The 288358-nt window shown below is 45.5% G+C and overlaps 3 protein-coding genes across 4 annotated transcripts in view; 1 reads left to right on the forward strand and 2 right to left on the reverse strand.

The window, feature by feature from the left end:
• The first annotated feature begins 38092 nt into the window (after window positions 1-38092).
• NCMAP (non-compact myelin associated protein) lies at window positions 38093-180493 on the forward strand. 2 transcript variants are annotated; one of them, XM_075336087.1, is made up of 4 exons: window positions 38093-38410; window positions 144424-144513; window positions 168476-168560; window positions 174206-180493. In XM_075336087.1, the coding sequence occupies exons 2-4, from the start codon at window positions 144429-144431 to the stop codon at window positions 174345-174347; spliced, it is 312 nt and encodes a 103-aa protein (XP_075192202.1). In that variant the 5' UTR covers window positions 38093-38410; window positions 144424-144428; the 3' UTR covers window positions 174348-180493. The 2 variants fall into 2 exon arrangements, with proteins under 2 accessions (XP_075192202.1, XP_075192203.1); XM_075336088.1 differs by lacking the exon at window positions 38093-38410 and adding an exon at window positions 136539-136595.
• Window positions 180494-239476: 58983 nt separating this feature from the next.
• On the reverse strand, window positions 239477-271220 carry RCAN3 (RCAN family member 3). The gene is made up of 5 exons (XM_075336089.1): window positions 271135-271220; window positions 260544-260790; window positions 259177-259350; window positions 253167-253338; window positions 239477-246475 (listed from the first exon to the last, which is right to left on the reverse strand). The coding sequence occupies exons 2-5, from the start codon at window positions 260742-260744 to the stop codon at window positions 246315-246317; spliced, it is 708 nt and encodes a 235-aa protein (XP_075192204.1). The 5' UTR covers window positions 260745-260790; window positions 271135-271220; the 3' UTR covers window positions 239477-246314.
• An 11954-nt stretch (window positions 271221-283174) lies between these two features.
• The window catches only part of LOC142289799 (NIPA-like protein 3), a 74703-nt gene continuing 69519 nt past the window's right edge, over window positions 283175-288358 (reverse strand). The window contains exons 7-8 of the mRNA XM_075333730.1: window positions 284807-284963; window positions 283175-283193 (exon numbers count right to left, since the gene is read on the reverse strand). Of these exons, the coding sequence (XP_075189845.1) occupies window positions 283175-283193; window positions 284807-284963 (176 nt within the window). The remainder of the gene's footprint in view (window positions 283194-284806; window positions 284964-288358) is intronic.

A 288358-nucleotide genomic window follows, 5' to 3' on the forward strand; every position in this document is an offset into this window, starting at 1 on the left:
GTTGGCTCCTGTCTCCCCCTGCTGGCTGCGCCTCCCCCTCCCAGGTCATAAGCTAGTGGGACTGGGGCCCCTGTGTGAGGGCATCCTCTAAATGCCACTCTGTAGGCACCCCTTTATTACCCTACCCTAGCCCAGTCCCCAGTGGGAACAGGGGCAACCTGGTGTGTATTTGAGTGTGAGAGTAGTGAAACAGGGACTGACCTCCTCAGGATCCGGGTTTAGCATTACACCCAAATTTGGGTGCAATGCTCTCTGGTGACTGAAGCCTCAGGGGTGCCACATAAACATCATATTGTTCCAAAAGAGATTATAGACAAATACCGCACATCCATCATTTTCACAACTACACATGTCATAAGTCCAATAAAGTAGGCCACTACAAAAGATCTTAAATATTAAAACCATATATTATAATAATTATAAAAACCTTTTATTCCAACAGTTAAGGACAAACAATAATCACAGACAAGGGAAGTTAACATTCCCATTTAATGCTCTAAGGTAAATTGTGTCCATCTGCTCTCCAACTGAGCTAAACATAGACATATTTCTCCACCACATTAATGTAAACTTTATTAATCTGATCTATGCCTCCAAACATAAGTAGTGAACTATTACATTAATGAAATTGTTTAAAATGCTTTGGTATCGTTTTTAATATGGATATGTCTGTGTAGTTTACTGCCAAAGCAATCCCATTGACATGCTTGCACATGTGTACCTTCAATTGTCTGAGGATAAGTCTGACATATCTTTGAAATATGGCATGTGGCATAATAAATTACTGCTTTAGAAGTACACGATATGCATTATTTGATTTTATATATCTTAATACCACTAGAGTCATTGAAAGTGTCACAACGCAGCATGTTAGGACCACATGGAATTTCTGGATGGACGTGCTCCACTCCTCCTCCTTTCTCCCTGCCGTGGAATTTCTCCAGCAGCCAAATTCAATGTTTGTAAGGCTATAAAATAACTGCATATATTTGCGCTCTCTTTTATCTTCAAAAAAACATTTTTTGATGATTCTTTGCACATATTTTTGCCTAAGAGGAACAGAGGCCCTGAGGACACTGAAGGATTTATTCATTGAACAAAATACCATTGATAGCGGCGGTAAGATACCCCCCTCTATGACACCTTGAGCCAAAAAGTGTCCCTCATTATCCTCTTGTGCCAATATTGATCTATTTGTTCAGATTGCCTGAAAGGATTTTTGTAAGATCCTTCAATATATTGGACATGACAACCTCATCAGAGAGGAACAGACATGTTTACGTGAATTACAAAGGTTGCCTGATGTAGTGCCTAAGCCAGCGGATAAGGGTGTTAATAATGTAATTTGGTCTAAAGCCGTGTATGAAGCTGAGTCTTTCCGCCAACTGAACAATAAGGAGTGTTATAAAAAACTTATCTTAAACCCGTTGTCCAAATTCCATTCTGAATTATGTAATATTATTGAGAGCGCTACTATGGATGGAGTGATTAGTAAGGAGCTGGCTTCAGCACTACTTATCATGGAACCTGTGATACCTACGTTGTACCTTTTCCCAAAAGTGCATAAAGATATGTGTGTGCCTCCGGGTAGACCTATAATTTCGGGTAGAGGCAATTACCTTGAAAACGTCAACAGATTGATTCTAAACTTCATCCTCTGGTGGGGAGTCTACTATATTTTGTTAAAAATATAGGGGAAATATTAAGGAAGGTGGACAATATGCATGTTGGGAAAAATATTATTTCTTTGACAGGGGCTATTGAGTCCCTTTTCACCAATATTAAGAATCCTACTCCACACTGATGAGGGGCAATACCCCGAAACAGTTGTCTGTGGATGGATACCTGGCCTTGGTATTTCCCTTGTCATATCTTTAAACTTGTCAAAAAGTTGGATATTGACTAAAAGGGCCACTTAATATGGTGGTTATGGTGGTCTCCTAAAAAGAGCCACTCCTTGGCTAGGTCCTTCCCGGAGGAATATCTGGCTGGTTTCTGTGTTGAGACTCCTAACAGAGGCTCCACGGACCTTTTTGATTTGCATATTTCCCAGGGGGCAATGTACCTAGGATTTCACTGTCTTGGGTGCCCTCGCTGGCTGCCGGCAGTGATTGTTTTATCTTTTCACCAATATTAAACACACACCGATGGACAGTCAGCAGCCAAATTGTTTTTGCAGATGTCGAGTATGCCACAGGAGTTAAAAAAATCTTCATTTTATAAGTATTGGAGTTTATAGTAACTCATCAATTTTTTTTTTCACTTTTAAGGGGTCCTTCTTCCTACAGCTCCAGGGAACAGCTATGGGGCCCTCTTTTTCGCTCTCATATGCCAAATTGTTCCTGGGGCTGTGGGAAAGGGACTTCTTCCTGTCTAATCAACATACATCGATGAACCATATCCATGACATCTTTATTATGTACTGTAGTATGGTTAAATTTCATCTTTACAGAAATTCATGCAGATGGACCAATTATCGTAATATCCAAATTTCTTATCAATATATTAGGGATATAATTGAATTTCTGGATTTTACGATAAAAAGAGATGTTTCTAGCACTATACAGACTGACATATTTTATAAATCAACTTCCACCAAAACACTGCTGCGTGACTCTTTGTCACATCTGAGGTCCATGATTACATCCATTTGTATAGCACAGTTCCTTCTCTTACAACAATTTGCTCAATAGACTCTGATTTCATAAAACAGGTGAGTGACCTCAAAGAGAGGTTTTATGAACGGGGTTAAAGTAGGAGAATGGTTTTGTGCACATCTTCTGGTGCTGTCCAGCTTTGGAGCGGTTCTCGGCTGGAGTGGGTGAGGTGATCAGACATGTGACGGTTACAACCCAGACTCTGGGACCGGAGTTGTTCTTGTTACAGCTCTCGGAGGCCCCGGTTTCCTTGCACAAAAGATTGTCATTGCGTTTCTTGGTGATGGCGGCTAGGTCATGCATCCCCTTGTAATGGAAGTCTGGCGCTCCCCCCACCTTGTCCCTTTGGGCCTCGAAGGTCAATGAGTTGCTACTAATGGAGGACTTGACCTCTTAGCTTCATGACAAGTCTGAGCACTTCTATAGGACCTGGCTCCCCTGGCTGGAATTTAAGTTTTCAGATGATTAGGACCACTTGCTGGCTGACTAATGCTGTCGCTTTGGTTTGAATGGGGCTTACCCCCCGGAGGGATCGGTTTTCCCCCCTCTTCACTGGCCTTCCACCCTCGCCCCTTCCTCTTCATTCCACCTCTCCCTTCCTGTAATGCCTGCCTGGATCCACAGACTCAGATGGGCTGTAAAGGGGAGGCTAGAGGGAATCCACTCACCAAGTAGGACCCCCAGAACCCTGAAATCCTTTAACCCCTATACAGGGATTTGGAATTACACAGGACCCTGGAGATCACTACCTGTGGAAGGCTGCAATCCGATGAGAGTAGTAGTCAGGCAGGGTCAAACCAGGAATTGCGGAACAGGGAGTGAATCGGCAGGCAGTGACGTAGTCAGCAAACGTAGCAGAGGTCAGATCCGGGTCGGGCAGCAAGGTACAAAAACAGTAGGCAGAAGGGTAGTCAAAAACACACAGAAGTCAACACAGGAATCACCAACAGAATAGGACGTAACAGGAGCCAGGAAAATCAGAATTATATCTGGCAGTAATCATGTGACAGGAGGGGAAATAAGAAGGGTGTGGTGTCTTCCCATTGGCTGTAGCTGAACGCTGGCAACTTCAGCTGGAAGACACATGCCACCCACAGTCAGCGAGCGGTACTGCAGATCCCAAGCTAACCCAGCCCAGTGGATGATCGGAGCCTGCGCCCACTGGTGCCGCTGGCATAGACTTCTCTCCCATCACCAGCACTATCCACGGCAGGAACACGTCGTCGCCTGGCGATCAGAGCAGAAGTCGCTGGAGCAGACTCCGGCGGTGACGTAATACTTCCCCGATTTCCCTCTAACCCCTTTCCCCCTTTTTTTTCTCTTTTTTTCTCTCTTCCCTTCCTTCTTTCTCTATTATTCTCTTCAGGATTCTCTCCCCCCTAAGGGCAGCGGGGCCCGGTTCTTAACTAGTGCTGCACAGTCCATCCAAATCCCCTTTTGTATATATTTAAATGTTCAGATCCACATCCTGGTTTGGGTATATACTTCGTGTAAAAAACACGTATAGGAGACTCATTCAATTATAAAAATATTTAAATCTTATTATGAACAACCATAGAATATTTAAATTCATTTTCCATAAGTTACATACATGAGGTAAGGTGGATTCCTACACACCCACCCCTCAAAGAACCACCATGACTTGGCCCATCATTACCCCATAGGGCTAAGTAACAAAGTACAATTGCTATCAACAAAGTATAGTTGAAATGCACCATAGGATCAGATGATCACAATATAAGGAGAAGCATTCCAAACTTACCCATAGTGCATAGGCAGAGGGCCTACCAATGGTGGCTCAGAGGTGAGTGAGAGAGTAACCTTCAACCTGGACGCATGTGTCGCAAAAGCTTCATCAGCGGGGAGCAGGCGAATGGATGTGCTCACAGCACGCTCCCCATTTTATATCCGCATATGGCCAGGATTGCTTGCAACGTATTCCACGTGTCTGTGACGCTGACATAGCAGCGCATGCGCGCAGGACGGGAGGCCCGGACGTTGCGTCGCCGCATGGCGGCCCTCACACCCGACACGCACGTCAGAGGGAATTCCCTCAGTGACATCACTCGACATGCGCATCGGGACTACTGAGGCCGCCGAGCGACGACACCCGAAAGTCACCTCCTGCGCGCACGCGCGGCGGCAACAAACACCCACGGGAAGTGTTGTCACGGGGACCAGTGTAAACACAATGCACACGTGAGATATCTGACTCATCTAGACATATATGGGGGGGAGAAAAAAACGCAACAAGCACAGGCCACCTCTACGTTCACCACAGAACACACACCTTATGACATACATTAAACCATTAATAGGTGGTCATAACATCAGATTATATAGATCCCCCCTTTTTTTCTCTTTTTTTCTCTCTTCCCTTCCTTCTTTCTCTATTATTCTCTTCAGGGTTCCCTCCCCCCTAAGGCTGCACGGTCCATCCAAATCGCCTTTTGTATATATTTAAATGTTCAGATCCACATCCTGGTTTGGGTAAGCTGATTGGAGTATTTCTTGTAACTGTAGTCGGCTCGCCCTTATACCCACTGTTATGTGTATCAGGCTTTCGTATGTCAGCCTTTGGTTTGTTGTGATCTGTTTATGAATAAAGAATTAAAAAAAAAAAGTAGGAGAATGGTCAGGAGAGCCTACCATCAAGCGAAATATTCATCACACGATATACTATTATATTCATCGAAAGATGATAAATCCAATAATCAAATTAGATTAATCACTCGCAATTCTCGTTTATGAGAAACTGCTTGGAAAAAAAGTGGGCTATTCTTAGGGCAGTCCACATTCTGTCTAAGATTATCTCTGGACATCCTAACATTTCTATACGTAGATCTAGGAATTTGCATGATCAGTTGGTCAGGAGTCACTCTTCCAACTTTTCTGCTAGTGCTTTTGCTGTTTCACCTGTGGCTAATGGCTGTTTTTGGTGAGGTTTTTTTTTTACTTCTTTTGAATTTATGTCCTTTTCTGTGAATAATTTTGAATGTAGTGTAGGGACTTATTAGCATGGGGACTAATGACGCCGAGTATGTATTTTGGCCAAAATATGAACCAATACCTCACTTTATTAAATATCGTTTTATATCATTTTTTATTGCCCAAATTTCTGCAGGATGCCCTTTGGGGTATCTGTCCTGTGTGTTGAGACATTTATTTAGTGCTGGGCAGCCCGCCTGATCTAACAGTATGGGCGTCAGCAATAGGCTTTAAGCCAGACACTGTGCATCGCACATACCTGTGTGACTGGCGCCCTATGCAAACCCCATCTGTGTGCAGGTATAATATCAGCAACCACCCCGTCCAAGATATAGGAGGTTGAGAGTGGCTGTCTCATCGGTACTCTGCACCTGTATTGCCCCCAAACTTATCATAGGGAGCTGGCTGCATCCTGATAATGCGCTTGACATGTTGGCAAAAGGCTGCTTTTGGTGAGTTTATTTTTACTACTTTTGAATTTATGTCCTTTTCTGTGGATAATTGTGTATATTGAATGTGGTAGATTACATCATTGTATAACAGTGTCCCTATATAACATATAACATAAATATATTAAATATATATATATAGTATATACCGTGTTTCCCAGAAAATAAGACTGTCTTTTTTTTTTGCCCCAAAAAATGTGCTAGGGCTTATTTTTGGGGTAGGGCCTATTCTCAGGGAAACACGGTTGGGGGAATGTTGAAAGGTTCATGGGGTATGAATAATTTATCAATGCCCTGTACATTAAGATCATGCAGCAAAAAAACACTCAGATTTGATGCATGGACAAATGCACTATGCACTTCATATAGATTAGAGTAATAGAGTAAACTGCGCACATTTACACATAAACACATACATTGCACCCCTGCTTACAGCCCAGACATGTGCTGCACAAATGGCATACATGCATTAGATATGCTTTACACAAAATGGACACACCACAAACATATACAGTTGTGCTCAAAAGTTTACCCAGATTTTTTGCTTTCTTGACCTTTTTTTTAGAGAATATGAATGATAACACAAAAACATTTTTCCACTTATGGTTAGTGGATGGGTGAAGCAATTTATTGTCAAACTACTGTTTTGTCTCTTTTTAAATCATAATGACAACCAAAAACATCCAAATGACCCTGATCAAAAGTTAATATGCCCTGGTGATTTTGGCCTGATAACATGCACAGAGGTTGACACAAATGGGTTTGAATGGCTAATAATGGTAAAATTTTCATAGGGAAATCAAAAGAACTGTCAATAGATGTATGGGAAAAGATAGTTTAACTGTATAAAACAGGAAAGGGATACAATAAGATATCCAAGGAATTGATAATGCCAGTCAGCAGTGTTCAAATTGTGATTGACAAATGGAAAATCAGGTGCTCTGTAAAAACCAAACCACGATCAGGTAGACCAACAAAATTTTGGCTACAACTACCAGGAAAATTGTTTGAGATGCAAAGAAAAGCCCACAAATAGCATCAGTTGAAATACAGGACTCACTGAAAACTAGTGGTGTGGCTTTTTCAAAATGCACAATAAGGAGGCACTTGAATAAAAATGGGCTGCATGGTCGAGTCTCCAGAGGAAAGCCATTATTGTGTAAAGGCCACAAAGTATTTTGCCTACAATACGCCAAACAGCACAGGGAAAAGCCTCCAAACTACTGGAACAAGGTAATTTTGAGTGATGAGACTAAAATCGAACTTTTTGGCCACAACCATAAATGTTACATTTGGAGAGGTGTCAACAAGACCTATGATGAAAGGAACACCATTCCTACCGTAAAGCACGGACGGAGGTGGATCGCTGATGATGTGGGGATGTGTGAGCTACAAAGGCACAGGAAACTTGGTCAAAGTTGAAAGAAAGATGAATGCAGCATGTTATCAACAAATATTGGAGGCATATTTGCACTCATCAGGCTGGAAGCTGCGCATGGGACGTACTTAGATGTTCCAACATGACAACGATCCAAAACTCAAGACCAAGTTTATCTGACATTGGCTACAGCAGAACAAAGTGAAGGTTCTGGAGTGTCCATCTCAGTCTCTTGACCTCAATATCATTGACCCACACTGGGGAGAACTCAAGTGCGCAGTTCATGCAAGAAAGCCCAGGAATTTCCAGTTCATGCAAGAAAGCCCAGGAATTTACGGGAACTGGAGGCTTTTTGCCAAGAAGAATGTGCTTCTTTACCATCTGTGAAAATAAAGAGCCTCTTCAACAACTACCACTAAAGACTTCAAGCTGTTATTGATGTTAGGTCAGGGCGTCACATTGCCCCCTCTATCAGGTCGTTAAAGGGTATTGTGCAATCTGCCCTTCTGTGCAATAGCCACCTCCTCCTTGGTTGTGGGTGCCCAACCAATGGTGATGCCAACAGCAGCTAATTAAAATCCTAGGAACACTCTGCACCACACCCACCAGACACACCAGTCAACGGCCTGAGTGGAATAGGGTTGCCCACTTGGGGGGTTGGTTAAGGGGGGGTCAGGAGTGTCAGGAGCGGTTCAGTTGAGTGAGAGACAGGAAGTGAGAGGAGGTCAGGAGCTGGGCTCCTTGGAAGTACTAGGTAGCAGACGGTGTTCTGGACCTAGTAGGAGCTGGACCCCCGGTCGCAGGGGATTGTGACAAGGGGCACGGTACTGTCGAGGAGGACAGCCTGCGGCCTTGTATCATCACCGGGCCGGGACCAAGGCACGACAGGGTACGTGGACCCTAGGTCAGGGAGTAGAGTAGCTTCAGGCAACCTGACAATTGACCAGACGAGAACGGAGCCTTCAAGATCCGCACTCCACCTGCTCCAAAATCGGGGTAATAGTGCAATGAGGGGGATAGAACTTTCCACTAAAACGGTCCAGGAAATCCCAAGCATGAACCATGAAAGCAAGCTCCCTCAGGTAGCCAGACTGGGGAGCGGGACCCAACTAGTTTCAGGCTATTGGGGCCAACTAAGAAGAGAACAGTGTGCAAAGGGAAAGGTCACAGATCATCAGGCAACACCAGCGGGAACAGGACCCAAACTTGCTACCCCGAGCGGCAGCAGTGTTAAGAACTTTGTTTTACCAAGTTGTCGGTGTCAGATTTCTTTGGACTGAGTACACAAATGACCCTTACATCCCCAACGGCACATCCCCGTCCCCATCACCGAGTCCCGGGGCATCCCCCCTACCCGTGGAGGGGTTAAACACCTAGCTGCCCACTCCATCGCCACCGGGTACTCCCAGCTTCAGCGGTGGTACTTCACCCTTACCACACACCACGGGTGGCGTCACAAACTTTAACCAAACAGACCCATGTAAATACTCCCCCTTTTATTTGAGTGGCCGCACGACCCCTACCCTGGGTCCGGAGACCCCTCGAGCCACCGCGGATCCGAATCCAAGCAGCCCGGCGTCTGACGCGGCGGTGGCACACCTCAAAATACTTGGCATTACGAACAGGATACGAGCAGGACCCACTTACCTGGGTGATGTGCGCCTTGAAGACCGAAACCGCGAGTCAAAAGCCCCGTTTCCTGCCAAATCCGCCATCTTCCGCCATCTTTTGGTGCCAAAACGCCATCTTCTCTGCGAAAGCGCGCAAAGCAGAATCCCCGCTCTTCGTCCTGAGAGCGAGGCCGGAACCAGAAGTTCCCAGAGGGCCACAGCACGAGAGAGAGTGCTGAATGAAAACTGAGGGGGCGTGACGGCATGTAACAGCAGCGGAAGAGAAGCAGGGATTCCAGGACTCTGCCGTAATGTTCCTGGACAACGCAGAGTCAAGATGGCGGAGCGGAGCTGGTCACCGGAACATGCTGTTCCCGGGACCGCGACCTAGATTGAGGAAGAGACAGAGCAGCTGTGCATGAGAATGTGGAAGCAATTCCTGTTTATACTGAACCACTGGAGGGAAGACATGAGGAGCTTGGCGATGGCGGTGCGAGCCCGTGAGATGGAGATCCCACATGAAGAGAGGGTAAGCGGTTGCCCAGTACCTGATGATTGCCCTATGCGGCTGATTAATCTGGACCGCCCCCGCTCGCGGTGTGCACTCCACCGCCACCAACCCCATCCTCGGCGGAAGCCGAGCTGCCTGCTCCAAGCCCGGCAGCGGAACCTTCAGCCCCTAAGTACACAGCTGCAGAACCCCCTGTTCTGTCACCCGATCAGGTCACATCAGCCATCACCCCAACACTGGCCAGACCAGACCGGGCCGCATCACCAGGCCCGTCCTAAGAGGCGGAGCACCCGGACTCTGCAACCCCGGCTGCGGAGCAGTCGGTACATCTACCGGATATAGCAGAGGTGGAACCTGAAGAGCTACCGGTTTCACCGCCGCGCGGCATCCCAACGGCTGTTGGGGCTGCAACCGTTCACTTAAAGCCAGAGCCAGCTAGGGAGCCGAGGCCGGATGCTGACGCCCCCTACTGGGAACGACACCAACAGAGATTGCAACAGGAGATAGTAACCCGAGACCGGCGATGACAGGAGCTTGCCACCCGTACATAGCAGGAGAAAGAGCAGGTGAGGAGCGCTGCTTCCCGAGTCCATAGGCCACGGTGCTGTGGTCTAGTGGATCATTTTGACCCTGTTCAGGGATGGGGGTTCATCCGGGAGGCAGGCCTCACAGCCGGGGTGTTTGTGTCCCGACGAGATGTTGTACAGCACCTCCACAAGGGGCACCCCGAGCGAAATCTGGAACCCGAGGACATGGTCACCTATACCCGGCATTGTAGTGAACGGGGCTGTTATGCCCTTGAGGTGACCAAGCACAAAATGCTGGAAGAAGAGTTTGTGTCAGCGTCGGTAGTACGTAGTCACAAGGAAGCGTGGCTACGGGACCCGGTAGTCCAGTAATGTATAATGTTAAGACAGAACTGTTAGGTATCTATGTTTCGTTTCTTATTTTCCAAAGTTTGTTATTTTTCACATGGAGAATGTTAGAAAATAAGTGTCTAATCAATAGGTTTGAGTGAAAGCGAGAAAATTACCTGATTTGCGAGAAGATTCCTAAGTGTGTACACAGAGTACATGGACTTCGTTATAATTATAGTAGTAAACATAGACTATGGTCATAGGACTGGTTGTGACCAACACAGATGTGTGTTCTTGTAAATAATTGCACCTCCTGTGTAGAGTTGAGCGCGGTTTGTGGTTCGTGGTTCTCCAGTTCGCGGTTCGAGTGATTTTGGGGGCTGTTCTAGATCGAACTAGAACTCGAGCTTTTTGCTAAAAGCTCGATAGTTCTAGTTACGTTCGAGAACGGTTCTAGCAGCAAAATGCCAAGCTAATTACTCGCTGACTTTCCGCTGTAATAGTGTAAGTCACTCTTTGACTCACACTATTATGAAATTTCAGCGTATAGTGTGCGGGAACAGCGCGTTCAGATCACTGCTGCCGGGATAATGGCGATCGCCATTTTTTTTTTCTGTTCTTCCTTCCCTTGCTAAGCGCACGTGTAGTGGGGCGGGCCAGCATGTCAGCCAATCCCAGACACACACACAGCTAAGTGGACTTTTAGCCAGAGAAGCAACGGCATGTGTGATAGGATGTCCATGTCACATGTCCCTGCATTATAAAACGGACATTTTGTTCCAGCACGGCATTATCTGCCTTTTGCGTCTGAGTGTTAGCCACCTGTCACGCAGCTCCTGTCGCCGATACTGCTGTGTACGCTCTACACACAGCGCTATACAGAATAGGGATAGAAGTTTCTTTCAGCCCTTGTAAGGGCTAATTACAGCAGGCTCAGAGCCATAGGTGACAGTCAGGTCCGTGGAAACCGTTGTTTAACAGCTACAGATAAGAGCGTCTGTGTAGCTAAGGTCAGGGAGTTCCTTGCTGCATTTCACCATTAGGAGGGATAAAAAGTGAGGCTTCTTTTCCTCTACACTGACCCACAACCCGGCTACTGTACCCTCCTGCCCTTTGCACACTGAAGCTCATTGTTACAAAGCCATTGTAATACCACACACTGAGGAAACTTAGTGGCATCCTAAAAGTGGCTGTTGGACTTCATTAGTGTCCCACTAGTGCAAAGATATTTGCAGCACCTCTGCATTGCACACTCAAGCTCATTGTTACAAAGCCATTATAATACCAAACACTGAGGAAACTTAGTGGCATCCTAAAAGTGGCTGTTGGACTTCATTACTGTCCCACTAGTGCAAAGATATTTGCAGCACCTCTGCATTGCACACTCAAGCTCATTGTTACAAAGCCATTATACTAGCAAACACTGAGGAAACTTAGTGGCATCCTAAAATTGGCTGTTGGACTTCATTAGTGTCCCACTGGTGCAAAGATATTTGCAGCACCTCTGCATTGCACACTCAAGCTCATTGTTACAAAGCCATTATAATACCAAACACTGAGGAAACTTAGTGGCATCCTAAACGTGGCTGTTGGACTTCATTAGTGTCCCACTAGTGCAAAGATATTTGCAGCACCTCTGCATTGCACACTCAAGCTCATTGTTACAAAGCCATTATAATACCAAACACTGAAGAAACTTAGTGGCACCCTAAAAGTGGCTGTTGGACTTCATTAGTGTCCCACTAGTGCAAAGAAATTTGCAGCACCTCTGCATTGCACACTTAAGCTCATTGTTACAAAGCCATTATAATACCAAACACTGAGGAAACTTAGTGGCATCCTAAAAGTGGCTGTTGGACTTCATTAGTGACCCACTAGTGCAAAGATATTTGCAGCACCTCTGCATTGCACACTCAAGCTCACTTTTACTAAGCTATTATACTAGCAAACTGTGCTGCCATTTTAAGGGCCATAGTTTCATTGTCCGGGATAGTTATTGTTGTTTATTCTGCTGTCAATAAAGGTAGACCACCGCTGCAATCTACACCACCTCTCAATTTTTACTACCACATTTTAAGTGGACAATCTTGTCGCTAGCAAAATGAGTGGCAAAATGACAGATGCTGGTGTAAAGGGGAACAGGCATGTTGGAAAAGGAAAAAAAGTTTGTGTCCGTCGGGAAGGTGGCAAAGCTCCATTAACATCTGCTGAAGATTGGCCATCTTCCAGCAAAAGTAAGATGTCTTATACTTTCCGTGGACAATCGGATGTGCTCCCTTTTTTACGAAAACGAACAACTGGAACACAGGTAGATGTTGCCCAAAAAAAGAAAATGCTTGAATGGATCTCAAGTGGTCCAACAAGTGCCCTCTTCTCCACCTCAACTACCGCATCCAAAAAACACCAGTTTCCTGAGTTGTCATCCCAATCACACTTGCTTTCTCCCAGCTCTCAAGTCTGTATCAGCCCTGCACAGTATGGTGGAACAGAGATGGCTGAGTCTGCAGAGCTGTTCAGTCACACTATAGCCTGGGAATCAGAGGTCTGCTCCCAAGCTACAGTGAGTACAGACCAGGAAATGGTCTGCAGTGATGCTCAGAACCTTTGTGACTCAGATTCAGGCCGTGATGACAAAGTTTCTGAGCATAATGTTGACCCTTATTCACAAACTGAACACCTGTTGTAATAGACAATGAGGAACATACTGATGATGATGAGACGCAGATACCAGATTTGGATGACAACTTAAATATTCGTTCAGGGCAGGAAGAGGCTCGGTCTGAGGGGGAGGGAAGTGCAAACACAACGCTTGATGAGGAACTTCTAGATCCCACCTACTGTTAAGGAGGATGCTACTGACGATGAAGTTACCTTGCGCCTTCCTGGACAGAGGAGGAGTACTGGTAGCATGTCTACAACTGCATCCTCAGCCACCACTCTGCCTCTGAGCACTAGTCGGGGTGGCTCAGCAGGTCGCATGCCCTCTAAGCCTTGCCTAGCCTGGACCTTTTTTGGCATAGCAAAAGATCGCCCAAATCATGTGATATGTAAAATTTGTCGTGATTCTGTTAGTAGAGGGCAAAACCTCAGCAGTTTGACAACTTCTTCCATGAATCGTCACATGCATAATTATCATATGTCACAGTGGGAAGCTTACCGTGCTGCAATGCGGCCTAGCGGAGCGGACCATCCACCACCTGCCCCTTCCAGTGCATCCATGCGCTCTTCATCTTTTAGGACTGTGGGGACAGCTGTCACACCTGGTTTTCCACGCACAACTTCCACCACTGTAACCGCATTGCTTGGTAGGTCATCAGTTGGTTTGGAAGGGAAAACAAGTGCGTGTGTACAGCTTTCTCAGACATCGATAGCACCAACGTTGGATGAAGGCAACATCATGTCTACGCCTGCACTTTCTTCACAAACCTGCATTTTTCCAGGGACACCCTACTCACCACCGTCTACACACAGCAGCCAGATCTCTGTCCCTCAGATGTGGACAAATAAAAGGCCATTTCCTGCGACCCATGACAAAGCTAAGAGGTTGACTTTATCCCTCTGTAAGCTCTTGGCTACCGAAATGCTGCCTTTCCGCCTGGTGGACACACAGGATTTTAGAGACCTTATGTCTGTCGCTGTGCCCCAGTACTAGATGCCCAGTCGCCACTACTCTAAGAAAGGTGTGCCTGCGCTACACCAGCATATCGCACACAACATCACTGCTTCCTTGAGAAACTCTGTGTGTCAACGGGTGCATTTCACCACCGATACTTGGACCAGTAAGCATGGACAGGGATGTTACATGTCGCTGACTGGGCACTGGGTAACTATGGTGATAGATGGTGAAGGGTCTGCTGCACAAGTCTTGCTGTCCCCACGACTTGTGTGTCAATCCTCTGTCTGTCCAAGTTCCTCCACTGCTTCTGCCTCCTCAACCTCGTCTGGGTCCTCCACCTCTGCCCCAAGCCTGCCTGGTCAAGCCACCATCGTTGTAACTGCGCAGAAGGAATCACGCACCCCTCATTACTATGCTGGCAGCAGAGCGCAACGGCATCAGGCGGTCTTTGTCTTGAAATGTCTTGGAACTAAGAGTCACACAGCGGCTGAGTTGTGGGCAGCTCTGGAGACTGAGTTTGGTAAATGGTTGTCTCCACTCAACCTGAAGCCTGGTAAGGCCATGTGCGACAATGCTGCAAACCTGGGTACGGCCCTTCGCCTGGGCAAGGTGACACATGTGCCTTGTATGGCTCACGTGTTGAACCTTGTTGTCCAGCAATTTTTAACACACTATCCCGCCCTCGATGGCCTTCTGAACAGGGCACGAAAACTGTCTGCTCACTTCCACCGTTCAACCGCCGCAGCTGAGCGACTTGCATCGCTCCAGAAGTCTTTCGGCCTGTCGGTTCATCACCTGAAATGCGATGTGCCGACACACTGGAATTCGACTCTCCACATGTTACAACGACTGTGGCAGCACCACCGAGCCCTGGTGCAATACGTCATGATGTATAGCCTGGGCCAACGAGATGCAGAGGTGGGGCAGATCACCCTGATGGAGTGGTCTCAGATCAAGGACCTATGCATCCTTCTGCACAGTTTCGACATGGCGACGAATATGTTTAGCGCTGACAATGCCATTATCAACATGACAATTCCAGTCATTTACATGCTGGAGCACACGCTAAACACTATTCGGACTCAGGGGGTGGGACAACAGGAAGGGGAGGAACTACAGGAGGATTCATATGCGCAAGAGACAACAACATCACCAAGGTCCAGACGTTCATCATCACCAAGGTGGCAGGCATGGGACCATGGGGGACAGGGATCAACAAGGGAGCATGGTAGCAAGCGAAATGTTGAGGAAGGTGCAGGAGAACATGAAGAAATGGAGGACAAACTGTCCATGGACATGGAAGACTCAGCGGATGAGGGAGACCTTGGTCAAATTTCAGTTGAAAGAGGTTGGGGGGAGATGTCAGAGGAAGAAATAACGGTTAGCACCTCTATGCCACAAACACAGGGTGGACTTGGTCCGCATGGCTGCGTCAGACACATGAGCGCCTTCTTGCTGCACTACCTCCAACATGACCCTCGTATTGTCAAAATTAGAAGTGATGATGAGTACTGGCTTGCCACACTATTAGATCCCCGGTACAAGTCCAAATTTTGTGACATAATTCCAGCCATAGAAAGGGACGCACGTATGCAGGAGTATCAGCAAAAGCTTTTACTCGACCTTAACTCTGCTTTTCCACCAAACACCCGTGGTGCACGGAGTTAATCTCCCAGTTGTAACTCGACAAACATGGGACGGTCTCGTCATCTTCAACAGTCTACCCGTCCCAGCAGCACCGTATCTGGTGCTGGTAACAGCAATTTTATTGAATCTTTTCATAATTTTTTTAGACCATCCTTTGCAAGGCCACCAGAGACAACAAGTCTGACACATAGTCAACGGCTGGAGAGGATGATACAGGAGTATCTCCAAATGAACATCGATGCCATGACTTTGCAACTGGAGCCTTGCTCATTTTGGGCTTCAAATCTTGAAAAATGGCCAGAGCTCTCAACTTACGCCTTGGAGATATTGTCATGTCCAGCTGCCAGCGTTGTCTCTGAGCATGTCTTCAGTGCTGCTGGGTGTGTGCTGACAGATAAGCGCATGCGTCTGTCCAGTGACAATGTGGACAGACTAACGTTCATCAAAATGAACAAGTCATGGATCCACAAGGAATTTACTACCCCTGTGTCATCCTGGGGAGAGTAAATGCTTGTGTATTTTGAATGTGCTTGATGCAAATCTACCTGTGAAGTGTACAACTGGGGCACAAGTGCTGCCACTGAAGGGGTGGGTGTCTGTGTGGCCCAATTTTTGGAAAAAAGGGAGACTCCGCTTGGAGTAACCCTTGCTTGCTGTGTTTCTAAAAATGATCCAAGATGAACAGATCTGGGATCAGTAAAAACTTTGCTACCTACCCCGGTGTCATCCTGGGGACAGTTAAGGATGGCGTATTTTTCAATGTGCTTGATGCAAATCTACCTGTGAAGTGTACAACTGGGGCAAAAGTGCTGCAACTGAAGGGGTGGGTGTCTGTGTGGCCCAATTTTTGGAAAAAAGGGAGACTCTGCTTGGAGTAACTCTTGCTTGCTGTGTTTTTAAAAAGGAGCCAAGATGAACAAGTCATGTATCAGCAAAGACTTTGCTACCTACTCCGGTGCCATCCTGGGGACGGTTAAGGATGGCGTATTTTTGAATGTGCTTGATGCAAATCTACCTGTGAAGTGTACGACTGGGGCACAAGTGCTGCCACTGAAGGGGTGTCTGTGTGGCCCAATTTTTGGAAAAAAGAGAGACTCCACTTTGAGTCACCTTGAGGTGTTTTACATCATTTTAGAAGGGCATGCCATGCCTATATCTGTGTCTCCTCCTCTTTTTTCATTGTCCAGCTCTTTTGTTTTCGCATGAGTATATGTCTTTGTCACTTTCCCATGTGTTTGTGTTGTGTTGTGAGCTGTTTGTGACCTTTTGGACACCTTTGAGGGTGTTTTCTAGGTGTTTTTATGTGTTTGTGATTGCCTCCCATTGTTTCCTATGCGGTTCGAGTGGTTCGCCGAACCGGTTCGGCGAACTGACCGTGAACCAGTCCTCGGTTCGGCGAACCGAACGCGAGCCGAACCACTACTGGTTCGCTCATCTCTACTCCTGTGCCCACCAGAGTTGTCTATTACAACACCCGGGACCTTAACCTGGTCACGGATCCACCATAGGTATGCAGAGGGTCAGGTTGTTTGGGTGGCGGGTTAACGGGATACGGGACATTGGGACTGGACTGTTGCAGGAAGAAGCTGCAATGGAGCAGGTTGAGCCTCCGCTACTAACTAAACCAGTAGCGTTCCACCGTTGTAACGATGAACTCTGAAAAAGTTGTGTAACATTTAAGTACCAAGCCTCCATTTTTTGGGATGAACCTGTGTAAATAAAAATGTTATTTTCCTATTTTCCCAGTTAAAAAAAAAAAAAGATAAACCTCTGATGTCCTGTAGCTTGCGGACGAGCTACGTTTAACCAAGGGGGAATGTGACGCCCTGGCCTATCAGGTCGTTACAGGGTATTGTGCAATCTGCCCTTCTATGCAATATCCACCTCCTCCTTGGTTGTGGGTCCCCAACCAATGGTGTTGCCAAAAACAGCTAATTAAAATCCTAGGAACACACTGCACCACACTCAGCAGACACACCAGTCGACGGCCTGAGTTGAATAGGGTCGCCCACTTGGGGGGTTGGTTAAGGGGGGGTCAGGAGTGTCAGGAGCGGTTCAGTTGAGTGAGAGACAGGAAGTGAGAGGAGGTCAGGAGTTGGGCTCCTTGGAAGTACTAAGTAGCAGACGGTGGTCTGGGCCTAGTAGGAGCTGGACCCCCGGTCGCAGGCGATCGTGACAAGGGGCACAGTATTCTCGAGGAGGACAGCCGGCAGCCTTGTATCATCACTGGGCCGTGATCAGGGCATGACGGGGTACGTGGACCCTAGGTCAGGGAGTAGCTTCAGGCAACCTAACAATTGACCCGATGAGAATGGAGCCTTCGAGATCAACTCTCCACCCGCTCCAAAATCGGGGTAATAGTGCAAGAGGGGGATAAGACTTTCCACTAAAGCGGTCCAGGAAATCCCAAGCGTGAACCCTGAGCACAAGCTCCCTCAGTTAGCCAGATTGGGGAGCGGGACCCGACTAGTTTCAGGCTATTGGGGCCAACTAAGAAGAGAACAGTGTGCCAAGGGAAAGGTCACAGATCATCAGGCAACACCAGCAGGAACGGGACCCGATCATGCTACCCCGAGCGGCAGCAGTGTTAAGAACTTTGGTTTACCAAGTTGTCGGTGTCAGATTTCTTTGGACTGAGTGAGTACACAAGTGACCCTTACATCCCCAACGGCACGTTCCCCGTCCCCATCACCGAATCCCGGGGCATCCCCCCTACCCGTAAAGGGATTAAACACCTAGCTGCCCACTCCATCGCCACCAGGTACTCCCAGCTTCAGCGGTGGTACTTCACCCTTACCACACACCACGGGTGGCGTCACGAACTTTAACCAAACAGACACATGTAAATACTCCCCCTTTTATTTGAGTGGCCGCACGACCCCTACCCCGGGTCCGGAGACCCCTCGAGCCACCGCGGATCCGGATCCGAGCAGCCCGGCTGCTGACGCAGGGGCGGCACAGCAATACATGGTATTAAGAACTAGTGTATGTAAACATTTGATCAGGGTTATTTGGATGTTTTTGGTTGTCATTATGATTTAAAAAGAGAAAACACACTAGTTTGACAATAAATGGCTTCACTCAGCCACTATCCATGAGTGGAAAAAAAGGTTTTGTGTTATCAATCATATTCTCTGAAAAAAGACAAAGAAAGCAAAAAAATTTGTCGGGCTATGTAAACGTTTGAGCACAACTGTATTAATTGCCATTGGTGAACACCAACAACAGAGGACCCATATGCTGAAGCAGTACATATTGGCTTCTGGATTTCCAGCCTCCAGTTTAGTAACATCAACCTACTGATGTCAGAACAGTTTTCCTACCTGAACCCCATTTGTAAATCCACAGTGTGTCCCTTATAGCAATCCACTTGTGATATTTGTTACCCGACTGAAGCACGGCTATGACGAAAATACTATAATGACACAGTATCCCTGGCTGATGGCTTGTAGGAGGAGGCAAGAGCATCAGCGCAGACCCAGTAAAAGCACAGTGCTGATGTAGGTGATTATAATCCTGTACTTCAACCATGGTAAAAGTCTATATATATATATATATATATATATATATATAAAAATATATATTATGTTAGCTGTACTACACGGGTGTTGCCCGGGATAGCAACTGTCTCTCTGTGTCTCTCTCCCAGTCTGTATCTTTGTGTCGCTGTCTGTCTCTCTGTCTGTGCCTTTTTTGTCTGTCTGTGTCTATGTCTCTGTCTGTTTCTATCTCTCTGTCTGTATTTGTATTAATCTATCTATCGAGATCTCTGTGTCTATCTGTCTCTCTCTTTCCACGTCTGTCTCTTTCCCCATCTATCTTTGTCTCTTTCTCCATCAGTCTCTTTCCAGGTCTGTCTCTTTCCAGGTCTGTCTATTTCCAGGTCTGTGTCTTTCCAGGTCTGTCTCTTTGCCCGTCTGTCTCTTTCCAGGTCTGTCTCTTTGCCCAATTGTCTCTTTGCCCAACTGTCTCTTTGCCCGGCTGTCTCTTTGCCCGGCTGTCTCTTTGCCCGGCTGTCTCTTTGCCCGGCTGTCTCTTTGCCTGGCTGTCTCTTTCCAGGTCTGTCTCTTTCCAGGTCTGTCTCTTTGCCGGTCTGTCTCTTTGCCAGTCTGTCTCTTTGCCCGTCTGTCTCTTTCCAGGTCTGTCTCTTTGCCCATCTGTCTCTTTGCCCATCTGTCTCTTTGCCCATCTGTCTCTTTGCCCGGCTGTCTCTTTGCCAGTCTGTCTCTTTGCCCGTCTGTCTCTTTGCTCGTCTGTCTCTTTCCAGGTCTGTCTCTTTGCCCATCTGTCTCTTTGCCCATCTGTCTCTTTGCCCGTCTGTCTCTTTCCAGGTCTGTCTTTTTCCACGTCTGTCTCTGTCTGTCTTTCTGTCTCTCTCTGTCTTACCACTGACATCTTATTACCTCACACATAAGCTTCTTATACTAACAGTTTATTTTGTTCCTATAGCAACCACTGACAGTTGCTATTAATAGCCTGCAGCTCCCACCTATTCAGTTTAATGGAGGCAGGATTTGTGAGAGTAACTGTAAAGCGCGGGGTTAATTTTTCCCATCAAATCATAGTCTATGACGTTCCCGGTGTCACATGGGGCGTCTGTGCAAAATTTCATGATTGTAAATGTGACGGTGCAAATTCCTTTAGCGGACATACACACACACACACACACACACACACACACACACACACACACACATACATACATACATACATATACTGAGCTTTATATAATATATATATATATATATATATATACATACACATATATATATATCTACATATATATATTTATATATATATATATATATATATATATATGCCTTTCCCCGAGCTCATCCAGTGAGGCCTGCAATGGTGTACCGATAGTTGGAGCAAATGACTGTGTGCATGACTTAAGCCAGCTTTACACGCTGCAATGTATCTTACGATGTGTCGGCGGGATCAAGTCGTAAGTGACGCACATCCGGCATCGTAAGGTACATTGCAGTGTGTGACAGGTATGTGCGATTGCGATAGAACGAAAATCCGTTCATCGCATCCATGTCGTTCATTCCTCATGAATTGAACGTGAGGTCGTTCAATGTTCCCGAGGCAGCACACATCGCAATGTGTGACACCCCGGGAACATTGAACAGATCTTACCTGCCTCTCGTGGCTCCAGCCGGCTATGCGGAAGGAAAGAGGTGGGCGGGATGTTTACGTCCCGCTCATCTCCGCCTCTCCGCTTCTATTGGCCGGCTGCCGCGTGACGTCGATGTGACGCCGAATGTCCCTCCCACTCCAGGAAGTGGACGTTCGCCGCCCACATCGAGGTCGTATGGAGGGTAAGTACGTGTGACGGGGGTTAATCGTTTGTGCGGCACGTTCAACAAATTGAACGTGCCACACATACGATGGGGGTGTTGCAATTTCGCATACGATATCGTATGCAAAATTGCAACGTGTAAAGCTGGCTTTAGAAGCTACACAGTTGGTCTCATGAACTACAAATGGAGACTGTAAAGTCCAAAAGTTCCAGAGTCACCGCATAGTGTGGCTGGAGGGTCATCATAGAAGTGAAGTTTGTGAGCCAACGGAATGAACAGTGTATAACTTGTACAGAAAAATAAACACTCCCTAATGTAAAAAGATTTTATTAGATAATGAGAACAAAAGAGATATTAAAATAGGGAAGCTAATTAAAAGAGTAAGTCAGATATGGATGTACTTACATCTCCTGACAATGGAGAGCAAATAACAAAATCATTAAATCTCAATATCAGTAACCGAACTTCTATTTTTCTAAAAATAAATAAAGAAGTAGATACAAGCTGATATGTATACAGCATAAAAAAGAAGTGGAGACTAAAAAGTGAATTTACTACATCGTACTTCAACCAACAATAACAAGTTACCTCAGCAAAAAAGTATATGTGGCTGATAAAAACAAGAAATGTCGATCCAACACCTTGACATGCGTTTCACCTTAGCTTTTTCAAGGAATCAGAATGAAAGAAAAGTGTGTTATAGATTATATGGAACTTCGGCCTTTAGGGGATTAAGCTCTTAGGCGGGCTTTGCACGCTGCGACATCGGTAACAATGTGTTACCGACGCTGCAGCGATGGTCCCCGCCCCCGTCGCAGGTGCGATATCTTGTGATTGCTGCCGTAGCGAACATTATCACTACGGCAGCTTGTCATGCACTCACCTGCCCTGTGACGTCGCTCTGGCCGGCGAACTGCCTCCTTCCTAAGGGGGCGGGTCGTGCGGCGTCACAACGACGTCACACGGCAGGCGGCCAATAGAAGCGGAGGGGCGGAGATGAGAGGGATGTAAACATCCCTTCCCACCTACTTCCTTCCTCATTGCAGCCGGAACGCAGGTAAGGTGATGTTCCTCGCTCCTGTGGTTTCACACACAGCGATGTGTGCTGCCGCAGGAACGAGGAACAACATCATAACATCAGTCCTTCCGAAATTATGGAAATCACCGACGCTACACCGATGATACGATTTCGATGCTTTTGCGCTCGTTAATCGTATCAAAAACGATTTACACACTCCGATGTCGACAGCGACGCCGGATGTGCGTCACTTTCAATTTGACCCCACTGACATCGCTGTGATGTCGTAGTGTGCAAAGTACCCCTTAGAACCTCCAAACACAGGGTAAAACAGTCCTGGCTCAAATCGCAAAACTTCATCCACTACAAATTCATGTTAAGAACCTACAACTCTGCCCTTCACTGTGCCAAACAAACCTAGGTCACAACCCTTACCTCATCACTTTCCAACAATCCAAAAAAGCTCTTTGACACCTTTCACTCCTTCCTCAATCCCAAAGTACAGACCCCTATCACAGGCTTTCATGCTGATGACCTGGTCTTGTACTTCACAGAAAAAATAGAAAACACCCACCGAGAGATCAGCTCCCAGCCACCAAGCATCGTGATTCCCATCCCTCCCCACATCCCATCCAGCTCACTTTCCACATTTGACCCAGTCACAGAGGAAGAAGTCTCCAGGCTCCTCTCTTCTTCTTGTTCTATTACTTGCACTAGTGATCTCGTCCCTTCACACCTACTCCAGTGCCTCTCTCCGGTCATCATTACTCACCTAACTAACATCTTCAATCTCTCTGTCTCTTTTGGTATCTTCCCTTCCTTTCACAAATACTCTATCATTACTTCATTATTAAAAAAAACCCTCTCTTGACCCATCCTGCACAAACAACTACAGACCAGTTTCCAATCTTCCCTTCATTTCTAAACTCTTGGACCGCATGTGTGCTGCCCCCGTGCCAGCAGCCGCCGCTGCTCGGATCCGGACCTTCTAGGGGGGTAGCTCAAGGGTCTCCGGACCCGGGGGTCTCGCGGACACGCCGAATAAAAGGGAGGACGTAGATGTATGGGCTAGGTTGTATTAAGTTCATGATGCCACCCACGGTGTGTGGTGAGGTGGGACACCACCACTGCTGTTGTGGGGCACCCGCGGGAGATGTAGTGGCAGCTGAATGTTAACCCCCCATGGGTAGGGATGTGGGACCCAGTGTCTTTGTGCAGGGTATAGCGATGGCAAGGGCCGGTGCGCCCGGACGTGCGGGGGAATGTTTGGTTACTCACAGTAAATGAATCACACGAGTCTTTTGGTAAACCAAGGTGCTGGTGGCCGGCCGCTGCGACCGGTTGCATTCGGGTCCCCCACCCAGGCTGGTGGTCACTGTCCTTTTCCTCTGCACCTGTTTTGTGTATGGTGGACTGCCTGGTCTGGAACTCAGGAGTTCGCTCCCGGCTGGATTTGGCCTAAGGAGCCGTGTCCGCAGACGCTGGCCCGTGGGATCTATGGGCCCTGGTGGTGGCCTCCTATCCCTATCGGTGGGCTGTTGTCTTCTCTTAGGGACTTTGGGTGGGACAAGACCTATAATCCTGGCCTCAATCAGTTAATTAGCTAGGCCACTGGTTTCGGTCCTGGCTTCAGGGTCCGAGTACCCCCTCTGTGCTACGGTTTCCAGATCAGTTCCCCGTGTCGGTACCGGCGGGCTACAACCCTGTCCCGGTCCACCTCGGTTCTGCCGAGCCGTCTTCCCATCTCCTGCTGACGGAGACCACCGTCTGCCTCCTAGCCAAGGCACCAGGGCTCCAACCCTGGTACCGTTCAACTTTAACTTCCTCTGCTGGAGCTACACCTAGCTCCAGCCCACTCTCCTCTCAACTCGAACTACAAACTTATCTGCTTGTTTCCCCACCCCGGATGTCTAGACCCCAGGTGGGCGTGTCCAACCGTCTGGTCCCGCTCACTGGTGTGTCTATCTTTCCCTAAGGGGGGTGACTAGGGTTTCAGGTCGGCTGTGTGTTTCCTAAGTGAGGGAAGGTGTTATGCGGGGGCCTATTTGTGACTACCTGGTTTTCCCAGGGCGTCACACATGGTCTATTCCCGCCTCATCCACTACGTCTTCACTCACTCTCTTCTAGATCATTTAAAATCTGGCTTCTGCCCCCTACACTCAACAGAAACTGCCCTTGTCAAAGTAACCATTGACCTTCTGACAGCAAAACGTAATGGGGACTACTCTCTGCTTATTCTTCTGGACCTCTCTGCAGCCTTTGACACTGTTGACCATCATCTCCTTCTCTCTATGCTCCATTCAATCGGCCTAATGGACACTGTGCTCACCTGGTTCTCTTCCTCTATTGCTGGCCACTCATTCAGCGTATAATTTGCTGGCTCCACATCTTCTCCTTTTCGTATCACTTTTGGGGTCCCTCAAGGTCCAGTCTTTGGCTCTCTTCTGTTCTCCCTCTACACTGCCCCAATTGGACAGATCATCAGCAAGTTTGGCTTCCAGTACTATCTTATGCTGATTATGGTTATTAACTATTATTATTATTATTATTATTAATAATTATTATAGCGCCATTTAATCCATGGCGCTTTACATGTGAAAGAGGTATACAAAATAGGGACAGGTACAATAATCATAAACAATATAAGGCACAGACAGGTACAAGATGATAGAGGTCCCTGCCTGCGAGGGCTCATAGTCTACGAGGGATGGGTGAGGATACAGTAGGTGAGGGTAGAGCTGGCCGTGTGGTGCTGTATTAGACTGAGGGTTACGGCAGGTTGTAGGCTTGCCAGAAGAGGTGGGTCTTTAGGTTCCTTTTGAAGCTTGTCAAGGTAGGTGAGACTCTGATGTGTTGTGGCAGAGCATTCCAGAGTATGGGGAAGGCACGTGTGAAATCTTGGATGCGATGGTGGGAAGAGGAGATGAGAGGGGAGTAGAGAAGGAGATCTTGTGAGGATCAAAGGTTACGTGCAGGTATGTCCTGGAGACTAGGTCACAGATGTAGGGAGGAGATAGCTTGTGAATGGCTTTGTAGGTCATGGTTACGGTTTTGAACTGGAGTCGTTGGGCAATGGGAACCCAGTGAAGGGATAGGCAGAGAGGAGACGTCAGGGAGTAGTGGGGGGACAAGTGGATCAGTCGAGCAGCATAGTTTAGAATAGATTGTAGGGGTGCAAGACTGTTAGAAGGGAGGCCACAGAGCAGGAGGTTACAATAATCCAGGCGGGAGATGATAAGGGCATGCACTAGGGTTTTTTCAGCTGATGACACACAACTATACACCTCATCCCCTGACCTTACCCCCCACTGTACTACAGAACACCAGTGACTGTCTGTCTGCAGTTTCCAACATCATGAAAATAGGACTAATTATTTTGCGAATTTCTGTGCTCCCTGTTGTGGATATTTGTTTGCACTTAACACTTTGTGTATACGTCTGATTATTTATTCAGATTATTGTATGTCATTTTTCTACTAAACTTAATAACAATATATATTTTTTTTAAACCTCTCTAAACCTGACATCTCCCTCTCTGTGTGTGGCACCACGACAACTCCTAGGCAGCAGGCTTGCTGTCTGGGTGTTATACTTGACACTGATCTCTTCTTCACCTCCTATCTACAATCTCTTGCCCGCTCCTGTCGCTTGCACCTCAAGAACATCTCTAGAATCCACTCCTTTTTCACCATGGAAACGACAAAAACTCTCACCGTGGTCCTGATCCACTCCCACCTTAAGGGGGTTTTACACACTATGATATCGCTAGCGATATGACTTGCGAAAGTATCCACCCCCGTCGTTTGTGCGTCACGGGCAAATCGCTGCCCGTGGCGCACAATATCGCTAACACCTGTCACACATACTTACCTTCCTAGCGATGTCAATGTGGGTTGCGAACAACCTCTTTGTTAAGGGGGAGGTTCGTGCGCCGTCACAGCGACGTCACACAGCGGCCGACCAATAGAAGCAGAGAGGCGGAGACCAGCCGCATTAACGACACGCCCACCTCGTTGCCGGAGGACACAGGTAAGCTGTTGTTCGTCATTCCCGGGGTGTCACACTTAGCGATGTGTGCTGCCTCAGGAACAACGAACAACCTACGTCCACAACGACCAATGAGATTTTGAAAATGAACGACGTGTCAACGATCAATGATTAGGTGAGTATTTTTGATCGTTAACACTCGCTCTGAGCTGTTACACGCAACGACGTCGCTAACGACGTCGGATGTGCGTCCCGAATACCGTGACCCCGACGACATATCGTTAGATATGTCGTTGCGTGTAAATCACCCTTAAACTACTATAATTATCCATTAATTGGTCTCCCCCTAACTAGACTCTCTCCTTTACAGTTAATCCTGAATGCTGCAGCCAGGGTCACCTATCTGGCTAACCGTTACTCAGATCCTTTCTCTCTGTGCCAGTCACTGCACTAGCTGCCCATATATCACAGGATCCAATTCAAATTGCTTGTTCTAACCCACAAAGCTCTTCACAGTGCTGCTGCCCCCTACATCTCCACCCTCATCTCTGTCTATCACCCTACCTGCTCTCTACACTCCGCACATGACTTTTGACTAACATCCACACTAATCCGAACCACCTACTCCTGGATCCAAGACTTCTTCCGAGCTGCATCAATCCTTTGGAGTGCTCTACCCCAAGAAACTAGGATGAATCACAACTTATTCAGCTTCAGTCGCTCCCTAAAAACACATTTTTTTAGGGTGGCCTATCACACTCCCTAGCCAAACTAAATTCTCATAGTCCCTCCACAACTTCTCAGAACATAACTCCTCGTCAAACTCTACCGCAGCCAAAAGCATCTCAAAGTTTTGGCTGACTGGTTCAGGCAGCCTCTATCTATCCCGTATTTCTTTGAGATGGCTGAACTGTCATTGTAAATAAGCACTTTTACCTTGTCCCCTTACCCCACCGCATTGTAGATTGTAAGCTCCCACGAGCAGAGTTGTCTTTTTTGCTCTAATTATTCTATTTCCTACAACTGTTACTTGTTTGTATATGAACCTCCTGAATTGTAAAGCACAGCGGAAGATGTTGGTGCAATTATTAATATTATTATTAATAATAATAATAATAATAATAATAAAAAGGCAGTACCCCATGCTAAGAAGGACTGAGTCTGAGACCAAGTTGACCACTAAGTGGTCTGGGACTGTTTTCCTGTTACATTGAACAAGGGGCCATATGCTTATTTGCAGTGTATGAAAAGTAGTGGCCTAGCAGTCACAAGGAACTGCAGAAGTACTGTGCAGATTGGCTCAGAGTTGCTGGTGTAATGTAGCACCCAGGGGGCAGGGGGTATCAGGCATGGGGATCTCGTGCCTGAGTTACTTGTCGCCGGGCCGGTGTGGTGGTCTGGGATGTCGCGGTCGCCTGCCCAGATTCGTGCCCCGAGGTGTACACCAATAAGGAGGGAAGATGATAGCGGTAGTAGTAGGATGAATGTCATGATGCCACCTGTGTTATGCGGCCAGGACCCTATGTCGTTTTTTTAATTTATTTATTTATTTACACACTTGGCTGTCAAATGGAGTGGACGGGGCGATGCAGTGCATCCAGGTCACACCAGTGGTATTCTGCCACACTGACGAATCTAGCACAAATGCAGTACAGTTCAATACAGTTCACTGGTATTGCGGCAAGCTCCGGTCACAAGCTGTCCCATGCTCCAGTCACATGAAATGTGACCGAAGCTTGCCGCGATGCCTGTGAACTGTATTGAACTGTACCGCATTTGTGCCAGATTCGTCAGTGCGGCAGAATACCGCTGATGAGAGAGCAGCACCGACTGCTTTCTCGTCCGATGCTTTCCTCCATGCTGCCCGGTGCTTCACTCCCCTGCCGCCTCCCCGCCCGATCCTAAATTAGGACCGGGCGGGGAGCGCAGCACCAGGGAGTGGGGAGCAAAGGACCCGGACAGGGAGTGTGCATCAGCTGATTGCTTAAGAAAGCCGACGGCTTTTTACCGCCCGGCTTTTAAACAATCATGCATCTATTTCAGCCTTTTACTCAGCCCCGAGACCACTTTGTAGGGTCCAACAGACAATTACTCGCATTTGCCATTGACTTACATTGGACTCGCTACTCGTAACGAGTACCTGAGTATTAAGACCTACTCGTTACGAGTATAGCGAGTCCGAGTATTTCACCACTCGCTCATCCCTAATTCTCACTTAATTCATAACAACAGCAATAAAGGCAAATGGTTCAAACATTTTAATGACATGCAATTACAATAATGATTTCTGAGCTCCTTAACATGCATTTAAGTAAAACAAAAAGTAAAAATAAAAAAAATGTCATAACCTTTTAATTTAACCTCCAAAATAAATGTGTGTCTGAGTTTGGAGTTTGGGTAATGTTTGTATGTTAATAAAGTTTGTTGAAATGCTGCGGTGCAGCCAATCAAAAAGCTTTATTGCATGTGGAAGTTGCCTGTGTGATGCTGTGAACAATAAAGATAAAAATGAAATGACATGGGGTCCCCCATATTTTTGATAACCAGCACAGGAAAAGTGGACAGCTGGGGGTTGCAACCCTCAACTGTCAGCTTTACCTTAGCTGGTTATCACATATTAGATGGTGCCCCGATTCTAGCGCATCGGGTATTTTAGAATATGTATGTAGTTTGTTTATGAAGATTTAAGACTATTGCAATGAATATACAGGGTAAAATATATACATTTTTATTAAATGTTATTGTTCATAGAACTTAATACAAATGAACGAAATTATTAAACAGATCATCAAAATATATAAACTATTACATGAATATCTAACTGTATTTAAATAAATCATCGTACGGAAGAAGTACATCGACACTATAATATATTAATTAACAATATCAACCTAAAATATTTTTGTACACCACATTTCTTGTGAATACAGTAATCTATAAGCAACTTTCCAAGAGTGAACTATGCAGGGCAGCGTCAACACCCACCACCGCCCACACACATCGTGCCATCACACCCCAATCATTATTTTCCCCTCCATTTCCTCTCTAACACAGGTTCTGTGACAGTCTGTGTCATGTTGCGAAGGCCGAAGTCGGGTATCTAAGGGGCCTGCCCGCAGCATTCCCTCAGCAACACCCACATCCAATCCGGAGGCAGCTGAGCAGAGAGGTGGGCGGGATATGCCAAGGAGGAAATAGGAAGCAGTTGCATCTCCCCGCCTGCAGGGCCAGCGAAGGGAGGGAGAAAGTACTACAGAGTATGAAAAGAGAAGAAAGTGCAAGGTGAGTATAAATGTTTTTTTTTTTTACTGTGTGCTGTGTGCTGGAGGCTGCTGCTGGAGTGTATATAGAGGTGTCTGCGGTGCATATAAAGGCTGCTGGAGTGTATATAGAGGCTTTGGCTTGTGGGGTGTATATAAAGGCTGCAGGGGTGTATATGCTGGTGTGTGTATATAAAGGCTGATGGGGTGTATATATGAAGCCCTGGACTAGCCAGGTAGTCACAGGTAGACCCCCTGCACAAACACCAGCCCCTAATAAGATGACAGCAGCCAACCTACAAACCCTTGTCATCTCTCTCAGTGTTCAATGGTCACACCAGGGGGCGGAGCCAGGCAGTTGGCCATGCCCACCGAGGAGTCCAGAGGGCCTGAAACAAACAGTTAGTGAGTAGAGTACAGTGAAGTGGAGTTCAAGTTCAAGTGCAGCAGGCCTGGAGCATCAGGAGGGGTACTCAGACCCAGAATGAGGTCCAGAAGCCACTGGACCACGTCGAATTCACTGATTGAGGTCTGGACCTTAGGTCCTTTCCCATCCCAAGACCCGAAAGATGGCAACAGCCCACCGAGGGAGATAGAAAGCCACCGCCCAGGCAGAGAGATCCCACGAGCCAGCGCCTGCGGGCAAACAGGTTCCCCGACACACATCAAGCCGGGGAGCGGACTACCATTGCTGAAGCATAGGCAGTCAAGTTCTACCACAGATGTGCAGGAGAAAGCCGGGAACCACCAACCTGAGAAAGGGGCAAAGCGCAGCCGGCTGCAGGCACCGACCACCATCCTTTTTGGTTTACCAGAGACTCCGGTGTATCTATCATAGTGAGTACAACAGTGCCCTCGGGCCGCGCACCGCACCACACCATCTTGCCCGCACCTCACAACCACTGGGCACCGGGACCATCACCCCCAGCCCACGGAGTGGTCAACACCAGTTTGCCTAACATCGTCCCTGGGAGCCTAGTTAATGGCAGCGGTGGTGTCCACATTCACCATTCACCACAACCCGTGGGTGGCGTCACGAACTTACACCTTTAAACTCCACGGCCTCAGCTGTGAACCTTCCCCACCGAAATCCCTACACGAAGCGCCAACTCCCTTTCAGAGCGATGTGACCCCCGGGTCCGGGAGGAGCTTGAGCCACCCACCGACAAGCACGGACCCGAGCGGCTCGGCAGCTAGCCGAGCCCCGGGGCGGTACACATCGACTCTTCTGGCGTCACGAACAGGATTGAACCCATCCACTTACCGGTGGAAGTGCGCCTTGAAGCAGAAGTCAGCAGTGACCCATTGAAAAATTTCAGAATCCGCCATCTTGTCACTATCCCTTGGCATGAAGTTTCCCGCCAGACCCGTCTTCCCCGCGAAAAGAGCGCGAGAGCTGAAGCCCCGCCCCCTGGGAACAGAGCGGTGCAGAAGTTTGTGCGGCTGAAAAGTGAAGCTGAGCAGAAAGAAAGCGGAGTGCCCCGAAAAGACCAAGGGGGAGCGGGCAAGAATGGCGGCATGTAACTAGCGCTGCGGAGTGCAGGGATGCCAGGACTCTGCAGAAACCCATTCCTGGACACGAACGCGGCAGGATGTGTCAGAAGATCCAGGCCCAAGCCCACTTCATATTGGCGAAGTGGGCATCGGAGATGAAGGGCATGGCTGCAGCCGTCTGGGCGCGCGAAGTGGAGATGATCTCGGAGGAGCAGGTAAGCCGTGACCCACGCCCATATGTTCCCCAGAACCGGCCGTCCCGGCTGAGGGGCCCGGCCTGCTCCCGTCCGCCACGCCATTTCCCTCGTCGCCCGTGCCCGCAGCCAATGCCCCAACCGACCCGCTGCCCCAGTCCAAGGCAGCAAAGCCAGTACCATCTACGGGGGAGGACCCAGCTACTGGGCCCTCAGGCCTTACCGTCACCATCGCTCCGGTACCGACGACATCCCATCCGGCTCCGAGCCTGGCCGCACCAGTGATGACGAGGGCTCCGGCAGTCCGCCCGGCCGCAGCGGTGATGACGACGGCTTCGGCAGTCCGCCCGGCCGCAATGAAGGCAGCGCCCGATCGAAAGTCTACCCCAGCCACGGTGCTGGCCGCTCCCAAGTACCCCATCCCGGCTGTGGAGCAGCCGGCGTACACCTGCAGAGAGGCGGAGCAGGCCACTGATCAGTGGGGCCCATGGCAGTATGAGAGGCCGGTCGTAGCCGGCACCGTGGACACCCAGGTGGGCCTGGCTCCTGAGCATGAGAGCGGATGTGCATGCCCGCGTTTAGAAGAAAATTAAGGTAGCGGATTCCGGCTACCATGTTGAAGTCCCCGTTGGGACTATGCTGCCCGTCCCCGTTGGGACCTTACTGTTTTACCTCGTTCCAACATAGACAAGGCCGTGAACTTGCAGGCCACCTAATAACTTTTGGGTTTGTAAATAATTCCCTGACCACCCTTCAGATCCCACAGCCTCCGGCGAGGCAGACTGGAGGAAGGCCTGTGGCAGAGGAGGCCGAGGTCCCGTCACCAATGCAACCGGTGACAACCCTCCGGGTCAGGGGTCCCCTGTACGTGGGGCCTCTGAGAGACTGTCGAGTAAGGAACTTTTTACAAGGCCCACAAGGGCAATACCCGGGCCTTGACCCGTTCCTGGACTGGGGAAAAGTGGTGCTGCCTGTTTCCTAGAGGCAGCATCAAGGCTAGGTTTGTTTGGGTGGGTGACTGAAGGCCCTGGTCCCATTCCCGTAAAATATAAATGTTTTATTATGCAACGTTTAAAAATGTGCCTCCCGCAAGGGATGATTTCCATATATGCCTGAATTGTACAACGTTTAGTATACTTGTATTTGTGTTTTCCCCGTTTTATCTATCAGCAAACAAAAATAAACCGGTGGTGGTCGGGCAGCCCACGGATGGTCTGCATTAAACCAAGGGGGAATGTAATGCCCTGGACTAGCCAGGTAGTCACAGGTAGAACCCCTGCACAAACACCAGCCCCTAATAAGGTGACAGCAGCCAACCTACAAACCCTTGTCACCTCTCTGTGTTCAATGGTCACACCAGGGGGCGGAGCCAGGTGGTTGGCCACACCCACCGAGGAGTCCAGAGGGCCTGAGACAGGAAACAAACAGTTAGTGAGTAGAGTACAGTGAAGTGGAGTAGAGTTCAAGTGCAGCAGGCCTGTGGCGTCAGGTCTGCAGCGACAACACTGGCCGGTGCCGGGGTCATAGCCCTAGTACCGTGGCAAGGAGGCAGACGGTGGTTGCCACCTGCAGGAGCCGGGAAGATGGCTGGTGGAACCGTAAGGGACCGGCACAGGGTAGTGGCCCGCCGGTACCAAACCAGGGAGCCAACTGGAAACCGAAGCACCAGGAGGGGTACTCAGACCCAAAACGAGATCCAGAAGCCACTGGACCACGTTGAATTCACTGATTGAGGTCTGGACCTTAGGTCCTTTCCCATCCCAAGACCCGAAAAATGACAACAGCCCACCGAGGGGGATAGAAAGCCACCGCCCAGGCAGAGAGATCCCACGGGTCAGTGCCTGCGGGCAAACTGATTCCCCGACACACATCAAGCCGGGGAGCGGACTACCATTGCTGAAGCATAGGCAGTCAAGTTCTACCACAGAGGTGCAGGAGAAAGGCGGGAACCACCAACCTGAGAAAGGGGCAAAGCGCAGCTTGCTGCGGGCACCGACCACCATCCTTTTTGGTTTACCAGAGACTCCAGTGTATCTGTCATAGTGAGTACAACAGTGCCCTCGGGCCGCGCACCGCACCACACCATCTTGCCCGCACCTCACAACCACTGGGCCCCGGGACCATCACCCCCAGACCACGGAGGGGTCAACACCAGACTGCCTAACATCGTCCCCGGGAGCCTAGTTAACGGCAGCGGTGGTGTCCACATTCACCACAACCCGTGGGTGGCGTCACGAACTTACACCTTTAAACTCCACGACCTCGGCCGTGAACCTTACCACCGAAATCCCTACACGTAGCGACAACTCCCTTTCAGAGCGATGTGTCCCCCAGGTCCAGGAGATGCTCAAGCCACCCACCGACAAGCTCGGACCCGAGCGGCTCGGCAGCCGGCCGAGCCCCGGGGCGGTACATATATAGAGGCTGTTGGGGTGTATATTGAAGCTTCTTTGTGTGGCGGCGTCTGTGTGCGGCGGTGTCTGTGTGCGGCGGCGTCTGTGTGCGGCGATGTCTGTGTGTGACGAATCAGCGAAACGTGGTTCAAATTCCGCGCCAATACATGGCCGGACTGTGCCTATCGCTGATTAGTCGCGGGCGGCTTGGGTGACCAATCAGAGACGCGGGATTTCTATTACAGACAGACAGAATTAGACAATTATATATATAGATAGAGGGGATCCCACGCCGTGTTTTTTTTTATTATTTAAATAAATTATTTTTAAAATCTGCATGGGGTCTTCCCTATTTTTAATCACCAGCCAAGGTAAAGCAGATAGCTGGGGGCTTGCATTATCAGGATGGCAAAGCACATAGTTATTTGGCCCTTCCCAGCCAAAAAATGGCAGCACACCTCATAAGTTGCAAGTTCTGTGATGTGCCAATTTTGGCGCTTTACTCAGCTTTTTCCAATTGTAGAGCTAATGTTAGCTGTGAATTGAGCCTTGGGTTAGTAATGGCTAGCCATCTATCAGACATTCGCATTACTAACGTGTTAAGCATAGAGTTAAAAAAACACAGACACAGGAAAAAAGAGTTTATTTGAATAAAGACTTCCCCACACTTCTTCATTCACCAATTTATTACTTCAAAATAAACCCTGGAATTTCCTACATAGCCCATAGTGTAATGTCTCACAACGTCCATCGATTCCAATGGAGCTGCATTCTGAGAACTTTCTAAGAACAATGCTCCACACTGCTGGTCAGCGGCAGGCCTGGAATTTCTCACGTGTGGTGACGTCAGTAACTCAGTGATATCACCACTCATGATAAATTCTGTACCTGCCACTGACAGGCAATGACCTATGCAGGCTTGATCTGAGAAGGTTCTCAGGACATTACACTTTGGATTACATCTGAACGTCCAGGGTTTATTCTGAAGTAAAAAAATTGGTGGATGAGGGAGTGTGGGGGAGATTTCATTCACCAATTGTATTACATCAGAACATGGAGGATTGTTTTATTAAAAAATTGGTGAATGAGAGCATGTGGGAAATGTTTATTCAAATAAATTTTTCTTTCATGTGTCTGTTTTTTTAACTCTACACCTGACAGGTTAGTAATGAGGGTGTTTGATCGATACCTATCCATTGCTAAACCCCTGGGCTTGATGTCAGCTGTGAATTCAGAGCTGACATCAACCCCAAAAGTATTACCCCAATTGCCACTGCACCAGGACAATCAGGAAGAGCCAGTCTAAGAGCCAAAATTGGCCCATCTAATGGATGCCACTTCTGAGGCGGCTGCAGGCTGCTATTTTCAGGCTGCAAGGGGCCAAAACACCATGGACCTTCCCACCCTGTGTCATGTGTATAAGGACAGGCTCAGGATTAGAGTTCTCTATCATCTGAGAGCATGCACATTTAAAAATTGCTTTGTTTTCCTTTGGGCATTTTAGGGTTAATCCCTTACCTGGTACAGCAGCAGACTTGCTCAGCAGTTGCAACAGGTGGTGGGCCTTTTGGTGGTAGCCCAATCTCTGCCAGAACCTAAGGTGGCCCTCCCTGACAAGTTTTCCGTGGGGGCGGGATAGGTTCCGGGTATTTGAAGCAGCCTGTTGCCTGTATTTTAGGTTTCATCGCCATTCTTCGGGGACTGAGGCCCAGCGTGTGTGAGTCGTCATTTCTTTGTTGCGGGGCCATCCTCAATACTGGGTCTTCTCTCTACTGGCTGATTCAGAGGCTATGTGGTATATAGACGATTTCTTTGTGGCTTTAGCCCTGGTCTGCGCTGAGCCTGATGGCATCTCCCTGGTGGAATTCCAGCTCTACAAGATCAAACAGGCGCCTAGCAGAGGAGTACTGCTTGAAGTTCCGGAGGTGGGCCACAGACACCCTATGGAACGACCCAGATCTCTGGAGTCAGTTTGTCTAGGGTTTGTCTGTTCGACTGAGGGACTCCTTGCTGCAGTACTCCGCACCCACGTTGCTGGAGGCCATCATGTCCCTTGCCATCAGGTTGGATATATGTCTCAGGGAGAGATCCACCAAGACCAGGGTTCCCTTAGCCATGCCGAAGGTGGAGTTCCCATAGGTAGAGGAGGATGAGCCCATGCAGGTGGGGGTGCTCTCCTCTCGTGTCAGTTGGTTTTAGAGAGGTGGTTGGAAGGGGGCAACTGCGGTGTCTGGGTGCATGTATGGACATCCAGAGTTGTACGTATGTGAGCATGCTGATAATAAAACGTGCAGATCCAGACCTATGGGAAAATGACTTTGCATGACTAATCACATCAAGTGGAGGGGTGCATTTGAGGCTCTCAGTGTGGATTATCTCGATCCTTATCTGTTGCGGATTATAGTGATGCTATGGCTGTGCGTCTGGATTCAACCCTAGTACTCACCCGCACTGTCGTATCCAGGTCGGCACTCAAATGGTGTAAGCTCAATTGATCCTAGGTGGTGGTTCACATTGTCCGTTTAAAGGTGGTTATTGGTGTATGGGCTTGAGAGTCCTGAGGTGTCTCCTTAAGGGGAAGGTACTGTCACATGTATAAGGACAGGCTCCGGATCAGTGTTCTCTATTACCATCTGAGACCATGCACATTTCAAAATTGTTTTTTTTTTTCCTTTGGGCATTTTGGGGTTAATCCCTTCCCTGGTGCAGCAACAGACTTGCTCAGCTGTCTTTAGTTGAGCAGTTCTGGGCTGTATTTAATCCCTCTGCTTCCTGGAGAGGTTGCTAGTTATTCAACTCAGTTTGGAGCTATCGCAGGAGCAGAGAGTACGTACTTGAAACTGTCTGCTGCCGTTTATACACACATTTTTGTTCTACCTCCCTTCCCTTATTATTCCTCACCCATATTTCCTTGATTGTTCCTGGTGTAGTATTTAGTGTGTATAAGGTTTTTTGTTACCCCCATCTGTTGTTCTGTGTTGGTGGGTGGTTGGGCTCCATCCAGGTCAATCCCCTGGGTGTTGAGGACACAGTTGTTAGGGCCTGGACAGGAGACAAGGTCACATTGGAGGCCCAACCCTGACTACTACTAAGTCTATCATCGAGATAAGAGACAGCTCAGGATCCCTAGTCGTAGGGTCAGCCTAGGAGCCCTGTATCATCCTATCCCACCGTGCTTCCCTTTTACACCCTGATAATACCAGCCCCCAGGAGTATTCTTTACATTGGCTGAGTATCAAAAATAGGGCACAGCCATGCAGTGTTTTTAAAAGTATTTATTTAAATAATTTTAAAAAGCAGTGTGGGATCCTCTGTATATTTGACAACTGAGGGTTGCAGCCCACAGTTGTCTCCTTTATCCCTGCTTGTTAGCAAAAATTGATGGGAGCTCAAGTCTTTTTTTTTTTACATTTATTCCCTATCTAAATTTGTTTGCAGGGTAATTGCCCCTGTTTTGCTTCCTTTTGCAACCTCCTAACCCTTTCTGTGACAGTTTTACAGCCGTTTTATAGCAAACAAGTTCAGGTGTCTACTGGCTAATATGGGATTCAGGGTCCGGGTCAAGTTCGTGTCCCAAACCAAACTTTTTACTAATGTCATGCTGAACCGGCAAACCCAAGCTTCCATGTGTCTGCTCAAAACTACCTGCAACGTCCAAGCTTTTCGTTACATTTCTTGTGTTTGTAACCATCAAATGTTAGTTCCACTGTTGGAATCAGGGTCTCTCCACCTACGTCATGCTGATCTCAGATGGGGTAGAAAAAAACCTGGTGGCAGATTCTCTTTAATGGAAAAACAAAAAGAAGAGGTGATTAGCTCACAATGAGTGCAGTTGATATTCAGATACAGGTCATATTCATACGGTCTCAATGGAGGGTGCATAAATACACGTGGCTGGCTTCCTTACAGGAACAAAGAAAGTAAGTATCCAGCACCAATATGGATAAAACGTCAAGTTTATTTCATCTTTAAAATGTCTTAAAATACAGAACACTGACGCGTTTTGGACGTCAGTCCTTAGTCGCAGGACATCTAAGAACTGATGTCCAAAAAGCGTCAGGTGCTCTGCATTTTGTGACATTTTAAAGATGAAATAAACTTGGCGTTTTATCCATATTGGTGCTGGATAGTTAACTTCTAGATTCTCTTTAATGTTCAGGGGACCCTCATGTGCCCATATAGTATTTTTACTCCTATCGTTCACGGTTTACATGCAAGCAACGAATGCACTAGTCACATAAAAGCTTTTCAGATAATATTGTAATGTGTATCATGTGCCTGAATGCACAAAACTCTACAGTATGTATGGGGTTTTTTTCACATTCGTGAGACGTTTCTCCTTCCAGAAGTGTGTATTCAGCCTCAATCTTCTGCACATCTTGCCCACTCTCTTTACCATCTGCGTCTGCGATTCTTATAAATGTGCTTCTATTTTTAAGTCAGAAACAGGAGAGTTTCTTGTTCGACCTCCAGTCTGGAATTCTGCTGAATTAAAAAAGCCACAAAGATCACAGTCTTCTGGAAACAAAGGAGCAATGTATGGACTCACCTATTTGTGCTTGAAACTATCAACTGTTTTCTACTGAGCGGAGGACGCAAACAGCATAAATGTATGTAAAATTCATCCCAGTTTAGTAGTGATACTGTAAGAAGCATGGGGTGGGTCTGTGGATCATGGCAATTACCCAGAGGGAGGTGGGAGTAGAATCAGTCGTCTGTCTGCAGCTACTGATTTACAGAATACACAGTGGACAGGAGTGAAGGAGGAGGAGAGAGATTAATAAAGAACGAAAAAAAAACCTCACAGTACACCTGAACAAGGAGTGGTTGAGCCAGAAAAACAGGATCACCTTATAGTTTCAATATGGCGTTGAACTAACTCTGGTCGATAGGAAGTACATCTGATTTTATGCTGAAATTCAGTCACCAAATACAGGGGATCATCATGGTGAAAAGGAAGAAGAGGTGTTGAGTGTAAGAAAAGTAGAGATTTTACCTGTTCCACGGAGTGAGAAAATCTATCCACGTTCTAGCTGTAACCACAGGTAAGTGATCTGCTTTTCTGCTTCTTGTGACACTTCACAGCCATTTTTACACTTGTATGGATTTAACCATAATCTGTGTTTAATTCTAAGAATAAGTTCTTATTTCTTAATAATATACTTATTTCTCTTATACTCCACTTGTAGACTGTACAACAAAACTTCCTTGTTACAGAGTCACACAGTTCAGAATAGTTATGTATGTATATAAAATCTCTGATATAAGGCTTTATAGTGTCTACTGAATGGGTGAAGTTATCAACCGGAATATACCCATGAGGTTTCCATAAGACCCTATCATCACAGGACAGTATGATACCAGTTCTCCAAACTGACCCTTGATCCATTCTTTCAAAGTAATAGGATACGATTAACTCAAATCTTATTACTTCTCAAGAAAATGTGTTTCTTTTTTTCTACCTATAAAGTAGTCAACCTTCATATAAACCTGAAATCTCTGATATAAGGCTTTTATTGGTGAAATTATCACCCGGAATATGCCCACGAGGTTTCCACAAAACCTCATCATCACAGGCACAGTATACCAGTTCTCATAACTGACCAGTGATCCATTCTTTACATCTGTGGTGTTGAAATAATAGGATACGATTAAACCAAATCTTATTACTTCTCAAAAAAATGGTTTTATTCCACCTATAAAGTAGTCATTGATTGTTGGTTATAATTGTACCACCTATGTAGCCTTCGGAAGAGTCAGATGACCAATAATCTATTATAAGACTGGGTGGATTGATCAAATATTTGTTTTGGTAATCAATTCAATTAATAGAATGTATTATTTCTAATGCTCAGTTAATTTTTTTTATTATTATTATTTAAAAAAATATCCCTATTTTGAAGGAATATTAGATTGTAAATCATATTTACAAAAAAAGATAATCTTAATTTATAGCATATTTGGCCCAGAATCGTTATCATTTCCCCCAAAATTCTGGCTAAAATATCCATTAAAATGTCTGTCCTGCTATTTTGTAAGCTACTGTTCTGAAAAGTTCTTAGAAATACTTTTAGAAGAAATGTTTACTAAATCTCTAACTATAGGTTAGTAATTATACCCTAGAAATGATGATGTTCCATGCCACATTGCCTGAATGGAGTTATTAAAAATCCCACCAATTACTACAGTAGACCGAGCAGTGCATAGCCAGAGCGTGTGAACATAGCCTTAAGCTACAATAAGTAATATGTCGAATACTAAAGTAATATATTAAGCAGAATGTTTAATTAAAATGAAGATTAATCATTTGTAAAACCACAATGCTTTTCCAACCCAGAGTTACATTGTGTTTATGGTTATTATAAACCTTGTTTCGTAATTGAATAAAATGTAATGAAACCTACAAACACTTCCTACAAGGAGAGTAAAGGAGTGGGTCCGGCAGTAAAGCAATTAAACGTAAACCATTTACCCTATCAATATAAGAGCAAAAACACAAAAAGACCACCGGACCACAATTATGTGAAAAAAAGCAGAATTTATTAAAGAACTAATAAATTGGTGTGGCAGCAAAGAAATAGTGGTGGCGAGAGCAATACCACCAAGGAACAGAGCAGATAAACCACCAGGTCTCCAGTACCCATATATTAGATGATATCAATGTATGAAACGTAAAGATATAAAAAATATACATACAAAATACCTGTGGAGTCCTATTAGTCAAAAACACTGAGCATTTCATGTCTGCAATCTATATAAAAGCCAGTACCACCCATCATGCACAACTACATTCACATGTACCTATTGTAAAATGTATCAGTAATGTGATTTTACAGAACTTAAGACAGGATAGGCCAACCTTAAGGCTATGTGTCCACAGTAGAATGTTGCTGCGGATTTTTCTGCATGAAAATCCGCGACTTTCGCGGCAAATCCGCACCTTATTTTTCCCGCGGATTTGCCGCGGATTTACCGCGAATTTGCCGCGGATTTGGATGCGGATTTTTTTTTTTTTCCCCATTCTATACCCAAAATCCGCACCAAAATCCGCAACAATAATTGACATGCTGCAGATTTTTCCGGATCAAAATCCGCGGCAAATCCGCCGCGGAAAAATCCGCAGCATGGACACAGCATTTCCAAAATGCCATTGAAATGGCTTGGAAGTGCCGCTGCTGCAGATTTTCGGAAAATCCGCGGTAAATCCGCGGCAAATCCGCGGCAAAATCCGCAGCGTGGGCACATAGCCTAAAGGGAACCAAGCATCAGGATTTTCCCATATAAAGTAAAGGCAGTACCATACTGGCTCTAGGATGGCAAATCAAATCATACCTTCAGTTTAGAGATTGGATGTTTGGTTGCCGGAAAAAAAGTTATCAAAGGTACAGAAATAAGTGCACTGGTTGAGTGGCATGCGCATTGGGGAGGGAGTTTGGGAGTTGGTCTTCAGTAATGCTTCCTCCCCTGAATTCTTGCCCCCCCCCTTTATTTAAATTTCTCTCCTATGGATGGCGCATGCTCAGTATTATTTGAATGTTTCTCCAACTCTTCAATAAAATGGCGCCGGAATCAGGGCATGCCAGCATTTAATCTGCATCGCAATCTCCAGCTCGATTTTATTGAAGAAACTGTAAATACAAATATGAGGGGTGGTGGCGCATGCACAGATTGAATTTTTTTTATCAGCGCATGCACCTCTGCAACTCATAGTTATCTCCACAGATGGCGCTGGATATCGTGGAGCACAACTGTTGTGACTCTGGCGCCATTTTGTTGAAGAGTTGGAGAAAAAGTTGAAAATAATATTGCGCATGTGCCAGCCATTGTCTTATTCGCGGCAGCAGAGGGGAGAAATTTAAATAGAGGGGAGGCAGGTAGCCAGGGGAGGAAGCATTACTGAAGACCCAATCCACAAAGTCCCGCCCCGATACACACGACACTCAACCAATGCTCTCATTTCTGGACCTTTGATAACTGTTTTTCTGCAATCAAACATCCAATCTCTAAACTGATTCACTATCTTAGCACCAATATGGCACTGCCTTTAAGGTCCAGTCACACTAAGCAACTTACCAGCGATCCCAACAACGATAGCTACACAAGTTGCTGGTGAGCTCACCAGCAACCAGTGACCAGCCACACGTGCAGAGAGCAGGGAGCAGCGCACACTGAGCGCTGGCTGCCTGCTCTCCTAGTACAGCACACATCGGGTTAATTACCCGATGTGTGCTGCAGCTACATGTGCACAGAGCAGGGAGCAGCGCACAATGCTTAGCGCTGGCTCCCTGCTCTCCTGGCTACAGCACACATCGGGTTAATTAACCCGATGTGTCCTGCAGCTACATGTGCACAGAGCAGGAGCCGGCACTGACAGTGAGAGCGGCTGAGGCTGGTATCAAAGGTAAATATCGGGTAACCAAGGACAGGGCTTCTTGGTTACCCGATGTTTACATTGGTTACCAGCCTCCGCAGAAGCTGGCTCCTGCTGCCTGCACATTTAGTTGTTGCTGTCTCGCTGTCACACACAGCGATCTGTGCTTCACAGCAGGACAGCAACAACTAAAAAATGGCCCAGGACATTCAGCAACAACCAACGACCTCACAGCAGGGGCCAGGTTGTTGCTGGATGTCACACACAGCAACATCGCTAGCAACGTCACAAAAGTTGTTCGCTAGCAGCGATGTTGCTAGCGATGTTGCTTAGTGTGACGGGGCCTTTACTTTATATGGGAAAATCCTGCTGGTTGGTTGCCTTTAATGAGTTTGTATGTTTCCTTTACTTTTAAACTCTTATCTAACACCTCATTGATAAAGCTAACCTAAAGTAAATATTGGAAAATCCTTTCCCTCTGTCATAAAACTTGCAACTGTAGTCATTATAATAAAAGTTGAAGAGCAAAAGCCATGTTCATAAAGATGGTGCTGGTGCCGATGGTTATTTTGCTTTAAGGTGACCACACACCTTAGCCTAAGATTGCATTGATTGATGGTGTCAACCATCAACCTGCTTCTATCTATGTGCCCACGGAAGTTTGTACCTGCGGATATATCCGCAGGTATGTCTGCAGGTTTCCCGCAGCTGTTCGACGGAATCTGCAGCTATTTTTAGCTGCGGTAGTACAGCGAAATAGCTGCGGTAAACCTGCGGACATTCCTGCGGATGACCGTGTACCGGTATAGTGGAGGGCCGGGATTTAGACATATAATTCCGCAGAAAGAATTGACATGCAATTACGGGAGATCCGCAGCATTTTCTGCAGCCACACATGTCCGCAGCATGACACAGAACTCCCCATGTCCCATAGGATAACATGGGGAGTTTCTGTACATGCTGAAACCTGTGGACTTATCTAAAAAGTCCAGAAAATCTGCAGATTTTCCGCAGATAAATCCGCAGGTTTAATCTCCCGTGGGCACATAGCTTTACACATTTCAGTCTATACTGCTCAATACAGTCATTCAGACTGGCCATACATGTTCTGGGAACAAAAGATTTTTTTTGCCTGATTTTTGGCTGAAAGTTTTAAACAAGACCAAGTTTGTATCAAATAATGACGATGTGTTATCGGTGAGTTACATTCATTGCTAGCTGTGAAAATGCAAATGACACCCAATAAATGTTTGTAATGAATGCTTGGCTGAATCATATTGAAATATATTTTTTAATGGTGAGAGGGATGAGAATTGCAGAATATCTCCTCTGAGAACAAAATGATATAAATTCAAAGTGCCCAATCCTTCTCTTAATCTGGCCATACACGTTAGATGGCTGTCGGATGAATAATCTTCTTACTATATAATTTGTTTCATCTCAAAAACCTGAGTCATTTAGAGAGACATAGAGCATTACCTACTGATGTCCAGTAACCGGTATTTCTGGATTCAGACGTGAACACCTACGTTTCTGGAAGAATGTACAGGAAGGCATTCATATTGTATCTATTCCTGAAATAATATAAGAAAAACCCAACATATAACCCTGAGATTTTCACATCCTACAGAGTTTTTCACATGCATCAATATGGAGCGAGCCAACAGTCACTGATCAAATCCATCCCAGATCACTGGGCCAAAAATTGAGAGACAGAAGCAATATCTGATCTTTTCTTTATAGTTACCCTAAAGGCTAATTTTAATGGACAGTCCTACGTTTTAGAGACTTTTTACGTGGAAATACATGTCTCTGTTTTCTTAGTATCAGTCAAGAGTCAAAATATATTAATTTCACATTTGACTTATACCCGCGAGTGACTATATAAATAAACTAGACTACTTAGAAATTATAAAATGGTTGCAAGTAACCCTTGTTGAATTAAATGACGTGAGGGGTGGTTCCCTGAGTCATCATTGTGCAAGAGAAAAGAGTTTGACACCTCACACAAAGATTGGCCAATAAGTTACAAAGTATCAGTATGATTTGAAGTTATGGGATGTGAGAGTAGTGAGACATGTTAATAATCATTGGGATAGTGCAAGGGCATGGACGTCTAGCAGCTTTGACAACTTTCCAAACCATGTTTTTATAAAATGTTATCATAATGCTGGTGTGATATGAGACTAAGAAAGCTTTCATTAAGGTTGATTGATTAATATTGATTTTTAATGCCATCTAGATTATTGTTCATATGCAGAGGTGTCTTTTGCAGTCCTTCAAGATTGAGTACCAATGGTTGAAGCATTTTGTCCTTCATCAAAGTGTTTTCACCAGATTTGTGGCGTAAGCTTAACATTTATTGCACAACTCAGAATTGTGACTGTGACGACATGGACTCTCATGGGTTAAAGTTTCTTAAAATCCAGCCAGACAGCATGATAGATTGTCTATAGACGGGGGAGAAGTCCCTCATTGTTTTTACAAGACTCTTGTTGACTCAATGTAATTGTGTTGGCCATTGAAAGCCACAGGTATTGTTCTCCAGACTTTTCCAGTAACCATTGTATTGTAGTTGTGTATTGCTAATGTGATTACCTTAGTAGCCATTGTCTAGTCGGTGACTCCCAGATTACATGTACATCTTCAGTCTTTCTACCCATATCATTTAAATGAACATTGTCTATGCAGCTTGAGATTCATCCAATGGGAGAGGCGATCTTGTCCAACCAATCGATGAGGACGCAGTGTATCTAAGTGGAAGGCTGTGGCTATAAAAGGGACTTCTTTAAGCCACCAGGGGTTGTTGATGGTTGATGGACTCAGTCTAAGCTCTTTGGAGCTGACTGGAGGATCAGGACATCTTATGGCTTCAATCTAGGGACTCCGGATCCGGTTGGAGACCATATCCACAGCCTAGGGATTTCGACTCCGGCTGCCAGGATTGTAACATCAAACCAGGACTACCTAAGGAGGACACGCAGGTTGGGACAGTTCAGTCACCTGTTACAGACTTTGCAGACCTCAGACAGCTTGGAACCTGTGAGGCATGGACATTCTAAATCCCTGGTGAGCCAGCGGAAGGGTGAGACTCTGTTGCCTGTTACATTTTGTGTGTTTTGCTGGTTATGTGTTATGTGCCGTTAATTGTTTGGGGATCCAATAAAGTCTAATTATTGTGGTTCCCGCACCCTGTGTTGTCTGAGTAGTGTTACGCCCACGGTTAGGGAGGCCGGCGTTCAGTTGGGATGAGCCCTGAGCCACGCTGTCTTTCTAAAGGCGGCGGGTTTTAGTGGACGAGAGCGCCCACTGAGCCCCGTGTCTCCACAATTGGTGGCAGCAGTGGGATACTACTCAGCCTGGTTTACCCAGGGGAGCTGCAGCGGACTGGTGTTCGTGGACACCGTCCAGGGCTCAACAACCAGGGAGGCACATAAGCATACCCAGCAGGCCATAGGGGAGGCATTCAGGTTTCGGACGCTGCCATGTCCAACCCCACCAGCTCAGCCATGGGACAAGGACAAGAGAGGAGTTACGACCGCTGCAGTAAATGGATGCTGCAGGATCTGTGCCGGAGGCGAGAGATTGTCTGTCGGAGCGCTGAGACTCGGTCGGACTTGATCCGGAAATTAGTCCGTTGGGATGCCCAGAATGATGCAGAGGACGATGAGGATCCCGCCGATGTTGACCCAGAGGATTTAGACTATGTGCCACATCATGGATCTAGTGACAATCGGGAATCAACTTTGTCCAAGATGGCCCAAGCCACAGCGTTGTTGGATGCATTGGGGCCTAGATCCTCAAGAGAAGAGAGGGCTTATGTTCTGGAATATGTTTATGGGATTCCAGCTGCAGTACTGCTAACACCAGCCGGTCGAGAAGGATGGTCCCCCTACCCAGCAGAAGCTGCGCCAAAACAAAGGACTACAGACAGGGCCTGTGACTCTCCCAATCTATGGCGCTGTTATACATGTGGGCGCAATGGACATATAGATAAGGATTGTCTCCAAAACCGAGGCCGCATGCTTGGAGTCCGTCTGCCACTCCAACCAGTCAACATGTGCCGAGATGAACCAACGAGACCTGGGGAATGCTGCTCCCAAGAACCACCAATAGCTGAGGAAGTGGTTTATCCAGTCCACACCCTACGGCAGGCCGGACACCGTACACCAGCCAACCTCCATCCCCACATCCAGACGGTCAAGGTCGGTGATTTACAGGCTCAGGGACTTCGAGAGATTGGATCTTCCATCACTCTGGTAAGCCCAGTTGTTGTTTCTCCGGAAGACCCTTTACCGGATTCCCAATTGTCCATCTCCCTGGCTGAGGGCCAGCGCTCAAACGTCCCTCTGGCATGTGTGCAGGTGGACCTAAGGACCGACCAGGGAGAGGTCGAGGTGGAGATTGTGAACAGCCTCCCCATACCTGTCATTGTGGAGACTGACCAGAGCAAGGCTGATGTGGAGCTTATGGACACTGTCCCCACACCAGTTATTTCGGAAAAGGACCAGGGAGAGGTTGATGTGAGACTTGTGAACAGCCTCCCCACACCTGTCATTGTGGAGACTAATCAGAGCAAGGCTGATGTGGAGCTTATGGACACCGTCCCCACACCAGTTACTTTGGGGTCTGACCAGGAAGAGGTCCATATGGAGTTTATGGACAGCCTCCCCACACCTGTTGTTTCGGGGACTAGCCAGGAGGAAGTTGAAGTGGGGTTCATAGATGGCCCCACCAAGCCTGTTGTTTCGGATACCACTCAAAGGGAAGTGAAAGTGGGGCTTGTGAATTACCTGCTCACACCAGTCATTTTGGAGAATGACCTAGTACAAGGACTATCCAGTCAGTTTGAAGAAGCCATCACCCACCTCCAAGCCAAGCAGGACCCTGATGTGGATCTTTCTAACATCTTTTCCAGTGATGGTTTGCATTCCCGGTCTCCATCATCCACTTCTGAGCCAAGAACCGTGAGTAAGCCTAACCAAACTGTGGCTATTGACTGGGGGAGGAATGATAGTGGGAGATTTGTGCAGGCCCAACTCATGGACCCCACCTTAGTGCTTGTCCACAATATGGCTGGATTACTTGGGGGAGGTAATCAGGGGGAGGTGTATAGATGCGAGCCTCTGTTGCTGACCTCACCATTAAAAAGGACAATGCCGTCAAGAGGAGAAGGATGATCGGAAGCCTATCATGTCTGGCTAATATTAAGAAGGGGGAGGAATGTGACGACATGGACTCTCATGGGTTAAAGTTTCTTAAAATCCAGCCAGACAGCATGATAGATTGTCTATAGACGGGGGAGAAGTCCCTCATTGTTTTTACAAGACTCTTGTTGACTCAATGTAATTGTGTTGGCCATTGAAAGCCACAGGTATTGTTCTCCAGACTTTTCCAGTAACCATTGTATTGTAGTTGTGTATTGCTAATGTGATTACCTTAGTAGCCATTGTCTAGTCGGTGACTCCCAGATTACATGTACATCTTCAGTCTTTCTACCCATATCATTTAAATGAACATTGTCTATGCAGCTTAAGATTCATCCAATGGGAGAGGCGATCTTGTCCAACCAATCGATGAGGACGCAGTGTATCTAAGTGGAAGGCTGTGGCTATAAAAGGGACTTCTTTAAGCCACCAGGGGTTGTTGATGGTTGATGGATTCAGTCTAAGCTCTTTGGAGCTGACTGGAGGATCGGGACATCTTATGGCTTCAATCTAGGGACTCCGGATCCGGTTGGAGACCATATCCACAGCCTAGGGATTTCGACTCCGGCTGCCAGGATTGTAACATCAAACCAGGACTACCTAAGGAGGACACGCAGGTTGGGACAGTTCAGTCACCTGTTACAGACTTTGCAGACCTCAGACAGCTTGGAACCTGTGAGGCATGGACATTCTAAATCCCTGGTGAGCCAGCGGAAGGGTGAGACTCTGTTGCCTGTTACATTTTGTGTGTTTTGCTGGTTATGTGTTATGTGCCGTTAATTGTTTGGGGATCCAATAAAGTCTAATTATTGTGGTTCCCTCACCCTGTGTTGTCTGAGTAGTGTTACGCCCACGGTTAGGGAGGCCGGCGTTCAGTTGGGATGAGCCCTGAGCCACGCTGTCTTTCTAAAGGCGGCGGGTTTTAGTGGACGAGAGCGCCCACTGAGCCCCGTGTCTCCACAGTGACTTTTGATGTTTTCATGCCAGTCCCAGCCATATCCACAAAAGAGGCATGTGGGCTGGATGGGGCAAAGTGAAGCCAACCTGAAAAATTCCTCAAAAATGATGACACTTTAGTGCTGTAGCTTACCTTAGTATTATACTCTAGTCTCTGACTAGAAAAACATTTCTGACTTACACAAGCAACGAGATGCACTTAATTTATTAAGTGATGTGTGCCACATCCATAGGCGGATTATAATGAGGGCAATCTAGGCTACTGCCTGGGCCGAAGGCTCTGGGCGGGCCAGATTGCCCTCAGTATAATGTTTTGTGTACTGCCATCCGCAGCACTAACTCACCTCGCTCCCGTTGCCCTGACGCACATCTCCAGGCAGTGAGATTTTCCTGGAGCTCTGCTGCCACCAATACAAAATGGCAGTGCAGCTCCAGGAGATCTCCCATTGCCTCTCCTGTGAGAGGCAAACACTTCATCAGCCAGTTCCAGCATTCCTGCAAAGGTATCAAAGAAGAAATGGAGCCCTAGGGACTGGAGCAGAGTGCCGAAGAAAGGAGCGAGGTGAGAATGTGTTTATATATACAGTATATATATTTACTGTATATATGGGATGTGTGCCTATATATATATATACATATATATATATAGGGCTATGTGAGTATATAGGGAGCTAAGTGGAGGCTCAAACTGTATATAGGAAGCTACATAGGGCTTTATACTGTATATAAGGGGCTTTGTGAGCGCACACACTGTATATACGGGCTACGTGAGGTCTGACACTGTATAGGGTTTATGTTTGGGTTCATGCTGTGTATATGTTTCTCTTATCTTGTATCTGCAGATGTGCACCTTTGTGTTAATCGCGTGACTAATCACATGATCTATCAAAGGGGATCAAGTGACATGTCTCAAGATACATTGGAGGCTAAGTGGGGCCCCATTACTCCTAAACTGTTTGGGGTTCTGGCTACTCTTAATACGATCCTAGCCTCATCTTATGACGCATCTTATTCCTGCACGCCCACCATTAAGACTGGAGTACCAAATGCCAGTCTAAATAGATCAAGACGGACCTTTGTTTGATAGGGTCTCATGCATTTTGGCATAATCAAATCATAAAAATTCTATGAATATTATTACTCATAAAAATGACATAATATAGAATCTCAACATTTTGCAATGTTGGTGAGCCATTTGCGCTTGTAAGACTGTCCCAAGACAATTTGTGCAATGATCGTTTGAGGCACATAAGTAATATTTCCAACAAGATTCCATACCAGAGATGTAATTTTGTCCTGTATTTATCAGTGTCCTTTTCCTACATGATAACAATTATATATTAAGGAAAAATTAAATTGATCTTTTGACTAGTGCTCTAAATGGATAGGAATCCCAGAGCTAACCTAAAGTCACCATTTACCACTGCTGTAGGGTCATGTTATTTGGCAACTGCATTACTGTATTATGTGAGTACTTAAAGGGTTATTCCCATCTTCAAGATCCTATACTAATAGGATGTTGGTGTAATAATATTAGCAAATACTTCCAATTAGAAATGTAGTATAGGTCTTCTGATTCACTATGTTGCTTACCTCATGTTCAGGGCATTGCAGGATCTTGGGTATCCATGTTTATGACCACTTATATAGGGACCGTTAGTTAGTTAGATGTTTGTGGTGGTAACCAAGCTGCAATGCCCTGTACATGAGGTAAGAGACATAGCTGCTGTATATCAGAAGAACTATACTAAATTTCCAATTGGAGATATTTGCTAATAATATTATTATTATTATTATTATATTTACTACATATAGTCCCTGACAAAAGTTTTGTCACTTATCCATGTGATGTAAATAAAAGCTTACAACCTGACTTTAAATTCATCCATTGGTTTCATAAATTACTCTTTTGAAAGCTGAAACCCTCCCAAATTTGGTTTAGGTTATGAAAATAAAGTTGCTGCAAAGACGAAATATTGATTATTTGAACACAGAAAAGTCAGATTTTGGCAAGACAAATTTTTTGTCGCCCACAGAAAGTAATGTGAAATTCAAACAAATAATTAACTTCTAATGCAAAGATATGTTGCATAACATTGGGGAATGAAGTTGTGGTGCTATTAGAGCCATATTTAATATTTTGTGTGACTTCCATGAGCTTGAAGGACTGCATCCATGCGGTTCAGCAATGATTCATACAATTTATTGATGAAGTCATTAGGAATAGCAAAGAATGCAGTCTTACATGCCTCCCAGAGTTCATCTAGATTCTTTGGTTTTGTCTTCCAAGCTTCCTCTTTCATCCTTCCCCAGACATGCTCAATGATGTTAATGTCTGGTGACTGGGCTGGCCAGCCCTTGACCACATTGATCTTCTTTGCCAGGAGGAACTTTTTTGTAGAGATGAATGTATGAGATGGCGCACCATCCTACTGCAGAATTTGACCCCTTTTATGATAGGGAATGTAAGAGGTAGCTAATACATCTTGATATTTTAGGCTATTGATATTGCCTTCCACCTTGCAAATGTTTCGCACACCCCCATACTGAATGTAACCGCAGACCATGATCTTTCCACCACCAAGCTTAACTGTTTTCTGGATCCATACGGGCTCTAGTAGGTCTCCTGCAGTATTTGTGGTGGCTGTGGTGTAATTCATCTGAAGATTCATCAGAGAAATCCACTTTCTGCCACTTTTCCAGCATCCATCTGTTTAGCAGGCTGTGGGACTTGGTAAATGCCACATGGTTTTTTAATTGCCTTATGTTTAGTGCTGGCTTCTGGGCACTGATTTGACCATGGAGGCCATTTCGAGACAGAATCCTACAAACTTCTAGTTGACACAGGAATTTGAGGTGACCAGGCCTGTTGGAGCTCTGCTGTAGTGGAACAGGGGGTGGCTTTGGATTTTCTAACCAACAAACGTTCCTCCTGAGCAGTTGTCTTGCGGGGTCTGATGGACCTGGGCTTGTCAAAAACATCTCCAGTATCTTCAAATTTTTTTTAATTCTTTGTACTTGACGCTGAGACACATTAAAGGTGCCAGCCACCTCTGCAGTGGATCTGGTCTTCAGCCTCTTGATAATCAAGGCTTTGGTCGCAGGGTGGATTTTTGGCATGTTGTCAGAGGTCAAGTTGCAGTTCAACTGAAGGTTTGGGGTGCTGGTTTCTTTTTCTACACACCCACTAATTAATCGATCATTTAGTGAGCACAGGTGAGGATGTAAACTAGGATTGGGTGCATTATATGACAAGGCGACAACATTTTTGTCTTGACAAAATCTGACCTTTCTGAGTTCATTATATGATCAATATTTCAGCTTTGCAACAACTTTATTTTCATAACCTAAACCAAATTTTGGAGGGTTTTAGCTTTTAAAAGAGTAATTTATGAAACCAATGGATGACTTTAAAGTCAGGTTATAAGCTTTTATTTACATAACATCGATAAGCGACAGAACTTTTGTCAGGGACTGTATTGGGATGGGATCTTGGAGATGGGAATACCCCTTTAGGGGTGTGTTATCTAGATACTAAGCCTTAAAGAATCAAAATTGGTCTATCTGTTATAGAATGATCTGCTCAACTAATATGTTTAGCCACAACCCCCCTTTATGATGTCCATATGCCCTATTCGGCTCTGTTATCCTCATAAGACAATTCCTTGGAAACTAGTCTCATAATTTGCTGAATCCACGAAGCAATTCTTTAGAAGTGGCTAACAGTTCAATATGTAGGGTAAATAGCCATGTTACATTATCTACAGTGTTTCTCAATAGCAGTACTTGGGATCAAAGTACATTTTGTTTTAAGTCCAAGAGAAATCTTGGTTATAATATATACAGCTATATTAACATCTGCATTTATAAAACTCATATACATGCTATCATTTTCTGACTTATTTACTTTAAAGCTCAGAACTTCTTAGTTTGTAAACTCAGCATGAGGGTTGTTACTTTAAACGCTCTTAAGAATGCCATTTAAAGACTAGAAAACTGTCAGCTGGCAATGATTTTGATTGTACCCTTAAGATTTCGTCTTAAACCATAAAGCCTCTCAATTCTTCTGCATATCTTTACTGGGCAACATGTTTTTCATTACGTGGGACCAATTGAGGGGGAAGTCATATGTGGGAAATAAGCTTGTATAGCAAAGAATATGAAAGTGAACTGTTTGATACTCAAACTACTTGAAAACCACTTCCCCATATAAAATCCTTTGAGAGACTTGGAGCTATCTCCAAGGGAATATTGACTGACCCCAAAGACATTAAATTGGCAGTATTCTAGAGTTTTCCTAGAAACCCATTTTGCTCAAATAAAAAATATTCATAAAAGATGATCTATCCTGGTGGGATCATCTATGGTGGACATTGAGGCCTCCGTTTGGTATAATTGAGGATATAATTCTTAGAACTGAAGCAGAGGACATATAAAAGGGAATGTTCTAAATGTCTAAATTTGTGCGTGTCTTAATTGTGGGATTTCATTCTCACCTTTAATACATGGTGTTCTCTACATGGCTCATTTCAATGAGAAAAGCTAATCTCTAAATTTACATGTTTCCACCCATTAGCCAAAAATGCAAATTAACTTTCTTTTTTCAGAAGGTAGAGTCATAGCCGAAAGTGTTGGCACCCTTGAAATTTTCCAGAAAATGAAGTATTTCTCAAAGAAAATTATTGCAATTACACATGATTTGTTATACACCCATTTATTTCCTTTGTGTGTTCCTTTGGTCTTAAATTCACAGAAAAGTCCAAAAATGAACTGGACAAAATTGTTGGCATCCTCAACCTTTTCGGAATAAAAAAAAAACTGCAATCAATCGCTTCCTATAACCATCAACAAGCTTCTTACACCTCTCACCTGGAATTTTGGACTCTTCTTTTGCAAACTGCTCCAGGTCTCTCATATTGAAAGTGCCTTCTCCCAACAGCAATTTTAAGATTGGTTTTCATGGGTGTTCAATGAGATTTAGATCCAGACTCATTGTTGGCTACTTCAGAACTCTCCAGCACTTTGCTTCCATCCATTTCTGGAGGCTTCTTGAAATATGTTTGGGATCATTGTCCTGTTGGAAGATCCATGACCTAGACACAAACTAAGCTAATGACACTGGGCACTACATCGCGAATCAAATGCCTTTGGTAATCTTTAGATTTCATGATGCCGGTCATACAGTAAATACACCCAGCACAACAACTTTAAAACATCTTTGAACCTCCATCATATTTGACTGTAGGTACTGTGTTCTTTTCTATGTAGGCCCCATTCTGTTTTTGGCAAAGATCAGAATTATGTACTGTACGCTCTATCTTGGTCTCATATGTGTACAAAATGCTTTCCTAGAAGGAGATTGGCTTACTCACATGTATTTTGGCAAACTGTTGTTGCTTTTTCTGTCTTTGTTCAGCAGTTGGGTCCTCCTGGGTTTCCTGCCATAGAGTTTCAATTCATTCAAATGTTGATAGATAGTTTCCGCTAACAATGATGCACCCTGAGCCTGCAGGACAGCTTGAATTTCTTTGGAACTGCTTATCCACCATCTGGACTATCCTGGGTTGCAACCAGCCATCAATTAATCTCTGCCATCCCCATCCACTGAGATTAGCTACAGTGTCATGGATTGTAAACTTCTTGTTTTGTTACTCACTGTGGACAAAGGAACATCAAGATCTCTGGAGATGTACTTGTACCCTTAAGATTGTTGATATTTTTCAACAATTTTGGTTCTCAAGTTCTCAGACAGTTCTCTTCTCTTTCTGATCTGCATGCTTAGTGCAGCACATACAATGCAAAGACTGAGTTATCTTCTCCCTTTTTTTATCTGGTTTCTGGTGTGATTTTCATATTGCCCACATATGTTACTTGCCACAGGTGAGTTTGAAGAAGTATCCCATGCTTACACAAAAGTTGTTTACCCACAATTTTGGAATGGTGCCAACAATTTTGTCCAGCCCATTTTGGGGGTTTTGTGTGATATTATGCCTAATTTGCCTTTATTCTTAGATTTTTAGTGTGTTTTTCCAATACACACAGAGGAAATAAACATGCAAATGGCAAAATGTGTAATTTCAATTATTTTCTCAAAGAAATACTTCATTTTTAAAACAATTTCAGGGTGCAAGCACTTTCAGTCATTAGTGTATGTGATTAAGGTAAACTCTGTACCTTCTATTCCACTGTACTAAAAGGCAGAGTTAAAGGGCTATGTTTGACTGTGGGGATGGACAGAAATTCCAGTCAAAGCAGTTCTAAAGTCACCCTCATACATCAAAATTTCCCAAAGCTGTCAATTCATTGGGACTAGCCAAGCATCTGATATGAACAAAGGCCTTCGGGCTCCTAAATTCCCCCATAAACATTAGACTAATGTCAGTCAAACTAGCCGATATGGACAGGTTCGGACAAAACTCTAATGTGCATAGATGTGCAGGCCAACTGATAGTCGGAGGAGATGTTGATTGGTATGGTTAATTTCGGACTGCCAATCTTATTTTTCGCCCAGATATAATCCACAGGCAGACATTTCCATTGGTTCGCTTTCTCATAGAAAACACAGGAGCACTTGACCAAACGAGAAGAATCTGGAATAATCTGCTGAGGTGGTTGTTGGCCAAACAATCAGCTGAAGCATCTAGTACTGTATGTTGCAGATTGTTTAACCTATGTTTTCCTTACAGCCACTGAAATGTTATCGAAAAAACATAATTTACAGTCGCGTTCTATAGGCTGGAAACAAGGTGACAAGTTAATATACAAAGAAATATCTCAACATATCTGCCAGGAACTATTACCAGTATGCACTGCAAATTCAAACTGGTGATTATGAATCATTAACCTGTTTGGATTTTGTGCCGAGTCCAAACAACAAATAGGAAGTATATAGCTGTAGCGCAGGTCATGTTCCACAGAGGTTTGATAAGGTACACCTGTTTAAAGGGAACCTGTCAGGTCCTCCCTGCCCTCAGAACCACCCGCCACTATGTGTACCTATCTAAATTCCCTGCCTAACTGTCCCTTTATATTACATTGCACACATAAAAAGATCTTTAGAAAGAGTATTTCTAAAGTACACTTATCATGTGCAAATGAGCCCTTTTGACTAGTCGATGGGGCGTTAGTTCTGCAGACTAATCAGCCCACCTAGCATGTTATCACACCCCTTTTAAAGCATTATTTGGCTAACAGCCAACTCATGTGTCCATACACATGTGCTTAAGTCTCCAACAGCTCATTATAGAGCACGTCGTTCACGCCTCTTTAGGAAACTCTTATATGTCTGGCTCTGGTGGAATACAATCCATGAGTTAAGGGTGCTTTACAGGCTGCGATATCGCTATCGATATATCGTCGGGGTCACGTCGTTAGTGACGCACATCAGGCGCCGTTAGCGACATCGCAGCATGTGACACCAAGGCGCAAAGATCAACGTCGCAAAAGCGTCGCTCCTTTTCATAATGTCGTTGGTGGTGCATGCCACTGGTTGTTCGTCGTTCCTGCGGCATCACACATCCCTATGTGTGACACCGCAGGAACGACGAACATCTCCTTACCTGCGTCCACCGGCAATGAGGAAGGAAGCAGGTGGGCGGCATGTTCCGGCCGCTCATCTCCGCCCCTCCTCTGCTATTGGGCGGTCTCTTAGTGATGCCGCAGTGACGTCGCTATGACGCCGAACGCACCTCCCCCTTGAACGAGGGATTGTTCAGCGGTCACAGTGATGTCGCTGAAAAGGTAGGTGCGTGTGACGCTGCCGTAGCGATAATGTTCGCTACGGCAGCAATCACCAAATGTCGCACGAACGACGGGGGTGGGTGCTATCGCGCACGACATTGCTAGCGATGTCGCAGCATGTAGAGAACCCTTAATAGTGCACACTCGCCAAGTGCCTAGGAATCAAAAATAGATCAGTACCCAACATGTCTGTTTTATACACACATTTTGCAGTATATTTCTCACATCTGATATTTGAATGATGCTCATGGTGGTAGACATGCTACTGACAAAGCTTTGACAGTCACCGAACCTTCTTAATTATGACAATGAGACTGAAAAACCCACGAGAGGCAGCAGTCTCTTCACTGTGTATTGTATCAGGCATATGGGGATAATTTATCATTTCTTCTACGCTAACTGTCCAATCTGAAAAAGTCTCAAGAAATGTATGCCAAAAAACAATGAAGCTAAACTCTATGCTAGCTCGCAGCTGATATTTTTTTATTTTGCGGTGTATGGACAGCCCAAGATATGTGCCAAATATATTAAGAGGGATGTACTTCTTAATAAGATTATCATACCTTACTTCAGGGAACTATAGGTTTAATAATGATGTATGAAATGCAATTTTTGATAAATTCCTTCTAGTATTTGTTTTTCGGCAAGAATCATGTAAAGAGCTACCCTGATAGAAGCCTGATTTGCTTCATTTAAAAAAAATGAGATTTATCAGAGTTTGATTATATTACATTGTAACAGAGGTTCCTCCCATTTTGAAGTCACCATATGCTGCAGCATTTAAGCAGTCAAAAGTGACAACAGTCAGACTTCTTCCAAGGCCTCTAAATGGCAGTACGAATAGCGCCCCAAATTAGCTTTACAAGGAAGTGTTCTCATGTATCAGAAGCACTTAAAATGTGATAAAAAAACATTCTGATCTGCAGTATTATTGCATGTAGTTTTGTCCGCATGATAAACTACTGCCAGGGTCTCATGTTGCAACCAAGCATCTCATAGTAGTCTTCAAAGCTGTGATATTAAGGGAAATTTGTCACAAGATTTATGCTGACCTATCTAACCCTATTTCCCACACTGTATTATTGTTTGCAGCCATTTTCGTAAAGCTTCTGCAGTGCTGGTGAAGAGGGGATTCTAGGGGTGTGGGATGGGTCCCGACGTTGTCGCAGGTGAAGGGCTCCCTCTGCTTCCGTTCAGCCACTCCTTCTCTTTGGCCCACTCCTCGGTCACCTCCACAGAACATGGAGGAAGGCATGGTTGATCGTGGGGTTCCTGGTGGGGTGTGTGGACTTTGTGTGTGCAAGCCATACCTCTGTTCAGGCCCTTGTTTAAACCAGGAGTCTCCCACTGCAGACTAATGGACACAGATGCATTTTTCTCATTCAACAGTCTTTTACTAAAAGTTAGGCACAGTATTTCTTTCACTTCACATAATTACTGTGGGGAGAACACTTGAACAATATAGATGCAAAAACATTTGACCTCAAAGCATGCTTCTACTGCAGACTGCTCCATAGTTCCTTGCACTACCGCTGTTGTTAAACGGTCTCCCCCTTCACTATCTGACACTATGGTTCCACTCAGTAAAGATATAGAGTCCTGCATTGACATGGTTGCCTTCAACCCCTTGGGGTCCCGTTCCTACTAATGGTTTTAATTGGATAAAGATTGTTCACTGGGTTTGTCTGTGCCGACCTGTTCACCCAAGTCTATGTCAGTCCTCTGCTATAGGACTAGTAGTGCTGGACTCAGTCGTGACCATGGTTATCTAGATGAGGTCTGGTGCTAACTACAGTGGGAGAGGGGTACTCTGCTGTCTCATCCTGTGCTTGAGTCTCTAATACTGGTTTTGGGGCTTTGCCACAGCCACCCTCGTCTCTAGGCATCCGGTGTTAAACGGGATTGCACACAACTCCTCTCAACTTGACTCTAACTCAACAACTACGTATATTTTTCAATTAATATATTGGATCTAACTCCTCATTATTCTTAACTATCTACTATATCACCCCATTGCTAGGCAACCTCCAATACCCTGCTAAGGCGCAGTAACTATAAATGGCTACTAGATGACTATATACATAGAATAAGCAATAACACCTTATTCACATCAACATTATTTACATCATGGTCTTGTGGCGATGATTGACGTGTTCAGGGCGGGGCACTTGGCCCAGCACCCCATTACACTGGCATCATTCATGAGCTAAGGGTAATGCTGCTCACACGCCTCGTTGACAGTTTTCACTCTATACTGTGCATAGGAAGAAAGCCATTTATTAGCACAACTGCTAAGTGGGAACTACTGCTATCGTGGATTACGAGGATTTACAAGTGTGGGCACATAATATGAAGGAAGCCTTGTAAGAATGCCACCTGCCTTCAGACGTGGAAGTGACATAAGAAAACAATAGGAAAAAAACAACTTATTTACTTGCATTTCTTACTTTAGTCTTGAAAAAAGTCCTCTGGAGTAAGATGCACAAAATTCATTAAGAGGCACCCAATACTGAATTTGGCTTTAGTACTGCTCATATGCCAGAATCATAAATTGACTTCATTTTCTACATGGAATAGTTAGTTATCTACTATGATTAACACCATTGTGTTGCATACATTTGAGTCTGGTTGGCCATTCCATTAAACCCTGACCACTTTTCAGATAAGTGACAGTACTGGCATCAAACAACAAAAAAAGAACAAAATTTGTAACTTTCGTATGTCTAACAACTGGCCTAAGTTGGTGTCAATTTTCCCTTTGGTCAGAGAAAGCTGAAATGTAAACCACACCTGGACCTATTCCATAGTACATAAAGATTAGTTATGTAGATGGTAATGAAAGCTCAATCTTTTACAATCATTTAACATTTGCTTAGCCATTATTTATAAAGTAAGAACTCAAGAAATCAATATACTTCTTACTAGAGGCAGACATGTCATTCATGCAACCCGTGCGGCCGCATAGGGGCCTAAGATCTAAAAAGCCCTTTAGTTGCCCAAAGTAAGTAGAGCGCATGGGCTACAAAGGGCCCATATATTGTTATCTTCTGTCTGTGTCCACCAGTGCTTCTTAAGAGGGCTTTACACGCAATGGCATCGCTAACGAGATGTCGTTGGGGTCACGGAATTCGTGCCGCACATCCGGCCTCGTTAGCGACGTCGTTGCGTGTGAAATGCACGAACGACCGTTAACGATCAAAATTACTCACCTAATCGTTGATCGTTGACACGTCATTCTAATCCCAAATGTCATTGCTGTTGCAGGACACAGGTTGTTCGTCGTTCCTGCGGCAACACACATCGCTATGTCTGACACCGCAGGAACGAGGAACATCACCATACCTGCAGCCGCCCGCAATGAGGAAGGAAGAAGGTGGGCGGGATGTTCGGCCCACTCATCTCCACCCCTCCGCTTCTATTGGGTGGCCGCTTAGTGAAGCCACTGTGACATCTCTCCCTTAGAAAGGAGGCGGTTCGTCGGCCACAGCGACGTCGCTAGGCAGGTAAGTATGTGTGACGGGTCCTAGCGATGTTGTACGCCACGGGCAGCGATTTGCCCATGACGCACAACCGACAGGGGTGGGTGCTTTCACCAGCGATATCGCTAGCGATGTTGCTGTGTGTAAAGTGGCCTTTACAATCATCTTGTATTGCCAAAAGGGTTCTATGCGAAAATTTTCAGCAAATGTCACTAGGACAAAAAGAAAATGTTCCCTTTGATGTAACAAAACTTCTTAGTTTCTTATCTCACCTTGTTGGGAACTTTTCTTGGGAGAAAGAATGTTTGAGATAGTATCAAATCATTAGCCATACATCAGCTACTTTTTACTAAAAATGAATTCATATATTAATATAAACTAATATTTCTATGATAATAGAAATGAACTCTATAGCCTGTATTGGCCTGTTCAAACTGGACGTCAAAGTCATATTGTAGGCAGTACCAACCACTGCTCACTTGGGACAATGTGGTGATGTGGTACCAACAATGATGACATTTATGCCAGCAGAAATGATTTGAACACATGACAAATGAACATTTTGCTTGTTTGTCGAGTGATTGGAGACATGTTTGCTGAGGGTGATAATCGTGAACAGCCTTATTAGTCACAGAGAGGCCAGTCCACAACAAAAAAGCCTATAATAAGCACATGATAGACCATAGTGAAGTGTAAGAAGCTGGATTGGATTCATGTAACACATTTTGTTTTGCATGACTTAACTGGGAAAGATGGCAAAATAAGGAGTCAAGGTGATAGACAGTGTGGTGCTCTTGGCAATGACCATGCGTGAATGCTTCATTGCTGGTTTATATGTGGAAAGTTCTTGAATATGTATCCTATATCTAAACAGTGTTACAGACCAAGTACATCCCTAATGTCCCTGACCCCTATCAGAAGGATAATACACCCCGCCAAACAGGAAAACAATATTCAGAAACATATATTTGTTGACTTGGCCTTCAAATTCCACAGATCCATGGGGTTATATAGACCCTTCTATATCTATATAGGGTTTATAGACCCTTTCTGACAACTTACAGGACTTAAAGAAATCTGTCTTGGTGTTAACTAACACACAACACCATCAGAGATCTTTGGGACTCCATGTTTTGGCAGCAACCGGGACCTACTATACAAGGTAGGTGATTTTAATGGAACTACTGATTGATTTATAGCATTAAAACACCAGTTAGACTTCTAAAAAACTATAAACCACAGCTTGTCATCAGAAGAGAAACCACTTAATAGATTAAATAATTATTTAATTTAATTAATATGACTTTGAAGCATTCTACATTTTAAGAATTGTTAGAAATATCATAAATGTGCCACCGGTTTTCCTTTACATGGAGGTTAAGCTCATTGCACTTGTCCTGTATCTAAATATCCTGTCTAAAGCAATGTATATGCACAGTGTCTGGCTTACAGCCTATTGATGACACCCATACTATTAGACTAGGCGTGCTGCCTAGCACTATATAAATGCTTCACACAGGAACGGAGACCCTAATTTACAAGGCCTACATTAATTTGTCTGGTTGCATCCTGTATAAAGATATGATAAGTGCATAATATATATAAAAGTTAGTAGTTGATATTTTGGCCAGAATTCGGATGCTCGCAACCCAACGTCAAGGGTTCTCATGCTTGTGAGTCCCTACACTAAACTTAACAGCTAAGCCACAAAAAGAGGAATTGAATTTCAAATTTCATGTTATAAATCAGTTACTATTGACATCTTTTTATATATATATACCGTAATTTTCAGACCATAATACGCACTTTTTTTCCCCCAAATGTTGGGGGAAAGTGGGGGGGGTGTCTTATGGTCTGACTATAGGGCTGCGGCCGGGAATGAGGGTGCTGTGTTGGAGCGGGTCATCGGCGACACGAGCAGGCTGCGCGGGATGCATTGAATCAGTATACATACACACCGTTCCCCTGCAGCTTCAATCTGTGTCGAGAGCGGTGAGCAGAGCGATGACGTCATCGCTGTGCGCGCCGCTAGTCACGCAGTTCAGCTGACCGGCAGATGGGAGGACATCGTGATGCTGCAGGGAAGTGACCGGTGATGGCTCCACACTCCAGCGGCGCTGCTGCCGCCACAAACAGGGGGAGAAGCAATGCTGCATGGAGCGAGGAAAGGTGAGTATAAACATTTTTTTTGTGTGTGTGATACAGAATACATGCCATATACCAGGATGGGGTTATTTATCAGGATGGGGGTATATAGCAGGATGGGTGTATATAGCAGGATGGGTGTATATAGCAGGATGGGGCCATATAGCAGGATGGATGGGGTATATAGCAGGATGGATGGATGGGGTTATATAGCAGGATGGATGGCGGTATATAGCAGGATGAGAATATATAGCAGGATGGGAATATATACCAGGATGGCAGTATATATCAGGATGGGGGCATATGGCATGATGGCTGTATATAGCAGGATGGCAGTATATCGCAGGATAAGGGCATATACCAGGATCAAGGACAAGGAAGGAGGATTATTACCAGGATGGGGTACCTTAGCAGAGAATTTGGGGACATTACCCCCATAACAGTGTCAGCAGAAGATCCTCGCCCCATAACAGTGCGTCATGACCACATTTTTTGCGTAAAATGTTATTTTCCTCCTCTAAAACCAGGGTGCGTCTTATGGTCCGGTGCGTCTTATAGTCCGAAAAATACGGTATATATATATATATATATATATATATATATATACACATACATGTATATATATATATATATATATATATACAGTTAGGTCCAGAAATATTTGGACAGTGACACAAGTTTTGTTATTTTAGCTGTTTACAAAAACATGTTCAGAAATACAATTATATATATATAATATGGGCTGAAAGTGCACACTCCCAGCTGCAATATGAGAGTTTTCACATCCAAATTGAAGAAAGGGTTTAGGAATCATAGCTCTGTAATGCATAGCCTCCTCTTTTTCAAGGGACCAAAAGTAATTGGACAAGGGACTCTAAGGGCTGCAATTAACTCTGAAGGCGTCTCCCTCGTTAACCTGTAATCAATGAAGTAGTTAAAAGGTCTGGGGTTGATTACAGGTCTGTGGTTTTGCATTTGGAAGCTGTTGCTGTGACCAGACAACATGCGGTCTAAGGAACTCTCAATTGAGGTGAAGCAGAACATCCTGAGGCTGAAAAAAAAGAAAAAATCCATCAGAGAGATAGCAGACATGCTTGGAGTAGCAAAATCAACAGTCGGGTACATTCTGAGAAAAAAGGAATTGACTGGTGAGCTTGGGAACTCAAAAAGGCCTGGGCGTCCACGGATGACAACAGTGGTGGATGATCGCCGCATACTTTCTTTGGTGAAGAAGAACCCGTTCACAACATCAACTGAAGTCCAGAACACTCTCAGTGAAGTAGGTGTATCTGTCTCTAAGTCAACAGTAAAGAGAAGACTCCATGAAAGTAAATACAAAGGGTTCACATCTAGATGCAAACCATTCATCAATTCCAAAAATAGACAGGCCAGAGTTAAATTTGCTGAAAAACACCTCATGAAGCCAGCTCAGTTCTGGAAAAGTATTCTATGGACAGATGAGACCAAGATCAACCTGTACCAGAATGATGGGAAGAAAAAAGTTTGGAGAAGAAAGGGAATGGCACATGATCCAAGGCACACCACATCCTCTGTAAAACATGGTGGAGGCAACGTGATGGCATGGGCATGCATGGCTTTCAATAGCACTGGGTCACTTATGTTTATTGATGACATAACAGCAGACAAGAGTAGCCGGATGAATTCTGAAGTGTACCGGGATATACTTTCAGCCCAGATTCAGCCAAATGCCGCAAAGTTGATCGGACGGCGCTTCATAGTACAGATGGACAATGACCCCAAGCATACAGCCAAAGCTACCCAGGAGTTCATGAGTGCAAAAAAGTGGAACATTCTGCAATGGCCAAGTCAATCACCAGATCTTAACCCAATTGAGCATGCATTTCACTTGCTCAAATCCAGACTTCAGACGGAAAGACCCACAAACAAGCAAGACCTGAAGGCTGCGGCTGTAAAGGCCTGGCAAAGCATTAAGAAGGAGGAAACCCAGCGTTTGGTGATGTCCATGGGTTCCAGACTTAAGGCAGTGATTGCCTCCAAAGGATTCGCAACAAAATATTGAAAATAAAAAATTTTTTTTTGGGTTTGGTTTATTTGTCCAATTACTTTTGACCTCCTAAAATGTGGAGTGTTTGTAAAGAAATGTGTACAATTCCTACAATTTCTATCAGATATTTTTATTCAAACCTTCAAATTAAACGTTACAATCTGCACTTGAATTCTGTGGTAGAGGTTTCATTTCAAATCCAATGTGGTGGCATGCAGAGCCAAACTCGCGAAAATTGTGTCACTGTCCAAATATTTCTGGACCTAACTGTATATATATATATATATATACACATGTTATTAAAAGGCTTATGGGACAATGCATAAAAGAAATGCTATATCTAGAGCGCTATGCAATTGGAAAACATGGCAAAATGCTGATGTCAACATTTTTTGCTGTAAATACATCAGAAAAAATTTACAGAGGTTGATTTTTGTTAAAAAAATTGTGTGTTAAAGGGAATCTGTCACCATGTATTTGTCACTCAATCTGAGTGCAGCATAATGTAGAGACAGAGACCCTGATTCTGGTGATGTGTTGCTTCTTAGGTCAGTTGCTGCAGTTTTGATAAAATCAATGTTTTATCAGCAGAAGATTATCAGTAAACATGCTGCCATGTAGTCCTTCACATTTAGGAGCTTCATAAATATTGGCCGATTGGCAGCTTTCTGTCTATGCACAGTGTGCACAGCAAGCTACTAATCAGTGTGGGCGGAGTTATACAGAGCTCAGCATTCAGAGAACTGGTAGTGCTGCAGTAGATAAATCAGTGATTTTATCAAAACTACACTAAGCATCCCAGTACGTGATGCACCACTGGAATCAGGAGCTCTGCCCCTATATTATGCTGCTCTCAGATTAGGTGGCAAAAAACTGGTCACAGATTCCGTTTAAAGCTTTTTACTGTATTTGGCATAAGCTGAGATCACACTTGATTTTCTTGTTTGTTATTCATGTTCTTTGGTAAAAGCTAAAATATTTAAGGCATGCTCGTGATTGGGAATCCATAACATGCACTAAAATTCACTTTTTTGTTTCTGCTGTGTGCGCATACATTTTGCAAATACCTTTACACTTACATACCAGATTGTCAGTGCAGAATGCATCTAATGAGAAAAAGAGATACTCACTAATAAATGACCTATGTCTGAATATTTCTTTCTTTTTGTGCTATTTCATGGGTCATAATTATATAGAAGGGTCAGATCGCCCATAAGGGGTCTTTTGGAATTTCTCCACGCTGCTACAGTCAACATGATCATATAAAGGGTCAGTAGAGTGTGCCTTATCTGCATTGCTGTAGATAGTTAATTGCTCTATCTTATGGGGAGAGGCTGTTGTGTCCTTGGAATAGTTCAATGTGAAGAGCGACAGGAAGTTCATGATCACTCACCACCTTATCTCACAAATCTGCACTTCTGAGAAACGCCAGTAACGTTCACATGGAACTAGTGATAATTATTTATTATTTTACTCGCTTACATAGCGCCATTCAGGGGCGGACATATCACTGGTGCAGCCTATGCAGCCGCACAGGGGCCCAAGACGGAAGGGGTCCATTTCCACCTTCAAAGCAGGTAGACTTGTGCACTATGAGAAGCTATTGCACTGCAAAGGGGCCCCGTATACTATTCTTGCACAGGGACCCTTTTCTGCCTGTGTGCGCCAGTGGCGCCATTAATGGGAATCTGTAAGGAGGTTTTTGCTTCCAGAACTGATAGCAGCATGATGTAGGCAAAGAGTCCCTGAATCCAACAATGTGTCACATAATTTACTGGGTGCAGACATTCTGACACAATTACAGTTTTTAGATTTAGCCATGCAACATAGCTGAGAGCTGTCCCAGCCACACCACGCTCTCAACATACATAGTCTATAGACAGTGAGTTGCTAATACCAGGAGGTGACATGTCAGACTACCACGCAATGATAATCTCCTGGCTCTAAAACAATCATTTCAAGTAAACAGCAAACAGCCTGATAAGAGGTGCTTTGCTGAAATTGGTGTTATAGCCCCTACACCATAGCAAAAACCTGACAGATTACCTTTGACTTCCACAGCGTTTTACAGAGAGACATCTATATAGCCTGTTTTTGAATGATCCTATACAGAACATCATTTGTACTGGACACTAAATAGAGCTTTGTGTTGAACTCACCCTTCATTCAGCATTGTAATAACATGTGTGAGTAATGCACCTTATCCCCCTGTGCACACCCTTGATATCTGTGCCATGAGCTGTCCTTAAGTATTACCAAGTAATCTGCTGTCTATGAGAAGGTACACATGAGACAGTGGACTACACAATGATGATAGGAAACTTTTCCAGGTCAGTGCCCTTAATTGCTTTCAATGTGTGTATACATCCCACTGAGAACAATTTCCATGATATAACTGGGCTCTATTCATTTGGGGAACAATATAATTCTCAGTTGGCAAACTGAGCTACATACCGGAGTATACTGGTGCTAATCGCAAGACTAGTGATGCCCAAAATAGAGATTAAAAAAACATCAACAGTAAATTTGCAGATGAAAGTGAGCTGGACACTTCTGGTACCGTTAAAGGGGTTATCCAGCTTATTTTGAGTTTTTTTCATTATTACCCTATTGGGCTACATTGGGGCAGGTAAGTAGATAGTAACCACTTACCTGCCCTGCTGTCAGCCCCTCTCCCCCGGCTCAGAGCGGTCATGTGACCGCTCCTGCCGCGATTTTGCTGCTTCCGGTCATTTCATGTCAACATGGGCAGGGCCATGTTGACATGCAAATCTGGAAACAGCATGTCGCCTCCCTGCTGGGCGGGTACAGTGCGATGAGCCCCGTCCCCCTTCCCTGCACCCTCCCACACATTCCCCTGCACCCCGTACTCTGCCCACAACCTCCCCCCTGCATTTCTGTGGGACCCGTGACCTGGGGGCGGGACCTGGCGGCGGTTGCCGTGGTGTCAGCGCCAGCACCGAGCCCCCTGCTCAGGATCGCAGGATGTGTGTGTGTGTGTATGCGGTGCACAGCCTGGTGTGTGTGTGTGTGTATGCGGTGCACAGCCTGGTGTGTGTGTGTGTGTGTATGCGGTGCACAGCCTGGTGTGTGTGTATGCGGTGCACAGCCTGGTGTGTGTGTATGCGGTGCACAGCCTGGTGTGTGTGTATGCGGTGCACAGCCTGATGTGTGTGTATGCACAGCCTGATGTGCATGTATGCGGTGCACAGCCTGATGTGTGTGTGTGTGTGTGTGTATGCGGTGTACGGCCTGGTGTGTGTGTGTGTGTGTGTGTGTATGCGGTGCACAGCCTGGTGTGTGTGTGTATGCGGTGCACAGCCTGATGTGTGTGTATGCGGTGCACAGCCTGGTGTGTGTGTATGCGGTGCAAAGCCTGATGTGTGTGTGTGTGTGTGTGTATGCGGTGCACAGCCTGGTGTGTGTGTGTGTGTGTATATGCGGTGCACAGCCTGATGTGTGTATGCGGTGTACGGCCTGGTGTGTGTGTGTGTGTGTGTGTGTGTATGCGGTGCACAGCCTGGTGTGTGTGTATGCGGTGCACAGCCTGATGTGTGTGTATGCGGTGCACAGCCTGATGTGTGTGTATGCGGTGCACAGCCTGATGTGTGTGTATGCGGTGCACAGCCTGGTGTGTGTGTGTGTGTGTGTATGCGGTGCACAGCCTGATGTGTGTGTATGCGGTGCACAGCCTGATGTGTGTGTATGCGGTGCACAGCCTGATGTGTGTGTATGCGGTGCACAGCCTGATGTGTGTATATGCGGTGCACAGCCTGATGTGTGTGTGTGTGTGTGTGTATGCGGTGCACAGCCTGATGTGTGTGTGTGTGTGTGTATGCGGTGCACAGCCTGGTGTGTGTGTGTGTGTGTATGTGGTGCACAGCCTGGTGCGTGTGTATGCGGTGCACAGCCTGGTGTGTGTGTATGCGGTGCACAGCCTGATGTGTGTGTATGCGGTGCACAGCCTGGTGTGTGTGTATGCGGTGCACAGCCTGATGTGTGTGTATGCACAGCCTGATGTGCATGTATGCGATGCACAGCCTGATGTGTGTATGCGGTGTACAGCCTGGTGTGTGTGTGTGTGTGTATGCGGTGCACAGCCTGGTGTGTGTGTATGCGGTGCACAGCCTGATGTGTGTGTATGCGGTGCACAGCCTGGTGTGTGTGTATGCGGTGCAAAGCCTGATGTGTGTGTATGCACAGCCTGATGTGCATGTATGCGGTGCACAGCCTGATGTGTGTGTGTGTGTGTGTGTATGCGGTGCACAGCCTGGTGTGTGTGTGTGTGTGTGTGTGTGTATGCGGTGCACAGCCTGGTGTGTGTGTATGCGGTGCACAGCCTGATGTGTGTATGCGGTGCACAGCCTGATGTGTGTGTATGCGGTGTACAGCCTGATGTGTGTGTATGCGGTGCACAGCCTGATGTGTATGCGGTGCACAGCCTGATGTGTGTGTATGCGGTGCAGAGCCCGATGTGGGGCTGTTATTTGCAATGCTGTAGTGATGAGAGGTCAGTGCTGGGGCAGAATATACTGACAGGGAATGTGTGTGCAGGGGGCGGACAGGGGGTGGGGCTGGACACTGGGGTGGGGCTGGACACTGAGGCCGGGCGGTGCCAGCTCTGACTGAGGTTTAGCACAGGAAGTGGTCAGTTTGCTTGAGCTCAATGTAAACAAGGAGCTGCAGAGAATAAAGGGATAATTCAAGAGGAACAAAAGTTAGAAAACAAAATATAACAATGTAGGGGTGTTTTATATGACAATACAGCACAGATTAGCTTAAACTCAAAAATGTTTGTTATGTCGGACAACCCCTTTAAATTAAAGTTGTACTCTGTGAGAGAATACAATCTATTTTGTTCTTATGGATGACATCTTGTCTTAGAACTGAATGATGTCATAGGGCTCAGCTAACATTGATGGGCGGGCAAGTTTCACCTTTCTATACACACCCCTGCGGCTCTTATTGGTGCATAGTTCAGACAAGTTATTTCTTTGTTTAGGGTACTATATAACCTGGTCACATAATGTAATAAAAAGAAACTTTCAGTACATCACAAAGCATGTGTGTTACAATGATTTCCCAAGCTCTCACTGCATGGACCCACCAAGTGCTGGGCAGCGAGGTGACAATTAGTTGCCGTATGCATCCTGGTATCTAAAAAAAGAAAGACTCCGAAAAAGTCATCAAATGGACTGGCTTCTGACTACTCCTTTCTGGAGAAGAAATTAGAGGGAATGTCTTTTAAGATTATTTCATCTTTCTTGGCTTTGAAGTTTCTTAAAATCAGTGATAAAGGCCAAAATGTTAGTTAGTCATAACAGTGTAAAAAGAACAGCAATTCATTGCTTTTCATACAGTTACACCTGAAGGGTTGGCTGAAGATATAAAACAAATGGTTAATAAAAACAATAAAAATAAAAATATTGTGTTAATTTCTGCAATTTCCCCCAATTTAGTTCAGATGCTCCAGTGGCCAGCTCTTCTCAGTGTTAATGTGCCATACTTGCTTTATTTTAGGACATTTGGTGCTTTTTCCTTTGCCCTTTAAAATGTATTCAGAACACCATTTTGGACATATTTGAATGTATATGTCAACGTGGCTGATATAATCGATCTCCATCAGTCCCGGAGACTTGGAACCACCTGATGAAGGCGTACCGCCGAAACGCGTAGTTTTTTTTTATCATCTACCATCTGTCAGTGTTATCAGCCGGTGTCATTATACTTTTTTGGATATATTCTTTTTAACAAAGCTGAAATAAAGAAATGCCTTTTATTCAAATCCTTGGAGTCTGAGCTGGATCCTTCCCCTGCTTGCGTCTTGTAGACTTGGAATGGAGGGTGCATGCTTGACCTCTTCTCCAGTCAAACTCATCCTTACCGCGGTTGTGTAGTGACTGAGACGGAACCAGAGACTTGGGATCCCTTCTTAAGTAAGTGGGGTCTCCAATGATCATACATTTTTCGCCTACCCTGTATATAGGTGCTAAATACCCATCTTGGGAAAACCACTCAAATTCAGTTTGGAAAGGATCTAATAAAAAATCCTAGCCTACAAAGGGTCTTAAATAAATGGACATAACCGCGCTTCTCTACAGAATATTTTTTTTTACATTTACACATTTTTTCCGTAAGTGATGTTTTTTATAATGTTACAGACCCAGGTTACATGTTTAGCATACGTGTTGCTTTTACCTATATCAATATGTGCTTTTCCCATTGACATTAAGCAGATGATGTAAATCTGGATAACATACAATCTTACATGATTTTAGGTAAAAATCTCAGAGGGGATTGAAAATAGAAAACAAATTGAGCGTCTTTCTAAAAAGTGGTCTGTATTTGCCGTCCAAACATTACAGGCAGGCGATTCTCTACCAAGTCAGAGAGCGTATTCATTATGTGAACAGCACTCCACAGCTGTATTCAATTGCTGTGAGGCTTTCACAGCCCACTGGTAAAAAAATCCAAGAAATTTGATATAAACATAATACAAAAATGTTTTCCTGCCCTGTGAACAAACTTGTGTCTTCTAGATTCAGTAGCAAATTCTTTACATCCTCAGTTAGGAAGTTTAACAGTGTCTTATTCACCAGCCCTCAGCTTCTCTTTATCTAGTATATACCCTGATCTGAGATAAGAACTCTGGGATGCTGGGATGTTAAAATTCTTACATACTAACCATTCATTTTTACATTTATCTATACTGGTGAAGTCTACTTTTGTTTCTGGACATGTGACAATATGACTTTCATAAATGAAAGGTTTTCATACAGTGGGCACCGAACAGGAACATAGTGGGACCGAATCCGGCGATGGCATTTGGAAGCACATAGGCTCATGCTGTCCTCATCTCGATGCCCCAGATGGGGATATGTATTACATATATTACCCTGCCCGGAGGAAATCTAGATTTATTACAAAACCAGTATTTCTAATAATAAAAAGAATACCGCTATATAAGAATGAATAATGATACCGCAATAATAATTTTGCACTACATCAGAGAAATACCACTAAACCATAACCAAATATTACCAGCACACAAACTATTGATAATACCACCAGACTGATAGTTAAAGGGGTTGTCCAGGCTTGAGGTTAAAGTCTATGTGACTTCAGAATTTTCACAATGTGCACTGTCAGGATTCTCCACTGCTAACATTGGGAACGGGCTGTCATGTGACCACAAGTATGTGATTTCCACACCTCCGAACACATTTGGTCTAAACTTACTCAGACTTGCTAAATTTACTTGTATTGAGAGAGGCAGCGCCTGTCTAGTAAGTAGGTGACCGCATGTATTCAAAACTCCCACTGCTGGCGCCGACACCGGAGAATCCTCACAGTGCATAATCCATGCAGTATCTGCAGTCACATATGTGGTGCCCCTGAGGCTTCAGTCGCCACAGGGTACTTGGTGCAGTATTCATCTCAGGTAAGGAGGAGACATTGCCGGTAAACCACCACAATTCACCAAAACTCACATTCAGTTGCCCTTCCACCGGCACTGGGTTAGGGTAGGGTCACTTGGACGGTAACCACAAGGTATGGGAACTCCCACCCACTAGTTCAGCAACCCGGAGGGTGGAGCTACACAATGGGGAGTAGGTGACACACACACCCACACACACACACACACGGACAGTTAGTGAGTGACGGGAAGCAATTGAGACGTGGGGAGATCACGGTCGCTGGGGAGAGAGCTGTGCCATAGCTCCCTCAGGCACTGCACGTCCCACCAGCAGAATCCGCCAGGCTTAGAATTTCAAGTCTTCTGGCCCATACAAAGTGCCTGAGGCACAGCAGCATATAGAGCCAGGAGTCGTGACAAAAGAGCGGCACCAATAACGGACTCGCGCTGCCTGTCATACGGGATAGGAATGGAGCCAATCCAAGGACTCGGGTCCAAGCATAGCTTCAAGCTGCAGGGACTCACACAACACAACACAAGTAGGAATGACACAGAAAGAAACACAAGTTCTGGCCTCTCAACTATCCGAGATTGGCTGGGGCCCATTACAGCGGAGTCCGGCAGTCCAATGGTGGTGACATCTCAGTGAGTAAAGAACTTTGATTGCAACCCCTGTGTCGCTCCCTTTCTTCGCCGCCTCCAACCCTGCGCTCCGCTGAACGATTACTACTACTCCCAACCTCCCTGTGGGCCTGAGCTCTACCTGTGGAGAGCTGTACCAACCTAGCTGCACTACCATCTGCCCTCAGAGCAGAGGAAACCTCTTGCAGCGGCGGCTTCTATTTTAGCGGCACACCAGAGGTGGCGTCACAAATAACTACTATCCCCATCTTCATCCCCCATTTCTTGACACTGCCAGGATCACAGAACCAGGCCTAGCTGCTGTGACATCCAATCTCCCTACACTGGTCTGGTGACAAGTAACCCCCCAGACTCTGTGGATGCGTCACATACAGTGACTGCTGACTTTACCTTCAAGCATGGACAACCCCTTTAACCAAATCCACTGTACTAGGAGTGATATTACCACTAAACAGTGACCATATATTGATAATCACAGTTCTCTGCATATGTATATACTGTGTAGGCTCTCACCAGTGATGTTCTCGCTAACTGTTGTTCTTTATTTTCCCTTTTCCTTTACATTCGGCCTAGACCACCATGACCTGTTCTTCTGTCCAGAATTTCACCTGTGTAAAATGTACAATAGAGACATTGTTACTGTCCGGCTTTTCAAGGACCCTCCTCACATTCTACAACCTCTACAGAAACCATATAGCGCAATTAACATTGCCCCCAGACACTAAAGGGGGCTTTACACGCTGTGACATTGCTAATGCGGAGTCGTTGGGGTCACGGAATTTGTGACGCACATCCGGCCGCATTAGCGATGCCGTTGCATGTGACACCGATAAGCGATTTTGCATCGTTGCAAAAACGTGCAAAATCGCTAATCGGCGACATGGGGGTCCATTCTTAAAAATCATTACTGCAGCAGTAACGAAGTTGTTCCTCGTTCCTGTGGCAGCACACATCGCTGCGTGTGACGCCGCTGGAACGAAGAAGCTCCCCTTACCTGCCTCCCGGCTGCTATGCAGAAGGAAGGAGGTGGGTGGGATGTTACGTCCCGCTCATCTCCGCCCCTCTGCTATTAGGCGGCGGTTCAGTGACGCTTCAGTGACGTCACTGTGACGCCGCACGGACCGCCCCCTTAGAAAGGAGGCGGTTCGCCGGTCACAGCGACGTCGCCGGACAGGTAGGTATGTGTGACGGCGCTGGGCGATGTTGTGCGGCACGGGCTGCAATATGCCCGTGTCGTGCAACAGATGGGGGCGGGTACCCACACTAGCGATATCGGGACCGATATCGCAGTGTGTAAAGTAGCCTTTAGAGTGCCTTTTGTTTACCGTGTATAGTAATAGTACCCTCATATTGTGTCCCACATAATAACAGTGTTCTTTGTCTGTCCCTACGAAGTAATAATGTTCATAATGTACTTCCTCATAGTAATAATGCTCCCCTGTGGCTCATGGCAGTTATACAGGACCTTATAGAAATATTGTTGCCTGTGCCTCCTTGTAATAATAATAATGCTCCCCTTTTCCTCTTTTCAGCTATACAGAACATAAAGCAATAATGTCACCCCTGTGCTGCCTTTTAAGAAACGGAGAAGGATATTTATTGCAGCACTTACACAATTATTTTGCCTCTACAGAAGCCCCTAAGGGGTTTCATCCTCGTAGAGTATTATGCCCAAACAGGGTATGATGACAACTCACATATTATTACCCAACAAAACCAACACAAAGGGTGATGCACCCCACACAGTAAGATGGTCACCACAGCTCCCATAGAGTATAATGGCCTTTATAATCCTCTGCAAAGTATGATGTCCCCACAGTTACCCCAGTCAGTATAATGTCCATCACAACAACCCTACACTGTGATGGTTCACCACAGCAGCAAAACACAGTATGATGGATCCCATACAGCCCCAATAAAGTATGATGGCCTCTCCACAGACCCCTCTACAGACCTACAGCATGGTATTCATTGGTATGCATGTCCATCATAGGCGATTATATAAAGTATAACATATATCGCAGACCCCCATACAGTAGGATGGTTACCACAGCCCCCCTCAGAGTATAATGGCCTTTGTAAACCTCTATAAAGTATGGTGTTCCCCAATCACAGTTATCACAGACAGTATAATGTCAATTACAACAACCCTACACTATGATGGTCCACCACAGCAACAAAACACAATATGATGGATTCCCTACAACCCCGATACAGTAAAAGAGCCTCTCCACAGCCCCCTATATCGTATGAGAGCCCCCATATAGTATGATGGTCCACCAAGAGCCACCTATATAGTATAATAGTCCACCTCACAGCTCCCTATATAGTATGATGTACTCTTATATTCAGTCTCATAGTGAATGCTGTTATCAGGATCCAGTGGTGTCATCGCAAAGATGACGTCCCATGCATGGTGCTAGCCTAAGGCAGGTCCCACACATTATAGAATCCAATGGGTTGCTGGGTCGCGTTTACAGTATCGGCATCCTGAGGAAGTAGATACTGTTAACAGGGTAGGAGATAATGTGGCCCACATCCGGACTGGCCTATTTGGCATTTACTAGAATTGCCAGATTGCTAGTCTGGCCCTGGCACCGACGCTCATTTATAGTATGCAGTATGTTTATTAATAGAGATGATCGCATACCTCACATATTTGGCTTCGCGAATATTCGACGAATAGCTTGCCGCTATGCGAATATTCGATGACCAATGTAAGTCTATGGGCAGCCCGAATAGTTCCGAATAGTTGTTATTCGGGTTTCCCATAGACTTACATTGTGCACTGAATATTTGCGACTAGTCGAATAGTTGCGACCTATTCGGCAAATTTTCATGAAGCCGAATATTTGAGGTATTTGATCATCCCTATTTATTAACTCAAGCGTACAGTGGTGGCCAAAAGTTTTGAGACTAACCCAAATTTTGGTTTTCACAGAGTTTGCTGCTTGAGTATTCTTAGATTTTTTAAATGTTTGAGGATTGACCATAGGTTCTCAATGAGTGAGATTTGAGGACTACCTGGGGACCCAACCAAATTTTGGTGTTATATTCACCAAGCCACTTAGTTATCACTTTTTCCTTGTGACCTTGTGTTTCATCATTCATTTGTGTTGTTACTTTTTAATGGAGATAACTACTACACATCACCTCTGCGGTAAGAGGACAAAAGCATTGTAATTCTAAAGTTACACAGTAGTTATCACATATAAAACAATGGTTTCGTACAGTAATTGTGAGTAAACAAATCATATGTTTAGTTTTTTAATAGGTTTCTTAGCTCTCTTTCCCATTTTTCTGCCATTTTGCTTTGCTATGTCTAAAATTAACAGGTTATAACCTAGCTGAAATTGTATCTATGGCCTATGAATTAGATTAAACATCGTACACTGGGCTCACACAGATAATCTGAAGTGTATTTCTGTTCAGATTCCATAAGTGACCCTATTTATTTAAAACTCATTTATTCATAAAGTACTGTACAAACATGTCTGTTGATACTGTAAAAACAAATGTAATCAAATTAGCAAAGGAAAATATTTTTCTTTAATTACAATTATGTACTTTTCCAATGCATCAACTGCTACTGAGCTATTTGTTACTTTGGAACATAATCACACCTATTTAGGACTTGAATTTTCCCTAATCCTTTTTGCTGGTCAAATTGATGGTGCCAAAGAAGCGCAGTAAAAAGGTGATTTTTAGATACTCCCATGTATATCAATAATAAGTATAGTGTATTATGAATTCTTTGGGAGAGAGCTGAAAATTTTTATCTATGTGTAAATAGTTATTAAAAGATAATAAATATCACGACATATTGAAATAGTCCTTTTTTATGTTATTGAAGATATCAGTATTCACATATTATGCTGTAGGCAACACTCATTACAAGGCACCCATTCATATTATAGTATATCATAAAAGTGAGTACACCCCCACACGTTTGCAAATATGTTATTATATCTTTTCATGGGACAACACTGAAGATATGACACTTTGATGCTACCTTTCTGTTTTTCTCCTTTTTTGCCAGCAGTTTAGACATTAATGGCTGTGTGTTGAGATATTTAGAGGACACACCAAATTTACACTGTTATACAGGCTGTACACCGACTACTTTACGTTGTATCAAAGTGTCATTTCTTCAGTGTTGTCTCATGAAAATATATAATAAAATATTTACAAAAATGTGAGGAGTGTACTTACTTTTGAATATACAGTCATTGCTTAAAGAAGGTTGTTTAAAGGGCATGGGAAAAAATAAATATATAAATAAATTAAATGTTATTACAATGATAAATAAATTCCTAAATACTTTAACAATTTAAATGGTTAGTTTCAATTCTTGAGCAGCACACAGCTCTGCAGTCTCCTTACTTCCTGGATTCTGTTGGGGTTGGTATTCCTCCTTGATGACAAGTCTTGTTAGTAGCTTCTGCTATTGTGACAGATTAACAGTCTGTTATTGTTCTGAAGTGTACACTATTATTACTTTATATGCATATAGAGATAATAGTGCCTTTGAACAAGGCTCAGAAAAGCAATGCTTAAGAGACCTGCTCTGGAAATTGGGGACCGGGTCTGGTGATTTTGGAGTGAGAGGGAGAGAACAGAGATGAGCAGATATTTGCTGTATAAAAATTAATGGGCTGGAGAGAGGAGGCTGGAATCTCAAGAGCTAACTCCTCAGCCTGGAATGTTACTTTTGCATCTTTTTAATCTGGGCTCACACCAAAGAACTTGTTGAAACAGTTTGCAAAACAACTGCCCCAGGCATGTACAACTACACACTTATAGGGTTAATGCAGTTGGCACTTTGAGAACTTTAAGTATAAGAGTCAAATGGGTGGCAAAAGAACACTCTTTGTCATACATTTTGCTATTAAAATGTGAAGGCAACTTGTATATATTAGGAAAGTATTTCATAGATAGAAAGTTTACTAAATATTTGACACTTTTATTATACCCAAACACGTACATTCCATAGAGGCAGACCATGCCATTACTAGGGGCCCATGGAGTGAGGAGACATAGAGGGAGACCAAGCCATTACTAGGGGCCCATGGAGTGAGGAGACATAGAGGGAGACCATGCCATTACTAGGGGCCCATGGAGTGAGGAGACATAGATGGAGACCATGCCATTACTAGGAGCCCATGGATTGAGGAGACATAGAGGGAGACCATGCCATTACTAGGAGCCCATGGATTGAGGAGGCAAAGAGGGAGACCATTCCATTTCTAGGGCCCCATGGAGTGAGGAGACATAGAGGGAGGCCATGCCATTACTAGGGGCCCATGGAGTGAGGAGACATAGAGGGAGACCATGCCATTACTAGGGGCCCATGGAGTGAGGAGACATAGAGGGAGACCATGCCATTACTAGGGGCCTATGGAGTGAGGAGACAAAGAGGGAGACCATGCAATTACTAGGGGCCTATGGAGCGAGGAGACAAAGAGGGAGACCATGGAATTATTAGGGGCCCATTGAGTGGGGAGACATAGAAGGAGACCATGCCATTACTAGGGGCCCATGGAGTGAGGAGACATAGAGGGAGACCATGCCATTACTAGAGGCCCATGGAGTGAGGAGACATAGAGGGAGACCATGCAATTACTAGGGGCCCATAGAGTGAGGAGACAAAGAGGGAGACCATGCAATTACTAGGGGCCTATGGAGCGAGGAGACAAAGAGGGAGACCATGGAATTATTAGGGGCCCATTGAGTGGGGAGACATAGAAGGAGACCATGCCATTACTAGGGGCCCATGGAGTGAGGAGACATAGAGGGAGACCATGCCATTATTGGGGACCCATGGAGTGAGGAGACCTAGAGGGAGACCATGCAATTACTAGGGTCCCATGGAGTGAGGAGACATAGAGGGAGACCATGCCATTACTAGGGGCCTATGGAGTGAGGAGACCATGCCATTACTAGGGGCCCATGGAGTGAGGAGACATAGAGGGAGACCATGCCATTACTAGGGGCCCATGGAGTGATGAGACATACAGGGAAACCATGCCATTACTAGGGGCCCATAGAGTGAGGAGACAAAGAGGGAGACCATGCAATTACTAGGGGCCCATGGAGTGAGGAGACTCAACCATGTTTGGTCCCATTTCTTTTCCTCTTGTATGGCAAGAATCTGAATAGTGACCTATTCTGCTAATCCAACTTTTAGCAATGAAAAGGGTGGAATGGTGACCTATGGTGGAGGAAACGAACACCAGACCCTGGGGAAAAGCTGGACAGCATAATGGGAGATGCTCACTTTTATTTTTGCTTTGTAGATTTGTCTGTTTTATGTACTTTGCTGGTTATACTATAGAGTTATTACACATTTTTCTACAAACATTCACAATCTGAACTGGATGGCTGGTTGCTTTACATGGTCAGTACCTTTACAGCATTCTGTCCTCTCCTGTAGTACTTGTAGTACATAGTTTGTTGCTGTAGTAAGCAAAAAAGGTAGACTTTAACTTTATGGGAACATATATTGTTCCAGGTAATGAAATGATCATGCGTTCTTGATGATGGATGCATGATTACCAGTTAAAAAAAGCCAGAGAAGGCATCTGCCCACGGAGTCCAATAAGCCTTTGTTCTCAGTGGGAGCTGTTAGCTTACAAAAAAGTAAGAATGCAGCACAAAGACGTCAGAGGAAAGAAATACCTGTTCACATATCTGCATTCCACCCAAAAGAAACAAAATATAACCATGTAATCCTGAACTTTACATAAAATAAATATGTAAAAACACATACACCTACAATACAATACAAAATCATACATTTATATTGTGGATGTTAACCATTTTCTGTCTACATGGACTTTTAATATCTTTCTTTTGTATTTATAAAACATTTAGAATATAGATTAGAGTGCAGATAATATTAATTGGACAGTGCTTTCTTCTAAGTACACAATAGTAATGAAACAGAAGATCTTTATTGCATGAATGTAACTATTATTTTGCATAAGGTTTCCCCATGTTGCCTCAGGGGCATCGTACTCAGCCAGCCAAGCCCTGCTCGTCACTGATGAGTGGCTAGCGTCCCCAAACAGCAGTCTGTTGATGAGTATCTGGCTTGGCATTTATCCCTGCTCATGTCGCATGGCTTGTTAAATACTCAGACATTGACGGAAAGGGTAGCTAACTCTTCTGGTGGTACTTGCAAAATTGTTTCTTTTGTTTTGCAGGAGAGCTCATTTGCAGACTTTAATCCAATGGAGCATTGGTGATAACAAGACTCCTTACTCACTGGTCTCTTTAGAAAACACTAGTATTTCCCTCATACAGTGGTTCCCGAATAATGATATTATGAAACATTTTTGTTGCCAATAATTACATTTTAATGGACAGGGATCTGGTAAGTTTTCTCCTTGTGGAGAGTGACATGCCACTGTAAGGAGACTTATATCCCATACAATGCTCATCTGTGAAATTAAATATGCCAATTGCCTCCAGTAAGGAAAAAGACTTGAACTCTAGTACCACCTATTGGAAGTAGCAATCCTAAAAGTCAATGTCAATGAGTCTTTCCATGTGATAAGCCAAACCAGAATCTCAATTTGCAGATGCCATATTTCGGGGTACTGCCCCTGGTCAGTGCAATGCATGAGATAAAAGTATGAGATTCATACTTGCACTGATAAGAGGCCATACCCCAGAACACAGTGTCTGCAAATTGGTTTGGCTTATATCCTAAGTCATATGGCAAGCCTCATAAAGCACTGATATCACTGTTAGGATTGCTACTTGCAATAGGTGACAATGGAGTTCAAATAATAAACCCTTTAAGGACCAGAGAATTTTTTTAGTTTTTCTCTTTCATTTTTTCCTTACCTTTTTACACTTTTTACCTTTTTTGTCACTCATACATTGAGTTTTTCTCTATTTTTTGGCAAAACTATACTTATTTTGTCAATAGGTTATTTTTCTGCACATACAGCTCTTTGATTTGGAGCCTGTGCAGGTAGTTTTGATTAAGTCATCATTATGCACAGTCTTTTTATATGTGCCGTAATCCCATGGAAATTATGAGACGAAACAGGGAATAGGTAGAATTTGACATTATACAATACATTATACAATACACTGTGTGCAGAATTAATAGCCAAGTTCTATTTTAGAGGATTTTTTCTTTATTATTGATCAACAACTATGTTCTCAACCAACCCAAAAGACTCATAAATATCAAAGCTTATTATTTTTGGAAGTTGGAGTGGTTTTTTTTGGATTTGGCTATCTTAGGAGGATATCTGTTTGTGCAGGTAACTATTACTGTGCAGGATTATTAGGCAACTTAATAAAAACCAAATATATTCCCATCTCACTTGTTTATTTTCACCAGGTAAACCAATATAACTGCACAAAATTTAGAAAATTTCTGACATGCAAATACAAAACCCCAAAAAACAGTGACCAATATAGCCACCTTTCTTTATGATGACACTCAACAGCCTACCATCCATAGATTTTGTCAGTTGCTTGATCTGTTTACGATCAACATTGCGTTCAGCAGCCACCACAGCCTACCAGACACTGTTCCGAGAGGTGTACTGTTTCCCCTCCCTGTAGATCTTACATTAAATGAGAGACCACAGGTTCTCTATTGGGTTCAGATCAGGTGAACAAGGGGGCCACGTCATTATTTTTTCATCTTTTAGATCTTTACTGGCCAGGCACGCTGTGGAGTAGTTGCATGCATGTGATGTGTCTGAGTCGGAGTGGAGCTCTCTGGCCCATTCATCTGGCCCATCAAGTGTCACTTTCATTTCATCAGTCCATAAAACCTTTGAAAAATCAGTCTTAAGATATTTCTTGGCCCAGTCCTGACTTTTATCTTATGTTTCTTGTTCAAAGGTGGTCATTTTTCAGCCTTCCTTACCTTGGCCATGTCCCTGAGTATGGCACACCTTGTGCTTTTTGATACTCCAGTAACGTTACAGCTCTGAAATATGGCCATACTGGTTTCAAATGGCATCTTGGCAGCTTCACGCTTGATTTTACTCAATTTCTGGGCAGTTATTTTGCTCCTTTTTTGCCAACACACTTCTTGCGACCCTGTTGGCTATTTGCCATGAAATGCTTGATTGTTCGGTGATCACGCTTCAAAGGTTTGGCAATTTCAAGACTGCTGCGTCCCTCTGCAAGACATCTCACAATTTTGGACTTTTCAAGCCCGTCAAATCTCTCTTCTCACCCATTTTGCCAAAGGAAAGGAAGTTGCCTAATAATTAAGCACACCTTATATAGGGTGTTGATGTCATTACACCACACCCCTCCTCATTACAGAGATACACATCACCTGATTTACTTAATTGGTAGTTGGCTCTCAAGCCTATACAGCTCGGAGTAGGACAACATGTATAAAAATTATCATGTGAACAAAATACGCATTTGCCTAATAATTCTGCACACAGTGTAGTAGACTGCCACTTTCTCTTTTATTTATTTACATTGTTGTTAGTAAAGAGTAATTTCTCTGGAGTAGCTTTATAGGATCTTAGATTGAACTTGTGCAGCTGTGTCTTTGGTTAATTGCAATTAACTATCATTTTACCACTTACTGTATTAGGATGTGAATTAGCATGATGTTTGGTCTGTTTACGCTTAGTGGTGTGGACTTTAGATATCGCTTTATATTGTTACATTTCTGCAACTGTCTATTCCTGTATTCCATGTCTCATTTTTTTTTATTGTACTTTCCTAATTGATTGAACTTGTATTACTGGTATTTAAGACAGTTGTAGCATTAATCACATCACCCCTGATGAAGCCATTTGACAAAAGCTTATGGTGATCTTACCCATGTTCTCACTCTATATCTTTTGGCTTACTTATACACCAATCCAACGTCACATTGTCTTTTTTGGGGGTATCCTTTCTATTTTATTTATATTTTTAATTGGTACTTTTCATAACAAATATGTTTAAAGGGAATATGGCAGTAGGAGTTCACTTCCCTATTTATATGTGCATCTAGAGGCTGTCAGTCAAGCATGAGGAGGAGACATTCGGTGGTGGATAGAGCGGGAGGTTTCAGATCTACAATAGCTGTTCAGCCTCTTTTGGATATAAACTCAAAACTCTAGTTTCTTAGTCAAAGAGGAATGGACTGTTCCTATACAGGTATAAAGCGTCTTTTGTGACACCTTAGGCTCAAGGATCCAGGTTTAACTGCAACCCCTGCACCTAGCATAAGTACATGGGTACTTTCATGAGATTGTGATTATTTTCCTTGTACATGTATCTTCATGTCCTTTGATTTGTGTGCTGTTATTTGTATATGTGTGAATTAAACTGTTATACACATACCTAACTTAAACATGAGTAAAGGGGGAAATAAATACAACAATACAGCAGCCGCACCCTCACCCTTCTGGTTCCTGTACAGATTAGAAATCCCTAGTAGCACAACTAAAAACTACAATTTGGACCTGGATCCCTGAGAGGCCATCAAGCTGTTTCTCTTCCTTCTGAGAAATCAGGAGGGAAATCCACACAACTAAACAAGAGGAAAAAAAGTACCGAGGTATATGGCAACCAAAGGGGAGGAAACATAAGACACGTGCACAAGGGGAAAAAATGAAACTAATAAATGAAAGCAAAGTAAATAACCCACCAACCTGAGGACTGAGGAAAGATACTGGGAAGTAAATGAGCAAACACAGAGTAGAAAGGCAACTAGTCTCTGCCTAGCATGCAAAATCCCTTAGTTGTAGGCCGGGAACTCCTTAGCTGAAATCAATCTAGAAATATACATATACACTACAGTTCAAAAGTTTAGGGTCACTTAGATATTTCCTTATTTTTGAAAGAAAATAACTTTTTTTTTTTTCAATGAAAATAACATTAAATAAAACAGAAATACACTCTATACATAGTTAATGTGGTAAATGACTATTCTAGCTGCAAACGTCTGGTTTTGAATGCAATATCTACATAGGTGTATAGAGGCCCATTTCCAACAACCACCACTCCAGTGTTCTAATGGTACATTGTGTTTGCTAACTGTGTTAGAAGGCTAATGGATGTTTAGAAATCCCTTGAAAACCCTTGTGCAAGTATGTTAGCACAGCTGAAAACAGTTTTACTGATTAGAGAAGCTATAAAACTGACCTTCCTTTGAGCTAGTTGAGAATCTGGAACATTACATTTGTTGGTTCCATTAAACTTTCAAAATGGCCAGAAAAAGAGATCTTTCCTGTGAAACTCAACAGTTTATTCTTGTTCTTAGAAATGAAGGATATTCCATGCAAGAAATTGCCAAGAAACTGAAGATTTCCTATAACGGTGTGTACTACTCCCTTCAGAGGCGAGCACAAACAGGCTATAACCAGAGTAGAAAGAGAAGTGAGAGGCTCCGCTGCACAACTGAGCAACAAGACAAGTACATTAGAGTCTCTAGTTTGAGAAATCAATGCCTCACAGGTCCTCAACTGACAGCTTCATTAAATAGTACCCGCAAAACCCCAGTGTCAATGTTTACAGTGAAGAGGCGACTCCGGGATGCCGGCCTTCAGGGCAGAGTGGCAAAGAAAAAGCCATATCTGAGACTGGCTAATAAAAGGAAAAGATTAATATGGGCAAAAGAACACAGACATTGGACAGAGGAAGATTGGAAAAAAGTGTTATGGACTGGGTTTGCTTTGGTGCTGGTAAAGTGGGAGATTTGTACAATGTAAAAGGGATTTTAAATAAGGAAGGCTATCATTCCATTTTGCAACGCCATGCCATACCCTGTGGACAGCGTTTGATTGGAGCCAATTTCATCCTACAACATGACAATGACCCAAAGGACATGTCCAAATTATGCATGAACTATTTAGGGAAGAAGCATGCAGCTGGTATTCTATCTGTAATGGAGTGGCCAGCCCAGTCACCAAATCTCAACCCTATTGAGCTATTGTGGGAGCAGCTTGACCATATGGTATGCAAAAAGTGCACATCAAGCTAATCCAACTTGTGGGGGGCTTCTGGAAGCATGGGGTGAAATATCTCCAGATTACCTCCGCAAATTAACAGCTAGAATGCCAAAGGTCTGCAAAGCTGGAATTGCTGCAAAGGGAGCATTCTTTGACAAAAGCAAAGTTTGAAGGAGAAAATTATTATTTCAAGTACAAATTATTATTTCTAACCTAGTCAATGTCTGGACTATGTTTTCTATTCATTATTCAACTCATTTGATAAATAAAAGTATGATTTTTCATTGAAAAGTCAAAATTGTGTGGGCGACCCCAAACTTTTGAACTGTAGTGTATATGTAGCGCCCCTGAGCCATCAGGAGCTACAGGTTACTGCATCCTGTTAAAGATGCAGAGTGTACTCCCAGGGACCCAGAAGACCAGTGGCAGTAACATCAAAACACTCATACAACCCCTGTTTCCTCTCCCCCAAAACTGGTGATGTGCTAGGGTTGGACCCAATGGATGGCCACTTAGGGGTGGAACTGATCCAGTCCACTAGATGACAACCAGGGACGAGGGGCCAGACAGTCAGTAAGTGGAGGTGAAAAGAGAAGGATGTAACGGGACTGACGGGGGAGTGTAGCAGTGACCTGTCAGGCTCAGCTGTGTATGGCGGAGTTCTCGCAGAACCATAGCACCAGCAGGGTGCAGAGCCATAGGTAAGGAAAACTAATATAATAATATAATAATAAAAATAATGATAAAATCTGCACGGTGAGGGGACCATCCAGGACCTCACCGACCGTAAAGTCCGGGGCACAGTAACGATGAGAGAACCTGGGAACGAGACAGAGATCTGACCCAACAGGGTTCAAGTTACCTGCCGTACAGACTAAGACTGAAAGACAACCAGGAGGGGATCCCCAGATGCTCCAAGCCATGGGGACCCACCAACCAGAGACAGGTGCAGGTGAAGTAAGCCACCAGGTCATCACACCAGCACTGGAACTAAGGGGACCAGTAGTGAGGACCAGCCTCCATCAGGTTGCCAGCAACATCTTAGTGAGTAAAGATGAACCAGTTACACTGTGATCCCTTGGGAGGCCTACCTTCTTTCCGTGCCCAGTATCACTAACGGACATAAACAACAACCACCATCCTCTATCTCCTGGGGCCTAGCCCTACTTGCGGAGGGCCACAACATCCAGGTTGCCATTAACATCAGTCACAGCAGCGAGAGACTGTGCAGCGGCGGCTCCATCTATAAAGCCACAACCCACAAGTGGCATCACGACAAAAACTTTATTAATAATCCCTTTAAATACATCCCCCTCTTAAACGCGACCCCCCAGGGTCACGGAACTGGGCACCAGCCATTACACCCGTGACACTTCCCAGCGAAACCAGGCCCAGGACCGAGTACCCCATAGCCATGTGGTGCGATATATATAGATAGATAGATAGCAAAGAAGGCTGGTGCAAGGTGAGATTGAATAGAGACAAAATAGCAAAGTGAAAAACACCTGACTAGAAGCAAAGCAAGGGGAGAAAAGCAAAGATAAGAGAACTATCAGCAGCTGGAGAGAGACCGACAAGGCTGTGGCTCAGAAGGGACGGAAACTAACCACACAACAAGACATCACTGGATTGAGTCCCCAAAGTGAGGCATGACAAGCACTCGCTGTGTCATTTGATTGTTATGGCTGTTTTTGTATGTATTTTCAGTTTATACACCTTTTTTTGTACACATCTTCAGGCTTTCTCCTCCAATATCTTGTTTGAATGAAAGCACTGGTTTCACAGGAGTCATCGTTTTTAGGGATGAGCGAAAGTATTCGCTACTATTCGGTATCCGACGGATAACAGGCTATTTGCACCATTCACTATCCAACGGATAAAACAACATCCGCTCCGATACTCTCTTTTTCATTTTTGACTTTCTGGCGCCTGTTTTCCAGCCAATGAACACATCTGATGTTGCTTGCCCTCACTGTAACGCCGCAGCCATCTTTGTTGTGGTGTTACTGTGATTGGCTTGGCCGCACAGCATCATAGGGGCTATATACGGTAGAGGCCATTTTGTGAACACGCAGTGATAGGGAACTGGCGGTGGTGATAGACTGTATTGTGTGCGGAAAAGCGTTCGTAGATCCAACTAATAAATAGTCCTTTTAAGGGCTGAACACAGTGTCACTTTTTTGACAAACAAAATGCAGGTCTTTCGGTCTCTCTCTCTGTCTGTCGGTCTCTCCCTCTCCTCCCCCTGTCATACTCACCGATCACTCACCGATCATCAGCACGGTGCTGCACGGCTGTCACACTACTTCGGCAGCTTCTCCAGCTTTTGAAAATGCCATCCGCTCATTATTCCATCTCGTGTTCCCTGCTTCCCCAGCCCACAGGCGCCTATGATTGGTTCCATTCAGACACGCCCCCACACTAAGTGACAGCTGTCTCACTGCAACCAATCACAGCCACTGGTGGGCGTGTCTATGTAGTGTAGTAAAATAAATAATAAAAAAAAAACGGCATGCGGTCCCCCCCAATTTTGATACCAGCCAAAGTAAAGCCACACGGCTGAAGGCTGGTATTCTCAGGATAGAGAGCCCCACGTTATGGGGATCCCCCCAGCCTAAAAGTATCAGTCAGCAGTCGCCCTGAATTGCCGCATCTATTAGATGCGACAGTCTCGGGACTCTACCCGACTCATCCAGAATTGCCCTGGTGCGGTGGCAATCAGGGTAATAAGGAGCTAATGGCAGCCCAAAGCTGTCACTAAGTCCTAGGTTAATCATGGCAGGCATCCATGAGACACCCCCAATGATTAACCTGTAAGTGAAAGTAAATAAACACATACACCCCAAAAAATCCTTTATTTGGAATAAAAGACAAAAAAACCCCACCCTTTTTCACCGTAGAAAACCGCTGCTCCTGTGAGCTCCACACAGTAACTGAAGTGATCCGCGCGATCAGCGGTGACGTCATTCCGGTTACCCACAGCCACATGGTTTTATTTGAGTTTCCCATATACTTTCATTGCGCATCGAATATTGCAAATAGTCAAATAGTGACGACCGATTCGTCGGATATTCGTCGAAGCGGATATTTTCTTATTCGATCATCTCTAATCGTTTTTTATAAGAGGATGGCGCAAATGCAGAACAGGTTTTATCCTAGAGTTCTTCTGCTGCCTCATCTGTGCATGTGTCACGCTGGTAACCCGCACACATTCACAGTGCCGGCCTACTCACCGTACCACTCCACTCAACCTCAGGTTTGCATGCAGAAACCCCTGTTTGAAGCACTCCTAGTCCTGTAGGAATTAAACCCTGCTGTGTCCTGCAGGGTTTAACTCCCCTCACCAATTCCTAAGCATCATGAGATTTATCAAGCAACCACCCCCACCAATCTTTGTTGTTAGTCAGTTCATCTGCTAGAGTCCGTTCATGCACTTGTATAAAATGATCCTCCTGTTCTGCCCTGGCTAGCCTCCTGTTTGTCTGATCTCTCTGTTTCTGATTTCAGCTTTGTACTTTGATCTTGCACTGCCTGTCCTGACTTTGGACGATTTGACTACGCCTCTGTCTTGCCTTCCTGTACTTTGCTTTTATGCCTCTGCCCCTCCAGTCAGCTGACCCGAAAACTGTCCTGGAGTGGAACCTGGCGACTACCTGCAGTCCAGCCTATTCTTATCAACAGAGGCTCTAGTGAAAACAAGGTAGTCACATAGCTACACCCTTCGAGGGTAAGCTCCGTCTATGGCACAGTGAGTCCACTCTCAGCAGCGTGAAAGCATGTGCTGGCTCCTGTGAAGCGAGCGCTGTCAGCCATGCAAAAAAAGGGTGGCGATAGACTGAAGACATTCATATGAAAAGGTGGTTCTTATGCTTTGGCCATGCCCAACTTGCACTTACCAATGGAATGAAGGACAATTTAGTGAAAGCTACCTAATAGATTTTAACAAGACAGGCGATTTTTGTCTCTGCACAGTCGCCTGCAAAGTGTTTGGTTTATTCACTAATTGGGATCTGAAATTTCACTTTAGGGTTTAGTCGAGCTGCAACTAAAAAAATGCTCATAATGTACCTGGAGACGACTAATGCCTTTTGGCTTTTTTAAAGTCTGTGGAGGAATAAGTAAATGTAGGTCATATAGTTTTCATACTTTTTTATGTAGCTGAGTTAACAATTATTCTTGGATAAAAAGCAAAAATCATGAACACTACTTCATCTCATATAGGTCAATTCTTGAGAGCCTACCGAAATATTAATTCATGTATATGAATGATTTATTTTGGTAGTTTTCCTAATGAGCTACATTTTGTAGCAATTATGTAGTGTGGAATAACATGATACATAATTAGATTTCTAATAAGCTGTTACAATGGTCTTTTATTTTGGGCACCTCCTACTTGCATGTCACATACCATATCTAGAGTGAGGGGGGGTATATTCGTAAAAAGTGTATTTCATCTATTTCTCCTTCAATAAAGTCTTGGCGTTGGTCTGCTACTATGAAAGTGAATAAGAAAACAAATTGGCTCCAGCTCAAATAGATCACGGTTCTCCGTTGACCCATTCCCATATCGCTAGAAGAGCCAGAATAAAATAATAGTTACTAGGATGGGATTACAATCTGGACTCACTGTGTAATTATGGAAAGGAATTTAATATCCCTGGGTAAGACTTTACAGAGGGGCCTGTAAGTGGGATTGATAAAAGCTCTTTTATGTGCTTGGCCAAGGCACGCAAACTTTTTGCCAACATTATACTGTAGGGCTGGCATTATTTAACATTTAAAAGGTATCAGTAGCAAAGGCATTCCTAAAAGAAAAGCCATAACGAAGGGTTGAACTGATTTATATTCAGAAGTGCACAGGATTCTAGGGATTGGACTTTATACCCTAACTTCCTTGTAATATTAGATAAGCTACTTTATCTACATGTGACTCATACAATAGTAATGTATATACTAATATATATATATATATATATAAATATATATATATATATATATATATATATATATGCACATACAGTATATATATATATATGGGTATATATATACATATATATAGATATATATATACACGTATATATATATTTATATATGTATATATATATATACGTATATATTGTCTGATTTGTCAAGATTTTTTTTGCAAATTATGGTGGAAAATAAGTCATCTAAAAACCTGCAAAATTTCTGGCTCTCACAGACCTGTCTGTAACTTCTTCTTTAAGTGGCTCCTCTGTCCTCCACTCATTACCTGTAGTAATGACACCTGTTCGAACTTGTTATCAGCATAAAAGACACCTGTCCACAACCCCAAACAGTCACACTCCAAACTCACAATGGTGAAGACCAAAGAACTGTCGAAGGACGCCAGAAACAAAATTGTAGCCCTGCACTAGACTGGAAAGACTGAATCTTCCATAGGCAAGCAGCTTGGTGTAATGAAACCAAGTGTAGGAGCAATAATACTTAAATGGAAGACCACTGATAATCTCCCTCAATCTAGGGCTCCACGCAAGATCTCACCCCGTGGGGTCAAAATGATCACAAGAACGGTAAGCAAAAATCCCAGAAGCACACGGGGGAACCTAGTGAATGACCTGCATAGAGCTGGGACCACTGTGACAAAGACTACTATCAGAAACACACTACGTCACCAGGGACTCAAATAGTGTTCCCCAGACGTGTTCCCCTGTTTAAGCCAGTACATGTCTGGATCCGTCTGAAGATTGCTAGAGAGAATTTGGATTATCCAGAAGAGTATTAGGAGAATGTCATATGGTCTGATGAAACCAAAGTAGAACTGTTTGGAAAAAACACAACTTGTCGTGTTTGGAGGAGACAGAATGCTGAGTTGCATCCAATGAACACCATACCTACTGTTAAGCATGGGGGTGGTAACATCATGCTTTGAGGCTGTTTCTCTGCAAAGGGACCAGGACGACTGATCCATGTAAATGACAGAATGAATGGGGCCATGTATCATGAGCTTTTGAGTGCAAACCTCCTTCCATCAGCAAAGGCATTGAAGATGAAACGTGGCTAGGTCTTTCAACATGACAATGATCCCAAGCACACCGCCAGGGCAACGAAGCAGTGGCTTTGTAAGAAGCATAAGAAGGTCATGGAGTGACCTAGCCAATCTCCAGATCTCAACCCCATTGAAAACCTTTGGAGGGAGTTGAAAGTCCATGTCACCCAGTCACAGGCCCAAAACATCACTGCTCTAGAGGATATCTGCATGGAGGAATAGGCCAACATACCAACAGTGTGTGCCAACCTTATGAAGACTTAAAAAAAAATTTGACATCTGTCATTGCCAACAAAGGATATATAACAAAATATTGAGATGAACTTTTGTTATTGACCAAATACTTATTTTCCACCATAATTTGCAAAAAAAATCTTGTCAAATTAGAGAAGGTGATTTTCTGGATTTGTTTTCTCATTTTGTCTCTGATAGTTGTGGTCACCTATGATGTCAATTACAGGACGCTCTCATCTTTTTAAGTGGGAGAACTTGCACAATTGATGGCTGACTAAATCCTTTTTTCCCCACTGTATATATCAGTTATGCTGAGCATTAAAGCACAACCCCAGTGTGTTTTTATGTCAGTGCTGGAGTGGTTCTACTATGTAACGTAAAGTCCTTTCACCTAGTATACTACTCACCACTCGTTATCTTCAGCATTTCCCAGTGCTGCTCCCAGTGCTGCTCCAGTCCCGATCCACCATCTTGTGACCACAACTTATGACTGACCGGAAGTCAGACGTAATGGTCACAAGCTCTCAGTGCAATTCTATGAGGACCTCTTTTGGGCTCTCATAGACTTAAGGCCACTTTACACACAGATAAATCTGCGGCAGATATGTGGTTGCAGTGAAATTGTGGACAATCAGTGCCAGGTTTGTGGCTGTGTACAAATGGAACAATATGTCCATGATTTCACTGCAACCACAGATCTGCCAAAGATTTATCTCTGCGTGTAAAGTGGCCTTTACATTGAGTTGTGCCTTCACGATCGACCAACAAACACTGGAACAATCCAGCTGGTCACAAACCTCTGGAGACCAACCGGAGCAGCGCTGATAACAGATGAAGATGGCAGCTGGAAAGTATAAGACTAAGTGCAGGGACCTTACATTAGTGGTGCCACTCCAGCATTGTAATAAAAAGAAACACTGGAGTAGTTGTTTAATGTGTTTTCAACAGGGAGATTGAGGAAAGTCACTTCCAGATATTTCTGTCCACTCCAGAAATGTCTGGCAGCAACATTTCACCCCTAAAAACAAAAGGATTGAAATTCCGAAGCCCTTATCCTTTGTTGGGGGAGAGTTGGAAGATTCCCACACATATCAGATGGTCACACTAAAGTGACCGTATTTGGCCTCTAATTTGTATGGAGCCTACTGTGTCAGTGCTGTTTCCATTGATTGAGAAGTTCAGTAGTTATCCCTAGTAATATAGTTGTCATGGAAGGTGAGACATTATTTGTGTAGTTAGAACAGTACAGTAGCAAAGCTTTCTTCCACCCATTTGGTTCACCGCCATAGACCTGTATTTAAATTCCATGATCAATGCAAAATTGTTGGCACCCTTCTGGCATTAAATACCAAGGGCATCTACTGCATCAGGATTCAGTGGTAATGTCTGATCACCGTATACATAACTTAATCATTTATTTCATTTTTTCATTTTACTCACTTATAGAGCTCCATTAACTGTTCACATTAACATCACTGTCTCCATTGGGGCTCACAATCTAAATTTACTATCAGTATGTCTTTGGAGTGTTGGAGGAAACCAGAGAACCTGGAGGAAACCCACATAAACACAAGGAGATTCCAGGACACCAGTGCTGCAAGGATACAGTGCTATCCACTGAGCCACTGTGTAGCCATAATAATCAGGCATTGTTCTTAGGGTGCTAAATATTCTTCCTACTAAACAACAACTAACGAATAGTATACATTTGTACAATATTTATAGACTGAATTGAATTTACAGAATGACTATTTCATAAATGGTATAGTCCTTCCTGCTAAACCAGTGTCGACAGTAAAGTTAAAGAGGTTAAACATATATGAGCTAAAAAAAAAAAAGGGGCCTTACTTGTCCACAGGTTAACTGAGGTATTGCAGTTCAAGCCTATTCATTTCACTGATGTTCTGCAATAAGACACAACCGGTTTGTTTTTTGGAACAAAGCAGCCATGTGTTTCAATACTGTACAAACCCTATAAGCCAGTGCATGCAGGCGGGTGCTTTAGTCATTATCTACGCAGCTACATTCATGCCATCTGTGTGGAGGTTTTGATGGCCTGTGATTATAAATATCTGTTAATTTAGTGTATGGAAAAAGAAAACATTGTTACACTCGCATTGTTCACTGATACTAATTTACTTATCTTTAATAATAGTCAATTAGCATTAACACATTTTAATCCCTCATTGACATGAATGGCATGGCTACAACCATGACTTGTGTGTCTGTGTGGGTCTGTGTGTATGTGTATTTGGGTCTGTGTGTGTGTGTTTATGTGTGGATCTGTGTATGTATGAGTATGTATATGTCTGTGGGGGTTCTTTGTGTGTATGTGTATTTGGGTCTGTGTGTGTTTGTGTGTGTGTGGATCTGTGTATGTATGTATGTGTGTATATGTCTGTGGGGGTTCTTTGTGTGTGTGTGTAAAAGTGTGTGTATGGGTCTGTGTGTATATGTGTATGGGTCTGTGTCTTTGTGTATGTGTGTACTTTGTGTGTATCTGTGTATGTGTATGTATGTGCGTATATGCATGTGGGGCTCTCTGTGTGTGTTTGTGTGTGTATCTATGTGTGTGTATATGCCTGTGGGGGTTCTTTGTGTGTGTGTGTGTGTGTGTGGATCTGTGTATGTATGTGTGTATATGTCTGTGGGGGTCCTCTGTGTGTGTGTTTGTGTGTGTGTGTATGGGTCTGTGTGTATATGTGTGTGGGTCTGTGTCTTTGTGTATGGGTCTGTGTGTGTGTGTGTGTGGGTCTGTGTGTGTTTAGTCTGGGTTCTGTGTGTGTGTATTTGGGTCTGTGTGTGTGTGTGTGTATGTATGTATGTATGTATGTGTGACGCCCCTCGACTATCAGGTCATCACAGGGTATTGTACAATCTCCCTTCCCGTGCAGTATCCATCTCCCTCTTGGTTATGGGTCTCGAACCAAATGGTGTTGCCTACATCAGCTAATCAAATCCTAGATACACCCTGCACCACACCCACCAGACACACCAGTGGATGGCTTGAGTGGAATAGAGTCGCCCACTTGGGGTGTCAGGGAGGGGAGGTGAGGAATATAGTCAGTTTGTAATTAGTCGGTTAGTCAGTGGTGGTTGGAGAGTAGCCCTCGAGCTGTGAGGAGCTCTGAGGAGGCCAGGAGCAGGCACTCCCAGAAGGAGACTGTCTAGGTGGCAGACGGTGGTCTGGGCCTAGAGGAGTTGGACCCCTGGTCACAGGATATCATTACAAGGGGCACGGATCTGTCGAGCAGGACAGCCGTCGACCTTGCACCATCACCGGGCTTGAACCAAGGCATGACGGGGTACGTGGACCCTAAGTCGGGGAGTAGCTGCATGCAACCTGATAATTTACCCATGGAGAATGGAGCCTTCAAGATTCGTTCCCAACTGCTCCAAAATCATGGTAATAGCGCAACGAGAGGGATAGGCCTTTCCACCTAAAACGGTCCAGAAAATCCCAAGCGTGAACCCTGAGAGCAAGCACCCACATTTAGCCATAGTGGGGAGCGGGACCCGGCAAGTTTCACACTACCGGGACCACCAGAGAAGTAAACTTAGTGCCAGGAGGCAGGTCACGGATCATCAGGCAGCACCATTGGGGACGGGACCCGAACTTGCTCCCCTCAGCGGCAGTGGTGTCCAGAGATTTGGTTTACTCAGTTGTCGGTGTCTGCTTAATGGACTGAGTGAGTACAAGAGTGATCCCTGCATCCCACGGCCCACAAGAGTGATCCCTGCATTCCCCCTACCCGTGGATGGTTCTAACACCTTGCTACCCTGTTCCATCATCCCCAGGTACTCCCAAACACAGCGGAGGTACTCCTAATTACCACACACCGCAGGTGGCGTCACAAACTCTATAATCCCTTGTAAATATCCCCCTTCATTTGAGTGGCCGCAGGACCCCCGGGTCCGGAGACCCTCGAGCCACTGAGAACCCGGATCCGACCAGCTCGGCTGCTGTCACGGGGGTGACATGTATATGTGTGTGGGTCTGTGTGTGTATGTATCTGTTTGTGTGTGTGCATGAGTCTGTGTGTGTTTGGGGGGGTTCTGTGTGTGTATGTGTGTGTAGGTCTGTGTATGTCAGTGTGTATAGGTCTCTGTGTGTGTGCATGGGTCTGTGTATGTTTGGGGGATTCTGTGTGTGTATGTATGTATGAGTGTGTGGGCCTGTGTGTGTAAGTGTGTATAGGTCTGTGTGTGTATGTGTGCGTGTGTGGGTCTGTGTGTGTGGGTAAGTGTGTGTATGTATCTGAGTGTGGGGGTGGGTCTATATGTGTGTGTGTATGTGTGTGTGACGTGCCCACGGGGTTGGAGGTTACCCGTCACCGGGCCGCGGTTCTTCTCCTGGGTCGCGGCGGTGGCCTTGCCCAGTTCCGTCACCCTGTCCGGTGTTAATAAAAGACTTTTGGGGAAGGGGATGATGGGGGTAGCTGTTCGTGACGCCACCTGTGGTGCACGGCCAGTATGAGCCGCTGCTGCGGGTGCTTCTCTCTTCTGGGGGGGATGGTGAAGCAGCTTGGGTGTTTCAGCTCTCCACAGGTAGAGCTAGGCCCCAGGGAGGACGATGGCGGTAGTAGTACTCGCCTATGGCGGAGGGGCGCGATGTTGAGGGCGCCGGCAATGAGGGGACGACACGGAGGGAGCAGTTCAAGTTCTCTTTACTCACTGAAGTCTCTGTGCCCTTGGTGTGCCACGTCCCACTGTGATGGGCCTCAGCCGATTCCGGATACTTCGGAGGTCGAGGCCGGTGTGTCCTTCTGCATGTCTCCTTTCAATGGTTTCCCTCCACCCCAGCTGCTGGGCAATGGAACGGGTCATGGGTGCCTTCTGCACTCCCCGCGAACCATGGTATCGCCCTTCCTTCCTAAGAACCCGGGTCGAGCTCTGAGCTCCATACCACAGGTCCCGAACTATTTGTGTCTTTGTTTGCTTTGTTCCCTGAGTCTGTCCAGACGCTGCTGCACCCTAGGCTAACTTCTGACTGACTTGAGTGTGTGATGACTCCTAACGTCACCTGTGGAAGCCCCGCCTCCCATATTCATGAACTAGTGGGCAAGAGGTCCCATACCTCATGATGGCCACCACAGCACCTATCCTAGCAAGGTCCTAATGGTGGAGCTCCCGTGTTATGTGTTTGAAGAGTGCTTAGATGGTGGTTATCAGTGACGACCTCCTTCGCATCCGAGATGAGCACTGCACCTCAGGTGAGGTGCAGCACCCTGTGGCGCCTGAAGCCTCATGGAGCGTCACATGTGCATGTCTGTGTGTGTATGTGTGTGAATGTCTGTGTGTGTATGTGTGTGTGTGGGGTCTGTGTGTGTGTGTGTGTGTGAGTATCTGTGTGAGGGACCGGGTCAGTGTGTGTATGTGTGTGTGGAGGTAGATTGTGAGTGTATGTGTGGGTCTGTATGTGTGTGTGTGTGTATGTGTGTGTATATATATATATATGTGAAGCCCCGCTAGTATGTGTCGGTGCAGTACCTTCAGGGACTCCACGTGGATGGAACAGTCTGGTCACAGGTAGGGAACCTTCTTTTAGGATTGTCGTGACGCCACTCTCAGTATTGCGGTCAGCGGGGACCGCCACTGCAGATTAAGGGATGCCTGGGGCTGATGGTGGGTGCAGTCAGTATATTAGCCCCCTGAGAGTGAGGCAAGCCCCAGGCCCCGGTGTATGTGTGTGGGACCACAGGTCGCAGAATGACTCAAACACAGTCCAAGAAGTCTTTCAACGTGTTTACTCACTGTTTGGAGGTCACGGTGAGATGCCCGGGCGACACTGTGATAACCAGGTGGAACCAGGAATTCCAGGAGGCCGTTCTGAGGGTAGCTGTCCACTCGCCTTCCTTGCACTCTCTGTTTTAGGAGGATCCTTTGCTTGAAGCGTGGTAGGACCCCTCCAGGGAAGCTGTTACCACCCTGCTCCCCTCTCTCTGGCTCGTCTGCCGGCAGCGTGGCCTTGGTGGGATGGCTTCTGGCCCTGTCCCCTTATGGGCCTGGTGATTGCTGCTTGGCTCAAGCTCTGTGTAGTCGTGGTGAGGGCATGAAGTACCCCCTCCACCTGTAGGTTAAGCAGCTCTGGATGATCTGCTGCCTGTACTGGGGACCTAGTTCCCCTTGTGTGCTCGGATACCGGGATCTCCGTACTCAGCCACCCTTCTCTCTGGATGATTTTCAGGCCGACCCACGGTACTCCTTTCTCCCCCGCTTTCAGCTACTGCACTCCTCAGGACCTGTCTCACACTCTAGAGCTCCTCTGCCCTGCTTCCTCACACTTCAACTTCTTCCTCCAGACTCTCCTCTCCCTCTCTCTCTCTGCCCTGCTTCCTAGCAACCAGCCCCTGAACACACCCCCAGCTGGGAATTGAAAGTTAACCTCTTCTGGCTACCCAAGGGTCCCCTCTGGTGATGTGGGAGGCCTGGTCACTATATGTTTGTGTGTGCACCTCATCCTGGCCTTTGGAAATTACCTGGAAGCATTGCTCCCGCATGGGTGCAATACTCTGTGGTGCCTGACCAGGTCAGGGGCGCCACATTCCCCCTTAGTTATCATCAGCACGTCCTCGGGCTGCAAAGACAAGAGAAAAGGTAAATACAAACTTTTCTTACACAAGGGCAATTATTTACATTTAAACATACCAGGTACCATTTCACCACCAACCACCCACATGTCCGAAACCCACCCAAAAACCTCCAGGAGGTAGGTCGCCGGTCCTTTTGGTGACCAGGTCTGGGCCATCACATTCCCCAGACCTTTCCTCCAATCTTCCTCTCCTGAGGAGAGTGGTGTAAGGTAGGCCCCATAAACAGGCGTACCCGCTTCCGAGTGTTGGAGGGCAGGCCCCATAAACAGGCGTGCCCCCTTGTTGGTGCAGAGCCATGCCCCTCAACAGGCAGACTCTGTGGTTGATACCAAGTAGAGTTGAGCGCGGTTCGTGGTTCGTGGTTCTCCAGTTCGCGGCTCGAGTGATTTTGGGGCATGTTCTAGATCGAACTAGAACTCGAGCTTTTTGCAAAAGCTCGGTAGTTCTAGAAACGTTCGAGAACGGTTCTAGCAGCCAAAAAACAGCTAAATCATAGCTTGGTTTCTGCTGTAATAGTGTAAGTCACTCTGTGAATCAAACTATTATCACATTTCAGTGTATAGTGTGCGTGAACAGCGCCTTCAGATCACTGCTGTTTCTATAATGGCGATCGCCATTTTTTTTTTTTTTTTTTCTTGTCTTCCTTCCCTAAGCGCGCGCGTCTTGTGGGGCGGGCCAGCATGTCAGCCAATCCCAGACACACACACAGCTAAGTGGACTTTGAGCCAGAGAAGCAACGGCATGTGTGATAGGATCTGCATGTCACATGTCCCTGCATTATAAAACCGGACATTTTCTTCACGGACGCCATTATCTGCCTTCTGCGTCTTTGGTGTCAGACATCACTGTCGCAGCTCCGTCTTCCTGAGTCCTATAGCCGATACAGCTGTATGCGCTGCATACACAGCGTTAGACAGCTTAGGGAGAGCACTTTATAGCAGTCCTTTTAAGGGCTCCAACCGGCAGGGTCAGAGAGCCATAGGTGACAGGTCCTGCAAACAGCAACAGCGTCTGTGTAGCCCAGGTCAGGGATTTCCTACCTGCATTTCACCATTAGGAGGGAATAGAAAGGCAGGCTTCCATTCCTCTACCCAGAGCACCACAATCCTGCCACTGTACCCTCTTGTCCTCTGCACACTCCAACTGATAACTAAGCCATTATACTAGCAAACACTCAGTGTACCTAGTGGCATCCTATACGTGGCTATTGGACTTTGCTATAGTCCCACTAGTGCAAAGACATTTGCAGAGCGCGTCTGCCTGCATTGCACACTACAACTCATTCTAACCAAGCCATTATACTAGCAAACACTCAGTGTACCTAGTGGCATCCTATACGTGGCTATTGGACTTTGCTATAGTCCCACTAGTGCAAAGACATTTGCAGAGCGCGTCTGCCTGCATTGCACACTACAACTCATTCTAACCAAGCCATTATACTAGCAAACACTCAGTGTACCTAGTGGCATCCTATACGTGGCTATTGGACTTTGCTATAGTCCCACTAGTGCAAAGACATTTGCAGAGCGCGTCTGCCTGCATTGCACACTCCAACTCATTAAAACCAAGCCATTATACTAGCAAACACTCAGTGTACCTAGTGGCATCCTATACGTGGCTATTGGACTTTGCTATAGTCCCACTAGTGCAAAGACATTTGCATAGCGCGTCTGCCGGCATTGCACACTCAAACTCATTTTAACTAAGCCATTATACTAGCAAACACTCAGTGTACCTAGTGGCATCCTATACGTGGCTATTGGACTTTGCTATAGTCCCACTAGTGCAAAGACATTAGCAGAGCACATCTGCCTGCATTGCACACTACAACTCATTCTAACCAAGCCATTATACTAGCAAACACTCAGTGTACCTAGTGGCATCCTATACGTGGCTATTGGACTTTGCTATAGTCCCACTAGTGCAAAGACATTTGCATAGCGCGTCTGCCTGCATTGCACACTCAAACTCATTTTAACTAAGCCATTATACTAGCAAACACTCAGTGTACCTAGTGGCATCCTATACGTGGCTATTGGACTTTGCTATAGTCCCACTAGTGCAAAGACATTAGCAGAGCACATCTGCCTGCATTGCACACTACAACTCATTCTAACCAAGCCATTATACTAGCAAACACTCAGTGTACCTAGTGGCATCCTATACGTGGCTATTGGACTTTGCTATAGTCCCACTAGTGCAAAGACATTTGCAGAGCGCGTCTGCCTGCATTGCACACTCCAACTCATTAAAACCAAGCCATTATACTAGCAAACACTCAGTGTACCTAGTGGCATCCTATACGTGGCTATTGGACTTTGCTATAGTCCCACTAGTGCAAAGACATTTGCATAGCGCGTCTGCCTGCATTGCACACTCAAACTCATTTTAACTAAGCCATTATACTAGCAAACACTCAGTGTACCTAGTGGCATCCTATACGTGGCTATTGGACTTTGCTATAGTCCCACTAGTGCAAAGATATTAGCAGAGCACATCTGCCTGCATTGCACACTCCAACTTTTTTAAACTAAGCAATTTTACTAGCAAACACTCAGTGTACCTAGTGGCATCCTAAACGTGGCTATTGGACTTTGCTATAGTCCCACTAGTGCAAAGACATTTGCAGAGCACGTCTGCCTGCATTGCACACTACAACTCATTGTTACTAAGCCATTATACTAGCAAACACTCAGTGTACCTAGTTGTATCCTAAACGTGGCTATTGTACTTTTGTCTATTCACAGTATTGGAACGATATTTGCAGCACGTCTGCCTGCATTGCACACTCTAACTTTTTTAAACTCAGCCATTTATAGTAGCAAACACTCAGTGTACCTAGTTGTATCCTAAACGTGGCTATTGTACTTTTGTCTATTCACAGTATTGGAACGATATTTGCAGCACGTCTGCCTGCATTGCACACTCTAACTTTTTTAAACTCAGCCATTATACTAGCAAACACTCAGTGTACCTAGTTGTATCCTAAACGTGGCTATTGTACTTTTGTCAATTCACAGTATTGGAACGTTATTTGCAGCACGTCTGCCTGCATTGCACACTCAAACTTTTTTAAACTCAGCCATTTATAGTAGCAAACACTCAGTGTACCTAGTTGTATCCTAAACGTGGCTATTGTACTTTTGTCAATTCACAGTATTGGAACGTTATTTGCAGCACGTCTGCCTGCATTGCACACTCAAACTTTTTTAAACTCAGCCATTTATAGTAGCAAACACTCAGTGTACCTAGTTGTATCCTAAACGTGGCTATTGTACTTTTGTCTATTCACAGTATTGGAACGTTATTTGCAGCACGTCTGCCTGCATTGCACACTCTAACTTTTTTAAACTCAGCCATTATACTAGCAAACACTCAGTGTACCTAGTTGTATCCTAAACGTGGCTATTTTACTTTTGTCTATTCACAGTATTGGAACGATATTTGCAGCACGTCTGCCTGCATTGCACACTCTAACTTTTTTAAACTCAGCCATTATACTAGCAAACACTCACTGTACCTAGTTGTATCCTAAACGTGGCTATTGTACTTTTGTCAATTCACAGTATTGGAACGTTATTTGCAGCACGTCTGCCTGCATTGCACACTCAAACTTTTTTAAACTCAGCCATTATACTAGCAAACACTCACTGTACCTAGTTGTATCCTAAACGTGGCTATTGTACTTTTGTCAATTCACAGTATTGGAACGTTATTTGCAGCACGTCTGCCTGCATTGCACACTCAAACTTTTTTAAACTCAGCCATTATACTAGCAAACACTCACTGTACCTAGTTGTATCCTAAACGTGGCTATTGTACTTTTGTCAATTCACAGTATTGGAACGTTATTTGCAGCACGTCTGCCTGCATTGCACACTCAAACTTTTTTAAACTCAGCCATTATACTAGCAAACACTCACTGTACCTAGTTGTATCCTAAACGTGGCTATTGTACTTTTGTCAATTCACAGTATTGGAACGATATTTGCAGGACATCTGCCTGCATTGCACACTCAAACTTTTTTAAACTCAGCCATTATACTAGCAAACACTCACTGTACCTAGTTGTATCCTAAACGTGGCTATTGTACTTTTGTCTATTCACACTACTGCAAATCTATGTGCAGCACCTCTGCATGACAACCTCGTGCTCTGTTTTTAATAAGCTATAATGATAGCACAAAATACTGCCATTTTGTGGCATCATAGAACTGGCTGTTGTATTCCATTAGTGCCCCACTGGTGACAAGCTATTTCTAGCACCTCTACATCACACCCTCATGCACATTTAGCTACGCTAATGTTATAGCAAACTCATGGAATTCATTGCTGCATTTCATAATTCGGAGGGATAGAAAGTCAGGCTTCCTTTAGCTTTTCCTTCTGTTCATAGACAGCATCTCCAAGACAAATTTCCCCTCCACGTCTAAGTGTGGAGAGGCAGCTAGTGCGCATGCGTGTGCCGATGTACCCCAGCTGCAGCATAATTACAGTGTTTCGCCTAGTGAGTATGCTCAGCCTGACTGTGCCATTCCTGACGCTAAGTCTTCATTTCGGGATACAGCGCATGCTCCCACACTAAGTGTGAAAAGCCTCTTTGCACAGGTGCTTGCATTCTGTGCCGGGTCTAAGTCCTGTTTTGTGCCTAGACACCATGCTAAAGCTGATAGTCTTTTTTCAGAGACTGTATTTCATGCTACTGAGCATGCTCAGGCACTTCCTGCATCAGAGACTAGGTCCGGTAATGAACTCTTTGGCCCTGGCCCTGATGTGGGGGTCCCATATAGACCACAGGGCATCAGGTGTCCTCCCAAATGGCTTGCAGAGGCCCACACCTATGACTTGTCACCGCATTATTGATGGTCAGACGATGACTGGTGAGGTGTTTGGGTCATGGCAGCCATGAGGTCATCATTGAAGTTGCGTTTCCAAATAGGACGCTAGTTATGCCACTCATGACGTGTCACTCTGCTTTTGTCTCCAGGAGGTGCATTGTGGTTCACCCTGGTTTGGGGCGGACCCAGGTTATAAAAGGGGCTGGAGCCAACAAGGAGGTGCGCAGTCTTCTATTATGCTCCGAAAGAGCACACCTCCATGTGTTGAACCCATTGCGGCTTTAGGCCAGAGGTAGGCAGGGATAGGGTGGTGGATGCAGGCCACCACCACAGTTGGTAACGCAGAACGGTTAAGACCAGCTCCTGTCCTAACAGTCCTGCTTGTGCAGCCCAGTGGCATTAACAGGCCTGCTGCTGCTGATGCGCCTGCTGTCCACAGGTGTGGCCCCTACGCACACGGTCAGCGTACTCAATGGCCCCTGTGTTGTTAACAGGGAGTTCCTGGGCTGGGTGGGCATGTGGACCCTGTGACGCTAACAGGGCTCACAGTCTCCAGATCCGAATGGCGTCTAACTCGGTTCAGGCTACTATTAGTTTCATAGCCACACAGCTCTGTATCCTCCACCAAACCTTCAAGTTGCCAACCTCTCCTTTTCCAACTGGGAGCACGGTGGACACTGACTGCTGATGGGGATATATACCTTTCTCTTTCTTTTCTTATTAATTTTCGTTATATAGCGGTCACAGATTATATACCACTTTATCCAAATCTGCCAGTCCCACTGTAACAGATGTTGTTTCTTCAGCAAATGTTACAGTTGTTTAACCACCAAATCCACGGACCAAAATTTTTTTCCCCTTTCCAACACACCTGTTCCCCTTTCCAACAGCATCTGTCCTTTTTCAACTCATTTTGGGATATGACCAAAAGTGCAACTGTGCAGGGACACCGTACTCAACGCCATCTCAGCACAGCAGCCATCCCTCGGTCCCTCCGATGTGGACAAGTAAAAGACCATTTCCTCCTATCCATGACAAAGTGTTGAGATTCACTCTGTGCAGCACTGGTGTTTAGTGGAAAAGTAGATCTAAGATTGCGTACCACATTCTGCAGATACTCCTGTATACGTGCGTCTATTTCTATGGCAGGAATTAGTTCGCCAAATTTTGTCTTGTACCGGGGATCTAACAGTGTGGCAACCCAGTATTCAGGATTACTTCAAATTCATACAATCCGAGGGTCATGTAGGTAGTGCAGCAAGAAGGCGCTCATGTGTCTTGTGCATCCAGGAGGACCAAGTCCTTGGTGTGTTGGTGGCAGAGAGGTGAGAATCGTGCATCCTTCCTCTGCCCTCTACCCACAACCTCGCACAACCGAAATGTGAGCAAGCTCTCACTCATCTGCTGAGTCTTCCATGCCCATCGCCAGTTCGTCCTCCATTTCTTCATGGGCTCCTGCACTTTCATCAACACTTTTTGCTGATACTATGCGCCCTTGTTAATCCCTCTCCCTCACCATGACTGCCGCATAGGTGCCGCTGACCATCTGGACCTCGTAGATCTTGTTATCCCTTCCGCATATGACTCCTCCTGTACTTCCTCCCCTTCCTCTTGTCCCAACACCTGACTCCGAATAATAATTACAGTGTGCTCCATCATGTAGATGACCAGAATTGTCACGCTGAGAATGACATTGCCAGTGCTAAACATCTTCGTCGACATTTCAAAACTGTGTAGCAGGGTGCATAGGTCCTTGATCTGACACCACTCCAGCAGCGTGATCTGCACCACCTCTGGATCAACTTATCCCAGGCTATATGTCTTACCGTATTTCAGCAGGGCTCTGCGGTGCTGCCACACACGCTGCAACATGTGCAGATTCCAATTCCTGCGTGTCGGAACATCGCATTTCCGGCGTTTAACTGCCAGACCCTAAGACTTCCGGAGTGATGAAAGTTGTTGAGCTGCTGTGTGCGCACGATGGAAGTGAGCACATAGCGAGCGTGCCCGCTGCACAAGGCCATGTAGGCCGTGATGGTGTTTTAAAAATTGCTGGAGAATTCGGATCAACACGTGAGCCATAAAAGGCACGTGTGTCACATTGCCCTGAGGATGGCCCGCAGCCAGGTTTGCATCATTGCCGCACACGGCTGTTAAGTCACCAACGGAGTCCGCTCCGTCAATTTGTACTCCGGTCGCCAGGTGACAACGTGTTCCTTTCATGAATAGTGCTGATGATGGGAGAGTAGTCGATGCCAGCGGCGCAGGTGGACGCAGGTTATGCTCACCCACTGGGCTGCATTACCTTGACAGATGCAGAATCTCTGGCTGAATGTAGCTGGTGGGTATCTCACAGATGAAATACCATCATTCAGCTACAACCAATGGGAAGACACCACACCCTTTTTTATGCCCATCCTGTCTGCAGACCACTGCCAGACATAGCTATGAACCTCTGGTTAATTTTACCCCCAGTTCAGTTTTATGATTTTGTGTGCTTGTTACCTGACTACTTTTCCTGCTTGCTGTTTATGTACCTTGTTGGCCGATACGCATTTCACCTCTGCTTGTTTTCTGATTAAGTCCTGGCCGTCCCATTCTGTTCCTGTTCCTCAATTAATGTTTTGACCCTGCCTGACTACTATTCTCTGTAATAGCGGTGTGACTCACATTTCCCATACATTTCAAAGTAAAACTTTGACCGCCTGATGGCATTGAGCTCTGCTGCCAGCATAGTAAGGAGGTGTGTGGTAGTCCTTGTGCGCAGTTGCAAGGAAGGGTGGCCTGACCACACAGGGTTTGCGCAAAGGTAGAGGACCCACACGAGGTTGAAGAGGCAGAAGCAGTGTATTAACTTCTACATACAGAACAAGGATTGAAACAACTCGTGGGGACGGCAAGACTTGTACAGCAGACCCTTCTCCATCTCTCACCATAGTTTGCCAGTGCCCAGTCAGTGACATGTAATGACCCTGTCTATGCTTACTGGTCCAAGTATCTGTGTTGAAATGCACCCTGTCGCACACAGATTTTCTCAAGGAAGTGGTGATGTTGTGTGCGACATGCCGGTGTAGCGCGGGCATGCTTTTCTTGGAGAAGCAGTGGTGATTGGGCATCTGGTACTGGGGCACAGCGACAGACATAAGGTCTGTAAAATCCTGTGTGTCCACTACGCGTAAAGGCAGCATTTCGGTAGCCAACAGCTTACAGAGGGATAGAGTCAACCACTTAGCTTTGTCATGGGTCGCAGTAAGTGGCCTTTTATTTGACCACATCTGAGGGACAGAGATCTGGCTGCTGTCTGTAGACGGTGTTGAGTAGGGTGTCCCTGGAAAAATGCAGGTTTGTGAGAAAAGTGCAGGCGGAGACATGATGTTGGCTTCATCTTGCCTTCAGATCTGTTCATCTTGTATCATTTTTAAAAAACACAGCAAGCAAGGGTTACTCCAAGCGGAGTCTCCCTTTTTTTCCAAAAATTGGGCCCCACACAGACACCTTATCAGTGGCAGCACTTGTGCCCTAGTTGCAAACAGGATGTTTTGATTTGCATCAAGCACATTCCAAATCCACAAGCATTTACTCTCCCCAGGATGACACAGGGGTAGTAAATTCCTTCTGGATCCATGACTTGTTCATTTTGATGAACGTCAGTCTGTCCACATTGTCACTGGACAGACGCGTGCGCTTATCTGTCAGCACACACCCAGCAGCACTGAAGACACGTTCAGAGACAACGCTGGCAGCTGGACACGACAAAATCTTCGAGGCGTAACTGGAGAGCTCTTGACATTTTTCTAGATTTGAAGCACAAAAGGAGCAAGGCTCCATTTGCAAAGTCATTGCATCGATGTTCATTTGGAGATACTCCTGTATCATCCTCTCCATCCGTTGACTATGTGTCAGACTTGTTGTCTCTGGTGGCCTTGCAAAGGAGGGTCTAAAAAAATTATGAAAAGATTCCATAAAATTGCTGTTACCAGCACCAGATACGGTCCTACTGGTACGGGTAGACTGTTGAAGATGACGAGGCCGTCCCATGTTTGTCAAGTTACAACTGGGAGAATCACTCCCTTCACCTGCACGGTTGTTTGGTGGAAAAGCCGAGCTAAGATCGAGTAACAGCTTCTGCTGATACTCCTGCATACGTGCGTCCCTTTCTATGGGTGGAATTATGTCACAAAATTTGGACTTGTCCCGGGGATCTAATAGTGTGGCAAGCCAGTAGTCATCATCACTTCTAATTTTGACAATACGAGGGTCATGTTGGAGGTAGTGCAACAAGAAGGCACTCATGTGTCTTGCGCAGCCATGCGCACCAAGTCCACGCTGTGTTTGTGGCATAGAGGTGCTAACCGTTCTTTCTTCCTCTGTCATCTCCCCCCAACCTCTTTCAACTGAAATTTGACCAAGGTCCCCCTCATCTGCTGAGTCTTCCATGTCCATGGACAGTTCGTCCTCCATATCTTCATGTCCTCCTGCACCTTCCTCAACATCTCACCTGCTACCATGCGCCCTTGTTGATCCCTGTCCCCCATGGTCCCATGCCTGCCGCGTTGGTGATGATGAACGTCTGGACCTTGGTGATGTTGTTGTGTCTTGCGCATATGAATCCTCCTGTAGTTCCTCCCCTTCCTGTTGTCCCACCCCCTGACTACGAATAGTGTTTAGCGTGTGCTCCAGCATGTAAATGACTGTAATCGTCATGCTGATAATGGCATTGTCAGCGCTAAACATATTCGTCGCCATGTCGAAACTGTGCAGAAGGGTGCATAGGTCCTTGATCTGAGATCACTCCATCAGGGTGATCTGCCCCACTTCTGCATCTCGTTGGCCCAGGCTATACATCATGACGTATTGCACCAGGGCTCGCCGGTGCTGCCACAGTCGCTGTAACATGTGGAGAGTTGAATTCCAGCGTGTCGCCACATCGCATTTCAGGCGATGAACCGGCAGGCCGAAAGACTTCTGGAGCGATGCAAGTCGCTCAGGTGCGGCGGTTGAACGGCGGAAGTGAGCACTGCAGACAGTTTCCGTGCCCTGGTCAGAAGGCCATCTAGGCCGGGATAGTGTGTTAAAAATTGCTGGACAACAAGGTTAAACACGTGAGCCATACAAGGCACGTGTGTCACCTTGCCCAGGCGAAGGGCCGCACCCAGGTTTGCAGCATTGTCGCACACGGCCTTACCAGGCTGCAGGTTGAGTGGAGACAACCATTTATCAAAATCAGTCTCCAGAGCTGCCCACAACTCAGTCGCTGTGTGACTCCTATTTCAAAGACATGTCAAGCTAAAGACCGCCTGATGCCGTTGCGCTCTGCTACCAGCATAGTAATGAGGGGTGCGTGATTCCTTCTGCGCAGTGAGAACGCTGGTGGCCTGACCAGGCAGGCTTGGGGCGGAGGTGGAGGACCCAGATGAGGTGGAGGATGCAGAAGCAGTGGCGGAACTTGGACAGACAGAGGATTGACACACAAGTCGTGGGGACGGCAAGACTTGTGCAGCAGACCCTTCACCATCTATCACCATAGTTACCCAGTGGCCAGTCAGCGACATGTAACGTCCCTGTCCATGCTTACTGGTCCAAGTATCGGTGGTGAAATGCACCCGTTCACACACAGAGTTTCTCAAGGAAGCGGTGATGTTGTGTGCGACATGCTGGTGTAGCGCGGGCACACCTTTCTTAGAGAAGTAGTGGCGACTAGGCATCTGGTACTGGGGCACAGCGACAGACATAAGGTCTCTAAAATCCTGTGTGTCCACTAGGCGGAAAGGCAGCATTTCTGTAGTCAACAGCTTACAGAGGGATAGAGTCAACCTCTTCGCTTTGTCATGGGTCGCAGGAAGTGGCCTTTTATTTGACCACATCTGAGGGACAGAGATCTGGCTGCTGTGTGTAGACGGTGTTGAGTCGGGTGTCCCTGGAAAAATGCAGCTTTGTGAGGAAAGTGCAGGCGGAGACATGATGTTGCCTTCATCCAAAGTTGGTGCTATCGATGTCTGAGAGAGCTGTACACACTCACTTGTTTCCCCTTCCAAACCAACTGACGACCTACCAAGCAAACTGCCTGTTGCGGTTACAGTGGTGGAAGTTGTGGGTGGAAAAACAGGTGTGACAGCTGTCCCCACAGTCCTAGAAGATGACGAGCGCGCGGATGCACTGGAAGGGGCAGGCGGTGGATGGTTCGCTCCGCTAGGCCGCATTGCAGCACGGTGAGCTTCCCATCGGGCCATATGATATTTATTCATGTGACGATTCATGGAAGAAGTTGTCAAACTGCTGAGGTTTTGACCTCTACTAAGAGAACCATGACAAATTTTACAGATCACATAATTTGGGCGATCTTTTTCTATGTCAAAAAAGGACCTGGCTAGGCAAGGCTTAGAGGCCATGCGACCTGTTGATCCACCCCGAATAATGCTCAGAGGCAGAGTGGTGGCTGAGGATGCAGTTGTAGACGTGCTACCAGTGCTCCGACTGTGTCCAGGAAGGCGCCAGGTTACTTCGACGTCGGTTGCATCCTCCTCCACCGCCTCTGTTGACCTCCTCGAGTGTCTGACTGTGGGTTGACAGTAGGTGTGATCTAGAACTTAATCATCAATTGTTGTGTTTGCACTCCCCTACCCCTCAGACCGAGTTTCTTCTTGCCCTGACCGAATATTTAAGTTGTCATCCCAATCGGGTATCTGCGTCTCATCTTCATCAGTATGTTCCTCATTGCCTATAACCACAGTTGTTGGAAAGGCAGCATTTTGGTAGCCAACAGTTTGCATATGATGAAAGTCAACCTCCAAGCCATTTCATGCCCTTCTAAAAGCATGTAAAACACAGCGAGGGGACTCCAACCACAGTCTCCCTCGTTGCCACTAACTGGGCCACACACACCCCACTTGACTGGCATCGGTTGAGCCCCCTTTTGAAAAAGAAAAAGATGCTTTGCATGAAGCACTCTCAAAAATACGCGTGCCTTTCCCGTCCCCTGGCTGACCCAGGGGAAGAAAAGTCCTCTGAGAGCCATGACTTGTTCATCTTGGTTCTTTTAGAGACACAGCGAGGGGACTCCAACCACAGTCTCCCTCGTTGCCACTAACTGGGCCACACACACCCCACTTGACTGGCATCGGTTGAGCCCCCTTTTGAAAAAGAAAAAGATGCTTTGCATGAAGCACTCTCAAAAATACGCGTGCCTTTCCCGTCCCCTGGCTGACCCAGGGGAAGAAAAGTCCTCTGAGAGCCATGACTTGTTCATCTTGGTTCTTTTAGAGACACAGCGAGGGGACTCCAACCACAGTCTCCCTCGTTGCCACTAACTGGGCCACACACACCCCACTTGACTGGCATCGGTTGACCCCCCCTTTTGACAAAGAAAAAGATGCTTTTCATGAAGCACTCTCAAAAATACGCGTGCCTTTCCCGTCCCCTGGCTGACCCAGGGGAAGAAAAGTCCTCTGAGAGCCATGACTTGTTCATCTTGGTTCTTTTAGAGACACAGCGAGGGGACTCCAACCACAGTCTCCCTCGTTGCCACTAACTGGGCCACACACACCCCACTTGACTGGCATCGGTTGACCCCCCCTTTTGACAAAGAAAAAGATGCTTTGCATGAAGCACTCTCAAAAATACGCGTGCCTTTCCCGTCCCCTGGCTGACCCAGGGGAAGAAAAGTCCTCTGAGAGCCATGACTTGTTCATCTTGGTTCTTTTAGAGACACAGCGAGGGGACTCCAACCACAGTCTCCCTCGTTGCCACTAACTGGGCCACACACACCCCACTTGACTGGCATCGGTTGAGCCCCCTTTTGAAAAAGAAAAAGATGCTTTGCATGAAGCACTCTCAAAAATACGCGTGCCTTTCCCGTCCCCTGGCTGACCCAGGGGAAGAAAAGTCCTCTGAGAGCCATGACTTGTTCATCTTGGTTCTTTTAGAGACACAGCGAGGGGACTCCAACCACAGTCTCCCTCGTTGCCACTAACTGGGCCACACACACCCCACTTGACTGGCATCGGTTGAGCCCCCCTTTTGACAAAGAAAAAGATGCTTTGCATGAAGCACTCTCAAAAATACGCGTGCCTTTCCCGTCCCCTGGCTGACCCAGGGGAAGAAAAGTCCTCTGAGAGCCATGACTTGTTCATCTTGGTTCTTTTAGAGACACAGCGAGGGGACTCCAACCACAGTCTCCCTCGTTGCCACTAACTGGGCCACACACACCCCACTTGACTGGCATCGGTTGACCCCCCCTTTTGACAAAGAAAAAGATGCTTTGCATGAAGCACTCTCAAAAATACGCGTGCCTTTCCCGTCCCCTGGCTGACCCAGGGGAAGAAAAGTCCTCTGAGAGCCATGACTTGTTCATCTTGGTTCTTTTAGAGACACAGCGAGGGGACTCCAACCACAGTCTCCCTCGTTGCCACTAACTGGGCCACACACACCCCACTTGACTGGCATCGGTTGAGCCCCCTTTTGAAAAAGAAAAAGATGCTTTGCATGAAGCACTCTCAAAAATACGCGTGCCTTTCCCGTCCCCTGGCTGACCCAGGGGAAGAAAAGTCCTCTGAGAGCCATGACTTGTTCATCTTGGTTCTTTTAGAGACACAGCGAGGGGACTCCAACCACAGTCTCCCTCGTTGCCACTAACTGGGCCACACACACCCCACTTGACTGGCATCGGTTGAGCCCCCCTTTTGACAAAGAAAAAGATGCTTTGCATGAAGCACTCTCAAAAATACGCGTGCCTTTCGCCTCCCCTGGCTGACCCAGGGGAAGAAAAGTCCTCTGAGAGCCAGGTCCACATTGTCAGTGGACAGACACGTGTGCTTATCTGCCAGCAGACCCCCAGCAGCACTGAAGACAGGTTCCGAGAGAACGCTGGCTGCAGGACACGACAAGATCCTCAAGGCGTACGTGGCGAGCTCAGGCAATTTATCCAGATTGGAAGCCTAAAATGAGCAGGGCTCAAGTTGCACAATAATGGAATCGATGTTTCTTTGCATATACTCATATATCTGTGTGTCTCCCTCTTTTTCCTTGTCCAGCTGTTTTGTTTTCACATGAGTATATGTCCTTGTCACTTTCCCATGTGTTTGTGTTATGTTGTGAGTTGTTTGTCACCTTTTGGACACCTTTCAGGGTGTTTTCTAGGTGTTTTACTGTGTTTGTGATTGCCTGCCATTGTTTCCTATGGGCTCGAGTTCGGTTCGTCGAACGTTCGACGAGCCGAACTCGAGCCAGACCCCCCCGTTCGGCGAACCGCCTCGAGCCGAACCGGGACCGGTTCGCTCATCTCTAATACCAAGGAGGTAACTTTTTTACAATGCAAAGTTTGTGGTTAAAGCCAGTTCATAACCAGTGGTCTAACATTTTAAGGAGGTCTCACAATAGTCCTTGTGGGCACATTTCGCTTAAACGTTACTTAACTATAAACAGGTTAAACATTACCTTTCATACCGTCACTTTGAACTAAACTGTACTTTCTCTATAGCGTAATGGGAGCTGACCAAAGTTGCTGCGGGTTGATCTACGCAGTACTATACTGTCATCTGTCTGAGGTTGTGTCCTCCCACCCGATGTATGTGTCTCAATGTGAATAATGGGTGTACTGGGTATTGATACCAGTGCATGGTCTTCTGCTTCAGCTACATTTGGCTCTTCCAGGTTCTGAACAGGTTCTTCTGGGTCTCTTACTTCTCCAGATTGAGGGAATGTAATAACCGGAATAACTACTGCTCCATTGTATTGAGGCCAACTTGCTGGAAAATCTCCAAGTACAGTATGGATCATCTTTTCTTTTGGTTCTTGAACTGGCAAAGGGTTGGGAATTTCTTCAGGGGTTCTTAGTTGTTCAGGACATTTCTTTAAGCGATCTCTAGAAACGACAGCTGTTGTTTTTCCTCCATCTTTGCTGATAAGGCATGTCTTTTCATTGCTAAGCATCGATGGTAACACAGTATAGGGTTCTTCTTCCCAGTGATTGTCAAGTTTATGACGTCTTCTCTTTCTTTTGAGAACTATATCTCCTGGCATCAAAGGAACAGCAGGTGCTTTTCGATTGTAGGCCTTTTCTTGTTTCTCACGCTGCTGAGTCAGGCTTCGCTCCACACACTCTTGTACTTTCTTGTATTGGGCTTGGCGGTTGGAATCCCAATCAGCACCTTGTAGATGGTCTTCAGGGGTCTCAACTCCCATTTCCAGATCTACTGGCAATCTCCCTGGTCTGGCCCTCATCAGGTATGCCGGTGTGCAGTTCGTGGAACTCACAGGGATGTTGTTATACATGTCCACTAGATCGGGCAGTTTTTCCGGCCACTGACTTCGTTCTTCTAGTGGGAGCGTCTTCAGAAGGTCGAGAATGATGTGGTTCATCTTCTCACACATGCCATTGGTCTGAGGATGGTAAGGCGTAGTACGGATCTTCTGGCAGCCGTATAGGTTACAAAACTCCTTAAACACTTCAGCTTCAAAGGCTGGTCCTTGGTCAGTGAGCACTTGATCTGGATAGCCATGTGGTCGACAGAAGTGTGTCTGGAAAGCTTTGGCTGCAGTTTGACCTGTCAAGTCCTTGACTGGTACTACCACCAGGAATCTGGAGTAGTGGTCAACCATAGTGAGAGCGTAGTTGTAGCCTTGTCTGCTGGGTGCCAACTTTACATGGTCCAGGGCCACGATCTCCAGGGGCCGTTTAGTTTGGATTGGCTGGAGTGGTGCTCTCTGGCTGTGCTGGTCTTTTCTTCTAAGATTGCAGGGCCCGCAGTTTCGACACCACTTCTCTAGGGCAGATCTCATGCCCACCCAGTAGAATCTTACTTTAAGTAGGGCCTCCAGTTTCTTCCAACCAAAGTGGCCTGCACCATTGTGATAGGCTTCTAGCACCATCCTCGTATCCTTCTGTGGTACAATCACTTGCCACACCTTCTCATGCGTCCTCGGGTCAATGATGCTCCTGTAAAGTTTGTCTTGATAGATGAATAATCGACCCCTCTCCTTCCATAGGTACTGTGCCTCAGGTGGGGCTCCTTTGTCAAGGCTGGCGCCCGGCTGGCTGATCAGTTTCTTTACCAAGCCTACCGCTGGATCATTTTCCTGGGTCTCCTTCCAGTTGTAGTGAGGTAGTGGGTTCAGGGTCACCTCTTGGCGGTTGGCACGCGACTGCCGACACTGTTTTGCTCCATGGCGATGGAACGCTGGCAGCTCAATCTCTTCAAGATCATCTACATCTTCACCCTCGTCTGCTAGGTGAGGCATCCTGGACAGAGCATCTGCGTTGCCGTTCTTGCGGCCAGCTCGATACTTGACAGTAAAGTCATAATTCGCCAGTCGGGCTACCCAACGCTGCTCCATGGCACCCAATTTAGCAGTATCCAAGTGGGTCAGGGGGTTGTTGTCCGTGAAGACAGTGAATTTGGTGGCTGCCAGGTAGTGCTTGAACCGCTCTGTGATAGCCCATACCATGGCCAGGAACTCTAGCTTGAACGAGCTATAATTCTCTGGGTTTCTTTCAGTAGGCCTGAGCTTCCTGCTGGCGTAAGCAATCACACGCTCTTTGCCTTCCTGCACCTGTGAAAGCACTGCTCCCAGTCCCACATTACTGGCATCTGTGTACAGTACGAATGGCAGACCGTAGTCAGGGTAGGCTAGGATCTCTTCACCCGTCAAGGCCCCTTTCATTTGTCTGAAGGAGTGTTCTTCTGCTTCTCCCCAGTGAAATGGCGGGCCGGAGGTCTTTCCTTTCTTCTTTGGGTGGCCTACCAGGAGCTCTTGCAAAGGCGCTGCCATTTTCGTGTAGCCCTTGATGAACCTTCTGTAGTAGCCTACCAAGCCAAGGAACTGACGTACCTCCCGAACGGTAGTAGGTGTGGGCCATTCCTGGATGACTGTGACCTTCTCTGGGTCCGGTGCTACTCCTTCTGCACTGACCACGTGACCCAGGTACTGGACCTTTGGCTTCAGTAAATGGCACTTGGATGGTTTCAGCTTCATTCCATATCGGGATAGTGCTTCAAAGACTTCAGCCAGGTGTTTCAGGTGGTCCTCGTAGGTCTTGGAGTACACGATGACATCATCCAGGTAGAGCAGGACGGTTTCAAAGTTGAGGTGCCCTAGGCAGCATTCCATAAGCCTCTGGAAGGTCCCGGGGGCATTGCAGAGTCCAAATGGCATGCTGTTGAACTCACAGAGGCCCATTGGGGTGGTGAAGGCCGTCTTCTCCCGATCTTCTTCTGCTACAGATACTTGCCAGTAGCCACTAGTAAGATCTAGGGTAGAAAAGTAGTTAGAGGCTTTCAAGGCAGCGAGGGATTCCTCTATCCTTGGCAAAGGGTAGGCATCCTTGTGTGTTATCTGATTTATCCGTCTGTAATCCACACACATCCTCATCGTGCCATCCTTCTTTCTTACCAGGACCAGGGGAGCCGCCCAGGGGCTGCAACTGTCCCTTATGACTCCTGCCTCCTTCATGTCCTTCAGCATGTCCTTTGTGCGCTGGTAATGGGCTGGTGGAATAGGCCTATGTCTTTCCTTAATGGGAGGATGACTGCCTGTGGGTATGTGATGTTGCACCCCTTTGATCCTACCAAAGTCTAGTGGGTTCTTACTAAAGACCTGCTCGTATTCCTGCACGACCCTGTAAACCCCATGTTTCTGGTAGACGGGTGTAGAGTCAGTCCCCACGTGTAGTTTCTGGCACCAGTCCTCTAACTGCTTTTGGGAGGTCTCATCCTCTGTTGAGTCAGCTTGTGTCAGGGGACCTACAGGTGTTATGGCGTCATCTGAGCATGTAAACAGTTTGGCTATGGTAGCGTACCTTGGTAGTCTGGCTTCCTCCTCCCCACAGTTCAACACTCGTACAGGCACTCGTCCCTTGTGTACATCAACTACCCCCCTGGCTGTCAGAATCGTGGGCCAGTGGTCTGAATGAGTGGGCTCTAGTACAGCCTGGTAATCTTGTCCTCTGAGACCTACCGCTGCTCTACACCACATCATCATTTCACTCCGTGGGGGTATCACAATGGGGTTTGCATCCATCACCCGTACACTACCAATCTCACCGCCAGTCTGTTTTACCTGTTGCTTCCTCAGAATGATTCGGATCTCCTTTTGCAAGGCTCTTTGCGACCTGCCCTCAGCACCTTCAACAATCTGGTGAAGCAACAACAACACTTCCCCTAGGCAATTTTCTATGACATTAGTGCCTAAAATTATTTGCGGGTTCCTTTCTCTAATATCAGTGTCCACAACAATCAGTCCTTGTCCCTTCATTTCCTGCCTTCCCACCTTTATGGTTACCTCTTTGACCCCGATCTGGTCTATAGGTTGTCCGTTGGCAGCATAGATGGTGAGGGAGGGGTCCGGTGGTCGGAGATCGTCGTCCGACCAAAACCTACGATAAAGGACATACGGGATCGTGGTGACCTGAGAGCCGGTGTCCAATAATGCCGGGGTAGGGATCCCATCCAGGACGATGGACAGGACAGGACGTCCACCCACGTACTGATCACAGCAGCGACCTGGGCCTGATCTTCTTAATCCTGAGGACTGGCCCCCGGCCCCAGGTTTGGCTCGTTTAAAGGACAGGCCCTTGCATAGTGACCTGCCTCCTGGCAACGACGACAGATGGGTTCTCCAGATGAGTCATAGCGATCACTGCTCCTGCCTCGGGTTGTAGGACCTCTTCTCCTCCGCATCCAAGGGACGTCCTCTGGGCTGTCAGCTAGCAGGATCCGATGAGGGACTTTGGTGTCTGAGGGCAACTGCATTGCTTTCAGGATTTGTGCGACATCCTTAGTGAGCTGTTGCACCTGGGAGGATAGTGTATTTATAGTCTCTGCTGGCGCGTTGAGTCCTTTTGCAGTTACCAGGGACTGCGAGGAGGATTCCGCTCCTGCAGCCGTGGAACTGGCAGGCCATGCTGGTGCGACGGGGTCTGTGTCCACAGGAGGTTGGAGTGCTTTCACTGCCCTGTCTTTCAGAATGGCAAAGTCCACGTCAGGGTGTTCCAGGGACCACAGCTTCATCTGCTTCCCATCCTCAGGAGAGCGCAGGCCCCGCAAGAATTGTTCCTTCATCATCCGGTTTCCTTCCTGATCACTGACAGGGTCCACCAGCTTGAGAGCCCGTAGTGCAGCCTGCAGCCTGAGGGCATAGTCTCTTATGCTATCTTGGGGCTTCTGCCGGCAGTTATAGAAGTCCGTCCTCAGCTCTCCCTCGGTGCGGTGTTCAAAAGCAGCTGCTAGTTTGGCAAAGATGGTCTCAACAGAGCTCCGGTCATCATTGGTCCAGGACTCAGGCTCCAATTCTGCTGCTTCAGTCAATTGTCCCAGCACCACAGCGGCCCTCTGCTTACCAGTCATCGCGTGCATGTCTAGCAGGGTGTTGATCTTCTTCTTAAACCCGGTCAGCGTGTCTATTTTACCGGCGTATTGGGGCAGCCATTGCGCTCCTGGGACATACAGTAAGGAGACTGGCATTATGGGGGAGACTTCGGCCGGCGCGGCTGCGACCGCGGCACCGGCACCAGGCGCTGCTGCGTCCAGCGCGACGGGGGCTGGCATCGCTTGGGCTGCGTCGCCCTGACCAGGGGCATTACCTCCTGCAGCGTCCATTTTTCTTCAAAAATCTGCGCGCTCCCTTTCCACTTCCGGGGTCAGTACGCTCTCTGAATTGTGGGGATTCTGGGGCGGCCACACCTCTTTGTGGGCGGTGCTCTTCTCCCTCGCGCGGGCTGCAGCGCGCGCTTTTGAAGATGGCAATATGGCAGCGGTTCAATTTTTGCGGTCGGACCTCTGAGGCACACGGTCACCTGTCTGAACAGGTCTAGTCCTTATCCTGTTCGTGACGCCAGAAGTTGTGAAGCCCCACTAGTATGTGTCGGTGCAGTACCTTCAGGGACTCCACGTGGATGGAACAGTCTGGTCACAGGTAGGGAACCTTCTTTTAGGATTGTCGTGACGCCACTCTCAGTATTGCGGTCAGCGGGGACCGCCACTGCAGATTAAGGGATGCCTGGGGCTGATGGTGGGTGCAGTCAGTATATTAGCCCCCTGAGAGTGAGGCAAGCCCCAGGCCCCGGTGTATGTGTGTGGGACCACAGGTCGCAGAATGACTCAAACACAGTCCAAGAAGTCTTTCAACGTGTTTACTCACTGTTTGGAGGTCACGGTGAGATGCCCGGGCGACACTGTGATAACCAGGTGGAACCAGGAATTCCAGGAGGCCGTTCTGAGGGTAGCTGTCCACTCGCCTTCCTTGCACTCTCTGTTTTAGGAGGATCCTTTGCTTGAAGCGTGGTAGGACCCCTCCAGGGAAGCTGTTACCACCCTGCTCCCCTCTCTCTGGCTCGTCTGCCGGCAGCGTGGCCTTGGTGGGATGGCTTCTGGCCCTGTCCCCTTATGGGCCTGGTGATTGCTGCTTGGCTCAAGCTCTGTGTAGTCGTGGTGAGGGCATGAAGTACCCCCTCCACCTGTAGGTTAAGCAGCTCTGGATGATCTGCTGCCTGTACTGGGGACCTAGTTCCCCTTGTGTGCTCGGATACCGGGATCTCCGTACTCAGCCACCCTTCTCTCTGGATGATTTTCAGGCCGACCCACGGTACTCCTTTCTCCCCCGCTTTCAGCTACTGCACTCCTCAGGACCTGTCTCACACTCTAGAGCTCCTCTGCCCTGCTTCCTCACACTTCAACTTCTTCCTCCAGACTCTCCTCTCCCTCTCTCTCTCTGCCCTGCTTCCTAGCAACCAGCCCCTGAACACACCCCCAGCTGGGAATTGAAAGTTAACCTCTTCTGGCTACCCAAGGGTCCCCTCTGGTGATGTGGGAGGCCTGGTCACTATATGTTTGTGTGTGCACCTCATCCTGGCCTTTGGAAATTACCTGGAAGCATTGCTCCCGCATGGGTGCAATACTCTGTGGTGCCTGACCAGGTCAGGGGCGCCACATATATATATATATATATATATATATATATTAGTGAACATGGCCATTAACATGTAAGGCAGTTGCTGGGAGTCTCAAACAGACTTAACATGACATCAGTATTGTTTTTCCATTGTGCTTCAGATGAATCCAACTTGCGTGAAATGACTAACAGATATACAGTATTAGCAGGAGTGCGCAGCCGAGCGGCCGGATGTTTAATCAAACGTTTGCATCCTCTTGAGTAATTGAGCTAGACAGCAACAAAATCAACCCTTTCCTTGCCTTGTATGCCACCGACATCTAGCAGTAAGTAAAACTAAAAACAGCTCTTTTACCCAAAATATTTCTGAATCCTGTGAAAGGAATATCACCTGTTGCATTGTATCTTCATGTAAAATGGACCAGGGATTCATTAAAGAGAATTTCCACCCTCATAAAATCTATGCATGGATGTAATCAGCATGTATCTATAAATATAGAATGAAATTAAAATTCAGATTCAAATTCTGTACGATGATGTTGTCGGTCTGTGTAAAGTTTCCCTAACCTTCATGGGTCATCCTTCTGGCTTTCAATGTCTCCATTTCTCCATTGTCATTAATTGAAATATGCACAAAATACAAGGATTGGCAGTTCTTGACTGTCTACAACTCATATATCCTTTGCTGGCACTGTGATTTATCATTGACCCTGGTGAACTCGAGATATCACCTGTTTACCTAAGTAGTTGCTGTATTCCCATGCAAATGGCATATATGTAATGAGATCATTAGCCAATAACTGTTCCTAAGTACTTACATATGTATGCTCACATAAGTACAGGGTGGGCCATATATATGGATACACCCTGTGTGGGCCATAAGTATGGATCACCTTACCGTTTTGTAGCATATTAGTACACGGGAGGGGCAAAACATTTGAGGTTGGGTGATGCCCATGGTGGCCATCTGCAAAGCTGCCATTTTGAATTCAACTTTCCTCTTTTTTTTATTAGGGTGTATCCATACTTATGGCCCACTCAGGGTGTATCCATACTTATGGCCCACCCCGTATAACATATTTGCCATCATAAGTGTGCTGCTGCTATTAAAGTGTGACAAGGTGTGACCCACAATACAGATTTAGGAATTCTGTATCAGTTGTGCGAGTGACGTGTTTACCAACTAAGTGCCCCAGTCAGGTAATGCCACTGGAGATGAGCGGACCCTTTGAAGTTTGGGTTCAGGGGTTTCAGCCGAACTTTAGATTAAGTTCAGTTTTAGACCCGGACTAGGCCTGAGCCCCAGTGGAAATCATTAATTGGATAGTTAAGGTCTCCACCCCATGCAGTCAGCCATAAACTGATCACTTCCAGGAATTTTTCACTCTTTTTTTATACATACTACATTCGATAATGCTGATTTCACCCCAAGTGTGAGCCATTAAATCACTGTAAGCAGCTCGCACTTGACCAAGCACATAACTGCTCGCTCAAGTGGTTTACATACGTAAACAAGCCGAATTCTGAACTCAAACACTGTTTTTTTTTTTTTAATAGTCTGTGTTCAGTACTAACACCGAACTTTACTATTCAGGTCTGCTCATCTTCAAATGCCAATTAGGAATTAATTAGGAACAAGGATGTCTAGAGATAAGAGAACCTGAAGTTCAGTTTTGATTTGGTACCAAACACAGACTTTACACAAAAAAACACAGTTCAGATTCGATGTTGGGATGCTTTACGTATGAACACCACTCACGCGAGCATCGCTGTGCTCAGGTACACTTGGTACTCAGCCCAGTAAGAGCCGCTTAAGATGTTTGATTGGCTCACACTGAAGGTAACAATAGCATGATTGGATGTAGCATGCACCAAAAAATATATATATTTAGAGAAACCCCTCCCACCCTCGGAAGTGATCTGTTTATTTCTGGCTGCATGTGGGTGGAGACCCGAACTGCCCAATCTGTGACTTCCACTGGGGTACAGATGAAGTTTGAATGCCAAATCGATCTTAATTTAAAGTTTGGCGTAACCGGCAAACCTAACTTCCATGGGTTTGCTTATCTGTAAGGGTTTCCTTTAAGCAATGAATACTATGTTACTGGTGAGGTGGCTGGATCAGAAGGCACCTCTGAAAAAGTAAAGAACATCAAAGGTTCCTGCTTACCATCAATATAGGTCAGATACATGCAAACAGACATTCCGGCAGAAAGTGTTGAGCTTCACACCACTGTGTCATAGTTAGCTAATAGTAGGGGTGAGTAGTAGGGGTGAGTAGTACTTGTCATTGATAGTACACCACAGGGCTATTGATGAGCAAAGCGCGATGCTCCAGCCTATATGGCTCTAAAGAGAGTGGTTGAGTGAAGAATTGAGAGAGAGAGAGAGAGAGAGAGTGCTACCATTCTACCATAAGGGCCACTATGTCTTAAATATTATTCAAAGAGCAAAGTACCTAAACACCCCTTATGCTCTTTTATAAGCTATAGTTCTCTATGATGGCCACAGTCTGCAGGTGACACATGATCTGCATTTGTTACCTATAATGACTACCCTCCAAGAAGGCAAAATAACAGCAGATCACCAGGACGAAAAGTATACCGATAAGGATAATTTTATTGTTTTCCTACCATACCGGTTCTCCAATGTTTTCTTTTAATCTCCTCCAGATTTTCCAAAGTTTTCATGTAATCATATTAAGTTTATTTTATTATTAGATTACTGAATTTCATCATTAAGAATTATTAATATATAGGTTTTAGGAGTCTAAAATATAGAGCAATTTATTTTAGACTCTAGGCATTTAATATGTCATGCATTATGAAATGCAGATGACTTATCCCTAACAGAATGTTCAACTTAAGTATTTTAAGCATGTCCATATTAGTTAGCATCGCCTAAACGGTGGAGACAAGTCATTTTCTCCCTGAGGGTGACGTGTTACAAGTTCTTAGAGTATTTAAATAACAAATATGAGTCAACCAGTTCATGTTGTACCTGAACCTCAGCGTTTGATGTTTAATGACATTTATGAGGTCTTACTGAATATTAATTATTACAGTCCTCGGCCTGAGATCTTACTACAATTATCACGTTTGTGCATTTGACTAACCCCCTGTTCAGTTGTATGTCAATGGTGGTAGGTATGTGGGCATACTATAATTCCGAGAACCTAGGTGATGGCTTCGAGGATAGCAAAGTAAACTCTCTTCCAGGTTCTACAAATATGATGTGAACAAATGTTTAGATCCAAAAGGTGAGAGATTTATTGGTATGGTAAAACAGCCATTTCTAATTCCACCATTTTATTATCTGCCGTCACACCTCTGCACTTGTCATTTATACTACTGATATTGTCTTATGCGATGGAGGACCTTTTGTGGTCCCATATGCATCAAAGCCAGGGCTACACAATAGCATGATAAACTATGCCATTGTTTCCCCAAAAACAAATGGACAACTCTAGTAAGAAGGTCAAACAAAGTCCAAAGTTGTTCTGTCCATGATGAGGTAGGCGAGGTGCCCCTTTTATGATGAGGATTTTGCCGGCTACTTGCTGGGAGGTGCCATGCTGATGCTGGAGGAGCCAGCTGCAGTAAGTGTGTAGACACTATGGCACTGTGTCCTACTGCTGAGATGACAAAATGGGCAAAATGATAGCGAAATATTTTGGCACTTAGAGCCTGTGGGAATTAATACAATTATTCCCAAATATACAGTCTTTATTTAAATATAAAAGGTCACACCACCAGTGTAAAATACAAATATGGTAATGAAATAGGTCACTTTCATGTAGACATAGTCAACAGACAGAATAGACACAAACATGGAAGATATCAACGAGAGGGTTCACATATAAGGGATCACATCAGAGCCCAGGACTTAACTTAAGGGCCGTAATTTGGTTGTTCAGGCAGCGCCACATGATATAAGAGGCATAAAGATAGATGCAGTCCATATAGGTCCAAGTGGTTATATGCTGGTGCTTTCCAAGTGTCCCTTTAATAGAAGTGAGCCATCAACTTTAGTGTTTAGCTAATCAGTCTCCACCTCAACGCGTTTCCCCACATATGGAAGATGTGGTTCATCAGGAGGCTATAAGGTAAATACATTCTATGAGCAAAAGATTGAAGATAATACATATAAAAGATACAAAGCTAAAACTACACCACATATGGTATGAGGATAGAAGGAAAACAGAGCTATAGAGTACTTGCCCAAAGAGATATGGTGTCAGATATGCAGGTCCATGGCGCCAGTCAAAAAGGATCCACAGCGGTGCAGACAATGCTGTATAGCTGATACTGCCACAGTCCAGAGAGGCGTCATGGAGCTGCATACCGACATGGGGATTAAATAGCCCACATTCCCATAATCAGCTGTGGGTGATCAGGGCAATCGTACGTTGCCGTCAGCACCGCGAGTGCGCATGGCCAATACATTACAGGCAATGCGCACGTGTGGACGGAAACCCAGCAGTGTCACAGCCAGTCAGTAAGAAACAACGCTCCAGCACGTGCACGGGGTCTCAAATAGTACGGCGCCTCTGTTAGATGAAAGGATCACATGACATAGCAGAGGGAAGTGTTCCTACGCGTGCGCAGTAATGCGCGAACGATACTTAGATTTTCTCGCGCATATCATACAATACACGCACCGCTACGATAATATCATAAGTGAAGCAAGTACAATGGCACACAGGTATAGCAGCGCCGTACTGAACAAGACCCCCGCTTACAACGCTGGATACAACTATATCAATCCCAAGGGGCAAGAAGAAAAATGAAAAATATATAAATAGTGCCCATCAATATGGGCCATCCCCTCAAAAAAGAGGAAAAATCTTCCAATGTAAGGCATGTAAACACGGCCCACCGTGGGGACATAACTCATATTCATTTTTCTGTATTGGAAGTGGTCAGACCTAGCCCTAGGGGAGGTGATTTTGATAGGTTATTATTGCAGAAAGAATCAGCATGGATATTTAAAATGGGATCCTTGACCCAGGGAGGGCTTAATGAACAGCTCTCCTTTAGCTGCTTCCTCCCCACTTAGCCTTGAGAGGGACCCCAAACTGTTTTGCATAATCCACTATGCCTTACATTGGAAGATGTTGATGGCTCACTTCTATTAAAGGGACACTTGGAGAGCACCAGCATATAACCACTTGGACCTATATGGACTGCATCTTTCTTTATGCCTCTTATATCATGTGGCGCTGCCTGAACAACCAAATTACGGCCCTTAAGTTAAGTCCTGGGCTCTGATGTGATGCCTTATATGTGAACCCTCTCTTTGATATCTTCCATGTTTGTGTCTATTCCGTCTGTTGACTATGTCTACATGAAAGTGAAATATTTCATTATCATATTTGTATTTTACACTGGTGGTGTGACCTTTTATATTTAAATAAAGACTGTAAATTTGGGAATAATTGTATTAATTCTTGTTAAAGTAATATTCCCGGGACTTTGGGCCCAACATACTAAGATCACTTAGAGCCTGTGCCCATAAGATGTGCACAACCCAGAGCTGTGGATGTAGGCCCGTTTAGGCCAGCAGAATGCAATGAGCCAGTAGAAGCAGCCTGTCAGAGTGTAGCTGGGATAACCAAAGATGAGATACTCCGTAATGGCATTGTAGGTCATGAAAATGAGAGAACACTGCAGGAAAAAGCACTGGTGTCAGAGACTGAATTGTGATGCTTTGGTGCCTGAGAGTGCAACCTGAACACTCCACCAGAGATACATCAAAGAAGACTGGCTACATAGATAAGATGGCTGTGCAGAGAGCCTGAAAATATGGAGCTGTCCATGCCTCGTGGATGACTATTAAGAAATGTAACCACAATTAGAATCCTAACGTAGGGTTAGATGGTGTTGGAGTTTCTGTTGGGTTTTGATCTCATTTGTAAGGCCACCAGTGGGTTGATGCACTAACTCTCCCCTCTATGTTGCTGAGCATGAGAACTACTTAAGAACACAAGAGAGAGAAGTGTTCTGGGTTGAGCTAGAATCAATACAGAAGTGACTGAAGAGGTCTAAATTGGAAAATCACCATAGAGTGGTATGCATTGTTGCTAAGAAGACTGTTTTAAACTTATTTCCATTCCATGAGAACCATTCTGCTTAATATTCACCTTTGGATGGAAAAACCAATAAACGTATATGTAATATGGACTATTATGTAGACTTTTATAAGTTTAAACTGTATATATCTACTATTGTTAGCCTCAAAGTCAGAATAAAAACAGTTTTCCTTTTGTAGCCCCTGTTGTCATCCCTAAGTTCTTGCTGAATAATACCTTCTGTAGGGTGGTTACCACTGAAGCCTTCACTATACCCCTGGTCTGGTCTTATATATAGAGATGGATTCCTGGCTGCTAATGTGTGTTTTGAGTTTAATAGCATTCCTTACCCCAATGTATTCTGTAATATATTTTGCAGGACAGTTGTGTTCTGTTCGGTTTTTAGCGTAATATTTGTAAATTAAAATTATATCTGTGATTTAGAATATATAGAGTGTAGTTTTTATTTTAGTTCTTGTCATTTTCATTTTTTGTTGTTGTGACTTTATCTCTAGCTCCATACCAATCAAATGACCATGTCTGTAGATAAATAAACAGGCTCAGATCGCATGTGGGCATATGCAAACATAACTTTCATAGCCTGACACTGAAATGTTCTACACTCAGATTCTCGAGGGAGGCTTCGCACTCAACATAACAAACAATGACTCACTTCATCAGGGAGATAAACATTAATTTTCACAAATAGCCAAAAAGTAAGAGGCCTAAACAGTTTTTTGTTAACTTTTTATTTTGGCCTAAAAAAATAAATATTTACAATGAAGTATAAAATCTTAATATCTCCTGTAAATAGTAAAACATTGGGTTGATTTTGGATCCAGCTCCAAATTATCTTTTAATTGGCATTCATTTTTTATTTGCAAAAAAATCCTAAAATTGATTTAAAAATAAAATTTATGGCAAAAATTAAGATACTTTAGATGGGTTACACAATACATTTACTCCACATCTAAGTCCTTAAATTACTGTGTAAATAGGACTATGGATTTTGATTCAATTTCATTGTCTCGCAGTTGTTTGGCAAGATCTAATTTGCAATTATCAATCTAATCCCAAAAGTGTTTGTTAAGGCTTGAGAATTTGAGTTCCCTCACATAAAACTCAGTCAGACCATATTATATTTATGAATCTCCTTTGTGCATTTGGTCACGCTGAAACAGCTAGAAGTTTTATAAACTGCAGTTCTACACCATACCTCGCATCCATTCATCCATTACTATGCATTCCTGTATTGCGAAAGGGGGTTTGGCCATCTCCAGCATCTCCTAAGCCATTAGACCTCCATATGGTCCAAATGGGATTTATCAGTCTAGAAAACTTGTTACTGCACCAAATTCCAGCAGGGATGTGTTGTCCACCATTCCAGTAGCATGTGGGATTGCCCATTTTAATTTGGGGCTGGTGTGCATCTGCTCAACCAAGAAGACACTTCATTAAGCTACTGAAATGTCTATGAATACTTCATGAGTAAAATCCAAGATATCAGCACAGCCATTCTGTGATTTTGTATGGTCTACCACTCCATGGAACACTGAATACTTGATAAGTAAAACCCATGATATTAACTCAACCATTCTGTGATTTTGTATTGTCTACCACTCCATGGATAACTGAATACTTGATAAGTAAAACCCATGATATCAGCACAACCATTCTGTGATTTTGTATGGTCTACCACTCCACGGATAACTGAATACTTGATTAGTAAAACCCATGATATCAGCACAACCATTCTGTGATTTTGTATGGTCTACCACTCCATGGATAACTGAATACTTGATGAGTAAAACCCATGATATCAGCACAACTGTTCTGTGATTTTATATGGTCTACCACTCCATTGATAAATAGCTGTTACTCACAGATGCCGCCTCTTCACCATATTAGTAGAGACCTTTCTCCAGGGAGGATCAGAAACAAGATTAAATGATTTGTGGCAAACGTGGCATACTATATCAGTTCCATGCCTAAGGTTACTGAAGTATAACTCATACTAAAATGCGCGTTTAAGCAGAGCGCTGACAGTCACTGTCAGCAGGTAGGGGGAAGCCGCCTGGGGAATCACCTGAACGACTATTGCACAGTGCGGCAGCTTTTGAGAGTATGTTTTTCTCTGAAACGCCGCAGAGTTTCAGAGTGAAACATACCAGGCTGAGATAATACAGCCAGTGCCTGATACATGCTCTCCATAGTTTGGGCAGCATGTAACAACTGACAGGTTCCCTTTAATAATTTTAATAAACTCAAAAGACAAAAAAGGAAGGGGGGCACAAAAGTTGTCTTATCCGGTGGTACCAATATAGGGTTAATTAAATACACTAACCTGGTGTGGTTGTGTACCGACACAACCACTATAGCACGTAGTGAAACTTAGCTTCTGCAGAGCTCATAGATAACGGCAATGGAGTAGGAAAGTTTTTGATGACTCCAAAACACATAAAACAATAGTCAGATGTTTTAACTTCCAACTGATCTTCAGTGATCTTCTTCTGGTAGCTTGGATTAACCCTTTTCTGTTTCCTACTCCCTTGAGGTTCCCTTTAATAACATATGAAATTTCTTGTGTGAAATGTACTGCTGAATAGAGTGTTATGTGATTCTTTTGCGCTGCCATAAATAACCAGAGGTGATGAGTCCAATAAATCTTCAGAATACTTTATGGTTTATTTATTGATGCGTTTCAAGGCCCACTTTCCTCTTCATCAGGGTAAACCATAAACCATATCATTATGGTTTTATCCTGATGAAGAGGGCCTTTAAACGCGTTGATAAATAAACCATACAGTATTCTGAAGATTTATTGTACTTGTCATCATGTCTGGTTATTTACAGCAGCGCAGAAGAGCCTTATAACACTCCAGTCAGCATCTTTTTGGTGATTTCATATGTGGGTCTACAGAAGTCTTTTCTCTGTTCATTACTAATTCTGTCTCACACAACCACTTCAGGTGAGAAGCTTCCCTCTTTTTGTCACACCCATTGACCAGTTAAGACCCTATGGTGCTATTTTTGTGTCCTAACGTTGGAGGAGACTGAAGAAAAGGATTAATCCACGTTGCCAGAAGAAGATCATGGAAGATCAATGGGAATTAAAATATTTGAATTTATTGTTCGACGCGTTTCGGAGCTTTATAACCACTTCTTCAAGAACAAAAATCAATAATGTACATTCGATTTGATTTTTGTTCCTGAAGAAGGAGTCATTCGGCTCCGAAATGCGGCAACAATAAAATCAAATATCTTAATCCCCATTGATTTTCAGTGATCTTCTTATGGCAGCACGGATTAGCCCTTTTCTTCCATCTCCTTCAATGCTATCCTCCTGGGTTCTGCAGCAGCCTTTCTCAACACAGTTATAGTGGTTGTGCCTGTAACACAACCGCACCAGGGTAGTGCACCTAAGTTAATTATTTCTGTTAAAATCGGAGAAGACACCATTTGCACCCCCCCCCCCCAATTCTTTGTCATTTCAGTTTTACTACATTTTTGTGCCCTAGTCATCTCTTTGTGTGATTTTCTTTACTGGAAGTGCTCATATACAGATTATAAAAAAAATGATGTATAGTGTTTTTGCACAATTTAATCTTCTGAGACTATTGACATATATCAAGCTTGAAGATGTGCTTTTTAACATTTCTCCTTTAATTACTATAACAGTAGATACCTCTTATCATCTTATGACAGAGCGGTCAATACTCTCTGATGTTTAGAAAGTTTGACATTTACACTAATGTAGAGCTTTAATCCACACTTGACAGCTGCCTCCATAGAAGAGTGATCGTTCCATAGATGTAAGATTAAGTTTCAATTAAAGTCAGAAGTTGCCTACATATTTCCTACTCATCTTAAGGTGCTCATGCTCGAATAGTGACCACACTTTTTATTTCCTTTGACTTCTACCATAAGCACCTGAACTAATAGGGAATAAATGTATTTCGTGAACAGCATCCATGATTCTAGGAGAAAATGTAAATTTAACATGAGAGCTAGAGTAATTGAGGAAATCGTGCATTATTTAGTGCATATGAAGAAACACACCAAATTATATATTAATATATTTGCACAAGAGTTAGTCAGATTTCAAGAGTTTTATGGTCACTGCTTCTTTACTTGTGTGTTTTAACACAGAGTCTCATTGTATGTTATTGAGCTAATATAATGAGCTATTCATGGAGCCTAGCAATGCATTATGGACCATCTAGTAGAGGAGCAGTTCGTTTTTTCAAGGGTTCTCTCCTTAAGAAAACTTTTTCTTATTAGTTTGCCCAGTGAAGGACTCCCTAGATGTGCAGTATATTTCATAATCATGGCAGTGGTTAGTAGAAAATATTTCATGGATAAGGATCCCTGTGGGTCCATAAAGACAGCAGTGTTCCACCAAATATAAATAAACTAGGCGAATATACCGAGCAATTGGTTTGAAAAACTACATGAAAACTGTTTTTCTTGCTTGATACAAAATATAATTAGGCCAAGCCACATGGAAATTACCGTATATGTCCTTAAAGTGAGCCTGTTTTTTTCAATTAACTTTCTGGAATATGTGAACATGAGGAATAACACGGTTTATGGCCGTTATTTAATTTGTATTCCGCATTTTAACTAGTTTTCCGGGTGTAGGCTCTATCACTAATTTTTAGTTCTCTCTGAGCTAATGGGTGAAAAATTGCTCATGTGATATCTTCTATACCCAGAAAACTCCAACATGAGGGATTCCTTCTCTTCTTTTGGCCTGAAACACACATCCGCAGAAAACACGTCTCGCGGTCCATTTTTCGGGTCCGTATTCCGTTTTGGATATCCGTTTCTCTGGTACGTGTGACATCAGTGTTATGGCGTATGCTTGCCGTGCGTGTTGAATGTCCGTGTATGCGTGAGATACGTACGTGTCATGTCCGTGTACAGTCAGTGTGCAGTCCGTGTGTCTTGAGCCATTTCACCATTACAAAAAATAAAAACGCACACGGACCGTACGGAAAGCACACGTACATGGTCCGTGTCACGTACGTGCAGACACAAACCCATTGACTTTAGCGGGTTCGTGTCTGCGTGATGCCAGCGAAATGCGGACATGTCAGCCGTGTTAAAAAATGCCCAAACGTACAAACCACACGGACACACGTTCCGTGTGGCTTTATGTGTGTGTGTGTCTGTTACCATAGGGTAACATTGGTGCACGTGTGTTCATGCCGCCGGTACGTGTCAAAAAGTCCCAAACACGTACCGGCAGCACGGATGTGTGTTGCAGGCCTTTTTCTGTATCACACAGACAAAGCAGGAGTAGAAGAAGGATGGGGTACATTATAGAGCAGTACTGAGCTATATGGTTGTGGAGTGAGATAAAACAGTTGAATCAAGCTGCAGTACTATCTGACAATCTGCCTGGTCTTCTACTTTGCTGAGAGCTCCGCACTGCTCATTGTCCTATCCCTCCCTATAGAGGTTAAAGGGAAGCAACTAGCAGGATCTTCACATATAAAGTAAAGGCAGTGACATACTGACATTAGAATGGTGAATGAAATCATACATTTAGTTTAGAGATTGGATGTTTCATTGCAGAAAAAAAACATGAAAGGTCCAGAAATGAGAGCATTGGTTGAGAGGCATGTGCATCGGGGCGGAACTATGTGGGTCGGGTCTTAAGTAATATCTCCCCTGGCTGCCTGCCTCCAATCTGGTCGTGTTAATATTCCTCCCCCGTGTGCTTTCACCTCCTCCCTCCCTCGTCACCACCACAAGTATACTCACCACAAGTGGTCCCATTTTATTAAACTAAGCCAATCAAGGAATTGATCTAGCGTTGTATTGAGCATGTTGATCCCATATTTTCTTCTAAGAACTTTTTTAAAACTGGATGTGAAAACAAAATTAATTTTTTAAACTGAAATGTTTTTTGAGGCACAAATTTGATAAATGCACCCCACAATTTGTTACGTGATCATACCCACATGTGGTCATATTTCTGTTTCAGCACATTGCAGAGCTAAAAAAGAACCAGTGCTATTTCATTTTTAAAGTGTAAAATTGTCTGGAATAGATTATGAATGCCATGTTGCATTTGCAGAGCCAAATTAGCAGAACTACCCCCACCCCCCACAAGTGACCCCACTTTGGAAACTAGAGCCCCCAAGGAATTCATCTATTGGTGTACTGACAATTTTAACCTACAGTTAACATTCAGATGTGAAAATAAAAATTACATTTATTCTACTAAAATACCGTATAAGCACCAAATGTATAATTTACACAAGGGGTAATAAGATACAATTGAGCCCATAATTTGTTATGCCATTTTTTCCAAACACAATGTTACCCCATATGTGGTCAAAAATGACTGTTTGAGCACATGAGAAAAGTAACTATTTAGTTTTTGGAATGCAAATTTTTACACAGTGTTGCATTTTCACGGCCCCTAAGGTGCCAAAAAAACGAAAATACCCACAAGTTACCCCATTGGCAATGGCAAACTAAACCCCATAATTAATCCATACTTGGGTTTGGTTAACATTTTTAACCCACAAACTACATCACAAAATGTTGGGTCATGAAAACAAAAAACACTTTGGAAATTAACGCTAAAATGTTACTTTAGCCTCAAAGTTTTAATTCACATAAGAGGTAAAAGAAAAAAATGGATAGATCAATTTCGTATGCACTTTTTTTCCAAATGTGGCTGTGCCCCATATTTGGTTGTAAACTACTGTTTGAGCACACTGCAGGGATTGGATGGGAAAGAACGCTAATTAGCTTTTAAAACGCATATTCTATTTGAAAAGATTGTGGCCTCCATTAGCCAAGCCCCTGAGATGCCAGAACCACAGAAACCCTCATAAGTGACCTTATATTGGAAATTTTACTGTTCAAGGATTTCAGCTAGGGGTATAGTGGGTATTTTGAACCTACAGGTGCCTCACAGAATTTTTTAATATTGGGACATGGAAATATAACATTATAGTGGTAAAAATGTAATTTTTTTTTATCACCTGCAAACGTATCAGTTACAAAAAGGTGAGGCTAAGTTCACATGTCCTGTAGTCATCCGTTAGAACTCATGCATTGAGAAATTGATTCCTGCAAGATCCGTTTTTTTATATGGGAGTTTATGGACAATGGATCCATTAATGGCTCGTTATTTAGCCATCCGTTATACTTGCATTTGTAACGGATCCATTGTTTACTTAACGGATTGCTATTTATCATCCATTTGTAATGGATTTGTTAACAGATGCGTTGTGCATAGACTCTACGTGTTAAAAAGTGATCTGGCCGACACCCATTATTTAACAACAGACATAAAATTTGTGCTTGCACAACATGTTTGCAAATGGTTTTCTAACAGATCCATAATAACGGATGACTAAAGGACATGTGAACCCAGCTTTAGTAGGGGAAACTGGTCTCCAAAATTTATTGCGCAATTTCTCCCAAATGCAGTGATGCATTATGTATCGACAGAAACTACTGTTTGGCCTCAAATCTAGGCTGAGGAGGATGCAGCGCTTTTTGGCTTTTAGAGCACAGATTTTGCTAGAATAGTTTGCAGGTGACATTTGCAGAGCCCCCAAAGTGCTAAAAAAGCAGAAAAACAAAAACAAAAAGTGACCTCATTGTATAAATTGCACCTCTCAATTATGGTAATTTATCTATGGCTGCAGTGACTATTGTGAAGCATCCTCACCACTCTCTTTTTCTGGAGAATTGCAAATATTACAGTTTAGTCACTACCTTGTGCACCCCTATACATCGTGTACAGTCCGTGCTTCTGGCGATGGGCACCCTTTAAATTGTTACGTGTGCTCTCCCCTCTACAGTTATGCCATAGACATAGCCACTTACTTCGGTATAGGCACAGGGGGGTTCTGAAGGAGGGGGTCTTTTGGGCTTGGGAGCACAAATTTGACTGCATTTTATTTGCGGAGGTTGGAGCCACGTAACTTTTCCAGAGTCTCTGTTCTACCAATAATGTGGGAACCCTCAATAATTCCAATGACAGGTGATGGTCCTGAGTGGTGGTTGGCTTATTGAGGTTTAAGTTATAGTTTTTATTGGTAACATTTTTGAGTACAGAACATTTTTTGATTGCTTTCAGTATAAGGGCAGAATCACATTCTAGTACTCTACACTGAGGAATTACATCTGGGTTTCAGTGTAAATATCACAAAAAAGCGATTCAGAGGAAACTCCCTAGGTAAACCAATCACTATAATGAGGCAGATAGAAACAGTTTGGACCCCGTTTGGTGTCTGTTCTGGTAATATCCATCTTTTTACACATTCACAGAACTGTCATCATCCACATTTGTGCACTAAAAACACCAAACATAATCGGACACCGCCAGAACAGAGACCAGACGAAGTCTAAAGTGTCTCCATCTGCCTTATTGTAGTGAATGGTTCCAATTGGAGTTTTGTCATAATCGTGATTTTTGAAATTTATGCCGAAATCCCGATGTAAGTGCTCAGTGAAGAACGCAGGATAAATGTGATCTGAGCCTTGTGCAGATTTTTGAGAAATGAAATGAACAAATAGACAGCAGTACAATAGTTTTCTAGGCCTTTTTTGTGAGGTATAAGTGATAAGATTTATATTGTTTATATTGCTACTATCACACACTAAAAATGTTTTTTTTTTCTAAAAGAAAAACCTGTTTTTCATCACCATATTCTCAGAGCTGTAATTTTTTTATTTTTTGGTGAACAGAACTGTAACGGCTTAATTTTTGCGTGATGAGTTGAAGATTTTTGGGGGTACCAATTTGAGGTATATAATGTTTTTTTATTGCTTTTTATTCAGATTTTTCAAATGCAAAATGAACAAAAACAGTAATTCAGTTATTGCCTTTACTTATTTTTTTTTAGTGGTTCACTGTGCGATAAAACTGATAAAACAGATATATTCTTCGGGTCATTACAATTATAGCGATATCACTAAAAACAATATTTTACAAAACTGAATTTGTTTTTCCATCGCCGTATTCTGAGAACTGCAACTTTTTAAATTTTTTCCTGAATGAGCCATAATAGGGCTTGATTTCTCTGGGATGGTTTCGTGTTATTCATTTGTACAATTTTTTTTTTACATATGAGTTTTTGATTGCTTTTTTTTTGTTAAAAAATTGTGTGCCAGTATAATGAAAAAACAGCATTTTTGGCCTTTTTGGTTTTTACAGTATTCACAGTACAAAATAAATAACATAACAGTTTTATAGTTTGGGTCGTCTCGGACCTGGCAATACCAATTATGTGTACATTTTTTGTTTACTGTTTTAACACAAAGGCTGCATTTTTAGTGGCAAGATGGGTTTTTGTCCTTTATATGCATTTTTTCTGTGTTTTTTTATTTTTTGTATACATGACAAAAATATTTTTATAATTTTTTTTACTTTCATCGTTGGTCTCATACACTACAATACTTGTGCACTGCAGTGCATAAGACTTGTCAGTTTTTTACTGACTTAGCCTGTTAGACCAAACAGACCACCATAACTTAAGGTCTTTAGATGACCTCAGGTTATTGTGGCAACCATCATCACCCACTGATTATGATCGCGGGGGGCCAATAGAATTAAAGGGGATCTTTTAACCTCCTTTTAACCCCTTAGTAAAATGTAAGGGTTTAATCAGCCTTGATAGGTTCAAAAACTGTTTTTGACTGATGCCACAGTGTATCCTGTCAAAAACAGCTGTCATCCACTGGATTTTTGCCTGTGGAAGGTGCTATTTACTTATTCCTTACTCAGGGAATAAGACCCCTTAACGGCAGCTGTTTTATTGCATATTGACGATGGTTAAAGGGTTAACCTAATAGATTATTTGCATTGTTTTTTATTACTATTATACATGTGCAGGTTAAGATCATATCTATCCTAGAAAAGAATGTAAAAATATTAGATGTAAAAATCACACAGTAATTGCAATGTTAGTGTTGGGCCTTAGGGGTACTTTGCACGTTGCGACATCGCTAGCATCGGCTAGTGATGTCCAGCGCGATAGCACCCGCACCCGTCGCACATGCAATATGTGTTGATCGCTGCCGTAGCAAACATTATCGCTATGGCAGCATCCCACGCACATACCTGGTCGGCGACGTCGAGGTGACTGCCGAACAATCCCTCCTTCAAGGGGGAGGTACGTTCGGCGTCACCGCGACGTCACCGTGACGTCACTAATTGGCCGGCCAATAGAAGCGGAGGGGTGGAGATGAGCGGTACATAACATCCCGCCCACCTTCTCCCTTCCGCATTGCCGTCGGGACGCAGGTAAGGAGATGTTTGTTGCTCCTGCGGGTTTACACACAGTGATGTGTGGTGCCGCAGAAGCGACAAACAACATCGTACCTGCAGCAGGAGCGACATTATGAAAATGAACGATGTGACACAGATCACAGATTTTTGACTGTTTCATGATCGTTCATCGTTGCTCCTAGGATTTACACATTGTGATGTCGCTACCGGCGCCGGATTTGCGTCACAACAACCGTGACCCCGACGATATTTCGGTAGCGATGTTGCAACATGCAAAGTACCCCTTAAGGGGGCTTTACACAGTAGCGATATTGGTATCGATATCGCTATCGTACGTACCCGCCCCCATCGTTTGTGCGACATGGGCATATCGCTACCCATCGCGCACAAAATCGCGCTCCCCCGTCACACGGCTTACCTGCCCTGCGACGTCACTATGGCCGGCGATCCACCTCCTTTCTAAGGGAGCGGGTCGTGCGGCATCACAGCAACGTCACACGGCAGCCGTTCAATAGAAGCGGAGGGGCGGAGATGAGCGGTGGAGGCAAGTAAGGAGATGTTCCTCGCTCCTGCGGTGTCACACACAGCGATGTGTGCTGCCACAGGAATGAGGAACAACATCGCTAATGAGAGGTGAACGATTTTTGGTTTTAGGATGACCTCTCCACGGCAAACGATTTTTGCCACTTTTGCGATCGTTTTAGGTCGCACATAAGTGTCACACGCTGCGATAATGTTAATGACGCCGGATGTGCGTCACTAACGACGTGACCCCGACGATAAAACATTAACGATATCGTAGCGTGTAAAGCTCCCTTTAGAGTCAGAACAATGATGGCTCTGTAAGCAATCAGTGGGGCACTTTGTGGTTGCTTACTACAAAACAGTATTTTTCATTTGCATATTATGACAAGTAAAAGCATGCCAAGAATATTTTTTTTCTCATAGATTCATACAGAAAAACCTATGTATATGTCTATATAAAATAAGAAGCGGGGGCGTGGCTAGACATGGCCGTGTAGAGACGTGCAGCTCCTGAGCTCCGCTGCAGAATTCCACGATCCACCGGCATCCCCACACCAAAATGGTGCGTACCGCTGCCAAGAAGGCCCGGTCCCGCTCTGTTGCCCGCCCGACGTCCCCACAGCCCACTATGGAGGCTTACCTCACCAATCCGGGGAGTGAAAAACCTGGGGCCTCCATGCGTCCTGCCCAGGGACCAGATTATCCGGCTGAATCCGACGTGGCGGCGAGCGGAACCCGGGCACCAGAGGAAACGGGAGGCACCCCAGCGCAGACCCGGAGGAATGGGACCGGAGCGATTGGGACCCCCATACCGGAGATGGAGAAGCTTGGCGCGGCGACGGCGCCATTCCAAGATGGCCGCCGCAGCAGCTCCCCAGCCAAGACGGACCGGGTAAGCAGGCCCCAGACCCTGCAGCTGCAGCAGCTGACAAGCGGCGGCCAGGTCGCACAAGAGGGAGGGGGAGGACGATGCTTGAAACACCAGTCGCCTCTGCCCCTGATGGAAAATCCGGAGTCACAGAAGGGAATAGCTGAAGTCTGTCCAGCCCCCCCCTCCACCCCAGACTACGATCCCAATAGGGGTGGAAACACAGAGCTCGGGGTCTCACAGAGAGCTGGGGACGCTTGCCCCCTGCATATGGGAGAGGGGGATGGGGAGTCCCCCATGCAGAAAGAGGAGGCTGTCATGCAAGAAGTGTTGCAGAGGGAGGAGGCAGCATCAAGCTCCCCAGCCAGATGGTCCACTGGCTCATCATGGGCAGACAGTCCCCCCGCCAAGCACCCAGCCACACCTGAGAGGCATCCCACCCTGCTTCCAGAGGGCCCTGACACTCGAATGGTACCTCACGCCCCAATCATGATCGCAACTCCGAGAGAGGGGAGACCACAAATATACAGGCCACAATCAAGCTTCCATACCTCCCATGTGGCCTTCTCGCCGACTGCAGGGGGTGAGGATAGGCCGGCCTCCCTGGCGGACCTCCGGGCATTCATGCAGGCGATACCTACCAAAAGTGACATCGCGGCTCTAGCAAACCAAGTTGTTGCGGAATGCAAACTGGAATTTGCCCAATTCAGAGCGGAACTCTCATCTCTAACAGATAGAGTGGATACGGTTTCCACGATACAAGAAAATAACTCTACCTCTATCCATGCCTTACAAGCTACAGTGGCAGAACACGCCAAACAATTGTTCTCCCTGCAGCAAAATTTGGACGACCTAGAGAACCGCAATAGGAGAAACAATCTCCGTGTCAGAGGATTGCCAGAATCTATTGCTTCCGTGGATGTACCGTCGGTGCTCACCACAATTTTCAACAGGCTGCTCGGGCGCCCGCCAGGGGTCAGAATAGAGTTGGACAGAGCTCATAGAGCACTTCGCCCTTTCAATCCGGAGGACCCCCACCCAAGGGATGTTATCTGCCGGGTCCATTTCTACGCTCTCAAGGAGGCGATCCTACTGGCAAGCAGGAAAAAAGCTGACCTCTCCTATAATGGGACCCCTATTAGAATCTTACCGGACCTTTCTCGCCACACACTAGCTCAAAGAGCGGCCCTCAAACCTCTATTAGATGTTTTAAAGGATAAAGAGATCCAGTTCCGGTGGGGATTCCCTTTCTCCCTCTCGGTCCGCCAGGGCTCGAAGTACTTCACCCTCCGTACACCCGAGGACTTGCCCTCTTTTACGTCGGGCCTTGGCTTGCCGCCGATTCTCCTCCCCCAGTGGCCTAACACGCTGCTCCGCCCATGGGGTTTGGGGCTGCGCACGGGTCCTCTTGAGAACCCCTCCACAAATCGGCAATCTGTGGGACTTCCGCGGAGAGAGGAGAGATTCCGGGGCAAGAGACGCCCACATCTGAGCCGCGGTAGTCCGGACCGCGCCTGAAGGAACCTCTCTAAGATATCTATAGTACATGATATTGATTTATATGGGATGCCGATGGTTTCGTACCATGCTAATGTTTTTTGCCTCACTATATTCATGCTCAATTGGAAAGGAGTTGTCTTTTGGTGATGTCTGACCAGATTCTCCCCCCAATAGGTTGGAAGCCCCTGCCCCGCCGGTGTGCGGCGGACATGCTCCTGTTGTTTGTATTAACTTGCTTAGTGTTAAGTGTGGAGGCTCTCCCTCTGCTTTTGTTTTGTTCCTCTGAATTGTCTTCCTTCCTCTTTTCTCTCCTTTTCCTAATCTTTTTTCTCTGTACTAGACCTCGCCATGGGGACCATCCACCAAAACTGCAAACCTGCCACCCTTCCATTGCAGCACCTGGATTCCCTTCTAAATGGCAGACCTGAATATTGCATCCTTCAACGTGAAGGGTTTCAACACCCCAGAGAAACGGGCCCAGATCCTTTATCACCTGCACAAGCGTAAGGTACACCTGATCTGCCTCCAGGAGACGCACTTTAAAACTAACCACACCCCAAAGATTAAAAACAAATACTACACCACATGGTTTCTTGCCAACAATCCAGAGACACGCTCAAAGGGGGTGGCGATAGGGATACACAAATCACTCCCTCACCAAGTATTGGACGTTAAAATAGATGAGGCAGCACGTTATATTGTCTTATCATTATCTCTTAGTGGACAGGAATTTACTATAATTAATGCGTACGCACCTAATCAGAACCAAGACTGCTTTGTCGCCGGATTGGTACGTTCGGCCCTCCCTTTGGTTAGGGGCTCAGCTCGATCCGGCTATGGATAACTCCAAGGGTCGGTCAAGCCTCTCCTATGCACTAATTAAACGAGTTAAAAAATCTTTATTACAGCTCCAACTGTATGATGCGTGGCGCATACAGCACCCCTCGGACAGGGATTACAGCTTTTACTCGCACCCGCAGGACTCGTACAGCCGCTTGGATTATATCCTGGTGCAGCACAATGTATTATCTTGGCTGTCCCATACCGGGATTGGAAACATCCTATGGTCGGATCACGCTCCAGTGTTCTGTTCCATGCATGTTCCTTCCATGGCAAAGACGGCAGGATCCTGGCGGCTTGACGAGTCACTGCTTTTGGATGAAGGCTGCACCTCAGACATTTGCACCTCTATCACAAATTTTGTGGGGGACCACGCATCAGACACCACTGCGCCTGTGTTTAAGTGGGAGGCCCTAAAATGTGTCCTTCGTGGGACTTTCATTAAACACGGCTCTCGAATTAAAAAAAGTAGGGCACAAGCCATTAAAGACGCTCTTCAAAAAGTCACAACACTTGAACTCCTCCATAAACGTGCTCTGGCGGCCTCGACACTCCAAGCACTTCTAAGAGCGAGGTTGGAGGTTAGGAAATTACTGGACTCCTCATATAGTCACATTATTCAATTGGGTAGGAGCAAATTCTACGAGTTCGGCGACAAACCAGGCAAAATGCTTGCCAACGCGTTACGTACCAAAATGGCAACAAACCTGATTCCACATATTCAGGACTCATCGGGTGGCCTGGTTCATACTACCCCTGAGATTTCAAATGCCTTTCATAACTATTATTCTAGGTTGTACAATCTACCCCCTCCTAGGGTATCCCCCAACGCCTCAACAGATGCCCCCCCTTCCCCCTTTAAAAAACTGAATAGTGCCGTATTAGAAAATCTTGAGGCCCCGTTCACGATAGAAGAATTATTGCAGGTTATCCAGAGTGCTCCTGGCAATAAAAGTCCAGGTCCGGACGGGCTAACAGCAAAATTCTATAAATCCTTTTCGACCCTACTTGCGCCTCTGATGTTGGAGTCTTTTAATTCAATTTCAGACACCGCCCTCTTTCCAACAGACTCTACAGCGGCGCACATCACAGTCATTCCCAAAGTAGGCAAGGACCCGGGCGTTTGCGGTAGCTATAGACCGATTTCCCTGCTCAATGTAGATATTAAGTGCTATGCTAAACTTATTGCCAACAGGCTCAATCCTCTCCTTCCGGATCTGATCCACCTAGACCAGGTTGGGTTTGTCCCGGGACGAGAGGCTAGAGACAATACCCTTAAAACTCTAGATATTATTCAATTTGCTCGCAACCGAGGGATACCATTGATGATCCTGTCCTTAGATGCCGAGAAGGCCTTCGACAGGATTTCATGGGAGTCACTCGCCCAAACATTAAATCACCTGCAGCTAGGCCCAAACCTAACGGCTAAAATACTTGCACTGTACCACACCCCGTCGGCGCGTATAAAAATCAATGGCACCTTATCGGACACTGTCACCATCCATAACGGGACGAGACAGGGATGCCCCTTATCCCCTCTTCTATACATCCTAGTGATGGAGCATCTCATGGCGGCCCTGCGAGCCAACCCAGACATCCAAGGGATCAAGATAGCGAACCATGAATATAAATGCTCGGCTTTCGCCGACGACCTCTTAGTTTATCTCACTAACCCGCTTGAGGCTCTCCCATCCCTGATGTCAGAGTTGGATAATTTTGGAAGATGGTCCAATTTCCGGATAAACCTCGACAAATCAGAGGCTTTGAATGTCTCCCTTCCTCCAAATCTAGTTTCTTGCCTACAATCCAAACACCCTTTTAAGTGGCCACAAAACAATAGTATCCGATATCTGGGTATCACCATTCCATCCGACCTGTCCAAACTGTTTTCACTTAACTTCCAACAATTTCTTATCAAATCAGAGAGGGATCTAGCCACCTGGCATCAGGGGGTGGTGTCCTGGTTTGGTAGGGTTGGCGCCCTCAAAATGACAGTACTGCCTCGCTTATTATACCTTCTGCAGACGGTACCCGTCCACATCCCCGCGTCATATTGGTACAAAATTCAACAACTATTTATCCAGTTTGTCTGGGCCAAGGGCCGACCCAGAATACGAGGTAGTGTTCTGACCAGACCAAAGGACGCGGGAGGGCTGGGACTGCCGGACTGCCGAAAGTATCACCTAGCAGTGGCCCATGCCCGTGTCCTGGACCTGTTGCATAATGAGGGGTCTAAACTATGGGTGCGTCTGGCCCATGATCTATGCTCTCTGTCGGCGCCAACTCTGCCTTGGACATGGCCACGGCTGAACCGTCGCAAACTGGTGGTGGGGTACAGTATCGAGCAGACTCTGCGCACCATACACGCCCCTGGTAGGAAATGCGATCTGATTCGTGCATATGGACCGCTGATGCCGGTGACCGATAGTCCGGATTTTCTTCCGGGTGCCTCTGTCACTCGCTTCCTGGAAGGAACTAAACGGACGCCTCTTCGGCTCATCCATATTGCCCCACAGGGTCGGACACTACCACTCTCTACGATTTTGGGGGAGAAACCCCAAAAACTACGCCACAATTTCGAATACGCCCAACTCCAGCATTTTATTACATCACTCACACAGACGCACGAGCTTGCACTCTCTCCATCCCCTTATGAGGCCATGTGTACAACAACGACTGCCCCGAATCACAACATTTCAGTTATATACAAATTGCTGGTCTCCGGGGGCTTGGATGATCTCCCCCCCTTTTGCGGAGCATGGGAGGGGGAGCTCAACCAAACATTCTCTAGAGAACAATGGGGGCGATGCTTCCACTTGTCACACAAGTCGGTGACTGCTACTAAGTCCCAGGAGACCAGTTATAAAGTTATATCACGATGGTATCGGGTCCCTTCCCTCCTGCATCGGTGGTGGCCTGAGACCCCAGACAATTGTTGGAGGTGCGGAAGCCAGGGGGGCACCATGACGCATATATGGTGGTCGTGCTTAGCCTTGCAGTCCTTTTGGGAGGGGGTGCTAGAGGCGATCAAAGAGGTTTCAGGAGTGACCGTGCCTAGACACCCTGAGGCAGTTCTGCTTTACATGTTCCCTATGCCGCAGGCTGTGTACAAAAAATCTGTTCTGTGACACCTCCTACAGGCGGCCAAGACGGTTATACCCCGTCACTGGAAGAAGGCAGACTCTCCAACCCTGGAAGAGTGGACTGACGAGGTGAATGCAATATACCGGATGGAGAGGGTTCTGGCCCAGTCGCGGGGGGATGCAGAGTCTGTGGTCACAAAATGGTCCCACTGGGAGTCTTATTTGGCAGGATCTGGCTCAAACCCATGACATGACCCAAATCCCCTTTTTGATCGGAACCTTTTACCTCCTTACATAAACATGGCGGGCAGGTGAAGGCCCCATGGCACCCTCTTTCGATACTCTTTCTCCCTTTCTGTCTTCTTCCCTTTCTCTTTCCACTTTCTGACCTTTCTTTTTAGGAGTTTCTTTTATGGTAAGTTTCCTTTAGGAGAGTGAGAGACGGGTGGAAGGGGGACTCTGTGCGCCAGGAGCTTCTCTAGGTGTTGTAGTGGATAATTGTCACAATAGCGCCTATGTGCAATGCCCTCCAGCCCCCTCTCTCCCCTTCTTTCCTTTACCTGTTGGACCTCATGGTCCTGGTTCTCATAGTTGTTATGCAATATGTATCTGTATGACATGACCCGTTTTGTTGTCCTTTTTTTCATGAAAACCAATAAAACACTTAAATTGGAAAAAATAAGAAGCATGTGGATAAATAAGTGAAAATTAAAGAAAGAAAATACGTAAAGGAATAAATGACTTCATTTCCCACTTTTTCATTTTTTTTACTCTACAGTGCCAGTTTAGGCTGAAAAATTTGGGGGGGAACCAATCAATGGACCACCACTGAAATGGCAGTTAAGCACCAAAGTGTTTTTACGTCAGTCCTGGCCAGATCTGCTCACTTTTTGGAAAGTTGGTGGAGCTCAGGCAGGATGGGGCATGGCCAAGAACACTTGATAAACCCATTCCAACAGAAATGAACTCTAACCCCTCACTGGAACACTTTTCTTGCTGTGGTTGCCCGAAGTTAAAAAGTGCACCAATTCCATTATGAAGCTCATGAATGAATTTGGTGCATTTCATTCCAACACAAACTTCATCAAGACTAGCACGCAAAATGCCAGATTTCATGGATCGGGGCCTAAATTTTTATATGTAAGATAGTCAAATAGAACATGAATATGGAATGACACTTAAGGGAAGATTTTCTCATTACTTGGTTAATGAGATGTTCACATGTACATAATCTTAAGAGGTTTCTCACTCTGGTGTATAAAACAGAAGAGTGCAATGTGAGTAAAAATTACATCGCACTAAGGCGGGCTTTGCACACTGCGACATCGCAGGTGCGATGTCGGTGGGGTCAAATTGAAAGTGACGCACATCCGGCATCGCATGCGACATCGCAGTGTGTAAAGCCTGGATGATACGATTAACGAGCGCAAAAGCGTCGTAATCGTATCATCGGTACAGCGTCGGCGTAATTCATAATTACGCCGACGCGATGGTCCGATGTTGTTCCTCGCTCCTGCGGCAGCACACATCGCTGTGTGTGAAGCTGCAGGAGCGAGGAACATCTCCTACCGGCGTCACTGCGGCTTCCGTAGGATATGCGGAAGGAAGGAGGTGGGCAGGATGTTTACATCCTGCTCATCTCCGCCTCTCCGCTCCGATTGGTCGCCTGCCGTGTGACGTCGCAGTGACGCCGCACGACCCGCCCCCTTAACAAGGAGGCGGGTCGCCGGCCACAGGGACGTCGCACGGCAGGTGAGTGTGTGTGTGAAGCTTCCGTAGCGATAATTTTCGCTACGCCAGCTATCACCACATATCGCTGCTGCGACGGGGGCGGGCACTATCGCACTCGGCATCGCAGCATCGGCCTGCGATGTCGCAGTGTGCAAAGTGCCCCTAAGACCAATGTTAATCAATGAATCAGGTCAGATATAAAAGTTTTCCTCAGCTTGAATTGTACTGAGGAATAAATTGCAGCATGCTGTGATTGACAGCATATCTCGGATGAGACTCACCCATGCAAGTCTATGGGTGCGAGAAAAAAAAAACAGCACACAAGCCATCTTTATGCCATCTTTTGTTTATGGATACTTTATCATTCTGCAGCACAGAACACTGTACATGGTCCTGTAAAAGACTGTAGAATAATAGGTGAGGAAAAAAAATGCATAGCATACGGATATTAAAGGAGTTAAAAATTGCACAATAGCATGAGATATGGAATAATAAAAGAATTTAATTCATCCAACTTTTCTGGATGAGAATGGGACTAATTTTTTAACATGCCAATGTGAGCGTATCTTTTTTTGGTTGAGATACTCCATTGATTGTTAAAACTGCAAGCTACTTCCTTTGAGGCTTGGATTGAGTGCAAGGTTCACATAATCCAACTGGCTAATGATTGGTGGGACTGATGTTCAAGACAAGGTTGGCTATACAGATTTGGTATGAGTATACTGGTACTATCTTACAATCAGCCTCCATTTTACGAGTTGGAAAAATGGTTGGTTAAGATTTGTTTCCACGGAACTTCATGCTGTCTCATAGTCATAGTACATATTCATCCAAAGGGTGTTTGATTAGTTTTAGAGGTTTACATCACAAATCTGTGACCTCCAGTGATGTTCTTTCAAATAAAACTTAGTAATTCATTATTTACAGGTATATTGAGGTATATGGGTTTGCAGTTGATAGATTGAAGATATTAATGGCTCACTTGGTGAGGTGGATTCACTAAATTATAGATCAGGGTGGGCAACATGGACTACAGGCATTGATGCAATGGAGTTGATTGAGCCAAACAACACAAAGAAGATCAGAACTGGATCAGTAGAGCTTGATATGCAAACAGTCACCTTGTTGTAGAGCCAAGAATGCAGATGGCACCTTGAAGAAGCAGTACTAAGTTGCAAACACAAATTAGAAACAGCAGACCTGATGTGGCAGACAGGTACTTTGAAGTAGCAGAGTCAAGTGTGTGGATAGCACATTTAAACAGCTGAGCTTAGATGGCTTGTAGATGATGTAGTTAAGGTGATTATGGAGTCAGTAGCTTGGAACTGCAGAGCTAAGACAGTATTCAGGCACTTGGCTGTAGCACAGCTGGATGTGGGAACAGCACTTTGGATCAGAACTTCTGAGACAGCAGTTGAGCACTTAGTTATGGCAGAACGTACAGGGCAGAACACACTTTGGAATGGTAGAGCCGGATGAGGAGCAAGTACCTGGTTATAGCAGAACTGGATGTGTGGACAGAACTTGGAAACAGTAGACTCAAATTGGCAGCAGGTCCCTGGTTGTAGCAAAACCCAACGGTACTATAGTTGGCATAGTTGTGTGGCTAGGCAGGATGTAAAAACAGGAGCTGATTTGGTTGAAAAGCTGAGTAGGGTCTTATCCAAAATATGTGAATGACGTGTAAGAGAAAACTTGCTCCCCTTGTTAGGTTGTGGTACCAACAACATAAAAGACATGTAATTTATTAGGACAGCTGCTGGAGGGTCCATGGACCGAGGGAGCAACAATATCAGGATGGAGCGAAATTGTGGCTATCTCCGCATTGCTGTCGATGTCTTTACAAAGACCTGCATACACAAGCTGAATTTGATGCGGTTTATTGTCAACATATTTCGAAGTATTACACATAAAATCCAGCTTGTGTATCCCGTTCTTTGTAATGACATTAACATCAGCATGGAGATAGCCACAATTTCCCTCCATCGTGATAGGCGGGATGTAGACGTGTTAGCAGCAATCACAAGGTACCTGAATACTCAAGTGGTAATTATAGATGTGTACATGGGTATTATATGAACCCTGTGCACAAGAGCACAGGGAACCGGCCAAGAAGAAAAAGTAGATTGTCGTTGGAACAAGGACAGGTGAGTAACATTAGGTTTGCTTAGTAAGGAATGACGGCATGTTATCTTCATTCAACCCACCAGGCTGCGCTGTACAATATTAACATTTGACTGTGTTGCCCCCTAGTGGAAAATACCATGTAAATAGACTTAGTAATGAGACGTAAAAATGTCCTTTAGAGATATGCTAAGCAACATAAATTGGTGCATAATATGTTCATATACCCTGGACATTACAGAAAACATACATGGCATCCATGTATAAATTTATACAAAATGAAATATCACTATATTGTATTGCTGCTAATGTCACTTTGTTAGTTAGGAAGGAATGGCTGTTTGCTATGGTGAAATTTAGAATGCCAATATGAGACGGGGGTTTGCCCACCTCGAGAACTTCTGGCCCAGTTATTGTACAGACTATAGCCTGACCAATATTAGAGGAATAAATACATTATCCCAGAAATCTCATTCTCATAAAGTGAATTCTGGTTGTGTGCCATTGTCTACAAGAAATACAATATTTCAATGTTATCTGAACTTGTTTTTTCCATAGTTGTCATGGCAACAACACCTCAATTAATGAACACAACGCTATCTCCAGTAAATTCGACAACAAAGTCACAGGAACAGATTCTTTATCAGAGTAAGTACAATTATTACTTTCCAATTTGGCATAATGTATATTTTGCTATCTGGCTGGCTTCCCATTCTACGCACTCATATGCAGTGGGAAAACTAAGTATTTGATACACTGACGATTTTGCAAGTTTTCGCATTTGCAAAGAATGGAGAGGTCTGTAATTTTTATTGTACGTATACTACAACTGTGACAGATAGAATCCAAAAATAAATCCAGAAAATCACATTGTATGATTTTTAAATAATTAATTTGCATTTTATTGCATGATGTAAGTATTTAATCACCTACAAACCAGCAAGAATTGTGGCACTCACAGGCCTGTTATTTTTCCTCCTACTCTGCACTAATTACCTGTATTAATTGCACCTGTTTGAGCTTGTTATCTGTATATACGACACTTGTCCACACAATCAATCACACTCCAACCTCTCCACCATGGCCAAGACCAAAGAGGAGTCTGAGGACACCAGCGACAAAATTGTAGACTTGCCCAAGCTGGGATGAACTACAGGACAATAGGCAAGTGTACTGCCCCGCGCTCGGCTGCAGCCGAGCCGCTCGGATCCAGGCTTGTTGGTGGGTGGCTCGAGCTCCTCCGGACCCGGGGTCACTTCGCTCTGAAAAGGGGTGCTGGCGCTTTTGGTGGGGGGTTAGGTAGGTGCATGGCCGGAGCCGTGCTTGAGTTTGTGACGCCACCCACGGGTTGTGGTAAGTTGGACACCACCACTGCGATTACTGGGCACCTGGGGGAGATGGTAGTGCAGCAAGATGTTAACCCCTTCGTGGGCAGGGATGATTGCCCCGGGACCCGTTTGGGATAGCTGGGCTGTACAGGGCGGTGCGCGGCCGGATTGCACTGTTGTAGTCACGGTTATTGACACACACAAGTCTCTGGTAAACCAAGTTGATGGTGGTCGGTGCTCGCAGCCGGCTGCGTCTGGTTCCCAACCCGGTTTGGTGGTCTTGGCCTTTTTCCTGCACCATGTTGTGTATCTATGTACTGCCTGTGCTTCAGCGACGGGAGTTCGCTCCCCGGCTCTGTGAATGTCGGGAGAGCCTTTTTGCCCGCAGACGCTGGCTTGTGGGATCTCTCTGCCAGTGCAGTGGCTTTCTATCCCCCTCGGTGGGCTATTGTCTTCAGTCGGGACTTGGGTGGGAAAGGACCTATAGTCCAGACCGCAATCAGTTAATTAACTCAGTACAGTGGATTCTGGACCTTATTTCAGGGTCTGAGTACCCCCCTGTGTGCTCCAGTTTCCGAGTTGGTTCCCCGGGTCGGTACCAGCGGGCCACTACCCTGTCCCAGTCCACCACGGTTCCACCGAGCCGTCTTCCCGGCTCCTGCAGGCTAAAGCTACCGTTTGCCTCCTAGCCAAGGTACCAGGGCTACAACCCTGGCACCTGTGAGACTGCCGCAGACCTGGGCACAGGCCTGCTTCCACTACTGACTACAACTGACAACTGACTGTGTTTCTCCTGCCTCAGGCCCTCTGAACTCCTCGGTGCACATGGCGAACCGCCTGGCTCCGCCCCCTGGTGTGTCCATCAGGCACTGAGGGAGGTGACTAGAGTTTTATGTTTGGCTGATGACACCTTATTGGGAGACAGGTGTAGTGCGGGGGTCTATCTGTGACTACTTGGCTAGTCCAGGGTGTCACACAAGCAGCTTGGTGAGAAGGCAACAACGGTTTGCGTAATTATTAGAAGATGGAAGAAGCAAAGGATGACTGTCATGTAACGGAAAAAAGACAGAACACTGGGCACTATTTAGTCCTATTCACTGCTTCTATCAGTAGAGCGATTCCGTTAATCAAGCTACCTCCGTCTGCTAGACAGTCCCGCTTAGCAAAGCAGTAAAATAAACAGCCATCTCCTGTGGTACTCACTTCAAAGCTTAAGGGGTACTTTACACGCTGCGACATCACTAGCGATTGCTAGCAATGTTGAGCATGATAGCTCCAGCCCCCGTCGCTCGTGCGACATTTGGTGATCGCTGCCATAGCGAACATTATCGCTACGGCAGCGTCACACGCACATACCTGGTCAGCGACGTCGATGTGACCGCCGAACAATCCCTCCCTCAAGGGGGAGGTGCGTTCAGCGTCATAGCGACATCACTGCGGCATCACTTAGTGGCCGGCCAAAAGAAGTGGAGGGGCGGAGATGATCAGGACGTAACATCCCGTCCACCTCCTTCCTACCGCATTGCAGGTGGACGGAGGTAAGGAGATGCTCGTCGCTCCCGCGGTGTCACACATAGCAATGTGTGATGCCGCAGGAATGACGAACAACATCGTACGGGTTGCAGCAGCGATATTACGGAAATTAACGACGTGTCAACGATCACCGTTTTGGAACGATTTTGCGATCGTTGATCATCGCTCATTAGTGTTACACGCTGTGATGTCGCTACCGCTGCCGGATGTGCGTCACTAACGACGTGACCCAGACGATATATCGGTAGCAATGTCGCAGCGTGTAAAGTACCCCTAACAGATTCATAAACAATCCAAAAAAGAAAAAAGAAAGGCACTCACCGGGCTGCTGTGAAAAATCTTATTTAATCCGACATGAAGTTACAGGTGATATAAAAGGCTGTGGGGGAGGGAGGTGCACGGAGCACGCAGGACGACGGACGTTTCGTGCCTATAGGGCACTTCGACAGGTCCACCAATGCGCCCGGTGAGTGCCTTTCTTTTTTTGATTGTTAAAGGATGACTGTCACTCTTACTCAGTCTGGGGCTTCATGCTAAATCTTGCCTCGTGGGGTAGGGATGATTCTGAGAAAGGTCAGGAATCAGCTCAGAACTACATGGGAGGACCTGGTGAATGACCTGAAGAGAGCTGGGATCACTCTCTCAAAAATTACCGTTAGTAACAGACTACACTGTAATGGATTAAAATCCTTGCAGGGCACGCAAATTCCCCCTGCCAATGCCAAAACATGTCCAGGCTCATTTTAAGTCCACCAATGACTATCTGAATGATCCAGAGGAGGCATGGGAGAAAATCATATGGTCAGATGAGACCAAAATAAAGCTTTCTGATATCAACTTCATTCGGCGTGTGGGCAGAAAGAAGGATGAGTACAACACCAAGAACACTGTCCCGACCGTGAAGCATGGGGGTGGAAACATCATACTTTAAGGGTGCTTTTCTGCAGAGGCGACAGGACGACTGCACCATATTGAAGGGAGGATGGATGGGGTTATTTATAGCAAAATTTTGGCCAACAACTGCCTCGCTCAGTAAGGACATTGAAGATGGGTTGTGGTGGGGTCTTCCAGCCTGACAGTGATTCAAAATAGACAGCCAGGGCAACTAAGCAGTGGCTCCATAAGAAGCATTTGAACATTCTGGAGAAGCCTAGCCAGTCTCCAGACCTGAGCCCAATAGAAAATCTTTGGAGGGAGCTGAAATTCAATGTTGCCCATTGACAACCCCGAAACCTGAAAGATCTGGAGAACATCTGTATGGAGGAGTTGGCCAAAATCCCTGCTGCAGTGTGTGCAAACCTGGTCAAGAACTACAGGAAACGTCTGACCTCTGTAATTGCAAACAAAAGGTTTCTGTACCAAATATTAAGTTCTGTTTTTCTATTGTATCAAACACTTATTTCATGAAATAAAATGCAAATTACTTATTTATAAATCCTACAATGTGATTTTCTGGATTTGTTTTATTGTGTCCCAGGTGAAGTGTACCTTCAATAAAAATTAGAGACCTCTCCATTCTTTGTAGGTTGGAAAACTTGCAAAATCGTGTATCAAATACTTATTTTCCCCACTGTATACTTCTGCTGATTGTTTCATAGGTTATTACTTCATATATAATGTTTTACATGTAAAGTGATCTACAAAAGCTCATTCATAAACTGTAACACATTGTAACACAATTCTTCAGACCGAATGTAATACTGTATATATAATACACCTTCTGACTCCATGATGTATAGCTGTACAATACAAAAAAAAACATAAAATAGAATCAGAAAAAGCTTAGGTGCATTTCTGTTTGTTTTCCCTAATGTAACGTAATATAACAAGTAGATTTTTATCATACCCATTTATGTATATAGCACTACGTTACACAAAACAAAACATCTAGCTGTACGGGTATACTCAAACTGGATACATTGATGTAAATCCACAGCTGAATCCACATGTGTAAAATTTAAACCTTTCCAGTAGCTGTAATCCACATAATCCATCTGTATTAATAGAATTGTGGTGGAAGGCCACAACAGAAATTTACATGAGGTGGATTTCATATTTTGCACCAGTCCAGGCTCATAGAGACATCAATGAACTCGATCCAAGCACGGACTGTCTCAGATCTCCCCGCCCAAGCTCGACAGACTAATAAGCATATATGATGCTAGAGTTGAGGTGGAGAGACTCGTGGACAGTCGTTGCATTTTAGCCCTTGCTTGGACCAAGTTTCATAGACATCTACAGTGCCTTGAAAAAGTATTCATCCCCCTTGGCTTTTTACCTATTTTCTTTCATTACTACCTGTCTAAATATTTTTGTAATCGCATTTATCTGTGATGCATCAGCACTAAATAGTCTAAAGGCCGCTTTACACGCTGCGATCTCGCTAGCGAGATCGCTAGCGTGCGTACACGCCCCCATCGTTTGTGCGTCACGGGCAAGTCACTGCCCGTGGTGCAGAAAATCGCGCGGACCCGTCACACTACTTACCTGCCTAGCGACGTCGCTGTGACCGGCGTACCGCCTTCTTTCTAAGGGGGCGGTTCGTTCGGCGTCATAGCTACGTCACTAAGCGGCCGCCCAATCAAAGCGGAGGGGCAGAGATAAGCGGGACGAACATTCCACCCACTTCCTTCCTTCCTCATTGCTGGCGGAATGCAGGTAAGGTGAGGTTCCTCGTTCCTGCGGTGTCACACGTAGCGATGTGTGCTGCTGCAAGAACGACGAACAACATCGTAACTGCAGTAGCAACGATAATTGAGATCAGGGGGGGATGTCACCGATTAGCGATTTTGAGCGTTTTTGCAACGATTCAAAATCGCTAATTGGTGTTACACGCAATGACATCGCTAACGAAGACGGATGTGCGTCACAAAATTCGTGACAATGACATCACTTTAGCGATGCCGTAGCGTGTAAAGCGGCCTTAAGTTGGGGAAGTGAAGGGATAAAAATATAGGCAAAAATTAAATTTATGGGACAAAATAAATAAAAATTGCCATGCATTCACCGAGTGTCAGTGTATTCAATCTTTCGCATCTGGCACAGATCCTGTAGCATCCATTTACTGCTGCGGTCGTAACTCCTCTCCAGTCCTTGTCCCATGACTGAACTGGTGGAGTTGGACATGGCAGCGTCCAAAACCCAAAGGCCTCCCCTATGGCCTGCTGGGTATGCTTATGTGTCTCCCCGGTTGTTGACCCCTGGACGGTGTCCGCGAACACCAGTCCTCTGCAGAATAGTATCCCACCGCTGCCACCAATTGTGGAGACACGGGGATCAGTGAGTGCTCTCTTCCGCTGATCCGGCCGCCTTTAGAAAGACAGCATGGCCCAGGGCTCATCCCAACTGAACGCCCGACCTCCTTAACCATGGGCGGAACACTACTCAGATAACCCAGTATGAGGAAATCACAATATTAAGACTTTATTGGATCCCCAAACAATTAACGGCATATGGCACATAACCAGCAGAACCACAGAATGTAACAAAGCAGCAGTTTATCACCCTTCCGCTGGCTCACCAGGGATTAGATCGTCCGTGCCTCAGAACTTCCAGGGCTACTTACTCCAAACCAGCAGCACCCCGCTTTCGCCGGGCACCCACCGAGAATGGATTAACGCCAGATTTAGGAAGCTGGCTGAGGGCTGCAAAGTCTGTAGTCAGGTGACTGGATTGTCCCAAGCTGGATTCCTTCCTTAGGTAGTCCTTCATATCTCATATCTCAGCCAAATCATTGCATTCGATGCTGAAGTCCATGTAGTATTATAATCCAGGTTCAGTTATGGCTTGCCAATCGGATCCACAGATCCTAGATTGGTATCATGTAGCAAGAGTCTACCCGGGCAATGGACAGTCCTCCTTCTTATACCCCTGAGCTCTGCATTCAGACCATTGGGGTCTTCACGATTGGTGGATAAGACTGGGCTCTTATTGGCTAGATTTCAAGCCGTATAAAAAATATCTCTAGTAATAATGGTCTCTGTCAGAGACGAGGGAGAGACAGCTAAGTTACATTGCATTAACAATACACATAGTGATACAATGGGAGGTTTGCATAATTGATTTTTCTGAGTATCTGACTTTCACTGGCCAAGGCAATTACATGAGTCAACAAGAACTTTAACACTAGACTCCTAAAGACCCCTTTACACACTGAGACTTTCTAGCGATGCCACCAGCGATCCCAACCTGGCCGGGATCGCTACAAAGTCTCTTTTGAGTGGTGAGCTTTCAAACAGACAGACCTGGCCAACGACGCAGCAGCGATGCGGACCTGCAGAATGACCTAGCTGGTCATTAGGGACGTGTTAAAGCAGCTATTTGAAAGGGAAGTCTCTAACGAAGTCGTTGTAACGGTGTGAAACACACCAATACATGCTGCTCAGCGGGAAACAAAAGACCAAAAAATGGTCCTGAAAGATTTGTAGCGATTAGCAACCTCACAGCGGGGGCCAGGTTGCTGATGCGTTTCACACACACTGCAATGTCGCTGGGGAGGTCACTATTGCGCTAACCGGTGACGTTACAGCGATGTCGTTAGCGATGTTGCAGTGTGTAAAGGGAACTTAAGAGTCTCGTAGAAACAATTATCCCCTGTTTATAAACAAACTACCATCATGTCTGGCTGAATTTTAAGAAACTTAACCCTTGCTAGGCACTGACAGAGAACATGTCGTCACAGAGATCTCCAAACAAGTCAGAGACAAAGTTGTTGAGAAATACAAGTCAGTGTTAGGCTATGTGTGCACGTTGTGTTCATTTACGCAGCATAAATAGTCACTGCATGTGCGTCTCAGAACGCAGCCGAAAAGCTGCGTTCTGAGACGCATTCGGCAGAACGCAACGTGCGCACATTCCTGCAGAATTCATGCGTTTTGGATGCTTGCTCTGCCATGGGAAAAGCATCCAGAGCGCACATTTTTGACAGTGCGATCCCACTCGGCTTTGCTGCATCCCCATAGACTTGCAGCAGAGCCGACTGGGACTGGAATGTCAAAAAGAGCACATGGCTGGCTGCGGGAGACAGTGCCGCGCAATCAGAATGAACGCGGATGAACTTCACCCGACTTCATTGTGATCTGTGCGTGTGCCGCGGCTTGATTTGCGGTCACAGGTGAAGGACTCACCTGTGACCGCAAATCTGAGTGACTGAAGTGAGCCGCGTGATCACCGGTGCCGTCACTCAGGTTACCCGCGGCCAGCTCGAGTCCTCCACTCGAGACCTGTGGCCGCGGGTAACCTGAGAGACGTCTCCGCTGACAGTGTGGCTCACTTCAGTTTCTGCGTGGAGCGGACAGGAGCGGCGGTGTTGTACGGCCGCTCCTGTCAGCTTCATGTAGCAGAGCTGGATGCGTCGTGGGACCTCGTGGATTACGCCGGACCTGGAGGGGTGTTTTGGGATTTTAATAAACTGGTGAAAGAGGGTGTTTTTTGTCTTTTATTTCAAATAAAGGATTTTTCGGGTGTATGTGTTTATTTACTTTCACTTACAGGTTAATCATTTGGGGTGTCTCATAGATACCTGCAATGATTAACCTAGGACTTAGTGGCAGCTATGGGCTGCAACTAACTCCTTATTACCCAGATTTCCACCGCACCAGGGCAGTTCTGGATGAGCCGGGTAGAGTCCAGGGACTGTCGCATCTAATCCATGCGACAATTCCGGGCATCTGCTGGCTGATATTTTTAGGCTGGGGGGCTCCCCATAACGTGGGGCTCCCCATCCTGAGAATACCAGCCTTCAGCCGTGTGGCTTTAACCTGGCTGGTATCAAAATTGGGGGGGACTGCACGCCGTTTTTTTTTTAATTATTTATTTATTTATTTTACTGCACCACATAGAGCCGCCCACCAGCGGCTGTGATTGGTTGCAGTGAGACAGCTGTCACTCAGCATGGGGGCATGTCTCACTGCAACCAATCATAGGCGCCGGTGGGCGAGGGAAGCAGGGAATACAAGATTGAATAATGGATGGCCGGCATTTTCAAAGCAGGAGAAGCCGCCGGAGCAGTGTGACAGTTGTGCAGCACCGCGCCCGTGATCGGTCAGTGATCGGTGAGTATGAGAGAGGGGGGAGAGGGTTAAACCGACAGAGAGAGAGACCAACCGACAGGGAGACAGAGAGACCGACAGGGAGACACAGAGACTGATAGACAGACAGAGAGAGAGACCGACATTACGCACAAAAGAAGTGACATGTTGCTTTTTAGAATGCAGCGATTTGGCAGCAGCCGAAACGCTGCGTTCTAATACGCAACGTGAGCATGGATTATGCACAATCTTCATAGATTGTGCTGGGGACGCAGGACGCATGCAGTTACACTGCGGTGCAGATCGCAGCGTAACTGCATGAAAATATGCAACGTGCGCACATAGCCTTAGGTTCTAAAAATATATCCCAATCTCTGATGATCCCCGGAGCACCATCAAATCCATTATCATCAAATGGAAAGAACATGATACCACATCAAACCTAGCAAGAGAAGGCCACCCACCAAAACTCTGAGCCCAGGCAAGGAAAGCATTAATCAGAGGCAGCATAGAGACAGCAAAGACTGGAGTATCTGTCCATACAACCAAAATAAGATGTTGTCATGATTCGCCTCCCTATACACATGGCTAGGGGGCGGAGCCTTCTCTCGGGCCTCACTTCCGGCCCCTGGATGCCTTAAAAGCTGACACTTCCAGTGAACAAGCGCCGGCTATAAGCTTAGCTCTGCTTTGCCTGTGATTGCTGGTCCTGTGAGTGATATCCTGATCTGTCTGTTCCTGTGCCCCCATGCCCTTGTCTGTGTTTTGTCCCCTGGTCGTCCCTCCTGTCCTGTGTCCCCCCTCCTATTTCCCCACTTGGTTGCTTCCTCCGGTACTGACCTTAGCCTGACTTTGACTTCGCTTCTGCTCTCTCCTCCGGTCCTGCTTCTGCCCGTACGGTGTTTGACCCAGCCTGTCTCACTATTCCTCACATATCCTGCAGTTCTTCCTCTCAGCAGTGATTAGGCAGTGCATGAGAACGCTGTGCATTTCCTTCCTGGTTCTCATTGCTCTGTGTAGTGTCGTCTGCTGCAGAGCTCTGGCTCCCCCTGGTGGCAGCATTACAGTATAGCCGGCCGAAATAGGCTTTATCTCCCATAGGAGGGAAAAAAAAAAAAAAAAAGCCATTTAATTCTTGGTAGTGGGATTCAACTTTTCAGGATACCAGACTGTAATGGATCCACTCAGTATTTTGTGCGCGCAAGTAGCCAACCTTACGCAGCTGGTGCAGGATTTGGCTGCAGAGCATCGCACCCTGGTAGCTACACACAACATTCTGCAGAGTGAGGTTTCTGCTTCTGCGAGGCCCACCTCAGTGGCAGTTACCTCACAAACCGTAGGACAGCATAGTCCCACTGATGTCCAACTGACCTCCCCCGAACCCACGGTGATGCTCCCCGATAAATTCTCGGGGGAGAAAAACCTATTTCGGACATTTAGGGAGAGTTGCAGTCTTCTTTTCACTCTCCGACCTCGGTCCTCGGGGAATGAGATCCAGCGGGTGGGGATCATCATGTCGTTACTTAGAGGGGGTCCCCAGACCTGGGCGTTTTCCCTACCACCTTCGGCCCCGGAACGGCATTCGGTTGACCTCTTCTTTGACTCCCTCAAGGTGATATATGACGAACCAGACCGTGTACGGGTGGCTGAGGACAGGATCATGTGTCTCACTCAGGGAAACCACACTGCTGAGCTATATTGTTCTGAGTTTCGGCAGTGGTCCACTGAGGTACGGTGGAATGATTCTGCACTCAGGTGCCAATTCCGGAGAGGTCTTTCGGACTCCCTGAAAGACGCTTTGGCTCTGCACCCTCCTCCCAGCACCTTGGATGATGCGATGACGGAGGCAGTTCGTATGGACCGCAGATTACGGGAAAGAAGGGGAACCATGCGTGAGATTCCGCCCCCTCTACCTAGGGCACCTTCTTTGCCGGCTATGGAACAGATGGAAGTTGGAGCCATCAGTCCGGATGAGAAGGAGAGGAGAAGACGCCGGGATCTCAAGCTGTGCTTCTATTGTGGACACCATGGACACTGGAGGAAAGACTGCCCGGCTTGCCCCTCCGCTAAACAGTCGTCGGGAAACTTCTAAGTCTGGGTAACGGTCGAGGAGGTTGCCCAGACTATCAGGTACCTTTCCTATCCTCCAATAAGATACTTCTGAATGTCGACCTCCGGGTCAAGGAGTCGGTCTGGTCTGCTACTGCCTTTGTTGACTGTGGGTCCGCTATGAACTTCATTGACTCTGAGTTGGTCCAAAGATTAGAGTTAGGGACAGTGAGGTTAGAAGGACCCATTCAACTCCTGGCAATTGATAAAACACCGCTGCCTCAAAACCTCATTTGGTTTGCTACAGAAAAATTTACTCTAGTGATCAGGTCTCTGCATTCTGAAACGATTTCTTGTTTTGTAATGGCCAATCTCCCTGCTGGATTATTGTTGGGGTATCCATGGTTACGGTTACATAATCCTGTTATTGATTGGGAGTGTCGTACCATAGTCAAATGGAGTCCTGCTTGTCATAAAAGGTGTTTACAATCTGTACCTGTGTTCTCCGTAAGTCCTGAGGGTCTTCCGGAATACCTGAGGGACTACGGAGACGTATTCTCGGAAACAGAGGCCGAGGTTTTGCCGGCTCATTGCCCATATGACTGTGCCATCGATTTACTTCCCAATACCAAATTGCCCAAGGCCCGTTTATATCACCTCTCGGGTCCAGAAAGGGCTGCTATGAAATCATACATATCTGAGAGTATACGTAAAGGGCATATCCGTCCTTCTTCTTCCCCTGTGGCTGCTGGGTTCTTTTTTGTAAAGAAGAAGGACGGAGGATTAAGGCCATGTCTCGATTTCCGAGAATTAAACAAAATTACTGTGAAAAACACGTATCCGCTTCCACTCATCCCTGATCTCTACAACCAACTCTCTGAAGCCCGGTGCTTTACCAAACTAGATCTCAGGGGGGCCTATAATCTTATCCGTATTAGAGAAGGGGATAAGTGGAAAATGGCCTTTCTGACGTCAGAGGGGTTATTCGAGAATTTGGTGATGCCTTTTGGTCTAACAAATGCCCCGGCGGTGTTTCAAAATTTCATCAACGATATCTTCTCTGATTTTCTTGGTCGTTTTGTGGTCATCTATCTCGATGACATTTTGATTTATTCTGCCGATAGAAATACGCATATTATGCATGTTCGCTCAGTATTACAGAGATTGAGTGATAACCATCTGTTTGCCAAGCTTGAAAAATGTGTTTTCTCTGTTCAGGAAATAGCCTTTCTTGGGTTACTCCTTTCTCGTGATGGGTTTAAAATGGACCCAGGAAAGGTGCAGGCTATCGTGGATTGGGTGCAACCCAGGAATATCAAGGCGCTACAATGCTTTTTGGGTTTCGCAAATTATTATCGAAGGTTCATTAAGGGGTTCTCTCAAATTGCCAAGCCATTGACTGACCTTACACGGAAAGGGGTGGATCTGCAGAACTGGTCACAAACGGCTGTCCAGGCCTTTCTTGAGTTAAAGGACCGGTTCATGTCCACCCCAGTCCTGGTACAGCCTGACCTCGAGGCGCCGTTTGATGTGGAGATCGACGCCTCAGAGGTGGGGGTGGGAGCTGTTCTCTCTCAGGGTCCTGCTACTCTGACTAATCTGCGACCATGTGCGTTCTTCTCCAAGAAATTCACTCCGGCTGAGAGGAACTATGATGTGGGTAACCGTGAATTATTGGCGGTAAAGTTGGCATTCGAAGAATGGAGGCATTTTTTGGAGGGTGCTGTTCACCGTATTACTGTCATCACTGATCATAAAAACCTCGCGTATATCGAGTCCGCCAAGAGATTGACGCCTCGACAAGCGAGGTGGACTCTTTTCTTTTCTAGATTTCATTTTTGTATTACTTTTTGGCCGAGGTCTAAAAACGTGAGGGCAGATGCACTGTCTCGTAGTTTGGACCCGGTGTCACCTCCAGAGCCTCCTTCCTCCATTCTTCCACGAGGGGTGGTGGTCGCTGCCTTGTCGTCCGAGTTAGAGGCTGAGGTCAGGGAGGCCTAGTCCTCAGCGCCATCTTCCGCTCCAGACACTAAACTGTTTGTCCCTTTGCACCTCCGGTTACGGGTACTTCAAGAGTTCCATGAGTCCGTACTTAGTGGCCATCCTGGAGTTACAGCCACTCGCAGGGCTGTTGCTCGACTGTTTTGGTGGCCATCTCTTCACTCTTATGTTGCTCGGTTTGTGTCTGACTGTGCTACATGTGCCCGTGCTAAGGTATGTCGTAACCGGCCGGCCGGGGAACTGGTTCCATTACCTGTTCCTGAAAGACCATGGACCCACTTGTCCATGGATTTCATTACGGACCTCCCTGTCTCAAATAGTATGACTGTGATCTGGGTGGTGGTGGATCGTTTTAGTAAACAGGCACATTTTGTTCCCCTCTCCGGTCTACCTTCTGCTGCGGCCCTTGCCAACCACTTTATTGACCAGGTGGTTCAGTTACATGGGTTGCCCCTGAATATTGTGTCTGACAGGGGGGTACAATTCATTTCTCGGTTTTGGAGGGCCTTGTGCAGGCGGTTGGGAATTGAGTTGTCCTTCTCGTCCGCCTATCATCCCGAGTCCATTGGGCAGACGGAAAGGACGAATCAGACCCTTGAGCAAATCCTGCGGTGCTTGGTTTCTGCTCAGCAGGAGGATTGGTGTACGTTTTTGCCCCTTGTGGAGTTTGCATTCAATAGCAGAGTCCATCAGTCTACGGGAACTTCTCCCTTCTTCTGTAATTACGGGTTTCACCCTCACTTCGGGACCTTCTCTAGAGTGGATTCGGGTAGTCCAGGGGCTGACTCCAGCGTTCAGCATCTGGGGGAGGTATGGAAGGAGGTACGGTGGTGCATCGTGATGGCTTAACAGTCCCAGAAACGCCAAGCGGACAAACGCCGTTCTCTGGGACCCCCCTTTCAGGTGGGGGACAAAGTGTGGTTGTCCACTCGGAATATCAGGCTCAGGGTTCCGTCTGCTAAGTTGGGTCCTAAGTTTATAGGGCCCTATGAGATCATCGAAGTGATCAACCCGGTGGCCTTTCGGTTGCAACTGCCCCAGACCTTGCGTATTCCCAATGTGTTTCATACCTCCTTGCTTAAGCTATTTGTTCCTTCTGTGGTGGATTCTCAGACCCCTCCGGCTCCGATACTGGTGAACGGTGAGGAGGAGTACGAAATTCAGCGTATTATCGACTCTCGTTGGGTTCGTAGTTCCCTCCAGTATCTGATTCATTGGAAGGGTTATGGTCCGGAGGACCGGTCCTGGGTGCCGGCTCGATCTGTGCGGGCCGATCGGTTAATTGCGGCTTTCCACCGAAAATATCCTGGGAAGCCTGGGGGTCCGGTGGCCCCCCCTTGAGGAGGGGGTACTGTCATGATTCGCCTCCCTATACACATGGCTAGGGGGCGGAGCCTTCTCTCGGGCCTCACTTCCGGCCCCTGGATGCCTTAAAAGCTGACACTTCCAGTGAACCAGCGCCGGCTATAAGCTTAGCTCTGCTTTGCCTGTGATTGCTGGTCCTGTGAGTGATATCCTGAACTGTCTGTTCCTGTGCCCCCGTGCCTTTGTCTGTGTTCTGTCCCCTGGTCGTCCCTCCTGTCCTGTGTCCCCCTCCTATTTCCCCACTTGGTTGCTTCCTCCGGTACTGACCTTAGTCTGACTTTGACTTCGCTTCTGCTCGCTCCTCCGGTCCTGCTTCTGCCCGTACGGTGTTTGACCCAGCCTGTCTCACTATTCCTCACATACCCTGCAGTTCTGCCTCTCAGCTGTGCTGATTAGGCAGTGCATGAGAACGCTGTGCATTTCCTTCCTGGTTCTCATTGCTCTGTGTAGTGTTGTCTGCTGCAGAGCTCTGGCTCCCCCTGGTGGCAGCATTACAGATGTACACTCTATAGAGCTGGCCTATTTGGAAGAGTGGCCAGAAAAAAAAACTTTTCTTACAGTCAAAAATTGGAAGGCTCATATTGATTTTTCCAAAAGACATGTTGGAGACTCCCAAATGTGTGGAGGAAGGTTCTGTGGTCAGATGAGACCAAAATTGAATTTTTGGCCACCATGGTAAACACTATGTCTAGGACCAAACCAACACAGCCCATTACCCCAAGAACACCATCCCCACAGAGAAACATGGTGGTGGCAACATCATGCTGTGATAATGTTTTTTGGCAGCAGGGACAGGGAAAATGGTCCGAGTCGAGGGGAAGATAAATGATGCAAAATACAGGCATATTCCTCAGCAAAACCTGTTTTCAGTCTGCCAGTGATTTGAGACTAGTATGAAGGTTCACCTTTCGACAAGACAATAACCCAAAGCATACTGCTAAAGCAACACCCGAGTGGTTTAATGGGAAACGTGTAAATGTATTGGAGTGGCCTGGTCAAAGCCCAGATCTTAATCTAATTTAGAATCTGTGGTCAGACTTGAAGATTACTGTTCACTAGAGTAAACTATCAAACTTGAAGGAGCTGGAGCGGTTTTGCCTTAAGGAAAGAGCAAAAATTCCAGTGGCAAGATGTGGAAAGCTCATAGAGACTTATCCAAAGCGACTTGCTGCTGTAATTGCAGCAAAAGGAGGCTCTACAAAGTACTGACTTTAGAGGGGTGAATAGTAATGCACATTGTAGTTTTCAGTTATTTTGTCCAATATGTTGTTTGCTTCACAATAAAAAATCAAACAAATGTTTACAGTTGTAGACATGTTCTTTGCATGAACTGATGCAAACCATCAAAAAAACTATGAAATTCCAGGTTGTGAGGTGGCAAAACACGAAAACTGGCAAGCGGGTGTGAATACTTTGGTAAGGCAACTGTATATGAACCATAAGAGGAAGTCCATCACATGCTCTTTCAAACAAATCATTTCTCACAATAGTTCATAATGTTTGCTTGCCCTAATTCTGTAACTCTTTCCACTGGTATACTTTGTGTGAATTTGTGTTCTGCATTTTGGGTGGATCATTAGTTGCATATCATTATTTTTATTACACCTATTTCATATTATTGTTTAGTTTATGTATGATGTGCGATGGTGATGTATGATTTGATTTAAATGTCTGGTGGAAAGATTGCGTAACAGGTTGAAGTGCCGCTGAAGGGAACGCTTGTTAGGGAAAAAATTGCCCCAGAATGACGGGATGTTTGATAAGCGGAAGTGTCCAGGATCACGCCGTCAGACCTAAGGGACAGGACACCAAATACAGTTGATGCGATATTTGAATAAAAGGGACCTGGCAATAGTCAACCCGCCACTGGTATTCATTTTGAGCCTTCAGGCTATCCAAGAACTCTGGTTGAAAAAGGACAACCTTGATAATGTAAAGGTGTGACTGGACCACATGGCTGAGGGTCCAATATCTGTGGTTTAGTGATGTCTGGTGTGGCCACAATCAAAAGTTAGAGTGTGCAAGGACTAGGACAGTTTATACTACCCAAGCAATGTTACCTTCAAGTAGTGTACCCAAAAGCGAGGGACTAAAGTTTGCTTGAAAAGATTGGCTTGTGTGGTTACTCCTCTGCTCCACCACAGGAAGGGAAATTCCCCAAAGAGGGCTTTTCCTGCCTTTACAGAGGAAGTGCGACCTAAGCAATCTTTTGATCATTATCTTAAAGAATCACTAGGTCCTTGGTGCCTGAGGGGTATGTAGCACTGAATGTTTGGTATGAATAGGGACCAAGGAATTTGAAGTTACACCTCTGTTTGTGCCTCAGCTAGAAAACACAATGGGTGTTGACGCATAATTACAGTGCATTTTGCAATGTATCCCACCAAAACTGTCTGCGAAACCTGAAAACCTACAATGTTTTTCTCACTATCTGATATTAAATCAGAATAAACGTTTCCCATTTTAGCTCAATTAGGAACCAAAATTATTTATATTTGCCAAATGCCACAATAATGACAGAGAATGTTTAAGGCCCTTTTATTACTTTCTGCAAAGTCAAAAGTTTACATACATTTCATTAGTATTTGGTACCATTGGCCTTAAACTATGACATGGGTCAAACATTTAGGATATCCTTCCACAAGCTTGTCACAATAGTTGGTAGGAATTTGGGCCCATTCCTCCTGACAGAACTGGTGTAACTGAGCCATGTTTGTAGGTCGCCTTGCTCGCACCTGCCTTGTCAGCTGTGTCCATATATTTTCAATAGGATTGAGATCAGGGCTTTGTGATGGCCACTCCAAAACATTCAAATGGTTATCCTTAAGCCAATTTGTAACTAGTTTGGCAGTATGTTTCTGGTAATTGTCCATTTGGAAGACACATTTCCACCCAAGCTGTAACTTCCTGGCTGCTGTCTTGAGATGTTGCTTCAGAATTGCCACATAATCTTCTTTCCTCATGATGCCATCTATTTTGTGAAGTCCACCAGTCCCTCTTGCAGCAAAACAAGCCCAACACATGATGCTGCCACCCCCATGTTTCACAGTTGGGATGGTGTTCTTAGGCTTCAAAGCTACTCCCTTTTTTCTCCAAATGTAACGATGGTCATTATGGCCAAACAGTTCAATTTTAGTTTTGTCAGACCAGAGGACGTCTCCAAAAATTAAGGTCTTTGTTCCTGTGTGTTTTTGCAAACATTAATCTGGCTTTTGTATGTTTCTTTTGGAGTAACGGCTTCTTCCTGACAGAGTAGCCTTTCAGCCCATGTTGATACGGTATTTGTTTCACTGTGGATAATGACACTATCTTACCACCTTCTGCCAGCATCTTCACAAGGTCTTTTCCTATTGTTCTTGGGTTGATTTGCACATGTGTGACCAAAGCATGTTCATCTCTGGTACACAGAACCCCTCTCCTTCCTGAGCTGTATGATGGCTGGACATTCCCATCTTGTTTTTACTTGCATACAATTGATTGTACAGATGAACGAGGCACCTTCAGGTATCTGTAAATTGCATCCCAGGATGAATCAGTCTTGTGCAAGTCCACAATTCTCTTCCTGAGATCTTGGCTGATTTCTTTTTACTTTCCAATGATGCTACACAAAGAAGCAGTGTGTTTCATGTGTACATTAAAATACATCCATTGATATTAACTCAGATGTTGCCAATAAACCTATCAGAAGCTTTGAAAGACATGACATCATCCTATGGACTGTCTCATATTGTTTAAAGGCATATTACTCTTAACAGGGCGTCACACGATACGATATATCAAGCGATTGCACGAGCGATCGTACCCGCCCCCATCGTTTGTGCGGCACGGGCATTTAGTTGACCGTGGCGCACAAAGTCGTTAAACCGCCGTCACACGTACTTACCTCCCAGATCCCAGACGACCTCGCTGTGGGCGGCAAACATCCACTTCCTAAAGGGGGAGGGACGTTCGGCGTCACAGCGACGTCACACAGTGGCTGGATAATAGAAGCAGAGGGGCGGAGATGAGCGGGACGTAAACATCTCGCCCACCTCCTTCCTTCAGCATTGCAGCCGGGACGCAGGTAAGCTGCAGTTCATCGTTCCCGGGGTGTCACACGGAGCGATGTGTGCTACCCCGGGAACGATGAACAACCAGCGCAAAGTAGAATAAACGATTTTTTTAAAAATGAGCGATGTGTAAACGATTCGCGATTCGTAACCGATTTGCGATTGTTTACAGACACTTGTAGGTGTCACACGGGACGACGTCGCAAACGATGCCGGATGTGCCCCCAACGACATATATGCCGTGACCCCAACGACATATCGCACGACAGATCGTCTCGTGTGACGCCTGCATTAGTGTATGTAAAATTTTGACTTTGCAGAAAGTAAAAAAAATGCCATAAAACATTCTCTCTCATTATTTTGGTATTTGGCAAATATAAATAATTTTGGTTCCTAATTGACCTAAAACGGGAAAGGTTTATTCTGTTTTTATGTCAGATACTCCCGTGCCAGCAGCCGGTGCTGCTCGGATCCGGATCTACGGTACGGCTCGAGGGGTTCTCCGGACCCGGGGTTCGCGCAGACACTCTGAAGAAAAGGGGACGTATTTATACGGTATTGGTTGTGGAATGTCTGTGACGCCACCCACGGTGTGTGGTGAGATGTAGCACCACCGCTGCCATTGCGGGGCTCCCGGGGACGTTGGGCTGGCAGCTGGGAGTTAACCCCTCCGTGGGCAGGGATGGATGTCCCGGGACCCAGTGTCTCTATGCTGAGGATGGTGATTGCAGGGGTCGGCGCACCCGGCCAGGCCGGGGATGTTACTCACGGTCGAATAAAGCACACAAGTCCTGTGGTAAACCAAGGGGATGGTGGCCGGCTGCCGCAGATGGGTGTGTCTGATCCCACACCCGGGCTGGTAGTCAAAGTCTCTCTCCTCTGCACTCTGTGTATCGTAGAAAGAACTTCCCAGTGTGAAACACGGGAGTCTGCTCCCGGTCCTTTGATTGGGAGCCGTGCCCATCTGACGCTGACCCTTGGGATCTACGGGCCCTGGAGGTTGCCCTATACCTCTCTGTGGGTGGTTGTCTACTTTTTGGGACTTAGGTTGGGACAGGATCTATAATCCTGTCCTAAATTGGTTAATCAGCTAGGCCGTCGGTGCCGGTCCTAGCTTCAGGGTCCAAGTACCCCCTCTGTGCACACGGTTTCCGGTTCAGTTCTCCGGTGTCGGTACTGGCAGGCTACAACCCTGTCCCGGTCCACCTCAGATCTCCGGCTGCCGTCTTCCCGTCTTCTGCAGACTCTGGCTACCGTCTGCCACCTAGCCAAGGTGTCAGGGCTCTGACCCTGCACCTGTCAGGCTTCACCTCCTGACTTCAAAACTACTTAACTGATCTAGACTTATCTGCCTGCTTTCCCGTCCCGGGCTCTCTAGACCCCTAGGTGGGCGTTTCCTCACCGCCTGGTCCCGCCCGCTGGTGTGTCTGTCCTTCCCTGAGGGGGGTGACTAGGGTTTCAGGTCAGCTTATTTAACCCTTCGTGGGATTGGTGTTATGCAGGGGCCTACGTTTGCAACTACCTGGTTTTCCAGGGCGCTACACATATATACGAGGATGAGGGCCATATTTACCAGTATTTGTGAGATATATACCAAGATGAGGGCCATATATATCAGAATGGGGCAATATAGTATGTACCAGGATAGGGGACATATATAGCAGGATTTGGACATATATAGCAGGATAGGGGACATATTTACTAGAATTTGGGATGTATACCAGGATGGGGGACATGGTTATCAGGTTTTGGGACAAATGCCAGGATGGGGGAAATAGCTATCAGGAGTTGAGACATATATACCAGACATCCATAGAAGTTGAAAACCACGGCACATCCAGCCAGTATCCCAAAGGGGCTTTATTCAAGTCCAACAGTGCATTAAAACAGTGGGCAGAGGACTGGCTGCAGGTCTCCTGGGAACGACGGCCGTTTCGTACCTCTTGGTATATACCAGAATGGGGGCCATATAGCCCAGGATAGGGCAGCACAGTGGCTCAGTGGTTAGCACTGACGTTTTGCAACTCTGGGTTCCCAGGTTCAAATCCCACCAAGAATAACATCTGCAAGGAGTTTATATGTTCTCCCTATGTTTGTGGGTGGTACTCTCTGGCATTTTATCAATAGACATGATGGCAATGTATCCACTTTTGAACTCAAAGGGATTGAAAGGGTTAAATATCCCTTTCGTAGTGGTGACATAAAAAGAAAACTCACCAACAGGGAGACCTGGTGCATTTACCATTTAAAGACGAGAGTCCCTGGGTATTAACATCAGACAAGATCTAATCTATTACTATGAGTGATAGTGAACAGATAGAAAGATATATTATTATTATTATTATTATTATTTATTTATAGAGCACCATTAATTCCATGGTGCTGTACGTGAGAAGGGGTTACATACAGAATACATACACACAGACTAGTACAGAGGGAAGAGGGCCCTACTCTTGCGGGCTTACATTCTATAGGATTTTGGGGAGGAGACAGTAGGTGGGGTGTAGATTGGTCGGGCGGCGGCTCCGCTCGGTGGTCGGGTGGCGGCTCCGCTCGGTGGTCGGGCGGCGGCTCCGCACGGTGGTTGGGCGGCAGCTCCGCACGGTGGTCGGGCGGCGGCTCCGTACGATAGTGAAGCAGTGAGGTCAGTGTAGATTATAGGCATTTCTGAACAGATGGGTTTTCAGGTTCCGTTTGAAGCTTGCAAGGGTAGCAGATAGTCTGATGTGTTGAGGCAGCGAGTTCCAGAAGACTGGGGATGCTCGGGAGAAGTCTTAGAGTCGGTTGTGTGAGCAGCGAATGAGAGAGGAGGAGACAAGGAGATCTTGGGAGGACCGGAGGTGACGTGTTGGAGTGTAGTGGGAGATTAGTTCGGAGATATACAGAGGAGACAGATCATGCACAGCTTTGTAGGTCAGTGTTAGTAGTTTGAACTGGATAACAGAATAGCTTGATAGATATAGCAATAGCTAGCTTGGCCAGCTGTTTTTTAATTATTTTTTGGTAAAAAAAATTACGTTGGTTCCCCCCATTTTTCATATCCAGCACAGGAACAGCAGCAGCTATGGGCTGCAACCCTGCTGGTTATAAAAAATAAAGAGGATACTACGCTTTTTTTTTTTTTTTTTTTTAAATTGATGTATTTTTTAAAAAAAAAAAATGATGTGGCATCCCCCCCATTTTTCTAAAACCAGCCAAAGTGCAACAGACAACTGTGGGGCTGATATTATTAGGGTGGGAAGGGCCTTGGTTATTTGGCCCTTTCCAGCCTAACAATAGCAGCCCACAGCCACCCCAGAAGTTGTGCATCCATTAGATACGCCATTTATGGCTCGGCTCTTCCCGTTGCTCTAGTGCAGTGGCAATTGGGGTAATCAGGAGTTAATGGCAGCTCACATCTGCCACTGAGCCCTAGATTAGTAATGGGAGGCATGTATAAGACCCACATCACTAATCTGTAAGTGAAAGTAAATAAACACAAACACCCAAAAAATCCTTTATTTGAAATAAAAGACAAATCAACATCCTCTTTCACCACTTTATTAAAACCCAAAACACCCCTGCAGGTCCGATATAATCTACATGAGGACCCACGACTCTTCCAGCACTGCTTCATCTGAAGCTCACAGCAAGAGCTATATAACATGACTGCGCACTGTGAGGTTCAGGCAGTGACTGAAATGAGCCACGTGATCAGCAGTGATGTCACTCAGATAATTTGTGGTTACAGCGGGAGGACTCCAGCTGTGGCCACAGCTAACCTGAGTGACGTCACTGCTGATTGCGGCTCAGTCTAAGCCATTAACTCCTTATTACCCCAATTGCCACTGCACCAGGGCAATAGGGAAGAGCCTGGTAAAGTGCCAAGACTGTCACATCTAATGGATGCGGCAATTCCGGGAGGCTGCAGGCTGATATTTTTAGGCTGGGGGCGCCCAATAACCATGGGTCTCCGCAGCCTGAGAATACTAGCCCCCAGCTGTCGGGCTTTATCTGTGCTGGGTATCATAATATGAGGGATCCTACACCAATTTTTTTTATTTAATTATTTATTTATTTTACTGTACGATATAGAACCGATCACCGGCGTCTGTGATTGGAAGCCTCAGAAACGCTGTCACTCAGAGTGGGAGCTTGTCTGACTGCAATCAATCACAGATGCCGGTGGGCGGGGGAAGCAGTGCATATTCAATGAAGCTAATGAGCAACCCGGAAGTGAATGAGCGGCCACAGGAGCAGTGTGACAGCTGCCCTGGTGAATCGGTAAGCATGAAGCATTTGCTCCTACCCCATAGTGCCGAATTTTGGTCCCCATAGATTTTATATAGGGACCGTCATCTAGCCAGATACCAGGGATCAATCCCCCACCGACCCAGAGTCCACGGGGATTGATCTGGCAGTCTTCCAAAATGCAGGGAGAAAACGCAAAAAGAGTTGACATGCTGCATCTTGGCTGCATCTTCATAAACACAGCCAAAAAAAATGCACTGTGTGGAAAGCAAAATAGAAATCTCATAGACTTTACCGGGGAAGGAAATTCATGCATTTGGGTGAATCTCTGTGACCTCAAACTTCACAAAAAACGCAGTAAAAAATGTAGTGTGCGGATGAAGCCTTAAGCGGGCTTTACACGCTATGATATATCAAACGATATGTCGTCAGGGTCACGTCGTTAGTGACGCACATCCGGCCTCGTTTGACATATCGTAGCATGTAACACAAATGAGCGACTGTGAACGAGCAAAAATACTCACCTTATCGTTGCTCATTGACACGTCGCTCTTTTTCAAAAAATCGAACGTCCTTCTGTGCTCTGGTTGTTCATCGTTCCTGAGGCAGCACACGTCGCTCCGTGTGACACCCCGGGAACGATGAACTGCAGCTTACCTGCGGCCGCCGGCAATGCGGAAGGAAGAAGGTGGGCGGGATGTTTACGTCCTGCTCATCTCCGCCCCTCCGCTTCTATTGGCCGGCCGCTGTGTGACGTCGCTGTGACGCCGAACATCCCTCCCCCTTCAGGAAGTGGATGTTCGCCGCCCACAGCGAGGTCGTTCGGGAGGTAAGTACGTGTGACGGGGGTTACTGACTTTGTGCGACACGGGCAACAAATTGCCCGTGCCACACAAACGATGGAGGTGGGTGCCATCGCAAATGCGATTGCATGAGATATTGACGCGTGTTAAGCAGCCTTTACTCTACTATTTTAGATAGGTTAGTATTTTAGTTTATGGTGTGTTTTTTACTGTTTATGAAATAACATAATGTTATTTATGAATAATTATTGTATATGCTATTGCCCTGTGACTCTTGAATTCCTCCAATTTGTGCCACATTTATACTTTGCAATTTTATCTTATAATTATTAAAATATATCTGTTAAGATTGGTAGTGGTAGTGTATGACTCCAATACTTTTTGTAGAAGATATATTATTGAGATTTTCTACTGTTTATTGTTTATTTTGCTTACTTACATAGCGACATCATACTCCCCATCGCTTTACAGACAATATTACTATTGACATATGATAATGATGGAATTGTTGAAATGGTCTTAGGGGTACTTTGCACACTACGACATCGCAAGCCAATGCTGTGATGCCGAGCGCGATAGTCCCCGCCCCCGTCGCAGCAGCGATATCTTGTGATTGCTGCCGTAGCGAACATTATCGCTACGGCAGCTTCACATGCACTTACCTGCCCTGCGACGTCGCTCTGGCCGGCGAACTGCCTCCTTCCTAAGGGGGCGAGTCGTGTGGCGTCACAGCGACGTCTCACGGCAGGCGGCCAATAGGAGCGGAGGGACGGAGATGAATGGGACGTAAACATCTCGCCCACCTCCTTCCTTCCGCATTGTAGCCGGGACGCAGGTAAGGTGATGTTCCTCGCTCCTACGGCTTCACACACAGCGATGTGTGCTGCCTGCTGGAATGAGGAACAACATCGTACCGTCGCAGTTGCGAAATTATGGAAATGTCGGACCCTACACTGATCATATGATAACGACGCTTTTGCGCTTGTTAATCGTATGTAAAAGGATTCACATACTGCGATGTCGACAGCGACGCTGGATGTGCGTCACTTTCGATTTGACCCCACCGACATCCCACCTGCGATGTCGTAGTGTGCAAAGTGCCCCTTAGTTCATAGCGCTAATGATATTGAATTTCTATGTAGCATATGCACTGCAAAAGGTCCGAAGAGGAAATGTTGTCCACATACCCTAAATCATTGGTGTTTTTGTTGTTTTTTCTACAGGTGCTGGTGCAATAGTTGCTGCTATTGTGGTTGGTGTCATTATAATATTTTCACTGGTACTCATTGGCCTCAAGATGTATAATAGGTAAATATATTATTCAGATAAGTGACATAAGTTAAAAGAAGTTGAATTAACGAATCACTCCCAAAAAGTTTTATATTCCCTAAACTTATCTAAATGTGAATATAATGTAGTGTAAGTGCAATAAATACCATATTATCCATTTTTCAGTGCCACTCCGGTCCTTTTGTAACTCATGTGACTGAATTTCCAACTCGCCAGATCACACATGCGTCATGTGAGGACCAGAGTGGTGCTAGAAACTGGTGAAGAATGGGATTGGCATTTATTTTGCTGCACATTCACAACATTTCATACTCATTAAAGGCCACTTTACACGCAGCGACATCACTAGCGATGTCGCTGCCGATCGGACCCACCCACGTCGTTTGTGCATCACGGACAAATCGCTACCCGTGGCGCACAATATCGCTAGTACCCGTCACACGGACTTACCTTCCCACGACGTTGCTGTGGCCAGCAAACAGCCTCTTTCCTAAGGGGGCGGTTCATGCGGCATCACAGTGACGTCTCACGGCAGGCGACCAATAGAAGCAGAGGGGCGAAGAGCAGCCGCATGTAATTCACGCCCACCTCGTTGCCGGAGGACGTGAGATGCTGTTCATCATTCCTGGGGTGTCACACGTGTGTGCTGCCTCAGGAACGACGAACAACCTCCGTCCTGAACCAGCAACGACATTTGGGATTTGAATGACGTGTCAACGATCAACGATAAGGTGAGAATTTTTGATCTTTGGTGGTCACTCGTACATGTCACATGAAACGACGTCGCTAACGAGGCCGGATGTGCGTCACGAATTCCGTGACCCTGACGACATCTCATTAGCGATGTCGTTGCGTGTAAAGCGGCCTTTAGGCCCGTTTCACACGTCAGTGAAAAACAGTGACGTTTTTCACTGGCGTGTAAAACATGCACATGTCCCTGCGTGTGCCGAAAATCACGGCACACGTGGGTTGTCAAAGTGCAATCCGGGCTCCGTTCTCCGTGGCCCGTGATTGCACTTAGAGATTCACTCACCTGCACCCGCTCCCGCTGTCCATGGTGCTGATCGCTCCCGCGATGCATTATCCGGCCGGCGGTGACCCCTGCAGCAGCTGCTTCCGGGTCGGCTGTGTCGCGCATAATGAATATGCGCGACAGTAATCAGCCAGCACAAAAGGAGCAGGGAGGACGGGCTGCAGAGGACATCGCTGGACGCCGGGTGAGTTAAAATGTTTTTTATTTTAAAAGTACGTTTTTTTTTCTGGCACGTGTTTCACGGACCACACCACTGCGTGGTCCGTGGAACATCAGTGATGCCAGAAAAAAATGGACATGTCTCCGTGCAGCAATCACGCACACGCGGGTACGCTGCACGGAGACACGTGCAGTGACAAATCACTGACGTGTGAGCAGACCCATTCATTATAATGGGTCTGCGTATGTCCGTGATTCTGGTACGTTTAAAAAAAAGCACAAACGTACCAGAATCACTGACGTGTGAAAGGGGCCTTAGGGAATGCAACATTCTAGGGAGTGTTTCTTCAACTCTAAAAGTACCTGATAAATAATATATCAGTAAGCATTAAGGCATATACGTTATAGAGTGTATGGCAGTGATCAGATGTAAGGTAAAAAATAGTGGGTCATTAATAAATATAAACATGTATACAGTCATGGCCGAATGTGTTGGCACCCTTAAAATAGATCCAGAAAAATAAGTATTTCTCCTAGACAATTATTACAATTATACATGATTTGTAACACGTTTATTTCCTTTGTGTGTATTAGAACAACACACAAAAAACAGCGGGAAAAAGAAAGGCAAATTGGACATAATTTCACATAAAACTTCAAAAGTGGGCAGAATAAAATTGTTGGCACCCTCAACTTAATATTTGGTTGCACACCCTTTGGAATAAATATCTGCAATGAATCGCTTCCTATAACCATCAACAAGTTTCTTACACTTCTCACCTTGAATTTTGGATGACTCTTCTTTTGTAAACTACTCCAGATTTAGCATATTTGAAGGCACCTTCTCCCAACAGCAATTGTAGGGTCGTTCCACAGGAGGTGTTCAATGGGATTTAGATTCGGACTCACTGCTGCCACTGCAGAACTCTTCGGTGCTTTGTTTCCATCTATTTCTGGGTGCTTTTTGACATATGTTTGGGGTCATTGTCCTGCTGGATGTCCAATGACTTAGGATGCAAACCCAGATTTCTGACACTACATTGTGACCAAAAATCCTTTGGTAATTTCATGATGCGTTGCACACAATGAAGGCACCCAGTGCAAGTAGTACCAAGACAGCCCCAAAATATCTTTAAACCTCCACCATTTTTGACTGTACGTAGTGTGTTCTCTTCAATATATAGTATAATGATGTGCGTTACCAAAAAGCTCTACCTTGGTCTCATCTATCCACAAGACGCTTTCCCAGAAGGATTCTGGCTTACTCACATACATTATGGCAAACTGCAGTCTGGCTTTTTTATGTCTTTATGTCAGTACGTAGTGGGGTCTTCCTGGGTCTCCTGCGATAGCACTTAATTTCATTCAAATGTTGACAGATAGTTCGTGCTGACAGTAATCCACCCTAAGCCTCCTAGACAGCTTGAATTTCTTTGGAACTCGATTGAGGCCGGTTATCCACAATTTGGACTATCGTGCATTGCAACCTTTCATTAATTTTCTCTGACGTCCATCTCCAGAGAGATTAGCTACAGTGTAAGTAAAGGGTTGTAAATTTCTTGATTATGTTGCACACCATGGACAAGGAACATCAAGATCTCAGGAGATGTATTTTTAATCATGAAATTGTTGATATACTGTATTCTACAATTTTGGTTCTCAAGTCCTCAGACAATTCTCTACACCTTTTTCTGATCTCCATATTTTGTGTGGCACACTTAGGGGTGCTTCACACACAGCGAGCTCACTGCCGAGATCGCTGCTGAGTCACGCTTTTTGTGACGCAGCAGTGACCTCATTAGCGATCTCGCTGTGTGTGACACTGAGCAGCGATCTGGCCCCTGCTGCGAGATTGCTGCTCGTTACACACAGCCCTGGTTCGTTTTCTTCAAAGGCGCTCTCCCACTGTGACACACAGATCGCTGTGTGTGACAGCGAGAGAGCGACAAATGAAGCGAGCAGGGGAGCAGGAGCCGGCGTCTGACAGCTGAGGTAAGCTTGTAACCAAGATAAACATCGGGTAACCAAGGTGGTTACCCGATATTTACCTTAGTTACCAGCCTCTGCAGCTCTCACGCTGCCTGTGCTGCCGGCTCCAGCTCTCTGCACATGTAGCTGCTGTACACATCGTGTTAATTAACCCGATGTGTACAGCAGCTAGGAGAGCAAGGAGCCAGCGCTCAGTGTGCGCGGCTCCCTGCTCCCTGCACACACAGCTAAGCGGTGTGCGCTGGTAACTAATGTAAACATCGGGTAACCATACCCGATGTTTACCTTAGTTACCAGTCTCCGCAGCTTCCAGACGGCGGCTCCGTGCAAGCGCAGCGTCGCTTGCATGTCGCTGCTGGCTGGGGGCTGGTCACTGGTCGCTGGTGAGATCTGCCTGTTTGACAGCTCACCAGCGACCATGTAGCGATGCAGCAGCGATCCTGACCAGGTCAGATCGCTGGTCGGATCGCTGCTGCATCGCTAAGTGTGAAGGTACCCTTAGACACACAATGCAAAGATTGAGTTAACTTCTCCCCTTTTTATCTTATCTCAAGTGTGATTTTTATATTGCCCACACCTGTTTCTTGCCACAGGTGAGTTTGAACGAACATCTCATGCTTGAAACAAAGTTGTTTACCCAAAATTTTGGAACACTGACAACAATTTTGTCCTGCCCATTTTGGGGGTTTTGTGTGAAATTATATCCAATCTGCCTTTTGTGCCATGTATTTTTGTGTTGTTCCAATAAACACAAAGGAAATAAACATGTGTGTATGACAATACATGTGTAACTGCAATAATTTTCTTGGAGACTTGCTTCATTTTCTGGAACAGCTTCCAGGGTGTCAACACTTTCAACCATGACTGATTTTGCATATAGATAGACATTAATTTATGGTTCATGTACATGGTAGAGGTCCGTGCATGGAAATTATTTGGCAGTATACAAAGACAACATATTTCCTTAAAACAGTACCACAGGCTTTGAGCACTATATTAACAGAGTTATTCACCACCAATAGCAATGCTGTGGGAGACTATGGAGCATGTCACAATTATATATGTCAGATTTGTGCAAAATCTAAGAGAAAAGATAAATGTATGCCTCCATATGGAATCAAACGCATATGGCCCTTATTTGAAGAACTATTAAATACAATTTGAATCCTTTGCCAACATGTTTTGAACATGTATGCTGCATCTCTAATGCAGGTGTGTGTGTGATCATGCATGCGGCTTTCTTTACAACATCATTGTGCCTCTGGAGCCGGGTGAATGCGTCACGGCTTCAGAGAGGCACACAACACATGTCCGAAAGTAAAGAAAACTCCTTCATTTCTGGACATGCGCAGTGCATCTCTCTAAAGTCAGGATGCTCACAACCAGATTTAGAGGCACAATAATGTTGTTAAGAAAGCAACCATATGTGCAAAATTCGCAGAGATCTGGCAATGACACCGGCTTTTACAAGTGTTGTTACAATGTCTACAGGGGTGATAACATGCTGAGAGAGCTGACTAGTTTGGGGAGCAGTGAATATTCATATCCTTTCGACAGGCACATTGCCATGCAGGGACCCGATGGGTCTCTGTGATGCAATACATTTCACCTAGATGCATGCAATCGGATGCACATCCAGCTGAAACAGGCTCTGGGGTTGGCAGGTCCTCTGTACCCCCTGGCCCGATCGCAAACACGATCCCTGCAACCGTGATCATTACACCTCTGGCTCCTGTATCACCTATGTGAATGGTAGGGGTGGTCATACATTCAGACTACCACTATATACACACACATGTAGAGCTCCTATTTTTCCTGTGTGAACAGTAGGGGTGGTCACGCATGCAGACTATCACTCTATAGACATATGTAGAGCTCCTGTGTCTCCGTGTGAATAGTAGGGGTGGTCTTTAAAGCAGACTACCATTCTATAGACACACATAGAGCTACTGTGTCTCATATGTGAATAGTAGGGGTGGTTATGCATGCAGACTACCACTTTATAGACACATGTAGAGCTCCTGTGTCTCCTGTGTGAACAGTAAGGGTGGTCATGTATGCAGACTACCACTCTATAGACACATGGAGAGCTACTGTGTCTCATGTATGAATAGTAGGTGCGATCACGTATGCAGACTACCATTTTATAGACACACATAGAGCTTGTGTCTCCTGTGTGAATAGTAGGGGTAGTCACGCATGCAGACTACCACTCTATAGGTACATGTAAAGTGGTAGTTACATATGCAAAACACTAGTCTGTTCACACAGGACAACATTCTCCTAATCAGTGGAAGCCTCAGTGGTTAGTGCCCGGCTATCAAACATTTATATATATTAATGATCTGCTGATATGCTGTCTGCAACAAAAAAAATTCCTTCTACCTTAAGCTATAAGTAATGTTATTGATAAAGAATTGAACATATAGTATATATTTTTTGAAATATTGGTGAATGCTTATTCCTACTTGTAATTTAACAGGCGTACACGAACAGAGAGAGAACTGGGAATGAAAAGCACCAAAACCACAAACACACCATCCACAAGAGCCCACCACAGTTCCCTCAGCCAGCCAACATCTCTAACGTCTATTCCACCCGACATCCAACTCGATAACCGATGAAGAGAATGTGTGCTGACGGAAAATGAAGTTGAGTGTAATTTACAATTAAAATTAGTTTAGGACAAGACATTTAGATCTTCGCTGAAACACTGAGATTCAGAATGTGATAATAGGTCTTTGCTTCCAAGACCAACCATCCCTACATTCACAAGCTTACGTTGGATAGAGTAAACTCATACCCACCAGCTGAGCAAAGAATAAAGCCATTGTATTGGAATCCTACGGCAATGGAAACCCCTCACTACATCACAATGTCTCTTTCATCTTCAGTCTATCTTGATTCCAACCCAATGAATGGACTTTTTACAGGAAGCCGGGGGAACATTTCTGGAAGCATGACTGATATTCTGATGGCTTTTATATATACATATTTATATTTATATATGAAAGAATGTTGTATGTATATTGTTGGACTTTCTCTATTTTTCATATACAATTCACACAATATTGTTTCGCCATTATCTATTCCTTAAAATCATTGTGTTGAGCAGAAAATAAATCTATGACAAAGTACCATTATGCAATCCATGTCTAGTAAAGAGAAGTAGAGCTGGCCATGGATCACTAAATGATGATATATATTTATATCAGTCCATAGGGTTATTGGACATCTCGATTAATCTCCAATATCATTGTATAAATGATCTGCTGAACTTTTCCTTTGTATGCAATACAGTGATTCAATCCCAAATGTAAAATACCTCTATGTGTCTATATTTGACTACAATAATTTATAGAAAAAAATTGTATAATTTTATTGAACAGCACTTAAGACTTTCTTAGTATAATCTTACTATAGACAACTTCTAAAAGGAGTTGTCTGGGAGTTTTGACATATCGCACAATATATCGTCTCGTGTGACGCCCGCATTACTGTCAATATCATGTTGATTAACAGTTGGCTCCTTGCTGCCTAGTTAATCATCATAACTTCAGCAGTGATGTCTCATCGACATAGCAGAGTAAAAGAGAATTAGCTGCTCCACTGACATTAGGTCTAGGGAAGCAGGGAAATTCCTACTTGTGTCGAGAGACAGACAGGTAGTTACCAACTACCTGACGCTAATTTTTTAGCCCCATATGGTAAAATAAAAAGTTCTGGATAACCCCTTTTATGTTGGAGTTATAGCTATGGCGAAAGGCTATATATATAATACATGGACATCTTGATTCTTGAGCATCTCATCTCCAGAGCAAGAGCCCCTCTTCCTTCTGGCTCAAAGTTGAGTTCCAATAGAGGGGCCTCTCTCTTTGATGTACTTACGTCAAATGCAGAAAAACTTTTTAAAGGGCTTAACTTTCTAAACTGTCAAACTGGGTGATAGTCAGGGAATATATAGCAACTAGTCTGCCTAAAATGACAAAGCTTTTCTGCTAAAAGCTGGATTGCCATTCTGCTGGCTGCAGAAATGCTGAAAATCAGCAAGGGATAGCAGCAGGTTACTACATGCAACACTCTATCTCACCCTGCATTAATAGCTGTGATTTCCATAAAATAGAATAAATGAGGTGTAGAATTTTTACAGCTGGCTAATTCACATTCAGCAAAGGATGAGACTACGATTTTGCGATAAACATTTCCATTTTGTGTAGCTAATAACACTAAGTACATTGTTCATCTGGGACAAGTTTTACTTAATTTTGAGTTAACTTATTATTTGTAGTTTACAATTATATCACTAATGTGAAAATATATTTTTACGTCACTGTTCTGACAATGTAAGTTTACGGCTGGCCAACCCCTACAGCACATATTAACCATTGCATTTTACAGTTTACATATAGAATTAAACTGCATGCAATAAATAGTCGAGTATATTGATGAATGGTACATATACAGTGGCATGCAAACGTTTGGGCACCCCTGGTCAAAATTACGATTATCATGAACGGTTAAGCAAGTTGAAGATTAATGATCTCTAAAAGGCATAAAGTTACAGATGACACATTTCCTTTGTATTTTAGGCAAAAGAAATAAAAAATATTTTCATTTTTTCCGTGTTAAAAATTACAGAATTGAAAACGGGTCTTTACAAAAGTTTGGACACAATTGGAGATTACTTTGACCAAGGTTTCAGATGTTAATTACGCCATAATCAATCATTAGGAAAGGCCAGGTGATACAAGTTTCACAGGTTTATAAAAACCCAGCCTCCTCTAACCTTGTGCCGAAAATCAACAGCCATGGATTCTTCTAAGCAGCTGCCTAGCACTCTTAAAATGGAAATGGTGGAAGCCCACTAAGCAGAAGAAGGCTATAAAAAGATAGCAAAGCATTTTCAAGTTGCCCTTTCATCAGTTTAAAATGTAATAAAGAAATGGCAATTAACAGGAACAGTGGAGGTCAATATAAGGTCTGGAAGACCAGGCAAAATTTCTGTGAGAGCTGCTAGTAGGATTACTAGAGAGGCAAATCAGAACCCCCTCATGACTGCAAAAGACCATCAGAAAGATTTTGCAGACTCTGGAGTTTTGGTACATTGTTCTACTGTTCATAGAAACCTGCACAAATATGGCCTTCATGGAAGAGTCATCATAAGAAAACCTCTCCTGCATCCTCACCATAAAATTCAATGTCAGATGCATGCAAAAGAACATGTAAACAGGCCTGATGCATTTAGGAAACAAACAAGTGCTGTGGACCGGTGAGATTAAAATAGAACTCTTTGGCCCCAATGATCAAAGGTATGCATGGATAAAATAGGGCACAAAATTTCAGGAAAAGAATATCTCGCCAACCATTAAGAATGCGTGTGGATCATTCATGTTTTGGGGTTGTGTTGCAGCCAACGGCACACGGAACATTTCACAGGTAGAGGGAAAATGGATTCAATGAAATTTCAACAAATATTGGATGCAAACATAATACCAGCTGTAAAAAAAACTGAAGTTGAAAAGAGTATGGCTTCTACAAATGGATGATGATTTTAAAGATACATCAAATAGACTACCTGGAAAAGCCAAGATGAAGGTTTTACATTGGCCCTCACAGTCCCCTGATCTGAACATCATTGAAAATCTGTGTCTAGACCTCAAAAGATTAGTGCATACAAGACAACCCAGAAATCTCACAGAACTGCAAGACTTTTTCAAGGAAAAATGGAACAAAATCCTTCAAACAAAAATTGAAAGACTCTTGTCTGGCTACAAAAAGCATTTGCAAGCTGTGATACTTGCCAAAGGGCGTCCTACTAGGTACTAACCATGCAGAGAGCCCAAACCTTTGCCTCTACCCATTTTTCTTTTTTTAATTTAAAAATGTAAAAGATGAAAATATTTTTTTTACTAAAATATAAAGGAAATGTGTCATCTTTAACTTTACGCCTTTTAGAAATCTTTTCATCTTCAACTTGCTTAACTGTTCACAATAACATTAATTTTGACCAGGGGTGCAAAGACTTTTGCATGCCACTGTATTGAAATTCATATTACTGAAGGCTTCAGACTTCCAATTTTTAAACTGTTTGAATGTGTGCACAAAGCTTGTGCTTATGATTGTTATTCGGGAATGTGTAATCTGTATAAAATACTGATGCAGAAAAAATAAACAACTTACTTTGTTATAAGAGGTTAGTTAAGATTTTAGGAATGTAACTGTTAAAAGTGTGTGTATCTCCAAAGCTAGGGGAATCTTAGCCAGCAGAATCGTGAATTCAGTAGCTTTGAAGTATAATGTAGGATCGCCTCTAGTTCAAGATCTATACAAAAGAAATAATACACTCCATTTGCAAAGTGTCAGCATATCCAAGTGGTACGCCATCATTTTATGATATTTACAAACCCACTAAAGGAAATCTGTCAGCAGGTTTTTGCTACCAAAAGAGACAGAGATCCTGATTCTAACGATGTATCACTTTATGGAGTGCTTTCTGTACTTCTGATATAATCACTGTTTGAGCAGCAGGAGATTGTCACTAAAGGATTATTAATCCTACTGACATGTAGTTCTTTATATTCATGAGCTCTGTATAACCCCAGCACTGATTGGCAGCTTTCTGCCTATGCACATTGCACACAGAAAGCTGTGAATCAGTGATCTGGGAGGGGTAAAATAGAGCTCAGCATTCAGGGAACTGGTAGGTCTGTAACAAAATATTTGTTAATTTTATCAAAACTGCAACAACCAGTAAAATAAGTGCTACATCGCTGGAACCAGGATCTCAGCAAAAACCTTGCGGCAGATTCTCTTTAAGGTTTACATGGAGTTTTTTTGAAGGCAGAAAAATCCAAAGTTTTTTCAAGAAACACTACTTTTTGTTTTTGAAGTGTGTTCTTCACACTATATTTTGAAGTCTTTTGACTTGACAAGTTTTGAGTGTATTCCACAAAGAATCCACCTCAAAGACATAACATGCCATTTCTTTATTTCCTCAAATCCTTGTAAGAAATAACAAAAATGCTTAAAAACTCCTCATATAAACATAAAAGTGTATTTATTACTGAAATAAATAGGAAGAGTATTTGATGCATTTTTTAGTAGGATTTTAGAGAGGATCTGCTTCAATTTCTCCTAACAAAAACTTCATTGTGAACCTAAATTAAAGGGAATCTGTCAGCAGGTTTTTGGTATTTAAGTTGAAGACAGAATGCTGCATGGGTTAACACAGATAATTCAGGGATGCCTGTCTTGTCTCAGTCAAATTTGTTATTTATTTTCTATGTTTGTTTAAGCAAAAGGACACTTATCATTGCTGGACTACAAGGTCACCAACACCAGTCTGCCACTCCCCCTATTGTGATTGACACCTGACTGTCAATGTACAATCTCTATACAGAGCCATGTGTGAGCAGGGCTAGCTCTCGCAGCACTGCTAAATGACTAAATATAACAATTCTGATTGTGATAGAACAGCTGCACCCAGTAATCTAAGTGATATATTGTTAGATTCAGAATCTCTTTGTCTACATCATGCTGCTCTCAGATGAGGTAGCAAAAACCTGCTGACAAATTCCCTTTATCACTACCTTTGCAGAATCTTACTAAGCATGCAATAAATGAAGCAAAAGATCATGAGATATTGAAAACAATAAACCATTTTATGAATAAAATGTTGCTTGGAACAACCAATCAGAATTTAGCTTTACTTTTTAGTGAAGAGGCTAGTTTCTAAAGACAGCTTCTTAACGTTTTGTCTCTTCACTCAATTTATAGTCTAGGAATGGCGAGAAGTCGTCATTAAGGGAATAACATCTAACTGCAATTTGTCATGGAAAGGATAACATATCCACATTGTGTTACAGGCATGGTATTGCCTAACTATGGACTGTAAGCAATGCTGGGCACCGGAACATATGGGGGAAGCTCAAATACCTTAACCATAAATTCATCCATTTCTTCATGCTCTTTCTAGCTTTTGATGTTTGTATTATTCTTTGTAGTAAAACGAAAAAAAAAAAACAACGTTTTCGATGTGCTGAAACTATTATTGATGTGTATTGCTGCAAGTCTATTTTCATGTGCAATTACTGATTAATTAGATGAATCATAATGTTCAGTAATGGCTTAAAACTGTGAAACAAAACAAAAGGATATACTTTTCCTAGTAGAAATCATTCATGTTAATAGACATAACAATTAACAATTATTGCTTGCGGTTTCATTGTTATTGCTTATGGTCTATGGTCAAACCTTCGAAACTCGATTTGTATTGCCAAATTAAAATGTCATGGACAATCCCATCAATTCCTTGAAATGCTAAGGTCTCATCCACAAGACGTAAATATCTTCATGAAGCTCTATGACAGTGCTTTATGGCCATCTTTAGCAAAGTCCATGGCCTCTAATTACCGCCAATTAGGCTCTGATCTGAGTCTTACGCACCCATAAAACACTTATTCACATTCATTGACCTTCCACCATAAAAATCAAGTTTCAACTCTGGTTTTGGGAAAGTAACACAATTTTTTAAACCATGAATTGGTAGAAAAAAAACTTTATTTGAAAAGGGCCCTTAACTCATTCATTGCTTGAACTATCTAAAGCGTTTATAAGATGTTCCAACAATGACAGAGTTAAACTCAGGGAATTTCTACAAACTCAAAGGTTGGATTGTGATTGTTAACCTTTCTATTTTTCAATAAAAGTGCTGCTTTCATTCTTTTTATAATTTGACGGAATATATCATATTTTACAATAAATGCTTCAGTGGTTGAAAAGTCTTTCTAGATTCTTGTTGTTCATTGTTATAGAGGACAGAAAAACATAACTAGGTAAAAATGGAAGAAAATGCAAGTACGGTTTGTGGGGTTTATTTAAAGCAGCACCAATCACAAGGATTTTCCTATACAGAGGTGTATCTGGGGGGGGCTGGCGGGGCATGTGTCCTGGGCACAGCTGTCAGTGGGGTGCTGTCAGGCTGCCTGATGCAGCGCTCTGTCACCCGGCGGCTGTATGTTACCGCCCTCCATAGTGGGAGCTATTCTCGGAGTCCGGCAGTCAAGCTGACAGCCAGACTCAAAGTGTGGCACGCGACTCCCTATGATCAATTGCATGGCACAGGGCGCCGGCTGACAGACTGCATTGGGGGGACTTCCCCCTGCCTCTGGCTCATGTAGGCTCCCCTGTCAGATTGCAGCATTGCAGTTAGAAGCAGCGTGATGGGGGAGGGGCCTGCACAGCACTGAGGAGGCTGCATAGTGCCGTGTGCTCAGCCTCTCACCCTCCTGTCCTGTGCACTCAGGCCTCTGTGCTCGGCTGCTTAGGTCTAGCACTGCAGAGGAGTCAGGAGACAAGAACGAAGCCAGATCTGATTGGCCACACATTAACAACTCAGTGCCCGGCTGCAGCATCCATCTTACATGAGGAGGGAGCATCAGTCAGGAACTTGTGCTGCACCTGATATAACAGGGGCAGCTATGCATCAGGTACTTATATCTAAGCGAAGTGTGTTTATATCTAATATATACAACCATATATCTAATGTATTAGTGACTTCAATGTGCAGTGTATGTGTGCTGTATATGTCCAGTATGTGAGTGCAGTATATGGGGTGTGAGTGCTGTATATGTGGTGTGTCACAGCTGTGTGCGGTATATGGCAAGTGTGTCAGAGCTGTGTGCAGTATACAGCCAGTGTGTCAGAGCTGTGTGCGGTATACAGCCAGTGTGTCAGAGCTGTGTGCAGTATACAGCCAGTGTGTCAGAGCTGTGTGCAGTATACAGCCAGTGTGTCAGAGCTGTGTGCAGTATACAGCCAGTATGTTAGAGCTGTGTGCAGTTTACAACTAGTGTGTCAGAGCTGTGTGCGGTATACGGCCTGTGTGTCAGAGCTGTGTCTGGTATAATGCCAGTGTGTCAGACCTGTGTCTGGTATACAACCAGTGTGTCAGAGCTGTGTGCTGAATACACCCAGTGTGTCAGAGATTTGTGCGGTATACGACCAGTGTGTCAGAGCTGTGTGTGGTATACAGCCATTGTGTCAGAGCTGTATGCGGTATACAGCCAGTGTGTCAGAGCTGTGTGTTGTATACAGCCAGTGTGTCAGAGCTGTGTGCGGGATACTGCCAGTGTGTCAGAGCTGTTTGTGCTATACAGCCAGTGTGTCAGAGCTGTGTGTGGTATACAGCCAGTGTGTCAGAGCTGTGTGCGGTTTACAGCCAGTGTGTCAGAGCTGTGTGCGGTATACAGCCAGTGTGTCAGAGCTGTGTGCGGTATACAGCCGGTGTGTCTAATTGGCCGGGGTCTGGCACCTAGCACCCTAGCCAATTGGCTGTTTTTGGTGCCGGTGGCAGCTGTAGACGGCCATAGTGCTCATTCCAGATCTGCTCCGTCTTCTGATCATGGCTGTGGCTGGGTACTGTACATCCGCTCCTATTCAAATCAATGAGGCGGATGTGCAGTACCCGGCTCACATGACCGTCTACTCTCGCCACTGGCATGGGAGAATCCTAAGGGTGCAGAACATATGCTGTGAGAATTCAGAAGACTGCAATCACCTAGAATGACTGCAGACTTTCATCATAAACCTAGACAACCCCTTTAACTATAAAATTAAGCAATGTAGTCCCGTGATAACAGCGTGTAATACACTCCCTGTAAGGGTACGTGTCCACGATCTGGACGCACTGCATCCTGACCTGCATGGCCATGAGTCTCCTCCGCAGGAGAATGTAGGAGACCACAGTTGCTTGTACCCATGATCAGGGTTCAGTGCGCTGCGGTTTCCTCACTGTGTTTTCCCTACGTTGAACGCATGGAAATCCGCAGAAAACAATTGACATGCTGCGGCTTGGAAAAATGCAACGCAGGTCAGTGTTTGCTGCAGAAAAAACAAGCATAGTAGGCACGGGAGTTCTAGAAATCCCATCCACTATGCTTGTTCTGCACAACACAGCGTTTTGGATGCAGCTGAAACACGCAACATCCAAAACGCTGCTAACACTGATTGTGGCGACACAGCCTTAGGATTCAGCTCTGCATTCTGATTACAGCAGTCATCACGTGGCCACTGTTTTTCATTGAACATTGAGAGGGTTAGGAAAGCAGCTTGTCTGCATGTGACTAAGTGTGCAAATTATATATGAATGAGCGGTCACATGATGACTACCCAAACCGTGAGGGGCGCCAAACAGAATTCTTGCCCCAAAAGCCTAGATACACTGTCCTATAAAACCTAAAGCCAATGCTATCATGGCATGATCATGCTGATTCTATATATACCTTTAGTTGTGAGATTGGATATATAGTTTTTGAAACATAAGCAAGTAAAATTTGTAAAATGAACAGTTTTTTGATTGGCAGCAGCTACGGCAGCTGATAACTGGGGTGGGGTTTGATAGTGATTCTCAACCCTTGCATGTCCATCCTCCCCCTATCTATTATTTATACTAATTCCATTATAGAAGTGTTTTACTAATGGTTGTGGCTATAAATCATGGAGGCTAGAAGGACCTTGTTGATGTCATACCCATGTGACCAGAAGGGGCGGGGCCTCAGCCAATATAGCTGATACCAGGAAGCAAGATTATTTTTCTGTTGGCTAAGGCACCGCCCCCTCCGGTCACATGGGTATGACATCAGCAAGTTCCTTCTAGCCACCATGATTTATAGCCACATCCTTCTATAATGGAATTAGCATAAATAATAGATAGGGGGAGGATGGACAGGCAGGGGACAAGAATCACTATCAAACCACACCTCAGGTATCAACTGCCCGGCAGCTGCTGCCAAGAAAAAAACTGTTCCTTTTACAAACTTTACTTGTTTGTGTTTCAAAACCTATACGTCTACCTGACAACTAAAAGTATGTATAGAATCTGCATGATATTGCCAGTATAGCACTGGCTTTAGGGTATATAGGAAAATCCTGGTGATTGGTGTGCTTTAAAGAATTGGTCTGCAGGATTTAAGACCCAAAATATTTAAACGTGCATATAGCTACAGTTAGGTCCAGAAATATTTGGACAGTGACACAAGTTTTGTTATTTTAGCTGTTTACAAAAACATGTTCAGAAATACAATTATATATATAATATGGGCTGAAAGTGCACGCTGCAATATGAGAGTTTTCACATCCAAATCGGAGACAGGGTTTAGGAATCATAGCTCTGTAATGCATAGCCTCCTCTTTTTAAAGGAACCAAAAGTAATTGGACAAGGGACTCTAAGGGCTGCAATTAACTCTGAAGGCGTCTCCCTCATTAACCTGTGATCAATGAAGTAGTTAAAAGGTCTGGGGTTGATTACAGGTGTGTGGTTTTGCATTTGGAAGCTGTTGCTTTGACCAGACAACATGCGGTCTAAGGAACTCTCAATTGAGGTGAAGCAGAACATCCTGAGGCTGAAAAAAAAGAAAAAATCCATCAGAGAGATAGCAGACATGCTTGGAGTAGCAAAATCAACAGTCAGGTACATTCTGAGAAAAAAGGAATTGACTGGTGAGCTTGGGAACTTAAAAAGGCCTGGGCGTCCACGGATGACAACAGTGATGGATGATCGACGCATACTTTCTTTGGTGAAGAAGAACCCGTTCACAACATCAACTGAAGTCCAGAACACTCTCAGTGAAGTAGGTGTATCTGTCTCTAAGTCAACAGTAAAGAGAAGACTCCATGAAAGTAAATACAAAGGGTTCACATCTAGATGCAAACCTTCATCAATTCCAAAAATAGACAGGCCAGAGTTAAATTTGCTGAAAAACACCTCATGAAGCCAGCTCAGTTCTGGAAAAGTATTCTATGGACAGATGAGAAAAAGATCAACCTGTACCAGAATGATGGGAAGAAAAAAGTTTGGAGAAGAAAGGGAACGGCACATGATCCAAGGCACACCACATCCCCTGTAAAACATGTTGGAGGCAACGTGATGGCATGGGCATGCATGGCTTTCAATGGCACTGGGTCACTTGTGTTTATTGATGACATAACAGTAGACAAGAGTAGCCGGATGAATTCTGAAGTGTACCGGGATATACTTTCAGCCCAGATTCAGCCAAATGCCGCAAAGTTGATTGGATGGCGCTTCATAGTACAGATGGACAATGACCCCAAGAATACAGCCAAAGCTACCCAGGAGTTCATGAGTGCAAAAAAGTGGAACATTCTGCAATGGCCAAGTCAATCACCAGATCTTAACCCAATTGAGCATGCATTTCACTTGCTCAAATCCAGACTTAAGACGGAAAGACCCACAAACAAGCAAGACCTGAAGGCTGCGGCTGTAAAGGCCTGGCAAAGCATTAAGAAGGAGGAAACCCAGTGTTTGGTGATGTCCATGGGTTCCAGACTTAAGGCAGTGATTGCCTCCAAAGGATTCGCAACAAAATATTGAAAATAAAAATATTTTGTTTGGGTTTGGTTTATTTGTCCAATTACTTTTGACCTCCTAAAATGTGGAGTGTTTGTAAGAAATTGTAGGAATTGTACACATTTCTTATCAGATATTTTTGTTCAAACCTTCAAATTAAACGTTACAATCTGCACTTGAATTCTGTTGTAGAGGTTTCATTTCAAATCCAATGTGGTGGCATGCAGAGCCCAACTCGCGAAAATTGTGTCACTGTCCAAATATTTCTGGACCTAACTGTATATATACAGTATATATATATATATATATATATATACATATACAAAAAAGTGCACATTTGTTATAATAAACAAATGAAAAATGTTCAGAAAAAGTGATCCAAGGGTGTATAGAAAGAGAAAATGGTAACACTAACTATGTCAGTTTGTCCTGAAAAGAATGCGGCCCCTCAAATTTGTTTTTTTTCTGTGTTCGGCCCATACACCCAGCCAAGTTTGAGACCCCTGTGCTACACTGTGTAATGTCAGAAAAACAAGCTGTCAATGAAATAGGAGGAGGCAACGGTGGACGGGGAATAGCGCTGGAGTGATGGAGGATTCAGATCTACATCAGTTATTTCTATATCAATTCACATGCTGATTTCTGAGTATTGGAGGAGCGGAGTGACCATGTAAAGGTAATGCTGGACTTGTCTTTGAAAGAGTTATAAACTATAAACTATAGATATATGAAAAATCCGGCACTCCGTTGCATAAAGAGAAAGTTCTTTTTTTATTCCATGAAATCCAATAACCAAGGGATGCGCATCATCACAGCAATATACTCGCACTGCCACAGTGCTATTGTGCGTTATGTGCCCCCACTTATCATCAAGCCGGTGTGTGTTTGACAAAGGTCTATAAGTAACCGAAACGTTACACTTTTCCACACCTTGGTTATTGGATTTCAAGGAATAAAAAAGAACTTTCTCTTTATGCAACTGGAAGCCGGATTTTTTCATACTTTGTGTATGGTTTGGGAACCTATCCGTGCACCAAAAATGTTTTTGAGGAGTGTCGTATTTATGTGGAGAAACTACGGTATATAATCTATAGATAGCTTGTGGTGAACTCCTGCAGACAGAATTATCTTTACATTCCAATTGTAGAAAAGCATGGTCTTGCTGTCCTTATTTCCCTCAACAACATAAAATTGCTTTTGGTGCTCAGGAACTGTCCTGATTATCATTTTCTTTCTTTCCAGTGAGTGGCTTTATTAGTCATCTGCCAGCAATATAAGAGCAGGAATGCTCAAATGAGATCAAGTTATCTGAAAGTACAGAGGCCACCATTTAAAATCATAGAGTTACACATTAGCTAAGTTTAGAAGTGAAATCGGGGGCTACAAATTAAGAATACGTTTTCACATTCTTGTGTCAACTGGATGACGGTGAAATCTTCTCTTGTAAAGCTTTTGCACCTAAGAGCAATACATTAAATAGAAGTGGAAAAACTAAGGGCCTGAAAAAAATACATACTGCAGCTTGTATTCTATTTTGAAAAGGCACCCCCATGTAGTGCGGTATGATTATATTAATATACTCACCTTCAGCCGCCTTCTCTGGGATCCAATGCCGTTCTGCTTCTCTTCTAGTGACGTCACCGTTCTTCAAACAATCCGATTCACACTATGCTTTCTGTTTTACAATGTAAGTCTATAGAGTCTCATTCTGATGCTCCATAGGCTTACATTGAGAGACTGAAGAGAGGTCCCCAACTCCAGTCCTCAAAGGCCATCAACAGTGCATGTTTTCAGGATTTCCTTAGTATTGCACAGGTGATAATTTAATCATCTGCACAGGTGATGATTCTAACACCCATGCAATGCTAAGGAAATCCTGAAAACATGCACTGTTGGTGTCCCTTGAGGGCTGGAGTTGGAAACCCCTGGTTAAGGGGTGCATGTTTGACGCCCTCTCAGTTTATTACCTATGACATTACCAGAAATAGTGCTCTACACTGCTTTCGCACGCAGTCCCATGGACAATAAATGGAGCAGAGGTGAAACATGCTCACATCCACTATATACTGCAGAACCTTGCTACCAATATCCAGATCCGCATTCTTAAGATCAGTGGGGTCTATAGATAATAAGTTGGAATAACTTCCAATCGTTGGAATACACCTGAGAAGAACACATAGCGTTTCAGTTAAAATTATTCAACCCTGGAAATTAGGTTTATTAGCAAAATTTTCAATTTTTCTACTGTTTGCAATAAACATAGCAAACAAGAAAAAACACAACAAAAATAGCTCAACAACTAATATAACAGTGTCCAGACACTTCAGTGAATCCATCTTGTCCTCTACTAATTACACTAAATCTTGATTTGTCCACATTAAGCTGGGTTCACACACAATGACAACGACGTCGCTGTTACGTCACCATTTCCTGTGACGTAACAGCAACCTTACATGATCGCTAGTTAGCTGTCAAACGTAATTTTAAGCAGCGACGGAGCAGCGATCATAGCGACCTCGACGATCGTTGTGCCGTGTCACACGCATTGCTATGCGACGACTCAGACCTTGATAGAGGCGTGGTGCTTACCCCTAGACATGTTTTGCGTTGCCTCTTTTCACGCCCCTCTGTTCCGATTGGTGATCGCTACAGCGCCTTTGTGTTGCCTTTTTTTACGCCCCTCTATTCCGATTGGTGATCACAACAGCAGCGCCTGATTGGGTGACCATGCCAAACAAAGGAAGACACAGTAGTGCATTCATTCATTCTATTTCAAATCATTCAGATCCACAAAGAACGACACACTAGCGACACCAGACAGAGAATCTACTACGTGGAACAAAAAATGGAACTTAAAGAATGAAATCACTGTAACGCCTTCGGCAAGGTACCCAATCGGAACGCTGTTGTAACCACCAATTGGAGTCGTAGGGGCGTTGCAAAATACACCGCAAAAACATGCCCTTTCCTGCCTTCAGTCCTACGTCACTGCCTTCAGCGTCGTCGCGACCGTCGCTGCTGCGTTGTCAAACACAAGGATGCTGAGGTTATCATCATAGCTCAGCGGGATAGCAGTGATCAAAAAATGACCTGGAACATTCAGGAGCGAGCAGCGATTTCGCAGCAGGGGTCTGATCGTTGTTATGTGTCACACACAGTGACGTCGCTGTTGAGGTCGTTGCTACGTCACAGAAAATGGTGACTTAGCAGCGATGTCGCTGTGTATGACACCACCTTTACATTCACTGAATTATTGTAAATTACAAGAAAAGAGGTGGGGATCATTTGCTGATTTATACAAAAGGAGGTCCTTCATCCTTCGCAAACTGTGTGATCTTCTCTTAACACATAGCTAGGAATTATTCCTGCCCATAAGGTTCCATTAGTCCGATAGTGTTTGTGTACTGTATATACATTGTCAATATAATGCAAAAAATTATATGGAATAATGTAGTAGACCATACTATTACATAGAACAAAAATGAATACCACCTGGTCCCTATCAATGATTGATGTAAGGAATCTTTAGGAGGTATACGTCATAGGCTTTTCTTGGTGTATACAACAAACACAGGCCATGGCTGTAATGTAAACAGCGCTTTATGTTATTCAAGACATGCATCATGGTTTAAGTCTCATAATTGTTAACAATAGCTTTTTTTATAAAAACTTTATGAATTAAAGTAAATTAAAATAGGTTTCTGAGAAGAAAACTTTTTTTCAGGGGTTAATATTTTCTAACAAATGAGAGGGAAGCAATATAATGCATATACAGTTAGGTCAGGAAATATTTGGGCAGTGATACAAGTTTTGGTATTTTGTTAACCTAAACAAATTCAAGATACAGTTATATAATCAATATGGGCTTAAAGTGGACACTCAGCTTTAATTTGAGGGGATTCACATCCTAATTGGGGTAAGTTTAGGAATTTTGGCTCTTTAATATGTAGCTACTTCTTTTTCAAGGGAGTAAAAATAATTGGACAATCCTCTCAAAATCCCTTTAATGAGATGCATGGGCTAGTCCCTCAGTAATCCATCATCAATTAAGGAGGTGCTATGTCGACTCTGGAGATGATTCCAAGTATGGCATTTGCATTTGGAAGCTGTTGCTGTGAACCCACAAGATGTGGTCAAAGGAGCTCTCAATAATAGAGAAACAAACCATAATTTTGCTGGGAAAAAAAGAAGAAATCCATCAGAGAGCTAACTTAACGTTTTGGAGTGGCCAAATCAAAAGTTTGTTACATTCTGCAAAAATAGCTGACTGTTGAGCTTGGGAATTAAAAAGGGCCTGGACATCCACAGAACATATGTGACAGATAATTGTAGAATCCTTGACTTGGAACGGCCCATGATCCGAAGCACAACACATCCTCTGTAAAACATGGTGGAGGCAGTGTGATGGCATAGGCATGCATGGCTTCCAATGGCACTGGGTCACTAGTGTTTATTGATGATGTGACTGAAGACAGAAATAGCTTTATAAACCACAGTATATACCATGGCTGTCCTCTCTCTAATATTCCCTTATGCTTTTAAAATCTCCACACTATCCCCCCGCCATGCTAACTTCTCTCTATATTGGGTCCACATTTCACGCTGCCCCCTCTACATATCATTTTATGCCCCCTTTTCACACTATGCCCTCATACTGCCCACCATACAGCCTTCCCCAAACTGTACTCACTCCTCACTATGCCCCTACATGGTATGATGCTCACCACAGCAACCCGTACAGTATTGTATCTACAACAGTCCCACATGATATAGTATGGTCACCACCACAGCCTTCCAGATATAGTATGATGTCCAACCAGGGCCGCTACTAGGAATTTCAGGGCCTCATACTGGCAACATTTTCGGGGCCCCTTGGGACTCCTCCCAGGCTCCACCCCAGCTCCGCCCCCATCCATCAAACCTCCTACAGTCACACAGCACTGCGAGGGTGGCACACAGCACTGCGAGGGTGGCAGGAGGCTCACAGCAGAGAGGCAGGAGGCTCACAGCAGAGAGGCAGGAAGCAAACAGCAGAGAGGCAGGAGGCTCACAGCAGAGAGGCAGGAGGCTCACAGCAGAGAGGCAGGAGGCTCACAGCAGAGGGAGGCTGAAAGTAGAGAGACCAGGAGGCTCACAGCAGAGGGAGGCTCACAGTAGAGAGGCCAAGAGGCACACAGCAGAGAGGCCAAGAGGCTCACAGCAGAGAGGCCAAGAGGCTCACAGCAGAGAGGCCAGGAGGCTCACAGCAGAGAGGCCAGGAAGCTCACAGCAGAGAGGCCAGGAGGCTCACAGCAGTGTGGCCAGGAGGCTCACAGCAGAGAGGCCAAGAGGCTCACAGCAGAGAGGCCAGGAGGCTCAAAGCAGAAAGGCAGGAGGCTCACAGCAGAGAGAGGCTCAAAGCAGAGAGGCAGGAGGCTCACAGCAGAGGGAGGTTCATAGCAGAGAGGCAAGGAGGCTCACAGCAGAGAGGCAAGGAGGCTCACAGCAGAGAGGCAAGGAGGCTCACAGCAGAGAGGCAGGAGACTCACAGCAGAGAGGCAGGATGCTCACAGCAGAGAAGCAGGAGGCTCACAGCAGAGAGGCAGGAGGCTCACAGCAGAGGGAAGCTCAAAGCAGAGAGGCCAGGAGGCTCACAGCAGAGGGAGGCTCACAGTAGAGAGGCCAAGAGGCTCACAGCAGAGGGGCCAAGAGTCTCACAGCAGAGAGGCCAGGAGGCTCACAGCAGAGAGGCCAGGAGGCTCACAGCAGTGAGGCCAGGAGGCTCACAGCAGAGAGGCCAGGAGACCACAGGCCAGGGGTCCCCCACCCCTGATCTAGCTGAAACAAGCCAGGGGCTGGAGTCGGCAGGCGGCCACGGGCAGAGATCAGCGCCCCCCCCCACCTTCAGCAAAGATCAGTGGGCCCCGAGCAAAGATCAGTGCTGCCCCCCCCGGCAGAGATCAGTGGGCCCAGTGCAGAGATCAGTGCCGCCCCCCCTGGGAGAGATTAGTGGGCCCCGTGCAGAGATCAGCGCGGCCCGTTCCCCTGGGCAGAGATCAGCGCGGGCCCTGGGTAGAGATCAACGCCACCCCCTTCCCCGGGCAGAGATCAGTGGGCCCCGGGCAGAGATCAGCGCCGCCCCCCGGGCAGAGATCAGCACAGGCCCCAGGCAGAGATCGGCACCCCCCTTCTCCCGGGCAGAGATCAGCGCGGGCCCCAGGCAGAGATCAGCAACTCTTCAGCTCACAGCGCTTACCTGTCCCGCTGGCTGCCGCATCCTCGCCACCTCAGCCGCTGTTGCAGGAGTGTAATGAGGTCGCAGAGTGATGACCTCACCTCCTGCTGCACGGTCCAGCAATGACATGCCCTGCTCTGCTCCAATCACCCTGCCTCCACTACAGCACATGGCTAATTTGCATGCTCCGCCCTTTCTCATGGAAATTAGTCATGTCTGGTAATGAAGCGACACTGCGGGGCCCCTTTGCTGCTGCTGCTCCTGTGACTGGGGCCCGGTGAAGAGGAGGGGCCCGTCCTGCCTGAGGCTAAAGATAAGTATTTACCCCAGGCCTGGCCGGGACCCCTCTCTTCACCGGGCCCCCTACACCAGGCACAGTAGTATTGCCCTGTGTCCACCACAGCCCCCCATATATAGTATGATGATCCCCACAGCACCCCATGCAGTATAATGACCCCTTAGTTCCTAATACAGTATAATAGTCACCACAGCACCATAAGTACATGTATAAAGGGTGCTCACTAGCATAACCCCATACTATATACAACAATAGTGTATGTATAAAATAAACTATAAGGTCATTTGACAAAAATATGTATATGGGGGTTTAGAAGAACGGATTACGCAAAGGGCTAAACCAGAAATATCACAACAAACAAAGAAATGAGTCATAAGCCTATAAGTATGAATTATATGTGGACAACTTTATTACAAAAGGTGATAAAAACAGATCATAGGCACAGCAGTTAAAAAAGGACAACATACACAGCAGGAGAGGACAGCAGATGTTTGTATATTTCTTTGTCATAAAGTAGCAAAGGGCAATGCATGACAAGTAGAGTGTGGAAATTAGTGGTACAGTGCCTTGCAAAAGTACATCCCCCTTTGACTTTTTTAGCAATTTTGTTATATTACAACCTGTGTTTAAATATTTTTGTAATCCGATTTGTGTATGATGCATTACCACTAAATAGTCTATGTTGGGGAAGTGAAGTGAGAAAAATATAGACAAACATTACATTTATGGGATACAATAAATAAAAATTGCCATGTGCATATACGAGGGGCGATCCAAAAGTAATGATAATCGGTTATTTCTATTGCACACAGAACTTAAAATAAAATGTTTTCTTCTCTCTTATGTACCCACTAGTCCAGGAAAAAAAAATCACTTAAATAGGCCACGATTCCCGGGAGCTACATTCATTTGAATATGAACTGCCGAGGAGTGAACATCAAAATGGAAAAAAACGAGCTCAGAGCTGTCATCAAATACCTCTGCTTGAAAAAAACCAAAGACATACACAGCGACTTGGTGGAAACATTGGGGGACTCTTCTCCTCCATATTCCACAGTTGCACGCTGGGCCAAGGAATTTAAGCTGGGAACAACATCGAGGGAAGATGAACATCGTGAAGGACGCCCATCCACGTCCGTCAATGGTGAAAAAGGTTGAAGAAGTTGTATTGGCAGATCGAAGAGTGACTATCAGGCATGTAGCTGAGGTCACAGGGATCTCATATGGCAGTATTCAAAGAATCCTTGCAAAAGAACTGCATATGAGAAAGGTCTCCGCGCATTGGGTACCAAAAATGTTAACTGACGAGCAAAAGAAGAAACAAGTTGACATTTCAATAGCAAATCTCGAAAAGTTCCAAGCAGACAAGGAGAATTTTGTCACCTTTTTTGACCATGGAGGAGACCTGGATCCACCACTTTGATCCCGAAACTAAACAACAATCGATGACATGGAAATGAGATGATGAACCGATGCCGAAGAAATTCAAAGTGTCAAGATCAGCAGGGAAGGTTATGGCGTCCATTTTTTGGGACGCTGAAGGAATTATTATGGTGGACTATTTGGAGAAGGGAGCCACTATTATGGGCTCCTACTACGCAGAACAAATAAGAAGATTGCGGGAGGCTATCAAGGAGAAAAGGCGCGGCAAACTGTGGGCTGGGGTACTGTTTCACCAAGATAACGCGCAGGCTCACAAAGCTGCAGTTGCCATGGCAACCATTCAAGAAGTGGGCTTTGAACTGGTGGAACACCCCCCCTATTCGCCAGATCTAGCCCCCAGTGACTTCTTTCTCTTTCCTCGCCTCAAGGAACACCTCCGGGGCAAGAAATTTGACGACAATAGCAATGTCATAACCGCTGTTGGGGTTTTTTTTGAGGGTCAAGATCAAGAATTTTTTTCGAAGGGAATTCTAAGTTTAGAAAAGAGATGGACTAAATGAATAGACTTGTTAGGAGACTATGTAGAAATTTTTCTTTTTTTTTTAATATATTCATTGTGTTTATTATTGATTATCATTACTTTTGGATCGCCCCTCGTATATTCTCCCCTTTTGTTATGAAGCTCCTAAAAAACTTTCATGCCAGCAATTACCTTTATCAGTCATATGCATAGTGAAGTCCACCTTTGTGTACTCTAAATGTCATATGGTTTGTCAGTATATACACACCTTTTCTGAATGGCCAAAGAGGCTGCAACACTTTAAATAAGAGGCACCAGTAACTAAACAACACCATGAAGACCAAGGAGATCTCCAAACAAGTCAGAAACAAAGTTGTTGAGTACAAGTACATCTGACGCCCTGGCCTATCAGGTCGTCACAGGGTATTGTGCAATCTGCCCTTCTGTACAATATCCACCTTCTCCTTAGTTACGGGTCCCTGACCTTTGGTGTTGCCAAGAACAAGCTAATCAAAATCCTAGAAACACTCTGCACCACACCCACCAGACACACCAGTGGATAACCTGAAGGGAATAAGGTTGTCCACTTGGGGGGTTGGTTAAGGGGGGTCAGGAGTGGCAGGAGATGGTCAGTCAGTGAGGTGGTGACTCTCGAGAGGAGAGGTCAGGAGCTGGGCTCCTTGAGACTACTAGGTGGCAGACGTTGGTCTAGGCCTGGTAGGAGGTGGACCCCGGTCACAGGGGATCGTGACAAGGGGCACAGACTGTCGAGAAGGACAGCCGGCGGCCTTGTGCCATCACTAGGCAGGGGCCAGGGCACGACGGGGTACGTGGACCCCTGGTCAGGAAGGAGCTTCAGGCGTCCTGACAATTTACTCGACGAGGACGGGGCCTTCAAGATCCGTTCTCCATCCGCTCCAAAATCGGGATACTAGCGCAACGAGAGGGATAGGACTTTCCCCTACATAGTCCAGAAAATCCAAGCGTGAACCCTGAGATCAAGCTCACCCAGTTAGCCATACTGGTGAGCGGGACCCGATTAGTTTCAGGCTAAAGGGACCAAATAGAAGACTAGGTGCCAAGGCAAAGTCATAGACTAACATGCAACACCAACGGGCATGGGATCCAGGTGTGCTCCCTCCAAGTGGCAGTGATGTCCAGAACTTTGGATTACCACAGTTGTTGGTGTCAGCGTTATTGGACTGAGTGAGTACACAAGCGACCCTTACCGTCCCAACGGCACCTCCCCACCAATTCCGCCATTTTCCGCCAAAACACCATCTTCCCCGTGAAAGCCCGCGAAGCAGAAGCCCCACCCTTCGTCCTGAGTGTGAGGCCAGAACCGGAAGTTCCCAGAGGGCCACAGCATGCGTAGAGTGCTGAGTGAAAACCGAGGGGGCGTGCTGGAATGTAACCACAGCGGAAGAGAAGCAGGGACACCAGGACTCTGGCATAACGTTCCTGGACAACGCAGAGGAAAGATGGCGGAGCGGAGCTGGTCACCGAAACGTGTTGTTCCCAGGACCGCAACTTGGATTGAGGAGGAGATGGAGCAGCTAAGCAGGACGATGCAGACGCAGTTCCTGTTTATCTTGAGCCTCTGGAGTGAAGAGATTAGGAGCCTGGTGATGGTGGTGCGAGCTCGAGAGATTGAGATCCCACGTGAACAGAGGGTAAGCGGTTACCCAGTCTCTACTGATTGCCCAAATCTGGCCACAGCGGATGAGGGATCCGGGCCGCCCCCGCTCGCGGTGCGCACTCCACCGTCACCTACCCCATCCTCGGCGGATGCCGAGCTGCCTACACTAATCCTGGCAGTGGAACCTTCGGTGCCTTTAAGTAAAACTCCAGCTGCAGAAACCACGGTGCTGTCCCTCATCCCTGTCATGACAGTGGTCATCCGGACCCCGGCCAGACCAGACCTGGCCACATCACCGGGCCCGTCCTCAGAGGCTGAGCACTCGGACCCTGCAACTCCGGCTGCGGAGCAGTCGGACCTTCAATCTGCCAAGGCGGAAGTGGAGCCTGAAGATCTCCCGGTTCCACTGCCACGCGGCATCCCAACGGCTGTTGGGGCCGCAAGAGTCCACAAAAAACCAGAGCCAGCTATGGAGCTGAGGCCGGACGCTGACGCCCTCTACTGGGAACGACACCACCAGCGAAAGCTGACACCAGCGATGACAACTCCAGACCAACGGCAGTGGGAGATCGTTGCCCGTACACGGAGGTAGAAGGAAAATTTGAGGAAAGCCACCTTCCGTGTTCGAGGGCCTCAACGAAGGGGTCTAGTGCGGCGCTTCGACCCTGAGAAGGGGTGGGGTTTCCTCTGGGACGCAAGTCTCCCTGATGAAGTGTTTGTAGCTCGAAGGGATATCGAGCAGCATCTCCCGAGGGATCAACCTGGCCATAACCTGGAGCCAGGGGAGTTGGGCACTTACACACGGCACTGGAGCGAGCGGGGCTGGTATGCCCTAAATGTGAAACGGCTCGCTATGGTGAATGAGCTAGTTGTGCCAGCTGCCGCTGTTGATTACCAGCCTCCCCGTGAGCGGTACAGAGAAGAGTGTTGAAAAAATGTTGAAAATACCAGTAGTTTAACGATGCCATAGAACTGTTAGGTATCGGTGTTTTGGTTTATTTTATTTCCATATTTTCTTATTTTTCATATAGAAAATGTTAGCAAATAGGTGCCTAATCAACCGGTTTTAATGAAAGTTACCAGATTTGCGAGAAGATTGCTAAAATGTGTACACCCAGTACATGGATTTCGTTAGTTATATATATATATATATATATATATATATATATATATGTGACGGGGTGTACAGCAGAGCAAGGAGAGACAACAGGCCGAGGAACGATCCAACAGGTTTATTCACAAGAACACTGGAACAGCACACGATAAGTCCACGTAAAACAGATTCGGGGGCCCTTCCCGACAATCCTCGGACCGGATTACAAAGCAATCGTCCTTACAGTAGTCCAAAGAGTTCCACACAATCCCACGGGCCGCCACACAGGCCTAGCTCCGTCCGTGTCCACAGCCACACAGGCTGGAGCTCCTGCTCCCTTCAAGTTTCAGCTCACTCTGACTGAATCTCCCAGGTAAGCAGAGTTTACACTATTTGGACTCTAGGCCCACCTCCCCCTACTCCCAGGGATGGAAGTGCCTCAAGAGGATATAACCTTGCATTTTAGGGGGTGATTACCTACAACAATAGAAATGTACACAGAAGTAGTTCAAATAAGACAATGAACCCAGCTTGAAATAGGAATCTGTACAGCATATACAGTGAGAGGGTAAATTACATCTTCACAATCCCTCCCCCTCCCAACTTGTGTACGTACTAGGGACCTCTACAGGTCACTGGTTAAGTACACACAGGCAGAGCATTACTTCCATGTGGCTTCATGCAGCCACGAATTGGCATCGTAGCTCTCCCACATCATTGCCCAGGAGAACAGCTGCAGGCAGACCACCCATCACCCCAACCACGCATCGCCTGACCCCAAAACCAAAGTTCAGATCCACAGTGGCTGTGGGAATAGTCCTCCATTGTCCACCAGCCAGTTCAATAACAATCCCAGGTCCTCTATGGATTGCCTCAGGCCGAACCACTCGGGGATCAGCCAGTGTGAGGAAAGCACCCGAGTCACAGAATCCAACAAGTCTCTGTCCATCCAGCACAACCTCCTGCAAGTGCTTACCTCGATGAGCAGAAGTCGTCATAACTGCAGGTCGCACCCCGTAAACTCCTGGTGGTGCAACATGGGCTGAGTCACTAGGCCAGTCCTCACATAACGGTGCCACATCTTCCTCCATGGCACTGGGCTGTAAATAATTAACAATCCGATTGGGTGCAGGATCAGTCCTCATTTGAACAGCTGGGCAGGAGGCTTGCCGATGCCCTGGCTGTCCACATTGATAGCATCTGAGCTGGGTCTCCCTACATCCAAGGCGTCCTCTTGGGTAAGGGGTAGGGGAACTTGGAGGCCGGCTCCCACCTGAAGGTGCTGTAGGGGTTTGAGGATGATTCCTCCATGGCCTGGCTGGGCATGAGGCCTGCAAATGCCAGGGATGCCTACAAACATAACACCTGTGCTCTGTTACTTCCTCTCCCCGGCGTATTCCAGAAAGTGCAGTAGAAGCAACTGGAGGCACATTAACACGGGTATCAACATGTGGTGGCTTAGAGGAACGGGGAACAATGGGGACAGAATAACTGGGGGCATCCGGTGTTGTGGAGCTGTTAGGCGTCTCTCCATCCTCCAACAGAACCCTCCACTGAGGCTTGATGGTGAGAGCCTCATCAGCGAGAGCAGCAGCTTCCTCCACTGTCGCTGGTTTTCTCTCACGCACCCATTCCCGGATCTCAGCGGGGCACTGGGCAAAGAATTGTTCTTTTAGGATGACCTGCAGGAAGGTCTCCCAAGATAAGGCCTCCTCTGCCTCCAGCCAGCGATTACATATTTGTTTGAGTCTATGAGCATATATCTTAAAAGACACTTCCCCATCACAGGCTAAAGCACGGAACTGAGTCCTGTAAGTGTCTGGGGTCACAGCATAATGTTTTAGAATAGTCTGTTTAATCTCCGCATACTCACAGTTCCACCGAGGGTCCATAGCTCTATAGGCTTCAGCAGCTCCCCCCTCTAGGAGCCCAACCAGATGCCGGACACGCTCCCTGTCCGGGACTTCCATTAATCGACACTGATGCTCAAAGTCCTGGAAGAAGCCCTCAATGTCGCCTGCAGCCTCATTGAACGGCTTAAAGTCTTTGCGGGACACCCTGGGAAGTTCCCTTATGATGGGTGCTGGGGTTACAGTCTGTCTGGAACCTCTCGCGGCTTCCACAGCGAGCTCCTTATCCAGCAGTGCCATCTCCTCCATCCTGCGCTCCTTCTCTTCAGCTCCACGCATGGCCTCCCTCTTATCTTCTATGGTGGCCTCATCTCCAAGCAGTGCCATCTTTTCCTTGTACCACACAATCCATTGACTTTTTTGGGTATTTACCTCCGGCTCCCGTCTTTGCTCCCCTTGCTGTGAGGATCCTTCCTCCACGTCATTTTGCGAGCAGACTCCTTCTAGCGCCTCAATCAGCTGCTCCTTGGAGAGTCCTTTGAAACGAACTCCTACTTCACGGGCCTTTGATTGCAGGCTCCCCAAAGTCCAGGTCTTGTACTCTGCAGTGCTGGTTCCTGATGTTGAGCCATTGTCCTCCATTCCTTCTGCTCTGATCCCAGCGCTGCCAACCAGTTTGTGACGGGGTGTACAGCAGAGCAAGGAGAGACAACAGGCCGAGGAACGATCCAACAGGTTTATTCACAAGAACACTGGAACAGCACACGATAAGTCCACGTAAAACAGATTCGGGGGCCCTTCCCGACAATCCTCGGACCGGATTACAAAGCAATCGTCCTTACAGTAGTCCAAAGAGTTCCACACAATCCCACGGGCCGCCACACAGGCCTAGCTCCGTCCGTGTCCACAGCCACACAGGCTGGAGCTCCTGCTCCCTTCAAGTTTCAGCTCACTCTGACTGAATCTCCCAGGTAAGCAGAGTTTACACTAGTTGGACTCTAGGCCCACCTCCCCCTACTCCCAGGGATGGAAGTGCCTCAAGAGGATATAACCTTGCATTTTAGGGGGTGATTACCTACAACAATAGAAATGTACACAGAAGTAGTTCAAATAAGACAATGAACCCAGCTTGAAATAGGAATCTGTACAGCATATACAGTGAGAGGGTAAATTACATCTTCACAATATATATATAGTAAAAATGGACCACGGTCACAGGACTGGCGTGACCAACACGAACTTGTGTCTTGTATATAGTGTCACCTCCTGTGCCCACCAGAGTCATCTAACACAACGCCCGGTACCTTGACCCGGTCACAGACCCACCATAGTTATGCAGCGGATCGGGCTGTTTGGGTGGTGGTATAACGGGATCTGGGACACTGGGACTGGACTGTCGTGGGTAGAGGCTGCAACGGAGCAGGTTGAGTCTCCGCTACCACTGAAACCGGTAGTGTCCCACTGTTGAGGAGATGAACTCTTTAAAAAGTTAGTAACGTTTAAGTGACAAGCCTCCCTTATGTGGGATGAAAATGTGAATAAAAATGTTAATCTTTTCTTACCTTTTCCTACAGTTTGAAAAAAATAAATAAATAAATTAACCTCTGATGTCCTGTAGCTCGGGGACGAGCTATGTATAACCAAGGGGGAATGTGACGCCCTGGCCTATCAGGTCGTCACAGGGTATTGTGCAATCTCCCCTTCTGTACAATATCCACCTCCTCCTTGGTTACGGGTCCCTGACCTTTGGTGTTGCTAAGAACAAGCTAATCAAAATCCTAGAAACACTCTGCACCACACCCACCAGACGCACCAGTGGCTAACCTGAAGGGAATAAGTTTGTCCACTTGGGGGGATGGTTAATGGAGGTCAGGAGTGTCAGGAGACAGTCAATCAGTGAAGTGGTGACTCTCTCGAGAGGAGAGGTCAGCAGCTGGGTTCCTTGAGACTACTAGGTGGCAGATGTTGGTCTGGGCCTGGTAGGAGCTGGACCCTGGTCACAGGGGATGATGAAAAGGGGCACGGACTGTCAAGGAGGACAGCCGGCGGCCTTGTGCCATCACCGAGCAGGGGCCAGGGCACAACGGGATACGTGGACCCTTGGTCAGGAAGAAGCTTCAGGCATCCTGACAATTTACCTGACGAGGATGGAGCCTTCAAGATCCGTTCTCCACCAGCTCCAAAATCGGGGTACTAGCGCAACGAGGGGGATAGGACTTTCCCACTACATAGTCCAGAAAATCCCATCGTGAACCCTGAGAGCAAGCTCACCCAGTTAGCCATACTGGTGAGCGGGACCCGATTAGTTTCAGGCTAAAGGGACCAAATAGAAGACTAGGTGCCAAGGCAAAGGTCACAGACTAAAGGCCCCGTTACACGCAACGACGGATCTAACGATATATCGCCGGGGTCACGGATTCCGTGACGCACATCCGGCATCGTTAGCGACGTCGTTGTGTGTGACAGCAAGGAACGACCGTTAACGATGGAAAATACTCACCTTATCTTCCATCGTTGACACGTCGATCCTTTTTGAAAAATCGTTGATTGTTGCAGGACGGAGGTTGTTCGTCGTTCCCGGGGCAGCACACATTGCTACGTGTGACACCTCAGGAACGACGAACTGCAGCTTACCTGCGGCCGCCGGCAATGCGGGAGGAAGGAGGTGGGCGGGATGTTACATCCCGCTTATCTCCGCCCCTCCGCTTCTATTGGGCGGCCGCTTAGTGACGCCACTGTGAAGCCGCACGACCCACCTCCTTAGAAAGGAGGCGGTTTGCCGGCAACTGTGACGTCGCTCGGCAGGTAAGTCCGTGTGACGGCTCCAAACGATTTTATGTGCCACAGGCAGCGATTTGCCTGTGACGTACAAACGACGGCTGGGGGTGCTATCACCAGAGATATCGCTAGCGATATCGCTGCGTGTAACACCCCCTTAACAGGCAACACCAACGGGCACGGGCATCCAGACGTGCTCCCTCCAAGCGGCAGCGGTGTCCAGAACTTTGGTTTTCTACAGTTGCCGGTGTCAGCGTTATTGGACTGAGTGAGTACACAAGTGACCCTTACCATCCCAACGGCACCTCCTCGTCACCATCACCAAGTCCAGGGGCATCTCCCCTACCCGTGGAGGGGTTAAACACCTGGCTGCCAACACCATCGCCACCGGGTACTCCCAATCGCAGCGTTGGTACTCCATCTTACCACGCACCATGGGTGGCGTCACAAACTTTCCACATCATCCCCTGTAAATACTCCTCTTTATTCCGAGTGGCCGTGCAACCCCGACCTTCGGGTCCGGAGAACCTTCGAGCCACCGCGGATCCGGATCCGAGCAGTCTGGCTGCTGACACAGGAGCGGTACATACAAGTCAGGATTGTGTTCTAAAAAATATCCCAATCTCTGGTGATGCGCCGGAGCACCATCAAACCCATAATCATCAAATAGAAAGAACATAGTACCACAATAAACATGACAAGAGAGGGCTGCCCAGCAAAACTATAAGCCCAGTAAAGTAGTGCATTAATCAGAGAGGCAGCAGAGAGACCAAAGGAGCTGCAGGGTTCCCAAGCAGAAATTGGAGTATTTGTCTGTCCCGAATGTGTTGCGCCAAGTTGTAACCTCTGGAATATCTTGGATCAGAAGGTCATGGTGTTTGCCTGATCCCAGGTCCTCTTTACAGCCCGCTCAGCGATTATCACGAGTGGAAAGGAATTATTTCAAGGGATAAGCGAATGTATTCGCCACTATTCGGTATCCGGCGAATAATGGGTAATTCGAGGTATTCGCTATACAACGGCTAATATGGTATTCGCTTCGATACTTTTATTTTCATTTCTGCCTTCCTGGCGCCTTTTTCCAGCCAATGAACACATCTGATATTGCTTGCCCTCACAGTAACGCCGCATCCATCTTTGTAGTGGTGTTACTGTGATTGGCTTTGCCGCACAATGTCAAAAAGGGCACACATTCATTCCTGAGCTGTCGGTGTAGATACACTGTACTGTGTGCGGGAGAGCGTTTCTCCAGCCAACTAATACTAGTCCTTCTAAGGTCTTAAGATATTTAGCATTAGCTGTTAGCGGCGGTGTAAATCGTAGAACCAGGTAGAGGTTGTTTGATATAGCGTTCCTGCTGCAAAATCCAAAATAGTCCTTTTAAGGGCTGAAAATAGTGTGCGTCATGCTAGCAGCTGTGTAAATCGTAGAAATAGCTATAGGGTCAGTGTTAGTGCATTGCTTAGTTAGGTGAGAGCCGTTCCTGTTTTAAACCGCCCAAAAAAAAAATCCTCTTATTAGTGCTGCATACGGTCTGTTACTGCAGTGTGTGATATAGGGAGAGCTTCTTCACAGGCAGGGAGAGATTTAAAGCTGTCCTGACATCTGCTACTAATAATCAACAAACTCAGCACTGCTACATCCCTTGTGTCTGTTCTACTAGGAATAGGTATTACAACTTGCAAAAAAAGGTCCCAGAATTGTCAAAACAACGGTTCAGGTGTAGTGTAATTCCTGTCAGCCACCATCTCAATTCATACCAGCTCAGTTGCATCCTTGTGCTGGCTTCATAGCGTACATAAACATCATAGTACCCTACTGCTACAAAAAATAGTGTAAGTTTAAAAAAAGAAAACCTTCTGCCTTCCTATCCCAATTTACTTGTCCACGTAGGAAACCACTCCTGCGCTCTAAACAATGCGAACAGGTAAGGAGTTGGCTAGCAGAAAATGCCTCCAGTTACTTGTCGAGTAGCAAATCCCAAGGTCCACACAGACAGACTTGAGTAGCCCAGAGGCTGGCCCATTTAATCCTCAGCCTGGTCCTCCTTCCTCACCACATCAGTATTCTAAGGAAACATATGACACCAAAGCAGGTTACTCTGAGGAACTGTTTACGGAACCCTTTGACCTTTTGTTGCCTCTCACTGCGCAACACCACCAACGCACGTGAGGCTGTGGTGTGCAGTGATGCACAGGACTTTGAGCACCCAAGGCCAGAAGAAAGCCATGTTGTTGGCCGTGACATGCTGGGCAATCAGGTGGAAGTGTTGGAGGATGATGAGACACAGTTGCCCTCAGGTCAGCCTGAAACCTCCATTACCGAAGATTTTGACCTTCAGGAATTTTAAGACGACCTGGTCGATGATGAGGTGACTGAGCCAACAAGCACGGGTGGCATGGATTGCGAGAGCAGCAGTGCAGAGGAGCATGTGCCCATAGTCCGCAAAAAGGCTGTAAGAGATAGGGTTTCAACCACTGCCAGAAGTCAATCAACTGTGCACATGACACCATCACCTGTGGCATCTCAGAGTTCAAGGGTCCGTGCACCACCTGTGCCATCTCAGAGTCCAAGGGTCGGTCTATGGTGCGATTCTGTGGGAGCTTTTTTTCCAAGAGTATTTCGGCCAAACGGTTGCCATTTGTCAAATCTGTCACGCCAAGCTTAGCCGAGACAATAATACTTCCAGTTTGGGCACCTCCAGCATGAGAAACCATATGTTAGCCAAGCACACCACTAGGTGGCTGACAGCTCTAGGTGAAAAACACGATTTCCATACTCAGAACTCTGCCACTTCTCCTGGGCTGCCTGCTTCCCAAACTGGTGTGCAAGAAGGGGGCGCTGATGCCTCCTTCTCCCAACCTGATGTTGGCCAAACTCAATCATCAACGACCACATCCACTTTGGTGTCCCAGCGTTCCGTTCAGTTGTCCATACCACAGACCTTCGAAAAGAAGTGAAAATATCCCATTACGTACCCAAGGGCATAAGCCATAACTTCACACATTTCACGATTGATAACCCTTGAGATGTTGCCGTATCGGCTTGTGGGAACAGAGGCTTTCCGTGACCTTTTGGCGGTGTTAGAACATTGGTACTCTGTTCCTAGCTGCCACTATTTTTCATGTTGTGCCGTCCCCGCGCTCCACAATCACGTGTCCGTAAACATCAAACAGGCTCTCACCAATGCCATAACAGGGAAGGCCCACTTAACCACAGACACGTGGACAAGCAAAAGTGGACAGAGACGCTACATCTCATTGACGGCACACTGGGTGAACCTGGTGGCGGCTGGTACAGAGTCTGAGCCAGCAACATCCCATATAATTCCCACACCCAGAATAGCGAGCCCCACTTCAATCACAGTTTCAGTAGCCTCCTACACAGCAACAACTTCCTCCTCCTCCTACTCTTCATCTGGCTTCTGTGCATCCTCCTCAAAATCCGCCGGTGTCCAACCGTTGACATCATTCCCCAGCTAGGATCTCTGCAGCACTGCCTCAGCTAAGCGGCAACACACTCTACTGAAGCTCATCTGTATCGGTGACAAATCGCACACTGCACCTGAGTTTTTGAAAGCAATAACTGAGCAGACAGATGAGTGGCTTGCGCCAATGGACCTCCGTCCAGGGATGGTAGTGTGCGATAATGGTCATAATCTGGTGACTGCTTTAAAGCTTGGAAAGCTTGTACACGTTCCTTGTATGGTCCACGTTGTAAATTTAGTAGTTCAGCACTTTCTCAAGAAATATCCTGGGATACCAGACCTACTTACCAAGGTACGACGTATTAGCACCCATTTCTACAAGTCATCTCCCTCTTTTGCTGGCTTGGCAGTGCTGCAGCAGCGCTTACACTTGCCTCATCACAGACTAATATGTGACGTCCCTATGAGATGGAATTCAACCTATCATATGTTGGCCAGAATCCATGAGCAGCAGAGGGCAGTATCCCAATTCCAGCTGGAACATGCTCGTCAGATGCAGCTGCCAAACATAAGTACTGCAGAGTGGGTGTGGATTGCATACATTAGTCACGTCCTAGAGAATTTTGATTACTGTACCAACATTGTGAGCAGTGATGATACTCTTATCAGCATTACCATTCCACTGATTTGTTTATTGAAACGTTCTCTAGATGGTCTGACTGACCAAAGTGTTATTGCACCCGAGGTGTCTGTGCATCCAGACTTCACAATGGTTGCTAGTAATCCGCACAACCTCAACCAAGAAGCTCAGGCCACCTTTGGTCACCATCATGAGGATGAGGATGAGGAGGATGAAGAAGAACAGGAATGCTTTGAAGTTAGTAACCAAGGGATTGATAACCCAAGCTTCAAGGCTTTCCACCATACATGGCCTGAGGAGGAGCAGGAGAAGAGAAAGACTAAGGAGGAGAGGAGGTTTAGGGAGACAGAATGTAATCTTAGCAGTGACACACAAAGATTTCCAGTTCAGAGTCTGGGACACATGGCACAGTTCATGTCACACTGCCTTTCTCATGAATGTCGGCTAGTCCACATTTTGGCAGACAACAAATACTGGTTATGTACATTCCTTTACCCACGCTACAAAGACAAATTTGCTTCACTACTTGTAGAGGCAAATAAGGATTGTACTACGGAAACATTCAAGAGGGCTGTAGTGGAGAAGTTGATGAAACGATTACCCTCAGATCATGCTGGCGTCAGAGGTAGTGTGGCGCCCTGGACTAGCCAGGTAGCCACAGACAAAACACACACACACCCCCACCCCCCAGACAGTTACATTAGTCAGACAAAAACCCTTGTTGCCTCCCTCCAGGGTCTGATGTCCACACCAGGTGGGGCGGAGCCAGGCGGTTGGCCCCACCCACCGAGGAGTTCACAGGCCTGGAGGCGGGAAAAGGCAGTTAGTTCAGTTCAGGAGGTGAAAGTGAGAGGTCACGTACTGCGAGTGTCTGGGTTGGAGCCCAGGCACTGAGAGCAAGGTTGGCAGACGGTGGTGGCCGTCTGCAGGAGTTGGTGGAACTCCGCAGAGCCGTAAGGACCGGGGCTGGGCGGTGGCCCACCGGTACCGGACCGGGGAACGGAGTGAAGCTAAGCACACAGGCAGGGCCATCGGACCCCGACCAGGCTTGGAGCCGCCGTCAATAGTCAAATCCGAATGTGACAGGAACCCCCGGGGTTCCCTAACAACTAAGTCCCGATTGAAGGCAACCGATCACACCGTGAGGATCTACAGCCACCGCCACCGGCTAGAGATCCGAGGGCCAGCGCCTGCGGGCAAAACGGGCTCCTCCGGTATCTAAACTCCGGGGAGCGGAGTACCGTTGGGAAGCCATTGGAGTCATCACAGTACACAAAGGTGCAGGGAAAGACAGCCACCATCACCTGTCCGGGGAGAGACACTGCAGCCGGCTGCGGGACCCGTCCATCCAGCCGTTTGGTTTACCGGAGACTTTGTGCATCAATTGCTGAATGAGTACACCCGTGCCATCCGGCACCGATCCGCGCTGTCCCTGCAACCCTGCACCTCACCGACCCTGCCTCCCCATCACACCACCGGGCCCCGGGACCACCAACCCCTACCCACGGAGGGGGGAAACAACATCCCAGCTGCTCCCTACCATCGCTCCCGGGATCCCCATCACCAGCAGCGGTGGTGCCCATCTTCACCACAACCCGTGGGTGGCATCATGGACTAAATCCCCAAACAAACCACCCCCTTTTCACTCACGGGCGAGGAGCGTCGTTCGAGTCCCTGGATCCGGCCCACCGCTCGAGCCACCGAGCAGCAGCCGCAGCGCCGGACCCGAGCATTAGCGAGCGCAGCGCCCTGCCATCCGCGACAGCAGCGTGTCATCTCACGCAACAGGGTTACAAGAGAGGCCTACGCATAGTAGAAGCAACACAAGCGGGGGACTAATGTGCCAAAACTGGTCCGTTTTCCACAAACCGTCAACTGCGAATTGGATACCGGTTGGGGGAACTATGACAAGGAGGGAACACTTAAGTAAGATGGTGAGGGACTATGTAGGTGACCGTATCAGCGTGCTTTCAGAGTCTACTGTTCCCTTTAACTATTGGGTTTCCAAGCTCAACACTTGGCGAGACCTCGCCTTATACGCTTTGGAAGTGCTAGCTTTCCCTGCTGCAAGTGTGTTGTCTGAGCCTGTTTTCAGCTCAGTGGGGTCAATAATAACAGATACTCGCACACGACTATCCACGGAAAGTGCAGACAGTTTGACGATGATCAAAATGAACCATAGATGGATTGCCCCAGAGTATCTCAGGCCGCCTGTTATCAAGATCCAATAATAAGTGTAGCCCCAAAATTTGTATTTGCTAAGTTCAAATAAGTTCCATTGTTTCTCATTCTGATTCTTCTATCATCTAATGACACCACATGACTAATGTAACTTGTTATGCTTTTGCGATGTAATTGTTTGGCCCAATCACCCAGGGCAATATTTTTCAAGCCTTTGTAAATTATGCACTGGCACAACCACTGTCGACGCTATACGGTCTAGAACAATTGGTCAGACAGTCTGTATATGTGTTATTTATTGATGCTGTGCTCCACGGTGTGTTACATGTCGCGGGCGGAGGAGGGGACGCTGCGCTCTCCCACTGCTCGGGTCCGGCTGCCACTGCTGCTGCGGCCTGCTGCTGCTCGGTGGCTCGAGCGATGAGCCGGATCCCGGGGACTCGAGCGGCGCTCCTCGCCCGTGAGTGAAAGGGGTTTGGTTTTTGGGATAGTTTATTGTCCGTGACGCCACCCACGGTTGTGGTGATTGTAGGGACACCACCGCTGCTCTGTATGGGAATCCCGGGAGCGGTGACAGGGAGCAGCAAAGTTGTTAGTTCTCCTCTCCGTGGGTAGGGGGTGGTTGTCCCGGGGCCCAGTGATGAGTTGGAGGATGAGGGATGGCAGGGCCGGTGCAGGGCTTGGTGGGGTGCAGGGACGCGGGGGCAGCGCTGTGCCTCACGGCACTGTGGTACTCACTCAGCCTGAGACGGTGACACAGTTCTCGGTAAAACACACGGCTGGAAAGACGGTTCCCACGGACGGCTGCTGTTGCTTTTCCCCGGTAGTTGACGGTGACGGTCCCTTTTCCTGCACCTAAGTCTATGTTGGTAGCGATGGGTTCCCACCGGTAACCCGCTCCCCGGCTTGGATATGTGCCGGAGGAGCCCCTCTTTGCCCGCAGGCGCTGGCCCTGAGAAACTGGTGCCTTCGCGGTGGCGGTGTCTCTCTCTCATGGTTGGACTGTTGCTTTCAATCGGGACTTAGCTGTTGGGAGACCCAGGAGGTCCCCTTCACTGACGGATTTGGCAAATTCACGGCGACTCCTAGCCTTGCCGGGATCCGAAAGGCCCCTGCCAATGGTGCTGGCTTCTCTTCGTATACCGCTCCGGTACCGCCGGGCCACCACCCGTCCATGGTCCTTTCGGCAACCTCCAAGTAGCCTCTCCTGCAGACAGTCACCGCCGTCTGCTGACCTTGCTGTCTCAGTCCGGGGCACACACCCAGACCAACTTCAGGCTTTCTCAACTGTCACTTTCTCTGTCACTACTCTCACTGTCCTCCTTCTCCTCCCTCTCTTGCTCCTCTACCACTTCACTTCAACTTCACTCACTGTTTACTCCTTCACTTCCTTAGCTGAACTCTCCTCTCCAAACTCTAACTCTATCTGCCCGGTTTTCCCGCCTCCAGGGCTGTGAACTCCTCGGTGGGCGGAGCCAACCGCCTGGCCCACCCCCTGGTGTGGATATCAGCCCCTGGAGGAAGGCAACAAGGATTTTTGTGTAGCTTTGGTGTACCTATCCGGGGTGTAGGGTGTGATGGTGTTATGACCTGTGACCCCTGGCTTGCCCAGGGCGTCACATTACACATGGCCCCCTGCGGAATCAGAATTTTTTTAGCATGGCATGTTATGCCCTGTTGCTTATCCTACCAGTTGTTTTTTTTTTAAAAAAGCTGTTGGGAGCTGTTGGAAATACCTTCTAAAGCTGTGCTCCCCTCTTTTACTTTGGTTTGAGAGCTGTTCTAGTGACTGCATAACGTGGTCAGAGCACCACGCATCGTTTACGTAAAGACACCAGAAATGCAGTGAGGCACCTTCTACGGCTGTGCCCATACTGCTTCAGCCTTTTCCCATCCATTTCAGCCTTTTCCTCAGTCACCACAGGTCACTGTTAGGTCCGACGTGAAATTATTCTGGTTTCCCATAGACTTACATTGGGGGTCGAATATTCGCGAATACTCTAATAGCAGCGAGGTATTCGCTGGATATTCGGCGAAGCGAATAATAGGGTATTCGATTATCACTAATTATTTCCTTTCTATGCTGAAGGAGTTAAGAGTTCCTTTCTTTTTCTGCTATGAATACTTATAGCTTTAAATCTCAGCTGCTGCACTTTATGACAACCATTCCCTTACTTTATTTAAACTCACTCCTAGTTCTCTCAAATGCCAGTTACATATCTGCTATGCTGACCAGTCTGGTGAAGTTGTTCCAATTGAAACTGTGGAGTTTTGTACAGTAGAAGCTGTGAAATCTTCTTTCTGGAGAAGCTTTGGAGTTCCTTTTTGTATTTTGTCCTGCTTGTTTGCCTCTCTCCATGTGCGGTCCTATTGCAGTAGTAAGACTAGTGTCTTGCTGCCCTACATAATAGCTAGGGCTAGTCCAGAGTCAGCCAGGGCACATTTCCCCTGATAATCCCTTACTGTTGCACCATACGCCGAGCGTTTCCTCGCTACAGCATAATACTGTTCATAGGACCACAATAAGCCGTACATTCTGTAGAGATGACTGCTATGGAAGAGTGGCCAGAAAAAAGCCATTACTTACAGCCAATATGTGGAAGGTTCATTTTGATTTTGCCAAAACACATGTGGGAGATTCCTCAAATGTATGAAGAACTATGCTGTGGTCAGATGAGACAAAAATTTAACTTTTTGGACGCCAAGGTAAATCCTATGCCAGGTTCCAAATCAACACAGCTCATCCACCAAAGAACACCATCTACACAGTGAAACATGGTGGTGACAAGCTGCTTCTCAGTGGTTAGCACTGCAGTCTTGCAGCGCTGGGGTCCTGGGTTCGAATCCCACCAAGGACAACATCTGCAAGGAGTTTGTATGTTCTCCCTTTGTTTGCGCAGGTTTCCTTTCACTCTCCAAAGACATACAGATAGGTGATTTAGATTGATAGCCCCAATGGGGACAGTATTCTTGATGTATGTAATCTCTGCGGAATATGTTAGCGCTATATAAAAATAAAGATTTATTTTTCTGACTTTCCCTTTTTCACTGCTTGGGGTTTATCCCTTTCTTCTTAGGACCCTGTGGATTTAATCACCTTTGCAGCTGTTAATCTTCAGAACTTCCCATTGTGTCTTTAAATACCCTTGTGGCGCCCCTGAGGCTTCCGTCCACAGAGACATTGCACCTAGGCTAGAGGTGTGATGTTCCATCCTGGGTAAGGACGAGAGTAAACGCCGGTTCACAGGCAAATTCACACTACACCCATTGTTAGGCATATTTTGGGACCGGGGATAGTGGCAGCTACCCCCATGCTGCATGCTGGGGAGCCGTAAGACCCATCTCTTCTCCCATAGGGTGGTGCCTAGCAACTGGGAAAGTGGGAGGAGCCAACAGCAAGAAAGAGCAGATACAGGAGGTTCAAAGTTAGTTAGGAGTTAGCAGTCAGTAGAGTGAGTTGAGAGAAGTGAGAAGTGAGGAGTTAGAAAGAGAGAGGTTCATACCTCAGAAAAGCAACAGAAAGTGAAGCTTCCTCGTGGAGATCCTGGGGCCCAGCTAGGCCCAGGTGACACCACAGACTGAAAAGAGCGGATTCCAGGGCCACTGAAAGGCTTTCCAGCTCGTGGCCTGTTCCACTAAATCATCGGGTGGAGGGATCAGGCTGCATCCAGGGACGGTCCCTAGAAACCAAAGTAAACACCAACAAAGTAAAGGCCCAGGGTGGTTGCAAGCGCCCAGGGCCACATCCCACCGTAGATCCCCTGGGAAGAGGGCAAGATTCCATCCAGGCAAGCCTTCTTGACCAGAACCTACAGTGGAGGCTGAGACAGGTTTATCCAGAGAGGTCAAGGCTTTGAAGACAGCCGAGGAAAGAGACACAACAACAGGGTGCACCAGCATTTACTTCCAGAACTATCCGGGATCGACGGAGGTCCCTGACAGGAGATTCCAACACACCAGAGGGCAACCAGTTTGCTGCAGCCTGGAACAGTGAGTAAAACCTTGAAACTGCACCCCCTGGTGTTGCCTCCTTATTTCGCCCTGCACTGCACCATCCACACAAGCACCATAGACTTTAATAAGCACCAATGGTTGCCCTGGGGTACCGCTCCACCTGTGGGGAGCAGAACCATCCCAGCTGCTAATCCATCAGCCCCAGAGGTCCCATTCAGCAGCGGCGGCTCCATAGCCGCAATCCACAGGTGGCATCACGAATATTCCACAAACTTTATTATTAATTACCACCCCCACAACTGCCATATTAGTTGACCCCGCCAGGGTCACGGAGCCGGGCCCTGCCACCACTGACTACCCCCGGACTAGTCCGGCCCGGCACCTGGTGTCCCAAAGCCCTGGGGTGGGCAAGTCACCCTCATTCCCTTTATTCTGTGCTGGTGATAGGTCTAATACCCTTAACAAGTCTTCAGTGCAAGCAGTTGGCCTGTATTCATCTGGAGAAACTTTGTTGTTGCAGTTCCTCTTCCTTAGTCTTCTGGAGATAAGTTATTCATTTAATTTCCCCTGTGTGTATTTTCCTGTGTGTTCTTTAGAGCTTAGTGGTGTTGACTTCATGCTCATCCCATCCATTCCCTACCTAGGACCTATTTCAGAGTCTGCCAGGGTCAGGTATCCAGCTTCATGCAAAGGTGCGGAACCTATCTTGGATGGTAAGCAAGTCCAGGGGCCAGCAATAGGTAACCAACTCCCCCTTCCCTAAACACAGTTCTTCCTTTCCCTTTCACTGTTCACTGGGTACTTGGAAGCAAATAAAAGTCAGTTCTTCATGGAGAATTTTTTTAACTATCCCAACATTCAATGGGCATAGAATCTTCTGGTCGTTCTAAAAGCTGCAAGTTCTTATCTACAATTCAAGACAATTACCTCTCTCAGATGGTAGATGAACCAACTGTCACACAGAGTTTTACACAAATTTGACTGACTGTCATGGCGGCATTGGAATCTGTTAAAATTACATATGCTGACACTCCGCCCGATTGTTTCTCTGGTGTCTGGGATCAACGCAGGCAGAATCGTGCATTGACTTGCTGTGTACTTATTCAAAGGCAGGCTAGAAAGAGTTAATGTCTGCTAGTCTGCTTGCTCCTTTAATCACATGTTGTGGGGAGAGCTATCACATCCACTCCCCTCTGTTTTATACCGTTGGAATACTTCTACCCATGCCAGCTATAGTTTATTCTGTGTTGATTTGTGAGGTGTGGTGTCCCAGACTCTCTCTGGTGAAAGTTATGTTTAGTGGTGCTCTTTGCTTGGTGCAGTTGTGAAGTGTACCATTGTTACTTTGTACTTCTTTTCTGCTCTTGTTTTCCTCCTTAATCTCTTAATGTCTTATCCTGTGTGTGTGCTGTATGACAGAGTTTTAGATTTTCCCTTGTCTGTCTTTTTCTGTGGTTTCAACACACTCCTGTCCCATCCCTCCCTGGGGAGAGGGAATTAGATCAGGACTGGTCTGGAGCAGGGCCAGGAAGGAGGCCTCTCCACCATTAGGAGTATCTCTAAAAATAGGGATAGCATAGGTCCCCCTAGGTTGAGGGGCAGCTTAGGAGCATTGGTCCCAAAGTTAACATGACAAAAACCAAGGATTTTAATTTGCTGTATCTGGTCCTGTCAAATACACCAGATACTATTTCAGATCTACAATCCTGGGAGCACTTGGGCAGCAGCGACCATAATATGGCACGTTTCAATGTAATATTCCATGGAAAATTTCACAAGAGAAATGCAAAAATCTGTAGCTGAAGGAAAGCTGATTTAAACAAATTAAGGGAAAAGTTTAATCATGTAAACTGGGATCATGTTATGGTAACTGGGGATACCAACCATAAATGTTGCAAGTTTAAGGATATACAGCTAGAATCCTGTAGAAAATTTATACCCTCTGGTAATAAAATATCCAAAATGAAAATCGCTATGGATAAATAAGATAGTACAAAGTATAATAAGACAAAAACAAAATGCATTTAAAATCTTGAGAGCTGAGAATACAGAAATAGCATGTCAGTATAAAGATCTTAATAGAAAATGTAAAAAAGAAATCAAGCTAGCAAAATTAGCTACTGAAACACAAATCGCCAACAACATTAAAACAAATCCTCCAAAATGTTATAAATACATCAATGCCAAAAAGAAAAAAGAAACAATGAATGGTATCGGGCCCGTAAAATTATTATGGAGGACAAAGAAAAGGCTGACATATTGAACAGGCACTTTTCATCCATGTTCATCAAGGAACTGACTGTTCCAGGGATCATTCATCAAGGCAAAACTCTAAATTTGTCACTTGATATAACTGATTTAATGCAAGAACAAGTAAGCCTGCTCTGAGTAAATTAAACATTGACAGATCCCCCAGGCCACATGGCATTCATCACAGATATGGAGGGAACTGAGCTTAATAATTGACAGACCGCTGTATTTCATCTTCTTAGGCGAGCTTTACACGTTGCGACATCGCTACCGATATATCGTCGGGGTCACGTCGTTAGTGACGCACATCCGGCGTCGGTAGCGACATTGCAACGTGTAAATCCTAGGTTCGACGATGAACGAGCACAGAAGCGTACAATATCGCTGATCTGCGTAACGTCGTTCATTTCCATAATGTCGGTTCCGCAGGTACGATGTTGTTTGTCGTTCCTGCAGCACCACACATCGCTGTGTGTAAACCCGCAGGAACGGCAAACATCTCCTTACCTGCGTCCACCGGCAATGCGGAAGGAAGAAAGTGGGTGGGATGTTATGTCCCGCTCATCACCAGATATCGCATGTGCGATGGGGGAGGGTACTATTGCGCTTGACAACGCTAGCCGATGCTAACGATGTCGCAACGTGTAAAGTACCCCTTAGACCCTCTTGTAACAGTGTTAGTGCTTCAGGATTGGAGGATGGCTGATGTAGTACCAATATCTAAGAAAGGTAAGAAGGTGGATCCAGGCAACTATCGTCCAATATATCTGATATCAGTAGTTGCAACGTTTTTGAGAACATTTTAAGAGAAGACATGAAACGATATATTGCAGAGAATAATATAATAACTGACAACCAGCATGGATTCACAAAAGATAAGTTGTGTCTAACCAACTTGTTGGGTTACTATGAGGAAGTTCAAATGCTGATGTTAGTAATGCAGCAGAAGTGATTTATCTGAATTTTGCAATGATATGTAATACTGTACCACATAACAGCCTAAAGCAGGCTTTACACGCTACGATATATCTAATGAGATGTCGGTGGGGTCACGTTGTAAGTGACGCACATCCGGCATCATTAGTGATATCGTAGCGTGTGACAGCTATGAACGAGCAGAAATACTCACCTTCACGTTCATTGCTGACACGTCGCTCATTTTCTAAAAATCGAACGTCCTGTTGTTCATTGTTCCCGATGCAGCACACATCGCTCCATGTGACACCCCGGGAACGATGAACTGCAGCTTACCTGTGTCCCGCCGGCAATGCTGAAGGAAGGAGGTGGGTGGGATGTTTACGTCCCGCTCATCTTCACCTCTCCGCTTCTATTGGGTAGCCGCTATGTGACGTCGCTATGACGCCGAACGTCCCTCCCCCCTTCAGGAAGTGGATGTTCGCCGCCCACAGCGAGGTCGTTTGGAAGGTAAGTACGTGTGACGGGGGGGTTACAACATTGTGCGACACGGGCAACAAATTGCCTGTGCCGCACAAACGATGTGGGCAGGTGCGATCGCAAATGCGATCACACGATTAATTGAAACGTGTAAAGCAGGGTTTATAATAAAGCTCCAGAAGCTAATTGGCTAAATGATAGGAAACAAAAAGTAATCATAAATGGAATAGTCTCTAAATGGCCTATAGTCAGCAGTGGGGCACTGCAGGGATCTGTGCTAGGACTGATGGGACTGATTATTTTTAACCCCTTCACCCCTGGCCACTAAAACACCCTAATGACCGGGCCATTTTTTGCAATTCTGACCAGTGTCACTTTAACAGGTTATAACTCTGGAACGCTTCAACAGATCCCGACAACTCTTACTTTGTTTTTTCATGACATATTGTACTTCATGTCAGTGGTAAATTTAGGCTAATATTTTTTGCGGTTATTTGTGAAAATTTCAGAAATTTGGCAAAAATTTTGAAAATTTAGCAATTTTTAACCTTTGAAATTTTATGCCTATAAATCTGAGATATGTCACACAAAACAGTTGCTAAATAAAATTTCCAACATGTCTACTTTACACCAGTGCAATGTTCGAAACAATTTTTTTTTCATTAGGAAGTTAGAAGGGGTCAAAGTTCATCAGCAATTTCCCATTTTTCCAACAAAATTTACAAAACCATTTTTTTAGGGACCATATTACATTTGAAGTGACTTTGAGAGGCCTAAGGGACAGAAAATACCCAAAAGTGACCCATTATAAAAACTGCACCCCTCAGGTTACTCAAAACCACATCCAAGAAGTTTATTAACCCTTTAGGTGCTTCCCAGGAACCAAAGCCATGTGGAAGGAAAAAAATGAAAATTTTTTACAGAAAAATGTTACTTTAGCCATAAAACTTTACATTTTCACAAGAGAGAAAAGAGAAAATGCAATTTATTGTGCCATTTCTCCTGAGTACACTGATACCTCATGTATGGTGAAAATAAATTGTTTTGGCACAGCTCGGAATGGAAGGAGCGCCATTCGAATTTTTTAACGCAAAATTAGCTGGACTAGCAAACGCCATGTCGGCTTTGGAGACCCCTTGAGGTGCCTAAACAATGGAGCTCCCCCACAAGTGACCCCATTTTGGAAACTAGACCCCTCAAGGAATTTATCTAGATGTTTGGTGAGCATTTTGAACCACTGGGAGCTTCACAGAAATTTATAATGTTGAGCCGCAAAAAGGAAAAAAAATGTTACCACAAAACTGTTACTTCAACCAGGTAGCTTTTTTTCACAAGGGTATCAGGAACAAATTCACCATAAAATTTATTGTGCATTTTCTCCTGAGTACGAGAATACCCTATATGTGGTAAAAATGAATTGTTTGGGCGCACAGCAGAGCTCGGAAGGGAAGGAGCACCATTTGAATTTTTGAACGCATAATTAGCTGGACTCATTAGCGGACGCCATGTCAGGTTTGGAGACCCATTGAGGTGCCTAACCAATGGAGCTCCCTCACAAGTGACCCCATTTTGGAAACTAGACCCCGCAATAAATGTATCTAGATGTTTGGTGAGCCTTTTGAACCCCCGGGGACTTCACAGAAGTTTATAACATTGAGCTGTGAAAATATATATATATTTATTTTTTACCACAAAACTGTTACTTGAACCAGGTAGCTTTTTTTTTCACAAGGGTATCAGGAAAAAATGCACCATAACCGTATTGTGCAATTTCTCCTGAGTACACAGATACCTCATGTGTGGTGGAAAGTAATTTTTTGGGCGCATGGCAGGGCTCAGATGGGAAGGAGCGCCATTTGACAGCAAAATTGGCTGGAATCATTAGCGGACATTATGTTGCATTTGGAGACCCCCTGAGGTGCCTAAACATAGGATCTCCCCCACAAATGACCCCATTTTGGAAACTAGACCCCTCAAGGAATCTATCTAGAAGTTTGGTGAGCCCCTTGAGCCCCCAGGGGCTCCACAGAAGTTGAGCCATGAATACATTTTTTTTTTACCACAAAACTGTTACTTGAACAGGTAGCTTTTTTTTCACAAGGGTATTAGGAAAAAATGCACCATAAAACGTATTGCGCAATTTCTCTTGAGTACGCAGATAATTCATGTGTGGTGGAAAGAAATTGTTTGGGCGCATGGCGGGGCTCTGATGGGAAGGAGCGCCATTTGACAGCAAAATTGGTTGGCATCATTAGCGGACGCCATGTCACGTTTGGAGACCCCCCATGGTGCCTAAACAGTAGAGCTCACCCACAAGTGACCCCATTTTGGAACTAGACCCCTCAAAGAATTTAATAAGCCCCTTCTACAACCAGGGGCTCCACAGAAGTTGATAATGTTTTTTTACCACAAAACTTTTGCTTCAACCAGGTAGCTTTTTTTTTACAACGGTATCAGGAAAAAATGCACCATAAAATTTATTATGCAATTTCCCCTGAGTACGCAGATACCTCATATGTGGTGGAAAGTAATTGTTTGGGCGAACGGCGGGTCTCAGAAGAAAAGGAGCTCCATTTGACTTTTCAAACGCAGACGCCATGCAGTGATGTGCATCACTGATCGGCCGCTGCAGGATGCATGGATGGATGAGATGCAAAAAGTGACAGGGATACGGAAAAAAAAAGTCACACCGAACATTAAGCAGAGACGCCGATCCGTTATGTGCATCCCTGATCAGCGCTCAGCCGCTGCAGGATGCACACACGGATGAGGTGCAAAAAACGATGCAAGATACGGACAAAAAAAAAAAAAAAAGTCCTGCCGAAAATTGACCACGGATGCAGATACATTATCTGCATCACTGATCAGTGCACGGCTGGACGCAAGGACGGATTAGGTGTAAAAATGGACAGGGGAATACAAAAAAAAAAAAATTATACTCACAGTACTCAGAAGATTTGCAGGAGGATCACTGACCAGAAGAACTGCAGGAGGAATAGAAGGCAGCAAATGGACAGCTTATTACCGTAGAGCAGCAGGCAGGAAGTTGGACAGCTCATCAGAAGACCCAAGAAGTACCCAGGAAGGACCCAGCAATGGAGGCAGATGTGAGTGGGCCAGTGAAGACCTCGGATGACCCGGTGGAGGCAGGTAGGGAACATCGGAGAGGGAGAGCAGATGGAGAGGGGGAGGGGGAGACTGGAGAAGCAGAGGCAGAAGCATGGGAGCAGAATTGAGATCGCAGGGGGGCAGATTACAGCGGGGGGAGCAGATTGCAGCAGGGGGGAGCAGATCGCAGCGGGGGGTGAGCAGATCGCAGCGGGGGGAGCAGACTGCAGCGAGGGGAGCAGATCGGCACTGGCAGGGGTTATGACGGGAGCGTGCAGGGGCCACCACGGGAGCAATACTCACGGGAAGCAGAAGCGGTGGCATCATCAGCGGCGACGGCGGCAGCAGCGTCGGTGTGGTACTACAAGTACCAGACGGTGCACGCTGCAGACATGCTGGGGGAGGGCGCAGACATGCATGCTGGGGGAGGTCACAGACATGCTGGGGGAGGGCTCCCTAGACCAGCACAAGCCTGGGGAGGGCAGCCACCTCCAGATCAGACCGCCCCACTGCACGCTGATTGGAGCGATTGCGCGTCATAGCACAATCGCTTCAATCAGTGCTGCAGGGGCTGGGGGGCACCATGTTTGATCTCCTGCTATGATCTGCTGCAGCTGCTGCGGTACATCATAACTGGATCTCCCAGGATCACACTGGTTCAAACATTGTTTTAGCCAAAACCAGTGCGATCGATGTGGTTGGCGGTTCAGATTTGAACAGCCAATCACAATGATCATCGATGAGGGTTGGCGATGCCACCCCTCTGGGGTCATGCAAAGGTCCCCTGCTGTAAGAAACAGCAGGGAACATCATTTGAAAGCCGTTGCTATGGCCACGGCAATCAAATGAACTTTAGGCAGTACAGTTACGTCCCTGGTCATTAAGTCACGTTAAAATAGGACGTAACTTTACTGTCCGCGGTCGCGAAAGGGTTAACCTCTTTATTAATGACCTTGTGGATGGGATTGATAGTAAAGTGTCAGTCTTTGCTGAAGACAACAAACTATGTAGGATATTAAAAACTGGCCTTGATAGTACAATACTATAAAACGATCTGGATAAGATGTCGGAATGGTCAATCAGTTGGCAAATGAGATTTAATGTTGATAAATATAGAGTAATGCACCTAAGACAAAGTAATCTCATTGCTGTATATATGCGCTGGGCCATAAGTATGGCTACACCTTAGGTGGGCCATAAGTATGGATACACCCTGATAAAAAAGATGTCCACCATGGGTATCACCCGGCCTCAAATGTTTTGCCCCTCCCATGTACTAATATGCCACAAACCGTAAGGGGATATCAGCAATCACTTCCATTTTATCAGGGTGCATTCATATTAATGGCCCACCCTGTACATTAAATGGAAGTAAACTTGGGACTACAAAACAGGAGAAGGACTTGGGTATTCTGATTACAAGTAAGTTGTGCAGCAGTACTCAATGTCAGGCAGCAGCTGCAAAAGCAAACAAGAATTTAGGGTGTATAAAAAGAGAGATTAGATCCCGGGATCCCAATATATTGTTAGCCCTCCGTAAATCACTTGTAAGGCCACATCTGGAATATGGGATTCAGTGTTGGGCTCCACATTTTTAAAAAGATATTCAGCTATTAGAGTCAGTTAAAGGTGGGCACCTAGATTTTTACAAGGGACGGAAGGCCTCTCATATAATGAGAGGTTGGAAAAATTGGACACCACACAGAGAAAAAATACTTTAATAGAAATAAATACACAGACACACTTAGAGTCTCCATGTTTATTACTCCCTCTCACCCCTCCACGATCTTGGTCTGCTGTCTTCTTTCTCCTTCAACCCATGCAGCTCTGCTACATCAGACAGCACTGCATGGGAGGAAGACGCTGCTGCTCCCGTGCAGTCTAATCACTCAGTGAGTGAGCAGAGGCTGCGGGTTCTAAGCGGTGACGTCACCGCTGCCACCATTGAAATAGTAATCTGACAGGCAGGTTAATATAGCAACGGTGATTTCCGATCACCTGATTCCCAGTGCTGCTATTCACCGGCTGTGCGATCCAGTCCTTGCATGTGGGCTGACTCTGTAAAGAGCGCCGACATGCAGGGACGGGGAGCCGACCATGTTCCAGAGCATCTCGCCGGTACACGGAGATGCTCAAATGAGCACCGCGTACCGGAGAGATGCACTGACAGGACCTAGCATGACGTCTAGCCATGTGACCAGTCTGTAGCCAATGCGATAATACACACGTAACTGGTCACATGCTATGACGACGTCACGGAAGGTCCTATCATCAGTGTTGGTTACTGGGAGGGCACAGCGATAATCGGAAGGAAAAGCGTCGGGAGACAGAGTGCAGGACGCGTCGCGGGGACCTATAAGTATAATAGCAATGTTTATTAACTGTATGTGTACATGTATAATGTGTTTGTATGTGTTTGTGTTTGCCTGCCATTGTTTTCAATGGGGTTCGAAGGTTCGACGAACCGAACTGAACTCGAACATTAGGGGTGTAGCTCAACACTACTCTTGAGGAGTGGGACAAAATACCTGTTGAGGGGTGCAGAAGTCTAATTGACAGTTACAGGAATCCTTTGATTGCAGTGATTGCCTCAAAAGGTTGTGCAACAAAATATTAAGTTAAGGGTACCATCATTTCTGTCTAGGTCTATTTCATGAGTCTTATTTTTTTAAAAAAATTCTATGGAAGCATGGTTGAAAAGCAATGTCTGACTTTCAATTTTTCACTTTCATAGATGTTTATTTATCATTATTTTTGCCAGATTCAAGTTACTTATGTCACCATTGTGGGGTTTTTTTTCTTTCATTAAATGAGGGATACCAACAATTTTGACCATGTATGTACATCACAGGAGGGGCTGAAGCATATACATCACAGGAGGGGCTGGATCATATACATCACAGGAGGGCCTGGGGCATATACATCTCATGTAATGTATATACAGCAGTCCCGGCGTCTGCTATGTGATGTATATACAGCAGTCCCAGCATCTCCTATGTGATGTATATGCCCCCAGCCACTCCTGTGATGAATGTACAGCAGTTCCGGTGCCTGTTATATGATGTATTTGATTTACCAATTTTATTATCACAAAGAGTTGATTGCGCTCCAGACTGAGACAAACCTAGAAAAGTATTTGTGAGAAGAAACATGATCAATATCACTGAAAATTAACCATCGCACCAAAGAGAAGCAGCTCCAGCCACCACAGTAGGGGTGAGTTAATTAATTGTTTGACCAAATATAGCAGGGAAATTTTCACATTGATAATTTTGTGTGGCCCTCGAAGGTTGGTACAAATTTCCAAATGGCTCCTGGCAATAAAAGGGTTCCCCACCCTTGGTCAGCTCGGATGTTTAGGCTTTCAAATAGAACAAAGTAAAGTTTAAAAAATCGTCTGCTCCATTGCAGCTGCCACTGAAGCAGCTGATAATATCTGGGTGGGTATTCATATGGATTCCTGCCCTCCTGCCTGTTGTTCCTACCTCTCTCTGTTCTCTATGCTAATTTAATTTCTTAACTAAAATGGTGTTAGAGTTGGCGCCTGCGCATAGCGCTTATCTCCGGTGGCATCTTTGTGAATATTGTGTTACCCCCTGCTATTCTATTCTTGCGGCTGAGACGGAGGCGCATGCACCCTCGCTTCTTCTGCTATCGTTGTGACCGCAGGAGTGCTCTCGGGGTTACAACAGAGGTGGAGACCACCCCCTGAAACAGCTGATCGAAGGACGTGACAGACCGGAGGAACAAGCCAACAGCAGCGTGCCAGCAACATCGGCACCGGATCGCACAGCACGGGGTAAGGTGAGGTAAGTTTGCAATGGACTCACCTAACCCTGTGACGTCAGTGCCGCTGTGCTGGTACAGTGTCCTCTTCTGTAGCTATTCACATCCTCCGATCAGCTGTTTTCCACTTTTGTTGTGACCGCGTGCACTTCTGTTGTGTTTGTTCCAACAAACTTTAGTTTTTTGGATTTGAAAGCCTAAACATCCGAGCTGACCACTAATGGTAAATGGTATGTAGATAATCTGCCTGATAGCACCAGCACTAGCTTATATATGAAAATCCTGATGATTGGTTCCCTATAAGATTTTTTCCCAAAAAATTGAAAATGAAGATAACACAGGTTGTGTGAATACTATAATAGGTCTACCAGGAGGATTCTCTAGATTTTTTGTAAAGCTTAGGTAAAATGTAGAATAAAATTCTAAGGTATTTATTGATAAGGAAATGAAAAGGTTTTTTTTTTACTGATTATATGATCACTTACATAGTATTCAAGTTTCTTTATATGATTGTATAAAATTGTGCCATGGGGTAATTTTATATAAATCTCATCAGACAATTGTAGATGAATTTAATTGATAAAACATTGTTTATTCGTTATAACCATCACTCCTCCCTTATCCGCTGGTTTGATCATTATCTCTTAATGAGTAATTAAGGACAGCAATACTTGTTGGTCTAATATAGAAAAGTTACAGTGGAAGTGAAAACAAACATGTTCGCAAATCGCTGCCCGTGGCGCACAACATTGTTAGTCCCCGTCACATATACTTACCTGCCTAGCGACGTCACTGTGGCTGGCAAACCGCCTCCTTTTTAAGGGGGCTGTTCATTCGGCGTCGCAGCGGCGTCACTAAGCGAACGCCCAACAGAAGTGGACTGGCGGAGATGAGCGGGCCAAACATCCCGCCCACCTCCTTTCTTCCTCATTGCGGGCGGCCGCAGGTGCAATGATGTTCCTCGTTCCTGCGGTGTCACACATAGCGATGTGTGCTGCCACAGGAACGACGACCAACCTGCGTCCTGCTACAGCAACGATAATCGGGATTTGAACGACCGGACAACATTCAATGATTAGGTGAGTAATTTTGATCGTTAATGGTCGTGCGTGCGTTTCACACGCAACGGCGTCGCTAACGAGGCTGGATGTGCGTCACGAATTCCGTGACCCCAACGACATCTCGTTAGCGATGTCGTTGCGTGTAAAGCCCACTTAAGTCCTAAATCCTTCAGTGTTTACACAGACGTTGCATCAGAGCAAACAGTATTACCAAAAGTGGTGGCTTTAAGCCAAAGATTTCTAATAAGAAATCTGGGTAAGTTCATGTCCAGTTCAAATGTATTATATCTATAGGATGGACAGAAGGATAATCCTTTCAGTAGTCAAGTTATTTCTGCTGGGCACCAAGCTTTCGAGGATATACAGTATTCCTAACTAGTGATGAATGCCTACATGAGAGCGTGTTGTCAGGGCTGGACAAGAGTCCTCTAACATTTTCCATCTTATCTCGTCTTCTTGGAGCAAATCGGCGACATGGTCCTAAAAACAGATTGCCTATCCTCTCTGATTGTTATTGGAACTGGATTGGGAGAAGTTGGTTGATACTCTGCATATTCTTGTGAAGCCATACTATGTGTAATGCTGCCACCAGGGGGAGCCAGAGCTCTGCAGCAGACGACTATACAGAGCAATGAGAACCAGGAAGAAAATACAAAGCGTTCTCATGCACTGCCTAATCAGCACAGCTGAGAGGCAGAACTACAGAGCATGCAAGGAATAGTCAGGCAGGCTGGGTCAAACACCGTACGGGCAGAAGCAGGACCGGAGGGGCGAGCAGACGCGAAGTCAAAGTCAGGCTAAGGTCAGTACCGGAGGAAGCAACCGAGTGGGGAAATAGGGGGGGGGACACAGGACAGGAGGGACGACCAGGGGACGGAACACAGACAAGGGCACGGGGGCACAGGAACAGACAGATCAGGATATCACTCACAGGACCAGCAATCACAGGCAGAGCTAAGCTTATAGGCTATAGGCTTATAGGCTAAGCTAAGGCTCCGCCCCCTAGCCATGTGGATAGGGAGGCGAATCATGACACTACAAATGATAGTTGTCCTGCCATTTATATACCCTGTTATGATAATCTTCAGCTTTATTGATACATTTCTGTCTCTTCTTTTGTTCAGATTCTCTACAATGTTGTTTTAAGTTTGTTTTAATCCCATTTTTCAGAACATTGATTTCCTCCCTTGATATAGTGGAGGCCAATTGTGACTCAATATTGCTTACTTTTTCTGTAGAATTTGTAATTCTTTTTTGTAGATGATCAAAAGAGTAAAACTCCTCCTATATTCAGTACTATCCTTGACAATAATTGGAGAAAAGTGATACTCTGAGAACTCTCGATATTCTTTGACTTTTAACGCTTAGTGATGGAGCAGATTTTGACCTTAATGACTAGGGGCCGGGCCAAATTTTGGAAATCTTATCAGTATCATTTAATGTGCTAATAATAACTTAACAATACTTCAACGGATCCAAGTGATTCTGAGTCTGTTTTGTGACACGTACTTTATGATAATGGTAAATTTAGGTCGATAGTTTTTGCATTTCTTTGTGAAAATATTGGAATTTTGGAGATAATTTCGCAATGTTCAAACTTTTAATTTTATATCCTTAAACAAGTTGGTCATGCTATACAAAATAATTAATAAATAACATTTCTCATATGTCTAGTTTACATCTGCATCATTTTATTTTGTTAGGATGTTGGAAGGGTTAAAGTTTAGCAGCAATTTCTAATTATTTCAAGACTTTGAACTAATTTAGAAACCTGTCTCTTTAGGGATCTTTTCAGATTTAAATGGACTTTGAGGGGCCTATATATTGGAAACTCCTCAAAAGTGATACCATCTTAAAAACCGAACTACTCAAATACTTCAAAACGTCCGTCAGGATATTTTTTTTTTAACTCTTCAGGAGACACAGGAATTAATGAAAGTGGAATGAAAAAAATACACCTCGGTTACTTACCGGTAGCCGGTTTTTCCAGAACCCATGACAGCACCACGTGAGAGAGGGATCCGCCCAGCGAGGACAGGAAACCATTCTGAAATAAAAGGGCGGTACCTCTCCCCTTCGTCAGTTGATTACCGAGAATTGAGAGGACCTCCAACAAACGTTAGAACTTAACTCTATCACCAACTATAACACACACACATGCACACCCAGAATAGTGCACACTAACGGTGAAAAGGGAGGGATTATATGGGTGCTGTCATGGGTTCTGGAAAAACCGGCTACCGGTAAGTAACCGAGGTGTTTTCCCCTCACCCATGACAGCACCACGTGAGAGATTTCCAGAGAATAATGTATTAGGGAGGGACCAACGTCTCAAGCACCCTTCTACAAACGAGAGATCAGCCGAGGAGGATAGATCCAACCGATAGTGACGGAAGAAAAAGGAGAATGTGAAGACCAGGTAGCGGTCCTACAAATCCGATCAATAGATACCTGGGTCTTCTCAGCCCCGGAGGGCGACACCGCACCGGTGGAAAGGGCCCTTAAGCCCTCAGGGAAGGCAGTCCCACTAGATGAGTAGGCTAAGCAATGGCCTCCCTAATCCACCTAGAGAGAGTGCAGTTTCACACCCACAGACCTTTCCTACTACAGAGAGGGCTATGAAAAAGGACTGTTTTCCCCACACTATGTGTCACTGAGATGTAGAGAAGCAGGGCCCTATGAACCTCCAACGTATAAATCTGTTTTACCCCTGTATTTGTAGGATGGCCGCAAAAGGAGGGAGAATTATACCCTGCGTGCTACGGAATCGAGAGGCGACCATTGGGAGAAAGGGTCCTATTAACACCTGACCCGGCCTATCGTTGAACAACTGAGCGCAGGGCCGTACTACCGATAAGGTGTGTAAGCACTAATTCTGCGAGCGAACGCCAAGGCCCAGAGCAAAATCGTTTCCAATGTCAGAGAGATTTTTTTTTTTTTTTTTTTTGCAATAGGTTCAAAGGGAGGACTCGTGAGGGCGTCCAACCCTAATTTGATCCCCCGGTGGAACTGTCAGGCATGAACTCACAAACCCAATAACCTTGAACCCACCGATCTGCTGCCAGTTTTCCAATGTACAAGGTTCCCAGGGCAGAACAGGAACCCCTAGAGTGTACACTGAGAATCCTAGAGCAACCCCGTCTAGGCCAAGTAGGCCAATTTGCATGGAATAGGAACTCATACCCAAGGGACCATTTGCAAAGAAGGGGAACTTTTGCCACCCTCTCCCATAGAGTGTAGTGGTAACCGGTTTATGGCTCTTCCGCAAGGAAGAGACCGAAATAAACTGTGGAAAGAAAAAGCGCAATAGGGTCTTACCCGGTATATATCCGGGAAAAAATTAAGGGGAATGCACTCACCTTCAGTAGTTGTGACAGTCACAACTACTATAAAAGCTTATTTTGTAGAGATGAAGTCTGCTGCAGCCCCCGTGGTTGATAACAGAGAACAATAGAGAAGGGGTTTTATGCCGCGCTGTTCATCAGGAAGGAGGACAAAGAGATGGTCAATGTTCCTTTATTGTAGCTTGTTGTCTACGCGTTTCAGGAGCTCTGCTCCCTTCATCAGGACATACAGTACAAAAAAAACATATCTGTACTGTATGTCCTGATGAAGGGAGCAGAGCTCCTGAAACGCGTAGACAACAAGCTACAATAAAGGAACATTGACCATCTCTTTGTCCTCCTTCCTGATGAACAGCGCGGCATAAAACCCCTTCTCTATTGTTCTCTGCAAGGAAGAGACCGGGTCAGGAGAACCCTTGCGCATCAGCAACAACCTCTCAAGCTCTAAGCTGTGAAATGAAAAAAAAAAAACATTTCCTGCACGAGGAACAAAGGTAACTGCACTAACAGGTCCGGAATCCCCGGCAGAACCCCAGGATCCGGGACAGACAATGTCCTCAGGAGAGAGAGCCATGGCCCCTTGGGCCAGAAGGGGGCGAGGGGAAGGACCCTCGCCCGAGCTTCCCAGAGCTCTTGGAGAACCATCGAGAGCATGACAACAGGGGGAAGGGCATAGGATATTCCAAAAGGTCCATGGATTGGAAGTGCATTCACCGCGAGGGCTGGACTGCAGGGAACATGGAGCAAGAGGTCTATATGCCAGTTTAGCCTGGAGGAAACAGGTATCTCCGTGGTATTCTCCACAGAGCCACTACCATTGAAAGATCCGCGGATTCAGGGATTATTCCCCTTGCCGCGGTTGATGGCGCCTGAGGTAAGCTGCCAACTACAGGAATGACCCATCGGGATTCAAACCCACAAGCTCACACATCCAAGGCCACAAGCTTACTACGAGACCATGAAACAACATTGGCATTTAGAATCCAGTGAAGTGTAGAGCCGAGGGGGATTCTGTCCCAGTAAAGACCGTAAGATGCCAGAATGAAAGATGGGGATCGTGCCCCCCTCGGCGTTTCAGGAAGGAGACGGTAGACTGAGTGACCGACAGCAACCGAGCGAGCTGACCCTGGAGGGGGGGGGCAAAGGGAATTTAGTGCTCGTTCTTCAGACCCTAACGTCAGGAGGTGTGAGGGCTGTGCTGCTTCCTGCGCTGACCACCAGCCCAGGGATATCTGCACCTGGAGGCGAGCATCCCCAGCCGTCCCGGCTGGCATCAGCAGTGACCACCTTCAGATGCCGAGGTAGCCAGGAACCCCACAGACAGGTTGCCTATGGACGTCCACCAAAGCAGGGAAGTCTTGACTGGCAAGGAGAGAATGACGTCTCCTTCAAACATCTTCCTAAGGGTTTTTTTGTTTTTTTTTTGTTTGGCAGACAGGATTTGCCATTGGAGAGCCCTGGAGTGGAACAGGCCCCATGGAGCCGCCGGTAAGCACAATATCATAGTGCCCCGCATGTATATAGCGTGTCTCAGAGACATGATGGCATGGCAGAGTGCCCCCAGGGCCTATTCGGACACCTTGAGTGTCTACTCTGCTGGAACAAAAGGGATAACCTTTGGAAGGGCTGCTTGGCATCGGATACGGTCTCCAGCACATCTTCCAGCTGTTTACCAAAAGGAGCAGAGCGACATACGGCCCTGAACATAATTCATGCTTGGTTTGCAGGCATATGGGACAGCCCTTCAACCATAATGCCATTCTGGCCAGATTAGACAATCCTGCACAACGGGCTCCCAGCCTGATAGCATCGGCTGATGACTCTGCAAGAATGCCTCTGCACCCTGCAGCAGTGGTAAGGTTAGAAAAAGATATACTCCCGAGGAGTTTTATCCTTCAGCTGATCTACAATAGTTAGTAGCCAGATCCTAAAAATCACGGGCCGTGCAGGGATTTGGCAATAGCCGGCTTCAGAATACATGCTGATGTTTCCCACAAGTGCGTGTATACAGGAGCGTGCATACGGGACCTGGAGAGTGAGTGCCGTAACTGACAGTAACAATCCCCCACTGTTAGTGACAGCTGTTAAAACAGAGCCGGCACTGTGTACATGTCAATCTGTAGGCATGGACCCCAACTTATGCTGTATGTCATAGAATGTTGTTGCCAACCGTGGAGGCTGCCGCTGCTGAATTGTCACAAAGAAAGGGGCTCCTACAAACCATAGAGCAATACATTGTGAGGATTAGCTCAGGTAGGCATAGGCAAGGTCACAGGACGACACAGTATCTTCATAAAAAATTCCAGCCGTTTGTGAAAAACTTGTCATAAACGGCAAACATTAACATAACAGGCCTCTCCTGGCTTAAGGCAAAAACATAGCACAACCACATACCGTGGGCTTCCAGTCCAATACGGTCTCTATTGGAAGTGTGGCGCCTGTACACACTGGCTCCTGCCAGGGAACAACACTTGCTGTGGCTCCGTCCAAGAACCCAGAGACACTCTGCAGACTCCCGTTTGTCTCTCCACTTAAGGAGAGCTTTGGTCCAGTAGCCACAGCACTAACCAGCCTGGCTTGCACACTACTTCCAGTCTAAACCCAGACTGAATTCCAGAGCCCCGTGGTCATCCTCCACACAGGCTGATACATCCAGAGCTCCCAGCTCTGCTCTCACACTCTGCAGAACACACACTGAGTCTCCTAATCAGACCGGACACACCCACAGGTGGAGGACTGTGATTCTCCACACCTGCACAGCACACTGTGCTTATTAAAGGGAACCTGGCCTTTAGTTGCAGAAAAAAAAGCCTTTGTGGAACTACAAGTCCCATAGCAACCTCTTCAGGTTAATATCGCAGCGACCTTCTCCACTGCGACATATAGCGACCATTTACCATAATGGTGGTCGCTACCTCACAACATATACACATTTGTAACTCGCATGCAGCAATCCATAGATCGAAGCAGAGACATTGCCAACTATGCCCCACACAAGGGGTCTCCGACACACGGCCCGCAGGCCATATCGGCTCTCTGCACAGGAGACACTCCGTATGGATTTTAGGAGCCACCTAATGATGCAGATGACATTCACAAAGATCACTCACCCACCACAGGAGATCAAGGGTACCGGTCCTGGAGGCTTCGTCGGAACATCCACAGGTCCTGCAGAAGTCATGGAGCCACAAGAGGATTTGCCCTTCTGGCTATTGAGGCTAGGCAGGTCTGTTTCACTTAGAACGGTGACTGTTCATACGGCTATGCTGCCGGTGCTCCAGAGAGTGCTGCTGCCTTTCTGAAGCCATCCTGGGATGTAGGCACGAGCACCCGTGCTGCTTCTCCACCTTCCGGTCCCATAAGGTGCCCCCCCCCTCCCCGTTTCAATGCGCCAAGCGGTGTCCAGATGGTCGGCGTCTGCCCTGAAACACCGCCGCTGCTGCATGGACGCCGCCATCCTCTTCAGGAGACGTCACGCAAGCACGCCTCCTGTACCCTGCATGCCTTGCGCGCGTCCCAGAGTGCGCCACATTCGGAAGTCCTAGGCAGCAGGGGAGCGCAAGGGGGAGGACGGAGCGGCGGTCCGGAACCCCTGATGGGCCCTGCCGCACACCCCCGCACGGACACCAGGTTCCCTAAGGGCTGGTGGACGGCGCTTCCAGCCCCGAAGAACGGCACCGCAGGACTCACCCTGCTTTTCCGGACACCGGACGGGGCTGGGTAAATACAGCTTCTGTACTTCAAACTTCTTACTTCAACCGTCGTATTTCAGAACAAGGTCTCCCATCAAGGACAGGAAACCAACTGACGAAGGGGAGAGGTACCGCCCTTTTATTTCAGAATGGTTTCCTGTCCTCGCTGGGCGGATCCCTCTCTCACGTGGTGCTGTCATGGGTGAGGGGAAAAAATACATTTTAATATTCACTCTAAAATGTTGCTTTAGCCCCAATATTATTCACTTTTACAAGGAATAACCTGAGTACATGGACTCCACAAATTGTCACCCAGTTTCTCCTGAGCATGCTGATGCCCAAATAGAGGTTTCTGACTACACGTGGGGTAAATGAGGGGACTCGGAAGGGAAGGAGCGCCATTTGAATTTTGGAAAACAAATTTGGTTTAAATAGATTGCGGGCACCATGCTTTTTTTGCAGAGCTCCTAGGGTGCCTAATAGCAGAAACCCCACCAAGTGACCCCATTTTGGAAATTACACCCCAAAAATATTTTAGCCAGGAGTACAGTGAGCATTCTGAACGCACAGGTATTACACAGAATTTGATAACAATAGGTCGTCACAATGAAAATGTTAAATATCTTCACGAAAATTTTGCTTTAGCCCCAAATTGGTAAGACAGAAAAGTGGACCACACAGTTAATGATCCACTATTTTTTCATCATGGCGAATTCAAAAAGGCCTATATGTCCTTGGAAGACAACATTGGTGGATGATTGCAGAATCCTTTACATGGTGAAGAAAAGCCCCTTCACAACATCCACCCAAGTGAATAACACTCTCCACGAGGTAGGTGTTTAGCTATCTAGGTCTAACCATTAATTAATATTACAAATGGAAAAGTCAGATTAAACTTTGCCAAAAAAAATCTAAAGTTTACAGCCCAGTTCTGTAAAAGGATTCTTTGGGCAGGTAAAACAAGGATAAACCTATAGTAGAATGATGGGAAGAAGAAAGTATGGAGAAGGCTTGGAACAGATCATGATCCAAGGCACACCATATCCAACACAGTGGGAAAAGTGTGATGGCATAGACATGCATGTCTTCCAATGGCACTGGGTCATTAGTGTTAATGATGTGACTACAGGTAATATCTAAGCTGGCAATGACATTGGAGCAGTGCTGTCATGAGCCCCATGACAAATTATAAAACATAAAAAGACAATGTGATGTCTGAACAGCGCAATTACTTAATAAAGTTAATAATGAAGTTATGTGAAAAATATCTTAAAGTGCTTCTAAGGCTTTTTGTTTAAAGCTTCTTTGGAAAAAGGTATAACTAGACCTAGAATTCAACTGATTAGAATTTTTAACTTGACAAATGTGAAGAATTTGAGTATATTTACTGTTTTTTTCAGGGACAGTGCTAAAAATACTTTAGATAATTTCTACAACTTCTATTTCCCATATGTCTGCATCATAAAAAAAGTTATATACATTCTATATAAAACGTCTACACACCACTGTTAAAATGCCAGGTGTTTGTCATGTAAAGAAAACATACCATGAAAAATCAATTCATTACTTTTTCCACACAGAATAGAGATCGCATTGTTCAAAGTTATCAGTCAGGAGAAGGTTACAAATTTTTTTCTAATGCATTAGATATACCATGATGGAACACTGTCAAGAGGAATTCCAGGAGATCAGAAGACAATGGCACAATCCATTCGATATCCAAAACGAGCTTTATTTAATCCAAGAAGTGCATTAAAAAGCGGGGAGAGAGCCGGGTGCAGGCCCCCAGGTGACGACGGCCGTTTTGCACTTTCTACTGTGGACCCGTTGAAGCACTAGGAGGTGCAAAATAACCGTCGTCCCCTGGGGGCCTGCATCCGGCTCTCTCCCCGCTTTTTAATGCACTTCTTGGATTAAATAAAGCACGTTTTGGATATCGAATGGTTTGTGCCGTTGTCTTCTGATCTCCTGGGACTCATATTGGAATTCTTTTCCCTCTTCAATGTGCACCCATGATCAGTGTGCTATTGGATAAAGACCCGAGCATTACCTACTCCTTCCCTACACCATTTCTAGGTATAACACAGTGGTGCAGAACCGCATCTGTTTTTGTATATACTGTCAAGAGGGTCATCAAGAAGTGGCTTAAAAATAAACCAACATTGACAGTATCTAGAACTAAATGTCCCTCAAAAATTGATGACAAGGTAAGTAGAACATTGGTCTGGATAATCCCAAGAGACCCACAACCACATTAAAGGAGCTGCAGGAATTTTTGACAAGTACTGGTTGTGTACTGCAGTGATAAGAATCACTTGTATTCTTCATGTCTGGACTGTGAGCTACGGTAGCAATAGGGGACATTTATCTTGCAAAGAGAAACATTCAAGCCTTGATATGTTTTGTTAAAATCTACATCAAATCTACTAAAAGCACGTGGAATAACGCTTTATGATCTGATGAGATCAAGGTTGACTTTTCGGGCATAATTCCAAAAAGTAGGTTTTCCACAAAATTAACACTGCGCATCACCAGAAAAAAGAAAACACCATATCCACAGTGAAGCATGCTAGAGGCAGCATTAAGTTTTGGGGCTCTTTTGGGCAGCTGGAATTGGGGTTTTGGTCAGGATGGAAGGAAATATGAACACTTTCAAATATCGGTTCAAGGGAAGGTGTTGGCCAAAAAAAAAAGTCAATAACTGAAAAAATGTAAAGTATTAACCCCTTCACGACCGGCCGATTCTTCGCTTTCCGTTTTTTTTTTTTTCACCACTCTTTTTCTAAAAGACGTAACTTTTTTATTTTTCAGTCAATATGGTCATGTGAGGCCTCATTTTTTGTGGAACAAGCTGTACTTTTCAATGAAACCATAGGTTTTACCATATAGTGTACTGGAAAAAAATTCCAAATGCAGAAAAATTGCAAAAAAAGTGCGATAGCACTATTGTTTTTAAGATATTTTATTCACTGTGTTCACTGAATGGTAAAACTGATGTGTTGGTGTGATGCCTCAGGTCAGTGCGAGTTTGTAGACACCAAACATGTATAGGTTTATTTTTATATAAGGGGTTAAAAAAAATTCGGAAGTTTGTCTGAAAAAAGTGGAGCACGTTTTACGCCATATACCGTGACCCGTAGCGTTCTCATTTTTCGGGATCTATGGCTCAGTGACAGCTTATTTTTGCGACTCGAGCTGACGTTTTTAACGGTACCATTTTTGCGCAGATGCTACGTTTTGATCGCCTGTTATTGCATTTTGCGCAAAAGTTGTGGCGACAAAAAAACGTCATTTTGGCGTTTGGAATTTTTTTGCCGCTACGCAGTTTACTGATCAGATTAATTGATTTTATATTTTGATAGATCGGGCGTTTCTGAACGCGGCGATACCAAATGTGTGTATATTTTTTATTTTTTTAACCCTTTAATTTTCAATGGGGCGAAAGGGGGGTGATTTGAACTTATGTTTTTTTTAATTTTTTAAAACTTTTTTTTTATTTTTTTTTATTTTACTAGTCCCCCTAGGGGGCTATTGCGATCAGCAATCTGATCGCTCTGCTGATCACAGCTACACAGCTGTAAACAGCAGATACGTGCACTTTCTGCTTCCCTGGCCTCCGTGGAAAGCGAAAGTGAAAGTAGTTCATGTCTAGCACAGGAGTCATCACATGACCCTGTGCTACCATGACAACCATCGGAAGTCACGTGATCATGTCACGTGACTTCCGGTATCGGGCGGTAAGTAATATTTGACCGTGATCGCATTTATAATGGCGCTGTCCCATATTGACAGAGCCATTACAGGGGTTAAACGGCACAAGCAGAGAACGATTCTGCTCGTGCCTAGCAGGCACACATCTCAGCTGTGGAAATCAGTTGAGATGTGCGCCGATCGCAGCATACTGCTGCCAGGAGACCGTGGACAGTAACGTTATGACCGCTAGGACGTAATTTTACGGCCCGCGGTTGTTAAGGGGTTAATGTTTTAATGTTTTTTTAAATATTATTATTTGTTTTTAATTGAGCAAAATATAAAAGAATTAGGCTATGTGCGCACGTTGCGTAAATACATGCAGTTACGCTGCGCTTTGTAGCGCAGCGTAACTGCATGCGTCCTGCGTCCCCTGCATAATCTATGGAGATTGTGCAGGGGCCGTGCGCACGTGGCGTTTCAGAGTGCAGCGCTTCGGCTGCTGCCAGAAGCGCGCGATCTAAGAAGTGACATGTCACTTCTTCCGTGCGCTTTGCCGGCAGCCCCTGCACTGTCTATGGCAGGAGCTGCAGGCAGAGCACATGGAATCGGCTTTTTTTTTTTCACTACGGACATTTTCTGCAGCGATTTGAAGCACACGTGTGCTCTTCAGATCGCTGCAGAAAATTCTGCAGTGACTGTACGCAACGTGCGCACATAGCTTTAAAAGGTTTGATATTTTCCACTCTTAAGCACTAGGGGGAGCAGTTTCTGAAATCCTACAGAAATCCCACTGTAGAACTAGCTCACATTACAGCTGCAGTAAAAGTGGGCAGAATCTGCTCTCCTGTGTGTGATGTCACAGCTCCCCTTCCCAATCTGGGTATTTCTATAAGGTTAAGGGAAGATGAAGTTTAGGATCACAGTGCGGAGCCTATTTGTTGTTGACCACAAATGTCTAAAGTGTCACCAAGGACAGCTGCATAGTGCTCCCCACATATTGCTCTGCATGCCCCGCTTCAGCATTGCTCTGTTGCATGCACGCCCACCCGCAATGTTCTGCCACATGCACGTCCGCAATGCTGTCAAACACACACATACACAATGCTCTGCCACAGGAGCACACACACACACAATGCTCTGCCATGCGCACGCCCGCAATGGTCTGCTACATGCACGCACGCAATGCTCTGCTACATGCATGCCCGCAATGCTCTGCCACACGCATGCACAATGCTCTGCTATACGCACACATACAATGCTCTGCCACACCCATTCGCAATGCTCTGCCACATGCACGCACGCGCACTCACACAATGCTATGTCACGCATGCCCTCAATGATCTGCGTATGTGCCCGCACACAATGCTCTGCATGCCCGCATGGAATGCTCTGCATGCACGCCTGCATGGAATGCTCTGCATGCACCCATACCCGCATGGAATGCTCTGCATGAACGCAAGCATGCAATGCTCTGCGTGCATGCCCGCACTGGCTGTGGCAAGGAGAGCGGGGGGAGGGCAGCGGTGGCGCGGGGCGCGGGTTTCGGTGGCACGAGGTTGTAACTGGAGAGGATAGCAGTGGTGGTGGGGAAAGAGGCGCCGGTACTCACACAGGCCGAATGGTGACAAGGAGAAATAGTGACAGGGAGATGGTACAGCAGCTGTGGCAAGGAGAACGGGGGGGAAGGGTAGCGGCGGTGCAGGGGGTGTCATTGGAGACAGTAGCAGCGACAGGGGAAGGGGCGGCGGTACGGTACTCACACAGGCTGAACGAGTAAGAGGGGGAAAGTGCAGCACACAGCATACGCTGTGAGCTACACAAAGATGGCGCCGATCTCCTCCCTCTGCTGTGATCTGGACAGCCCAGAGGGCGCGTCCAGGTCACAGCAGGGAGCTCCCCTGTATTAAGTATAGAGTCGGAGTCCGACTATCAGAGTGAATGTACAGAGGGCTGCCATAAAGGTGAGTAATTGTCGTTACTCACAGCAAATCCAAGATGGCAGCCCCCAGTGCTTCAACTAGAATTAAATAAAAAAATAAACAATGAATTTAATTTTGTATTAAAAATACTTGATTTTATAATCACTATTATTAATACAAAAATAAAAATGCAACACCTTCTCTTTAAGTTTGCAACAAAACCTTCAGGTCACTGAAGATCAATTTCACTTTTCAGCACGACAAAGACTCTAAGGCCGGAGTCACACTTGCGCGTATCTCGTGAGAGTCTCGCATTGTATCACCTGTCACGGCCGCACAGTTTCCTGACAGGAGCGGGTCGGCTGCATGTATTTCTATGCAGCTGAGACGCTCCTGTCCGAAGAGCATCAGGCCATGCCGGGTGATGCAATGCGAGACTCTCGCGAGATACGCGCAAGTGTGACTCCGGCCTAAGAATATCACCTGATTAACAAAATGGCCAAGCCAGAGCCTTAACCTGAATCCAATATAAAATGTGTGGGTTAACCTGAGGAGGAAGCTGTACACAGGTGATGCCCTCGTAATCTGACATATTTGGATCCCCACTGTCTGGAAGAGTGGACAAAGATTTCCAGCCATAGATGTGTCGTGCTGATAGACAGTTATCCAAAAAGACTGAATGCTATCATGAATTGAAAAGGTTGAGTAATGGTGTGCATATTCATGAAACCACATTATTTTAGTGTTTTTTTCTTCTTATTTTTCACCTAAAAAGAATTCAGATTTTTTTTCAACTGAATTTTACAAATTCTCGTTGACTTTAAAAGGTGGAATACAGTAAAGGCCGCTTTACACGCTGCAACATCGCTCAAGCGATCTCGTTGGGGTCACGGAATTTGTGACGCACATCCGGTCGCTTTAGCGATGCCGTTGCGTGTGACACCTATGAGCGATTTTGAATCGTCGCAAAAACGTGCAAAATCGCTCATCGGTGACATGGGGGTCCATTCTCGAATATCGTTGCTGCTGCAGTAACGATGTAGTTCGTCATTCCTGCGGCAGCACACATCGCTCTGTGTGACACCGCAGGAACGAGGAACCTCTCCTTACCTGCATCACGCCCACAATGCGGAAGGAAGGAGGTGGGCGGGATGTCCGTCCCGCTCATCTCCGCCCCTCCGCTTCTATTGGGCGGCGGTTCAGTGACGCTGCTGTGACGTCGCTGTGACACTGAACGAACCGCCCCCATAGAAAGGAGGCGGTTTGCCGGTAACAGCGACGTCGCAGCGCAGGTAAGTAGTGTGACGGGTCCGCGCGATGTTGTGCGCCACGGGCAGCGATTTGCCCGTGTCGCACAACCGATGGGGGCGGGTACCCACGCTAGCGATATCGGTCACGATATCGCAGTGTGTAAAGCGGCCTTTAGTCGTAAGATGATTTTTTTGGGCATGATTTTATATACACTGTATAACAATAATATAAATTTAGAAAACGATAAAGTAAATGTGCTTAAAAAAAAGCCAAATATTTTCTACGTTTCATGAGATATTTGATTGACTTCTGGTAATTTCAGCCATCATCCTTTTTATTTGTATAGTGCTAACACATTCTTTAATTAAAGCTGGACATAGACTTACATGAGTCCCTGCCACACAAGAGCTTACAATCTAATGTCCCTAGGAAAAGCACAAAAGAAACACAAAAACAATGACACAAGTTGGGAACATTAATATGGTGCAACATTCAATTGTATGGATTTATTCACTACCGTGCCAGTGACTTAAGGTGCCAACTTTCACACATTCCTAACATTTCCTTTGTCATTCCAAAATGTCGAAATCTGCAACTTGTCATTCTACAATGAACCAGAGACATCACTGGGTTCCTGCCTAGTCACATATTAGGTATTCATTATAGGGGACACCACTCAATGACCAGGACATATAAGAATATGGGTTATTCTGTATTCCGGAAAATAAAATTTCAGGTACAGTAAAGAAACGATATTGAGTGCTCAGCTGTAAATGCAGGATAAATAGAATAAACTTTGATAGGATACTTATAATGTAGATATAATAATAAAGGATATACATCTGGCTCTATTCACACATATGTTGGAGGCCCAGTTTATAGCTTCCATTGTAAATAAAATAACTGACAGGGAAATCAGTGCAGCATACAGTTCTTTACACCAAAAAGTCATCCCGAGAAACTGAAGTGTTAAAATGGACTGGTTGGGTGCTTTTTAGGGATCAGATCTGGCACCATGGCTTCAATTATGGTGCCCAAAACAAAATCTAAAATAAATCATATGTATATAAAAAGCTATAAACAGTAGGTAATATACTGATATGCAACAAGTGTAAAAATACGAGTATTTATTTATTTTTTTCACAATTTCAAAACTATTTTTTCTATATTTTGCTGCCTATGGGTAACGGAGCCATTAACATTGAAATCAATATTTATTAAACTGTTTTATTTTTTCACATATAAATCTACATATGGCCAGATATATGAAAACTAACAGTTTGCTTATGCTCTAAATTTGGTAATTAAGTTTTATTATGGCAAGCATTTTTCCAATGCAGCCATATTGGTCGCCATCTCTAAATCATTTTTTCACGCTGATAACCATCATGTTTTATCAATACCATTGTGATCATTTTACCAGTTTCTAAGACTAATGAGTGCCCTGATGGACTGAAAAATGTCAAATTCTCTCTAAGGTCAAATTAGAACATTGTAATATGAGACCAGTAAAGTGGCAGCTGGACAGGTCCTGGATGGAGTGCATGTGTCACGGAGGTGCCTAGACTAGGAGATGTGATAACCGGGAGGCAGGCTCTAACATGTATAGTGCTGATAGGTGTTTTTTTGGGTCTAGGTTTTAGGAACGGCTAAAGAGCTGGGTGGGATCGGCTGCTCCCTTACCTCCAGTTCCAGGTCTTGGAATGGCCTATTTTAGGTAGATGAGCTGCCTCAGATGTGGACAGTGTGTGGTGAAGTAAAAAGACCTGTCTGTGCTGGTGAGTCTTGTTCTAAGAATGGCAAGGAACACCCTGCCTTCATTTAAAAGGGTGAGCCTGTACTGCCGTATTGACTATTTTGTTTATTTCCTCCACCCATACTGCCGTATGGGCTATTTTATTTCCTCCACCCCTACTGCCGTATGGGCTATTTTGTTTATTTCCTCCACCCCTACTGCCGTATGGACTATTTTGTTTATTTCTTACACCCGTACTGCCGTATGGACTATTTTGTTTATTTCCTCCACCCCTACTGCCCTATGGACTATTTTGTTTATTTCCTCCACCCCTACTGCCGTATGGACTATTTTGTTTATTTCCTCCACCCCTACTGCCCTATGGACTATTTTGTTTATTTCTTCCACCCGTACTGCCATATGGACTATTTTGTTTATTTGTTTATTGCCTCCTTTGAGCCAGAGAAGGCTGTTTTGTGTTCAACTGGACTTTTTACTGACGTTTATGAAGGACAATAAACTTCAAAGTATTTTGGGCCAGAACCCACCGGCTTGTGCATATACCGTACTGTTGCCAGAGCGGGAGATCCCTTACAGACCATAAAAACTGGTGGCACCGCAGGATTTAAAAAACAGCTTGATAGCATCTTAGAACTCTAAGGTGCTTTTAATTTGGACCCCCATGGTGGAGTCTGGACTTGCATTTAAAACTTGAATGGAATAAAGAATTATAACATACCCAAACTTTGCTGGTAAAATTTTTGATTACTAATACATGGACTTTTTTGTTACCGATTTTGCGAATTTCCCCTTTAAATCCTCTCCTCAAATATCTTCTTGTGTGAGTTTGGCTTTGGGGTATGGGATGGTCAGTGCAGTGTGTGACGCTTTGTCTGTAATGCTTTTTATTAAAAGCAAACAATAAAAAAAACCTTGAATTAAAAATCCACTCCTCAGGCTTTTCTTATATATATTTCTCCACAAATTGGTTTTCTTCTTCACTATCTCCTACTTAACCCTCATTGAAGTTTGGAAACACATACATAATAGCTACAGATAAGTTCTGCTTTCTTTCCTCTTTTCTTACAGCTTGCAAGCCTTTTTGCATCTTAGGGCGCAGTCATACGACCATATGACTAGTCTAAGGATCGCATCGCAATGCCTGGACCGGCCGGTGGCTCTCCGCCAGCCGGTCCAGGCATTGTGATGCGATCCTCAGACGGAGTCATACTTGTGTATGACTGCGCTCTTAGTCTGTTTTCATATGCTAGACAATGATAATAACAATGTCTGGCCAATTATCACATAACATAACCACCATGCTAATTATTTTGTGATATTGAAGTGGATATTTGCCAATTAGTCTGACATCTGAGCAAAAAACAACCTTCTTTCTCAGTAATACAAATGAGAGAATAGCAAAATTAGTATGGTCAATGTAATATTGAAATCATCTACTGCATATGGACAAATAAAATAATCATTTCATCACATGGAAAGATTTGCACAGGTAGGTCCAGTTTAGACTCTATTGTCAATAATGAACTATTGTTTAAAGTAAATTCTTTGGTTAAATGTATTTCAAATGAAAATTACCGTAAATAACATCTTTTTACATTGCCATTAGTTATGAGTGAGCACTACCATGCTCGGGTGCTCAGTACTCGTTAAGAGCAGTTGGACGCTCAGATGGGCGCCACTAGAGCACCTCTGTATAATGGAAGTCAATGGGGAACTGGTACGTTCCCCATTGAGTTTCATTATACTTGGGTGCTCAAGTCATGCCCATAAAGGAAATCGGTCAGCAGGTTTTTGCTATGTAAACTGAAGCCAGCATGCTGCAAGAATTGATACAGAAAGTTCAGGCATGCCTTTCTTTTCAAATTCCAATCTTTTGTTTAACCTTTTCCTATCCTGAGTTCCCCCGGGGAACATTCAAAATAATCTATTCAGCTCCTTTGTCCCCTGGCAGGGGACATTAATATTTCATACGCATATTACTGTCGTCTTCTGCCAATGGGTTTGAGCAGATTCCGTTTTCATTACCGAACGCTGGAATAAATATAACTGATGACGACCTATAATAGGTTTTCAATGGGCGAAACAGGAAATTGTATTGGATAGGAAAAGGTTAATTGCTATGTTTGTTTAAGCAGCACTACCCTGCTAGGACTAGAAACTCGTGTGTCTGACATGCCCCCCTCCTCTGATTTACTCCTCACTGTCAATGTCAATGTACGATCTCGATAGAGAGCCTGGTGTGGGCGGGATTAGCCCTCTGGACTCTACTACATAGGCTAAACCTAAAAATTCTGATTGTGTCAGAACGGCTGCAGCCAGTAATCTAAGTGATACATCATTTGATTCAGAATCTCTTTGCCTACATTATGTTGCTGTTAGGAGAAATAGCAAAAACCTGCTGGCAAATTCCCTTTAACGAGTACCAAGCACATAAGCATGGCAGTGCTCGCTCATCAGTAAGTGCCATTTTTCACATTGTCCATTGACTCTTACAAAAGGTAGCAAGTTCCTATACTGTTGTAAGAGATCACTTGCCATTTCATTATCATCATCGGCAGTATTAGAATACAGGTTTCCAATTCTATCATAAAGCTGAAGGCTAATAACTTAGGATACTCATAATTGGTGATGGTTACAGCTCACTTCCTCCCCTTCCCTGCACGAGGACTTCTGTATGGCATACAGCATGCCCACAACATCCTATCAAAAAGCGATTCATAAGTTTTATGTTACAGCAGTTTATAAGGTAGCAGTTTAGGTAAGATGGCAGTCCTCAAAGCCTTGTACAGAAAAGAGTAAAAAAAAAAACCAAAACACAAAAATATATAACTAAGTTAAAAAAATAATCAATCTATGTTTCAGTATGACTTGTTAACTAAAAAATAAATGTAAGTGATACATTCCTGTATGTGGACCATTATTGAAAATATTGACATAAAAATATGATGATAATCCAATGCTATCATGGTTACAAAAGAGCCCTTGGCCCAAGGCATGGAATGATCCATTCTTGTTTGCTGGATTGTGTTTTTGCCTATTCTTTGCATCAAATAGAAGTATGGGCCGCTCACTATAGCAAAATTCACAAATGGCTTTTTAAAACAAGCCGTTATCAGAAAATTGACTTATTGTTTAAATTAGAATTTTTGCGTTACAAGTATTTTTAAAAAACGTTTGGCAATTTTTTTTTTTCATATGACGATCTATTACTAATACTGCAATTTTACACCCACCATTGACCATTTTTTAGCCTTATGCTTCCTATCCTTTCAAAAAGAGTTTTCAGCATGACTCCATATCATCAGAGGCAGAATTGCAATGGCAGGTAACACCTTTAAGCCTGTTTCACACGTCAGTGAAAAATACAAACGTTTTTCACTGACGTGTTAAACATGCATATATCCCTCCGTGTGCTGTGATTCACGGCACACGTGGGTTGTTCATGTGCAATCCGTGATCCGCTCCGTGATTGCACATGGACGTATGCTCACTTGTCCCCGCTCCTGCTGTCTGTGGTGCTGAAGAGTCCCGCAGTGCAACATCCGGCCGCTGCTGTGTCACCTTTGCAGCTACTTCCGGGTCGGCTGTGTCGTGCATAATGAATATGCACGACAGTAATGAGCCGGGCAGGAAGCTGCAGAGAGCAGAACAGAGCGTCGCTGGAGAAGGTGAGTTAAAAATGTTTTTTATTTTCAATATCCGTGATTTTCTCATACGCGTTTCACAGATCACATCACTGTGTGGTCCGTAAGACATTAGTGATCCCAGAAAAAATGGACACGTCTCCGTGCGGCAATCTCGGAAACGCATGTATGCCGCACGGAGACCATGGTCAGTGAAAAATCACTGATGTTTGTGCAGACCCATTGATTATAATGAGTCTGCGTATGTCAGTGATTCTGGTACGTATAAAAACTAGCACATACGTACCAGAATCACTGACGTCTGAAACAGGCCTTATACACAGCGGATAACTCAGGATCCACCAGTCAATAAAATAATGTCACAGCTGACCTTAGCTCCTCCCTTCACAATGACATTTGCACACACTCATTAGATGCTTCAATTATAACGATAGTGTCAGTTTTCTTAATGTGGCTAATGTACATGTGAACTTCCTGAAAGTCTAAAAAAGACCCAGTGGAAAGTGTGAATATTGAAAGAAGAGATCATTTTCTGCTAGCTTCTCTTTAAGCAGTGATCCATATCTGACACCTACTTCCAAAATGGAGCGGTAAGTGGAGGTCCAAAATGACCATCAGTTTCCTTTTCTTTAGTTACTGCCTGAGCATATAATGGCTCAATCTTCCCCGACAACATATTGTTCTTCAGAAAAAAAACAAGACCAACCATGTTATCCGTACATAGACATTTAAAAAACTGGTGCACATAGAAAATTGCAAAAAATAAATACAGGCACAAGTAGCAAGTAATCTACAAATACTTATGAAACATACAGTATTCATAGACTCTACATTATATTCCCGAGGCGTTCCCTTTCATTTGAAATATTTTTCTTTAAATATCCCCACGGGGGACCCAGGTTCATAGTGGGCGAATAGTTAGAAGAGTATTCTGAAACCCCAATACAAAGCCAAAAAAAGGTCACACAACTATTAACATTTCTATAGAAACTACTATAAAATACAGTGCTGCTATATACACTAGTTCAAAGAAATGGCATAAAAAAATAAACAATACAGAAAATTCTATTAAAACAGTTTAGTAAAAACATCAAGATCTAAACACGGCAAAAAGTTTTTGTAGCACCCAATACTAGAGTTTTTGCAATGTTTTTAGATACAAACTGACAGATCCTAGAGAAGAACAGAACAGGGCTACACACCTTATGGAGATTCCTCTTCTTTTATGTTTCACTAAAAAGGATGAAACGATATCACTCTAGCGTTGCTGCATATAATGATAGAAAAGCTGTAGGCTTGGGAAACAAAATAGGGCTAAAACAGCTCATAAAGAGGTCAAATGACACAAAGTTATCACCTATGCAAAGAATAGATGATAAAATGTATGATGGCTGAAGGTCTGGCTTCTGAGGTATTCAACGGTCCCCAGAATGGTGGCCCAAAGTCTCCTGTATGATTGATGGGTTAAGGAAACCATGGTTGTGCATGCTCCATAACACTTAATTGACACAGGGGACCTTGGGACCTCATTCTTCTCATGGTCAGTAGGGGTTCCAACAGTCATACATTACTCCCCTGTTTTGAGGATGTGATGTATGTTGTTTGTGGGACAACCCTTTCTCATAAACTTTAGACAGCTGTCAGCCATTCCTCTTGACCACTCTCCAACAAAAAGCATGAAAACCTGTCTCTCTTAATGGTTAAAGGGGAGTAAGATGCTGCCAGCCACCCTGGCAATGGCTACTGGAACGTGAGAACAAAAGGATTATGAAAGCCAATAGCCCAACATCTACCACTGGATGGAAGGTCAACCAATTTACATTGTAATATTGTCTACTTCTGCCAAAATTAGTGCCATTGGCCGACCAGTGAACATCCCAGCCATATGCCATGTATAAAATAAGGGTTTGATACTTTGCTTTTGACTCTATGTCAAAAGAGAAAATCTGCTTGTGTGTAAGAGCTTCAAGTTGCCAGAACTAGAAGATGGCAACAAGAACCTATAATAGCCAAAAATGTGCCATGTAGACCAGTTCACATAAATCAGGTAAGACAAGAAACCAAACACAGCACAAATCATGGCCTAAGGCACAGGTCCCCAGTCTTTTGTAGGTCACAAGTTATTTCCACTAAAACGCAAAAATCTCTTAAACTAGAGATGGCCACCAGTGATATAGTTCGGACTTTGCTACTAGAGATGAGCGGACTCGAATAAATTTGGCTCGGCAGGTTCAGCCAGACTTTAGATAAAGTTAGGTTTGGGTTCCAAACTTGACCTAAACCCCAATGGAGTTACTGATTGGGCAGTTCGGCACTCCAAACCCATACAGCTAGCTATAAAGAGAACACTTCCGGGGGCGGGTGGGAAGGTTTTTCCATTTTTTTTTTGGTGCACACTACATCTGAGAATGCTCGCTACCCGCCAGTGTGAGCCATTCAAACACAGTAAGCTGCTCACACTGAGCTGAGCACCAAGGGATGCTCGTGTGAGTGGTTTGCATACATAAAACACTGAATCTTCGAACTCGAACGTTGCTTTTTTTGTAAACTCTGTGTTTGGTACAAACACTGTCCTTAACTTTTCAGGTTTGCTCATCTCTAATTGCTACGTTTTAGTAATATTATGGCCTCCCTGGTGCCAGAATTGTACAACAGCTGAAGAGTCACATGCAGAGGTCTCGAAAGCCACATGTGGCTCCAAATGTACAAAATTTGCAACTTTGTCATAAAGTGGCTAAGGGATTTAGTAATGTGGAAAATGTACAGTATAACAGTTGAGTTTAGTTCTTTTTTTTAATTACAATTGCAATAATGATAATTTGTGTTGTTCATTTTATTTATCTGTTTCCCCAATCCCTTTTTTAAAGGGAACCTGTCATGTCTAGAAATGCTATATTCCTGCACATATAGTGATAATCTGCAGATAAATAGCAGTCTACTGGAGCAGTGATTATAGGGAGGAAAGTAAGTTTTATTCTCCCTTTAGCCGCAGGCTTCTAGTCATGGGAGCAGGGAGCATGCTGTAATGTATGTAGAACAATATTTTTTGATATTCAAGGCATACAACGGTAGGCTGAATACTTTTTTTTTTGTTTTTTAGCATGCCTCTCCCACCGTGTGTGTGCAGAGTAGGGTGTCTGTCAGTGGGAATGCGAGTGATTACAGCTGCGCTTTCTGCATAGTGAGTGATGACTGATCACTGCCCCCCTTATGACTGGAAGCAAGCGGCTACAGGGAGAATAAAGCTTCATTTTCTCCCTGTAGCCACTAATCCAGTAAGCCAATACACAGGATTTATTTACCTGCAGAACACACCTATATGTGCATATTAATAGCTTTAATGTAGCTAATAGTGACGATCATTTTACTACAGTAAATGAACGTGTACTTACGGTCCATATAATACAAGACGCAGAATAACATTCACCATATATGGCTTATATCAACACACTACACAGTACACCATAGGCATCAGGTTATAATAATGTTATAACATGACATTTAAGGTGCCTTTTAAAGGTTGCAACCCACATAGCAGGCTATAAAATACATTCACCATCATAGCAAGAGTCCTCCAATTTGATTCCCTATTAGCTTTTACGAGAATCACCAAATCCTAAACAAGCAAAAAATGGATAGCTACTAGCGATGGAACTGGTTTGCCTTCTTAACCCCTTCTATGCTACTTTTTTTAAACTAAAAATATGCAATGAATAAACTTGGTTTAATAAACGTCCGAAATAAAAGCAGACATTCACTTAAACCCATTTGCGTTAATGCATTGATATAATGTAATACAACAAGGACACCCCAAATATAATCTATACGGAGTGTGGGCAATGCCTGGTACTTACCATGTCCCTACGCAGCTGCACTTATGGAAACACAGACAACCATGTAGCCATGTAGAGCAATCAACGGATGTGAGGATAATATCTCCTACTAAGTAGCTAATACCCTGTAGTTTAGGCAAACTTTCTATTTTACCCAAGTGTTTGGGTCCAACTCGTATTTAAGTGGTTCCCTTCCTTGCTAAGAGGAGCTGCTCCTTTAAAATAGTGGTATAGAATACAGAAATACAATGTACTGCAGACAGCCTGTCCGGTTGCAGTATAATGGCTAAAACACTGATAAAATAGAACACATACATAATAGTAAATAAAAAGTACATAAAATAAATACAGCATTTATACCACTTCAGATAACGTGATCTAGATTGTCTTTAGCTATATACATAAAGTGAATAATAAGATCTACATTTCCCTTTGAAAGATATGTTTTTTTTCAATCCTATGTTTTTCTTTTGCTTTAGTTTTTTCTTTTTTTTAAACAGATAAAAGGCGTCAATCTAGCTTAAAGAAGCAGGTGGATGTTCGGGGCGCTTAGTCTGAACTATTTTTTGTTTTGGTCCCCTCATTTCCTCTTCCTCTTCCTCGTTTTCACTCTCGCACACGTGAACCACCACACTGGGGGTTGACTCTGTTCCTGCGTGCAGCTCATACTTCTCGCCTGAAAGAAAAAAAAAAAAGAATAAATAGGTGATGAGTCACAAAATGTATCTGTAAAATTTCTAGAAGGGGCTAATATTACGGAATATATAAATGAGTCTGCAAAATGTTGAAGAATATGAGTCAAAGAAACACAAACTAAGTTATAAGATAAAGGGGATATCCATACCTCTGATCGGTCAACGGCATAGTGGCAAATAAATTCCAAACGTCAAAATTACGTTTTTGGTCACCCCAAATTTTGCGCAAAATACAATAACAGGTGATTAAAACGTAGCATCTGCGCAAAAATGGTAGCGTTAAAAACGTCAGATTGAGATGCAAAAAATAAACCGTTACTGAGCCATAGATCCCGAAAAATGAGAACACTACAAGTCACAGAAAATGGCGTAAAACGTACGCCACTTTTTTTGGACAAACTTCTGACTTTTAGATAAAAGTAAACCTATTCATGGTTGGGGTCTACGAACTCGCACCAATCTCAGGCATCCCACTGACTCATCGGTTTTACCATATAATGAGCATAGTTAATATAATATCTCAAAAACAATAGTGCAATCACACTTTTTTTTGCAATTTTTCCACATTTGTTTTTTTTTTGCCTTTTTCCAGTACACTATATGGTAAATGATTGATTCTTCTCAGTGAGAGAAACAAAATTATAATCGTGTAGTTGTGATACCTTTTAATGGCTAACTAAAATAAAATAAAATGGTGCTACAAAGCAAGCTTTCGAGACATCTCAGGTCTCTTCATCAGGAATGGTATGACAAAATACAGACATATGAAAAAGTTTGGGCACCCCTATTAATGTTAACCTTTTTTCTTTATAACAATTTGGGTTTTTGCTATTTCAGTTTCATACATCTAATAACTGATGGACTGAGTAATATTTCTGGATTGAAATGAGGTTTATTGTACTAACAGAAAATGTGCAATCCGCATTTAAACAAAATTTGACCGGTGAAAAAGTATGGGCACCTCAACATAAAAGTGACATTAATATTTTGTAGATCCTCCTTTTACAAAAATCACAGCCTCTAGTCGCTTCCTGTAGCTTTTAATGAGTTCCTGGATGAAGGTATATTTGACCATTCCTGTTTACAAAACAATTCCAGTTCAGTTAAGTTTGATGGTCGCCGAGCATGGACAGCACGCTTCAAATCATCCCACAGATGTTCAATGATATTCAGGTCTGGGGACTGGGATGGCCATTCCAGAACATTGTAATTGCTCCTCTGCATGAATGCCTGAGTAGATTTGGAGCGGTGTTTTGGATCATTGTCTTGCTGAAATATCCATCCCCTGCGTAACTTCAACTTCATCACTGATACTTGCACCTTATTGTCAAGAATCTGCTGATACTGAGTTGAATCCATGCGACCCTCAACTTTAACAAGATTCCCGGTGCCGGCATTGGCCACACAGCCCCAAAGCATGATGGAACCTCCACCAAATTTTACTGTGGGTAGCAAGTGCTTTTCTTGGAATGCCGTGTTTTTTTGCCTCCATGCATAACGCCTTTTTGTATGACCAAACAACTCAATCTTTGTTTCATCAGTCCACAGGACCTTCTTCCAAAATGTAACTGGCTTGTCCAAATGTGCTTTTGCATACCTCAAGCGACTCTGTGGCGTGCTTGCAGAAATGGCTTCTTTCGCATCACTCTCCCATACAGCTTCTCCTTGTGCAACGTGCGCTATATTGTTGACCGATGCACAGTGACACCATCTGCAGCAAGATGATGCTGCAGGTCTTTGGAGGTGGTCTGTGGATTGTTGTTGACTGTTCTCACCATTCTTCTTCTATTCCTTTCTGATATTTTTCTTGGCCTGCCACTTCTGGGCTTAACAAAAACTGTACCTGTGTTCTTCCATTTCCTTACTATGTTCCTCACAGTGGAAACTGACAGTTTAAATCTCTGAGACAACTTTTTGTATCCTTCCCCTGAACAACTATGTTGAATAATCTTTGTTTTCAGATCATTTGAGAGTTGTTTTGAGGAGCCCATGATGCCACTCTTCATAGGAGATTCAAATAGCAAGTGGCCACCTTAAATACCTTTTCTCTTGATTGGATACACCTGCCTATGAAGTTCAAAGCTCATTGAGGTTACAAAACCAATTTAGTGGTTTAGTAAGTCAGTAAAAAGTAGTTAGGAGTGTTCAAATCAAGAAATTGATAAGGGTGCTCATACTTGCACCGGTCAAATTTTGTTTAAAAGCGGATTGTACATTTTCTGTTAGTACAATAAACCTCATTTCAATCCAGAAATATTACTGAGTCCATCAGTTAATAGATATATGAAACTGAAATAGCTGTTGCAAAAACCCAAATTGTTATAAAGAAAAAAGGTTAACATTAATAGGGGTGCCCAAACTTTTTCATATGACTGTATCTGAAGAAACACAAATATATACACAAACAGAGCAGATGGATGGCATAACAAAAAGACAAGGGTGAGAGAAAAACCGGTCACCGCTAATCCAAAGCAGAGTATTGCTGTAAGCTCATTCCTAGAAAGCAGAAAAGCCGAGTGCACGTTCCAAGGTATAGACCATTTGTGAGATCCAAGGAAAGCCGGAAGCAGGCGGCACTCATCGGCATCCAAGTAACGATGTTTATTCAAGCATTTTCATGCCAGAAAGGGTACAGGTGGTGGGGGAGGGTGAGGACAAGTCACAACGCCGGATGACGGTGAGCCGTTTCGCACCTTTGTGCTTCCACATCACTGGACACGTGGAAGCACAAAGGTGCAAAATGGCTCTCCGTCGTTTGGCGTTGTGACTTGTCCTCCCCCTCCCCCACCACCTGTACCCTTTCTGGCATGAAAATGCTTGAATAAACATCGTTACCTCGATGCCGATTAGTGCCGCCTGCCTCCGTCTTTCCTTGGATCTCAGACATAATAAAAAGACATTTAAATAAACAAACACTGAGCTTAGAGAGTGAATCCTTAATTAGCTTTGATTAGTGGTGTGAAAGGTTTATTGTCACAATATCCATGTAGGATCAGAGGCATGGTGCCCTAGCAGTCTCTGGAGCAGACTCCTCAGATTTTGTAGTGAGTCATAAATCCTCCTGATAGGTTGAGTCCTGTGTCCACAGAGTTAAACATTTTAATGAATTTGTACTCCCAGACCATTTATGCCATCCCTCTGCTCTGTTTGTGTATATACTTGTGTTTCTTCAGATATTTTATATATATATCATGCCTGATGGAGGGACCTGAGATGTCTCGAAAGCTTGCTTCGTAACACCATTTTATTTTATTTTAGTTAGCCATTAAAATGTATCACAACTACAAAATTATAATTTTGTTTCTCTCACTGAGAACAATCAATCATTTTTCAACTGGCTAATATGGTACCAAAGTTTTTTCTTGTAACTATATGGTAAAACTCATGGTTTCATTCAAAAGTACAGCTCGTTCCGCAAAAAAACGAGCCCTCACATGACTATATTGACTATATTGACTGAAAAATAAAAAAGTTACGTCTCTCGGAAGAAGAATGGCGAAAAAATACGGAAAGCACAAAATTGGCTGGTCGTGAAGGGGTTAATTCACTCAAAACACACTACAGGCCTGGCAATACACAAAACAAATAGATCAGTGATAACCAATCTATTGTATTGTGACATTTTGACCTGATTACAACAAGACCGTGCTGATCCTGTGGCCCACATACTGTATAATCCCATGCGTAGATCCAACACAAGAATAGTGAGGATTTTGGTGGCACTCGAAAACTATCTTATGGCTGTGTGCGCACGTGAGCATTTTTCATGCGTTTCCGCAGCGTTTTAAACTGCTGCGTAAACGCATGCATTCTGCGTCCCCAGTAAAGATTATGAGAATTTTGCAAAATCTATGCGCCTGTTGCGTTTTAGAACGCAGCGTTTCGGATGCTGACATTTTTTGGCAAAATGCTGCATTCTAAAAAACAACATGTCACTTCTTTTGTGCGTTTTGGATGCTTTTCCCACTTGGCAGAGCAAGCATCCAGAACACATGAATTCTGCATCCATTCTGCAATCCAAAAAGCAGCTTTTTCAGCTGCGTTTTGGAACGCACATGCAGTGTCAAAACGCTGCGGAATATTTGTCACTGCAGAACACAGACGTGCGCACATACCCTAAGTGTACGGGGCATCCCGGTTTCAGATTATGTCTGAGCGAGAAGGCATGTTAAAGTAAAATGACCATGGGGAGATAAGGTATACACACCAGTGACTATGTAAGGGGAATACATGGAATAGCAGAAACTGCTGTGTGAATACTGACTTGAAAAATCCAATAGCTATGTGTAAAAGTGAAAATGTGAAAAATGGAATCTGCATTACTGCCATGAACATATGAATCAAGAGAAATTTAGCTACTGAATTGATCAATGCAATAGAGCCCCAACACTACGCCAAAGTATTTCTCTACGTTGGGGTCCCTAGCTTGTGTGTGTCCTCTCATGCAGTTAAAAAACTTACCGTGTATGGGAAGCTGAGACCCAGGCTATTTATGCGTATAATGTGGATTGGCAATAGGTGTGGTGGGGAGGGTTCACAAATGAAAAACTACTAACAATAACGAATAACGTTTGGAACACCATTCTAAGTCTGAACTGGGTGCAAAAAACCTAAAAAAACATCACTATGGGGAGATAAGGTATGCACACCAGTGACTATGTAAGGGGAATACATGGAATAGCAGAAACTGCTGTGTGAATACTGACTTGAAAAATCCAATAGCTATGTGTAAAAGTGAAAATGTGAAAAATGGAATCTGCATTACTGCCATGAACATATGAATCAAGAGAAATTTAGCTACTGAATTGATCAATGCAATAGAGCCCCAACACTACGCCAAAGTATTTCTCTACGTTGGGGGTCCATAGCTTGTGTGTGTCCTCTCATGCAGTTAAAAAACTTACCGTGTATGGGAAGCTGAGACCCAGGCTATTTATGCGTATTGTATGGATTGGCAATAGGTGTGGTGGGGAGGGTTCACAAACGAAAAACTACTAACAATAACGAATAACGTTTGGAACACCATTCTAAGTCATACTTTGGCGTAGTGTTGGGGCTCTATTGCATTGATCAATTCAGTAGCTAAATTTCTCTTGATTCATATGTTCATGTCAGTAATGCAGATTCCATTTTTCACATTTTCACTTTTACACATAGCTATTGGATTTTTCAAGTCAGTATTCACACAGCAGTTTCTGCTATTCCATGTATTCCCCTTCCATAGTCACTGGTGTGCATACCTTATCTCCCCATAGTGATGTTTTTTTAGGTTTTTTGCACCCAGTTCAGACTTAGAATGGTATTCCAAACGTTATTCGTTATTGAAAGTAAAATGACCAAACATTTTTTAATATTGATGTCAGATACAAGTGGTGGCAGCTTTTTCTACAATGCTTACTGAAAATATGGGCATGTGTGTCGGGAAAGACAGCTGGTGGCCAAATTAAGGCTTGGTTTTCTGCTATCATGGCATGTTCAACTGTATCGGCATCATGGATGCCAATACAGTTGTACGCAATGATGAAAGAGTAAGACATCGGCTCTTTCCTCCATCATTCTTCCACTACGTCTGAGAACTGATGTCTCTGCGCAACGGATCACGATGACTTCACTACAGCACACTCACTGTGTCAAGATATGCAGAACTGCAGAACACTCGCCATGGAGACCAAAGCAGCAAGAGAACCAAGTGAGTACAATGGTGGCCATAATACTATATGGGATGACTATAGAGTGTTTATTATACTATATGGAGTACTATGTGGTGTGTATTATACAATATCGAGGACTATGGGGTGTGCATTATACTATATGGAGTATGGGATGTTCATTATACTATATGGAGAACTATATGGGACCCATTATACTATATGGAAGATTATGGGGGTGCATTATACTATGTGAAGGACTATGGTGGGTGAATTCTATGATATGAAGGACAATGAGGGTGTAATAAACTATATGGATGACTATGTGGGGCCCATTATACTATATAGAAGGCTATGTGGGGCCATTATAATATTTGGAGGGCTATGTCAGGCCGTTATAATATTTGAACGGCTATGTAGAGGCCACTATACTATTTAAAGGGCTATGTGGGAATCTTAATCCTTTATGGAAGGATATTTAAAGGTCATTATTCTGTATGCAAGGCTATTGGAGGCCATTATACAGTGTGAAGAGGGCTGTGTGGGGGTTACAGTTGGGGGTGACATTGTGTTGTGGTCACCATTCATTGCCAGGGTAGTTGAGGGGGGTACAGTGCGGTCATCATACTGTGCATGTGAAGGGTACTGTGGAGGCATTCATACAGTGTTTGGAGGATAATTTTGTTGGCATCATAATTTATGGAGGCAATGAAAGGGGAATCTAGGGGCTTTAATAGGAGGAAAATTACTTTGTAAGGACTGCAAAGTTGTGAGATGTATTCTTATGTGACCCAGCCAAATATTATTTATTTTTGCGGAAGGGGGCCTAATTAAGGGGCCCCATTATTTCTATGTACGCCTCTGCTCGCTGTTAATGTCGCTGTCAATGTTTGACAGCAGCATTTGACAGGTTAACAATAAAGGGCATGGTTAACAATAATTTAATAACAATAATACGTTAACAATAATTTATTTTATTAACTCAAAAAAATATTTATTTGTGTCATTTCTGCCAGTGACTTACCTGGGCCAAGCTTTGAAACGGCACAGAGTAAATCATAGTTGATCACTGGTGTGGGGTCCTCACTTTGCTTCCATCCTACAGGTGGAGATGCTGGTGGTGAAATCAGAAACTGCTTCATTGGCTGAGGAGGTAACAGAAAGGATTTCTCTCCTTCTTCATTAGATACTTGGGCCTAGGGAAAGAACATAGGAGAAATCATTAGCATCACAGAGCATGGAAAAATTCACTTTTGCATTTCAAGACCCCCACAAATTTACAATAAAGAAAATTTAAACATAGAAAAAAATGCCATTGAGGGAAGTGAGGCTGTGAATGGTTACCAATAACGTTCTTAAACAAAATTAAAGCGGGCTTTACACGCTACGATATCGTTAATGATTTATCGTCGGGGTCACGGTGTTTGTGACGCACATCCGGCGTCATTAACGATATCGCAGTGTGTGACACTTATGTGCGACCAAAACAATCGCAAAAGCGGCTAAAATCGTTTGCCGCGGAGAGGTCGTTCTGAAACAAAAAATCATTTTCTGCTTATTAGCGATGTTGTTCCTCGTTCCTGCGGCTGTGTGACTCCGCAGGAGCGAGGAACATCTCCTTATCTCCGTCCCGCCGGCAATGCGGAAGGAAGAAGGTGGGCGGGATGTTTACGTCCCACTCATCTCCGCCCCTCTGCTTCTATTGCATGGCTGCCGTGTGACGTCGCTGTGACGCCGCATGACCCGCCCCCTTAGAAAGCTAAGATCGCGAGATCGCAGCATGTAAAGCCCGCTTAAGTGTTCTAATTTATTTTCATGAACATCGGGCCAACTCACATTTCAATCGCCTTCAAACTAATAGCAGCTATCTCCATTCAATTATTTTGTATATCCAGAGAAAACAACGTGTCTAAAGCTGGGTTCACACTAAGCGACAGCGACGTCGCTGTTACGTCACCATTTTCGGTGACGTAACAGCGACCTTGTAAGTCGCTGTTATGATCGCTGCTTAGCTGTCAAACAGCAGAAGCAGCGATCATAACGTCGCTGTGCTACATGTGCAGAGAGCAGGGAGCCGCGCTTAGCGCTGGCTCCTTGCTCTCCTAGGTACAGTACACATCGGGTTAATTAACCCGATGTGTGCTGCAGCTACATGTCACAGTGCAGAGAGCAGGGAGCCGCGCGCACTGCTTAGCGCTGGCTCCTTGCTCTCCTTGCTACAGTATACATCGGGTTAATTAACCCGATGTGTGCTGCAGCTACATGTCCCAGTGCAGAGAGCAGGGAGCCGTGCGCACTGCTTAGCGCTGGCTCCTTGCTCTCCTTGCTACAGTATACATCGGGTTAATTACCCGATGCGTACTGCAGCCACATGTGCATAGAGCAGGAGCCGGCACTGGCAGCAAGGGCGGAGGCTGGTAACGAAGGTAAATATCGGATAACCAGGGAAAGGTCTTCCCTTGGTTACCCGATGTTTACGCTGGTTACAGCTTACCGCAGCTGCCAGTGCCGGCTCCTGCTCGCTTCATTTCGTCGCTCTCTCGCTGTCACATACAGCGATGTGTGTGTCACAGCGGGAGAGTGACGACCAAAAAATGAAGCTGGACATTCAGCAACGACCGGCCACCTCACAGCAGGGGCCAGGTCGTTGCTGGATGTCACACACAGCGACAGCGACGGGACGTCGCTGCAACATCACAGAAAATGGTGACGAAGCAGCGACGTCGTTGTCGTTGTCGCTGTGTGTGACACCAGCTTAAAGCTTATAGCCTCTACTTTCCTATCTATTGCCAAATAATGATAAGATTCCTTTTGTCTGTAGCCACCACTAGAAGGCGCTCACTACATGCAAATCTATTCACTCATGTCATGCTAGGCTGAGGGAACGGAAGGCGTGCAGCGCAACGCACAGGGAAAACCAGGAAAGATGTAAAGGAAGGCCCTGGCAATATGGAGAGGGGCTACCATGTCACACTCATCTGCGGCTGATGCCTGCACTCCCTAACGTCACTAGACGGGTCCTTGCCCTGTGCACCGTCACATGCCTAGGTACTCACTGACTCTGGACTTACCCTGACTAGGGTGTTGGCCAGCGGGACACTAATCCCACTACTACAATGAAACACAAAAGGAAGGTAAGACAAATGGGTGGGGAAAAACACAACAAAACCACTCCTTGGTTTCTTCAGCAGAAAACTTCGCAAGTGGAACTGAAACGACACCTCAGCTTTGCTCCTTCAAAATGGTCAGTATAGAGAATCTATCTCCGGAATGGAGTAAAGCTAGGAGTAGGTATATAGTAAAAGCACATGATGACAAAATGCTGCAGCTGTGAGTAAGGCTAAAGGCCGCTTTACACGCTGCGATCTTGCTAGCTAGTACCCGCCCCCATCGTTTGTGCGTCACAGCAAATCGCTGCCCGTGGCAGACAACATCGCTCGGACCTGTCACACAACTTACCTGCCTAGCGACGTCGCTGTGACCGGCGAACCGCCTCCTTTCTAAGGGGGCGGTTCGTTCGGCGTCACAGCAACGTCACTAAGCGGCCACCCAATTGAAGCAGAGGGGCGGAGATGAGTGGGACGTAACATCCCGCCCACCTCCTTCCTTCCTCATCGCCGGCGGCCGCAGGTAAGGTGAGGTTCCTCGTTCCTGCGATGTCGCACATAGCGATGTGTGCTGCGGCAGGAACAACGAATAGCATCGTACCTGCATCAGCAACAATAATTGGGAATAGGGGAGCAGGTCGATCGCACGTAGTTGTCACACTCAACGACATCGCTAACGCGGCCGAATGTGCGTCACGAATTCCGTGACCCTAACGACATCGCTTTAGCAATGTCGCAGTGTGTAAAACGGCCTTAAGAGTAACCTCAGTCAGCAGGCCAAAAGTTCTTAAAATGAACCTGTCAGGTGCAATATGCACCCAGAACCACGAGTAGTTCTGGACGCATATTGCTAATCCTTGCCTATCCGTCCCTGTATCCAGTAGCATACATAAAGGGATCTTTAGAAAACGTATTTCTAAAGATCTTTTATTTTATGCTAATAAGCACTGGGACTAGTCCCAAGGGCATTATATGCCCCGACTAGTCCGCCCTCTTAGTTTGTTAGCACACCCACAGGGGCATACTAACAGGCTATTGAAGGAAGCGTCACCAGCGGTGACGCGCGTACATGTGTTCGCTGTGTGACCACGCTTCTGAATACCCGGCACTTCCAGTCATGCGCAGTAGACCTCTCTGCAGCCGGGATGCGTACACCCGGCTTCATGCTGCGCATGACCGGAAGTGCCCAGCATTCTAAAGCATGGTCACAGCAAACACAGGTACGCGCGGTACTGCTGAGACACTGCATTGAATAGCATGTTAGTACACCACTGTCCGTATGCTAACACACTGAGAGGATGGACTAGCCAGGGGAAGTAATGCCCTTGGGACTAGTCCCCTCACTCATTAGCATAAGATAAAAGATCTTTAGAAATACTTTTTCAAAAGATCTCTTTATCTATGCTAGTTTATACAGGGATAGTTAGGCCGGGATTAGCAGTATGCACCTAGAACTTGCACTGATTCTGGGTGAATACTGCACTTGACAGGTTCCCTTTAACCCTTTCAGCATCAAAAGAAAGAAAATCCACTCCGATACAATGTGTAACCTGTGGACGCGACACACTTGTGACAGCTCTCTAGTTGCGGCTACAGGCTATGCAAATGCCCATCCTATGCAATGCTAGAGGTGTACTCTCGATAATGGGTATTAAATCTTACCCTGTATCAGCCAAAAGAACTGAAGCGGTATAGGTCAAGATTACAATGCATATTACACTGTGAGAATAATTATTAGGCAAATGAGTATTTTGCTCACATGATACTTTTTATACATGTTGTCCTACTCCAAGCTGTATAGGCTTGGGAGCCAACTACCAATTAAGTAAATCAGGTGATGTGCATCTCTGTAATGAGGAGGGGTGTGGTGTAATGACATCAACACCCTATATAAGGGTGCTTAATTATTAGGTCCTGTGCGCACTAGAAAAAGTATGAAAGATTAGCGCACTTGCATTCAAAAAACGCACCAATAACGCACCGAAAAACGCATGCATTTTTACCTCATTTTTTATGCGTTTTTTCCGCAGGTTGGTCCCTGTGTTTTTTTTACCATTATCTATGGCAAAAAACGTAGGTACTGTACCTGCAGAAAAAGAGTGACATGCTCAATCTTTTTCTCAAGAAATTCTGCAGAAAGAATGTTCTTGAGAAAAAAACGCAGTGTGCGCACAGCTAATTTTTTTTCCATAGGTTTTGCTGGGGAATGTCTTCAGAAAGGTTACAACCATTTTCTCAAGAAATTTCTGCAGCAAAAACACAAAAAAATGCGGGTAAAAACGCAGTGTGTGCACAGGGCCTTAGGCAACTTCCTCTCCTTTGGCAAAATGGGTCAGAAGAGAGATTTGATGGACTCTGAAAAGTCCAAAATTGTGAGATGTCTTGCAGAGGGATGCAGCAGTCTTGGAATTGCCAAACTTTTGAAGCGTGATCACCGAACAATCAAGCGTTTCATGGCAAATAGCCAACAGGGTCGCAAGAAGCGTGTTGGGCCATTGCCACCAGTTTGATAAGGAAGGCTGAAAAACAACCACCTTTGAACAAGAAACATAAGATAAAACGTCAAGACTGGGCCAAGAAATATCTTAAGACAGATTTTTCAAAGGTTTTATGGACTGATGAACTGAGAGTGACTCTTGATGGGCCAGATGGATGGGCCAGAGGCTGGATCAGTAAAGGGCAGAGAGCTCCACTCCAACTCAGACGCCAGCAAGGTGGAGGTGGGGTACTGAGCAAAAAAGGGGTAATCTGGCTCACCTGATCCTCGGAGACCATTTATCTGACTGTGCATGGACCAAGGAAAGTCAGCCACCATTGCAGATCAATCCAGCAGTGCTGGATCTCATCCTTCTAATTTTGGAGGTGGGGTACTGGTATGGGCTGGTATCATCAAAGATGAACTTGTGGGACCTTTTCGGGTTGAGGATGGAGTGAAGCTCAACTCCCAGACCTACTGCCAGTTTCTGGAAGACAACTTCTTCAAGCAGTGGTACAGGAAGAAGTCAGTATCGTTTAAGAAAAACATGATTTTCATGCAGGACAATGCTCCATCACATGCATTCAACTACTCCACAGCATGGCTGGCTAGTAAAGGTCTAAAAGATGAAAAAATAATGACATGGCCCCCTTGTTCACCTGATCTGAACTCCATAGAGAACCTGTGGTCCCTCATAAAATGTGAGATCTACAGGGAGGGAAAACAGTACACCAGAACAGTGTCTGGGAGGCTGTGGTGGCTGCTGCACGCAATGTTGATCGTAAACAGATCAAGCAACTGACAGAATCTATGGATGGTAGGCTGTTGAGTGTCATCAGAAAGAAAGGTGGCTATATTGGTCACTAATTTTTTGGGTTTTGTTTTTGCATGTCAGAAATGTTTATTTCTAAATTGTGTGCAGTTATATTGGTTTACCTAGTGAAAATAAACAAGTGAGATGGGAATAGATTTGGTTTTTATTAAGTTGCGTAATAAGTCTGCACAGTAATAGTTACCTGCACAAAGAGATATCCTCCTAAGATAGCCAAACCTAAAAAAAATCCACTCCAACTTCCAAAAATATTAAGCTTTGATATTTATGAGTCTTTTGGGTTGATTGAGAACATAGTTATTGATCAATAATAAAAAAAAATCCTCTAAAATACAACTTGCCTAATAATTCTGCACACAGTGTAGTTCTTTTTTTTTTTTTTTTTTATACTGTACAGACTTGCCCATTTTTACTTTTCCGGAAATTTATTTTATATATTCAATGCAGTACTGCAACATGCTAGTAAAAACTCTGGACAGGCTGCAATTCACATCACAACCGTCAAGTCGTGACATATAGACACAACAAGATCTGCATGAGAAAAATTCTGTAAAGGTATTGCAAAATGTTTATTTTTTTTATAAAAAAAACAATACAACATGAATGGATTATACAGTACCTGTGCAAAATACAACTTCAACTTCTTTCCATTAAAGTCTGACTCGTGCAGTTCAATCCTCGCTCTAGCTGCGGCTTCTGGGTTGCTAAAATTAATTCTCACTCGCCTAAAACTTTTGAACAACTGGAAGGAAACCTGGTTATCGTATATTGTGAAAAGAGCTTTGAATCTTTCCTGCAAAAAGGTAGAAAAAAACATCATAAACTGACATTTTTAATAAATATAAATATATATATATATATATATATATATATATATACACACACATAGATAGATAAATGTAGATATTTGTCATATATTCAGGGTGATGAGGACAATATAATGATAATGAGAAAAGCTGATCCATTGCTACGAGTAAGCCTAAGCCACACGGTGAGAAAAACAGTGCGAGTAAAGTGTGATAAAACATCGCATTCCACTCGGACCAATTCTAGCCTGTGTGTCAGTGCACATGAGCGATTATTTTCTCAGCCCTAATCTGACCGAGAAAACAATCGCAGGATGCTGCGACTGTAATGCGAGACTTTCTCTCACACCCATTCAAGTCTATGGGGCGAGAGAAAGATCGCACTGCACCCGCGGTACACCGGTGTACCGGGAGTGCAAAGCGATAATGGAAATAGCCGGCTACGGAAGAGAGAGGGAGATAAATCCCTCCTTCCCCTCCTCAGAGCCGGCCCTCCCCTCTTCAGAGTCAGCCCACCCCCTGCAGCTGAGGTCTGCTCGCACAGTCGGACCTCAGACGCAGGGATACTAGCATGACACGCGGCTCCCGTTGTGCTGCCAGCGTGATCAGAGTGTCATGCGAGGATCGCACTAGTGCCCCGTGTGGCCCCGGCCTAAGGAAAGTCAACACCTGGATTTGATCCTCTAAGGGGTATTCTGATAATAACTCCTAAATCAGTGAATGTTGGCAGTCAGACTAGCAGTTATCCAGCAGTGGACAGCCATGAACTTGTTACCACAGTACACATTAAGAGCCCATAACATTTCTCAGGACCCATTATTCTCTTCCATGATAGAGGTTTAAGGTACTTTATATACCCTAATTATACTTGTAGACCACACGTCGTAGCAACCATGACGTTACGATGCTGACATTTACAATGACTGTACTAGCAGCAGTCCAACAGAAGAAATGGAGGTCAACAGATGTCAAGTAGGCCCTAGATCTACTATATATGTGGTGCCCACATGATTTTTATCAGCCACAATCATTTCTATTGGTCAGTAGATGGGTAGTGTTATATATACTATACAGTTTAAGGCTAGTTGACCTATATTGGAGGTACAATGTAAATACTGGTTTTGTTTTGCTTTCATTGCTTTTTAAATATAGAGAAGAATGACTCCATAGCTATACATACCTTCTGATCTTCTAACTCAAAGACTGACTCATGTACACTACAGGCAAACAGAGATGTGGGAAGGTCACTAAAATCCATTAATTCTTCAAGGTCATCATCATTTTCGCCAAAGATCATTTCTTCTTCTTCCTCTTCCTCTTCTTGGTCACTGCTGTATATGTCCGAGCTTTCATTCCACGACTTCATGGTGTCTCTCAGCATTGTATAATTTGGTATTCCAGGGGGCTTCAATTCTTGTCAAGAAAACCTACAAAAAAAAACCCTTTCAGTTAATAAAACCTGAAAGTCTCCAACATGGTGCTATATATATATACACATGTATATTATAGTTCCATCTTGTTCCAATAAGTAATGCACATAATAAGTGAATCCATGAGTTTGCACAGACACAGCGGGATCCAGACTGCAGTAAAAAGGAAAACTATACAACATAGTAAAAACAGTATTATGATCAATGGTCCAGGAAATGTACCAATAGTATACTGCGCCCATGCAATGCACGTATACGGTGCCTATGGTGTCCAATGTATCCTGATGAAAAACAGACATATGCTTAATGTGGAGCTTCAAACCTCACTCCGTAAGAGCAGGAATAGTGTCTGGCTAGTTTCCAAGGTAACAGAAATGCATAGCGCAACCCTCGAATTGGCAGACAAATAAACAGATAGGCCGCCTTCTATACAATAACAGTATTCTTCACCTTCATCTGATCTTATAGACACCATGGGATGTGAGTAATGGGGTGTCATCTGAAGCCCCCAATACTAATATCACATATTTATCAGGAAATCAAGGTACAGCTGAAAGAAAGCATTTTACTACCTGATATCACATATGAGTATCCCATTCTCAGGGTGCTGTATACTTACATAAAGCGTTATACACTTCTTTCCTGATAACCAAAGTCGGCGTTTTTTTTTACGAAACCATCTATAAGCCACAATTTCCATATCAGAGCCATCTTGTGGTCAAGAGAGGAAGTGTAAGTGATCAGTTCTCGGAAACATTCATCTCCCGGTTGTAACCATCACTAAGACACTTTGCTATTGATAGCTTCAGACCATCATAAGGGGGCAGATTTTGTTCTTAGTTTATTCCCTCTGCTCCATAACAGCCAATAAAGAGGCCCTAATGCCTGGAACCGTATATATTAATCTCCGAAACACTCTGGCGTTTCAAGGAAAATATACTTTGAAGATTTGCCCCCGGCTGGTTATTCCCATCGCTGATGCAGTTGAGGGGCGAGACCTGTCAATCACCTCCAGCAGAGCTGGGAGAAGCCAGCCATTGGAGGTCTTCAAAGTATATTTTTTTCTGAAACGCTGACGCATTTCAGGGAACTATACAATCTGGCTGGAATTCATCATGTACGCGACTCGGGAAGCATGAATCGTCTCATAACTTCCATTTCAAGTTGTTTTCTCAGACTTTAATGATGATGACGTATATCTTAAAAAGTTTGGTAAAGTCTTTTCAGTGGGGGTGCAAGTCTTGGCACACACGCTAATCAGCATTTCAAGATGCACTAGAAGTGGCACAGATCTATACATCGTGTAGTAGCTATGAATGGTGCTGCAAATGTTCTCCCATAAAGAGATATATGGACAACAAGCAGGTGGGAAGGTGTATATAAATGATTGACTCCACCATGATACACTAAGTGCCTGTACTTGTTTTGAACAGTCATTCTGTGCTGAGAGAGTCCCTTTAAGTGCATCTTCCCACCTACTTGCTTTCCTGCTATCTCCACCCCCTTTTCTTTGATTGACAGCTCTAGCTTTATAAAGTCAAAGAAGGGTGCAAATAGAGGGAAAACAAGCATAAGGAAAGATGCACTGAAAAGGGTTGTGCCACCAAAAAAAGATACATTTAATTAAGCAGGAAAAGTGTCAATATTTTCATAATTTATAGCTATGAAGTATTATGCTCTGTTCAAAAAAACAACCCCTCGTGTTATGTCAGTGAGTATTATCTGTCCATCACAGCGGCCGCACAGGCACTGTTCCTTTCATTTTAAAAAATATTGTGTACAAAGCATAAGTGAGACGCTACCCACACTCACACAAGTCTGACAGTGTGCAGGTGAAGCAAAATGATCTCACCCAGCTGTCTGAGCTGTATGAGCACAGGGACTGGAATCACTGCGCACACTCCGCAACATTCTGGATCCTGCGTGCGCCGTCTGAGCTGTGTGAGCGTGGACGATGTGTCTGCAATCACTGCACACACTCCCCAGCATTCTGGATCCTGCGTGTGCTGCGTGAGCGCGGAGAGTGTGTCTGCAAATACTGCACACACTCCCCAGCATTCTGGATCATCTGTGCGCTGTCTGAGCTGTCATCCTAAAAACACCGACCACATGCCAGTATACGGTCTATATAAACAAATATGTGGAGCATTTCAGAGAGATATACACCTTGTATCTGTCTGTAGTACACTGTTTGACTGACAAGTACACGGTGTGTCACTGATAGGTACATGGTATATCACTGAAAAGTACATGGTGCATCACTGACAAGTACACGGTGTATGACTGACAGGTACACGGTGCATCACTGACAAGTACATGGTGCATTACTGACAGGTACATGGTGCATCACTGACAGGTACACGGTGTATGACTGACAGGTACACGGTGCATCACTGACAAGTACATGGTGCATTACTGACAGGTACATGGTGCATCACTGACAGGTACATAGTGTACTAATGACAGGTACACGGTGCATCACTGACAGGTATACGGTGCATTACTGACAGGTACACGGTGCATTACTGACAGGTACACGGTGCATTACTGACAGGTACACGGTGCATTACTGACAGGTACACGGTGCATTACTGACAGGTACACAGTTAATCACTGACAAGTACATGGTGCATCACTGACAAGTACATGGTGCATCTGTGGCACCCCAGTGGTTCTGGGAGCCACAGTGCTGTTGTTCTCATCACTGGGGGCAATGCCATGCTTGAAAGCAGTGGGGAAATCTCTGCCAGGTACACTAACAAGCAACACCACTTCCTCCTCCGGACCAGTAGGGGGAGCGCATAACCTGTGTTGAAGGGAGCCTCTCTGGACATACTGACCTGGAGGAGGGATTAGGGAGCAACAGGAAGTGAGATCTCAGAACAGGAGTACACAGCAAAGAGAATGGTCGCTGTCTGAAAGCTGCTACCTAGCTCTCCAGGACAAAGCGCATTGAGCGGGACACCAGCGTCCCAGGCTACTGGGTGCTAACAGCACAGTAGTAACGCCGGAGGGCAGAAGAGTTCACTTCTTCTGGCCCACCCAAAATCCGGAGGCGAAGTCGCAAGAAAGAGCCAGGAGTCACTGCTACAGAGTGGGCTCCAGCACTGGCTTACGCTACCCATTAGACGGAGGACATAAATACACATAGAAGAGGGACGCTGTGCGGCTTCAGGCCACAGCGACCTACACCTGCGCACAAAAGGAGACTTACAAGTACCAGGCAGAGAGAAATTCCCCTGCTGCTTCCAGGCTGACCAGACCGCTAGCTCCTAGACCACACCAACTACTAGTAAAAGGTAAAAAGAAACTCCAACCTGTGTCGTCCAGTGCTTGCCGTTGCCCTCAGCGATGCACCCCCAATGCATTGTTCGATTCAAGCATCAGCATATCCCTGGGGCCTATCTTCTCCTGCGGGAAGGAAAACCATCCTAGCTGCAGTGACATCTGCCCCAGAGGACAGCAACAGCAGCGGCGGCTATTACCTGGCCGCTTACCGCAGGTGGCGTCACAATCCTAATAGACTTTCCTAACCTCCAACTATTACCTTTATCCTCCCTACCACCGGAACCGGGCCAGGCCACCCCATGACAACGCAGAGAATCTGCACCCTTGGCCCAGCAACGAGTAGGTTAAAACACTTGCCCCGTGGGGCACTACATTTGGCATCATGAACAGGATATTTGTGCCTGCGACAAACGGGTACTTTGTGCCATTATGAACTGTGTGAAATGTACTTGTTTGAAAGCAGCACCCGCCATTGCTGTGCAGTGCGGGAAAAAAGAGGCGCGAAGAGAAAGCCCGCCGCCAAAGCCGTTACGAGTTAACCCCCGCTTCCCCAAATAAGTTATGAACCTAGCTGAGGTTCACCAAGGGGGAGGGAAGATGTCTAATCCAGGCGGGAACCTAGCTGCCATGACCACCGCAGCAATGGTGATGCCACTTTTCATGCCTTATACACCGGGAGCGACATGGCTGCCGCAGTATTCCGGGCAGTTGAATGACTTGAGTGACTTCCATGAGAGACTGTGATTTGTTTGCTGTGTACTCCCTTGCTGAGAGTCAGAGGGCAAGGGTCCTGCTTGGTCAGCTAATGGTGAGGCCCAGCGGGAGGCCAAGACTTGGCCTGAGACTGATAAAGGAACTGTAGAGCAAGTTATGGCGCAGCTGAGGACCGCCTTTGATACTCGCACGGTCGCAGAGCTAAAAGTACAATTCTTTGGATGCAAGCAAGGGGTGCAAGACAGTATACGGGACTGCGCTTTGAACTTCCAGGAGGCGCTGAGGGCTGTGAGGCAAGCGGATCCTGGAGGTGTGAGTGAAGGACATCGGCAGCTGACTGAGCAGTTTATCGGGGGGGGGCCTCTTGTCTCCTGATCACTGGACCCAGCTGCGCATTCTGGCCCTGCAGACCCCTGACTTGGACTTTGACAATTTAAAGGCCGGGCCCTCCGGGTGTTGCAAGACACAGCTTCAGGTGTTACAACTGCTTCACGACTGCCTGCCGTCACATTCCCGGGAGGAGGCACCTCCCACCCTGACCATGTGGAGGCAGATGCCCAGAGCCTGGGAAGAGGTTCTTCTGCAGACCTGAGGCTCCAGGTCCACGAACTAACTAAAAATGTTGCCAGCCTAACCAAAGCTGTACAAGTGCTGCAGATGACCCCGCAGCTAGTGAACATCGGGTTGCCCATCTACCCGGCGATACTCCCAGGCATCGTAGGGGAAAACACCTTGGCCGGAGACAGACCAGTGATCGCTGTGACTCTGCTGGGCGACCGATTTGCCGCCGCTGTAGCAAGGCAGGGCACTATACTCAGGACGGTCTCTGGAGTCTACGGTCCCCAGAACCAGGAGCCAGCCCTCGGGACCGAAAAGGACTGACTCCTCTAACTGGCGGGACAAGTATGTGGGAGGCCGGCCGGTCCTACTGATCATGCTGGACGGCATTCCCATGAACGCTCTCCTGGATACTGGGTCTCAGGTGACCACAATACCACATATTCTTTACCACAGGTACTGGGCTGATGCTGATTTGACCCACGGCCCAGATATGGACCTGTCTATCATTGCCATTAATTACCACTTACCCTTATTTAGATTGCCAGTAATGGACAACCCATGCCACAGATGGGTTATAAAGAGGTAACTATCAAGCTGGGGTGGGTGGAGTTAAAAGTGCAGGGGATGATAGTGGTGGACGTTGATCGCCGGACGTGCACTCAAATGGTAACCATCCGCACAAATGTAATTGAAAATGCTTTTTCTGAAGTGATTGTTTGGTTGCAGCAGGTGGCCGAAACTGCCAGCGTCGGGCAGCAGAAGGCGTTGCAAAAAGAGATCAGGGCCCTGATGCAAAAACAACAGGTTGAGCGCGGGGGGGGGGGGAATTGGTAATGTTAGGGTGAGTGACTCCTTACCGATCTTAGTTCCCTCTAGGAGTGAAATAATGATTTGGTGTAGAGCGGCAGTGGGCCCCCGGGGTAGAGATTACCAGGCCCTCGTGGAACCCGTGTATTCAGGGGACAGACCCAATATCCTGACAGCCCGGGGAATAGTTGAAGTGCATCAGGGGAAAGTGCCCATCCGAATTCTGAATTTCGGAGAGGAGGAGGTTAAATTGCCCCGGTCTGCCACTGTCGCCACACTACTCACTGTTGGCAATAACGCCATCGAAGCTGCGGAACCCTTGGTCCCGTCCGGCCCAGAGGGAGGAAGTGAGGAAGACCTACGGGGGGATTGGTACCAACAGCTGCACATTGGTACAGATTCCACCCAACCCTATGAAATACAAGGAGCCTACCGGGTCGTACAAGAGTATGAGAGAGTCTTTAGTAAACACACTTTAGACTATGGGAAAGTGAAAGGGGTTCGCCACCAAATTCCCACCAGGGACCACTCTCCCATTAAAGAAAGATACCGTCCCGTTCCCCCTGCTCACTATCAGCGGGCAAAGGAAATGCTGTGGGAAATAAAGGAGGCTGGGGTGATCAGGGATAGCTGTAGTCCCTGGGCTGCTCCACTGATTCTGGTCAAAAAGAAGGATGGTACAATGAGGATGTGTGTGGACTATAGACAGGTAAATCGTATCACCCACAATGATGCTTACCTGTTGCCTAGGATAGAGGAGTTCCTGGCTGCCTTAAAATCTGCTAACTACTTCTCTACCCTAGATCTTGCCAGCGGTTACTGGCAGGTTCCCTTGGCTGAAGAAGACAAAGAGAAGACCGCATTTACCATGCCTATGGGTCTCTGTGAATTTAATTGTATGCCGTCTGGACTTTATAAGGCACCGGGAACATTACAGAGGCTGATGGAGTGTTGCCTGGGCCACATGAATTTTGAAACTATCCTACTATATCTAGATGATGTGATTGTGTATTCGAAGTCATATGAGGATCATCTACAACACCTGGCGGAAGTGTTTTAAGACCTGTCTGGGTTTGGTCTCAAGGTTAAACCATCCAAATGCCATTTACTGAAGCCAAAAGTCCAGTATCTGTGACACCTGGTGAGCGCTGAAGAGTGGCCCCCGAGATCCAGAGAAGGTTACCGCCATCAGGGACTGGCCAAGACCAACCTACATTAAAGAAGTGCGGCAGTTCCTCGGCCTGGTGAGCTACTACCGGCAGTTTATAAGAGAGTTCACCAGTATAGTGTCGCCCCTGCAAGATCTCATGGTAGGCCAAGCCAAACGACGGGGACCTCCATTTGAGTGGACTGAACAGCAGGAAAAGTCCTTTGTCTAGCTGAAAAGGGCGCTCACCGGAGAAGAGATACTCGCCTACCCGGACTACGGACAACCCTTCATCCTTTATACGAATGCCAGTAATGTGGGCCTGGGAGCTGTGCTGTCCCAGGTACAAGGGGGCCGAGAGAAGGTGATAGCCTATGAAGCTTCGACCCACTGAGCGGAATCCAGGAAATTATAATTCCTTCAAGTTGGAATTCTTAGCTGTGGTTAGGGCAGTCACTGAACAGTAATACACAGCAAAGAGAACGGTCGCTGTCTGAGAGCTGCTACCCAGCTTTTTAGAACCGAGCGCATTGAGCAGGACACTGGCGTCCCAGGCTACTGGGTGCTAACAGTCCAGTAGTAACGCCGGAGGGCAGAAGAGTTCACTTCTTCTGGCCCACCCAAAATCCGGAGGCGAAGTGGCAAGAAAGAGCCAGGAGTCACTGCTACAGAGTGTGAACTGGGTGCAAAAAACCTAAAAAAACATCACTATGGGGAGATAAGGTATGCACACCAGTGACTATGTAAGGGGAATACATGGAATAGCAGAAACTGCTGTGTGAATACTGACTTGAAAAATCCAATAGCTATGTGTAAGAGTGAAAATGTGAAAAATGGAATCTGCATTACTGCCATGAACATATGAATCAAGAGAAATTTAGCTACTGAATTGATCAATGCAATAGAGCCCCAACACTACGCCAAAGTATTTCTCTACGTTGGGGTCCCTAGCTTGTTCATGGCAGTAATGCAGATTCCATTTTTCACATTTTCACTCTTACATATAGCTATTGGATTTTTCAAGTCAGTATTCACACAGCAGTTTCTGCTATTCCATGTATTCCCCTTACATAGTCACTGGTGTGCATACCTTATCTCCCCATAGTGATGTTTTTTTAGGTTTTTTGCACCCAGTTCAGACTTAGAATGGTGTTCCAAACGTTATTCGTTATTGTTAGTAGTTTTTCGTTTGTGAACCCTCCCCACCACACCTATTGCCAATCCATATCATACGCATAAATAGCCTGGGTCTCAGCTTCCCATACACGGTAAGTTTTTTAACTGCATGAGAGGACACACACAAGCTAGGGACCCCAACGTAGAGAAATACTTTGGCGTAGTGTTGGGGCTCTTGCATTGATCAATTCAGTAGCTACATTTCTCTTGATTCATATGTTCATGGCAGTAATGCAGATTCCATTTTTCACATTTTCACTTTTACACATAGCTATTGGATTTTTCAAGTCAGTAGTCACACAGCAGTTTCTGCTATTCCATGTATTCCCCTTACATAGTCACTGGTGTGCATACCTTATCTCCCCATACTGCTACAGAGTGGGCTCCAACACCGGCTCACGCTACCCGTCAGACGGAGGACATAAATACACATAGAAGAGGGACGCTGTGCGGTTTCAGGCCACAGTGATCTACACCTGCGCACAACAGGAGACTTACAAGTACCAGGCAAATAGAAATTCCCCTGCTGCTTCCAGGCTGACCAGACCGCTAGCTCCTGGAAGACACCAACTACTAGTAAAAGGTAAAAAGAAACTACAACCTGTGTCATCCAGTGCTTGCCGTCGACCTCAGCCCTGTACCCCCAACGTATTGTTCCATTCAAATATCTGCACATCCCTGGGGCCTAGCTTCTCCTGCGGGAAGGAAAACCATCCTAGCTGCAGTGACATCTTCCCCAGAGGACAGCAACAGCAGCGGCGGCTATTACCTGGCCGCTTACCGCAGGTGGCGTCACAATCCTAATAGACTTTCCTAACCTCCAGCTACTATCTCCATCCTCCCTACCACCCTCCAATCCTCCTTCCTGTACGCCTCAGGGCAATGAAACCAGGCCAGGCCACCCCGTGACAACGCAGAGGATCTGCACCCCCGGCCCGGCAACAAGTAGGTTAAAACACCTGTCCCGTGGGGCGCTACACATCACTGAAAAGAACAAGGTGTAGTACTGTAAAATACACAGTGAATTACTGACAAGTACACACTTTACTACTGACAAGTACACGGTGAATTACTGGCAAGCACACGGTGTATACCTGACAAGCACGCGGTGTATACCTGACAAGCACGCGGTGTATACCTGACAAGCACGCGGTGTACACCTGACAAGCACGCGGTGTACACCTGACAAGCACGCGGTGTACACCTGACAAGCACGCGGTGTACACCTGACAAGCACGCGGTGTATACCTGACAAGCACGCGGTGTATACCTGACAAGCACGCGGTGTATAGCTGACAAGCACGCGGTGTATTACTGAAGAGTGCACGCGGTGTATCACTGACAAGCACACCGTGTATTACTAACAGGTACATAGTGTATGACCGACAGGTACAAGGTGTATCACTGACAAGCACGTGGTGTATTACTGACAAGTTAACTGTGTATGACTGAAAGGTACACAATGTATTACTGACAAGCACGCGTTGCATTTCTGACAAGTACATGGTGTATGACTGACAGGAACGCGGTGTATTACAGACAAGCACGTGGTGTATTACTGACATGAACGCAGTGTATTACTGACAAGTACATGGTGTATGACTGACAAGCACGCGGTATATTACTGACAAGCAGACGGTGTATCACTGACAGGAACGTGGTGTATTACTGACAAGCACGCGGTATATTACTGACAAGCACACAGTGCATCACTGAAAGGTACACGGAGTATGACTGACAAGCACGCGGTGTATTACTGACAAGCCTGTGGTGTATGACTGACAGGTACACGGTGTATCACTGACAGGAACGTTGTGTATTACTGACAAGCACGCGGTGTATTACTGACAAGCACGCGGTGTATTACTGACAAGTAAACGGTGTATTACTGACAAGCACGCGGTGTATTACTGACAAGTAAACGGTGTATTACTGACAAGCACGCGGTGAATGACTGACAAGCACGGGGTGTATGACTGACAAGTACACGGTGTATTACTGACAGGTACACGGTGTATTACTGACAAGTACACGGTGTATTACTGACAGGTACACGGTGTATTACTGACAGGTACACGGTGTATTACTGACAAGCACGTGGTGTATGACTGACAAGCACACGGTGTATTACTGACAAGCACACGGTGTATTACTGACAAGCACGCGGTGTATTACTGACAAGCACGCGGTGAATGACTGACAAGCACGCGGTGTATGACTGACAAGCACGCGGTGTATGACTGACAGGTACACGGTGTATCACTGACAATTTCACCTGTTGCTTCACAAACAGTAACTATGCAGCTCCAGCCTAGATCCGTATAACACAGGATGTATGTGCTGCATTGCTCTTCTTTTCATGTCAGAATCTACTAAATGTTGTGAAATTCTGTAATTCAATAGAACATATCTGACAAGGCAATGAGATGAAAGCCACGAGATGTACAGTCATCCGGATACACTGTACATATCCTAGGGGTGTCTGCAGCAGCGGCATCATCCCATGCAGAGCCGCCCTCCCCCATACTCAGCTGTACATGTAACAGTTGGTACATCAGGCCACACGAGCGCACCAGCACTGCAGCACATCGTGCGCCATCACCAGTCACGACAATGACCTTGTCACCCGCCCCATGCGATACAGTTACCTGATAACCCAACACCTGCAGTCCCGCCCCTCGCACTTCATCCCCCAGCTGCGTCCTCTGGCTGCACACTGACAGCTGTCAAACGACCGCACGAGTGACAGGTCCAGTAACCAATGAAAACCATCACTGAACACTCCTTAGCCAATCACAGCAGCCGTCAACTTACAGGCGAAACGCCAATATCTGAGTTTTATAAGCTCTCTTGTTAGATTGATTACTATTGGCGCTTTCTAATAGTTCTCAGGATTGGCTGTACTACTGTCTCTTGCATGTAGATTGGCTGCTGGAAGTCGTCTAACCTGTGATTGGAGGAGACTCCGCTGTTGTCATTGCTCCAGGATATGCAGCAGATCTTATTCATGTACTGGAGGAGCAGGGGAAGTAGTGAGACTTTACAGGATTTGCCCCGGAACTATCACTCTATAGATCGGAATAAATGCAACTACAATAGGGACCTGGGTAAATACAGACGTGAGAACATAACATGGATGCGTGTCAGGTGGTAGAGGAGAGCTGTGAGAACTGCACATAGGGCGCTCTGCTTCATATGGTCTGCTCAGACTGCACTGCTACCCAGGAAACAAGCTTCTGTCACCATCATGTGCAATGCTGATCTACTCACCTCCCCTACATACTGTACACTCACTATACACTAACCCCACAACCCCTATATACTATACACTAACCCCACAACTCCTATATACTATACACTAACCCCTATATACTATACACTAACCCCACAACTCCTATATACTATACACTAACCCCACAACCCCATATACTATACACTAACCCCTGTATGCTATACATGTATCTACCCTATATACTATACACTAACCCCACAACCCCTATATACTATACACTAACCCCACAACCCCATATACTATACACTAACCCCACAACTCCTATATACTATACACTAACCCCTATATACTATACACTAACCCCACAACCCCATATACTATACACTAACCCCTGTATGCTATACATGTATCTACCCTATATACTATACACTAACCCCACAACCCCTATATACTATACACTAACCCCACAACTCCTATATACTATACACTAACCCCTATATACTATACACTAACCCCACAACTCCTATATACTATACACTAACCCCACAACCCCATATACTATACACTAACCCCTGTATGCTATACATGTATCTACCCTATATACTATACACTAACCCCACAACCCCTATATACTATACACTAACCCCACAACCCCATATACTATACACTAACCCCACAACTCCTATATACTATACACTAACCCCTATATACTATACACTAACCCCACAACCCCATATACTATACACTAACCCCTGTATGCTATACATGTATCTACCCTATATACTATACACTAACCCCACAACCCCTATATACTATACACTAACCCCACAACCCCATATACTATACACTAACCCCACAACTCCTATATACTATACACTAACCCCTATATACTATACACTAACCCCACAACCCCTATATACTATACACTAACCCCACAACCCCTATATACTATACACTAACCCCACAACCCCATATACTATACACTAACCCCACAACTCCTATATACTATACACTAACCCCTATATACTATACACTAACCCCACAACCCCTATATACTATACACTAACCCCACAACCCCTATATACTATACACTAACCCCACAACCCCATATACTATACACTAACCCCACAACTCCTATATACTATACACTAACCCCATATACTATACACCAACCCCACAACCCTTATATACTATACATTTACCTACCCTATATACTATACACTAACCCCACAACCCCATATACTATACACTAACCCCACAACTCCTATATACTATACACTAACCCCTATATACTATACACTAACCCCACAACTCCTATATACTATACACTAACCCCACAACCCTTATATACTATACACTAACCCCTATATACTATACATTTACCTACGCTATATACTATACACTAACCCCACAACCCCATATACTATACACTAACCCCACAACTCCTATATACTATACACTAACCCCACAACTCCTATATACTATACACTAACCCCACAACCCCATATACTATACACTAACCCCACAACTCCTATATACTATACACTAACCCCTATATACTATACATTTACCTACCCTATATACTATACACTAACCCCACAACTCCTATATACTATACACTAACCCCACAACTCCTATATACTATACACTAACCCCACAACCCCATATACTATACACTAACCCCACAACTCCTATATACTATACACTAACCCCTATATACTATACATTTACCTACCCTATATACTATACACTAACCCCACAACTTCTATATACTATACACTAACCCCACAATTCCTATATACTATACACTAACCCCTATATACTATACATTTTCCTACCCTATATACTATACACTAACCCCACAACCCCATATACTATACACTAACCCCACAACTCCTATATACTATACACTAACCCCACAACTCCTATATACTATACACTAACCCCTATATACTATACATTTACCTACCCTATATACTATACACTAACCCCACAACCCCATATACTATACACTAACCACACAACTCCTATATACTATACACTAACCCCTATATACTATACATTTACCTACCCTATATACTATACATTAACCCCACAACCCCATATACTATACACTAACCCCACAACTCCTATATACTATACACTAACCCCACAACCCCTATATACTATACACTAACCCCACAACCCCTATATACTATACACTAATCCCTATATACTGTACATTTACCTACCCTATATACTATACACTAACCCCACAACTCCTATATACTATACACTAACCCCTATATACTATATACTAACCCCACAACTCCTATATACTATACACTAACCCCTATATACTATACATTTACCTCCCCTACATACTGTACACTCACTATACACCAACACCACAACCCCTATATACTATACACTAACCCCTATATACTATATACTAACCCCACAACTCCAATATACTATACACTAACCCCTATATACTATACATTTTCCTACCCTATATACTATACATTAACCCCACAATCCCATATACTATACACTAACCCCACAACCCCTATATACTATACACTAATCCCACAACTGCTATATACTATACACTAACCCCTATATACTATACATTTACCTACCCTATATACTATACACTAACCCCACAACTCCTATATACTATACACTAACCCCTATATACTATACATTTACCTACCCTATATACTATACACTAACCCCACATACTATACACTAACCCCACAACCCCTATATACTATACACTAATCCCTATATACTGTACATTTACCTACCCTATATACTATACACTAACCCCACAACTCCTATATACTATACACTAACCCCTATATACTATACATTTACCTATGCTATATACTATACACTAACCCCCACAACCCCATATACTATACACTAACCCCTATATACTATACATTTACCTCCCCTACATACTGTACACTCACTATACACCAACACCACAACCCCTATATACTATACACTAACCCCTATATACTATATACTAACCCCACAACTCCTATATACTATACACTAACCCCTATATACTATACATTTTCCTACCCTATATACTATACACTAACCCCACAACTCCTATATACTATACACTAACCCCTATATACTATACATTTACCTACGCTATATACTATACACTAACCCCCACAACCCCATATACTATACACTAACCCCACAACTCCTATATACTATACACTAACCCCACAACTGCTATATACTATACACTAACCCCTATATACTATACATTTACCTACCCTATATACTATACACTAACCCCACAACTCCTATATACTATACACTAACCCCACAATTATATATTATACACTAACCCCCATATACTATACACTTTCCCCACAACTATATATTATACACTAACCCCTATGTACTATACACTTACCCCACAACTATATTTTATACACTAACCCCTATATACTATACACTTACCTACCCTATATACTTATACACTAACCCCACAACCCCTATATACTATACACTAACCCCTATATACAAAATCCCACCACTCCTATATACTACACACTAACCTCACAACTCCTATATACTATACACTAACCCCTATATACTATACACCAACCCCACAACCCCTATATACTATACACTTACCTCCCCTATGTACTATACATTTAAGTCCCCTCCCATATATACTGTACACTCACCTTTCCACCCCTATATACTAACCCCTATATATTATACACCAACCCCACCACCCCTATATACTATACATTTACCTCCCCTATATACTATACACTTAACTCCCCTACATACTGTGCATTCACCTCACCACCCCTATATACTATACAACCCCACAACCACTAAATACTATACACTTAACTCTCCTACCCTACATACTGTACACTCACGTCCCCTCCTCTACATATTACTACACACCTCTCCCCCTATCTAATATATAAAGCTGTGTGTGTGTGTGTGTGTGTGTGTGTGTGTGTGTGTGTGTATGTCCGCTAAAGGAATCTGCACCGTTGCATTTACAATCACGAAATTTTGCACAGACACTATGTGAACCAGGGAACGTCATAGACTATGTTTTGCTGGGAAAATTTAACCCCGCGCTTTACAGTTACTCTCCAAAAAAAACTGCCTACATTAAAGTGAATAGGAGCCTGGAACAACTGGTTATTAATAGCAGCTGTGAATGGTTGCTATAGGAACAAAAGACAGTCACAGTATAAGAAGCTTATGTGTGAGGTAATATGATGTCGGTGGGGAGACAGAGAGACAGAAAGAGACAGACAGACAGACAGACATAAGCACAGACAGAGACTGACAGGGAAAGAGACAGAGAGACACAGACAGTCAAAGAGACAGACAGTGGCAGGCAGATAGGGAAAGAGATAGACAGAGAGGGAAAAGAGACAGACGGGAAAGAGACAGAGGGGGAAAAGAGACAGAGGTGGAAGAGACAGACTGGGAAAGAGATATAGAGGGGGCAAAGAGACAGAGGGGGCAAAGAGACAGAGGAGGAAAAGAGACAGAGGGGGAAAAAGACAGAGTGGGAAAGAGACAGAGAGGGAAAAGAGACAGAGGGAGAAAAGAAAGAGAAAAGAGACAGACACAGAGAGACTGTTACAGAGACAGACAGAGAGATAGACACAGACAGACAGATATGGTAGAGACTGACACACAGAAAGACAGGCAAAGAGACAGACACACAGACAGACACACAGACAGAAAGAGATAGACAGACAGACAGACTGGGAGAGACAAAGAGACAGTTACTATCCTGGGCAACGCCCGTGTACTACAGCTAGTATACTATAAAATCACCTTTACCTTTCCTACAAGTTATACACTAACCTGACCACACCTACAGTGGGGAAAAAAGTATTTAGTCCGCCACCAATTGTGCAAGATCTCCCACTTAAAAAGATGAGAGAGGCTGGTAATTGACAGCATAGGTAGACCACAACTATGAGAGACAAAATGAGAAAATCACCTTCTCTAATTTGGCAAATTTTTTTTTAGAAAATTATGGTGAAAAATAAGTATTTGGTCAATAACAAAAGCTCATCTTAATATTTTGTTATATATCCTTTGCTGGCAATGACAGAGGTCAAACATTTTCTGTAAGTCTTCTCAAGGTTGGCACACACGGTTGGTGGTAGGTTGGCCCATTCTTCCATGCACATCTCCTCTAGAGCATGTTTTGGGCCTGTCACTGGGCCTGTCTTTTTAAGTGGGAGAACTTGCACAATTGGTGGCTGACTAAATACTTTTTTCCCCACTGTATATACTATACACAAGTACCCTGCCACACACACTGCACGCTGACCTTTCCACCTCTATATACTATCACTAAGGGGTAAGTGTATATCTATGAGCTGTCATTAATCCCTTATATTACCCCTATAGCCACCACACCAGGGCAATCGAGATGAGGCAGGTAAAGTGGTGATATTGTTGAGGAGTGTGTGTGTGTGTGTGTTGGCAGATATCAGAGAGCAGCCGTGTGTACATTTGTGGTCGGCGCAGTGATTTCAGTGAATTGGCCGTGTATAAAAGTATGTGTATTGATAGAAGAGAGCAGCAGCATACACCCTTGTGGATGGCGCAGTGACAATAGTAAATTGGCCACATTTATACACATTTATACATTTATTAGCCACATTTATGAATGTGTGTATTGGCAGATAACAGAGAGCAACAGCATAGAACTGTGGTTGGTGCAGTGTGTGTATGAGTGTTTGTGTGTGTATTGGCAGATAACAGTGATCAGTAGTGCGCACCCTTGAGGTCGTTGCAATGACATCAGTGAATTGGCTGCACGTATCAGTGTGTATATGAAAGTGTGTGTGTATGTATTGGCAGATAACAGAGCAGCATCGCGCACCTTTGTGGTTGGTGCAGTGACGGCAGCAAATTTGCGGCGTATACGAGTGTGTGTGTTTGTACAGTACAGACCAAAAGTTTGGACACACCTTCTCATTCAATGAGTTTTCTTTATTTTCATGACTCTGAAAATTGTAGATTCACATTGAAGGCATCAAAACTATGAATTAAAACATCTGGAATTAAATACTTAAAGTGTGAAACAACTGAAAATATGTCTTATATTATAGGTTCTTCAAAAGTAGCCACCTTTTGCTTTGATTATTACTTTGTACACTCTTGGCATTCTCTTGATGAGCTTCAAGAGGTAGTCACCAGAAATGGTATTCCAACAGTCTTGAAGGAGTTCCCAGAGATGCTTAGCACTTGTTGGCCCTTTTGCCTTCACTCTGCGGTCCAGCTCACCCCAAACCATCTTGATTGGCTTCAGGTCTGGTGACTGTGGAGACCAGGTCATCTAGCGTAGCACCCAATCACTCTCCTTCTTAGTCAAATAGCCCTTACACAGCCTGGAGGTGTGTTTGGGGTCATTGTCCTGTTGAAAAATAAATGATGGTCCAACTAAACGCAAACCGGATGGAATAGCACGCCGCTGCAAGATTCTGTGGTAGGCATGCTGGTTCTGTATGCCTTCAATTTTGAATAAATCCCCACCAGTGTCACCAGCAAAGCACCCCCACACCATCACACCTCCTCCTCCATGCTTCACGGTGGGAACCAGCCATGTAAAGTCCATCCGTTCACCTTTTCTACAAAGACACGGTGGTTGGATCCAAAGATCTCAAATTTGGACTCATCAGACCAAAGCACAGATTTCCTCTGGTCTAATGTCCATTCCTTATGTTCTTTAGCCTAAACAAGTCTCTTCTGCTTGTTGCCTGTCCTTAGCAGTGGTTTCCTAGCAGCTATTTTACCATGAAGGCATGCTGCACAAAGTCTTCTCTTAACAGTTGTTCTAGAGATGAGAAGGTGTGTCCAAACTTTTAGTCTGCACTGTATGTATATGAGTGAGTGTATTGGCGGATAGTAGAAGGCAGCAGCGTGCACCCTTGTGGTTGGTGCAGTGATGGCAGTGGATTGGTTGCATATATGAGTGTGTATTGGCAGATAACAGAGCAGCAGCGCAGCAAATTGGCTGCGTATACAAGTGTGTGTATATGAGTATGTGTGTGTATGAGTGAGTGTATTGGCAGAGAATAGAGAACAGCAACGTGCACCCTTGTGGTCGGCACAGTGATGTCAGTGAATTGGCTGCATATATGATTGTGTGTGTATATAAGTGTATATGTGTATTGGCAGATAACAGAGAGCAGCAGCACACACCCTTGTGGTTGGTGCAGTGACGGCAGTGGATTGGCCGCATATATGAGTCTGTATTGGCAGATAACAGAGCAGCACCGTGCTCCTTTGTGGTCTGTGCAATGACTTCTGAGACCTCGGCCGGCCCCCGCACTGCTGTACCTGTTTCAGCAGCTCCTCCACCTCTTGCTGAATGGGCATCCTGCTCCGAGATTTCATTATTATTGATTATCTATATATATAATTGCCTTATTCTGTCTGTCTGTCTGTCATGCTCCAAAATTGTGTCACGGTGACAGTGTCACCGTGACATGTCCTTACGGTGACACAAAGCTGATTGGCCGCTGGGTTCGCCATGGCCCCGCCCCCCCACACGGATTGGCCTCTCGCCCCGGTTGCGCCCCCACACGGATTGGCCAGCCGCTCGCCCAGGCTCTCCCCCTTTCCCCCCCCACTCCCCCCCCTTTCCCCCCTCACCAACGGGAGCCCACATCAGCGTACGCCGCCGCCGTATGCTGGTGTTGGCTCCCGTGCGAGCGGGGGACGTGTTGCGCTGGTAACCATGCTTGCATAGTTACCAGTAAATCAAGGTCCTGCAGCGGCGCGACTTCCACACGCACAAACATAACAGCACACACACACGCATACACACACATCAGATCGCACTCACTCTCACACACACCTCACACACACCTCACACACACATCGCATCCACATACTCACAGCATCCGGCGATATCGCTTGCTTCTCGGCCTCGATACTGTGCTGTTGTGATCTTCCAGGACCTGACGGAGGATCACATGGCCAGAGGCATGTGGTATGTCCGGATGTTGTGAGTATCAGCGCGTATGTGCGATATCGTCAGTGTCTGTGTGTGTGAGTGTATGCGATCGGGTGTGTGTGAGTGTATGCGATCGGGTGTGTGTGAGTGTATGCGATCGGGTGTGTGTGAGTGGATGCGATCGGGTGTGTGTGAGTGGATGCGATCGGGTGTGTGTGAGTGGATGCGATCGGGTGTGTGTGAGTGGATGCGATCGGGTGTGTGTGAGTGGATGCGAGGGGCTGAGGCTGGGGACAGAGAGGGGCTGAGGCTGGGGACAGAGAGGGGCTGAGGCTGGGGACAGAGAGGGGCCGAGGCTGGGGACAGAGAGGGGCCGAGGCTGGGGACAGAGAGGGGCCGAGGCTGGGGACAGAGAGGGGCCGAGGCTGGGGACAGAGAGGGGCCGAGGCTGGGGACAGAGAGGGGCTGAGGCTGGGGACAGAGAGGGGCTGAGGCTGGGGACAGAGAGGGGCTGAGGCTGGGGACAGAGAGGGGCTGAGGCTGGGGACAGAGAGGGGCTGAGGCTGGGGACAGAAGGCTGATGCTGCGGGTAGAGAGGCTGATGCTGGTGCAGCATGGGGGATGGAGCACAATGGGGGGTGCGCAGCATGAGGGATGGAGCACGTTTGGGAGTGCGCAGCATGGGGAATGGAGCACGTTTGGGAGTGCGCAGCATGGCGGATGGAGCACGTTTGGGAGTGCGCAGCATGGCGGATGGAGCACGTTTGGGAGTGCGCAGCATGGCGGATGGAGCACGTTTGGGAGTGCGCAGCATGGCGGATGGAGCACGTTTGGGAGTGCGCAGCATGGCGGATGGAGCACGTTTGGGAGTGCGCAGCATGGCGGATGGAGCACGTTTGGGAGTGCGCAGCATGGCGGATGGAGCACGTTTGGGAGTGCACAGCATGGCGGATGGAGAACGTTTGGGAGTGCGCAGCATGGCGGATGGAGCACGTTTGGGAGTGCGCAGCATGGCGGATGGAGCACGTTTGGGAGTGCGCAGCATGGCGGATGGAGCACGTTTGGGAGTGCGCAGCATGGCGGATGGAGCACGTTTGGGAGTGCGCAGCATGGCGGATGGAGCACGTTTGGGAGTGCGCAGCATGGCGGATGGAGCACGTTTGGGAGTGCGCAGCATGGCGGATGGAGCACGTTTGGGAGTGCGCAGCATGGCGGATGGAGCACGTTTGGGAGTGTGCAGCATGGCGGATGGAGCACGTTTGGGAGTGCGCAGCATGGCGGATGGAGCACGTTTGGGAGTGCGAAGCATGGCGGATGGAGCACGTTTGGGAGTGCGCAGCCTGGCGGATGGAGCACGTTTGGGAGTGCGCAGCATGGCGGATGGTGCACGTTTGGGAGTGCGCAGCATGGCGGATGGTGCACGTTTGGGAGTGCGCAGCATGGCGGATGGTGCACGTTTGGGAGTGCGCAGCATGGCGGATGGTGCACGTTTGGGAGTGCGCAGCATGGCGGATGGAGCACGATGGGAAGTGCGCAGCATGGGAGATGGAGCACGATGGGGAGTGCGCTGCATGGGGGATGGAGCACAATGGGAAGTGCACACCTCCCCCCAACACACACGCGCGCACTGCACAACACACCACACACACCACACACACACACACACTGGGAACCACAAACAACTGCCCTACACAGACACCTACACACACAGACAACGCTGCACACACACAACACCCAACACACAAACACCGCGGCACACACAAATATACGCACATACCGCACAACACACACATTGCACAAAACATACCTCCCCCCAAAACACACCACACACACACAAACCGCGCAACACACAACGCTGCAGACACACAGCGCTCCACAAACAACGCAACACACATACAACACCGCTCTCACCCCCGTCACACCCAGACAACACCCAGAACATGTACAGCGCCTACACAAACACTTGGTAACTACACACAACATATATATATATATATATATATATATATATATATATATATATATAACAAAAATCATACATGAACTACACAATACGTAAATTCTAGAATACCCGATGCGTAGAATCGGGCCACCTTCTAGTCTTTGATAATGGTCTAGTTGTCCATAGTAACCAGATCAGAGCTCAGCTTTCACTACCTCAGCAGCTTAGTTCTGCAGTAGTATAGAGGCGTGGCCTGTGACTGATTGGGGAGGTCTCTTGTGCACTGCTGAAGCCAATCAGTAGCTGGGAGGTGTCCTCTTGGCATGACGGAATGTCAGGTTCAGCATTATACAGTATAGTGAATAATGTCATTTATTTTCTTATTGCCCAGTCCAGTATTCTGCGTATTTTATGTTTGGCTATGCCCAGAGCGCCATCTATTGTTCATTTAGTTAATGCTTTGTGCTTTGCCGTTAGATAATATTTGGCCATGTGCTCATGACGTCATGCATGGTATGACACGGGCTATGAAAGCGTTCCGGGAATCTCCGTGGTGGCATGTGTTACCACAGCACACACCATATTCTATTATACAGTATTGCAGAGAGTGCGTTCATTGGATGCTGGCAGTATAAGGATGGCCTCTGCATGTCTAACAGGTTTCACACTTAAGGGGTTATTGGTGTCCAATTACATTATATGCACACTAGTGATGCCCTCTTCTACTACGTTGCCATTTGTATTTTTGCTTCTACAATACAGAGCCAGTCTTGTACCATTACTGTCTCCCCCTGCTGTTGGACACCATTTTGCACTGTGATGTATGCTTTTATCTTGCTGTAGATATTTTTTTATATCTATTTTAATACTCAGTCTACAGAATGATTTGTGGTTTTCCTCTTATGTACATTATTTGCCTGTTCCAGCTTGCTCATTTATCTAGGAGGCTGCATGGCACAATGAAATGCATAATATATAGAGTAGGACCCCTCTATTGAGATGTGCCGTGAAGTGGCAGGGGTGGCTCAAAGAATTGATCAATTATTTGCTAAAAATCTCATTTTGTATTATAGTACATTTGGAATAAATCTGTGAATTTACACTTATTTGATGCACGCCTCTCTCAGATCGTGCTGGCTCCCCCCGCCTTGCTCATTACTCCGTCTATTCCGTTTGTCACCTCTTTTGGTTACGTGACCTTATAATCTATTTACGGTATTTTGAGGTTTAGTTACGCTGCTGTCCACCTTTGATTAATGTTTAGATTAAAATCGGACCCAAAGTAGTGTCAGAGTGGAGTGTTAACCGACTGATGCAGCCAATTACTGAACACTGATCGGCTGCAGCATTGATGATCCATCCAAGAAGTCGACAGAATCGTTTCTGGATTGGATACAACATGGCCACAGTATAGTATATGAGTAACCACTGATTGACTGATGCGGTGCCTTACCTGTTGCCCCATGGGCCAGTCCAACCTGCAATGTATGACAATACTACAAGAAGCATCTAATCAGCATAAAATATTCTTTATTATTCATTTTATCACTTAACACCTTTTAATCTTATACAAAAAAAAAAGAAAAGAAAACATAAATTAAACGTCTACTTAATTCAGTTTTATACATGAATCTTGTCAAAAGTAGTTAAGACACCATTATTGGAAGCAGTCCACCGAGGTAGAGCCAAAAACGGAAAAACTTTGCCACCGACACACCGCTTCCAATGTGCAAAATACAAAGAAGCTAGTTATCTGACTTAATGGTTGGACTTCTGTAGAAACAAAAAGGCTTCCTTTCCATTTTGTCCAGTCTTTTTGTAATTAAGTCTATTCACTCTTATTGTGTTCTAAGACCTTATAAGCTTGTGTGTCGCCCTGGGCAAGCCAGGGGACACAGGTCACAACACCACCACACCCCACACTCCAGGTAGGCACATCTGCTAACCACAAATCCTTGTTGCCTTCCTCCAGAGGTTGATGATGCACACCAGGGGGTGGGCCAGGCGGTTGGCTCCGCCCACCAAGGAGCTCACAGCACTGGAGGCAGGAAGTAACCAGGCAGATAGCCCAGGCAGGGCAAGAAAGAAGAGCTCAGGGAGAGCTTGAGTGAGGAGTCCAGTGAGGGACATGAGAGAGTGAACAGCAGATAGCCCCGGGCAGGGGACGAGTGAAGTCTAGCTGAGGGCTAGAGTAAACAGAGAAGTGAAAGTGGTGAAAGTAGAGAAGTGTAAAGGAGAGAAGCAAGTAAAGTGACAGAAGGAAAGAAAGCCTGAGAGCCCAGCTTTGTGTAGGGCCAGAACAGCAAGGTCAGCGACGGCGGTGACTGTTTGGAGGGAGACCGTTTGGAAGTTCCTGGAAGGACCCCGTTGGCTGTGTGCCCGGTGGTCTGGAGCAGTGTTCAGAAGGACAGTCAGCACCAGGGCAGGGGCCTCTCGGACCCCGGCAAGGCTAGGAGTCACCAGATTTGCCAAATCCGTCAGTGACGGGGACGCAGCTCCCCCAGCAACCAAGTCCCGAGTGAAGGCAATAGCCCGACCATTACCGGGGAGACACCGCCACCGCCAGGGCACCAGTTTCCCCAGGGCCAGCGCCTGCGGGCAAAGTGTAGAGCTCCTCCGGCCCAGATTGCAGTCGGGGAGCGGGTAACCGGAGGGAATCCACCGCTACCATCAAACAACACAGGTGCAAGGAAGAGAAACGTCACCGTCACCTACCGGGAGTGCAGGTGCAGCCGTCTGTGGGACCGTCCTACCAGCCGTTGGTTTACCGTACAAACTGTGTCCGTGTGTCAGGCTGAGTGAGTACCATAGTGCCGCAAGGCACAGCGCTGCCCCCGCGTCCCTGCGCCCTCCAGGCCCTACACTTCACATCTCATCACCGGGCCCCGGGATCACCAGCCCCTACCCACGGAGGGGCAATACAACACCTGGCTGCTCCGCATCACCATCCCCGGGACCCCCACACTGAGCAGCGGTGGTGCAATCACCACAACCGTGGGTGGCGTCACGAACTATAACAATCCCCACACCCAACAAACACCCCCTTTCACTCACGGGCGAGGAGTGTCGCTCGAGAAACCCCGGGATCCGGCCCACCGCTCGAGCCACCACTGAGCAGCTGCCGGACCCGAGCAGAAGGGGTGAGCGCGGTGTGCTGACACCCTCCTCCCCGCCCACGACACTTGTGCTGCGGATGCTTCTTCTGATACGACAGGGAGAGTAGCCGGTGTGTAGATTTCTGACAAACTGTCATTGCTCTGTAGCGCTCCATAGGAAAAGGAGCTTCTGAAATCAGGTTGGACTGTGCTGCCATTATCGTGCATGCTGATCACCCCTGCAGCAAAGAATTACACATTAGATATCATTGATCATGACCCGTTCCACAGTTACCGGCACGAGAGCCCTCTCTCTAAAGGCCCCGTTACACGCTACGATATATCGGGCGATATGTCGTCGGGGGTCACGGATTCCGTGACGCACATCTGGCATCGTTTGACATATTGTAGCGTGTGACAGCTACGAGCGACTGTTAACGAGCAAAAATACTCACCTTATCGTTGCTCGCTGACATGTCGTTCATTTTCAAAATATCGGTCACATTCCTGGATGCAGGTTGTTCGTCATTCCTGAGGCGGCACACATCGCGTCCTGTGACACCTCGGAAACGAACACAGCTTACCTGTGTCCTGCCGGCAATGCGGAAGGAAGGAGGTGGGCGGGATGTTACGTCCCGCTCATCTCCGCTTCTATTGGGTGGCCGCTGTGACGCCGAACGTCCCTCCCCCTTCAGGAAGAGGATGTTCGCCGCCCACAGCGAGGTCGTTCCTGAGGTAAGTACGTTTGACAGGGGTGACCAACTTTGTGCGACACGGGCAACAAATTGCCCGTGATGCACAAACGATGGGGGTGGGTGTGATCGCACATGCGATCGCACGATAAATCGACGCGTGTAACGGGGCCTTAAGGGTGTGCTTACACTCAAGCCTTTCTGCAGAGTATCTGAAAGCAAAAAAACCTCTCCAAAATAATACTCAAAAACTTGGGAGATTTCGCTCCAAAGCCTCAGCAAATAACGTAGACAGACATTGAGGATATTATGTTCATGTAGAGTTTTCTGCAAGAATGCTGTAGCAGATTCTGCTTCAAAATTCACAAATACAGCTTCAAATACTCTTCAATCTTCCAATGAAATGGGAAATGCTCAGAAAAGATTGTGAAAAACCATCAGCACCATAGGAATTTTTTTTTTTTTTTTTTACTGAAATCAATAAGAAGCTTCTTCAGAGAGAATGTTAAAGGGGTGTTTCACTACTCTGCAATAGTGGTCACATCCCTGTAAAACTGATAGAGATGGCTTTTTCTAAATACCTTGCTCAGCCAATTCTGCCTCTAAGCGGCGCTATTGCAGTCCACTCATGTCCATGGAGTGACCTCCAGGCTCAGTGACCCCTGAGATCTGGTAAGGTCACACCAACATCCAGTTGACCTGACATCACCGGGCCTGGCCCCAGTCTCCCTGGGCTGTGGGTGGTGTTTCACCGCTCGTCACAGCCCAGCATGGTGTGCGCTCTCTCCTTCGCTGCAGAGCGCCACAAGCAGGAGCGATGCTGGGCTGTGAAGAGTGGCGAAACTCTGCCTACAGCCCTGTCGCTCAGGAAAACTGGGGCTCAGTGATGTCAGGTCAACTGGAAGCAATATTACTGGATCTCAGAGTTCACGGAGCCGGGGGGGTTGACTTCATTGGAATGAGCGGACCGCAGAATTGGCTGAACAAGGTAGTTTTTACAAAAAGACTTCCCTATGAGTTTTACAGAGATGTGGTCACTATTGCAGAGTAGTGAACCGCCTCTTTAAGCATATTGTTAACGTGAATTTTGGAGCACAATCCGCTCCAACATCTTCCTTGTAAATGTACTAACTAAAGCTTACAGCAAGTTACCCTGCCGGGATCAACAATAGCTTTGATTTTGGTGGTGCATAAGTTGTAATTGTCATTGGGGGTGTACCGACATTCAGATGGCCATGTTGCACATATGTGTAGTATCCGTTGTTTTTCACAGATACAGCACGTGCCTGTTGGAAGCTATTGTGCCGATCACATGTCCATGTTTTTTCACGGACAGCGAGTCCATACAACGCTTACAAAGACAGGTCTGTTATTTTCTGGTATCTTGGATGAAAATGACCAATACAAGTTTATGAAAAACCAGATGCAACACACAGATGACATCTTTGTTTTTTTATGGTGATTAAATAAAAAATTGTGCTGGATCTCATCACCTTATTCCTGCTTCACAGTACCATCATTGTGCTGTCCATATTTAACATTGCAAACAATAGGGGAAACTTTGCAATTTATTTATCCATCTGTGAAAAACACTGATGACAGAAGGATGGTAAAAATGAACACTTATTACACAATACCATTGTTTCACGTTTGTGCTCAAACACAGATGTGTGAATGACCCTTAGCTGCATTTTACATATGAATATATTTAGGTCCCTTTTGGATCTGTACTCCTTAGGACATCCTTGCGATTTCTTATAGCATATCCACCTATAACTACACATATACCATATTTTTTGGACTAGAAGACGCACATGACTATAAGATGCACCCATGCTTGGACAAAAGAAAATAGGGAAAATACTTTAATATTATAACTTCTCTGGTAATGTAAAGATGTGGAGGTGGTAATGTTGGTGCTCTACGGTAGAAGAGGGGGAGTAATGAATTATTCAAAATTGATAGAAGTATACAACCCCTGGCAAAAATTATGGAATCACCTGGTTCTGAGGATGTTCATTCAGTTGTTTACTTTTGTTTAACAAAAAAAAAAAAGCAATTCACAGACATTGCACAAAACTAAAGTAATTTCAAATGGCAACTTTCTGGCTTTAAGAAACACAAAAAAAAAAATCATGAAAAATAATGTGCTAGCCAGTAACGGTTACTTTTCAAGACCAAACAGGGGGAAAAAATTATGGAATCACCCTCTAAATTTTCATTCCCAAAACTAACTCCTTCATCAAATAAGATCTTCTCATTAGTCTGCATCTAAAAAAGGAGTGATCACACAGATCTGTTGCACCAAGTGGACTAACATGAATCATGGCTGCAACAGGAGAGATGTCAATTGAAACAAAGGAGAGGATTACCAAACTCTTAAAAGAGGGTAAACCATCACACAATGTTGCAAAAGAGGTTAGTTGTTCACATTCAGCTGTGTCTAAAATCTGGACCAAAAACAAACAACATGGGAAGGTTAAAAGGCAAACATACAGGTAGATCAAGGAAGACTTCAAAGCGTCAAGACAGGAAACTTAACGCAATAGGTCTCCAAAACAGGAAATGCACAACAAAACAAATGAGGAATGAATGGGAGGAAACTGGAGTCAATGTCTATGACCTAACTGTAAGAAACCACCTAAAGGAAATGGGATTTACATACAGAAAAGCTAAACAATAAAAAGTTGACTGCCTGGAGAGAACATGTAAATTTCAACAGTCATTGATGATATGGGGCTGCATGTCAGGTAAAGGCACTGTGGAGATGGCTGTCATTGCATCTTCAATAAATGCCCAATTTTACATTGAAATTTTGGACACTTTTCTTATTTCATAAATTGAAAGGATGTTTGAAATAATTTATCAAGATGGTAATGCATCGTTCCATAGTGCAAAAACTGAAAACATTCCTTAAAAGAATACACATAAGGTCAATGTCA

This window comes from Anomaloglossus baeobatrachus, chromosome 2, assembly GCF_048569485.1.
Source record: "Anomaloglossus baeobatrachus isolate aAnoBae1 chromosome 2, aAnoBae1.hap1, whole genome shotgun sequence".
NCBI classification, from domain to species: Eukaryota; Metazoa; Chordata; class Amphibia; order Anura; family Aromobatidae; genus Anomaloglossus; species Anomaloglossus baeobatrachus.

What these genes read in the sequence shown, in the direction of transcription:
- RCAN3 (XM_075336089.1), bottom strand. Translation starts at nt 260,744, where the DNA reads ATGCTGAGAGACACCATGAAGTCGTGGAATGAAAGCTCGGACATATAC. An exon ending in TGAAGTTGTATTTTGCACAG is followed by an intron (nt 253,339 to 259,176) that starts GTACTGTATAAT and finishes TTCTTTCCCTAG; the next exon opens with GCCCAAGTATCTAATGAAGA. An exon ending in CGTTTCAAAGCTTGGCCCAG is followed by an intron (nt 246,476 to 253,166) that starts GTAAGTCACTGG and finishes TTTTTCTTTCAG; the next exon opens with GCGAGAAGTATGAGCTGCAC.
- NCMAP (XM_075336087.1), top strand. Translation starts at nt 144,429, where the DNA reads ATGGCAACAACACCTCAATTAATGAACACAACGCTATCTCCAGTAAAT. An exon ending in GGAACAGATTCTTTATCAGA is followed by an intron (nt 144,514 to 168,475) that starts GTAAGTACAATT and finishes TTTTTTCTACAG; the next exon opens with GTGCTGGTGCAATAGTTGCT. An exon ending in GGCCTCAAGATGTATAATAG is followed by an intron (nt 168,561 to 174,205) that starts GTAAATATATTA and finishes GTAATTTAACAG; the next exon opens with GCGTACACGAACAGAGAGAG.